General features: G+C 47.0%; 3 protein-coding genes across 3 annotated transcripts; 1 reads left to right on the forward strand and 2 right to left on the reverse strand.

Moving 5' to 3' along the window:
- Positions 1-31,411: 31,411 nt before the first annotated feature.
- Positions 31,412-161,471, forward strand: LOC308484252 (igLON family member 5-like; the record flags this gene model as incomplete). Its single annotated transcript, XM_081019032.1, is given in 9 exon segments — positions 31,412-31,562; positions 31,565-31,804; positions 133,507-133,585; positions 144,463-144,695; positions 147,191-147,310; positions 150,346-150,477; positions 153,919-154,039; positions 158,735-158,889; positions 160,056-161,471. Coding segments are annotated over 9 exon segments (1,332 nt in total). The 3' UTR covers positions 160,157-161,471.
- A 29,690-nt stretch (positions 161,472-191,161) lies between these two features.
- VSIG10L (V-set and immunoglobulin domain containing 10 like) lies at positions 191,162-227,465 on the reverse strand. The gene is made up of 11 exons (XM_081018776.1): positions 226,964-227,465; positions 214,444-214,773; positions 209,432-209,695; positions 207,326-207,613; positions 205,392-205,649; positions 203,530-203,805; positions 201,850-202,137; positions 198,189-198,311; positions 196,369-196,430; positions 195,320-195,451; positions 191,162-192,773 (listed from the first exon to the last, which is right to left on the reverse strand). The coding sequence occupies exons 1-11, from the start codon at positions 227,025-227,027 to the stop codon at positions 192,690-192,692; spliced, it is 2,169 nt and encodes a 722-aa protein (XP_080874902.1). The 5' UTR covers positions 227,028-227,465; the 3' UTR covers positions 191,162-192,689.
- A 3,446-nt stretch (positions 227,466-230,911) lies between these two features.
- On the reverse strand, positions 230,912-248,519 carry ETFB (electron transfer flavoprotein subunit beta). The gene is made up of 7 exons (XM_081019281.1): positions 248,367-248,519; positions 243,730-243,888; positions 236,953-237,111; positions 235,338-235,400; positions 233,667-233,825; positions 233,190-233,377; positions 230,912-231,132 (listed from the first exon to the last, which is right to left on the reverse strand). Exons 1-6 carry the CDS (start codon positions 248,427-248,429, stop codon positions 233,207-233,209), a joined length of 774 nt encoding a protein of 257 aa, XP_080875407.1. The 5' UTR covers positions 248,430-248,519; the 3' UTR covers positions 230,912-231,132; positions 233,190-233,206.
- Between the last annotated feature and the right edge of the window lie 1,553 nt (positions 248,520-250,072).

Raw genomic sequence — 250,072 nt, forward strand, 5'->3', positions numbered from 1 at the left:
ACATTTGAAAATAGGGATGTCCTATTCCATACCCTCCAACATTTCTCCAATGAAAATTAGGACGTCCTAAGGAAAAGCGGGACATTCTGGGATCACTGGGATGGCTTCTGCAAATCCAGGACTGTCCCTGGAAAATAGGGACACTTGGATGGTCTGCTATCTTAAACTACTATCTTACCTCAAGGAGATCATTTATGACAGGGATAGAGAACCTCCAGTCTAATATGACTCACTTGACTGTAAATCTGGCCCCCAGCACTCTCCCTAGAGCACGGAAAGGCATCACCCTCCTTACGTCACTGAGCTCCCTACACACCAGGATAGAGATGACACTTGTCCCATCTCCATTCCTCAGCTGATCAGTGTGGATCACCTGAGAAGGGGCTGGTCTTCATTCGCACTGCAGCACACTGGGAGAACATTGTGAGTGCAACTTCAACAGCTGCACTCGTCCTTTATTTCCACACTCTAAGAAAGTTAGAGTCGCAGCTAATTATTTTCAAGTGATTCAAGATTTAGGAGAGCTTCCCAGATTCTCCAGTGCTTTTTTGGGCAGGGGATGTGAAATTTTCAGTTGAAACTTCAAATTTGAATACTGGAGGTGAACAAACACCTCATAATTTGAAATGCAACTGTTTTAAGAGTAAGGCAATGGTGGACCTTAGCGTCTCAAATTTCAGTGGTGTCGTGTGTGCGCCACCACTAGGGGCTGCCCAGCTGGTGTTGGCCTATAATAATAATAATAATAATTTATTATTTATACCCCGCCCATCTGGCTGGGTTTCCCCAGCCACTCTGGGCGACTCCCAACGGAATATTAAAAACATGATAAAACATCAAACATTAAAAACTTCCCTAAACAGGGCTGCCTTCAGATGTCTTCTAAAAGTCAGATAGTTGTCTATTTATTTGACATCTGATGGGAGGGCATTCCACAGGGCAGGCACCACTACTGAGAAGGCCCTCTGCCTGGTTCCCTGTAACTTCACTTCTTGCAGTGAGGGAACTGCCAGAAGGCCCTCTGAGCTGGACCTCAGTGTCTAGGATGGACGATGGGGGTGGAGACGCTCCTTCAGGTATACTGGACCGAGGTTGTTTAGGGCTTTAAAGGTCAACACCAACACTTTGAATTGTGCTCCGAAACATGCTGGGAAACCATGATAGGGCCTTTTCAGTGGTAGTCCCCTGGTTGTGGAATACCCTTCTTAGTGAGGTGCGCCTGTCTCCATTGTTAACTTTCAAAGGAGGAATTTGAAAACATTCCTGCTCACCCAGGCATTTAAAAAGCTGTCACACAGAGGATGGAACAAGCTTGTTTTCTCCTGCTCCCAAGGGTAGGACTCGATCCAATGGATTCAAGTTACAAGAAAGGAGATTTTGACTAAACATTGGGAAGAACTTGCTGGCAGTAAGAGCTATTCAACAGTGGAATGAACTCCTATTAGAGGTGGTGGACTCTCCTTGTTTGGAGGTTTTGAAGCAGAGGTTGGATGGCTACCTGTCATGGATGCTATAGCTGAGACTCCTGCATTGCAGGGGGTTGGACTAGATGACCCTTGTGTTCCCTTCCAACTCTACAATTTATGACTTAATTTGGAATTCTGGGATCAGTTGCCCTATTGAACTCCCCCATTCAATCCACAGATGGGCCAGTTATTAGCACTAATAATCTCGGCACTGCTATGAGGAATCAGCACTGTAAACAAGGGCTTCCCCACACCTTTATCTCCTCTGTTCGGCTCGAGAGGAGGTGCTGCAAAGCAGGCCTTCCTGGTTCAGAAGTTCTCTGTGCCTGGGCCGCTCAGTTCTTTCAAGGACATGAAGGTAACACTGATGGCTTCCCATTGATCCAAGAGCTACACTGGCTGCGTCAATATGGCCCAAGTAACCTAGAAACCACTTGGGAATCGACCAGACAGTAAACTGGCCAATTGATTTCCTATGGCAGCCAGACGCGCACACACATACGCGGGCAGAGATGGAGGGAACGACTGGCACAAGGTCTTAACGCAGGTGGGAATAAGCTCTCCAGTTGCGCAAATTCCTGGGGGCTGTGCTAAAGGGTGGGGAGAAGGGGGAACTTGCATCCTCCAGTTCAACTCTGAGAAGGTCCAGCCTGCGCTCAGCAGACCTCAACCTCCAACCAGTGGAGGCAAAATGCAGCAGAGTGCTTGCAACTCTGGGACTTTTTCCTGGGTAGGGACCATGACTTAAACTGCCAGAGTGATTCGGTTATGGAAGGACCTTCCTTGTTTAGCACAGGGGTGGGGAATTTCTTTTGTGCCACTTGCCAGATCCTTGCAGCGATTTTCATTCTGATCCGTCCTAATCACTCTCTCTCTCTCTCTCTCTCTCTCTCTCTCTCTCTCACACACACAGCGCTGTTTCCATTCTGCTGCAGTTTGCCTTTTTGTGTTTGGTGAGGGGAACTATGCTATTTTTCTTGCCACCTGCAGCGGTTGAGTTTTTACATAAACTAATTACATTATTAACAGCGTTATTCTTACGTTAATCCACACTGTTTGCTTCAGTGCAGAGGGAACACAATGCAAATTGGGAGAAAGTAATCGATTATGAATTGTTTGCATAAGAGATCAACATGATGGACAACATGTAGAAGAGTTCAAGCCTTTTTTGGATGATTCACAAAAATATCAGAATCAAATGAAATCACGGGCAGGATTTGAAATTTAATATATGAAACAGAGGAATATATATTAAATGAAATGTGATGTAATAGAGGAATATTTATCAGGTGAAATGTGCAATATTATGCAGTATACAAAACAGATGGGTATAGAACAGCATGGAGAGGAAGGTGGGAAGTCAAATTATAAGAGAAATGCATAACAAATTTGAAGTTTGAAATTAATTGGTTAAAGCTATGAACATCTAATAAAAATCTAAATAAATAGAATCATTTGCAGACTGAAGAACAACAGCAAACAACAGTCCTATTCCCTGGAAGGACTTCTGTTCCAGGCCTGGGACGAAATTCTGCTTCCATTTCTCTTTCCGTTCCAATTCTCTGACTGCCCTTTTCTCCCAAATTGGGGACGTAGGAAACTGAAACTGATACTGAGTCAGGATGCTGGTCCACTTCGTTGAGATTTGGGTGTTGTTTTGGGGTCCCAAGAATGCATATCAGGAGGAAGCAGGCCTTCTAAGTGCAACCGTCCTTTATTACTACAAAACAAAAATGGGAAACGAAAGTGCACTCTGGTGCTCTGCAATGTGCCAACTGCAGAAACTCAAGAGGCCCAAAAAGCATTAACCTGAAACACAGTGCCCCCTGGCATACATTAAATCAGGGAATGCCAAAGGCAGCTGGTCTCACAGCAGAGGTGAGCCCTGCTTTCCCTGCTTTCCCTCTGCTCTACAGCCTGACAGAATTGACACTGCCAGGTAGCAGTCGGGGAGGACCCCCCAAAATAGCATCCTCTTCCTAGAAATGTGCTCCAGACACCTTTGCCATTACAGTGGTACATTGGTACTCAAAGAACTTGGAACCCAAACACTGCAAACCTGGAAGTAAGTGCTCCGGTTTGCGAACTTATTTTGGAAGCCAAATGTGCTCCGTTTTGAGTTTTACGCTTCCTAGTTGAGTGCCACACTTCCATTTTAAGTATTACGCTTAGGTCTTAGGTCTGTCTGCTTTTGCTATTTATTTTGCGTTTTTATTTATTTATTTTGAGGCTCGTGTGTGTGTGTGTGTGTGTGTGTGTGTGTGTGTGTGAAACTCAGTTCAGCTATTGATTGATTGATTGTGTGACTGCAGTACAGTGGTACCTCAGATTAAGTACTTAATTCATTCCGGAGGTCCGTACTTAACCTGAAGCTGTTCTTAACCTGAAGCACCACTTTAGCTAATGGGGCCTCCTGCTGCCGCTGCGCTGCCAGAGCACGATTTCTGTTCTCATCCTGAAGCAAAGTTCTTAACCTGAAGCACTATTTCTGGGTTAGCGGAGTCTGTAACCTGAAGCGTATGTAACCTGAAGCGTATGTAACCTGAGGTACCACTGTACATTGTTTATTGCTTTCATTCTATGGATCAATGGTCTCATTAGATAGTAAAATTCATGTTAAATTGCTATTTTAGGGGTTGTTTTTAAAAGTCTGGAATGGATTAATCTATTTTGCATTACTTTCTATGGGAAAGCGTGCCTTGGTTTTGGAACGCTTTGATTTTGGAATGGATTTCCAGAACAGATTAATTTTGAGAACCAAGGTACCACTGTATCTTTTATATACTAGGAAAAGTCCATCCTGTTCTCCTTGGCTTTTAATGGTTGCATGGTATGCTAAGAATCGATCCTAGAAAGAAGTGGCAAAGTCACAAAGGAAAGAGCACCTCTGAGCAAATGAGGTGCCCTGGGGGGGAAAAATGATACATCCCATTTTCCCTCATGAGATCTCAGCGGCCATCTTGGATGCCATGCTCTCATGCACTCTCACACTGCACTTGGGACACTGTGCAAGTTCTTGCCCCCCAAAAGCACTTTTTTGGGGGGTGGAGGGTGAGGCACAGATCTCATGAGTCGCCTGGGAGCGCATCCCAGTTTTGCATCAGAAAAAGTTGGAAGGCATGCATACCCAGACTGTTTTCATGGAGGTCACACCTGCAGTGAAAGAGCTGAACCTCTTAAGGTAGAAGAGAAGAGCCATAGCTCAGTGATATTGCAGCTACCTTTCATGCAGAAGGTCCCAGATTCAGTTCCCAGCAGCGCCAAATCGGACAGGGAACGGCTCCTGACTGGAATCCTGGAGAGTTGCTGTCAGTTGCATTTCCTAGTACAGAAAGTATTGATCTGATGTGTAGAGCTATTTCCTATTCTACTTCGTTCAGGAGGGTTCTGGAAGCTTCTCTTTGTGAAAGAAACAAGCAGAAGGTTCATGATGTTTGGGTTATCGCTTCAGAGAAGCTGAGTACAGCTGGCTGAAACTGGTTCTGTTATCTCTTTCTGTCAAGGTCGTGCTGACTTTAATAGTAGGGCCAGAAGGAGCATGGGTTTCACACTTTCTCTTTCTGTCTCTCTTTCTTTCAGGTGTGGTATTCCGTATATAAGTGTTAAGGTTTTAGTCTTATTATAAGTTTGTTAAGTTTAAGGTAAGTCTGCTGCAACTGGATTTCTTATGTGCCAATCCTGGATGTATTGGATTTGTGACCATTATGCTCATTTGCCTTCAGCAGCAGTAAAGCTTTGCTGGATGAAATGTCTCTGGTCTATTTTTTAGGAATCCTACAACTTGCTTATGTTTTTACTCTGCTAATAATAATAATAATAATAATAATAATAATGCCACTCTAGGCAGCTACCAATCGAGTGTTAAAAACAATGCAGCATTAAATATTAAAAACTTCCCTAAACAGGGCTGCCTTCAGATGTCTTTTAAAGATAAGATAGCTGCTTATTTCCTTGACATCTGATGGGACGGCGTTCCACAGGCTGGGCGGCACTACCCAGAAGGCCCTCTGTCTGGTTCTCTGTAACCTCACTTCTCACAATGAGGGAACCACCAGAAAGCTCTCGGAGCTGGACCTCAGTGTCCGGGCTGAACAATGGGGGTGGAGACGCTCCTTCAGGTATACAAGACCGAGGCCGTTTAGGGCTTTAAAGGTCAGCACCAACACTTTGAATTGTGCTTGGAAACGTACTGGGAGCCAATGCAGATCTCTCGGGACCGGTGTTATGTGGTCCCGGCAGCCACTCCCAGTCACTAGTCTAGCTGCCGCATTCTGGATTAATTGCAGTTTCCGGGCCACCTTCAAAGGTAGCCCCATGTAGAGCATATTGCAGTAGTCTAAGCAGGAGATAACTAGAGCATGCACCACTCTGGCAAGACAGTCTGCAGGCAGATAGGGTCTCAGCCTGCATATCAGATGGAGTTGGTAGACAGCCGCCCTGGACACAGAATTAACCTGCGCCTCCATGGACTGCTGTGAGTCCAAAATGACTCCCAGGCTGCACACCTGGTCCTTCAGGGTCACAGTTACCCCATTCAGTACCTAGAATCATAGAATCATAGAGTTGGAAGAGACCACAAGGGCCATCGAGTCCAACCCCCTGCCAAGCAGGAAACACCATCAGAGCACTCCTGACATATGGTTGTCAAGCCTCTGCTTGAAGACCTCCAAAGAAGGAGACTCCACCACACTCCTTGGCAGCAAATTCCACTGTCAAACAGCTCTTACTGTCAGAAAGTTCTTCCTAATGTGGGAGTCCCCCACACCTGCCGGCCCCCTGTCCCCCCAAAACAGTACTTCTGTCTTGTCAGGATTCAACCTCAAACTATACATTGGAATCTACTCTGGATCAATATTGAGTAGAATTTCAATGGCAGTTGCAGACAACACTGAGGTAGATGGACCAAGGGGTCTAACTCAGGGCAAGGCAGCTTCCTGTGTCCCTATGACTTCTGCGTAGGTCTGAGGGCTTATCTACATTTACCTTTTGGCCCTCGGTTTCCAGACATAGGCCTGCGCTTTAAAACTCCATATCGGAGCACTTTTTTTTTCTGCCCCAGAGCGTGGATAAACCCTCAGTCTTGGTGCAGTTGAAGAAGGAGAAGTTAAAGGCACACGGTGGGCTGCAGGAGTGGGCTGGAGAATAAATAAACATTGACTTAACCTGTGCAGCTATTACCGTTTATCCTAATTCTTCATCCCCTTTGATCCCATCCACCCACCTTCCTCTCTGCTAGCCTTTAGACGGATCAAGCTAATTGATAGCACTTAATCTTATACATTAATGTGTTTAAAATGATCCTTCTAATCTAACCCTGTTAATCTCTTCATCTGTTTAATCTAGTTAAACCATTAAATTCCAATCCTTAATCTGTGCACTGGAAGATTTTGCTCTCTCCTCTCTTTTTCCTACCTGCCAGCACCATTAAACTGTGGAATTGATCAGGGAAGAAGCTCTGGACCGAGGCCTCCAGAGATGCAAATGGAGGAGAAACTCAGCTTGGTTCACCCTTTGATGGAAACCCACTGAATCTGCATTTCCTGAAACCATTCGCAAAGCAAAATGCATCTGTCCATTGAAATTTGCACCTCTCTGAATTTTGCAGTATATACTTTCTCACCCAGATAATGTTAACAAAGATGCATATGTTATGGGATGTAATGCATTTTTTAAAAATAATAATACATGTATTGGTGAAAGTAACCATACAAAAACAACATTCAATTAGGAGAAATCGGTTTGCACAAAAATGTGTATTAGGAGGAATGTGCACTAGAATGCCGATGAATTTTTATGAGGACTTTTTTCTTTTTTCACAAAAAAATGCAAACTCATGCAGAAATGTTCTGAACTGAATTTGAGACTGGAAAAATGGGGAAATGAAAGGCACACCCTAAAAATGACAGATGTGGGCATCCTTACCTGAAAACTACATTTCCACTTTGGGGAACCAGCAGTTACCCTAGGCTCAAGATCAGATAGAAATGGCAAAATCAAAGAATCTGGTTTGTTGTGCTTTCTTGGTGAAAACCATATGCATGGTTTCAAAATAATAAATGAGAATAATTGTCAAGCCAAAACCAAGATAGAAAGCCTCTTCCTCCTGCAACTGAGCAGGCTGGTTGCTCCCAGCGTCCCACGAGCATCATCGGACCCCCAATCTCCTGCTCAAGCTGGCATCTCTGCCCCCAAACCCAAACCCACCTCTGTAAGTTTTTGTGTTCCTGTCAAAGGTGGATTGTGTGTTTACAATTGTGCTCACTTTATTTTGGACTTCAAAGTCTACCACCATGAGATAAAACAATTTAAAATGTCATGGGGCCTGTGGAATTAAGGGGCGGGTCTGATGGGAATAGGAGGAGCTGTCTATCTTACCACCAGCTTCCAAGTTTCACCTTTATTCCAACACACACAGAGAGAGCTTTTCTTTTTCACTTTCCTGTCCCCCCTCCTTTTTACCGTCAGTATCTCTCCTCTTCCCATCTGGGCCGACTGAGTACGAGATGGCTTCTTTGTACCTGTTAACCATCTTGGGCTCACCATCCATGACGCCACTTAAGACCTTCATTACTATGTGTGGCACGAGTTTAATGAAGTGGTTGAGCTCTTGTACTGCATAATGAGGAGGACTCGGTGAGGCTCATTATATTCTCCCCCCCTTTTTTTTGCAGATTCTGTTTCTATACTCCAGAATTCAAAGAAACAATCATCAGAAACTCCCCTTCAAAATATTATTATTAATAATAATAAAAAATAAGGGGGAGGAGGGAGCGCTCCCTCTTCTTTTGAAACTATAACCCTGATTACAAATCTTGTTGAAAGCTTTTTTTGCCCCCATTGAATCTTGTTGGAAATGAGGTTTAGAAAACCTACCTCAGGGGGCAAGGAGGGAGGGGCAGGCATTTTAAATCCACACATAAAACCCAGTGATAGATATCTTTGATGATGCTTTTAAGCTTGTCTCTTCTCTTAGTTTTTCCTCCAAGGCGCCCTTCTAATCATTCTAAAGCAGTGTGTTTAGAATAGCAGAAGAACATAAGACTAGCTTGGGCTCATCAGACCAAAGGCCTGTCTCCAGGATGTTGAAACTTTGGCCACTCAGGCACTGCGGGACCACAGCTTCCACCACCATCCCTGATCCAACTGGGCTTTTCTTATGGTCTAATGCATGGTTAGGCAAACTAAGGCCCGGGCGCCGGGTGCGGCCCAATCACCTGCTTAATCTGGCCTGCGGACGGTGCGGGAATCAGTGTGTTTTTACATACCGTATTTTTTGCTCTATAAGACTCACTTTTTCCCTCCTAAAAAGTAAGGGGAAATGTGTGTGCGTCTTATGGAGTGAATGCAGGCTGTGCAGCTATCCCAGAAGCCAGAACAGCAAGAGGGATTGCTGCTTTCACTGCACAACAATCCCTCTTGCTGTTCTGGCTTCTGAGATTCAGAATCCTCCCCCCCTTATTTTCCTCCTCCAAAAACTAGGTGCGTCTTATGGTCTGGTGCATCTTATAGAGCGAAAAATATGGGTAAGTGTGCTTCTATTTAAAATGCATCTCTGGGTTATTTGTGGGGCATAGGAATTCATTTTCCCCTTCCCAAAATATAGTCCAGCCCCCCACAAGGTCTCAGGGACAGTGGACCGGCCCCCTGCTGAAAAAGTTTGCTGACCCCTGGTCTAATGCATCTCACCCTCAAAGTTTGTGGGCTGACCTGTGACCATTGCACTTGTTGGCAAAGCATATGTTCCACACCACCCTTCCTCCTTGTATCATAGAATTGTAGAGTTGGAAGGGACCAACTCTCGTCCAATCTTCTGCAATGCAGGAATCGCAACTAAAGCATCCATAACAGATAGCCCTCCAACCTCTGCTTAAAAACCTCCATGGAAGAAAAACCCTTCACCTTCCTTGGGGTTCTGTTCCAATGACACCAGCTCGTACTGTCAGAAAATTCTTCCTGGTGTTTAAAATGACTACCAGCAGTCTTAAGGCAAAACACAGCTTCTTCATAGTGTTGTACTATTGCAGGTGGCGCTGTGGTCTAAACCACTGAGCCTCTTGGGCTTGCCAATCAGAAGGTCGGTGGTTCAAATCCCCACAACAGAGTGAGCTCCCATTTCTCTGTCCCAGCTCCTGCCAACCTAGCAGTTTGAAATCACACCAGTGCGAGTAGATAAATAGGTACTGCTGCGGCGGGAAGGTAAACAGCATTTCCGTGCACTGTGGTTTCCGTCACAGTGTCCCATTGCACCAGAAACGGTTTAGTCATGCTGGCTACATGGCCCAGAAAGCTGTCTGTGGACAAACACCAGCTCCCTTGGCCTGAAAGTGAAATGAGCGCCACAACCCCATAGTCGCCTTTGACTGGACTTAACCATCCAGGGGTCCTTAACTTTACCCTTACCTGTACTGTTGGACAGGGAGCATGCGGTATATAACCCCAAGAGTTGTCTGAACTAACATTTCCATATGGTTATGATTTCATCTTCCTTACCAGATATGAAGAGAGAAAAGCATTTCCTTCCTTTCTTTCTTTCTTTCTTTCTTTCTTTCTTTCTTTCTTTCTTTCTTTCTTTCTTTCTTTCGAAGAGAGCTATGGTGCTTCTATAGAGCATCTTCATTGTCCTCCCACTTGGCTACTATTATGCCAGCTATGGCCATATTGGGATAGAGATCACTTGGCCACTGTAGTCCATGCATTGGTGACCTTGAGCCTGAATGACTGCAATGCGCTCTATGCCCTTGGGCCTGGCCCAGAAGCTGCAGCTGGTGCACAACGCAGTGCCTAGACTGCTGATGGGGGCAGGTGGCCGACAGCAGGAAACACCAGGTTCAATTTCCTTATGTTGATATGTAAAGCCCTGATTGTCTTGGGCACTGGGAGACCTTAATAACCGCTTGAGTCCTTATATCCGAGCTCCATCACTCTGAGGATTATCGTTAGTTGCTCCAAGTGTTACAGAGACTCAACCAACCTCAACTAGAAGGTGGTCTCATGATGTGGAACACTCATCATGCAGAGATTCAAGAGGCATCCTCCGTTGTCACTTTTAGATGTCTCTTGAAGATGTTTCTGTGCTGATGGGCCTTTGTAAATGGCTTGATTTTTGATTAGCCAGTCGCCTTGGCAATTATGTGTATTTACTTGTTTTCAAAATGATGTCTTATGTTTTAGCGGCATACCCCACCTTGATATTTCATGATGAGGTGGTAGAAATATTCCAATAGATAGACAGACAGATACAGTAGATAACAGTGCAAAGGCACTCTGGACATGCTCGTTAGCATGTTGCCCTTTTAAAAGGCAGACCACCTTATCTCTCTCTCTCTCTCTCTCTCTCTCTCTCTCTCTCTCTCTCTCTCTCTTTTTACTTGTTTAAGTGAAGAATCTAAGAAGCACAGAGGAGTGAGGCCAAAAATCATGATTACACAGCTCTCTGATAAGTCATTTCCTAGGGCTGCCATACATCCTAGGGCAGCCATACATTTCAAAGGCAGAATTGATGTCTGGGTGTGTGGGTGTGGGAATTTCCAAAAGGCAGCAGTTTGTTCTGGATCTTAGGCAAGTCAATTGTAAAAATGCTGTGTTTTTTCCCCGCTCAACAACTTGGGGGTTTGTCTTAGAAAAGATCAACTTTGGGGTTTTTCTTTTGGAAAGCTCAATAATTTTGGGTCCTTCCTTAAATAGTTCAACAACTTTCGAGGTGTCCTGGTTTTTATTTTTTGAAATATGGTAATCCTACATCCCCCCCCACCGTCAGTTGCTTATGATAGTGCACTGAGTTGGCCAGCTGCCCCATTCACTCCAAGAAATCACCCATGTGAGCGGCACAATGAGGAAGGCATACTGACAGCAGCAAGCATTCCTGTTTGTTTGTTTGTTTGTTTGAGAGCATTAAATGCCATCAGTTTGGGGGTGTCCTGGCAGCAGGTGGGGTAAGTAGATCACATGGTCCAACCAGAGATGGGATAGAGGATGTGATGCTTTTGTGTTTATATGTGGGAGGGGGAATCAGCCAGAACTCCTGCTGTCTCCTCCTGGAGTGTTGCTATGGATTTTCTCCTCTGATACAATGGACTTAATGAATCCCTAATTAAATGTCTGCCGCAACCACCACTAGTATTTACCATTTGTTTAGCAAATAAATGGCACGGGAGCAACAGAGTCCCCTACCCAGAGGGCACTGCTGTATGGCAGGGGCAGCCAGTGCCAGATGCAACCCTGGTTTGTCTGCCATGCTATAGTCTTCCCCCAACCAGGTGGTGTCCTGATGTTATTGGACTACAACGCCCATCAACCCTGACCACTGGGCATGCAGGCAGGCCCTGGCAGGAGCTGGGGTCCTTCACCACAACCCTTGCACTGTCTGCATAATTTGACAGCCACTGTTGCCTGTTGGACGTCTACAGCAAATGGCTAGCAAGCCATACCAATGAGGTTGCCAGCCGCCGCTTTCGCTTTCACGCTCCCGTGCCTCTAACAGGAACCTGGCAGAAATCAATTTAGCAGGAGATGCTTTTTCCCATCACTTTATCTCCCCAAGGGACCACACATTCTGCACTTAGAAAGCTCCAGGTTCAATCCTTGGCATTGCCAGTTAGAAGAATCAGGTGACATGTGAAAGACCCCTGTTTGAGACCCTGGAGAATATCCGTGGATATTTTGAGACTTGCAAGTGGGGAGAGAAGTTCGATTGCACTTAGGTATTGCTTGAAGCTTCCCATACGAAGCATTTGGTCATTGTGGTTGCCTACATGCCATACATGGAAAGCACATGACTTACCCCAAAGAATCCTGGGAACTGTAATTTGTTAAGGGTGCTGAAAGTCGTTAGGAGACCCCTATTCGCCTGCCAAATCTACAGTTCTCAGGGTAGTTTGACAGGCAATCCCTCTTCATGGGGGAACTCTGGGAATTCAAGCTCTGTGAGAGGAATCTTTTTTTAAAAAGCATTCAAAAACAGCCAAAATATTATAAAAACAGAGACAAAAGCATTCAAAAGGCAGTGACCATTAAAAACATTATTTCATCCAGTGAATTTGGGGTTGCAAGGAGCAGTATTCTTCAGCCATCAAATTTCTGAGTAAGCAGGGACATTTTTTTTAAAAAAAAAAACCCTCCTGAATGTTAATGATGAAGACAGTCATGCATTCTGCAAATGGGGAGCCACCACTGAAAAGACCCTGTGGCAGGCTCAGTGCCAGCTGTCCGAAGGTTAAGAGTCACATCCGTTGCTCCACCCACTTTTGCCTCTAGCCACACCCGCTTTCATCTCTGCCCTACATACTACTGGCACGTGTGCCCGAAAAGGTTACGCATGCAGAGAAAGCAGGCTGGAAAAAGTTACTGTCAAACACCCCCTCCTCAGCCTCCCACTTGCAACAAGAGTACAATACAGACCTACCTCGCAGAGTTGTTGCAAGCCAGGTTGCAAGAAGGGCTGTGGCTCCGTGGCAGAGCACTTGCTTCACACACAGAAGGTCCCAGGTACAATTTCTGGCATTTCCAGGCAGGACTAGGAGAGACCTTTGCCTGAATCCCTGGAGAGCTGCTGCCAGTCAGTGTAGTCATTAATGGGTTACAGGAAACAATGGTTGGTCTGTCTGTCTGTCTGTCTAGGATTCCTTAGTTGTGATTCCTGTTCTACAGTTCTATGATTCTGTGACTGAGTATAAGGCAGTGTCCTGTATTCCTAAGGAAATAGTGAGTTGCTTTGACCCTCAAAAGCACTGTGCAGTGATGCCAAGTCTTAACAATAACATTCCCCTCTTTTCTGCCAGCAGAGCCAGTGAGAGAGGCCCCTTCAGGCTCATCTTCCCAGTAGCATGGAGGGTGCAAGACCTTCAGGGCACACTGAGCCCAGCTTCAAGGTCATTCTTGGAGGGCATCACTCCTGCCAAGGGACCAGGAAGGGCCAAGCCACCAGAGCTGGAGGTGGCTTTGCTGCTGATCAAGTCTCGCCGCTGCCTATTTCTGCGTTAATATCTCTTGATCTCGTGTTCCATTGTGTTTTCAGCTCGTCAGCCACTTTGAAGGCCCTTGGGTGGCGAGGCAGCCTCAAAAACATTAATATAAACAAATAATATATAAACAGCAGAGGCGACAAATTTGGCAAGACAGCGGCTGAGTTATTTCCTAAGAAGTCAACAGTTAAATTGGAATTAGGATGTGCGGGCAGGCGGTCAGGGGTGGGCAGGGGCTGGGGGAAGGAATGGAGATATGCGAATCCCAGATTGCTCCGGCGGGTAAATGATACAATTTAGCCAAAAGGCATTTATTATAGCGAGGAATAGGCGCAATTTTTGGTGCCAAGCAAGGAATCTCAGTGGGGGCAGAGGGGACAGGGGAGTGAAAGAAAAGTGCAGTCCAATCTTGCATGATTCCAAAGAACCCTGCGTTAAAAATAAACCCATCCATCCAGCGGATTCTGCCATCTGCACGCGTGGTGTGCACACAGAGATCTGGAACACGGTTGTGCCAGTTACCCTGCTTTGAGCAGAAGATTCCTCACTGTAGGGCTAGTCTCCTTCGCTACCACCCCCCTGGCTGTGTGCCAGAGATCATCATTAGTAGACAGCATTCATTCATGGTGCTGGCCGCTTGGATCTGTTCATGCACGTATCTGCCAAGCCAATTGCCAAGGGCAGTGTTCTTGTGGAGCTGCAGGAAAAACAGAATGTAGCACTAGGCACAGAACTCAGCCGCCTGCGAATCCCAGATTTCTCCTTCTCTCTCTTCAGAAGAGGCAAGCTTCTAGCCCTCATTGGCACAGGATAACCTCCTCCTCCTCTCTTCTCTTTGTCGATTATTCGTAGCTGAGTAAGATTATCTTCCATGAACACGAACAGTGTGTGCATAAGTTTGGTTTTTTTTTTTAAAAAAATATATTTAATTTTATAACAATTAATGATACAAATCTCATTCATCGTGTTATTTACAATTGTTCTCCCGTCCCTCCTCTGGACTTCCCTCAACTCCCCCTCTGCTCAGTTATTTAGTTTTATTTATCGTATCCTGCTTTTTCTACACAAAAATAAAATCCCTTATTATTTCTCTAAAATATCTGTTACTCAAATGAAGTTGTGAAAGTTTATTCAAATCCTGCCAGTGAATCCAGTCCGTTCTGTTGTTTCTGCAAATAAACTGTAAATGGTTCCCAGACTCCTTTGATGTCCTTTTTGTCCTCTCACAGTTTGTCTGTTAGCTTAGCCAATTCTGCATAGTTCACCAGCTTTTTTTGCCATTGTTCCTTTGATGGTATTTCTTCCGCCTTCCAATATTGTGCAATCAAGATTCTTGCCGCTGTTGTAGCGTACATAAATAATTTCCATTTTTCTTTTGGTAGCTCTTGATTTGAGATACCTAACAAAAAGGCTTCAGGGTTTTTGTTGACAAAATTCATTTTAAACATTTTAAACATTTTTTTTTTTCAATTCATTGAATATCATTTCCCAATATTTTTAAATGCATTTGCATTCCCACCACATATGATAGAATGCTCCACATATGATTAAAATGCACCCATAAGTGACTTGGAGGCTAACTCTGGATCCACACGTCCTTCCACAGTGGGGACATTGGTTTCCAGGTGGGAGCTGATCACGGTGAGGATTTGCCAAACTTCATGATGTGCTGGTGGTGTCTGCTGAAAGACACTTAAGTGCCCTTAAGAACATAAAAGCCAGTGTGGTGTAGTGGTTAAGAGCGATAGTCTTGTAATCTGGTGAACCACGTTCGCTTCCCTGCTCCTCCACATGCAGCTGCTGGGTGACCTTGGGCCAGTCACACTTCTCTGAGACTCTCAGCCCCACTCACCTCACAGAGTGTTTGTTGTGGGGGAGGAAGGGAAAGGAGAATGTTAGCTGCTCTGAGACTCCTTAAAGGTAAAGGGACCCCTGACCATCAGGTCCAGTCGTGGCCAACTCTGGGGTTGCGCGCTCATCTCGCTTTATTGGCCAAGGGAGCCAGCGTACAGCTTCTGGGTCATGTGGCCCGCATGACTAAGCCACTTCTGGCAAACCAGAGCAGAGCACGGAAACGCTGTTTACCTTCCCGCCGGCGTGGTACCTATTTATCTACTTGCACTTTGACATGCTTTCGAACTGCTAGGTTGGCAGGAGCAGGGACCGAGCAACGGGAGCTCACCCTGTCGCGGGGATTCGAACCACCGACCTTCTGATTGGCAAGTCCTAGGCTCTGTGGTTTAACCCACATTGCCACCCTCGTCCCTATTTGAGACTCCTTAGGGTAGTGATAAAGTGGGATATCAAACCCAAACTCCTCCTCCTCTTCTTCTTTTTCTTCTTCTTCTTCTTCTTCTTCTTCTTCTTCTTCTTCTTCTTCTTCGAGCCTGCAGGGCCAGGCCATTGGGTCATCCCCTCCTGTATCCTGTTCTCACACTGGCCACCCAGATGCATGTGGGCAACCCTCAAGTGGGACCCGGGCACAAGCGCCCTCTCCCCTCCTGTGGTTTCCAGCAACTGATGATTCAGAAGCATTACTGCTTCCAGCCATGGAGGCAGAGCACAACCATTCTGGCCATTCTAGCTGGTACATCTTCTTCACAGCTTGTTAGCAGGCATAACTGTTATGTGAAACAGGAGAGACACTATACAACTTTGGAGAGCAGATAATCATACCTAAGTTGTAGACTTTAGCTTTCCGCAATGCAAGATTCGGATTGTCAAGGTGCAGATTTATTTTTCTTTTTAAAGTGAAGAATACACATCATCTTTGCCTTATTGCCCAGCAGTTTACAATGTGTGTACACAGGGTAGGGGAGGCCCTCAGTTCTTCCTGCATCAAGACCAGGCTGAATGGTTGGCACCAGAGATGGGTGTTTCTGAGGCCCAGCAACCCAGCAATTAGTTGATAGATTTAGATCTGAAGCCAGGAGCTTTGGTAGAAGAGGGCAATGGGCTTGTTGACCAGGCAAGGGCAAATAGTGAGATTTCTAGGCTTACTCCCATCCTGGCCAATCAGGACTCCCCCCCCCCCCGCAATTTATGCTGTGGAAAGGCCCTTAATTAGTGATGAGAAGCCTTTTCTAAACCTGGGCTGCTAGTTTGCTGGCAGCTGAGTTCTTGCAAGGGCTGCTTAGCTCGGGATTTGCCACCAAAATAGAGTAAGGAAAAGAGCAATAGCCCAAGAGTTATAGCCTGGGTAGAGAGCCCGGCGCCACTAGACCTTTCCTTTCTGAAGGTGAGAACAGCGAGCCAGCGGCGTATCCCAGAAGATGCTTTCTCTCCTCGCTGTCTCGTCGGTCCTGCCGTCTCTTTCAGACCCACTCGGATGCTTCATGCCAGACCAATGGGCCCACCTAACCTGGTCCCCCTGCCTTTGCCCCAATAGATCAGCCCAATGGCCCCCATCTAGCCTCGAAGCGTGAAATTCGATTACCACGTCCCTATCATTAGCCTCATTGCTATAGCAACAGATGTTATTAGCAGTCATAAAATTCCCCAACCCCTTTATTAAATCTAACTGCGGAATTTGACTCCTTGACCCGCTGCGTCGGCTGCAGCTGTTTGGTGATTAGCGTATGGGGGATTGGAAGCTTCATCTCTGGGGCCTTTTTCCAGCAGGCGGAAAGGATGCCAAGTGGGGGCAGGATTCCTAGATGCCTAGCAGCTCCAGAAGCGAGCTGGAGTTTAACAGAGGTGGGGTAGGGTAGTAGTGGTCACTCGGAGTTAGTGCCTGTCTCTTTAAAGACCCCACAGCAATAAAGACGGAGCACACACAACAATGTACAAAGAGCCTGCTGGATGAGGCCAATCTCCCATTTAACCCAGCATCCCTTTAACACACTGGACAACCAGATGCCTGTGGGCAGTGCTTTTTTTTCAGCCACAGCATGCTGGAGCACAGTTCTAGCATCTCTCAGGTGGGCAGCATTGTGGGCCGGCACCCCCTCCTGCCTGCTATTAATTAATTAATTAATTAATTAATTGCGTTTATACACCACCCTATACCCGGAGGTCTCAGGGCAGTTCACAGAAAAGATGACAACATATATACAGTGGTACCTCGGATTACATACGCTTCAGGTTACATACACTTCAGGTTACAGACTCCGCTAACCCAGAAATAGTACCTCGGGTTAAGAACTTTGCTTCAGGATGAGAACAGAAATCGTGCTCCGGCGGCGCGGTGGCAGCAGGAGGCCCCATTAGCTAAAGTGGTACCTCAGGTTAAGAACAGTTTCAGGTTAAGAACAGACCTCCGGAACGAATTAAGTTCTTAACCCGAGGTACCACTGTTATCAGAATAAAAACAACTCAATAACACACACACACACCCCTCAGAAAAGAGCCACATTTTAAAAAGGGTATAGGATGTCAAATAGATCAACCAAAGACCGGGTTAAAAAGGAATGTGGAGCGCAGTTCTGGCATCTCTCAGGTGGGCCACCTTGTGGGCCGGCACCCGCTCCTGCCTGCATTATTATTATTATTATTATTATTATTATTATTAATTGAGTTTATACACCACCCTATACTCAGAGGTCTCAGGGCAGTTCACAGAAAAGATCACAACATATATAATCAGAATAAAAACAACTCAATAACACACACACCCCTCAGAAAAGAGCCACATTTTAAAAGGGTATAGGATGTCAAATAGATCAGCCAAAGACCTGGTTAAAAAGGAATGTTTTTGCCTGGCGCCTAAAGGTGTATAATGAAGGCGCCAGGCGAACTTCCCTGGGGAGAGCATTCTGCAGATGGGGAGCCACAGCAGAGAAGGCCCGTTCTCGTGTTGCCACCCTGCGAACCTCTCTAGGAGGAGTCACACAAAGAAGGGCCTCAGAAGATGATCTCAGGGTCCAGGTAGGTTCATATGGAAAGAGGCAGTCCTTGAGGTATTGTGGTCCTGAGCTGCTTCTTGCCTTTATGCACTCCGAGAAGCCCCAAACAAACGTTTTAAGTCAAAATGGGAGCTGGTCATTGTGTGTGAGTTTACACTTTTTAAAAGACCCATGAGTCCACCGAGCTCCTAGCCACAATTGATCAGGGCAAGGCCAATTCGTATTTCCTTTTCTTCATCTCCCAAGCAGCAGCGGCAGGCTTTAAGCTTTCTAGACAGGCTTCTACTGTTGAAAGCACACTTATTTGCGTATGGGGCTTCCAAGATGCCCTAGCCACCCTCCTGAATCTAAGAGAACGAAGGAGACGGGGGCACATTTATTTGACCTGCACCAAACCAGCTAGGGAGACAGCTTGCCATGGTTTTTAGCACCTCCACAGGCGGTGAATGCACCTGCTGTCAAACTGGCATCTGTTCAGGGCTGCCCCGAGACGCCCGGTAACTTACTGTAACAATTTCATGTTGAGTTCTGGCACCTATATTTCTTGGGGGGAAAGCACAGCCTGTTGGGAACCCTCAAGCAGGACCAGAGCACAAGAGCTCTACCCCCTCCAGTGTTTTCCTGCAACTGACATTCAGAAGCATCACTCCAGCCATGGAGGTAGGACACATGCATTGTAGGTGGTAGTCTTTGGCAGCCTCCATGAATTTATCCAGCCCTCTCTATCTCTCTCTCTTTTTTTTACAGTACAGTGGTACCTCAGGTTAAGTACTTAATTCATTCTGGAGGTCCGTTCTTAACCTGAAACTGTTCTTAACCTGAAGCACCCCTTTAGCTAATGGGGCCTCCTGCTGCTGCCATGCCGCCAGCTCACGATTTCTGTTCTCATCCTGAAGCAAAATTCTTAACCCGAGGTACTATTTCTGGGTTAGCGGAGTCTGTAACCTGAAGCGTACGTAACCTGAAGCGTATGTAACCCAAGGTACCACTGTATTCTTTTTGAATTTTATAATGAGACAAACACATAAAAACTAAGGGCTTATCCACACTTACCCGAATTGTCGTTTGCTCCTACTGAGTGCTAAAGAGTGGATTTTTGCAGGGAAAGGTCAAGGGCAGGGGAGCCAACTCAGGTCCCAGGTTATAGGACCAGTGTGTGTGACATCACATGTAGTGTGACGTCATGACATCACGTGTCTCCCCCCAGCCTCTAAACCTGACTTACAGTGTATGGTTACCAGATTTTTTTCAATGAATACGTGGACACTTCTTCTTCTTCTTCTTCTTCTTCTTCTTCTTCTTCTTCTTCTTCGATGATTAGCAACAGGGAGTCAATAGTGGGGAATGTGAGGCAAAAGACCCTGGGCCCAAGCACACATGCATATTGTATAAAAGTGCAAAGACCTTCTTTCACACCCTGTGAAACATAAATGAGCAGATTTTTTAAAAAACTGGGCAACTGCGTGCCACCCGCCCGTGACTCCCGAGCCTCCCCCAATCTCCTGCCCACTTCCCCCTTTGTTTTGACTGAAGGGCTTTGCCCCTTGCCTGACAGAGAAACCACACCCCTTGCGCCCCTCCTGGGCAACGACCACCCACCCGCAACTCCTGAGCCTTCCCCGATCTGTCAAAACAAAGGGGGAAGGGGGCAGGAGATCTGTACCGCCGGATGTCCCCGGTTCCCCTTTGGCAGTGGCGGTGGCAGCAAGCAGCAAGCAGCTCCTGAACCCAGCCAGAGCCAACTGCGCTACCAGGCTGGCTCCGGGCTGCTGAGGCTGCCGCTGCCATGTTTCCCAGGGACAGATTTGCAAATCCGGGGACTGTCCCTGGGAACTGGAGACATCTGGTAACCCTATTCCAGTGGCCATGCGAGGCCTCAGAGATGCTGTCCAAGGTCTCGAGAGACCTTGGAGGTTGTGTTGGGGGCCCTGTGGTGTGGGTGCCAAGCACCCACCACATTTTTTGTGGGTGCTCAGGCACCCAAAACCCCCTAAAAATGCACACAGACATGGAACTTTTAAGTGCAGCCCTCTGCCTGCAAAGAGTGGGGCAAATATTAAGTGTGTCTAAGCCCTAAAGGAAAGGAAAGCAAGTCTGGCATGGGATGTTACATGCACAAGTGGAAATGATAAAGCTGGTTATATTTGCAATAAAGGGTAAGTCTTTTGAAACCGCCCACATTGGTGGCCAAAACTGCCTCCTGGGGAAGGCGGTTCCATAGTTTATGTGTCATGCCCTAAATAGTCAAATATGTCATCGCCCTCTCCTGCTATCAGGGCTGGACAAAACAGGATTCCTGAGTAGTCATGCTCAGGACTTATTGATTATTTAACTCTTCCCTTTTTTATCCCATCTTTCAAAGCTTAGGGCAGCATACATGGCTCCCCCCCAAAAAACAGGGTTTATCCACACAACAACCCTTTGAGGTAGGCTAGGAAGATAGCTAGCGATTGCAGCTTCACAGCTGAGTGTGGAATTGAACTGAGTCTCTCAGGTCCTACTCCAGCACTAGGCTCTCTAGCCTAACCACTACACCACACTGTTCCCCCCATTTAATTAGTTTACCAATGGCCGATCTGTCCCTAGGGTTGCCACTTTTTTATACTAACCTTGCTCCTATGCCTTTAACAGCACCCAAAGAAACATATATAATCATAGAATTGTAGAGTTGGAGAGGACCCCAAAGGTCATCCAGTCCAACCCCTTGCAAAGAAGGAATCGTTTGCCCTTGGGGCTCAAACACACGAACCCAAGATTAAGAATCTCATGCTGTACTACTGAGCATGAGAGATTTTTTTTCACCACCTCTCCAAGCCAGGAGTGGGGGAAGCATTATTACCTCTTTATCTTACCCCAGGCAGGTTGTTCTACAAGATTAAAAAACAAGGCCAATAATAATAATACTTATCAATAATGAGATTAATGAATAACGGGCAAACACTTCTGGTTCTGGTCCAACCCCCTGCAGGGCAGGAATATGCAGCTGTCCCATACGGGGATCAAACCTGCGACCTTGGCCTCATCAGCACCATTCTTGAACCAACTGAGCTACATTATCTGTTTTGGGTGGGGGCAATCATGTGACACTGACAAACGGTGCAATGGGAACTGTCTCAGTGCTAAAACTTGTGGACATCCCATGAAGCTGAACATTGGAAAACTCAGGACAGCTAAATGATTTCTTGATTACATTCTTATTAGAGATGGGATCAACCCACTGCTTCCATTTAGAAAAAAAAGGTTTGAAAGACTAGGAATTCCCATGTTGGTTTCTCAAACATTTTGCATCTATATTTTTGTTTTGTTTTTTTACACATTTATTTATTTGGTTTTTGAAATTAAAATTTTACAGAGATATATCAAACATAAAAAAAAAAAAAGATTCCTCGGAATCTCCTGGACTTCCATCCTCCCCTTTGTGGATCCTATTATGAATCATTTCCTCCCGCATCTTTTATGATAATCCAAATCCTTTGCCTCTTCCATTATGTCCAGAATTCAATCTTAAACTACAAGTGGTATTCCAATCCTACTAATTACAGTGGTCTTTAAGATAAGGTTTAAATTCTCCCCATTCCTTATTAAAATTTTGGTCTTCCTGATTTCTGACTCTTCTGGTCATTTTAGCCATTTCAGCATAGTCCCTTAACTTCATCTGCCATTCTTCTCTGCTAGGGACTTTATCTTCTTTCCTTCTCTGGGCCAGTAACATTTGCAGGTCAGCTAAATGAAAGTCCTCCTTCGTGCAGCACAAAGTCAAATTATGGAACTCGCTTCCCCAGGAGGCAGAGATGGCCACCAGTTTGGATGGCTTTAACAGATGATTAGACGAATTCATGGAGAAGAGGGCAATCAGTGGTGACGATGGCTTGGCTCTATCTCCATAGTTGGTGGCAGCAAAGCTTCCCGATACCAATTGCTGGAAACCACGGGAGGGGAGAGGGCTCTGGTGTAGAGTTACCAGACGTCCCCAGATTTACAAATCTGTTCCCGGACAAATTCTGTTTCCGGAATGTCCCCAGATTTGCAAATTTGTCCCCGGTAAACATATCAGTGGCAGCTTCAGCAGCCCGGAGCCAGCCTGGTAGTGCAGTTGGCTCTGGCTGGCTTCAGGAACTGCTCGCTGCCCGCTGCTGTGGCGCCCGCCATTTTCCCTGCACCACGGCAGCGAGCAGCTCCTGAAGCCAGCCAGAACCAACTGCACTACCAGGCTGGCCCCTCCTGGGCAATGGCTGCCTGCCTGTGACTCCTGAGCCTCCCCTAATCTATCAAAATAAAGGGGGAAGGGGGCAGGAGATCGGGGAAGGCTCAGGAGTCACAGGCGGGCAGTGCTCCATTGCCCAGTTTTTAAAAAAAACTCTGTGCATTTATGTTTCACAGGGTGCGAAAGAAGAGCTTTGCACCTTTATAGAATATGCATGTGTGCTTGGGGCCAGGGTCTTTTGCCTCACCCTCCCCACTACTGACTCCCTGTTGCTACTCAGCTTCAAAAACAACAACAAAACAAAAAAAATGTGTCCCCGGATTCATTGAAAGAAATCTGGTAATCATACTCTGGTGGCTTACGTTCTGCTTCCTGGTTTCCCACAGGTACCTTGAAGAACAGGATACTAGGCCAAAGGAGCCATTGGCTTGATCCAGCAGGTTATTCTCATGTTCCTTTTAAAGGAATGCTTGAAGGGAAGGTGAGGGAGGGAGGGAGGAGGAGAAAGCTCAGAGTTGGCTAAAAGAGGAGCTCAAATAGGGCCTTGGGACAGGAGAGCTTTTGGTAGAAAGGGAAGCGGGTAGCTGAACATATGTAAGTACATCCAGCCAGCTCTTGACAGTTGATAGCTGAATGTGTGAGCCGGCTTGAGTGAAAGCAATGCCTTTGAGGTGACACCGAGTAGGACGAAAATTCTAGCTGTGATGCTTGATCTGTGATGTCTTTTACACACGCACCGAGTCGTCCCTTGATACTGCGTCCTCACTCGATTCTGAAGCCGTTGAGCGATGCTCCTAGGATTGGCAACTTTGCAAGAAGCTGCTGTAGTTTTTTAAAGGTGATGGGAAATGTAGCTCCTTGACAGGGGGGGCAACACTACAATTCCCATGAATCTTTGGAGGAAAACGTCGTGTCTTAGGTGTGCATCGAATGCATTCCATATGCATTGATGTAGTTTTGCCTTCACATTCCCCTTCTTAAATTCAGTTCTTCATATTTCTGAATCAAATTTTTAAAAGTCTCTCTGAAAATTCATCAGCATTTTCATGTGCCTTTCTCTAAATTGGTGCCTGAGTTTTCATTTTCCTCTTCCCTTTCCCCTTGTGTGCTGGATTTATTTTAAGATTGCAAGTCTTTGGACAAAGATGGTCTTTATATTGACTGTATGTAAGCCGCTCCGGGAGCCTTTTTGGCAGAAGAGCCGGGTACAAGCGCTCTAAATAATTAAACTTGATGAGAGTTATGACTGGGTAAGCATGCCTAGGTTTGCATTGCCTGCCTTTTAAGAATAATGTCATGGACAGATCTAATATGTCGACGAGAAATGTGGAGGATTCTGAGACGGAAGGCTCTCATAGGCGAAATGTTCCCCTTCCAAGACTAAACTTCCTGATCCCTGGGCTCAGATTAACTTCTGAGTTCAGGTGAAGCCTGGTTGCCAACTGATTTTCTGCCAGGGCTCCTGTGCCACTACTGTATCGCAGGCAGAAATCCACCCATTCATTTTACACCCCTGCCTCTTTCTTCCAAAGAACTTAAGTAGCATGTACTGATTCTCTTCCGACATTATCTTCACAACAACCCTGTGAGGTGGGTTGGGGAGAAAGGCTATTACCAGCACAAAGCCACCCAGTGGGTCTGATGGCTGAGGGGAGGATTCAAACTGAGGTCTCCCCTGTCTGACCCCATTCCCGGGACTTCAGCAAGTGAAGCATTCCTCCTCTCCCATAGCTGCTAAGATTGATTTATATTTCTTTGTTAAATTTCTATTCCACTGAAATATACTCGGAGCCATGTGTGGATTTCATGCTCTTTATTCAGCTCATAGTAGTGAGGAATGTAAGTTTTCCTGAACTGTCTGCTTTATATACAGTGGTGCCTGGCAAGACGAAATTAATTCGTTCTGCGAGTTTTTTCGTCTTGCGAATTTTTCGTCTTGCAAAGCACGGTTTCCCATAGGAATGCATTGAAAAGGAAACAAACTTGCAAGACGTTTTCGTTTTTCGTCTTGCGAAGCAAGCCCATAGGGAAATTTGTCTTGCGAAGCAACTCAAAAAACGAAAAACTCTTTCGTCTTGTGAGTTTTTCGTCTTGCGAGGCATTCGTCTTGCGAGGTACCACTGTACATTATTTACACAATGGGCCCCACGTGATTGGCTATTTCCGGGATTCTCCTGTAGTCCAATCAGGTTGCGGATTCACTTCCACCTGGAGTTGGTTGGGTGGCTCCTGCAGACCAATCAGACTGCCGCATTCTGGATCCTATTGTTCTAGGACCAATCAGACTGCTGCATTGTGAATCCTATTGTTTTAGGACCAATCAGACTGCTGCAATTTGGATCCTATTCAGCTCAGTACATAACATCCACCTTTATCTCCAAGGAGCTCAAGGTGGCAAACAAATGGTTTCCCCCTCCTCATTTAATCCAAACAACAACCCTGTGAGTAGGATATGCTGAGAGGCACTGAGTGGCCCAATGTCACACCCATTCATGTGTCTGAATGGGGATTTGAACCCTGGTCTCCCATGTCCGAGTCCGATGCTCTAACCACTGCACAACACTTCCCTAGTGCGTGGGGGGAGTTGGCAGTGCTGCTAAAAGAGCAAGAAGCGCAAAATGGGCATCGTGAACACTGTAGATAGATGGACTGAGTGAAGCGGAAAGATGAGAGAGAGAGAGAGAGAGAGAGAGAGAGAGAGAGAGAGAGGAGCTCTCCCCGCAACACTCTTTCTTTCCAACTCAGCTCCCTGGGAATCGCTCATATTAATGATCCTCTCCCTATCCCAGAAGCTGAGTGGTTCGTAGCTAATGGTGTAAAGAGGAGCAATTAAACCCCTGGTAATTAGCATCCATCACTAGCTCACCAACATCAGCATTTCTGGAACGGTGATATTGTACTGAGAGTCTCCGGCCCACTAGGGGGCGCCCTCATTACAGGCACTGCTGACCCCGTCCCCAGTGGCCTGCAGCCTTGAACTGGGAGGTCAAGGCTGCCTCTCCTCCTTAAGGAGGAGGGGTGAGGGTTGTATATGGGGGAATAGACTTGACTCTGCCCCAGTTTTGACTGTAAGCCTGCACTTGTGGCTTTTGCGGCAGACAAGTTCAGTAGGGCAAAGCTTTTGCCAGTCTGGAAGGAAGCAGAGGAGGGAAAACTTCACCCGGTAAATTTCTGGGCAGCAGAAATATAAAGATAGGGGGTGAAGGCCCCCCCCCCCGATTTTAAGGTAGCAATCTCAAATAATCTTTGTTTGTGCCTCTGGGCTTGTGTTCCCTCCTCCGCTGGCCTGTTGGCATTGCCTTTCTGACAGCCTAGCTGGTTGCTCAGGGCAGAGATCGCTTGGCACCAAGGGTGGCTAATCTGTGGCCCTCTGGGTGCTGCTAGACTACAAATCCCATCATCCATGAGCATTGGCCATGCTGGCTGGGTGTGAAGACACCTGGAGCCCGATGACACCTGGAGGGCCACAATGTCCACATCCCTGCTTTGGAAGGCAGCAGCGGAGCACTGCATGCTATGGAGATGCCTTGCAATGGAGGAAATATTTCCCCAAGAGTCTGAGTGGCATTCCTTGCTTCCGGGATTGCAACTTGGACTCCTTACTGTGAGTTAAATGTTGCGGCTAAGGATCTCCCACAGTTGGGGTTTCCATTTGGAAGAGGACCATGCCTTTGTGTTTATGCATTTGAATGATGCTACCTGCTCTTCAGTGAAATTATACCCATATTGGAGAAGAAGAGGGTGGTGATTTATTAAATTTGTATCTCAATTTCCCCCAAAAAGAGCCTAAAGGAGCTCTCTCTCTCTCTCTCTCTCTCTCTCTCTCTCTCTCTCTCTCTTTGTGTGTGTGTGTGTGTGTGTGTGAGAGAGAGAGAGAGAGAGATAATAGAATCATATACAGTGGTACCTCAGGTTACAGACACTTCAGGTTACAGACACCTCAGTTACAGACTCCGCTAACCCAGAAATAGTACCTCAGGTTAAGAACTTTGCTTCAGGATGAGAACAGAAATTGGGCGGCGGCGGCATGGTGACAGCAGGAGGCCCCATTAGCTAAAGTGGTACCTCAGGTTAAGAACAGTTTCAGGTTAAGAACAGACCTCCAGAACGAATAAAGTTCTTAACCCGAGGTACCACTGTAATTGTAGAGCTGGAAGGGACCCCTAGGGTCATCTAGTCCAACCCCCTGCAATGCAGGAATTTCAACTAAAGCATCCATGGCAGATGGCCACCCAACCTCTGCTTCAAAGCCTCCAAGGAAGGAGAGTCCACAACCTCCTAAGCATAGGTGCCAATTCCCTGGGGCTCTGGGTGCCCGAGCACCCACAAAATTCCCCATGAAGGGACGGGGCACCCACAAATTTCAGTGCCAGGGCCAGGAACGCTGCATGGTGCCCACAGTCACTGGGCCAAGTTGGCAATCCTGCTCCATTCCACTGTCAAACAGCTCTTACTGTCAGAAAGTTTTTCCTGATGTGTAGTCGGAATCTCCTTTCTTGTAACTTGAAGCCATTGGTTTGAGTCCTACCCTCCAGAGCAGGAGAAAACAAACTTGTTCCCTCTTCCATGGGACAGCCCTTGAGATATTTGAATATGGCTATTGTATCTCCAAGGTCCGTATAGTTAAAGCTATGGTCTTCCCAGTAGTGATGTATGGAAGTGAGAGCTGGACCATAAAGAAGGCTGATCGCCGAAGAATGGATGCTTTTGAATTATAGTGCTGGAGGAGACTCTTGAGAGTCCCATGGACTGCAAGAAGATCAAACCTATCCATTCTGAAGGAAATCAGCCCTGAGCGCTCACTGGAAGGACAGATCCTGAAGCTGAGGCTCCAATACTTAGGCCACCTCATGAGAAGAGAAGACTCCCTGGAAAAGACCCTGATGTTGGGAAAGATGGAGGGCACAAGGAGAAGGGGACGACAGAGGACGAGATGGTTGGACAGTGTTCTCGAAGCTACCAGCTTGAGTTTGACCAAACTGCGGGAGGCAGTGGAAGACAGGAGTGTCTGGCGTGCTCTGGTCCATGGGGTCACAAAGAGTCGGACACGACTAAATGACTAAACAACACATTGTATCTCCTCTTTTGGCTAGAGAGAGAGAAGCATGAATCCCTGAATGCTTATCATCTAAAATATGGGTGGGGAGCCCATGGTCCATGAACAAATCCTGGCCTGCCAGGGGGTCCAAGTTGACCCGCAGAGCTGTTTCCCTCCAAACCACATTCACCTGCCCATCAGCTGATGCCACTGCATGATGCCAGGTGATGGGCAGGGTTCAACCCTGCTAGGGTCTGCTTTGCTAGCGTGTTCCCTGAAGCCCCCAGGATTGCACACCCAACTCAGCAGTTGGTTGAGTGGAGGGTTCAATCCTGCTGGGTGCTGCTTTGGTAGGATGATCCCTGTGGCAGACCCCAATCACCTCCATGGGTCAACTTTGACAGGTGGGCGGGACTGCCAACTATCAGTCATCTGATGTCATCATGACATGTTGTGATTTAAAGGTGGGTGACTAGCAGGGGTAAGGAGAGATAAGGATCTGTGTCCCCGCCTCCCCCCCCCGAAAAAAGGTTCCCCATCCCTTGTCTAAAAGACCTGACATAGAAATCAGGGAGAGGGGGAAATAAGGGGGAGGGCAGAAGAGAAAAAGTTCTAGGGTGGGATACATTCATTCTATGGCTACACACCACTGTTTGCAAACATGTTGACATATCATTAAAATGGCATCTTAAAAGACAATGAAAACAATGACAAATTATTACACCGCAGGAGGGGGGACGGTGTACATACATTCTAGAAAACATGTTTACAGAGTATTATAATAGCACTTAAAACCATAAGGGAAACAGGAACAGGAATTATTACATTGCAGAAGGGGAGGGGGGAACAACCTGACCTAAAGTCAGTGAGGTTAACCCTTTCCCTGCTGCACCATTTTCCTGGTTAAAATCCCCACCCACAAGCTTCTCCACTGGGCAATACATAAGCAATTGGGAGTCTGACTGTTTCTAGCCCAGCCTTGGCAACTGCCAACGCTGCTTCCTGGTCTTTGGCATGTTCTCCCTCTGACAAGTTACACTTGTGGAGACTCCCCTTTTCTACATCTTGCTGCCTTAAAGCCCCTCCCCCCCAAAAAAAACCACCTGTGGCTCTGATCACACTTCTGTTTATTATCCAGTGCTGGATTTTTAATCCTCATTCACAGGATGTTATCCAAAATGCATATGCGTCTTGTACTACATTACTGCTTGACGCCTCTCTTGTTTCTCAAACCGGCTTCACACCGACTGAAGTCCTTAAGCTGCTCCCGATTCACCTCTAACCAAAGTGTGAACATCTTTGCACAGGGCAAAGGCAACCTCACCTTGACAACACCCACTAGTGAGTGCACAAACAGAAACGAATTCTACTGTAAGGAAGCCGTGCTGATGTGAACCGCTGTGGGTGGGGGAGTGTTGTGGAATGCACTGGAAATAACTTCACTGTGCTCTAAGGGGGTGGTGTGAATGCACCCTGTGTTCATTTCCTCTTCAGATTTCTGCCACAATCTTCCTCTAAGACTGCGGGATAGGAATCTTGTGGCTCTCCAGACATTCCTGGACTATAGTTCCCATGAGTCCCAGGCAGCATGGCCAATAAGAACACAAGAAGAGGCTGCTGGATCAGGTCAAGGTCTCATCTAGTCCAGCACCCTGTTCTCACACTAGCCAGCCAGAAGCCTGTGGGGGGCCTTCAAACAAGACCTGAGCACAAAAGATCTCTCTTCTTCTGCAGTTTTCAGCTACTGGTGTTCAGAAGCATTGTGGCTGGTAGTCCTAGTGGCCACTGAAAGCCTTATCATCCATGAATTTGTCCAGTCCTCTTTTAAAGCCATCCCTGCCTCCTGCGAAATCGAGTTCCATAGTTTAACAATATGCCGAATGAAGAGGTGTCTTCTTTTGTCTGCCCCAAAACTTCCAACATTCAGCTGCATTGGATGCCTGTGAGTTCTAGAATTATGAGATGGGAAGGAAAACTTATTTCACTCCACTTTCTCCATGCCATGCAAAAAATTCTACGGGTGGGGAAAAAAAACCCCGCTATAAAAAAGTCAGAAATTAAAACGTTAAATTAAACAAAAGGGGGGGAAAACACTATGAGAAATGGCTTAGAATTTTTTTTGCTCTCTGGTGCCATCTGGTGTTGCATGTTTATAATGCATTCAAAACGCTGTTTCTTGACAAATGTATCTGAGTCCTATGTTTGTATGGGCAGGGCTGAAAGCAGCTGTCATCCAATGACACCTGGGGGGGGGGCAAAGGTAAGCAGCCCTTACTCTAACCCAAAGATTGAAAACCTTTTTGAGTCCACAACTCCACTGACCAACTACATTCTTTCTGTGGCACCCCTGTGGGACTCAGGAGCCCAGTTATGTCACCCCTTGCCTCCAGAGCCAGAACCCTCTCACCATTTTTTGAACACCCTCCCTTGTGGAGTGTTCCCTCAGCCTCCTGTCTTCTCCCCTCTCCTTGGGAGTCCTCTGGGCAGCCACAGCTGCTGCCCCTGGTCTTTGAGCTTCTCCCCCCACCCCAAAAAGAAGTGTCTCCTCATGCTGCCCCACAGGGGCCTGAGAAGCAGAGCTGTCTGTCCCATAGGGCTTAGTGGCACGTTGTGCCAGGGCGCCTGCCTCTAAGGGGTGCCCCAGCGAGTGGGGGAGCTGCGTGGTTTTGCTGGCGGCCTCCCCTTTCCCTGCACACCTGCCAGCTGTGCCCCGCCAACTATATGACTGGTGGGCATGCAGTTTCCCTCCCAAGTCTCCATGGAAGGAGAGCAATCCCCGCAGAGGCTTGGGAAAAGGTCAACAACTCTGGGAAAGGGGGGGGGTGCAGGAGGGATCTTTGCCCCATGGCACCAGATATGCTTAAGATGACCCTGCTGGGAAGCACCCCCTGGCCTGCCCCAGAGGCACTATTCACCTGGGGAGCTTGTACAGTGGTACCTTGGGTTACAGACGCTTCAGGTTACAGACTCCGCTAACCCAGAAATAGTACCTCAGGTTAAGAACTTTGCTTCAGGATGAGAACAGAAATCATGCAGCTGTGGCACAGCGGCAGTAGGAGCCCCCCTTAGCTAAAGTGGTGCCTCAGGTTAAGAACAGTTTCAGGTTAAGAACGGACCTCCAGAACGAATTAAGTTCTTAACCCGAGGTACCACTGTAGCCAGGGTTGCTGCAACAAACAGCTGTGCAAGCCTTAAGCAGGCAGAGGTGTGAGAGGGCATCAGAGGAGGGACGGAAGGAAAGAAAGAGTGACAGGGGCCAATATTGCCCAGGTAACCCCATCCAGTGCTCTAACCACTACATCTCACTGCCTTTCTAGCACAGAGTCTAGGTAAGGTGCAAAAAGCTGAGAAAAACATCTTGGATCTCTGGGGTTGGCTAACTTAGCTGAAGGTGATCCAGGACTGCAGGGACTCAGGAAGGGGAAGCCTGCAGGGCCAAGAGGTCGTCGCGCTTGGAAAGGGAAAAAAAGTGCTGAGGACAGCTTTGAGGCGAGCCATGGGGCGGAGGAAGTGGTGGAAAGGCTTTGGAGGGGGTTAGACGGGAGACAGTCGTGAGAGAGAGAGAGACCTGAGACATGGGCTGCAAGAGTTAACTCCCTTCCTCCGTTCCATCCCCAGGAGGTACCCACAGAAGATGCTCCTCTATGGGGGAAGCCGGAGGAAGGGGGCTGGGTGAGGGAGGGAAGAGGGGGCTTAACAGCCTAGCCGGGATCTCTCTGGGTTTCCCTGGCTCTGTGTGCGTGGGGGGGGGGCTTGCTCTCTTTCCTCCCCACTCTCCTCATCCCCAGCATTGCTGCAGTAACAAAGAGCCCCTCATAAATCACCCCCCCTTCCTCGGCCCGTCCCACCAGCCTCATCTCCCTCCCTCCCATTGGCGGCCCCCCTCCCTCCTCATTTGCATGCCCGGCCCCTTTCCCAGCCACCCGGACTCCGGATTGGCCCTGCCGGGCGCGTCCCTCATCTCTGCCCAGCTGTCTGTCAGAATTCTCACCCCCTTCAGTAGCTCCCTCTCTCTCCCCTCCTCCTCCCTCCTCTCTTCCCTCCACAATACACCCCCCCTCTCATGAGATGCAGCAAGGCTGGCGGTGGGTTGAATGCGAGAGCCAGCCTGTATCTCCCTCCATCGCTGCCTGTGTCTCGCTCTCCTCCTCCTCTGCCGCCGCCTCCTCCTCCTCCTCCGGCAGCTGCTGCAGCATCGCCCCCCAGCCGGCACCCAGGACCAGCCAGAGACATGCACTGCGCACTCCTGGTCACGCTCCTCTACAGGATGGGGATGCTGTTCCTCTATCAAGGTGCTGCATTCCGGCTGCGCGGGGTGGCGGTGGCGGGGTGTGCGTGGTGGTGCTGGTGGTGGTTTGCGGGGGGCTGGGCTGGGAGAACAGGAGTGCGCGGACGGAATACCCAATGCGTACCTGTGTGCGCGCCACGGGGAGACACGGCTGTGTAGCGTGCCACGGCGGTAGCGCAGTTGCACCGATGCGCTGGGAGCATCTCTGTAGCACAGTTGCGCGGTGCTCTGTCCCTGGGTCTGCAGACCAACCGAGCGCCACAGATGTGCGTGGCTGTGCGCACGATTGGGGTCTTTTTTTGGGGGGGGGGGCTACATTTCGCAGAGGTACCTTGGAGTTGTCCCAAGTATAAGCGTGGGGTTCCCCACCCCCAACCGCGTTGCAAATATCCGTGCGGCCCCTTAGGGATACGTCGTTCTTGGTCGCAAATGCATGCCACGGAAACCCAGATCTCTCTCGGCCCCCCCCCCTCCTCCCAATGAGGTGTCACAACAACTGCATGCGTGCTTTGTGAATGCACAATTTTGGCACCTCCTTTCCAACATCCGGCTCACTCTCTCCGCCGGACCGTTCGGTCTGCGTATCTGAATGCTTACTGTACATTTCCTGCCACGGATAGCTAACGTCGGAGATGCCGGTCGTTAATTAAGTGCGCCGCTTGCCTCTTTGCACGACTTGTTTGCCACGGGGTAGTTGTGGGCAGAGGGGGAGCAAGCCGCCTAAAGATCTGCAAAGGGTTCTGGCGGGTGGAGGGAAGAGAGGGGTTCCTGGGCGCAGGGTGCAGATCTGGAGAGAAACAGGAGGGGATTTGTGTGTTCCTAATATGTTGGAGAGATGACCATACAGCAGAGAGATGGAGAGGGATGGAGACACCCTGGTCAATGAATGAACGGCTTGTATGGATGCTAATCACCAGATGGATATATTTGTGGGGGAATAAACAAAGAGCAAAAAGGGGACTTGTGTAATGCGTGTGTGAGAGAGGGAGGGAGGGAGAGGGAGATGGGATTGGGGAAAGGAAGAGAGGTGATGATAGGTGATGTTGGTGCTGATGATGACCAGAATATTTATAGAGGCATAGATGAACCCAGAGGATAGATGTTGGGATGGACGCTGTAGAAGGTAAGAGATGCACACAGAGAGACCATGCCATGGTGCTCACTTTGGGACAGTAAGACTGCAACACTATGTACAGCACTTACTTGGGAATGGGTCCCATTGAACTCAGGGGGACTCCTTTCCAAGTAAACATGCAGAGGATCTGTCTGCTTGGGTTTTGATGCTTGGCTCTCATGCTTGGCCTGCTGTCTCTCTTTGCCACCCTTCCAAAGCCCATTGCTCCATCACCTGGTGAGAATTTGATGCCACTGATCCTGGCCTTGTGTGTAGACCTAATCTTGTCACTGGGTGGTGGTGGTGGGGGTGGACAGGCATCATTGCCATGGCTTGACCAATGGTCCTGATTTCAGCGCAGATGCCAACATTGGCATTTTGGTGCGGTTGCTGGCACTGACCGTGGGGTGGTTAGGTGAGGAGTTGTAAGTGTGGTTGCTTGGAGCTGTGGCACTGCAGGTCAGGCTAATGCCAGGCTACTGCTTTGGAACATTGTGGATGGCTTTATCATTTAAAATGGGATTGTGAGAACCCTGGTGGGTCTGCCCAAAGGTCAACCTACTCCAATGTTCTGTTTCCAGTCGTGACAGGACAGCCACCTCCCAGATTCCCCCTGCACCCGGCATGCAGAGACGCACAATTCCTGAAAGAGGAGGTCCACATTCTATCCTGGGAGGCTGTCCTGGGTCTCCGCCATCAACAGATCTATCTTTCATGAATTTGCCTAATCCATCTAAAGCTAGCGGACATCATCATCATATCCTGTGGTCGTGAATGCCATAAATTAATTATATGTTACTTCTCTCTCATCTCTCCTGAATGTACTGCCAAACAATTTAACTGAGTAGTCCTGAGCCTTCATACCTTATGAGAAAGAAAGAGGAAGGTGGGGAGGGAAGGAGAAGAACTTCCTCACCCACCCTCTCCCAAGTTGCAGAGGTTGGTGTGACAGGAAACACTAGTAATAACGGTAGTAAAATCAAATCAAATCACAAGGGTGATTTGGGTGATGGTGACATCTGCATCCCCTTGTGGGCAATGAGGTTCTGGTGTGGGTATTGTTCAGTTGATGGAATTGGAAGACATCTGGTCAGCATGAACAACCCAGACCAATCCCATACCACCTTAGAGACCATCAAATCTGTAGCTGCATGACCTTCTGTGGACCACTGCCTATGTATCCAGTAATGAGTTTGTTCATATTCTGGTGCTGAAGGCCTCTTCTGTTATTTTTGCTACAGCAAACTAACCCGGCTACCTTTCTGTGGGCTCTGAATAGTTGGATCAGCCTTTTATGGAAAGGCCTTTTCCATCAGTGCAACACACTCTCTGTCTTTTTCTTTCTTTCTTTCTTTCTTTCTTTCTTTCTTTCTTTCTTTCTTTCTTTCTTTCTTTCACAGTAGTGCCCATGCTCAAGCCATGGGTCGGGTCTGTGGACAGCAGGTGCTCTGACTCTGGCCTATTTTGAGACCAACGTTCTCACTGGCTGCCGGGGTGACATTCATTGCCAGCCAGCCACTGTTGGTTGGTGCCACACAGTGGTGGCATCACCAAAATGAGCAGTTTCATTGGCAGAGCCTGATGAAGCTCAGAGGTTTTGATGTAAATACAAGTGGGTATCTGGGGTTTGCGCCAGCATGGCTGTTGGGATTGGGATCTGTGTGATGGGGGCAGGATGATGGAAGGCAGTTCAACGTGCCCACTCAGCCCAACAGGGCTACTTGCTGTGACTGCAGAGGCCCCTTGAGGTTCCAGGAGCTGTTACCCTCCTCCCCAAACCCATCTACTGTACCTAAAACCCTTTACAATAGGGGTCAGCAAACTTTTTCAGCAGGGGGCCGGTCCACTGTCCCTCAGACCTTGTGGGGGGCCGAACTATATTTTTTGGGGGGAAATATGAACGAATTCCTATGCCCCACAAATAACCCAGAGATACATTTTAAATAAAAGGACACATTCTACTCATGTAAAAACACGTTGATTCCCAGACTTTCTGCAGCCCAGATTTAGAAGGCAATTGGGCCTGATCTGGCCCCTGGGCCTTAGTTTGCCTACCCATACTTTACAATTTAGGGAGAGAGACCATAGCTTAATCGTAGAACAGATGCTTTGAATGGGGTAAACTTCTTCGACATTTCCACTTCAGAGCAGCAGGTAACTGGCAGTGTGAAAGCCCACTTCTACCCAAGATCCTAGAGGGCTGCTGCTGGTCAGAGTGGACAATATTGGACTAGATGGGCAAATAAATAGTTGTGGCATGGGACCTGTTTTCCTATGAGTTCCTATAACTGAAAATATCGGACTGAACTGCGAGCATCTCATGCAAGCAAAAGTGTGGCCCTATCACTGAATTCCTGATCCATGCCAGAATCTAAATCTTTTCTGCCCAGTTTCAACATCATTCTGCAATAATGTTTTTTAAAAAAAAAAAAAAAAAACCTGCAGGAAAAGGCATTTTTGTACACCTTCAAATGTAAAGTACATATTTCACACACTTTCCATTCTAAAAAGATGTATGTCTGCACGTTTCTGCAGTATAGGTTTCATTCTAAAATAAGCACCCCCCCCCCCCGATCTGGAACTAAAATATGCATCTAATGCACACACTTATGTGCATGTGAGGGGTTGTATTTTAGATGAGAACTGTCTCACAAAATGCAGAAGTGTGAAAGCCAAAGAGTAACTCCACCTCAATCTGTGTATCAGACTGGGAAGTGAAAGTGTAAATCAGCCTGATTGGCTTTAAGGTGCAGTGGCTTGCGCCCCCCCCCCCCGCCAACACCCCCATCCCACCCTGCTGCCAATGGTGGGAAATGGTTCAGTTGTCCCTGCGTAGGGAGCATGTCTGCTTCTCCCACTTCGAACATTAATCTGTGGCGTGTAACGTCAGGCTCAGGACACAGAAAGTACAACTCCTTGAAATTCCTGCTTATTTGCATGCATGATTGACATCTACTCCCAGCTGATATGATTGGGATTACTTTGTTCAGAAGTATTGGCAGTGACGTGGAAGGCTGCAGAGGTTTTTCTGTTGCAGGCATTAGTATGGCTGGGAGTGTCAGGATGAGGTTGTCTGAGTTTGTGCTATTTGCACTGGCTGTTACTGACCTTGTGCCTACTGGCTTTACGCTGTGATTTTATAGACTCATAGATCTGTAGAGTTGGAAGGGACCCTGAGGGCCATCTAGTCCAACCCCCTGCAATGCAGGAATTTCAGCTGAAGCATCCATGACAGATGGCCATCCAAGCTCTGCTTAAAAACCTTCATAGAAGGAGAGCCCACCACCTCCACTGTCGAAAAGCTCTTAATGTCAGAAAGTTCTTCCTGATGTTTAATCAGAATCTCCTTTCTTGCAACTGGAAGCCATTGGTTTGGGCCCCAGCCTCCAGAGCAGGAGAAAACAAGCATGTTCCCTCCTCCATGTGACAGCCCTTAAGATACTTGAAGATGGCTATCTTATCTCTTGTCAGTCTCCTTTTCCTGGCCAAACATACCCAACTCCCTCAACCGTTCCTCATGAAGCTTGGTTTCCAGACCCTTGATCATCTTGGTTGCCCTCCTCTGCACACATTCCAGCTTCTCAATATCCTTTGCCATTGCAAAGGATGGATAGGAGCAACAGGAACGCCGGTGAACAAATCTAATTCTTCTTCTTTTTTTGTGGGGTTGGAGGAGCTGTGTCTCTGCTTTGAGTATAGAAGTTCCCTGGCTCAATCCCTGGAACATCTCCAAGCTGTGCTGGGGAAACCCAGGAAAGCTGCTGCCAGTGAGTGTGCACAACACTGGCCTAGATGGACCATTAGTCTGACTTGTCTAAAAGCTAATGAGCAAGACATGAAAGCTACCTGGTACTCAGAGGAAGGCTATCTCTGGACCTGAAGATTCCATTCAGCTGCTGTGGCTAATAGTCTGTTAGTAGCCCAACGCTCCGTGAATCTGTCGAAAAGGTCAGCTTTGCATCTTCTCCAAAAGTTCAGGAAGTAAGAAAAAGCATATCTGTGCATACCCCTGGGCAAGACCAAAGCTCCATCAGGCCTAGCATCCTGTTTCCCACACCAGCCAGTCAAATGCCTTTTGGAACTCTGTGAGGTAAGTTAGGCTGAAAGACTGTGACTCATCCAAGGTCAGCAAGTGAGCATCATGGTGGAGTGGGGATTTGAACTCTGGTCTCCCAGGCCCTAGTCTTACGCTCTAACCAGAACACAATTCTGGCTTGTCCCCAGCACTTGGCATGGAGACATACACTATCACACACTGTACATTCACATTCACATGGCTTCCTGCAAAGATTTCTGGGAACTGTACCTTCTCACAAAGCTACAATTCCCAGCACCTGGAACAAACTATGGTTTCTGGGATTCTTGGGCAAGTCACGTGCTTTAAATGTATGGTGTGTGTGCAGTCGCTGAACATGCTAATAGATCCCAGAATCATAGAGTTGCTCAGTAAAGGGAACTGGGTGGCTTTAAAAGAGGATTGGACAAATTCGTCGAAGAAATAATGCTTCTGAATACCAGTTGTTGGAAGCCACAGGAGGGGAGAACGTTCTTGTGCTCAAGTCCTGATTTTCAGGTTTCCCACAAGCATCTGGTTGGCCACTGTGGGAACAGGATGCTGGACTAGATGGGCCATGGGCCTGATCCAGCAGGTTCTTCTTGTGTTCTTATGAATCCAGAGCTAGACCACCCTAAACAAATGGCTGTCCAGCTTCTGCCTTCCAGTGAGGGAGAAGCTCATCCACTGCCTTAGGTAATTGGTTCCTTTATCAAACAGATTGTACCATCAAAAAGTTTCTGCTAATGTTCAGCTATCTACCCTCCTGCAACTTAAGCCAGTTTGGTCTTTTCTTGCCTGCCTTGGGAGTGCAGTAGCAAACCAGCCTTGTTGGAAGGATGCTACTGTGCTGTTCCCCAGTCTTTTCTTACTCAGGCTAAACATACCTGGTAGATCTACCTTAGGGGACCAAGGAAAGGCAAAAGCAGAGGAACACAGGCTTTAAGCTTTCCAGGCAGGCCTCTACCACTGCACATGCATGCGTTTGCTTGAGGGCCCTTCCAAGCTGCCCTAGCCATCTGCCCGAATCTAAGAGAATGAGGGAGATGGAAGCACGTTTATCTGACTTGCACCAGAACCAGGGATGACCCCTAAAACCAGCTAGTTTGCCATAGTTTTAAGCACCTCCATGGGTGGTGAACACAGTTGCTGGCAAACTGGCATCTGTTCAGGGTGCTTAGAGTGACTTATTGTAACCACTTTGTGGAGAGTTGAGGCACCTATTTTTCCTGGGAAAAAAGCACTGAGTCAGACCATTGATCCATATAGTTCAGTGCTGTCAGCACCAACTGGCAGCAGCTCTCCATGGTTTCTCCATGGGTCTCTTCCAGTGCCGCACAGAGATGCTGAGGATTGAACCTGGGAGCTTCTGCAAGCAAAGCATGTGCTCTGCTACGGAGCCACAGCCCTCCCCCACATCTACAGATCTATCCAGAGTGGCATTTTGTTTGCTGCCTCTCAGCTGCCTGGTCCAAGACCATGCGCTGCCTCGTTGCAAATGCACCCCTGCCCCAAGTCAAGGTGCATGCTATCCAAGGCCAACTGGGTTATTTTGGCACCTGAGGCAGAAAATAAGCATCTCTCCAGTGCTCTGGCAAGAGAAATGCAGTAACTAACAATTTGCTGCCCTTTCTTGATATTCAAGATCAAACCGCCTGAGGCGGGTGCCTCATATTGCCTAATGGCGGAGCCAGCCTTCTGCATGCAAAGGAGAAGCTGGGCCAAAACAAAACCTTTCCAACTCCCATAAAGCTTGAGAAAAGTAATCACCAGTTGATCCCCTCTAAATTTATCCAACTTCCCTATGTTCACAAGGGTCTTTTAGCTCAAATCGCCATTCCGGGGAGACTGCCCCATAATTTTACACCTCTTAATATTAACTGCCTTCTGATTTCCAGTCTAAATCTGTTAATGTCCAATTTGTACCTGTCGGTTTTGATGGCACGGGCTGCCAGCTACTTGCAGAGTTTCCACAGCAGTGGCACTAAACCATACTGTACGTACTGAGTGGTCAGACGCTGAAGATTGCTTTGATCCTGAGTGTTGAGTACATGGCAGTGATGCCACACTATTGGCTTTGCTATAGGTTCGATATGGTTGGCACTCTCAACTTTGTCAGTGGCAGAATAGTCGGTTGTGATTTGTCCAAGTTAGCTTTGGTGGAAGTGGCACCTGGAAAACCTGTGCCTAGATGTGAGGTTGACATGATTTACCTGAGTGCATGTGCTATCATGGCATCCATCAGAAAGAACCCTACTGGGTCCCAAACCAAAGGCCCATCTAGTCCAGCACCTTGATCTCATGGTGGCCAATGGGGAGCCCACAAGCAGGAGCTGGCCAGCAACTGGTCGTTGCCTCCGACAGTGAAGGGAGAATATAGTCAACATGGCTAGTAGCCACTGATAGCCTGATCTTCCTGTCTAAAAGCCATTCAGGGAATGGTCCCTCTCAGTAGGTTGTGGACTCTCCTTCCTTGGAGGTTTTTAAGCCATCTGCCATGCTTTAGTCGAGATTCCTGCACTGCAGCAGGGATGATCCTTAGGGTCCCTTCCAACTCTACAATTCTATGATTCTTTGATGCTAGCTTGGTGGCTATTGCAGCAGTGAGTTCCATAGTTTCGCTCTGCTCTACTTGAAGAAATGCATTCCTTTGTCCATCCTGCATATTCTAACATCCAGCTTCATTGGATGTGCCTGACTGTGTGTGTGTGTGTGCTACAATTTTTAAAATATTTCCCTTTGCGAAATAAAATAAAATATCCTGCAAACTAGCTCAAGGGGGAGTGGGTAAAGATCTTGAGTTACGGAGAGTTTGTTCCTTCCCTCTCCCTTGCAGAAGGATTCAAAACTGGAGCCTCCACCTTTGGGTTGAAGTGGTGCAGTCCACTCGCTGCTCCTTACCTTGGGATTCCACCATCTCATTCTGCTGCATGTGTCAGCCTTAGTCAGCACCAGGCAAAGGTGTTGTTTGCTGATTGGCTAGCCGCAGGCTCTGGTGATGTCCGATTCTTGTGCCAGGAGCTGATCATCAGCGAACAGTTACATCAAGGGTGGTGATCTCAGGTTCAGGGATCAAATGTATCTCTTTCAGGCTTCTTTTCCTGGCACTTGGGACATTCTCCAGGCCAGCCCTGCCTTTTTTTCCAGTATAGTGGTACCTCTGGTTAAGAACTTAACATATTTTTCATTCTATAAGATGTACCAGACCATAAGACGCACCTAGTTTTTGGAGGAGGAAAACAAGAAAAAAATATTCTGAATCCCAGAAGCCAGAACAGCAAGAGGGATCACTGTGCAGCGAAAGCAGCGATCCCTCTTGCTGTTCTGGCTTCTGGGATAGCTGTGCAGCCTGCACTCACTCCATAAGATGCACACACGTTTCCCTTTACTTTTTAGGAGGGAAAAAGTGAGTCTTATAGAGCAAAAAATACGGTAATTCGTTCCAGAGGTCCGTTCTTAACCTGAAACCGTTCTTAACCTGAGGTACCGCTAATGGGGCCTCCCACTGCCGCCGTGCCGCCGCTGCACAATTTCTGTTCTCATCCTGAGGTAAAGTTCTTAACCCAAGGTACTACTTCCCAGTTAGCGGAGTCTATAACCTGAGGTGTTTGTAACCCGAGGTACCACTGTACTTGTGAACCAGGCTGTAATCCTTGGATGAAGGGCAGTATCATCATCATCATCATCATCATCATACTTTGCTTGGCTGAAAGGTATCAAACTGTAATAACACCTATTGCCTGAATGGAGAGAGAAACCTCTGACTTTTGCATGCATGGACTGTCACCTATTGGCCAGCGTTCAGAAAGTTGCCCAATAAGAAATGTGGCCCTGGGTGGAAAAGAGTTTTCTGCTCCTGGCTTATATAATGTTGGCTAAGTTCGCATCTACACTATACCTTTAAAGCAGCACCATGCCACTGTAGAGAGTCATGGCTTCCCACAAAGAATTCTGGGAATTGTAGTGTGTATGAAGGGTGCTAAGGCTTGTTAGGGGAGCCCTCACAGAGCAGTGATTCCCCAGCACCCTTAACAAACTGCAGGTCCCAGACAGGAGTGCCAGCTTGGCCCTGTGGCCATGGGTGCCCGGGGTCATGGGTGCCATGCAGCATGAATGACCCTGGTACCGAAATTTGTGGGTCCCCAGCCGCTTCATGGGGAATTTTTGTGGGTGCTCGGGCACCTAGGGCCTCAGGGAGTTGGCATCTATGGTCCCAGAAGTCTTTGGGGGGAAGTGGTGACTGCTCAAAGTGGTATAAAAGTGCTTTAAATGTCTGGTGTGGGTGTCAGCCTTCCTACCAGTTATTTGCAGTGGCTATAGGTACTTCCTGGGACGCGGGTGGCACTGTGGGTTAAACCACACAGCCTAGGGCTTGCCGATCAGAAGGTTGGCGGTTCGAATCCCCACGATGGTGTGAGCTCCTGCTGCTCGGTTCCTGCTCCTGCCAACCTAGCAGTTTGAAAGCACGTCAAAGTGCAAGTAGATAAATAGGTACTGCTCCGGTGGGAAGGTAAACGGCGTTTCCATGCGCTGCTCTGGTTTGCCAGAAGCGGCTTAGTCATGCTGGCCACGTGATCTGGAAGCTGTATGCCGGCTTCCTCGGCCAGTAAAGCAAGATGAGCGCCACAACCCCAGAGTCGGCCACGACTGGACCTAATGGTCAGGGGTCCCTTTACCTTTACCTATAGGTACTTCCTGCCAGAGAATCACCAGCCACTGATTTCAGTGTGTGAGGACTCTGAGCAGAAGCCGCAATGATCTACATCTTTGCCTTTTCCCAATACATTCTGTATTTCTTGGAACAGAATCTTGAAAGTTTTTGTTGTTTCAATCTGTAGACTTGTGTAAGGTGCTTATTTTCTTTTATTTCTGTATTCCAATAGCTGGCTTTGGGCCACCGCAATATCCTGCTGCAAAGAAACAGTTAAAGAAAGAAGCAGGTAGGCAGGGAGACAAACTCATGGCTGGGATAAAAAGCAGCAGACAGGTTTATACGTCCATCGGCGCAATTTGGATCATCGAGTGGAACAAATGTTCCTCCTTGCAATTAATCGGATTTACTTCTGCAAATTTCAGTCTAATTCTGGCTGCACGAATGCCAAAATTGGTCATCCTTTGTGTGACGTTTGCCTCAAAATCCGCCAAGTAGTAGGACTTAATTCTGAGAGAGGGATCCTAGACCGCTAACTGATGTAAAAAGTCAGCTAAGGGTCTCATTTCTCAGTTCCTTGGGGGAAAGGACTTTGGAGGAGAAAGTAAAGAGAACTTCTCTCTCCCCAGAACTACAGAGCCCAACAAGGGTTGTGAGTGCTCCAAAATATTTTTTTAAAAATTAAACCTGCCCTGTATAATTAGTAAAATATAGCCCTGCACCCAGGTATACAAACTTTGCACAAAGAGGAACTGAATTCTGGGGCTTGTCTAAATTATGCAAATTGAGCAATGTTGCCTGATATCTCTTCTATTGCATAATTAATTTTGTGGTCTTTACTTAAAATGTTCCATCATTTATTCTGGTTTGACTCATTACAGGGAAGGACAGTTTGCTATTCAGGAATTCTACTTCCCTACAATAACCAAAGAGAAACTATTTTCAGCCACCTTTCTGGCACCTGAGATTTCAGCAGGTATTGCCCACGCTCTTTCAAACACATCTTGGAAGTTGTTGGGTTTGGGTTTTTTTTAAGACAGCTTGTGGTCTTAGAAATGAGAGCAAGGAGTCTCAGAAAAACCCAAATTTCTCTAGCCAGTTTTGTGCGTCCCCCCCTGCACATGATAGTTGCATGCACAAAAATCTATGTGTGGCTATCCATCCATCCTGCAGGGCTTCAGTATTTAGGTTGCAATGCTAAGCGCAACTGAGAACCTAAGAACATAAAAAGATGTCCTGCTGAATCAGACCAATGGCTCATCTAGTTCAGCATCCTGTTTGCACATTGGCCAGACACATGACTGAGGGCAACCCTCATGCACAAGAGCAGTGCCACCCCCCCCCCCGTGTTTTCTAGCAACTGGTATTCAGAAACATTACTGCCTTCAACTGTGGAAGCGTAGCAGGAATTTGTCCTTAACCAGGGAGGAATTTCTCCTTACTAGCTTGTCGTTGGCATACTTCTGACTCGAGAGGCAACGGAGTGTGCCTCCGGAGGTGAAGTCAAGCTGCTGGAGAATCACAGCGCCTGCCGTGGCTGCAGAGGTTGGTAACTCATAACTGCTGCCTCCTACATTGTTTTGTTGCGTTGGCAGCACTGAAGTGACTTCACCGAGGTAGAAGCCTGGGCAGTGTGTGTGCTGGTCCTGTCCTGCCCAGATGACAAGACCCTCTTGACCTCACCAATGGGATCCAAAGGAAAGCAGAGCAATATGTTTGGCACCAGCTTGGCTGCAGGAGTTGCCAGAAGGAGGAGTACAAGGTGACATCCAGCCGTCTTAGGGACTCCAATCTGGGTTTGTGTAGGGTTTACTCCTTAGCCTTTTCTTCTCCTGAAGATGTCCCATAAGGCAGAGGGTGCAGATTTTTCCTCAGGATTTCTCCCCAAAGGCTTTCTCACAAATGACTATAGCCGCAAGGCAGCAGAGGCTTCACACCAGTTTCCCTTCTCCTAGATGGGCTACCTTCCCAGGTTGACAAGCCCCATCTGTCCCTAACTTCCCTCTATAGCAGCGGTTCTCAACCTGTGGGTCCCCAGATGTTGTTGGACTACGACTCCCATCATCCCTGAACTCTGGCCTTGCTAGCTAGGGGTGATGGGAGTTGTAGTCCAACAACATCTGGGGACCCACAGGTTGAGAACCGCTGCTCTATAGCACATGCAGTAACTGCCTTCTTGACCAGTGGACCCACCATTAGTCTCATCCGCTCAGTCCACCAGAGCCTGTCTTCGCATGCAAGTGAAGTCCCTAACTCACTGAGGGTTTGAGACCTATTGGCTACCCTCACAGTAGGGCAGGACTGGGGAACCTGTGGGTCTCTAGATGTTTCTGGGCCTCATCCCTGCCCATTGGCTATGTTGACTGTGGCTGATGAGAGTTGGAGTCTAGTAACTTTTGGAGGGACTCACATCCCCCACTGCTGCAGTAGGAGTTATTTCCAAGTATATATGCACATCATTGATTAATCAGTTGGATTTTTTTTTAAAGCCTTCTGATCAATTAAAAAGGAAGCCCAAATTAAAGGGGGACAGTTTATTTTATTTTATTTTTTGGAAAAGTAAATGTAAGTACTGAATTCCGCTAAGGTATTTTAAAATGGGAATTAGGCAGCTTCATTGCAGATAAGGCTATCAATAACTACTAATCACAGCGACTGGGCGCAGAATCAGAGGCAGCATGCAACTGATTACTAGGTCCTAGGAGATTTCATACCCTGATGAGGGGTCTCCCAGATGGAATCTAATTGGCCACAGTGGAAAGAGGATTCTGGACCTCAATAGTCATTTAGGATGATCGAGCAGGGCGATTCTTAAACCCATGGTTGGATTGTTCATTCGTAGTGAGGTCTACCTCCTATCTTCTGACACAGGCAGTGTCTTCTCTGAGATGATGACGTATGCATGCATAATCTAAAAACAAAGAAAAGGTGCCCCTCCCCCAGTGTTGTATTCATATGCAAATGTATGCAGATTTAATCAGTTGATCAATCAACTAAAACTCACAGTTAATTGATTTAAGATTTCCTTAACAGAGAGAGGGCTTTAACAGTTAAGACTCAGGCTGGGTATATTGTTTAAAGCACATTTAAAGCACACACCTCCAAAAAAAGAATCCTGGGAACTGTAGTTCGGCTCTCACAGGTCCACCATTCCAGCACCCTTAAACTATTGTTCCCATTATTTTTTTCAATGTGTGCTTGTGTGCTTTAAATGTATACTGTGTACACAGCTTTGGTAAAACAGCTCTCAGTTATCATTGAAGCCATTGATTGAAATCAGAGGCTGCCTTTCCTATTATTGTTGGGAGCGTCCTTTATTAATAATGCAAGTGGGTGGGCACCGGCCTGGACATCATTTGCAATGCTGATGTTGATTCTCGATTATCAGCACTAATGGAGAGCAGCCCCAAAGATTCCAAAGAACTCGCACAACTAGTTTGGCACACCCAAGAGAGATTTGGAGATTTGCCACATGGCAAGGGAATCCCAAATCAATTTGCGAAATGGTACTGACGGGGAGTGGGGACTGCTTTTCAAAGGAGAGAAAACAATCCCACTGGATGTACCCAAGCCCTCGGGCATGCCTGAAGTACATCTCTGGATCCCGGCCACAGCATTCTTGCTGGTGTTGTTATAGTTACGGCAGAAATGATTTGGTTGTGAGGCTGTTACAAAAGCTGTGTTCTGGATTTCCAAGAAACTTTCACCTAAGCTCCCAGTAAAATTCCATTACTTCCCCAAACTGCTCCGTGTTCAGGGACATGTTGATGACGCCGAACAACGAATTTCTTTGTGTGTGTCTTTTAATTGAACCATGATTAATACGCATTTGTTCCAACATTAAGAGCCGCCTTGCTGAATCAAATCAAAGGTCTGTCTAGGCCAGTCCTTGGTTTCCACTGATGGGTCGTCTCAAATTACCTTCTACTCTGAGTAGACTCATTGAAATTAATGGATCTGAGTTAGTCATGTCCATTGACTTTAGTAGGACTGCTTGGAGTAGCACTAGCATTGTATACCACCTCAAGTGACCAAACAGATTCCAAAAACACTTTCTGCCTAAACAGCAGAGTTTGGAATTGGGACCAGCAGGGTGAACGTGCTGAAGGCAGAGTTTTCAATGAATTCCCTGTGCTACCAAATCTGATGAAGTTCCTGTTTGGGCATCCTTGGTGACCTCTGGAACAGATAGCTGAAAGTCAGCAACCACAAACACCCTCCCTTTTCCTGCTATTCTTGCATGAGTTTAGAATATTTTCCCAATCCTGGCTGGTACTATCAGTTTGCTGTTGGCATAGGGGTTACTGTAGTCAGCAACTATGGCATATGTCAAATTTGAACGGCTGTAGATCACCAGGCAGTGATTGCCACATTGGTCTTCTACATCTATGCTTCCATGGGCACCTATAGTGGCTGCCCACACTGCCAACTGTGCCAACGCTGCCAACAGTTTAAATCTGAGATGTTGTTGGACTCAAAATCCCATTAGCCCCAGCCAGCATGGCCAAGGGAAGATGGGAGGTGTAGTCCACATGCTCCCCATCTGTGCCACTCAGCTTCTTAGGGGTAGGTTTGTGGTTGATTATTTGCGGCTATTTATTTAGCAGTTTCACATCTTGCTTTTCAACTGCAGGCCTCTAATGCAGCTTGCAGCATTTATGGACGTCAAATGGATACACCAAGAACCACAGACTTAAAATGAAAGCAGAACATAAACATGTTCCCTGCAGGGCAATTGGTGTCCAATGGCCCCATGGTGGGAGAGGAGACAGTCCAGGTGGGAAAGAACTATGGATCTACTGCTAGCTCTAGTGAGGGTAGGAGTACTTTGAGTTTCCTTTTCCATGAGCAGAAGCATCTTCCTGGATGGTGGAGCCCCTACCATCCAGCAAGTGGTAGAGCATCCGCTTTGCACTCAGAAGGTCTAAAGCTCAATCCCCAGCATCTCCAGGTAGGGCTGGGAGAGACCCCTGCCAAAATTCACAGAGTGCAGCTACCAATAAGTGGAGGCAATATTGACTTAGAGGGGGCAGTAGTCTGTCTAAGGCAGCTTCCTATGTCCTTATGGGTCAGACCAAAGGTCTACCTCAGTGTTTCCCAAACTTGGGTCTCCAGCTTTCTTTGGACTACAACTCCCATCATCCCTAGCTAGCAGGACCAGTGGTCAGGGATGGTGGGAATTGTAGTCCCAAAGCAGCTGCAGACCCAAGCTTGGGAAACACGGGTCTACCTAATCAAGCATCCTGCTTCCCACAGTGGCCAAACAAATGTCTCCAGGAAACTCACATAAGATGAGCTTGCTCGATCAGGCCAATGGCCCATCTAATCCAGCACTCTGTTCTGGCAGTGGCCAACCAGAAGCCAGTGGCAAGATTCTGACAATGGAGGTGGAGCATAGTCATCATGGCTAGCAGCCATTGATAGCCTTGTCCTCCATGAATGTAAGAGCAGCTCATGAAGGCAATAGTCCTTGACCAAAGTTGCTCTTCAACAACTGGCATCTGGTGGCACCCAACCGCCTGGGACCTAGAGGTTCCACATAGCGATAATGACAAATACCCATTTTAGCGCCTCCTCTTTCAAAGCCATCTAAGCTGGTGGCCATCACCACATCTTCTGACTGTACTGTCTTCCCTTCTACTTTGGGTATAGGAAGATGCAGTGTTTGGAAGATGTTGTGTTTGGAAGACGCAGTGCTATCCTGAAATCTGTTCTGCGGTTGCTCAAACACTTTCTTCCTCTGCAAAAGAAGCTTCTAGTTTTCTGCCTCATTCTCGGGAAATTTTGTACAATTTCAGTGGGTGTGGAGCTTAACCTCAGCATGGCGAGGACGCCAAAGATGATGTGCATGTTTTCTTTCTTTCCAGACAACATATATCCACCATTCTGCAACCTCCCTGACTGCCTGAGCTTCCTGATCTGAAAAAGGTCCATTGGAGGAGATAGCCATGCACCCTTAGAATTGAAGGGTGGGCACCCAGGAAGGCTGCAGAGCGCAGGCCACTGGAGAGATGATTTGTAGAGTGACAGAAAGGACACTCAAAGACAGTGGCGTAGCGTGGGTTGTCAGCACCCGGGGCAAGGCAAGTATTTGCGCCCCCTAACCCGTGGATTTGCGCCCCCTAACCCTAACCCCCAGATGTTGTGCCCGGTGTGGCCGGCCCCCCCTGCACCCCCCACGCTACGCCACTGCTCAAAGATGCCACCCAGCCATCTCAGATGTAAGGTAAACAGTGAGCACAACAGAAAAGTTGCACCCATGAGCATTTCACTGAAATTTTCTCTCCCAGTTGATAATTTCCAAATGCATTTCTTTTCTCATTAACCGACGGAGAATAGTTAGGGTCAAGAGCATCCAAGGGAGACCTTTTCAGCACAGCACTAAGACAGAGGAAGCTGCTTAATACCATGTAAGATTAGTCCATCCTTACTCAGTATCGTGAAAACTGACGGCAGCGGCTCTCTGGGATTGTAGACAGGACTTCCTTCCAGCCCTGCCTGGAGATGCCAGGGACCTCCAGGGACCTCCTGCATGCAAAGCAGATCCTCTACCACTGAGGCACAGTCCTTCTGCCCTTGTTGAAGCCAGCTGGAAGAGGAAGCAGAGGCATTTCTGCCCCTGCATCCTCCTGCCCTCTATCCAGAAGGCTTTCTGCAGGGTCACAGGAGCCAAAGAAAACCATGGGCCGGATGCTGCCTGTGGGCTGCCAGTTGGCTACCCCTCATCCAAGCCACCCTTGCCAATGTCACGGAAAGTGTGAAAGCAGCGTTTCCAGGACAAAGTCATTTCTTTACCAGCCCCCTTTGCCAGTACAAATGCTAAACTGGTGGCTTGAGGCTCTCGGGTTATCAGTTCTGCAGACTCAAGCGGTAAAGGTTTTCTGGGTTGGGCTGCTTCAGCCTGCGAAGCGTTGCTGCGTGTGTGTTTTGGTGCTCCTGCGTGAAAGAGAGAGGGGGAAAGTACTGCGTGCAGAAAATTAGCAGGTCAGGAAAAATGACCCGCACATAATTTTTCTCCTAAACAGTCTGTTTCCCACCCCCTGCATCAGGCAGATGCTTCATTCCTCATTGGGGGTGAGGGGACATGCAAAGCAAAGCAAATAATGCCAAGCAAACAAATGAAAACCTGACAACAACCCACCTAGACGGAGCGTGACGTGGCACCGTCCTGGAGAAGCTATGCCGCCTGGATCCTGCCGAATGTATAAACTGCTCTTAAACCTGTCAGGGAAGCGTAGCAAGGTGCTATTGTATCCTTGAAACGGTTCGCAGCTGTACTGTGTAGCAGGAAACCTTCAAGGAACATGACAAGTCAGACAAGGGTGCAGAAACCTCTACAGGAAACATTTGGCCCTCCTCCAGCCCGCCCTGTAGCAGAAGCTCATTCACTTTCCCAGATAGACTTCTCAGGGGGCCTCCGTGTGACAAGGAACAAGCTGGATCTGCATATGAATTGCAAGGAGACAATAAAGGTCACACTGAAAGGCCCCCCCCCCCACGTGTGCTCTGTGTCAAAAATCAAAACCCAGATTCTGTAACTGGGTAGCCCACTTTCTGTGATCTGAAATAACCCATGCAAACAAGCCAAGTGACAAGGCTTTCTGTGCATGCGTGAAAGTGGGAGGGAAGGTGGGGAAGTGCACCGAGATTTTTCTCAATGACCCTGAGACCTAGAACCATACTTCTTGGGTCAGATCGAAGCAGAGAGCCTCCTGAAGGTGCAAACCTGTAAAGAGCACAGCTTTGAGCCTACCCAGGTTTGAGTGCGCTCCTCACTAAACAGTGTCATGCACAAAATAAGTTAGATTCATGAGAATCATTCAAATGAAACATTTTTTGCATGCACTTTGTTCATTATGCATACTTTATTCTGCTTGCACTGGTCACGCGAAGGCCTTGAAACCTTGACCCCTCGACAGGAAATCTAGCTCTGCCCTGCCTAAGGTTTCCAAGATTTCATGAGATATAGCTCACACAAGTGTTCCAATTTTACTGGGACATCCTGGATTGACAGAAGCCACCCCTGGCTTCTAAGCCCAATCCTGGACATCCCATTTTGGCTCCTGAGCTCTGGCCGCGACAGAGCATGGGACCAAAATATGGGCGTTATTTGGTTCTGTGCTGCGGTGCAAGTCAGTTGGCTCACACCAGAGCGCAGGAACAAATAACGGAAGGAAAACGTACGTTGACCCCATGCATCACCACTCCACTCCTTCCTTTCGCCATGGCACTTCTGGAAGTACATCTACAGTGCAGGAAGAGGAAGAGAAAGCTGGTCTGGTCTGCGTGGCATCTCCAGACCCTGTGCAGGCTGGGCCAACCTCCTGCTAGGCATTTCCCAAGGCTGCAGAGCAGGACTTGGAAGACAGCAGACAAAGGTAGGAGAAGGGGATGGAGTGAGCAAAAGGGTTGTAGCGGTGAGTGGGTGGGCTAGGAAGGGGGCAGTGGCATGGAGGGGGCAAGCAGGCAAGTGACTGGGTCACGGGGTCAGGGGGTGCTCTGAATTAGCCTCCCAAAATGTTGCGGGGTATGCATTTTCTTCACATCTGGAAACCAGAATGCTTTTTTAAAAAAGAGCTGAAACATGAAGGATCCCAAAGCCTAATGTCTGCCCTTGAATTCCATGGTTGCCCCAAGGATAGTCAACATGGACTATCTCCAACCTGTTGGACTCCATCAGCCCCAGCCAGCTTGGCCAATTGTCAGGGATGATGGGAATTGTTGTCCAGATTTAGTAGAGTGCAACTGCTTCAGTTGCATTGAGCTCAGGGGCGCCACAAGGGACGCCAGAACTATTATTTAGAATGTGGCGTGAGAGGCGAGGGGACGCCAGACTTTAGCATCACAAAGGGTGCTGCTGAAATTTGAGGCCCCAAGGTCAGCCACTGCCCCTGGGCTACAGAATACATGCAGGTTTAGCCATAGTCATTATTGCACAGTGGCTGGCCCTGAGTCTTGTGAGGCCCAGCCGTTCTGGGCCCAAGATAATGCAGCACATAGTTAAACTATGGAACTCCTTTCCACAGGAAATAGTAATGGCCACCCACTTGGATGGCTTTAGAAGAAGACCCTGATGGACTGCAATTCTCATCATCTTTGCCCACTGGCCATAGTGACTAGGGCTGATGGGAGTTGGAGCCCAACAGTGAGAATCTAGAGGACCACCAGTTTCCTTATTCCTACCCTAAGTAGCCTCTAAGCCCCAAACAGCCAGGCAGGTCACTTGATCAGTGGCACTGCGTCCTTTGCTGGTGCCTGGGGCGTGCTTGCACATACGCATGCACCAGGCAGGGGCAGGGCAAAGAGGGTGAACAATACCGGCTGTGCCAGCCCAGCCCTCACTGTCGCTGGGTTCACAGGGCTGTGCTGCACCACCTGCCTGCCCGCTCATGCAGGGGGGAGCCTGGCCAGCCAACGTGACCCTTGGCGGGTGCATCCCTTCAACGTTGGCCAGGTGAGGGTGCCGGGGTCATGATGGCAAGGCAAGGCTGGGCTGTGGGGTCCAGAGACCCCTGGCGGCAGGCAGGGCGGGTGCCTGGTTTTGTGCCTGCCCAATCATGCACTCAGGGATACCATCCCCCTGGCTATCCGTGCTATGCCCCTACGCCTAGCTATGCTCTCACCCTCTGTGGTGCTTGATGGAAGCTCCAGAGAGCTGTCAAGGACCCAGATTTAAGGCAGGGCAGCTCTGGGAATGGGCGTGAGAGGCATCTGCCTTGATCGGATGTGTTATAAAGACTGAGCAGGGCTAGCATTCAGCAGAGCGATGCGGCGTCTGCTTTGTCAAAAGGGAAGGTTGCAGTGGCAGGCTATGATTTGTACCTGTTGTCTTATACCGGGGGAGCCGAGGCTTAGAAGCTGCTGCTAAACCTCATCCCCTCCACCTTCCCCCGGGGGCAGGAGAAACACCCACAGCCCAGACAAATCCGTGAAGCAGCGGCTGGACACCCTTTTCTGAAGGACAAGAGAACCTCCGCTCTCGCGATCTGGCAGCTCGGGGAAGGGAACCGATGTCATCATCATTTCTGCAAAGGGACGGGGAGGAAGTGACAGGTTAGGTTGCCAGCGACAGCCGCGAGGAGATCAGAGGAAAGGTCGGCCAGGAAGGATCCTTGAAGGGTGTCTTGCAGACTGTAAATGAAGCGGAGAGCCAGATGGGGAAACAAGCTGACGGGGCGGTTGAGGGTTTACCTGGCCAAGAACAGCACCGGACAAAAGGAGCCGTGCTAAGCCTCCAAAGCCTTTGTCCGGCGCTTTCCAAGCTGCAGTCCAGGGAATTCCTTGGAAGCCTGTCTGCCTGTCTGAAAAGAGAAGATCAGTCATAACGGCTCAGCTTCCCTGGAAGGCAGAAGCGCTGCTCATGACTCCAGGTGTTTGCTAAATGTGCAAAGAGGAGGGTGATAGGCTGCGCCCTCTGGGCCCCCTCCAACCAGGGTTGGCTCTGGGTTTGCAGGGGCCTGGGGCCCCTTGTGGCCTCTTTCATTGGTGCCCCTCCCCAGTTTGATGGATGGCCCTATCCCTTTTCCTCTTGTATATCTCTCTGCAGGGGTGGACCAGTTGGTGCAGCTGGCCAAGGAGAACATAGAAAGCTGCCTTATAATGAGTCACACTATTGGTCCCTCTAACTCAGTATCATTGGGTGACAGGGGCTCTCTCCAGGGTTTCAGACAGGGAAGATTCCCAGCCTTTTCTGAAGAACCCTTCAGAGCAGATTTGGGGAGGGCACGAGGCAAGCACAGTGGGAGGAGAGCAGGCAAGGTGCTCTTACTCAAGTGGAAGTCCGCATGCCGCTGGGACATGGTAGCTGCAGACACACACACACCTGGCTGCACAGGTGTGCTTGAAAGTGTGTAGGCAATGCCTTACAAAATCCCAGCAGCCAGAATCAGGGTTCCTTCCAGGAGACTTTAAGCCTCAAGCGTTCAAAGTGAGACTGTTTAAAAAGTAAAAGCTGGGATTCGCAGCGGGGTCTAGATTTAAGCACTTGGCAATGCTCTTTGCTTTTCTTACAGCAAACAGGCTAAATTATGCGATGCAAAGCGAACCAGTTTCATTTGAAAAATTCACACAGGTTGCGGAATTCTGCTTTCCCAGGCACAGAAACTGGGCTACTTTGACACATCACTCAAACTGAGAGTCTGTCTATACATTCGAAAAAATCATGTTTTAATGGGTTTCTGGGCCTGCACTATATATTGGCTGAATGTTGAAAACCGCATGATTGAACGCTCTCATGCTGCAGCCATTTTCACAGTGATGGGAGATATTGATGTAAGGAGAACATTCAAGCATGCAAACTACCTTTAGTCAGAAACAGTACGGTCCCAGAAACAGTGTACCCCATCTGAGTGTAGACTGGCCATATGGTGGACAATATACAATTTTAAATTCCAAAGGTCCTCCCATCAACTCTTCCTGAACCCTAAAAACATACAAGACCACATGTGTATCGACTATTTCTTGTGAATATTAACTCTGTGTGACACACAGAGATTAGTCAACTTTCAAATGAAAATCAGCAGAGCTTGATTTGGAACCTGCATACCCTCCAACATTTCTCCAATGAAAATAGGGACGTCAATAATAATAATAATAATAATAATAATAATAATTTATAACCAATCTATCTGACTGGGTTGCCCTAGCTACTCTGGGTGGCTTCCAACATATATAAAAACGTAATGAAACAGCAAATACTTTTTAAAAAACCCTTCACATACAGGACTGCCTTCAGATGTCTTCTAAAGATTGTATAGTTACTTATCTCCTTGGCTTGCGGGTCGCATAACTCCATACCCTCCAACATTTCTTTGATGGAAATAGGAACATCCTAAGGAAAAGCGGGACATCCCGCGATCAGATCAGAAACTGGAATGGCCTCTGTAAATCCGGGACTGTCCCTGGAAAATAGTGATACTTGGAGGCCCTGTGATACCACTTTAACTTCTCCCAAAGAATCCCGGGAACTGTAGTTTGTAGAGATCCCTGCTCCTGTCACAGAACTACAGTTTCCCAGAGTTCTCTAGGAAAAGGAATTAATTGTTAGCCCACTCGGGAATTGGAGTTCTGTGAGGGAATTAGGGGCCTCCTAACAGCTCTCACCACCCTTAACAAGCAACAGTTCCCAGAATTCTTTGGGGGAAGCCATGACATTCTGGGATCAAACCAGAAACTGGAATGGCTTCTGTAAATCTGGGACTGTCCCTGGAAAATAGGGACGCTTGGAGGGTCCGAACATGTGTGTATCACAGAGGGTTCTGGTGCAGGGAGCATGCCTTTCTTCTTGTGAACTGATGGCACACCCAGATCTCCCCTTGAAAGATCGGAGGTTTGCAAACATACCTAGATGCAAGATAGTTCCCCTCCCAATGCTAATCTCAGTCTCCCTCACATCCGTGCCAATTCTAGGAATGCACTTCTAAAAGACCCCTGCTATGCTAGTGAGGCTGACCCAGCCCCTCATCCTTGTCTTTCCCTGCCAGTCTGCAGAATTTTCAAACAGGCATCGCCTTGCCTGTAGGCTGGAGACGGAAGCAGCAGGGTTGCATCCATGTTAGGAGTTTTCCTGGAAGGGCTGCTGCCTCCTCTGTCAGCCTTTTTATGTCTCCTTGGAGAGACTCACCTCCTGCTCCGAGTGCCACGCTGATAAAAGAAGCAGCCAATCAGCCCTAGATAACAAGAAGCGCCTGCCAAAACCGGGCCGTCAAACTTTGTGCGAGTGTCAGGGTTCTTGTGAGAGTTTGCATTTAGGTATGTTTGTTTGCAGAAAAAGGAAAAGCGAGCGAGAGAGAAAAATCTGCCTATTTATATCACACCGGAATCTTGTGGCGGAGGAATATTTTATGCGTTGGAGGAATGGAGACATAATCAGGATAAACATCAGCAGCTGGGCGCATTCCCTCTCTGCAATAAGCAATACAAATAAACAAAAGCAGCAGAGAAATTGGCAGCGGTGGTGGCTCTAGGGGTGGTGGTGGTGGGGTTTTTTTTGGGGGGGGGGTCTTTGCACATGATGTAGTTTTCTTTAACCTAGAAGAGGTGGAGAAAGCAAAACTCCCCTTGGTTTCTGATGCGCTTGGCTCCTTCAAATAGAGGGCTGCCCTCTTCAAAGCAGGATACATAGGCAAGTGCAAGGAACCTTTGGCCCACCATATCTTTGCTGAACTACAACTCCCATCATCCCTGGGCCTTGGCCATGCTTGCTGGGGCTGATGGGTGCTGTAGTTCAAGCAACATCTGGAGGGCCAAGGGTTCCCCACATTTGCCCTAACACTAAGCCACCATACCAGGTGAGTGGCTTGGGAGGAGGGTCTGTAGTTTGGATGCAGAGGTGTTTTGGGGCCTGCAGGTGTGTTTTGTGCCTTCTCCCTCTCAGTAAGGATGGACAAATTTGTCCATTTCAGCTTCTCGTTTTTCCAGTTGTAAGTTGATGGTACTGCATTTCCCCGTAGGGTGCAAATGTCTTCCTTTCTTTTTAGTGTGTCTATCTCCAGACGTACACAGTTTGCAGGCAGATTTGTCTACTACGTAAGTGGTTTTTTTTATCACCAATTCTTCCACAATAGAGTACCTTTTTGTAAGTTCTTTTCACACACACAAACAAGTTTCCACGCAGTTTCTCCTGCAACATATGCATTTCTGCATGCAGTCTTTGTACGGAGAACTGCCTCATGAAATTCCAAAACCTGCCATTTCCAAAGGACACTTGTGTTTCGTTCCACGTAACGCTGCAGGAAGTACGAATTGGGCAGCTTTGAATTACAATCAAACTGCCCTGAATCCCTCCCATCCCTCTCTGTTCAGTGTGCAGATGGCGCCCTCTGTGGGACTGGCATCATTGATCAAGTGCTGGCTGCTTCATATATACATGTGAGCTTCCTTCATGCTCTTGTTCCCCAGGCTACTTTCTATGGGCTGTTACACCTGCCTCCTGTTTGTTTCTTTATCCCCTGCCTCTTAGGGCAAGCCTTTGCCTTCCAGTTGCTTGCATCAGTGAGCAAGGCTTACCTGGTCACCATTACCAAGGCCATACTCTGACCTGTTGTTAAGAGCATTCCTTTGTGGTGTGGTTGATCACTCTGCAGTTCCTCCCCTTTGCCAGAACAGGTCAGTGGAGCCCACAGACTGGAATTTCCTGCCTGACATCTCTTAGGTTCAGAGCAGCCTGGAGGCACAAGAGAACCAGTGTGGTGTAGTGGTTAGAGTGGTGCATGCTCAAGTTATTTCCTGCTTGGACTACTGCAATGCACTCTATGTGGAGCTACCTTTGAAGGTGACCCGGAAACTGCAACTAATCCAGAATGTGGCAGCTAGACTGGTGACTGGGAATGGCCACCAAGACCGCATAATACCTGTGCTGAAAGACCTACATTGGCTCCCAGTACATTTCCGAGCACAATTCAAAGTGTTGGCGCTGACCTTTAAAGCCCTAAACGGCCTCAGCCCAGGATACCCGAAGGAGTGTCTCCACCCCCATCATTCAGCCCAGACACTGAAGTCCAGCTCCGATGGCCTTCTGGCAGTTCCCTCACTGCAAGAAGTGAGGTTACAGGGAACCAGTCAGAGGGCCTTCTTGGTAGTGGCGCCCTCCCTGTGCAACGCCCTCCCATCAGATGTCAAGGAAATAAACAACTACCTGACTTTTAGAAGACATCTGAAGGCAGCCCTGTTCAGGGAAGTTTTTAATGTTTGATGTTTGATCGTGCTTTTAATATTCTGTTGGGAGCCTCCCAGAGTGGCTGGGGAAACCCAGCCAGGTGAGTGGGGTAAAAATAATAAATTATTATTATTATTATTATTATTATTGAATGGACTAGGACCTGGGAGACCAGGGTTCAAATCCCCACTTGGCCATGAAGCTCAGTGGCTGACCTTGGGCCAGTCACTACCTCTCAGTATAACCTACCTCACAGGGTTGTCCTGCACTCAGCTCTCATTTATGGCTCCTAGAAACTTAGCATGTTACAGTGGCCACTCCCAAGGAAATGGCTTTGACTGGGTGGCTAAACCAGGTGAGGGAAGCCGATGGGTCTCAAACCCTCAGTGAGTTAGGGACTACACCTATATGTGAAGACAGGCACCAGTGGATTGACTGGACAAGACCAATAGTGGGTCCAACGGTCAAGAAGGCATTTTCTGCAGGTGCTGAAGAGGGAATTGAGGGGCAGATTGGGCTCGTCAACCTGGGAATGTAGGCCATCAAGGAGGAGGAAAACTCTGAACCTACCCCCCCATTGCTTTGTGGGATATCTTCCGGAGAAGAAAAGGCTAAGGAATAAATGCTACTCAAATCCGAAGTGGAGTCCCTAAGACGGTTGCATGTTGCCTTGTACACCTGCTTCTGACAACTCCAGCAGCCAAGCTGGTGCCAAACATATTGCTCTGCTTTCCTTCGGACCACATTGGCGAGGTCAAGTGTGGGGGTCTTGTCATCTGGGCAGCCCAGGACCTCCATGCACACTGCCCAGGCTTGCGCCCTGGGGAAGTCACTTCAGTGCTGCAAATGCAGTGGTTTGATGTCACCCGTGGAGGCGCACTCCATTGTCTCTTGAGACAGACAGATGTCAACATCAATAAATGCAACAAATAAAATTAGTAAGTCCTGGTGACAGCTAGAGCATCTTTTCAGCAAGTGCACCCCCTTTTTGCCAGGCATGGGGAACCTGTGGCTCTCCAGCTGTTGTTGGACTCTTGTTAGCATGGATAATGGTTCAGGATGATGGGTGTTGTAGTCCAAAAGTATCTGGTAGCATAACTTACAGACCAGCAGTATATGGTAGTTGAAGTCCACCAGCACATGTGAGGTCACAGCTTCCCATCCCTGCTTTGCTCACTCTCCAACTTCACCTTCATTGACCCAAGAGTTTCTTGGACCACTTCCACATCATCCTAGCCTGCATCTCTGCTGCTGTCAGACTCTTGGGTCTCTTACAACTCCCTCGCCTCATTTGGCAGTCGTTGACCTTTCCCACCATCTCTGTCTCAGCCTGTCTTGTCGTTTGCAAATCCCACAGAGAAACAACCATGTCACACTTCGCTGTTGTTGTTGTTCTGCACAGCAGCAAGCGCACCGGGGACAGCCTGATTGCTTGTCTCCTACCCATCCTCCAAAGCTCTTGGGTGGTATAGCCCACCTGGGACTGTAGAAAAAAGGTAAGAGGTGACGTGATGAAAGTTTGTAAAATTATGCTTGGCATGGAGACGTTGAATAGAGAAAAGGATTTGTCCGGCTTTCCTAACATTAGAACTCATGGGCATCCGATAGTGTTGGAAAATTCAGGACCAATAAAAGAAAGTATTTCTTCATGCAGTGCATAGTTAAACTTTGGAACTCTCTGCCACAGGAGGCACTGATGGTCACCAACTTGAATGGCTTTAGGATAAGACTATCTACTGTCGCCTTCCCTGGTGATGCTCTGCTCCTGAATACCAGTTGCATGCACACTTCTTCAGATACACTGAAACAGAAGTCACCAGACCCTTATATATAGTGAGAGGGTGGGTATTACTCAGAATTGCAACTTATTACCAAACTTAAAACCATGGAGAGACCTGGTCTGAATAGAGACATTGGATTCTTATCTTATTATACTTGATAAAGCTATTTTTGGGACGCGGGTGGCGCTTTGGGTAAAACCTCAGCGCCTAGGGCTTGCCGATCGCATGGTCGGCGGTTCGAATCCCCGCGGCGGGGTGAGCTCCCGTCTTTCGGTCCCAGCTCCTGCCCACCTAGCAGTTCGAAAGCACCCCTAAGTGCAAGTAGATAAATAGGTACCGCTTTCTAGCGGGAAGGTAAACGGCGTTTCCGTGTGCTGCGCTGGTGCCGGCTCGCCAGAGCAGCTTCGTCACGTTAGCCACGTGACCCGGAAGTGTCTTCGGACAGCGCTGGCCCCCGGCCTCTTAAGTGAGATGGGCGCACAACCCTTGAGTCGGACACGACTGGCCCGTATGGGCAGGGGTACCTTTACCTTTAAAGCTATTTTTAGCCATCTCACCCCTTGCTTTTTCCTGTAAGACCAACTGCAGTGGTTAACAGTCGTCAACAGGTTTGCCACACCTATCAGCCAATCACCCATTCCCTCCACTCTTCTGAGTAATACCCCTCCCCACCCTCTCACTATCTGGTTTCAGTGTATCTGAAGAAGTGTGCATGTACACAAAAGCTCATACCAATAACAAACTTAAAGGTAAAGGTAAAGGGACCCCTGACCATTAGGTCCAGTTGTGACTGACCCTGGGGTTGCAGCGCTCATCTCGCTTTACTGGCTGAGGGAGCCGGCGTACAGCTTCCAGGTCATGTGGCCAGCATGACAAAGCCGCTTCTGGCGAACCAGAGCAGCGTAGGGAAACGCCGTTTGCCTTCCCGCCCGAGCGGTATCTATTTATCTACTTGCACTTTGACGTGCTTTCGAACTGCTAAGTTGGCAGGAGCAGGGACTGAGCAACGGGAGCTCACCCCATCGTGGGGATTCGAACCGCTAACCTTCTGATCGGCAAGTCCTAGGCTCTGTGGTTTAACCCACAGCGCCACCCGCGTCCCTAATAACAAACTTAGTTGGTCTCTAAGGTGCCGCTGGAAGGATTTTTTTTATGTGCTTATGTATGGCTTCATAATGTGGGTAGGGAAATCACATGCATGTCTGCCCTCCCACAACAACAGCTCATTTCAAGTGGAAAGCTATCTGGATTAGACGCTGGATAGAAATAGGATTGATACATAATTTTACCCTTCTAAGATTAGGCGGAGACTGACTCATCCCAGGCTACCCAGCCAGGGAGTTTGATGGCAGCTGAGGCAGGCTTGCAAACAAGGAAAGATTTGAGAAAGGGGATTTGGGAACTGTCTGCAGTTTGGAGCAGGGATGCTATCCCATGCACATGTGTACTTAATGTGGAGGTGTCACTTGCAGAATTCACAGACTTTCTAGGAAAAGTGAGGATGGGGAGTAAGAATTTTGTACCAAGTCCAGAAATTCCTCTTGCCAGCCTGGCAGTTAAATGATCACTGCTCTTTATATTTACAGAGTAGAAAATACAGGTCAAAATGCATGTCAATTGTGGTTTGCTTCTGATGGTGCTCCAAACTATGAACTCACCGCCGTAAACTCAAGTGGTTTCCTGTTACGGTGTTAAGCCATGCTGTCCTAAACGAAGGTTCGTGCTTTCCATCTGGAGCAGAACTGGAAACCCAGTCCAAACCATGGTTTCCGATTTCCACTAACCATAGTTACACTAAGCATAGTTGGACACTTTGAATGGCAAACAATGGTTAAGGCTATGCAGGAAACAGGAAGGGGAGTGCAGAAACCGTGCTCAACTCTGCCGCTCATTGATGATGATGCAGAACATGGTTTGGAGGATGAGCTGAATTGAGCCCCTGTCTGAAATTGGAAGGAGAAGGCCTGAAAGTCCAGTGTTACCTGCAGCACTTTGCTGTGTGTGTGTGTGGTTTCGTCTTCCTCTGCATGCAGAACTCTCTCCTTCTGATTCACTCCGTGATTCATACAAGAGGAGGCATAAAATGCTATTCATTTAATTAGAGCTAAAGATTTCAGGCCTCGTTTGTTCCCCAGAAGCATCAGAACATGTCACAGCTTTGGACGTTCCTCCTGCCACCTGACATTGACAGAGTGGGGGAGATGTTTGGGGGAATCAGTGATGCTCAGAGCATTGGCACCAAGAAGCTCAGTGTCTCTGCTCTAAGGTCTGAGTGGAAAAGGTGGAGTTGTTATGCAGGAACCCTGGGTCCAAATCACATGTCAGAGAGGCCTTGCGGTTCAAGATGTGGCCCATCCACACTGGTATGACATCAGCACTTAGAGCAATTGGATTTAGACCATGGAGACCTGGGTTTAACTACTTATTCAACTACAAAGATTACTGAGCAATCTGGGATTGCGTTCTACCTCACAGGACTGTTGTGGGAAATAGAAGTGGGAAGAGATGCATTGAGGACTCTTCCGAGGAAATGTGGGGGATAAAAAAATCATAAAGGAGTAAATAAATGGATTTTTACATCAAGCTGAAGAGATCAGACCTGTTTGCTTCAAACAACATGGTCTGTGCAAGCAATTTAAAGCTATTTTTTAAAATTAAAAAACCCACCCAAATCAAATACAAATAGCTAACCTGTTGTTTCCCCAAGTATCCTTTCTTTCTTTCCAGGATGCTTGCCATGTTTGATGCAACGTCCAAGTCTAAAACACAACCATTCCGTTGCATCCTCATTCCATGCCATCACAACTAACGATCATTCGCTGGTTTTTATTCTAAGGAAGGTGCTGCAAAAATAGCACATCAGAACAAATCAAAGCCTTGGCCTGAGCTCTTGTCTGCATCTGAAACAGAAAAGACAGCTTCCATCAAGGCTGTGCCTCAGCTTTTCATCCCCTTGTATCCCCAATGGTGAGGTTAAGCTCAGAAACCAGGATGGCAAGCTGTCCTGTAACAGGCTTAAGACCCACCAAGCTGAGCGTGGCCTGTTAGCTAAATAAGGCTGTCTGCTCCCGAAATCAGACATTCTGGTACCTAGGTGGGGCCTGGGGGTGGAGCCCTGTAGGGTTTGGCAGGCCTGGAAGGCAGGGCTTGCGGTTTATGGTGGGCTTGGCTTCTAATCACGCTTCTCTGAATTTTGCATTGCAGTTCTCCGGCTGAGTAATGTATACAAAAATGTAGCCAATCAGAAGCCGCGCAAGCCGGCCGGGTGTTCAGCTTCCAAAGAACGTTCAAAAAACGGAACAATTACTTCCGATTTTCATTCGTTCAGGAGCCGGAATGTTTGGTTCCCAAGGCATTTGGGAGCTGAGGTTCCACTGTATACTAGGCAAAGTTGTTCAGCTTCTTTCTTTTTAGCCTAAGTTGTTGAATTTTTGAGCTATTCTTAAGGAAGGTTAAGGACTTTCTTGAGCTATTCTTAAGGAAAGTTAAGGATGCTATTTCTAATTGACTAATCCTGGATATGTCTGGGAAATCCCGGACATATTGTAGTCCTAGTACATGGTTCAAAGGAATGCCTTCCCCAATACCAGCCAACCCAGGCTCTATGACCTGTGGGAGAGGCCTTACTATCACATGCCACAGGGTCTTCTGGGTGGTGGCACCCCAGTTACGGAACAATATCATTTTAAAGTTCTAGATGCCAGATTGAAACATACATATTTCTGCAGGCCTTCAGAACGCAAAGGAAATGAGTTTACCTGCATAATTTTTCACTGACTATTATATTGTCTATACACATCATTTTGAATTGTGCTCTTAATGTTGTTTTAAGTGCTATTGATAGCTGTTAGCCACCCTGGGCTCTTCATGAGAAGGCTGAGATACAGGACAAACAAACAAATCATGAGCCCATGAGAAAAAGCAGAATAAAATTCTGAGAATACCAGTTGTGTTGTAGTTGTTTTCTCTCCCCCCCCCCCAACTAAGTTTCTGGCCCTCAGGGTTTTGTCTGGGAAGACAGAAGGTACAGATAAAATCAAAGGCCAGACAGTTTGCAATCTAATTTACCATTTCTGAATTTCTTCTCTCTCTCTCTCTCTCTCTGTGCCCCAATGGTGCCGTGTGATCCGCAATTATTTTGTTACGTTTTTAATGAATGTATGGTAATGAGACCAACGTTTTGTATGATATCAGATATTGTTAATGAACGTTGTTTATTCATCTGTTGGTGGTAATTGTTCCTCTGTTTATTTATAACAGTTCATTATAGCTATCCAAATAAGAGCTGGTTGGAGGGGGTGAAGGCAGGATAGCAACCTTCCAGCCCTTCTGATTGAACAGGCAGAAGTACCACAGGGCAAGGAGAAAAGGCCCAGGAAAGGCAGAACTCAGATATGACAGTCCTGGATTACATTTTCCTCCTCCTCTGTGCTAAATAACACCTTTCACCACCCAGTCCATAAGAGGTTTTGGCATGCTGCGATGCCAGCTTTTTGCTTTCCATTTGAGCACCTCCGTCCAAAAAGGAGATCGGTGTGTTTCGAAAACTTGCATCGTTTCCCGTTCTGCCCTGCATTGATCACACACAGTGCTGTTTCCATTCTGTTTCTGTTCAACTTCCGTCCAAATCTATGCTATCCATCTCATTACCCAATTATGCGAGTTACATTGCTGTTGCTCTATTCCATCCCATTCATTTCAGCACAAAGGAAACGCAATGCAAACAGGGGGGAAGGGGACTCAATTGTATATGAGTTGCAGATCAAAAGCCACAGCTTCAACAAATGCCACTCATCTTTGCTGGATTGGTTTCCATTCAAGGCATGGGACGAGTAAGCGAACATCAGCAATTTCTGCTCCCATTTCTGTCTTTGTCGGAATTCTCCGACATCCCTATTGGCAGGTAGGACATACAAGGTTTTCTGCTGGGTGTGCATGTGTGTCAGATCACATAGCTCTCTTTCTCCTCTTTTGATTGGCAGCAGCTTGCCAGAATCCTAAACGGTTCTTTGCCATCCCTGCTATGAGATCCCTTTAAAAAACCAAACAAAAAACCCCAGTTCTATGCCCTCATCTATGCAAAATATGAGTTCTCCCTTTCAAAAGAAGAAGAGGCTGCCTTGTATACTGAATCAGACCACACCTGGGTCTAACCCAGTCTATATAAGGCTTACCACAGTCTAAGGTAAAGGTAAATGACCCCTGGACAGTTAAGTCCCGTCAAAGGCAACTATGGGGTGTGGCGCTCATCTCACTATTATTCTGGCCAGCAACTGTTTTCTGTGGCTGGGTTGCCATGCATTTGTGATGATACCAATCCAAGCCAGTAAATTTCTGTGTTGTCCATACTGGTGGGTTGGGGAAAAACCCCAGGTAAGCTACAGATTCTGACAGAGCCCATCCCAGCATGGTCCAATAGTCTTGGACTGTAGGAGGTAGAATCCAACAACATGTCCCTCACGCTGGTCTACCTTATTGAAAGAATGCTAAGTTGTTGCCATTCTACTACCAGGCCAAGTTCAGGAACATAGGAAGCTGTCTTATACTGTCAGACCATTGGTCTATCATTTGGGACACGGGGGGCACTGTGGTCTAAGTGGTCCACTGAGCCTTTTGGGCTTGCCGATCAGAAGGTCAGGGGTTCAAATCCCCAAGACGGGGTGAGCTCCCGATGCTGTGTCCCAGCTCCTGCCAACCTAGCAGCTCAAAAGCACGCCAGTGCAAGTAGATAAATAGGTACTGCTGTGGTGGGAAGGTAAATGGCGTTTCCGTGCACTCTGGTTTCCATCACGGTGTTCCGTTGTGCCAGAAGCAGATTTGTCATGCTGGCCACATGACCCAGAAAGCTGTCTGTGGACAAATGTCGGTTCACTTGGCCTGAAAGTGAGATGAGCACCCAACCCCAGTCACCTTTGACTGGACTTAACTGTCCAGGGGTCCGTTACCTTTACCTTTTACCTAAACCCAGGAGGTCACTGTGGTCTGTGGGAGAGCTTCTCCTCCAAGCACTAAAGAGTTCAAAAGCCCACTCTGCACTAACTCAGAACAGGGCTTTCAGGGTAGCTGCCCCTATTATGTAGAACAGCGTCCCTTTCAAGATTCGAGAGGCACCCACTATCTGCACATTCCAGAAACAGTTGAAGACATTTCTGTTCCGATAGCCTTTCCCAGCTGGATGGATGATGGATAGATCAATGGGTGTCTAGTTGGTATTGTCTTTAAATGTATGGTGCAGACGGGGCCCAGGCAATGGGCTTGTGTAACGAAAGGACTTCTTCAGTTGATAACTCTGCCAAATGAGAGCTCCGACTCAAAAGGAATCAAGGAATAGGGCGAAAGATGTTGGCCGTGTTTAAAATTAGTTGCAGATCAGGGTTCTCTATCCACCTCCGAGTCTGGCCACTGTTCTGTCTCTGCATCCACCTCTCCTCATCTGATAACATATCATATAATTATCGACTCCACACTTTCATATTATGTATCCGCTCTGATATTCAGACCATACCTAGGGGGTTGAAATGGATCCAGTTCTCCAATCTCTTCCGAAAGCAATGCAAGGCCTTCAGGTCTGAGCAAGTAATCCTTTGGAGGCTGGCTTTAAAAAATAAATTTTAAAACATTTAAGTGTTTCAGTTACGCTTTCCTAATGGCTTCCCCACTGAGGTACTAAAACACAGCAGGATGGAATCAACACACACACACACACACACACACACACACACACACTCCCATGCTATATTATTCATCCATCCGGTCTCATAAAGGCAACTTTCCGCATGGGCATCTATAATGAGTATGGGTTGCTCGTGCGTAAGTTGCCGCCTCTCCAGGCTTTGTTGCCTTGGTAAACCTTTCAGTCTGGGCAGCCCTTCACTTCGTGGCTGCCTCAGTCGCTAGCAGAATCCGTCAGTGGGCGTTTCTTAAATCTTTTCCAACATAAAAGTTGTTTGACACCCAGTCTCCTCCTACTCTCTCTGCGCGAAAGTCTTCTGCGCAGGGTGGGCGTGGGTAGCGGGGGACCAGTGCTCTCCCCGCTGGTGTCCGGTGAAGAGTCCTGGAGCCCTCTCACCGATTCCCCCATCAGCCCCTCCTTATCCCTGGTGTAGCGCTGATTTGCTTCCCCATCTGCAGAGCTGCCTCTCTCCCTGCTGGGCCCTTCTCCAGCATCATTTGAGAGCCTTCCCTCCGCCTCTAGCTCCGATGTCAGTTCCCTGACAGCATCGGAGAAACATGTTATCTTACCACAGTAACCCTGCGGGGTATATTCAACTACTCAAAGTAAGATTGGTTGAACAAGTACCAGTACCTCAGTTAGAGTGAGCATTTTTTGATCGCCTACAGTGGCCAACCAGAGGCCTTTACAAAGTCCCCTAAGCAAGGCATGCCACCGTTGGCTGTCACCCATTATTTATTGCTAGCATTTGACATCTGATGGTATACTGCAACTAAAGATGGAAGTTCAATTTAGCTGTCAGGGCAAATAACGTTCAATAGACCTGCTACCTTCCCCCATGAATTTGCTGAATCACCTTTTCAAACCATCTAAGCTAGTAGACACCTCGTGTCTTCCTCTCGTCCATCACAAATGTAATACCAATCATTTCCCTTCTGTCTTCTGTATGCTAACCATATACTCACACATCATCCCTATATCCCCTGCCCTCTTGTTGGTATCCCTCCTCATATGAGGTATCTATTCACCCACCTCCAGATTATCTGCCTAACTGATCCAGGACTGGGCGAATTGTTCACTACAGAGCCCCACGTTGGGATCATTTCCCGAGATGGAGTGTCGCCATTAATTTGCATATCATTAACATACTTTGCATATTTTTCTTATGAATGGAGCAGATGCCAAAGTACAGCTGGGTGAGCAGGTTCCATTTGTTCTACAAGATTCCTCGTTCTGAAATGGTTGCCCTCAAGTGTGAAAAACCTGTGTCAGCCCTTGAAATGCCTTGATGTACAGACCTTGAAAGCAAAATAGTGGGGGGGGGGAAGCATCTGGGCTTTCCTTCCTTCCTTCCTTCCTTCCTTCCTTCCTTCCTTCCTTCCTTCCTTCCTCCTCACTGCATACTTCACTTTTTCTGATTCATATGGGTGCTTGTGTTATCAGTTCTATATGTTACCATGAGTTGCAGAACCATTTTTAAAAAAAGTTTCTTAAAAAGTACTCAAGTTTCTAAAAGAACAACAGCCCACAGGTCAGCCTTACACTAACCAATCCTTGTATTATTTGCTTATGGCTTTGGAAATATTATCACTATTTTTATTAGCTGAAGGCGGTGTATGTTGTTGTTGTTAGCCACCCATCTGACTGGGTTGCGCCAGTCACTCTGGGTGGTTCCCAACAAAATATTAAAAACACAATAAAATACCAGCCATTAAAAGCTTCCTTGAACATGGCTGCCTTCAGATGTCTTCATAGTTATTCTGCCATGTTTCATCCTCCCAGCAGAGGGCCTTCTCAGTAGTGGCACCCGCCCTATGGAATGCCTTCCCATCAAATGTCAAGGAAATAAACAACTATCTGAATTTTTAGAAGAAATCTGAAGGCAGCCCTGTTTAGGGAGGTTTTTAATGTCTGATGTTTTATTGTATTTTTAATATTTTGTTGGAAGCCACCCAGAGTGGCTGGGGAAAGACAGCCAGATGGGTGGGGTATAAATTATCATCATCATCATCATCATCTCTCAGGTTCTCTTTTTTGCAGTCCTAAGTTCTGTTCTCTAATCATCTAGTCCAACCCCGTTCAATGCAGGAATATTTTGCCCAATGTAACACTCGAACCCATGACCCTGATCTTTTTCTTTTTTAAAAAAAAAGTCATCCTGAAAATTCACTAGCATTTCTGCACAGATTTCTCCCAATGTTCACATTTGCAAAGCAGTCTGTGTATGTCATTTACACCACTATCTGCATTTTTATGCATGATTCCCCACAATAGATGCATTTTTTGACCCGTTGCTTGGCTGGAGAACTGCTTCAGCAATTCAAAATCCAGAGAAGTGCAAATTCCGAAAGGATGGCTGTGTTTCAAATTCTCGTATTGTTTAGGTGGGTTCACCTCTAAAGGTGAACTGAATCGAATTTCTCCCCATCCCTACTCCTAACTAAGCAGGTGTAAGACTGTGTTCTGCATTCCCAGGAATCTCCATCGCAGGCTGGCCCTGTAGAGGTTCCCACAGCCTTCACATTTGCTTGGGGAAAAGGGGTCTGCCAAACCAAATATCCTTCCCCTCTAAGGTAAGACTCAGAGATCAGTGATTTTCATAGTGTGTGTGTGCGCGCACACGCGCATATGTGTACATTTCCACCTCAGCTTTTGGACCTCTTCCCTAGTCCAGCTCGCTTAAAAACCAGCCAACTTGCATTGCTATCTCTGGAAAGCGCAGACCCTTCATCTCAGTGGCCCCCAGCCTCTCTGCCTCCCTCCCTCCTCCTCGTATTGATTCTCCTGCAGTCTGTTAAGGAATCCTGACTCTGCACTAACCTACTAAGCCAGCTCCGACATCCCTGGGGCTCGTGTTAAGATGGGTTTTCTTTTTCCCCCTTTTGGTCTGTCTTGCATTTAGACAGCAGCTCATCTCTGCAACTGGGCAATCCAGCATTGTAGAAGCCTCTGTGTATCTCAGGTGGAGCAATAAGCTGCCTGTTCTGGGCAGTATTGGGTTGCGTCAGGATAACCTCCTTGATAATGCCACCCCTGCATAGCATGCCCTCCAACATTCACTCCCCCCCCCACAACTGATCCTCCTCAACCCCCCATTTTAATGTGTCTCACACAAAGAGAACATTTCCTATCAGAAGAAGGGCGAGTACCACCCCGACTGTACCAATGGGACACAACACACACGCTCTCCATCGTCCCGAGAAAACCCATTGGCCCTGATTTTATTTTATTATTCAGGTGGCGCTGTGGTGTAAACCACTGAGCCTAGGGCTTGCCGATTGGAAGGTCAGCGGTTCGAATCCCCGCAATGGGGTGAGTTCCCTTTGTTCGGTCCCAGCTCCTGCCCACCTAGCAGTTAGAAAGCACGTCAAAGTGCAAGTAGATAAATAGGTACTGCTCCGACGGGAAGGTAAACAGTGTTTCCGTGCACTTCAATGGTTTCTCCAGAAGTGGCTTAGTCATGCTGGCCACATGACCCGGAAAAACTGTCTGCGGACAAACGCCGGCTTCCTCGGCCAGCAAAGCCAGATGAACGCCACAACCCCAGAGTCGTTTGAGACTAGGCTTAACTGTCAGGGGTCCTTTACCTTTACCTTTTTAGATTTACTAAAAGAAAAGCACAAGCCAATACAGTGGTACCTCAGGTTACAGACGCTTCAGGCGGTGGGAGGCCCCATTAGTGGTATCTCGGGTTAAGAATAGTTTCAGGTTAAGAACAGACCTCCAGAACGAATTAAGTTCTTAACCCGAGGTACCACTGTACATAAGTTTCAGAAAGGGGTAGGATTAGACACAGATGCACCAAGATTTTGTTGTGTTAAAAAAAATAATCAGGACTCCTTGCGCTCTACGCTGCTCCCCCTTTTCCCCCACCCTGTCTCCTCCTGCTCCTCAGAGCCCACCCATCACGTGGGACTGGGCCTTGGTGATGGCAGCCTTCTTCCCCTTAGCCTGCTCTCCAGCAGCTGCTATGAGCTGCCCAAAGGAGGAAACTGGCAGCAGCGGCCATGGAGAGATTGCCACCGTTCAGGACAATCACCATCTCAGCCTCCTTCCTGAGCTCGGTGGCCTCAGCACCAGCAGGGGAAATGGGGACATTCTGCGATCAAATCAGAAGCTGGGGTTGCTTTCATAGTTCCGGAGCTGTCCCTGGAAAATCGGGACACTTGGAAGGTTGCTTGCCCTCTTGCTTGCTTGGCGCAGTGGGAGCCAGTGTGGTGTAGTGGTAGACTTGTAATCTGGTGAACCGGGTTCGCTTCCCCACTCCTCCACATGCAGCTGCTGGGTGACCTTGGGCTAGTCACACTTCTCTGAAGTCTCTCAGCCCCACTCAGTGTTTGTTGTGGGGGAGGAAGGGAAAGGAGATTGTTGGCCGCTTTGAGACTCCTTTGGGTAACGATAAAGCGGGATATCAAATCCAAACTCTTCTTCTGACTTTTGCATGACTGAAACATAGCCTGTAACCATCAAAATTATTGCTCTGCCCACCTTAGTGCCTGACCCTGACCCACCAATGGAATGTGGCAGTGGGGATGTGTGGAGAATAACAAACTACAGCTCCCAGAATTCTTTGGGAGAAGCCATGACTGTTCCAAGTAGTTCCACCTTGTGGAATGCCCTCCTGTCTGATGTCAAGGAAATAAACAACTATCTGACTTTTAGAAGACATTGAAAGGCAGCCCTATTTAGGGACATTTTTAACGTATGATGTTTTACCGTGTTTTTAATATTCTGTTGGGAGGTGCCCAGAGTGGCTGGGGCAACCTAGTCAGATGGGCGGCCTACAAATAATAAGATTATTAAAATCATTATTATTAAATGCATGGTGTGAATGAGGCCATATTAACCATCATAGAAGCCTTGGGCAAGGAAATCAGGGTGACTGCTTAATACACTGCCTGTCCAGAGGAGCTCACCATTCCCAATGATGGCCACCATTTTGTATCGTCCATAGTGCCCCAACTCTGGCATCATTATGGGGCACTGAATGCACATGTGGTGGTGGGGAATAATGATGGTCATAAAAAAATTTGTAGCGTTATTCAGGCAAAGTTTTGCAGCGCAGTCTTCCCTTTTCTGAAGTATGTGATAATTTATCGGGGGGGGGGGGGGAGAGAGAATGGCTTTTGAGAAAAAAGTGGTTTAGGCAGCCGCATCTGTAAAACTCTGTCCCCTTGCCAGTTCATCAGGCATCAGCAGTGGCATCCTCCTGGAATCAGGTCAAGTCCTTTTTTCTTTTTCTTTTAAATCTCCATGGCTTTAAACGGAGCGATCTGTGTCCTCGCTGCCTTTATCTGCTGCTTTTATCTAATCTTAGTGGATCTATTTGATTTAAATTGGTGTGGGGGGTTTTAACAGTTCCCTGCTGCCATCTTCATTTCTATTCTGTGCATGTTCCTTGTTTTCAATTGGGCATGGGTTGTTTTTGTAAACTGTGTGTGTGTGTGTATATATATATATATATATAAATAGATTGTGCTTTCTTTATATATATATTAAAAAGGATCACCTGCTTTTCTATATAAATTAGCCAAGCAATGTCATGGGTGGGGAGGTGGGAATCAAAGCAGCCATGATGCAAAAGCAAAGCCATGATACATTTAAAATGCGTGTTTTGAAAAATGCACCCAAGGCAAACACTGACATAAAAAAAACAACAGTGCCAGGGCTGCATTCCTGTGCCGAGTTATTCAGAAGCTAATCCCAGCATATCTGGTGGGGCTTGCTGCCAGATAATTATGTTTAGGATTCCAGCCTTAGATGCAGTTAGGCCCCACCTGTACTATGCTACTTTAAACAGTCATGGCTTCCCCCAAAGCATTATGGAAGCTATAGTTTGTTAGGGGCGCTGAGACTTACCAGCGTTTAAAGCCTATTCTACTCACAAAACTACAATTTGCAAAGGTTAGTCCCTCTTCCCAGGGAACTCTGGGAATTGTTGTTCCATGAGGGGAACAGGGGGTCTCCTAACAACTCCCAGCACCCTTAACAAACTACAGTTCCCAGGATTCTTTGGGGGAAAGGTACAATACTGCTTTAAATGTATCGCGCAGATAGGGCCTTATGTACTCTTACCTGGAAGTATGCTCCACCGAACGCTCTGGGAATATAAATAAATAGGTTAATAACAACAGCGGCAGCAAAATACTCTGTTGAATTGCCATGGCACCAGAGGCCCTCTGAAAGAAGAGGCTCTCTTGACCTTCTGCTGGTTAAAGCCCAAAGGAAGAAAGCCACAAAAACCTCCATGGGGGAAGGCTCCAGAGCTTGGGGGCAAGCGGTGAAAAGCCCTCTTCTAGCGCATAGCTGCCTGCTCCACTTCAAAGAGTGGGAAGAGCACAGAGCAGCGCCTCTGATGAGGATGACCTAAACCTCCGAGCAGCCTCACGTTGGTGGAAATAGTCCTTCAAGTACTCTGGGCCCAGGCAGTTTCGGCTGGCTTTAAAGGTCACTGCCGACACTTTAAATTGAATTAAAACAAACAAACACCGAGGGAAATGGGAAACGAGAAGCCAAGGTGCATACTAAGGGGAGGGAAGAGAGGGTTGAGGTACCCCTGTGCCTGTATGTATGAGCTATGTGGGAAGAAGGGACTGGTAGCGCAAGCCTATGTTTACTCAGAAGTGTTGGATGTAGACTGGGGAGGACTGGATTTGAATCCCCACCTGGCCCTGAAGCTCACAGGGCGACCTTGGGCCAAACACCGGTTCTCAGCCTAACCCACCTCATAGGGTTGTCATGAGGATAAACCATGCATTCTACCTGGAGCTCCTTGGAGGAATAGTGTCATATAAATGCAGTAACATCGATTGATCAATCAATAGATAGATAGAGGACTTTTTTGAGACAGAACTCAGTTCAGGCACCTCTCAAGTGGGTACCACTGCCATTCTAAAAGAACAAGGGAGGTATTCATGGTGAGTTGTTGCGCCTCTTTTTCTAGAAAAATAGCACTGAATAGATAGATGTTGGTGATAGATACAGTGGTACCTCGGGTTACATACGCTTCAGGTTACAGACGCTTCAGGTTACAGACTCCGCTAACCCAGAAATAGTACCTCGGGTTAAGAACTTTGCTTCAGGATGAGAACCGAAATCGCACGGTGGCGGCGCGGCGGCAGTGGGAGGCCCCATTAGCTAAAGTGGTGCTTCAGGTTAAGAACAGTTTCAGGTTAAGAACGGACCTCTGAAACAAATTAAGTACTTAACCCAAGGTACCACTGTAGATCGATCGATCGATCGATCGATAGATAGATGATAGATAGATGATAGATAGATGATAGATAGATAGATAGATAGATAGATAGATAGATAGATAGATGATAGATAGATATAGATATTACTCTAAGATATGGTCACATAGGATTGCAGTATGAGGCTGCATATGTTTAAAGTATCTGCAGACCCTCCGAGTGTCCCTATTGTGCAAGGACAGCCCCAGATTTACAGAAGCTGCCCCGTTTCTGATTTGATCCCAGAATGTCCCACTTTTCCTTAGAATGTACCTATTTTCATCAGAGAAATACTGGAGGGTAAGCAGTTATGTGACCCCCTGAGCCAAGGATAAAACCTTTGGAAGACATCTGAAGGCAGCCCTATATTGGAATGTTTTATTTAAAAAAATGTTTAATGGTTCATCATGTTTTTATATATGTTGAAAGCCACCCAGAGTGGCTGGGGCAACCCAATCACATGGGCAGGGTATAAATAATAAAATTCTTCTTGTTGTTGAATAGGACATCCGTATTTTCATGGGAGAAATGTTGGAGGGTATGCATACGCCCCCTTCAGAAATAATCCTGGGAACTAGTTTGTTACAGGCAGGCAGACAAACTTGCATGATAAGAGAAGACATGAAATTAGGTGCTACAATGAGGGCTTAATGAGAAGTCTGTTACAGCTGTAGATCAGAAATGAGAGCCTGTGGCCCTCCAAATATTGTCAGAATCCAGCTTCTGTTCAGACCCAGCTAGCCTCCGGCCAGTGGTCAAAAATGACAGGAGTTGTAGTCCAACAACATTTGGAGGGCCATAGGCTCCCCATTCCTGTTGTAGGCAGGGAAGAAGAAGAAGAGGAGGAGGAGGAGGAGGAGTTTGGACTTGATATCCTGCTATCACTCTCCTTAAGGAGTCTCAAAGTGGCTAACAATCTCCTTTCCCTTCCTCCCCCACAACAAACACTCTGTGAGATGATTAAGGCTGAGAGACATCAGAGAAGTGTGACTAGCCCAAGGTCACCCAGCAGCTGCAGGTGGAGGAGCGGGGAAGCGAACCCGGTTCACCAGATTACGAGTCCACCGCTCTTAACCACTACACCACGCTGGCTCTCAACTGTTCCATAAAGTTGCCCTCTGCTGCAGTTTCTCAGGAGAACAGGATGCTCTCCCTTGGCAGTCTTTGCTCGGCTGCAGCTCCCCACCTGTTGGCTGGCTCCCTAGACAGAGAACTACTGTTCCTCCCTGCTCTCCTCCTCCCTGAGGCAGGACAGATGGAAAACGCTTGACACTTGCACTAGTCTGGAAAGCCTCGCGTTGCAGCCATGGAACGAGGTCAAAGGAGCCCCTTGCCTGTGACATGCAGAACGCAGCCCAATTTGTAACTGCACAGACTCTTGGAGCACCGAAACCATCTGGGCACTGCAGGGCCTTTCAGGATCTTTGATTTGTTATTGCGGCCTCCTTTGCCCCGGGTCAGGACAGGGCTGGTTGGTTATTGTTCCGTGTCTTGGTACTGCAGCGCGGCGACTCAAAGGTCTTGGCTGGTTATTTCGCAGGGCGTGGGGGGGTCTTGTGTTCTTGCCTGCTCTGCCCACAAAGCTGACGCAGGTTCTCCTGGGAGCATTGATTTGTTGTTGCGAGGCATTATTTACACTGGACGGCATTTGTAGAGTCCCTCGGCTCCAACCGTCTCGCCTCTCTCCATCTATCACGCGGCAACCTCCCGTGCCTGTCCGTCAGCCTGTGTCTCTTCTGGATCCATGCTAAGTGATTCCTCTCCCTTCCTCTCTTCTCACCCGTCTTGGGGTACCACCACCCAACTCCTATCTTGTTATTCAAACTTACCTTGGGCCTCCTTATGTATCTCCCCACCACCACCAGCAGCGATTCGACCCCAGGCAGCTTCCCATAATGCCCTGCAGCAATGTTTCATTTGGGTCCATTGTGGGAAATCCAAATGGCAGCTGCTCAGCACTGATAGAAGGAGCACCGCCACCAGGTGAGCTAGCTGCTTGTGGGTGGCTGCTGCTGGGTGGGGGACTGGCGTAAGAGGAGGGTATTATGCTGAGCATGTCCACACACACAGCTCCGACACAATCCTGGAACTGGCTCTGACTTCAGAGGCAAAAATAGGGACATGCTTGTAATGTCTCGATTCTCCCGTCAAAAACTACTTCCTGAGCTCGCTCCTCCACTTATTGGATTGGATTTTCTGAAAATCTTTATTTCAGGCTTATCAACGTGCTTTTCTCTCTCCCCCTATTTCCAGTCTTGTTTCTTATCTTAATCTTGACAAGAAGCAAGCTCATTTCCCCCTGGTTCGTCTAAAAATATGAACGGTTCTTGCATATCCTATGCATTCTTATACACATTGCTACATGCAATAAAGTATGCGATGTTTTATGCACTGTCATATGTATGATATCACACACCTATTATTATTATTATTATTATTATTATTATTATTATTATTACACATTTGCAGTCTATGTTTCCTAAAGTAGCCAGCACATAAATGTACTGTATAGAAGAAGAAGAAGAAGAGTTTGGATTTGATATCCTGCTTTATCACTACAGTGGTGCCCCGCAAGACGAATGCCTCACAAGACGAAAAACTCGCTAGACGAAAGGGTTTTCCGTTTTTGCGTTGCTTCGCTAGACGAATTTCCCTATGGGCTTGCTTCGCAAGACGAAAACGTCTTGCGCTTTTTTTTTAAAGCCGCTTGAAGAGGCGCAGTTGCGACGGACCGTGCTTCGCAAGATGAAAAACATCGCAAGACGAAAAGATTCGCGGAACGAATTCTTTTCGTCTTGCGAGGCACCACTGTATCCGAAGGAGTCTCAAAGTGGCTAACATTCTCCTTTCCCTTCCTCCCCCACAACAAACACTCTGTGAGGTGAGTGGGGCTGCGAGAAGTGTGACTAGGCCAAGGTCACCCAGCAGCTGCATGTGGAGGAGCGGAGATGCGAACCCGGTTCACCAGATTACGAGCCTACCACTCTTAACCACTACACCGCACTGGTATAGCACATTTGCAAAGCTAAGCAGGGTCTGGTATGGTTTCAAATTGGATGGGGGACTGCATGATGATATCACTGCATTGTAGGGGGTTGGACTAGATGACCCTTAGAGACCCTCCCAACTCTACAGCTCTATGGTTCTATATGCCTACCACAATACACATAGAATCATATAACTGGTAGGGTCAGCCACTGGCATCCTTCTGTCTCGAGAGACCATGGAAGTCAAACTGCTGGACAATCACAGTACCTGCTTTGGCTTCAGGAACTTCAATTTAACTGTATAAAACATAACTGTATCTAAAAATGTATATAATTATTGTAGCCATTCATGCAGAAGCAGCTCAGACACAGAAGTTGGGACTTGATGTGAGAGATGTGGGTGAAGCTCAGCTGGGTCAGAACTGTCAAATGCCATGTATAAATCCATTTAAAAAGGATTCCTCTTCTACCCCAGTCCACCCCAAGGATGTGCAATAGCAAATCCTTTGCTGATTTAAAAGCCAGAAAGGGGTTTGTACTTGTTCAGTTTTTACATTTACACCCCACATTTTATATCGTCCAAGGAACTTGTGTTCGTGTACATGGTTCTCCTCCTCTGCATTTTACCATCGCAACAGTCCTGCGAGCTGGATGATTCAGAATGCACCTCTGCAGCTGTAATGTGTGGCATTGCATGCTGTGGTCTTGCTGTATGTGAACACAGAGATGGGCACTGCGGATTGTAAGAGCCACCTACTCTCCCCAACTCTTAGATTTTGCTTCTAGAGGCTTCAGAAAGGGAGCTGAGCCCTGAAAAATAATAACTTGCCCAACTCATCCCAAATGGTTTAACAATGCATGCCCAACAGGCAGAAAGAGGGCCTGCCTGACTTGCCCTCAGAAAACAGGGACTGTCCCTGGTGAATTGCAAGTGTTCCAAAAAAATATGAAGTGTGTTTTCATAGCTGACTGTCCTTCTCTCCCTCCTTGGACTGCCTGTTTGATATTGTTATTTTTTTACTTTGTGAGAGCTGAGGATTTCAAGTTGGAAATCTTGCAAGGATTTGAGCAGAGTTGAGGCTCTCACAACTAGAGATGCATGGAGCGGTCAGATCTTGGGTTTTCTCGGATTCTCCTTTTCCCGATCTTAATTCAGTTCTCCACATTTCCAGAATGGTTTGTAAATATATATATATATATATATATATATATATATATATATATATATAAAATCCTCATGAAAATTCAGCACAAATTTGCTGTTAATTATCTCTAATAAGCAAAGCTTCCCTTTGCACTTTGGGTGGACGTAACCATTTTGCAAGCAATTCCCCCATAGACAATGCATTGTGCGTGTTAGTTTCACTACTCTGCCTTTTTAACGCACACCTTCCCCTAATATATGTGTATTTCTGTACACACGGGTTAGAGAGTTGCATCCCAAAAGTCAGAGAACTGCTAAATTAGAAGGAGAGGTGTGTTTAGGTTCACAGTTTGTCACTGAAATGCAAACAAAACCAAATCCCCCTCACCCTCCATCCCTACTCATGGCCTGTTCCGAGTTAGTCCCTTCTCTCAGTTGATCTCCTTTAAAAAGTGGGGAATGGATGCGACATGTCTGGCTTGAGCTTTGAGTCTTGTTCCCTGCTGGCTGCTATCCCACCTTCCTTTCTGCTCCCCTTCCCCAAGGCTGAAAATAACTCACCGAGAATCATTCCTGGTCAGGGGTTGATGTGGCAGCCAAAGCTCTTGGGTGCTCAGAAATGGAGGTTTTGTTTTACAAATGGGCTACTCAGATCGTGCTCTTGGCTTCCACACATTCTGCTTGTTTCCATGCACAGTCCTGGGTATTTGTTGCGTTCTGCTGTTTGCTAGCCACTTCCCCGTGTGGCATGTACCCAGGATACCCTTCTTGCCCCTCTCCTCAGTCACTCCTCACCCTGCCCTCCACTATCATCTTCCATTCTGAGCATGTGCACAGCTATTTCTGGACTGAGCACCTGTACATTTTAAAAAAAGGAAGAATAAAGGGTGTAATAGCAAGTGTTACCTGCCATCATTTACCATGTCTAATGTTTTGCAATGGTCTGATGTTTTACAATTTGTTATATATGCTGTAAGCCACACAGAGTGGCTGGGGAAACTCAGCCAGAGGGGCAGGGTATAAATAATAAAAGTGTTGTTGTTGTTGTTGTTGTTGTTGTTGTTGTGTTTTGCAAGAGTTAGAATGGAGACTAGTGCTTTGGCTGGCAGCAGGGAGTTGCAGCATAACCACGCCTCTGAGCCTGGGCTTCAGAGCTGGTAGAGTCCCACAAGCTGGGAAACAAGCAGTTTCTTGGCTCAGACCCCACCTTTAGGTTAGGGTTGGATGAATTTCAGTTTCTCTCAGTTCCTTACATTTCCAAAGTACGGCTCTCCACATTCCCGGATCAGCGTTTTAGTGCACATCTCCCCCAGTATGCACATGGTTGTATGCAATTTTGCTTTGTGCCTGTTTGCAAAGCAATGTTCTCTAACAGAATGCATTTTTGGGTGTGCTATTTTCACTGATATCTGCATGGAAACGGAGGCTGCCCATCCTTCTCCTCACTCTTGGGACTCCTTGCACCCACGGAGATGGCAGGAGAAGAGGTAGCAGTGAGAATAGCCAGTCTCCAAGCAGTTTTCCCTAATGCAATGCATTTTTGTATGTTATTCGCAATCACAGACTCATAGAGTTGGAGGGGATCCCAAAGTCCAACCCCCTGCAATGCAGGAATATGCAGTTGTCCCATATGGGGATCAAACCTGCAACCTTGGCATAATCAGCACCATGCTCTAACCAAGTGAGCTACCCAGGCTGATAGGTGCATTTTATTGGTATGGGGCTGGAGGACAGCAGCACATAATTTGGAAAAGGGCAAATTTCAAAGGACTGTTGTGTTTCGCTTTGTGTATTGCTTTCCGTTTTTGGAATAGCTGCCTTCCACCTGCAATATGGGGATACTGCCTACTTTACAGTGTTGTTGTAAGGACTGCCAAGACGACATGTGCGAAAGTGCTTCAGAGGCTGGTGTGCTATTTGGGGGGCTTTATTTCTTTATTTAAAAGGCTCGGAAAGCCTCCCTCTCTAAAGCGGAAGGTGGCTTGCAGCAACATTCTCCGGCCATAAAAAGGCAATAACAACAAACAAACTCTCCTCAGTTTTAAAAACAGCAATGCAAGAACCAGAAAATTTCGGCAATGCTCATATAAAGCCTTATAAAGCCTCAAATTAAAAAGGCTTAACAGCCAAAAGCTTCGCTCTTCTCTCCCCCAAAAGGCAGGTTTTACATTTTCTGTGAAAAAGATGGCAAGGAGAAATGATTCTGGGTCCTCTTAGGGACATTTTACCCTTCAGTCTTGGAGGTATGTCTGGAAATACTCTGATCCTCATGGCAAGAATGGGGAGGGGGGAGGGAGCCCAACCCACAGAAGGACCCAGATATGCATATGAGATATGCATATGGCAGCTTAAGACATATAGCTGTGAATTTCAAAATAATTAGTATAATTTAAATGGAAGGACTTAAGATGGTATCACTTTCCATTCTACTCAGTATTTGCTGCCTGCAGCACTGGTTCCATTCTGCTGCAGTTCGTCTTCCAACAGAAATGTTATCCATCTTGGTGTTCGCTGTGGCAAAATTACACAACTTACGGAATTTGCATAATTACATTAGGAGTTATGTAAGCTACGTTGCCGTTGCATTATTCCACCCCATTTGTTTCAGTGCAAAGGAGATGAAGTGCAAATGTTGGGGAGGGGCGAAACCTAATCAGTTGTGTGTCGGCTGTGGACTGAAAGCAGCAACACTAGAAAATACTGATTGTGTTTGCCAGATTGATTTCTGTTCAGGGCACGGGATGAGTAAGTGGACACTGGCAATTTCTGCTCCTGTTTCTGTTTTGGTCAAAACTCTTTGACATCCCTAGCTCTAATAAACCTCACCATAGTGAGGAAGACACCAGAACATGGGTAGGCAAACTAAGGCCCAGGGTCCGGATCCGGCCCAATCGCCTTCTCAATCTGGCTCGCGGACGATCCTGGAATCAGTATGTTTTTACATTAGTAGAATGTGTCCTTTTATTTAAAATGCATCTCTAGGTTATTTGTGGGGCATAGGAATTTCTTCATTTCCCCCCCAAAAAAAATATAGTCCGGCCCCCCACAAGGTCTGAGGGACAGTGGACTGGCCCCCTGCTGAAGAAGTTTGCTGACCTCTGTACCAGGTGATTCATGTGTCTACTCAATCTGCTGTCCAGGGTCCTGATCTCCCTTTTTATGGTTCCTTATCTTTAAACCAGGTTTGAAATAGACAGCCCTCCAATAAAGGACAGCTTTAAACAGAGGACTACCCTCTGACATCCTTTTAAAATAGAGGATAGTCCTGTGTTGAGTAGAACACAAGACCAACCTAGTGATAATCCTGCATAAATGTACTCAGTATGTACAGATTTTGGCAACAGGCATTGATTGGCCAAAGCATGTTCAGATGCATATTCCTGTTGTGCTTTTCAAGTATTGTGAATTATTACTAATTAGATGTAGGGCCAAATAAGACATGTGTCGTGGGAAGTCTGTGACTGGATCCCCAAGCATTATGGTCTTTGCTTTAGAAGCAGCCTCCAGAATAACAACAACAATTTTTTTATTAGTACCCCGTCCATCTGACTGAGTTGACCCAGCCACTCTGGGCAGCTTCCAGCACATACAGAAGCATAATAAAACATCAAACATTTGTTGTTGTTGTTTAGTCATTTAGTCGTGTCCGACTCTTCGTGACCCCATGGACCAGAGCACGCCAGGCACTTCTGTCCTCCACTGCCTCCCGCAATCAAACATTTAAAAGTTCCCTATTCAGGGCTGCCTTCAGATGGTTTCTAAAGGTAGTATAGTTACTTATCTTGACATCTGATGGAAGGGCATTCCACAGGGTGTGTGCCACTACCAAGAAGGCCCTCTCTGGTTCCCTGCAACTTCACTTTTCACAGGAAGGAACTGCCAGAAGGCCCTCAGAGCTTGATCTCGGAGTTAGAAGGAGGGGCGATTTTGACTGGAACTGCCACACCATTGTGGGATAACACTTTTTCTACACTTCGCTTTTCCTGACTTATATCCATTCCTTGCTTCATGGCTAATGGGGGGGGGGGGGAGAGGGAGGGAGGGAGGGAGGGAGGGAGAGAGAGAGAGAAGGAAGGTATATTCATTGAGGACGTAATAAAAATCAGGTTTCCTTAATAGGCAAAAGAAATTAACAGCACAATCCTATGCATATTGTCTTGGAAGAAAGTCCCAATAAGTTGCATGAGGCTTTTTCCTAAGTAAGTTTGCACAGAGTTGCAAGGTGTCTCTAGGCTTTTCTTTCACTTGTGCCAACATAAGGGAAAGTGTGCAAGCAGGATTCTGCCCAGTGGCTCACCAAAAAAGTAATGCATTAAATAAAAAGAAAGAAACCTTTCAGCATATCAGGCTATCTGTATTGATGTTCTGTCTGCTCTACAATTCCTTCCCACAACCTGAGGCTGCTTCTTGCCTCCAAACACCTGCCTGCAGCTCTTGGAAATAGCAGCTTTGATGGGGAGATTTCAATCAGAAAAACACTGCAGGGAGAAAGGGTTAAAAAAAGACCCCCACCAAAGTCCTCCACAGTGTAGTGTGGCCACTTACACCCCCCCCAAAAAAAGACAGTGAAACAGATTTGCATGAAATAATGCATGTGCTTGTGTGTGTGTGTGTAGCTGCACTGAGAGCTTGGGACCCCCCATTTTACTTCCCCACAATTCCACATCGCTCAGGGGACTTGAGGGAAATTAAAATGGCAGCTCCTGCCAGTAAAAATGCAAAGGAGGGCCCGGGTGTGTGCGTGTCAGAGGTGGCCTCCTTTGGGGCACGGAAGTGTGCTGACTCTGGGACTGTGTTGTTGTTTTGTTTTATTCCCTGCCCTTCACCCCAAGGTCTCAGGGTGGGTCGCTGCAATTTGAAATACAACAGCTGAAAACAGCTGAAAACAAATTGTAATCACAATAACAGGGTTGGGGCCTTAAAATGTACCTCTCCCGTGTCAAAGGCCAGGATAAGAGGTGCATCTTTAGCACACAATGAAAAATGTATAGTGAAAGTGCCAGACAGACCACATGGGTAGACTGCACTTCTATATAATTTTATTCAGTTGCATTGATTTGAGTTTTAAATTGTGGTTTGTCTGTGTTCCACTTTTTTTTTTTTTTTTTGCTGTTTTATACGGTTTTTGAGTGTGTGTGTGCGCGCGCGCTTGCTTTTTGAGCTACCCAGAGAACTTTGTTTATAAGAGAGCTATATAAACGTAGGAAAGAAGATAAATAAATGCAAAATGTAATAAGCTGAGTAAAGCAGTTACCCCTGGAAACTGGCAAAACAAGGAACCCCAAGAAGCCATTCCTGACCCCAAATTGTGTCTATCTGTGGTCATGAATGACTTTGCTTTGCTTTGGTTCTCTCTGTGCTTTAAGTGTGTAGCAGTGCAGCCTGCCATCTTCTCTCTTTGAGCCACCGTTCTGTTTGTCCCGTTGCTGCCTAGGCCCTGACCTCCTTTTCCAAACAGGCAGAGAAAGATCTTCCCTGAGACGTGGTGTAATCCCATCTCTGAGACGCTGAGCGTGAAGACTCTCTTGAATTCTGGTCTGACGTACAGGGCGTTCTGCTTCTCAGCCTGTGTGCCTTTGTGCATATGTGCATGAATGTATGTAGCTCTTTGCTTATGAGAGGGAAAGTTTGTTCAAGTATTGTGGTTGTGTGGAGGTCCAGCATAAATGCACAGCATTCTTGGGGAACCGCTGAGGCCATCGAACATGGCCAGGACTCACCACACATCCTCCCTTTACCTATGAACTCTTTCCCCCTCAGCACTCACAGTTGAGTTTGGAAGCCGCCATTTTAGTCTTCGGCAATGGCCTTGGTGTGGAGCATTGTGGGAAATATAAACGGTGGCTCCAACACCAGTCATTCATTACTCATTAGCACCTGGTTCCTTCTTGTTGCTCGGTAAGCCCCCTAAACGCCAGTGTACGAGGGGCCCCACCATAAGGCTTTTTGCTGAGGACCCCCTCAAACCTGGGACCGAGCCTGTGTGCAGCTTGTAGGCTTCTTTGTCTTGACCGTGGTGGGAAACAGGATAGCAGGCTCCTCTGATCCAACAGGGCTCTTCTTGGGTGTTTGAAGAGCAGGAGCAAAAACACACGGAAATGTTTTAATATAGAAACTTAAGTGCCTTTAGAAATGGTGAGCAGCAACTGCTACCTGAGAAGATATATTAATAATAATAATAATAATTTTATTCTTTATACCCGGCTCATCTGGCTGGGTTTCCCCAGCCACTTCTGGGCGGTTCCCAACAGAGGACTCAAAACAGAATAAAACTTCAAACATTAAAAACTTCCCTAAACAGGGCTGCCTTCAGATGTCTTTTAAAAGTCTAATAGTTGTTTATTGCCTTGACATCTGATAGGAGGGCGTTCCACAGGGCCAGGGCCACCACCGAGAAGGCCCTCTGCCTGGTTCCCTGGAACCTCACTTCTCGCAGGGAGGGAACAGCCAGAAGCCTTCGGAGCTGGACCTCAGTGTCTGGGCTGATCGATGGAAGTGGAGACGCTCCTTCAGGTATACTGGGCTGAGGCCATTTAGGGCCTGTGACACAGACACAGGGGGCCAGCTCCAGGAGGCTGAGCATTTCCCACCCTCTCAAAATAGAGGGGTAGTCTCCCAATGTTCCCTGTCCTCAGGGGGTAGAGGAGGCCGAGCCCAGAGCCAAGCCATGGAAGACTGCCAAGTGTAAGAGAAGAGGAGCAGCGGGCCATTGCATCCGTCCGCATCCCCTGGCATCTCCTGAAACGTCACACATCGCAGGTGCAACCCGACCCCCCCTAAATCTTTGGTGTAAGTTGACACCTCTGCACAGGAGATGTCTTGTAAGACAGTGGGTGGTATCCAATATTAGTCACACTCAGAATAGAGCCACTTACATCAATGGGCTTAAGTAAGTCCATCCATTTCAGTGCATCTGCTACTAGCACAAATCAGGCCCCATCTGCATTATGCATTTAACACAGTAGCAAACCATTTCAAACAGTCATGGCTCCACACTCCCCAAAACCCTGGGAATTGAAGCTCTGTTTGGGGGCCTCCTAACAACTCTCAATATAGCCCCTTTCAGGTGTTCAGCATTGTGCTGACAGGATCTGCTCCTGATCTACAACATAACGTGTGAGAATAAGCCGAATTATAGCACTGCTCCATCTAACTCAGCACTGGCAGTGCGTTGCCAGGATTTTATGTGGGAGTCTTTCCCAACATGACCAACAGACACCAGGAATTGAACCTGGAAATATTTATCTGAAGTTCCTGCATTGCAAGGTGTTGCGGCTAGATGACCCTTGTGGTCCCTTTCAGATCTACGATTCTAGGATCTATGTTTTCCACCACTGAGCTTTGGACTAGCCCCCTTAACAATGAACAGAGTTTCTGTGGCAGACGCAAACTTCCCGGAAGTAGAAAGTTTGAAAAACTGCTGGACTGCATTAGTCAGGGCCTTCCGACAGAGACATTTCTCAGGAGAATTTCTCTTCAAGGCTTGTGCGGCTTGAAAGGAACGTTGCCGTTAAGTGCCGGGTAGCAAACGGAGAACTGCATAGTGGTCACATTTTTGATGGGGAGAGAACTGGTGTGAAGAGAGTGAGCTGTGGAGAGGGGCCAGCCCTACCATTAGGCAAAACGAGGATGTTAGAGACTAGAGAGCATCTAGCACAGCAGCAAACCTCCTAGTCATTTCTCTTGAGTCCCTCTTGGGCAGAAAGACAGAGCTGCGTGTTGCCATGCAGCCTCTCTATGGCCCCTAAGCTAGCCTGTTGCCCTCAGGTGTAGTGGAGATAGGGCTGGGGGAGAAAATGAATTCCATTTGCATTTAAAGGTGAACCCGCCAAATTTGTGTTTTCCAAAACAATTTACAAACGAAAACACAGCCCTTTGCGCTTCTCTAAATTTTGCAGAACAGTTCGTCCAACCAAGTCACAAAATAGCTCCCAGGATCCTTTGGGGGAAGCCATGTGCTTTAAATGTGCTTCAAATGTATGGTGTCAATATGATCATAGCGAAATTTAGCTGTGCTTTAAAGGTGAATGCTAGTAAACATTTAGGCATTTCACTCCTCCTCTGCTGCTACTGTTGCGCTGCAGGGAAGCAAGCCATGGGTTGGCTTAATGTTATGAATGAGCCCAGGCCCGTGATTCATTTCTCTGAAACAAACCATGAGCTGTAAGCCAAGGACATGGCTATAAGTTGTGATTTGCTTGGAGAGAAAAAGCCAACAGCCTAAGTTTGGCTGTAACACTGAGCTAAAGCAAGGCGCCTGAATTTCAGCAGCGTGCTTGAGTGTGCTGGGCTCTCGCCTTGAAACCACAGCTTTCATTTTAAACTATGGTTTAAAATGAACATCAAACTATGGTTTAATATGTTGTGCTAACAATGCCTTTGTGCTTATCTTTCATACACACACTTCTGTGGATTCATATATACACATTTGTGGAAAACCAGGAGAGGGAGGATTTATTTAATTTATTCGGATTGCAGAATCACCGAGTCCTTTCCACAGGATATGCTGGGGGTGAAAAACATGTCCTGACATCAGATCAAAGGATGTGAGAGTGTGTTGGCTTCTGCATTTTAAAGTGTAATTTGGGGATGGCTTTATGCTGAGGACTGTGATGGAGGGGGCTTGATTATGTGTGTGAAAGAGAGAGGCTGAGTACAGCTCTCTCTGTGTGTATACATTGGGGAATCTCCTTCCCTCCCTCCTTCCCCCTCCCTTGCCGACACTGCAGCCCTGGCTGCTTCCTTATCCCCAGCTCTAATCCATCCCCTCACCCCCTCCATGCTTCCATCCCTCCCTTCTGCTGCTTCTGCATTTTCCACCTGGCTGCTCCCTCCTCTTTTTTCTGCATCTCAGCTGGGCGAGTAAACGCGTTGCAGTGTCCCTCCTAGGCAGATGTTCCCCCAGCTGCCCCAGAGCTGGCTGCATCTCTGCACCCACTACAATAAAAGGGAGCAATGGCTGATGCAGGTGCTCCGGTAATAACTGCAGAGGCAGCCTGGAAACACTCACGTTCAAAGTCTGTTCTCTGTTCTCTAGGGCACATCCCCCAAAACTGGCTTTTGGGAAGTTGATAAGGGAGTGAGATCAGAAGGATCATAAGCATTAATGGAACTAATCCCCAGAAGGGTATCCTGTTGTAGTGAAGGCAACTAAATTGGTGGTTCAGATCTAACGCCAAACCAAGGTTTGTTGTGATATCCAAACCTACTCCATCTGATAAACCATGGTTTCTGAACAGATGTCAAATCATGTTCCGGTAATAACTGCAGAGGCAGCCTGGAAACTCTCTCGTTCGAAGTCTCTCCTCTGTTCTCTAGGGCACGTCCCCCAAAACTGGCTTTTGGGAAGTTGATAAGGGAGAGAGATCAGAAGGATCATAAGCATTAATGGAGCCGGAGAGCCAGTGTGGTGTAGTGGTTAAGAGCGGTGGACTCGTAATCTGGTGAACCGGGTTCACGTCTCCGCTCCTCCACATGCAGCTGCTGGCTGACCTTGGGCTAGTCACACTTCTCTGAAGTCTCTCAGCCTCACTCACCTCACAGAGTGTTTGTTGTGGGGGAGGAAGGGAAAGGAGGTTGTGAGCCGCTTTGAGACTCCTTAGGGTAGTGATAAAGCGGGATATCAAATCCAAACTCTTCTTGCAAAACCATGTTTTGAAGCTGCTTACCTCTGAACCAGCATACCATGGTTTGTAGCATCACTGTATCCTCAGATGCCTCTGTTCAAGTTATCAGCCAAGTATTTTCACAAAAGATCTGGGGTGGGGTAAGGAAAACTGCAAAACCATGGTTTGCCTTTATTAGTTTACAGTGCTATTGCTAGGTACTTAAAGCAGTGGCCCAAGACCATGGTTGAAGCACTATACCTCTGAATGTGATGTTCTGAGGCAGGATATCTCTGTATACCTTGCCAAGGCACACCCCAAAAAATCACCCCAGAGTGTGTTTCTGTCCACCATACCACTGTGGTGGACTAAACGGACCTTCATTATGATCTAACAGGGCTCTTCTTATGTAGATTTGGAACACAAATCATCATTTGGCTTCTAAACTATTGCTAGCGCAAAACATGGTTTGGCATTGCAACTGAACCAACCCAGAGTCCTGTGGATGTTTTAAGGTTAACAACAAATGTTTTGGGACATCTACATCCAGGGTCTGAAGCTGGCCATGGGGTTACACTACAGAGGAGCAGTTTCCACTCTTCTGTGGATAAAAGTGGATCTCCTTCAATATCAACAAGGAGTGTGACTGATCAGCAGGGTGACCTGGTGAAAGAGAACACAGGGGCTCCTGCACCTTTAATAGTTGTACAAAAGGGGGGATTTCAGCAGGTACATGCCAGCTATTAAAGGTGCAGAAGCCCTGTCTTTGTTCACCATAGAGGCTGCTCGGAGGAGGCAAATATCCTATCAACCACAGCTGGAAGTAAACAGCTGAACACAGCTAAGGCAGCAAATCCAGCGACCTACAGTCCTTTCCCATGCCTCTTACCATAGAACACACCAACCACTTTTTCCCTAAGCCCCACAGATCTGCTTCTGTTGCCCTAATCCTTGGCCTTTGGCCATGCTTCTTGGGGCTGCTGGGGGTTTGGAATCCAACAGCCCTCAGAGGGCCAACAGCTTCTCAAACTCCTTGTTTGTACTCCATGCTTTCTTCATCTCAGCAGTCTAACTTAGTGGGAAGTGGGGGGAGATTCCTATTAAGCGATTGAGAATCGGAATCCATGTGGGTCTACTGCAATTCCCTCAGAAGATCTGCCCGTAGATCCCAGCACGCTCTGTGCCCAGCCCCTCCCCATATATCCATTGGTATGGAAAGCTCTGGCTGGCTGTGTGGTACGTCGCCTGCGAGGGCTCTTCCACCCATGCAAATTGTCTTGCGATGATTCATCTCAGCAAATCATCGTTTGAGGAATCATCGCAGGCGTTGAAGACAGAATTGCCAAGTTGAAACATGCAGAATTTCCCTTCCCTCTCAATCTACCAATGAATGCCTACCCCTGCTCATTTCCTCCCAATTTTTTTGCCTGCCCCTTCTCCCTATCTCTTCTACACTGCACCTGCTTGCCGCAGAAGGAGGGATCAGGAATGGGGTGGGGGTGGGCAAAAACCAGGAGAGTGAAAAACAAGTAGGAGAAGCCTCAGCAGCTCAGTCCCCTGAATCATCGCCCGGCAGGGGTTAAATGTGCAGAGAGAATCACTGGGTTATAATCTGGCAGCCCTGAGGGATGAGTGTGCTTGCATGAATTCTCCTCTCAACCTGTGTCCATGTTAGAGGAGCTCCCTCTATCTCTAATGTTCAGAGGTGCGGGCTGTTGCTTTTGTATCCAAAACGGCACCATCCATGCTGGTGAATCTGTCCATTTCGGTATCTTTCTGTTTAGATTCCTTTTCCCTGTTTTATCTTCAGTTCTCCACATTTCCACATCCATTTGCAATTATTATTATTTTTAAACGAAGTCCTCATGAAAATTCATCAGTGAAGTTTTCCTAATATACGCACGCCTGTGTGCAATTTAGTCTTTTTGCAAAATGATTCCCCTAATATAACACACCTTTGTATGTTACTTTTGCTAATAGACACGCTGCAAAGTGCACAGTTTGCCCGGCTGTCTGCGTTTTGCTCCACATTAGTTGCCTGCAGAACTGCATTGCAGAATTCGGAGAAGTGAGAATTTCAAAAAGACAACTGTGTTTCGGTATGCTTAATATTTTGGAAGGTGCTAATTAGGCAGGTTTGCCTTTAAATATGAGCTATTTTGGATTTCTCCTCTCTTCCTAATCCACCAACAAGAGGGATATAACACCCAGTAGTAGGAAAACAGAGATTTGAATAATACCGAATTTTAGAAGACATCTGAAGGCAGCCCTGTTTAGGGGAAGTTTTTAATGTTTGAAGTTTTATTCTGTTTTTGATTTTCTGTTGAAAGCAGTCCAGAGTGGCTGGGGAAACCCAGCCAGATGGGCAGGGTAGAAATAAATTATTATTATTATTATTATTTAGAAAAAAAATAAGAAGTCTTAAAAGGGGAGGACAAAAAAACAGCTCAATAAAGACTGATCATGCTCAGAGGCCACCAGAGAAGCATAGAATAGAACCATAGAATTTTAGAGTTGGGAGGGACCATGTGGGTCATCTAGTCCAACCCCTGCAATTTAGGGATCTTTTTGCCCGACACAGTACTCGAACCCATGACCCTGAGATTAAGAGTCTCACGCTTTTACCGACTGAGCTGTTTGAAGTGGGGGTGGGGAATACCTTATTGTTGTTTTGATGTGGGGGGGGGGCAGGTCAGAAACAGAGCAGCTAGAATCGTAAACAGCAGTACTGCGCACTGCAATATTTTGTTGCAGAGTACCTCCAGTGCCTCTGAATGGGGTGTGTGTGCGTGTACATGGGAATGGGAAGCAGTCCACTACCTTCAGGATCTGGTGTTAACTTTCTGGGTGGATCTGTCTGGCTACTGTGTGATGCAGGATGCTGCCCTGTTGTTTGATCCATCAGGTCTGCCCTTATGTCCCCTGTCCCTCTGTCTTTCCCCTGCTTTCTAGTTTGTAAGCTCCTTGGGAGCGGGGACCCGTTCTTCTTGTAGTTCTATAAGATGCCACGTACAGCGACAGCACCAGAAAGGGCCTTTAAATTCCCAGGTGGTGTCAAAACTGTGCTCCTTCCCTGTCTCAGACAAAGGAACTTAGGTGTCTCTTGCAAGTTAAATACAAAACTGCCATGTAGTGAATCAGACTCTTGTTCCATCTAATTTTGTTTAGTCCTCTCTGGCAGACAGCTCTTAGGCAGAGTGGGGGTGTCTTTGCTACCCAGCCTAAAGATGCCTGGGATTGAACCTGGAATGTTCACTAATCTTGCAGAACATGTGGTTGCTCACATATATTTATATCTCCCTCTGATCCCCTCCAACATTTATTTTTCCAATTTTGTGTGTGTATCTATATCTATATCTATATCTATATCTATATCTATATCTATATCTATATCTATATAGTGTTCCTTATAGGGATGGGTCAATTTTGGTTTTTCTCCGTTTCTCATTTCCCAGTGTTCAGTTCTCTGCATTCACACATCAAATTATTATTATTGTTTATAAAATTTTCATCCTGAAAATGATTGCCGTTTTAGTGCAAATTTCTCCCAATTACACATTTTTCTATGCAATTTCCAATAATAATAATAATAATGGTTAGTCGCTTTATACAAAAATAAAAAGGTCTCAAAGTGACTTAACAAGATCATACAGTTTTGTATGTTATTTTCAATAATATATGCCCTTCTTTGCATATTTTTACCTTTCTGTATGCATTACTCGGCTGGAGAACTGAGTTGCAAAATTCAGACGAGTGTTAGTTTTGAAGGATGGGTGTGTTACAGTTTGCATATTGTTTCGGAGAGTGCACATTAGGGGAGTTCGCCTTTAAATGTGAAAGGAATTGAATCCATCCCCACCTCACCCATCCCAACTTCTTTAGTCTAGTGTCTGATTTGCCTCCTAGTTACTTTTGGAGACTCCTATGCCTTACTGCAGAGGGTAGTTACTAGGGAAGATAGAGATGAGCGAGTGTGATGGATGGGGTATAGCATATCTCCTGAACAGAACGTCAGCTTTCTGGCTACATCTTAAAACCCCTTCCCTTATTACTGGACTGGAAGGGTGTGTGTGTGTGTGGTGTGTGTCCAGGGGGAGAGCCGGGTGCTGATTACTATTCAGGTTCCTACTGCATTGTGTCTCGGCGAGAATCAAGCAGATCCTTCCTTCTGCTGCCCCTCGCAGTGCACAGGGATTAACTGCAGCTGTCTTCCACCGCAATGGCCCCCCAACACAGCATCAGGAGGTGGGCAGGTGAAGTGAACCGGGAAATAGCGCCAAGGCAGTTCTGCCGCAGACTCAGTCTCCACGTTTATCAGATCAGCTCCCTCGGAAAATGCCGGCTTGGGGGAGGGGGGGAAAGGAGGGGGGGTCACATTTAGATTCCTGATTCCCTGTACATCAAACAAAGGAACAGGGAAACAATAGGACGGGTGGTTGTTACAGGGTGGTCAAATGCTACAGCTTCTAATATCTATCATCTATCTATCGATCTATCTATCTATATCTATCTATCATCTATCTATCTATCTATCTATCTATCTATCTATCTATCTATCATCATCTATCTATCTTCTGTCTGTCTATCTATCTATCATCTATCTATCTTTCTGTCTGTCTGTCTATCTATCTATCTATCTATCTATCTATCTATCTAATCTATCAGCTACTCCCAGCTTCCTCTTCTTGCCCTTGCCTCTCCATCACCTCATACGAAACCTTTGAAAAGAGGGACAATTCATCCCTTGCTGATGCATTCCCGGCCCCCACGCCCCCCCATACTTCCAAATAACCCTGGAATATTAAGGAAAGAAACTCTGGGATGAGATCCGGACTTAGACTGCCGACAACCGGCTTTACCCCTGGCACTGGGAGGGAAGTGCACCCTAGTGGTTGGAATAAGAGAGGGTGGCTGGTGGGAAGGGGGCTTCTAATGCTGTGGGGCTGGATCGGAGCCGGCAGAGCACCTCCTGGAGGCAAAATGCCCTCTCCCCCCTTTTTTTAATCCCAAAGCCCCAGGCTCCCTACACCACCAACCTGGTCTCCATTGTAATCTGTGCCTGGAGCAAGCTTGGATTTTCCATCCGGCAGATGTGCGGCAGTTCGGGGTGACCTTCTTCCCTGGGGGATGCCGCAGGCTGTAAAAGCACTTTTCCTCCCAGTTTCTAATCACTTGGTGGCTGGGATCAGGAGATGGAAAATCCTTGAGTAATTACAGTGGCAGGAGGTTGGGTTCCCTCCTCCTTCCCACCTCCCACCTTTTTTTTTTTTTTTTTGCTGCCGTCCATCAGTTCTTCTCAGGCTGCTTAGCTATCAGAGAGCGGTGGGTCAGCGGTGGTGTTGTATAGTTTTGTGGGAAGAGGTCCCGGGCTTCTTTTGGAAAGAGGAGAACAGGCATTCGTTTCAGATTCAGACAGGCTGTAAAGGCTGTAAACTATGCAGCTAGGAGGCAGTGATGGTCACCAACTCGAATGGCTTGAAAAGAGGATTAGACAAATTCGTGGAGGATATTGATGTCAGTGGTTGTTCTGCATCCATGATCAGAGGCAGTCGTGCTTTTGAATCCTAGTTCCTAGAAATTGCAGGAAGGGAGAGATGTCTCGTGTTCGGGTGCCCTGGGTGCCCACTCTGAAAACAGGAACGCTGGACTAGGTGGGCCATTGGCCTGATCCAGCAGCCTCCTCTCATGCTCTAGGTCAGGCACTCGAGCAGATTCAGTCAAGCTTTCACCACTAAGCATTGCCCTGACCCATCAGATTCTACGAGGCTCTATCATCCTCTGCAAGGCAACAGCCATGACGCTTTGTGCCCTTCCCTGAGCCATCAGGTTCTGCAGGGATTCATCCAGATCTTGCCAAGCCCTCATCCTTGCTCGAATATACCTGTATACCTGAAAGAGCGTCTCCACCCCCATCGTTCTGCCCAGACACTGAGGTCCAGTTCTGAGTGCCACAATCTAAGAAGGATATTGACAAGCTGGAATTTGTGCAGAGGAGGGCAACCAAGATGGTCAAGCCTTATGAGGAACACTTGAAGCAGTGGGGTATGTTTAGCCTGGAAGAGAACACTTAGCCTAGCTAAGAGGAGGCAGAGAGGAGATATGATTTGAAGATAGCCATCTTCAACCAGGATAGGACTCAAACCAATGGCTTCAAGTTACAAGAAAGGAGATTCCTACTAAACACCAGGAAGAACTTTCTGACAGTAGGAACTGTGTGACAGTAGAACGGACTCCTTCAGAAGGTGGTAGACTCTTGTTCACTGGAGGTTTCTAAGCAGAGGTTGGATGGCCATCTGCCATGGATGCTTTAGTTGAGATCCCTGTATTGCAGGGGGTTGGACTAGATGACCCTTGAGGTCCCTTCCAACTTTACGATTCCATGATTCCATTTCTATCTAATGCAGAGTTGGGGGACTTCAGGCTCAGGGCTCATTGCGGACCTTCACACCTCTCTATCTGGCCCTCAGCATGCTTCATAGGCCTCATCCCCAGACTGGCTCTGCTTCACACTCCCAAGTGTCTATTATTATTATTATTATTATTATTATTATTATTATTCATACTCCCAAGTATTTTTACCTGGGTGGGATGTCTCTTTGAGCTGCTCATAATGCCCCGGCTTGTCTGGATGGAGGGTGGAGAAGGGTGTGTGCAAGTGTATATAGATACAGGCCTACTGTACAAATGCAAATTTTATATTTGTTGCTCTGCCCAGATTTGCCTCTGGCTCCACCCACCACCAGCATGTGGTCCTTGGAAGGTTGTTCAGGAAGAAATGTGGCCCTCAGACCAGAAAATTCTCCTTACTCTTAATCTCATGCAAAAAAAAAAAGGCACCTTGTCTTTACCTCTTCTGCTTTTTATGACTGGTCTGCCTTTGTGCTTTTCACAGCAGTCTGACTCATGGCATCAGAAGCAAGAGAAGCTTTCTCTCTCACTATCTCTCTCTGTGACAGAAAAAGTTGCACCGGCTTCATTTCTTTGTGTGAAAAGGAACAGGAGCAGAAATCGGAGGTTCTGCCAGTGCCTGCCAAAGTAAGGGACATCTTTCAGAATGGGAATGTTGACTCTCCTCCAGAGTCAATGTTTCCTTTGAAATGGGTCTGGATCAAGCATGGGCCTTGATGATGTCATCATTAGGCGACAGGGCTCAATAGCCTCAATACTCTATTACATCTTTAAATAAAGTTAAGGTGCAGCTGCCCCCCCCATCTACTTGTTGGTATTTCACGCCTTCGATCCTGCAGATGAGATTGGTGTAAATCTCATACCTGTCTAGGAAGAGTGTGGGAACGGAAGACAGTCTTATCTCTTCCGTTGTATTAGCTCAGAGTTTGGGGGCTGCAGGGCACCCCAGGGCATTTTTCCAACACTACCTGCCTTCTTACCTACAACCAGACCACAAGGTGGCCCTGTCTGTCAGCTTTTTCATCCTCATACTCCTCACCCGTCCCAGTTAAATCAAGATATCCCATTTTGGGGCACCGTGCTCTCTCACAAGTCACGTGACTCACCCTGGAGTACGCCTCTGAAGACGGGCATCCCGGTTTTCCACCGCAACACACTGGAGGGTGTGCTTCCTTAGTCTCAGTGTTGGCTTCATGGAATTCAACAGAGAAGAGGATGGAGACTAAATCTCCCCCTTCTGCCATTGGCTTGGGCCCGACCTACTGCTGGGCTCCTTGCCTTCCTCCCCACCAGTTCCAATGGGCACCAGCAACCCACGGTTATGGTATGGAGCTATCCCTCCTAGTCACTTCCCTGGCCCTCACTCCACCGAGAAGATGGTCAGGAGCCCGAAATAATACTATTAAGGCTGCAAGTGTCAAGGGAATCTGGACTTTATGGGAACTACATATCCCATGAGGCTGCTGGGCATAAACAGGAACACCGAAAGTCTTCCCGATGGCTATAGCCTCCGTGACATGAAGTGGATTCTCCCAGCGTTTCCCTTATCCGTCATATTTATATGCTACCTATTCACAACATTGCCTAGATTTATTCTGAGGACGTAATGAAGGGGGGATAATGCTGGCTGTCATGGAAAGCTTAGAGGACATTATCAGTGTGGAAGCTAGGTAAGAACTTTATTCTCTTGTACAAGAACAGAACAGATAAAGGGAAAAACCTAACTCCACCCAGGTTCAGCTAAGTCCAGCGCCACCTAGTGATTAAGCTTTATAATCACACTATCCATGCACTTATTTATTTAATATTTACAATATATCAAAGGAATGCAGCTTTAAATCAACACTGTTGGAATGTTTGGTAGTGCATTTGTCAGTGATTTGGAAATCTCAGAGTCTTCCAAACGATTTGATGGGAGCAAGCAATGATCTGAGCGCATCACTTTCTGGAAACAATTTAAGACATGTGTTTGTTTGGGCAAGGTTTGGCAGCTGGATGAAAAAATATCTCTGCCTTAGGTGTTCATTTTGCATTGTTTTAAAGTTATTTTTAGTTGCTTGTACTGTTTTAAACACATCGTTTTTAGCTGTTTTTTTAATGATATATTTGTAAATAGCCTTGAGACGCATGCAAAATACACTTGATTCCTTAATATTAATAAATCATAGCCAGGGATTTCAACTGAGTGAGAAGCCTTCACGAGTAGAGGAGTCTCATCACATCAGACCTTTGCCCTCAGATGCATGGGTGGCACTAAACTGCAGCAGTGACACACCATAAAGCGTGGGGCTGGGCACTATGGCCTGGCTTCTCCTTTCATGTTTGCTTACATGCAAGGACATTGAACACCTGAAAAGGACTTCGTTCATTCTTACAAAGTGGCTGTGGCCATAGAAGACAGGTGGGGAACCTGTGGCTTTCCTGATGTTGTTGGTCTCCCATCAGCCCTAACCACATCTACCAAGTTTGTTCGATAGGATAGGATAGGATAGGATAGGATAGGATAGGATAGGATAGGATAGGATATTGGTGTTTCATTTATTCCTTATACAGTAACTGGAGTCTGCCATGTCTTTTCTCCATCAAATTTGATATAAACTCTCTCTCCCAGTTCTAAACGTGATAGTTCTTGTGCTAAATTGTACCGATTATAGAAACGTTCATAACTTCTGTTACCCTGGTAATCTGAAGAGGCAACTTGTTCCAGGTCATGCCGTGTTGGAATGAGATTCTTCTCTAGAAGTGGAAAGGGGTCTTCTTCTGATTTGCCTTTCCTTTAGCTGTTCTGCTGGGATACTTCCAGTAGCTGTCAGTGATGCTGACCTGTAGCTTAACATAGCGGTATATCATTATTCTGTCTCGAGATTTACAGCCTGTCCTGCTTTCGCTGTCTCAACATTTGCTTGAGGGTAGTGAGGGCTAGTGGTAATGTGACAAAAGTTATAAGATGTCCTCAGTGATGAATGCTGCAGGCATGAATTGGGTTGCGTTGCCGGTCACAAGTTCATCTGGAATGCCAAACAAACAAAGGTGCATTCTCCAGTTGTGCAACAACAACTGCAGCAGTTAATGTCGGGCAAGGGCAGTATCTCAATATATCTTGAATACAGTCCACAGCAACCAAATAGTGTTGACCTTCTAATTCGCACAGGTCAGCTGCTAGTCTTTTCCATGGTCTGTTGGGTAAGGGACTGATGATTAAAGGTTCCTTCTGTTGCATTGATCTATTTTTTTCGCAGTAGCTATGGGATCTATTCTTTACATCACTTTCAACACCAGGCCACTACAGTGTCTGCTTCGCTGGGGCAAGGCATTCGTGTCCTTTGTGGATAAGATTTAGGATTTCTTTCCATATAACAATATGGCTTCCTTTTGCTCTCAGGCCTTCTGAATCTTTCAGTTGCCCACGGTAAGCAAAGTTATCTCTGAAGCATTATTGAGCTAGTTAGGCATTCCGATCTGATATATGTATCTGGATGTCTGTGAGTAACTGCTGGAATCTGATGAAGCCCACTTTCAGATGTTGCTAGAGAAGTACGCACAACGTGAACATAAACTTTAACACCCTCCTCTAACATTTAAGTGTGTGCTTGCATTGTGGGGATTTGTGATAAAAGCGTCTGCTGTGAACAGCCCGTCCCAACCCCCGGAAAATACTTGCCTACTGGGTTGAATTTCATCATTTGTTAAAAGATGTTAGCACTGCAGTGTTACTCTTTCCAAATATTTTCTTTCCATCTAGACCACAAAATGTTTATGGCAACCTTCCTATACCTGGTGCTCTTCAGAGAATTGGGTGGCAGAAGCATCAGATTGTCTTTGCTGCTACACCTGGGCCACGTTGTGCTCCCCATGCATCTTTTCTCTCCCTCTCAGTAAGCGGAAGTAATGCTTGCCACCTGGAAGCTGGCTGTGCAGAGACACCCCACTTTCGCTGCCCCACCAACTGCTTCTGGGCACTGATAATGCTGGTTACATTATTTTATTTTATTTTTTTTACTGTTAACCGTCTTTCTACTTTATTCTTATTCTTGTTTTGTTCTATTGGATGGGCAAAATCATCTATTTTGCATTGATCTGCTGTCCTTTTTCTTGTTAAGCGCTTTTTAAAAAAAAAAAGTTCATAGTTAAAACAAGAATGAATAAAGTATGGCGGAATATTAGCTGCTGGTTAGGGATGTACAGGGTTTCTTTTTTATTATTGGGTTTATTATTATTATTATTATTATTATTATTATGTTTTATAAACAAAAATAATGTTATACACAGTGGTACCTTGGGTTACATATGCTTCAGGTTACAGACGCTTCAGGGTACAAACTCCACTAACGCAGAAATAGTACCTTGGGTTAAGAACTTTGCTTCAGGATGAGAACAGAAATTGCATGGCGGCGCAGCAGCAGTGGGATGCCCCATTAGCTAAAGTGGTGCTTCAGGTTAGAACAGTTTCAGGTTAAGAACAGACCTCCGGAACGAATTAAGTATGTAACCAGAGGTACCACTGTATACCAAGTTTTCTCATGTCATTTGTATATCACAAGAATAGCATAATAAATGTGGGGAAATATCTAGAACATGTTTCATTATTAGTGGTCAATGTATAAGTTCTTGGTTTGTGAATTGGTTTAAGCAATTAGGAAGATGAAGAAAAGGGGGGAGGAGAAAAGAAAAGAAAAGAAAAAAGAAAAGAAAAGAAAAGAAAAGAAAAGAAAAGAAAAGAAAAGAAAAGAAAAGAAAAGAAAAGAAAAGAAAAGAAAAGAAAGAGGGGAGAGAGGCGAGGGGGGTGGAGTCAGGTGGCTATGCTTCTATTATTCTGCTTAGTGTGTTTTTCTTCTCCTTTGGTAGGAGCAGAGAAACAACTGGCATCAATGCAGTTGTTACTTAGTCCATGGATTTGCTTCAGTGGTGATTTTTGTGGGCTTGTTGACATCATAAACATGTAAGATTGGGTTACTGGGGATCATATCCTTTAATCTGTTTAAAGACAGTATTATGATTTGGTCCCCCAAACCAGGATATGGCGGTTTCAGTATTAATAGTTGTGCTTCTGTTGAGATGTCTTGGGAACACGGACCGAGATAATTTAGCATTCCTAGAAAGCATCTCAGTTCTGTAATGTTAGTTTGCATTTTCAGCTCTCTGGGGGCATTAACCTCCTCTGGTCATGGCTTCCCCCCATGTTCTGTAATTATTAGTCCCAAGAACCATATTTCACTTTGACCATCCCCTCCAAAAAACAGAAAAATAAGTCTCTGTTTAACTTGAGTTCTGCTTCAAAGATCTGATTCAAGATGATGCCCAGCATTGTGTCGTAGTCTTCCATTGATATGCCGTGGATTAGGACATCGTTCACGAAGAAAATATATTTTTTTCATGTCTCTGAGGAGTTCTGTCATCTTCCTTTGAAAAATCCCAGCAGCGCTTGTGATCCCAAATGGCAAACACTGAAAACAGACATTCCCAAAGGGCTTGATTCCTGTAGTCAGTTTTGAACTCTAGTAGGCCAGTTATTTGCTAGAGACCACTTGAGAGACATCTAATGTGGACTTTTGACTTCTGTCACTTTCAAGAGAAGCCCCCCTGGTGCCTTCATTAGACTTCATTAGACTTTCACAGAACTGCACAGATCTGTATTTTCACATTATTCTTGATGATATGGACAACAGAATCATGAAAGCTCAGGTGGTAGAGCATGGGACATTTGATCTTATGGTTGTGGGTTCGAGTCCCACATAGGGTGAAAGACTCCTGCATTTTTGGGGGGTGGACTAGATGATCCTGGTGGTCCTTTCCAACTCTACAATTCTATGATTTTAACTGTTGCACACCACATGGTAGATTTGGTGACTGCCTTCCTTATCCCACGTTCTTCCATCCTTTTCAACTCCATTTCCACCTTGTAAAGTAATAGAAGAGTAAAGTCACCAGGCTAGCCGTGTGCCCAACTTAACAGAGGGCAGTCCTCTGTTTGAAGGGCTGCCTGTTGCAAGTAGGGTTTAAAGATAAAGAATCATTGAAAAAGCATAGCAAAGGCACTGGAATGCCCCATTAACAGACTCTGGCCAGAAGACTGAGCCTGGCCAGTGCTGGATTTACTTATTGGCTGAGTGGGCTGTAGCCCAGAGCCCCATAATCTGGAGGGGGGGCTCACCCAATTGTAATAAAAAAGAGCAGATTTTACTATCTAGTCCCAGTTGCTTAGTAACATTAAACACGTGATGTATGAGTCGATGACTGTAAACCAGTTATGCAAGTGCGTACTTACTGTTGAGTGAAGTTCGTGGAGACTTTAAAGCTACTCAGAATCAAATGATAAAGTCAGCTGTGAAGCAATTCAAGTCTTCAGATCATTGTCTGTCATTACAGTGTGTGTTCTAAGAACAAGTGGGGATTCTTTTATATCATTGTGAATCCCAATAATATTTAATTTTGGCTTTTTTGTGAAAATAATGAGCAAACGACACGAAAGTGGTGCTGGTAAACGAAAGCGGTGGAAATAACAGATGGAAACACTCAAACGTTCAAAGACAAATCACGTTTTGGATTGTTCCCGTGTTCCATGGTTACAAGCTGTACTGGCAAAAGATCATTTTATAGGCTAAAGAATGATCTCTACGGTAAAGGATGTCCCAAGACTGGTTGTCCGAACCAAGCATTCTCTGCATAGAAAATGATAAACCACAACTTACTGATTTTAATGACATAACTGATAAGTTTGCATCCAGAGGAGCTTGAAAGAAACAGTTCTGACTTTGTATATACAGTGGTACCTCGGGTTTCATACACTTCAGGTTACATACGCTTCAGGTTACACACTCCGCTAACCCAGAAATAGTGCTTCAGGTTAAGAACTTTACTTCAGGGTAAGAACAGAAATCGGGCTCCGGCGGCGTGGCGGCAGCAGGAGGCCCCATTAGCTAAAGTGGTGCTTCAGGTTAAGAACAGTTTCAGGTTAAGAACGGACCTCTGGAACGAATTAAGTACTTAACCTGAGGTACCACTGTAGTGCAATGTTATAACATAGCTGTGATTTCGCTATGCATGTTCTGTGTGAATGCCTTCCTTAATCCCATATTTCTGTAAACTTATTAAAGGTTATAAAACAGTGCTATTTTTCTAGAAAAAGAGATGCCAGAACTCACCATGAACGCCTCCCTTGTTCTCTTATAATGGAACCGGCACCCACCTGAGAGGTGCCGGAACTGAGTTCCGGTGAATTCTGTCCGAGATAAAGCCCTGGTTATAACTTTATAAACAATATTTTCATCAGTGCTAAAATTTGGGCAAAGTTCTACTTTCATTGAGTAGATAAAGAAAAGAAAGAGGTTTTGTTTCTCATGATCCGATGCTATTAAGGTTGGGCCTCTAAAGCTCTCCAAGCCCAAGGCCTCCAGTTGTTTTGATCCGCACCCAGGTCAGGCACATATAGAGGTTCGGGAGGAATCTGCTGAACTTGGATCTCAAAGCAGACTCACCTGATTCATTCATAAACAGGATTGGATCATGAGCCATCTTTGGAATCTCCAATGCTGTGGATCGTTTTGCAAATTATGTACAGTTGTACCTTGGGTTAAGAACTGAATTAGTTCTGGAAGTCCGTTCGTAACCTGAAACTGTTCTTAACCTGAGGTAGCACTTTAGCTAATGGGGCCTCCCACTGCTGCGCAATTTCTGTTCTCATTCTGAAGCAAAGTTCTTAACCCAAGGTACTATATCTTGGTTAGCGGAGTCTGTAACCTGAAGCGTCTGTGTTAAGTTGTGGGTGAACATATCAGACGACACAGCGATTCTTCAGACAGCTCTTGTTTATTCACAGGCCAGAACAGAACTGAACTGAAGGGTTCAGCCAACCTGCTTATATAGAGCTACTACAAAGCAACAGTAACAACTTTTTGTAACTATCCAATCACTGAACCTCACTTTCAATTCCTTATTTGTATATGCAGACCTGAGTGAAAACTATCTACAGTATCCCCCTGCTGGCCCAGGGTGAGAACTTCAGTACATAACAGTCTGTAACCTGAAGCATCCGTAACCCGAGGTACCACTGTATGTGAATATATTTGTTTATTGCATTTATGCCACACCTTTTCCTCCAAGGAATTCAAGGTGGTGTACAGGGTTCTCCCCCCTCCTCATTTAATCCCCACAACAACCCTGTGAGGTAGGTTAGGCTGAGAGGCCGTAACTGGCCCACGGTAACCCTAAGCTTAATGGCCAAGTGGGGGTTTGAACCCTGGTCTCCCCGGTCCTAGTCCAACACTCTAACCGCTATACCACCGCTGGGACTAAAGTGGCTGGTTCCTCGCTTGGTATTGTTCAGAGTTTACTTCTGTACTTCCTTCCTGTCCAAAAGACCCTCAAGGTGGTTCACAAAGGGGAGTGCACAAATACAAAATTCAAGGTGCCGGAAATGCAATTCACAAACAACGTCGAAACCTTAAGAATGGGAGGGGCTAAAAGTGAAATTTATTCATGCTTCTGTGCAAAGGGTAGTGCCTGCAAAAATGTCAAGTAGAGCAGAAGCAAATCCTTAGGGAACAGGTCCTCCTTATAATGTCGGCAGGCAGGGAGACGGGACAGAGCAGGCAGAAATCTTTGCCCCTTGATGGTCTGGCACAGCCTCTTCTCTGCAGCAATGTCTCCCTGGCAGCAACTCCTCCTGCCCCAGGTGGGATAGGGCTTCCCTCCTGATGGTCCAGCTCCCCTCTTATCCTTATATGTCTCCCCCCCCCCCCAAAAAAAAGATCAGCCAGCTGCTTGGAGGAGCCAGCGTATGGGGCTCCTTGCTGCCAGGCTGGTTGCACTGAAATACGGCAAGTCCTCCCGGGAGCAGCACGACTTGATGGTGATGTCATTGCTCTCAGGGGCAACCTGTATGAAAACAACACACGGGGGAATGGGGAAAAAACCCTGGGTGAGTTGCCACAGGGGGACTTGCTGTATTTCAGTACAAAGCACATAGCAGCTGGGGGCCCCTAATGATAGCCACTCCAGATAGCTAGAATATCTTCTTTTTAATGTAAAGGGGGGACCAGCTAGCACTGCAGACCTCAGACCAGCACTGCTTTTATCTTCCTTTTTGTTTCTCATAGATATAGATATAGATATAGATATAGATATAGATATAGATATAGATAGATATAGATATAGATATAGATTGATATAGATATTCCCTTTGTGTTTCCCTTGCAGATTTTAAAGGATTCCCCCCCTTTTTAAAAAGCCACATGAAACAGAATGAGGAAGATGAATCTGGGATGGGTGTGACTTTAAAGGTCCCGTCCATACCTGCACATAGGACACCTGGTCACAGTCTTCCCCACTAATGAGTCCCCCCCCCCCCCCATAAAGCATATACACTGCTTGACTGGGGAAAAAACAGATTAAAATGTTTACAAAACAGATAAAACAATAAGATTCTCAATCAGAAGAATTAACAATAATGGAATACTTTCTTTTTAAAAAAACGTTTTTCAACTTAAAATTTTACAGATATATATCAAACATAAATCATAAAAACAAGATTCCATGGAATCTCCTGGACTTCCACCCTCCCCTTTGTGGGTCCTATTATTAATCAATTCCTCCCGCATCTTTTATGATACTCCAAACCCTTTACCTCTTCCATTATATCCAGAATCAACCTTACACTACAAGTGATATTCCAATCCTACTAACGATTTTAACTGTTTACAAGGGTCTTTAAGATAGGGTATAAATTTTCCCCGTTCCTTATTAAAATTGTGGTCCTCCTGATTTCTGACTCTCCCAGTCATTTTAGCCATTTCGGCACAGTCCATTAGCTTCATCTGCCATTCTTCTCTGGTAGGAACTTTTATCTTCCTTCCATCTCTGGACCAGTAACATCTATGCAGCCGTGGTTGCATAAATAAATAGAAAAGACTATATAATGGAAGACTTTCAGAAAGTTAAAATATGAATATGCTAACAGCAGATGAAAACTCTTATCAGCTTTCTAAATATTGGGGTAGGGGTGTCTAACCAAAAATGTTTTGAGCTGGCGCTGAACACAATACAGTGAAGGCACCTGCCTAATATCAATAGGCAAGGAGTTCCAAAGTGTAGATGCTGCCACACTAAAGCACTGAGCTCTTAGAAATGTGAACTGGTGTAAGTCACTACCATCAAGCAGTGTGTTCAACGCACAAGCCTGGTAGACCTTCATCTTGCTATTGGTCATTAGCATCACATTCTCCCATAGAAAAAAGTGATTGCCATGGATGCCTTGCCAATACACTTGTCCAGTTCAGCATTGATGGAGAGGTTTCAGGTAGATAACATCATCTCTACCTCCTCAAGCATGTGGTGGCCAATGCTGAGGCACAGAGTTCTGGCAACATCCTGACCCAGAATACTGGCCTTTGTCAGGCTGATCGTAAGGCCAAACTCTTGCAGGCTTGGGCAAAATGGTTGATGAGACTCTTGAGAGCTTCCTTGTGCAGAAGACAGCGACCCCAATAGCAGGTGGTGCCACAGCCAGTGACAGGTGGAGGCAAGTCACCCTAGCTCTGTCCAAATCTTCCTCCCAGCTGAATTCTTAAAATGCAGCAATGAGATTAAGGAAGGCCGCCTCTTTCCATACGAACCTACTCAGACCCTGAGATCATCTTCTGAGGCCCTCCTTCATGTGCCTCCTCCTCAAGAGGTCCGGAGGGTGGCAACATGAGAACGGGCCTTCTCTGCAGTGACTCCCCGACTGTGGAATGCTCTCCCCAGGGAAGTTTGCCTGGTGCCTTCATTATACACCTTTAGGCACCAGGCAAAAGCGTTCCTTTTTAACCAGTCCTTTGGTTGATCTTATTGAAATCCAACACCCTTTTAGAATGTGGCTTGGTGTGTGTGTGATTGGGTTATTGTTCTTATTTTGATTTTATATATTGCAATCTTTTCTGTGAACTGCCCTGAGACCCCCGGGTATAGGGTGGTATATAAATTCAATAAACGATTAAATAAGAGAAAACTGACCACAAGGCCCACCTCCTGGACTGGATGCAAGTAAGAAGGCATTTGGGTGGGGGCGGGTTGAGGGCAGATTGAGGTTGGTGGGGCAGTGCCCCAGTCACCCAAAAGGACCACTGTACAATTCATTTTGAAGACATCTGAAGGCAGCCCTAGGGAAGGGTTTTTTTTAAAAAAAAATGTTTAGTGCTTTATTATGTTTTCATATATGTTGGAACCTGCTCAGAGTGGCTGGGGCAACCTAATCAGATAGGTGGGTTACTATCATCACCATCATTATCATCAGGTGCAATGGGTACCAGACATGGCCAAAACAGCCTCACTTACTATCCACTTGGCAAAAATAAGGGATTTTTAAAGATATCACTGGCTGCTATGCCCATAGCATGAAGGATTGGATTTACCTGCAGTATTCTTTCCTCTTTGTGAAGCTTTGTGGCCAGATAAAAGCAAGCAAATATTTCTTTCCAGGTAGTGCCGCTGGATGATTAAAGCTGAACGCTTGTCCGTGAAGGTGACAGTGCAATTTTCTGTCTTGTTAGGAATCTGTGGTTTTAAAGCTTGACTCCTGACAGCGCATTTGTGGAAGGCTTAGGGGACACGCCATCTGGGCAAGATTTTGTATTATCTCCTAAACAAGAACAGAAGAGGAACCTCCTGATCCTGTAGCAAATAAACTATACCAAATCTACACACAGGCCTACCTCAAAGGGCTGTTGTGAGGCCTCTTCTGAAAAGTTATGCTTAGTACCAAAATGGGGACATAGGGAAGTGGTTGTGGGACTGCATGCACCCCAGACATTAGTCTCCCTGGGCCCATCTGCGCTTGGTAGTGAAGTTTCTTACAGATTAGTCTCACACACCCTTCCCAGGGCACTCTTATCAGTGTTCAAAACTCCCCTTGTTCTAGGCACATCTTGCGACAAGGGAATTTCATTAGCTCGAGGAGTTTCTGACCTCTGGGCGCAGTACTGAGCCTAAGATTTCAGATAAAAACTGCAGAGTGGAAGGAAAGGAGGACCTTTTTCTGCCTCCCCACTTCCAAGCTACTCTCTGAAGCCTGGCAAAGAGACGCTCTTAAGAATATTAGGGGGGGGGGGCAGGGAAAGGACTAGACCATGTGAAAAATGGACTTAGTATTTTAGCTGCAGTTCATTCTTTTTCAGCTTTGTATTCTTGTTATTAAAAAAGTGCACCTAGACATTTCGTTGTTGCACCCATAACGTAGGTTTAAGGTGCCATTCAGCTCCTTGCTTTCATATCTCAGTTTCTAACACGGACTCTTATGGCCTTTCAGAAACTTAGGTGCTTTTTATGCAGGTGATGGTAAACATGATAGGCTGGGGAAGGTGCTTATCAAGACGCTGGATATGTTGGATGCATTGCAATAGATACCTTAATGGGCAGTTCTTTTCTGTTTGGTCATTAGAAGACAGTCCCTCCAATGTATCTTATAGGCAACCTGTCTCACATGCTTTGATACAGGGGTGGGTGAACTTAGGCCCATGGGCCAAATTTTGCTCAGCATGGATCCCAGCTTTGCTCAGGAAGCCATTTCCCCCCAAATGGTGACCATTTGCTGCACACTGGACATCGTTTGTGACGTCAAATGTGGGGCAGGTCAAAATCCATGGGGAACTCTACCATGGGGGATATCAAACCTGCTGGGTTGGCTGCATCACCAACATGAATTTGGTCATGCAGCCGATTCCTGCAGAAACCAGGTCTGAAGTCACTGCCCATCACTGGTGGGCAGTGGCTTTCAGCTTGCTCCTCGGTGTCACTTCAAAGCACCACACAGGGCTCTTTGACGTCCCAATGATCATCGCCTGACATCATCGTGATGCTTGGCAGGCAGGTGGCCCTTTGTTTATGTGTGTGTTTCTGGGGCTTGGTCAACTTCTACTTTGTTTTCACCTCCTCTTCCAAACCCTGGCTTTCAAGAATAGAACACTCCAAAAATCTGGATGGAGTGGTGAAGCACGCAGCAGTGCCTGGTGCCTGCTAGATCTGGTAGGGAGCAAAGCAGGGAGACCAACAGTAGGTGGCGCTAGAGCCAGTGGCAGGAAGAGCCAATTCATGCTTGTTTCATCTCCATCCTCCTCCCTGTTCAGTTCTATAGAGGCAAAACAGAGACGGAGGAGAAGGAAGCTGACAGGCAGGGCCAGCCCTGGGCTATTTATAAGTAAGAAGGCAGGCAAGTGGGGGCTGGCCGAGGGCAAACTGTGGAGCAGTGCCCCATTCACTCTAATGGAGCAGCCTCCATCGGAAGCAGGTCTAGATCTAGGGAGTGGTTCTGTCTGTCTGTCTGTCTCTCTCTCTCTCCTTAGTTTAACTGCTGCCTCAGTGACAGCATGAGGCTGAACACGGCTGGCAGACCCATCTCGCTCGCTCGCTCGCCACTCCCACCCTAGTGGCCTTTTCACAATCAATAAGCTCGCGGAGAGCCACTTTCTTATTAAAATCCAGACATCTCCCTGCTTTGGCGTTCCCTGGCTCACTTTTCTGCCTCTGCGATGATGAAGGGATGTGGTCACAGCAGACAGAGACAGCTAACCGTGAGCCCCGGGCCCAAGGAGAGACAGACTGGATTAGGTCGGCGGAGGTAGAGAGAGACAGGTGGATAAAAATTAGACAGGAAAGGAGAAGAGAGACCCAGAAAAGATGAGGTCTGGCGCTGAACTAGAAGGAGCCCTTGAGATACTGTTAAGGCATACATTTCAAATGTGCCAAATTTATCAGGGGGATGCTCTTGTTTCCTGGCCCCTGGCAAACCACCGTCCTTTATTCTTTTGCCTGTTGGAGATGTCTTATGGAAATGTTATTAATAATAGTTACTGGAGTTGTCACTCTTTTGGCTCCAGACCCCCTCCCCAGTCTATAGTAGTCAAGATGGGTGATGCATCTTATCTGTAGTATGAACACCTGCAACCCCATGTGCTTGGACATGAAAGCTGCATGTTACCTTCGCTGTGTAACCATGCCATGAAGTTCAGGTTTGCTTGCTTGCTCATTTTGGGTGTTTTTGCACAAACTGCCACTACTATGTGAGAGATCCGGGTTGCAACCCTTACATGGAGGGCAGGGGGACTGTACACCTTTCCCACTCATTGTGGTTCTGATCCGTGCTTTCCTTCTAGGGAAAAAGGGTGCTGGTACTGTGTACCCTTGAGTATCCTCCAGAAAAAAGCACCGGTTCTGATGCGAATCAAGTAGTTTGTGCTGCTTGAGCAATTTGGATTGGAGGGGGAGGTCTTGTTCACTTCAGTGAAAGTTTTCCGCTTTTGTAAATAGCAAGCACGGGGGCCTGTTCAGATTGGGCCCATCCCAGTGGCCAAAGGCTTAATGCCCCTCATAAGAACTGGATCAGGCCAATGGCCCATGTAGTCCAGCATCCAGTTCGCACAGGGAAAACCTTGAGCAGGAACTTAGCATAAGAGAACTTTCCCCCTCCTGTGGTTTCCAACAACTGATATTCAGAAGCATTAATGTCTCGTGACTTTGGCTTGTATCTATAGGGTCTGAGGTCCCTTTGCCCCCTCCTCAATAAAATATTTGAGGGGATCAGCCTCCTCCCCCCAAGCTGATAAGCATTGCCATTCAAATAGTGTGTGTGTGCCATGCCTTGTGGTGGATTATGCCCTGCCCCGCTCCCCAATATTTTATTCAAGTTGGCACCCCTGTTTTCTCCCCAATTCATCAGGAGTCCACTCATATTGTGCTTTTGTAAGGTTCCATGTGCTGGGTATATAATTCAAGAGGATATTTTGCTCTGCAAATGTAAGGTTGTTCCGTACAGTTCTGTTGATAGTTTCGGTTACTTTCTGCCAAAAAGCTTTCAATATAGGACAATGAAAAAACAGACACACACATTTTGGGGGTGGGGAACCCTGCACATTAAAGCACATCTACACATTTATTGCTGTTGTTATATACGATATGCATTTTCATTTTGTTTCATCTGCATACAGTCATACCTTGGGTTGAAGTAGCTTCAGGGTGAATATTTTCGGGTTGCACTCCACAGCAACCCAGAAGTAACAGAGCACGTTATTTCCGGGTTTCACTGCTCGCGCATGCGCAGGCACTCATAATGACACCACACGCATGCGCGGAAGCGGCGAAATGTGAACTGCACACATGCAGACGCGCAGTCACATGTTACGTTCACTTCAGGATGCGAACGGGGCTCCGGAATGGATCCCATTCGCATCCAGAGATACCACTGTACATCTATAACAATTGTAAAATTGCAAAAAGGTGACATATGGTTCAAAAGAAATACTGTGAATTACAGTGTGAAACCAAACAGCAGCCAACAGGTCAGTCCAGACATAAAAGGCTGAATCCAATGCTACTCAGAGTAAACCCACTGAAGGTAATATGCACAACTAACTGAGGTTCATGCATTCCAATGGATCTGTTTTGAGTTTGTCTCTGTTGGCTACAATCTGTTGTTAATAAATGAAACCAGCTGGTACTAATGGCCTGCAAAAGCCTGAGAACATGTTCACTTCTACACATTTTGCAATGCCGTTCTCCAGACAAGTAACGTGTAAAAAAATGCATGTACTAGGGTACACATAAGTGTGCACATAAATGCATATTATGTGTAAAAACAGCATACAAAGAAAGCATTATATTTGGGGAAAGTGTGTTGCAAAAAAAATGTGCATATTAGGTAAAATTGTGTCTATGGAGAGAGATTGTCCCTTAAATGTTGATAGATGTTCATCAAAAGAACAAAATATGAAAATATAGAGAACAGAACTGGAAACTGGAAAAATAAGAACCAAGGAAATTTAGGCTGAGTCACCAATTCTCACTCCTGCCCTTTCTGTTCTCACTTTTTTAAAAAAAAACCCTTCTTCTTTTTTTACCTTGCTTACAAAGCAGCTGGGTGTGCTGCAGATTACAATGCCTATGAGACCTCAGCCACCCACCAGCTTAATTTGCCCAGAGGCACTTTGTACAATTATGCATATTTGTGTCATGGGCCTGTGCCCTAAATCCTTGAAGTAGCTTGCAACTCCCCTGGAAGATGGAGTTGCATACAATGGGGGCTGGCAGAGTCTTTGGACTGTGTTCCTTGGGGTGAGAAGAGGAGTTTTATATGCGTGCCTGCAGCCCTTATTTTCATGGGTCCCCATGGGTCCCCAGTTGTGCAAAACAGCCTGCGTTAGAAGAGATGCATCACCACAAACGAGGGCATAGAGTTAGATGAAATTTGCACGTGCTGATTTCCACATATAGATGCGAATTTTAAAATGATGGCTGTCATTGAAATAGAAACACGACCCATGCCACCATAGTGGGGAGACTGTGAGCAGGAGACTTGTTCAGTCTGCTGCGCAAACACTCAGTGCTGTCGGGCAACTTCAAGGCCCCTCCTGATCTCCCTTCTTAGGCTTCCTTTCTTCTTTAAACTGGGCTTGGATTAGACTGCTTTTAAACAGAGGATTCTCACCTAAAAGTCATTCAAAATAGAGGACGGTCCTCTGCAAAGTAGGGCGCATGGTTACCTTAGCCTACGTGAAGACAAGTTGGATGTGACGTGCTGTGTCCACACAATCAAAGCACAGAGGTTGGGGCAGTGGTGGAGGAAGCAACTCGGGTGCCTGGTACAGGGTGCCCAGGGGTGGGGCACACCACCTATAGGGGCAAGGCGCACCGTGGGGCCTCTGGGATCTGCCTGCCACCTGCCACTCAGCTGCCCTACAGCTGGGGGGAAGGCAGCAGGCAGACTATTTGGGCAGAGCAGAGCCTGTGTGCACCCAAGCCACTGTGTCTCTCCCAGGAGAGACATGTGGCTCGGGCACGCTGCAGGCCCCAGCATTTTGTCACCCCCTTCAGCAGTGACACCTGGAGTGACCCGCCCCCACCGCACCCCCTTTCCTCCGCCACTGGGTCAGGGACCGAGAAGCGAGTCTGACCCCCTGGCCCCCCAGCTTCCGCACATTCACTTAACCTGCTTTCTGAAGGTCTGGAACAGATTAAGCTGATCTGATTGGAGGCAGGGGGAGTGCCACAAAGTGCAGGAACAGGGCAGATTAAGAGAAGAAAACTCTAAGATGGAAACATGCATATTATTTTATTCCTGGACACTGCCCCTCCAGGATGGCAAGGTCTTCCAAACATTGGATGAGACACCAAATGAATTTGCTGCCCTGGACACCTCTGAACAGATGTCATCTGTGAGTAGCTCATTAGAGTTTCCTGCCTATTTGTCTCTTCTTTCAGCCTCCTTTGATTTCTAAGACTCTCCAGATGGAGACTTGGGGCTTCCTACCAGATTTTCCCCCTCCCCCTTTAAAAAAAGATTTATTTATTAAACAAATTTATAGACTGCTTCATGGTGCTGAAGGGTAAAAACGGAATAAGCACAGAAACACAAGCTGTAAGAAAAATAAAGATCTATTTAATACTCTTTTAAAAAAAGAAAGAACATCCATACAAATGCTAAAAATAATGAAAGCATTTCGTCAAAGCTTTTGGAAATGGCTGGCTTTGCACTTGGGGGAAAGTGTTCCTAAACCAAATCAAGAAGTCTTCAGGAGGCAGCTAAGCACCTGTCTGGTTTCGGCCTCGACTCAGTTGCTGAGCTGGATCTGTGCTGGCACCTAGAGAAGGAGGGCAGTGACACACTCTGCCCAGGTGAAGAGTGATTGATGGCACATCAGAGGGGTCAAGAGTTAATTGAGTAATTGGGGAATGCCAGCCATTTATTGGCAGAGATTGATTGCAGGGGCAGATTGGGAGAGGAGGAGGTGAATTCTGCAGGCTGCGGGGACGGAAGGCGTGGGGAAGACGAGTCGAAAAGGAAGGGAAGAGGAACAAAAGCTTACATGCCCGGATAACGGTCTCAAGGTGTCCGATGCGATTCTGTCTTTTGAAGCTAAGCAAGCTAGGAGGTGTGGTTGCCAACTCATCAGGGAGAACAAACACCTGGCCTGCTCCTGTGCCTTTTATAGGAACTGGAGCTGCAAACTGGCAGGTGAGGCTTTTCACAGTCTGGAGATAAGCGCAATCACCTGCAACTGGCTGCATGCCAAGTTGATGATAAAGGCATGGGAGCGGAAGGTAAAGTTGGCAATCCTGTAAGTCCCGTGCATGCTCCCGCGGCAGTCCCTTGAGAAGCTGGGGGGAACAAAAACAGAGAATCAGTAAAATATGAAACAGTGTTAACATAACGAGAGGCATGCTGGATGAGACCCAAAAGCCCACCTCATGCAGCATCTTGATCTCACACTCCCCACTTGAAACTCCCAGCAATTAGTATACAGAGGTGCAGTGCTGTTTCTGGGGGTAGGCAGGGGTACGCATACCCCTAAACATTTTGTGAATCTATTTCAATATGAGTAGGAAAATGAGAGTACCCCTAAACATGTTTTTGGGGAAAAAGCACCACAGAGGTGTTTTTTATAGCCTTGATGACTAGTAGCTAATTAGCAGCTTGCTATTTAGGCAAGTGGGACACGGGTGGCACTGTGGGTTAAACCACAGAGCCTAGGACTTGCCGATCAGAAGGTCGGCGGTTCGAATCCCCGCAACGGGGTGAGCTCCCGTTGCTCAGTCCCTGCTCCTGCCAACCTAGCAGTTCGAAAGCACGTCAAAGTGCAAGTAGATAAATAGGTACCGCTCCGGCGGAAAGGTAAACATCGTTTCCGTGCGCTGCTCTGGTTCGCCAGAAGTGGCTTAGTCATGCTGGCCACATGACCCGAAAGCTGTACTCCGGCTCCCTCGGCCAATAAAGCGAGATGAGTGCCACAACCCCAGAGTTTGTCACGACTGGACCTAGTGGTCAGGGGTCCCTTTACCTTTACCTATTTAGGCAAGTATTTCAGACCAAATGTAATTTTTCCTTCTTCCTGGCCAGATTACTGATTCAACATTCAGAACGGTGATAGTCTTAACCAATTAAATTTACTAAGTTATCGTGCCAAAGACACCAGTTCCCTTACAAAAGAGGAAGAAAAATGAGGGTAGCTCGTCTCTGCCCATGACACGACTGTAGTTCGGAGACCTAGGGCTCCTCCCAATCACCTGCTTATCAAGCATTGCTCCTTACTTGCTTGCACGAAACTTCTACGGTAGTTAGACCATGGCCACATCAGGATGATGTCGGTGGTTGCCCGTCAGCCTGCTCCACCCCGTTCCACCATCGTTCTGCCCCCTTACAGGGCCAAAAGTGGTGTCGGCAGTCATGCATCAATTGGACATGCACATTGCATGAAGAGGAAGAAGAAGAGTTTGGATTTGATATCCCGCTTTATCACTACCCAAAGGACTCTCAAAGTGGCTAACATTCTCCTTTCCCTTCCTCCCCCACAACAAACACTCTGTGAGGTGAGTGGGGCTGAGAGATTTCAGAGAAGTGTGACTGGCCCAAGGTCACCCAGCAGCTGCGTGTGGAGGAGCGGAGAATCGAACCCGGTTCCCCAGATTACGAGACTACCGCTCTTAACCACTACACCACACTGGCTCTCACTCTGCCAAGAGTGAGCCATGAAATGTAGATGAGAATCTTGCCTCTTCCAACCCCATGAAAGGGACCCCATAAAAGTACAGCCCACTTTTAAAGGTCTTTTGAACCCAGCCATCTCCTTGCTGCATTTCTCCCCACCCTCACCCCTCGCTCAGACAGTGGCAACTTTCCTCCTCTGCCCCTTCCATGCTACACCTCCCCTGCTGTCACTTGAGGCGTGACAGACTTGATCAGCGGCCCCACATCTGAAATGGCGCCCATGATCTGAAACAGAGTGAGCATTCCTTATGCTGGTGCAGTGCATGAAGGATAAGAGATGGCCGTGATAAGACTGTTAAATGCTAATCAACACAGAAGACTGACACAGAGGGGAGAGCTGGAGAGGGCAGCTCCTCTCCCCTATATTGCGCCTTCTGGGGAGAAGCGGCGCTTGTCCAAATTCTCCTTTCTGGTGCACCAGGCTTTGTTTGTTTCATAGGGGTTTTTTATTAGTGTCAAGTCAAAAGTACACACAGGAAAGGACACCATCAAAGTTACAAAACACAGGAGCAGCACAGAGGTTGTTTTTTTTTAATATAAAAAAGAGACTCGGAGCAAGATAATTTAGAAAAATAAAAGTGGAAAAGCACATCATGAAAGCCATATTTCATGACTTGGTGGGGGGAAAGAGTTTTGCATAATTGAGTTAGACACATAATAAATAAAATCCCACCAAATCGTATACAAATGTTCTGAGTCTTCCTTACCCTTAGAAACATATACAGTAGTTGGTAAGTTATTTTCTTTGCAATAGCCAGACTTCTTCTTTTTTTTAAGTATTTTTATTAAACAATTTCAGCATAACAAAATATCAATCACATTATTTCCCCCCTTTCCCCCCACCCCTCCCTCTTCCCCCCACCAAGGACTTCTCTCAGCGACCCTCTCTGATTTCTTTGCACATATTGTTCTCTGCATATTATAAAATTGTAAATATCCTTACTTTATCTATCATGTGTTCAACTAATAAATTTGTGGGTGTTTATTCAAATGCAATAGCCAGATTTCTTGTTTTGCCTGCGTAAAGCTTATGAAGAGGTTCGGTTACTTTCAGATGACCTGTTGATAAAGGACTCATCCTGATTTGTTTGCAGGGAGATTAGTCTATGCCAGCTGTTTATTGAGCATTCATTCCAATTTGTGTTTTTTTTGGGGGGGGGTTAGAGGTCGTTGTGTCTGGGGTGAAGGGGAGCCTCTCTCACACACCCTCCCTTGTCTAACTGCTACACAACAGCCCTGCAGTGTTGCCAGTGAGCCTGACTCTCTGGTAGCGGCTTCTACCACCACCCTTTCTTGGTCACCTACAGCCCCAGAAACAAAGGGGAAGGGGGAAGTAAGGTAAAGGTAAAGGGACCCCTGACCATTAGGACCAGTCGTGGCTGACTCTGGGGTTGCGGTGGCAGATGAAAGTGATGGACTACATGGAACTGGCTGAGATGACCGGCAGAATTCGAGACCAGGGAGAAGGGTCGATGGAAGAAGACTGGAAAAAATTCAAAACATATCTTCAAAAATACTGCAATATAAAAGAATGTTAGAAAGAGGTTGGAAAAAGAATATTAGGTCGTTTGGGCAGATATGATATAATGGACTAAGTAAAAATGAGGTGCGGAAATCGATGAAATAGAGGAGGTTTAATTACATTATTTTAATTTTAAAATACGTAAATGAAAAGAAGGTTAGAAGGATTTGCTGGAAATACGATCTGAACTAGAATACAAAATTGGGAGGTGAGAGGAGGTCATGGAAATAAGTAAAGGGAAAAAGGCTAAGTAAAGGTTTAATCTGTTTTTTGTCTTATTTTAACTTAATGTATTTTTATATTTTTTGTTAAGTCTTCTTTTATATTCTATTTTATTGTTCTTTTTTATTTGTTCATTCTATGTTTTGTTACGGCTAAAGTTTTCTTTGTATTTTGTATGGTTTTTCTTTTTCTTTTTTGTAATCTTAAATTTGGAATAAATATCATTTAAAAAAAAAAAAAAAGACTCTGGGGTTGCGGCACTCATCTCGCTTCATTGGCCGAGGGAGCAGGCGTCATGTGGCCAGCATGACTAAGCCGCTTCTGATGAAACCAGAGCAGCGCACGGAAACACCGTTTACCTTCCCGCTGGAGCGGTACCTATTTATCTACTTGTACTTTGATGTGCTTTTGAACTGCTAGGTGGGCAGGAGCAGGGACTGAGCAATGGGAACTCACCCCATCGCGGGGATTCAAACTGCCAACCTTCTGATTGGCAAGTCCTAGGCTCTGTGATTTAACCCACAGCGCCACCCGCGTCATGAAGTAGGGATCTACAATTAATGGTTAAATCCTGGGATTCCAAACTAGTATGCCCCCAGCCTGCTCCCTTGCAATTTACGCAGTGTTTTAACCCACAGCGCCACCCGCGTCATGAAGTAGGGATCTACAATTAATGGTTAAATCCTGGGATTCCAAACTAGTATGCCCCAGCCTGCTCCCTTGCAATTTACGCAGCGTGAAGCCAGCATTCCAACCCTTCCCCCTGAAAATAGGGCAAATCTCTGGCTTTACTGACTCTCGTATTGGACTTCCAATGGGGTGGAACCCAAGGCTTATTCAGACATGCAGGAAAATTCCCAAATCCTGAGATTGGTGAACATGCACAAACTCCACTAGCCCAATTATGAAACTGTTATATAAGTTTCTGCCCTGAAACTTTTTTTGGGAGGTGGGGGAGGGAGGAAAATCATACTCATAGCAGGATCATGTGTAACCACCCCAATAGCATCTCGTGGCAAAGCCTTGGAAAGAAGCATGTGGTAGGAACACAGCAGCAGCCTCGAAGTTCTCCACTGCGGTGGTTGCGGGGAGAGGAATTGACTGAGCCTCCGGATTGGATTCTTGCATTTGAAATTGCGCTCTTCATTTGAGGCCTAGGCCTCCTGTCTCAGGTTCCCTGGCGATGGGTGGATCGGGGAAGGCTCTGAGTGGGGATTTTGTGTAAAAAAGAGATGAGAGGGAAGAAGAAGCTCCTGAGGCCGTGCCAGGAGATTTCAGTTCCTTTAAGTTTCTTTGTAGGATTATGGAGGTTTTAAGGAGGAGGGATGGTCTTAAAGGGGGGATTAGACAGGCTTAAGCAGTTGGTGTGTGTGTGTGTGTGTGTGTGAGAGAGAGAGAGAGAGAGAGAGAGAGAGAGAGAGAGAGAGAGAGAGGCCCTGTGTATCAATATTTCAAAAATATTGGAATCGGTCCCACTCTGTTGCCTTAAATGTCGCGTGGATGAGTAACTGTGTGTGCAATATCACTGGTTATTTTGTTTTAGGGCTGTGCACCAGATCGGGCTGAATCTGGAACAAAATTGGGACAGTTTGGGTGGATCTGGGCTCTGAGACAGCCCTGGGTTGCCCTGAGTTGGGTAGCCCCACTAGGAGTCAACATGGTCACAAAGCAAGGGGAGAAGATGGAGAGGCAGGCAGGCAAGGTTTAAGGAATAGTTGTTTGCAGAAGGGCTTTCAAAGAGCCCCACACTTCACTTTGACTGCATGAATCTGTACCTAGCAGGGGCGCGCACACAGCCAAACTGAACAGGATTGAATCCTCCATTCACCGGCTCATGCAGTACCTGCTTCTTCTCCTTCCCACTCCTGACTGTATATTTAATAGGATGTAATTAAACATTAGGATTGCTTCCCATAATCTATCTGATTCAGGTCAGATCGGGATCAGATGTAGACCTGGATTGGGTTGGGGGGTCACACACAGCCATCTTTATTATTATTATATAGCTTCATCAGTTTGCAAGGCACATTTACAATGCAACAAGATAGGTTCGTGCTCCTAGGAGTCTACAGTTTGGATGCAGGCAGTGGGATGGTGCTGCAAAGCAATGGAGGGGGAAGGATAAACAAGGGGTGAAATACAGGCAAATGCAGTTATGGGCAGAAGTTAGGCCAGGAGAGGGAGAGCTTTAGAGGTAAGCAGGGCTGACTAGGCAGAATGGGGCGGTTGCCTCTTAGGGATAGGGCAGAAATTGAAATTGAATGAGATGCTACTTTATTCACACTTTCTGAACCAATTTGCAAACGAAAACTTAGTTATCCTTTGAAATCTGCACTTTTCTGAAATTTGTGGTGCAATGTTCCAATGAAGAAATGTGTACAAAATTAAATAAAAGGCTGCATAAATGTGCATGTATCAGTGAAAATGACATACACAAATGCATGGCACTAGGAGAAACTGCCTGGTGAAATGTAAATGTTAGTCAAAGCCACATATAATGAAAGTGCTCAGCAGGAGAAATTCACATTAAAATGCCGGTAAATTTTCATGAGGATCTAAAAATAATAATCACAGATTGCTGCAGAAATGTGGAGACCTGAATTTAAGTTCAGAAAATGCAGGCTAGGTTTTTTAGGTGCTGACATGAGCAGGAGTCTGGGCTGCTATGGGAGGGCAGGGGAGGTGCTAAAAGTGTGAGGCTTGAATTTTGCTACAGCAGAGGGGGCCAGCTTTATATTCTGTCTTCATGTCAGCCCAAAGATTCATTTTGTTCTGACATAATGACTGTCTTTCCAGCTCCTAACACCAGAGAAATGATGGCCGAATGGAACATCCATTTGGATTTCCCCGGGAAGGGGCCATAATGCTGCAACTGTCACAGTGTTCTGGGCCGGCCCTGAAAATTAGGATGGGACATTTGTGCTGGATGCAGCAGGGAGATGGATAGGCAGTGCTGAAACCTAAAATGTGGTCTAGCTGAGATGAATGAAATTTGGCAGTAGATTTCTGGATGGAGGAGAGGGGAGGGAAGCAAGAGGGAAGAAGGTTGCAGCAGGCAAGGTAGCATGGTGATGATGGTGATGATGATGATGATGATGATGATGAAACAATGATAATGTACCTAATACTGCACTGGGGAGATGAGCAGAGCTGGAGCTGATGATGGGTTGCAGATCTGCATGTCACACATGGCAGCAAACAGGATAGAGAATGATCTGGTGTGTCAAGTGAATGTCTCTCCCCTCCCTGTGTTTTCTTGCAAAAGCTTCATCGAAACAGGCAGGAGCTGTGGAAGAGTAATGGGAGGGGAAGGAAAGTGACCAGGCATCAGGCATCTTACCTGTCCATTTTGGGACTTTTGCTTTCGGCTCTGCCCTGGGTATTTTGTTGTTGTTGAAAAGCTGGTGCTTTTGGGGTGGAAATATTTTAATAAATTAAAAACAAATTTGGAAATCCTGTGGTTTAATGGCATTTCAGTCAGTTGCCCTGATCTGCCAGGCTGTGCCCCATGTTAAAAAGTTAAACTAGTTCCACCCCATAATGGCCAAACCCTCCCCTGTGTGTCTCCACCCACCGAATGGGTGTTTTTAAAATCATAGGTTGGTGGTCTTAGGAGGGATAGTCAACTTGGGCTTTCTGCCCCAGCCACCAAAATATCTTGCATTATCCCTGCTGTGTAGTCTGGCTCATAGGCTGCATAGAAATACTTTTTTTTCTGTGTATAAGTTTAAGCTGCTGCCCCTTTCACAGCTGCATGCCTGCCCATGTACAGAGTGCGGAGAGGCAAATCTTGCGGGACCACTTCTGGCCACTTCATTCAGAGCAGTTGCTCTTCGCACAGAGAAGCTCTGCATAGAAAGCATATTAAATATACTGTAAAGAGTAAAGAAGGCACGATTGCCTATTTCCCTGCAAATAAAAGTTGTTGAGCAGGGGGGAATCCAGCAGAAGCAGCTTTTCCCAGTAAGTAGATGCAGTGATGGAGTGAGATTCAGCAGCTAAATTTTTGCCTCTTTTGCAGCTGGCAAACTCTGGACAGAACATCTGTCTGCCGGGGGGAGGCAGGGAATGCAGTGACTTTTTTTCACATATCTGCCACATGTGTCTCCTGCATTGTCTTCCGTGTGTCTTCTGGGTTTAATCCCATACTTGAAAAAATAAGTTTCTAGTCCTCGTTGTTGCAGAGAAAAAAGTTGAAGTTGTAATGGATGAACAATGAAAATATGCTAGAAGGAGAAGGGCCAAGGGGCAAGAGCTCATGCTCCTTGTCCTTCCACTCCCTCTGTTGAGTTCATTTGACCCATCAAGGCTTTTCTGTTCTCAAGAGGTTGCTGATGCAACTACTAGGCCATGTTTTTCCCCTCGCCTCAGGTAACCTTTTCATCACTGACTTGCCAGCTGAGTTCTTCCTGTGCATCTGCCGTGTCTGTCGTGGAGCATTCTGGGAAATGTCTGAGGGCAAATGGTCAGTTCGCCAGATCTACCTGGCAGCCCTGCTAGGAAGGAATCGTGAGGAAGCGCCACAGCAAAGTGTCTGCTTTCCATGCCCCAGGTTCAATCCCCTGGGTAGGGCTGGGGGTGTCTCCTGCCTGAAACTCCAGAAAGCTGCTGTTAGTCAGTGTAGACAATACTAAGCTAGAGGGACCAATAGTCTGACTTGGTATAGGCAGCTTCCCATTTTCCCCATGTTCCTCCATGTTCTGTGAAAGCACGCCTTAAATCAGGGGTGATGAATGTGTGGCCTTCAGCTCTGACCATTAGCCAATCTAGCTGGGACTGATAGGCACTGGAGTCAAACAACATCTGGAGGGCCACAGTTTCCTCAGCCTGAGGCCTGGCCAACCCTCCCTCAAACTTCACATGGCAGGAAGCATCCACTAATGTAGCTGGCAAGTGTTCTCTCTCTCTCTCTCTCTCTCTCTCTCTTTTAAATGATATTTATTAAAATTTCAAAGAATACAAGAATTACACAAAAACAAAAAGTAAAAATACAAGAAAATATAACAAAGAAATGAAAAATAAAAAGAAACATACAAAATAAGAACAGTTAAAAACACATTAATTTTCCATAGCCTATCTTCCTTACACTTATTTCCCCGGACCTCCTCATACCTCCCTTTTTTGTATTCCAGTTCAGTTTATTAGTTCAGCAAATCCTTACCATTAAGCTTTTACCCATTTATGAACCTTTTTTCATATCTCTTAAAGCATTACAGCTGGAAACCACTTAGTTTCTATCCAACATCCTTCTAAGATTCATTAATTTTACAATATTTCTGTAAATAGTCTTTAAATTTCTTCCAGTCTTCTTTCACCGACTCTTCTTCCTGGTCTCGGATTCTGCCAGTCATTTCTGCCAATTCCATATAGTCGATCACCTTCATCTGCCATTCTTCCAGAGTGGGTTAGATCTTGTGTCTTCCAATACTTTGCAATGAGTATTCTTGCTGCTGTTGTAGCATACATAAAAAAGCTCTGTCCTTCTTTGGCACCAATTGGCCGACAATGCCCAGAAGAAAGGCCTCTGGTTTCTTCAGGAAGGTATATTTAAATACCTTTTTCAATTCATTATAAATCATTTCCCAGAAAGCCTTAATCTTTGGGCACGTCCACCAAAGGTGAAAGAATGTACCTTCAGTTTCTTTACATTTCCAACATTTATTATCGGGCAAATGATAGATTTTTGCAAGCTTGACTGGGGTCATGTACCACCTGTATATCATTTTCATAATATTCTCTCTTAAGGCATTCTCTCTCTGTGAAGTATGCCCACCATTACCGACATTTTCCGCCATTGTCCCCCTGTGAGCTTTGGAGGAAATCAAGGGTTTTCCCAGAAGGCAACTGAGGAAAGAAAAAACAACAACCTTAGCCCACACCCTCCTTTCCCTCCCTGCGACTTAAAGCAAAGCCTCCCAGGCCTGACTTCTCAGCACCACCACATCACCCTCTTCCCGCTGCCTCTCAAATTCACCTCACTCCAATTTACATAATTCCCAGGCACCATTAATCATTCTAATTAGCCGGAGCCAGTGAAGTGAATGCCGGAGAAGAGCAGCGTTAAGGGGGTGGCGGCGAATGGGGGGGAGGCTTAACAGCTTGGGGGGGGGAAGAAAATGGGGGCTCCTCAAACTGCCCCATGCCCTCCCTAAGTCTATTTCTGTATCTGAAGCCGGTTCAAAATGTGGCTGTCGAAGTTTTGACCAAGTCCTCTGAACATGACATGAGATCTCAGTTGTTCCAGCTGCATTTGGCTATCGGTCTCTTCCTTGGTTTAACGGAAGATTTTGGTTACTGCTTTCGAAGCCCTAAATCAGGGGTAGCCAATGTGGATGCCTCCAGCTTCCCTCAGCACCAGCCAATACAGTCAATGCTCAGGGATGATGGGAGTTGTAGTCCATCAACATCTCCAGAGTCACAGCTTCCTTACCCGCAACTTAGGGTTCATGCCTGAGCTGTGGAGCAGCAGCTGGAGGTTAGGATAGGGGAGAAACTTAGCTCATGATTTTAATGGGAACCTGTCCGATTCATACTTACAATATATGAACTGAAGTATCTTCCAAAATTTGCACTCCTCTGAACTTTGGGGTTTAGTCATCCAACCAAGGACAAAAATCAGGGGGCATCCTCAGGTATTTCGAGCAATGGGCATGACTAAAGGAGTTTTCCTAGAGCAGCCTCCCCCAACCTGGTGCTCTCCAGCTGCTTTAGACCTCATCTCCCATCAGCCCCTGCCAGCATGGCCTGTGGTCAGGGATGATGGGAATTGAAGTCCAGTGATGTCTGGAGGGCACCACATGCAAGGAGCCTGCCATAAACTTTCATGGATGTCCTAGACTGGCCTCTTCATTCAGATTGTAGTTCTGTATTCTGAATTGAACATACTCAATTCTTTTACTGCAGAGGAGAAAACAACAGTTGCAGGGCTTTTGATGGCTTTTTCCAGGTTGTAACGTGGGAATAAAGACATTTGTTGTGGTCTAGGGGTTTGAATGCCAGGCTAGGACCAGAAAGGCCAGGGATTAAATCTCTGCTGTAGCTGCTACCCTGTGCACACTTACTGGGGAGTTAGCCCCATTGAACTACTCAGTGGCATTTACTGAGATGGCTGAATAGTGTTCTCAAAGCTACCAGCATGAGTTTGACCAAACTGCAGGAGGCAGTGGAAGACAGAAGTGCCTGGCGTGCTCTGGTCCATGGGGTCACGAAGAGTCGGACAAGACTAAACGACTAAACAACAACAAAACATTTATTAGCATGCACTGTGAGACATGAAGTTCAGTGGCTAACCTTGGGCCAATCATTCGTTCTCAACCTAGCCTACCTAACAGGCTTGTTGTGATGCTGGGAGACTCTGCACATAGCTCTGAGTGCAGTGAAAGAAGGGTAAAGGTAAAGGTAAAGGGACCCCTGACCGTTAGGTCCAATCACGGATGACTCTGGGGTTGCGGCGCTCATCTCACTTTATTGGCTGAGGGAGCCGGCGTACAGCTTCCGGGTCATGTGGCCAGCATGACTAAGCCGCTTCTGGCGAACCAGAGCAGCGCACGGAAATACCATTTACCTTCCCTCCGGAGTGCTACCTATTCATCTACTTGCACTTTGATGTGCATTCGAACTGCTAGGTTGGCAGAAAGAAGGATAGGCTAGGCTAAAAAGTAAGGGGATATATTATGGGATAGGGAAAGGGTTGCTTGACCCCTAGTCCAGTGCCTATAACAGGAGCTTGTTCTGCAGAAAAATGTACAGGCAATAATTTTATCTCAATGCCATTCCCCAGTAGGGTCATGGGTTCAAGCCCCATGTGGCCATCTGTCATGGATGCTTTAGCTGAGATTCCTGCATTGCAGGGGGTTGGACTAGATGACACTTGGGATCCCTTCCAACTTTACAATTCTGTGCTTCTATGGTCCTATATATGAGTGGGCTTGGACCAGTCCATGCATCTCCACATTCTAAGAAATACATGGAATGAAAGGAACAGGGAATGCGACAGTGTCATGGCTCCAGACCAGAACAAAGAATACCTAGCAGTGGAGGCCGGTTTATTAGGGGGAGTGGAGCACTGCTCCACCAACCTCAGCCTGATCTCAACCAGCTCCCATCTGTCTGTCTCCTGACTTACAACCAGCCCAGGAGCATGACACAGCCTATATGCTTCCTCCTCCTTATTCTCAGTCTCAGTGATCTTCCTTACAGGAGGATGGGGAGGAAACGCTAATTAGTTGGCTCTACTTGTCATTGGCTCTCGCCCCCCGCCTACCATTGGCACTATTTCTGTCTACTTTTGAGTGCCCCGCCTTCTGCTCTGCCAATCACAATGGGCACTAGCACCACCCATGCTAGAAGCACCTGCCAGTTGCTCCATGACACACTTTTGTCTTGCCAATAGGATCGCTATCCGTGGTCCTGAAACCCTCCTTGCCAAGAACCCTGAGATTAGTGCCTCCGCTTAGCTTGGGTCATCGCCTATTTTTGATGGTAAGCATCCCCAGAAGGGTCACTAGTGTCTCCTTTAAATCAAGAGCCACTTCCCAACCCTTGTTGGTTTGTTTCTTGAGGGCGAGTCAGGAGTGGGGCTATGCTGTGCTGAACGGGGTCAATATTTAGTGTGCTGAATTCACGGTGGCCCTGATGTGTTATTGGCAAGGGAGATGGACTGAGGAGGTCTTTGTCTGGCTTAATAAACCTCTTTCATGTCCAGAACCTGTGTAGAGCCTGAATTCAGTATTCAGCAGGGCGCTCTCTACACAGGCCTACAGCAGGGTTTCTTTGAGTTTATTCCTTGGGAACATACCTTGTCATTCCACTTTAAATATATAATATATACCTCCAGGACATTTTAGGTGGGTTTTTAGTTTAGCTTTTTTGTTTTTGTTTTTTAAGTATGTCAAATACAGAGTTGAGGTAGGTGATTCTGCTGCTGAAAGGTTTCTTTTCTTTAAAAAGAACAGTAAGAAATCAAAAAATGGAACAAAAAAAATGCATTTCGTTCTATAATGAATACATTGCCTTATAAGGCGTTCATGATTGTTTTATATTTGTAAGCCATTCCAGGATCCATGTGATGGTGGGTAATGTATGAAGCTTATAAATAAAATAAAATCTTCCAAGGAAAGATGGGGGTACAGCATGGAAGTTGGCCCTCTATGTGGGAAAATGCACCCTTAACCCATTATGCATAAATATAACACAAGGAGAGTTTTTCCGTAGCTAACACCCCCACTGCCAATAACCTCGGGTGAAGAGCCAAGTGCACGTCACTGGCTTGACCAGTGCAGATGTGCTCTGTCATACAACCATGTTCAGGATACAGTTTCTTCCCCTTCTGCGCCAAAAGAACTCCCTGGCTTCTCTTTAAGGCTGTAGGCTGCAGATGAGACTCTGTGGTGACCAGTGAGTACCAGTGATGGTGCTGCAGTCTGCAATTGCCTGGTTCAGTATATGAACTTCTTCCACTTATGATGCTCATGCACATTCTAGACTGAGGAGATGTATACATGACACCAGTGGTTCCCAGCTGGTGGCCCACAGACCACAGGGGCTCCGCATAACCCACCCAGGGAGTCCGCGGCACCATTTGCATAACAAAAACTACCATAGATACATCAAAATTTTCCAAAATTAAGGAGCCCATGGCTTGGCTTTTGAAAAACAGGGGGTCTGCAGTACTTCGCCTAATTGGAAACCACTGCATTAAACCACTGAAATACATTCAGAGCACATACCTGCCTCAAGAAATTCTGGGCACTATGGTTTGCTCTGAGTTTCTGAGAATTCTCTCTCTCTGTGTGTGTGTGTGTCCGTGTGTGTGTGCGCGCGAGAGAGAGAGAGCGCGTGCAGACTACATCACCCAGAATTCTCTGAGGGGAAAAATATGCTTTGAAATACTGAAAAAAGCAATTAATTACATAATATTTGCAGACTAAAATAAAATAGTGGTAGCAAATGGCACTTGTATTCACTTGCATGATTTCCTGATGTTGCAGGAATTTCCACTCCTGGCTGCATTCCTGAAGGTATTCTTCAACATCTCTAGATGTGACCTGTGTCAGAACTTCCTAAATCTACTTTTAGTATCTGGATGTATCTTGTCAATGTATCCCTGGGTTAGACATCACCACATTCCCAAGCATTGTTTTTCCAGCTCAGTAACCAGCATCTACTCATCCGTATGGAGAGCCCCAACCTTGTATTCCCCCCTCCTTGGTTAATTTCTTCCATGTCCCATTGGCACACATGGCTGCCTGTCAATACAATCCTTTTCTACCTGATGGAGTCAGGAAGGTCAGACCTGGGGAGACAGGGACTCGTCCCTCACAGTGCCAGGCTCTTTTCCACCAGTCCTTGGCAGGCACTCTCCTTATCTCACCCTTGTCAACCTCCATACTGAGCAAATGCACTTTGTTTGGAGATCCCTGGATCCCAAATACAGCACGGCAGATTTTGACACGTTGTGTCCTCCCTTTTAGATGTAGCACTTACCAAGGCAGAGGTGCACGCTCTCAGTTTCAAATGAATGCCAATTCTGACTTGTGGCAAATTGAGTCAGAGTAACCTGTAACAATTAATGGACCTAAGTTAGTCATGCTCACCCATTTCAATGGGCATTGGGTACAATTCTTCATGGTTTGCTTCAAATGGAGGAGGACTGCCATTAGATAAAAAGGCAACCGGGGCCTCCCATGAGGCAAGGTGAGATGGCCACCTCAGGTGAAGAAGAAGAAGAGTTTGGATTTGATATCCCGCTTTATCACTACCCGAAGGAGTCTCAAAGCAGCTAACATTCTCCTTTCCCTTCCTCCCCCACAACAAACACTCTGTGAGGTGAGTGAGGCTGAGAGACTCCAGAGAAGTGTGACTGGCCCAAGGTCACCCAGCAGCTGCATGTGGAGGAGCGGAGACACAAACCCGGTTCACCAGATTACGAGTCTACCACTCTTAACCACTACACCACACTGGCTCTAGATCCAGATGGATCTAGGTGGATCTAGGATCCAGGTGGCTGGATCTACAGGGGCAGTCGATGCAGCCTCCAAGGCTTGCATCTCCAGCTGCCACAGTAGCAGCAACAGCCGAGATGCACTCCTTGGAGGCTGAATCTGCCACCTCCTCAGCAAACCCACCATGCCATCTCTGCTCCAGACCTCCAACCCTTCTGTCTTCCCACTGTCCAAAGAGTTCAACACTACTGTGGAAAATCTCCAAACCAGTCTGGTCAGAATGTTGACTGTTGTGGGTGGAAGGAGATTAGCTACCAATTAGTTCCAGGGCCCAATTCAGAGTGCTGGTTTTGACCTATAAAGCCTTAGATGGCTCAGGACCGCAATACCTCAAGGACCACCTCTTTCCATATGGACCTACCCGGACCTTAAATCATCTTCCAAGGCCCTTCTTCATGTGCCTCCTCCTCGAGAGGTCCTGAGGGTGGCAACATGAGAACGGGTCTTCTCTGCAGTGGCTCCCCATCTGTGGAATGCTCTCCCCAGGGAAGTTTGCCTGGCGCCTTCATTATACACCTTTAGGCACCAGGCAAAAAGTTCCTTTTTAACCAGGCCTTTGGTTATCTGATTTACATCCTATGCCCTTTTAAAATATGGTTTGGGGGGAGCTATTGAGTTGTTGTTTTTATTTGTATTATGTATTTTGTGGTTTTATAGCTTGATTTTATTCTGTGAACTGCCTTGAGACCCTCGGGTATAAGGAGGTATATAAATTCAATAAATAATAATTATTTTTTTATTTTTTAAAAAAGCAATAGGTGGAATTCAATGGAACATTGCTGGCCAGCTAGACTCTTGAATAGAAGCAATCTGCACTGCAAGGCTTGTTGCAAGCTCTGCTTGCAAATAACAACAAACAGACCATGAGCAGGGAAGTCGTAGTGACTTTCGGTTAGACCTTGTACAGTGTATTTGGCATGGCAACGTGGTCACATACTTGTCTCCATGCTGGACGTGGTGTCTGTGTTTTGCTTATTCCCTCTTTCTTTCAGCCCATGGCAGCTAAATTAACCCCGTGCCCTGTTTCGGAATGCAAGCATTTGACCCCCCGTGGCTTGGAAATGGCCCCAATAACACTGCCGCCTTGCCCTGCCCTGCCACTTCCGAAATCTGGCCCTTCAGGGACCAGGCTGGCACCATCCCTCATCCAAACCAGCTCCTTGAATCGTGCTTGAAAGTCAGTCAGTGCAGACAGGGGAGTCCTTAGGCACCACCTCACATTGCAATAAAAACACTGCTTAACTCATTTTGTCGCTCCTTAATCTCTGGGACCAACACGGCAACAGCTGTCTATATCCCATTACTATGAAAGATACCGGAACTTGGCACCTGAAAATGGGGCATTTGCAACATGAAGATGAAGGGAAGCAAAATTAACTGTGATGCCTGCTTCTTGGGTGAGGGCAAGGAACAGAATATCATTCCCCGAGGATTTTTTTTCATCCATATTAACCTTCTGCTCTGCTTTAATATGTAACGTCACCCTCTATATACCAGGAAACGAGTGACTTTTCAGTATTGTCTGATGGAGAGAGAGAGTGTGTTCTGTTTAAGAGGAAAGCTTGCATGTTTTTTCCACCAGTGGAAATCAGATAGCAGAGAGCCAGTGCAGTGCAGCGGTTAATAGTTCTTGTACAAGGACCTGGGAGACAAGGTTTTGAATCCCCACTCAGCCATGAAGCCCACTGAGTGGCCTTGGGCCAGTCATGGTCTCTCAGGTTAACCTACTTTACAGGGTTGTTGTAAAGACAGAATGAGGAGTCAGAGATGCCCCATTGAGCTCCTTGAAGGGAAGGAGGGATGGAATAATAATAAATAGTAAATAAAATCCAGAGGCATATAATTATCTCAGCGAAAGCATCCATGACAGATAGCCATCCAATCTCTGCTTTAAAAAACCTCCAAGGAAGGAGAGTATAAGTACAACAGTTGTTGTTGTTGTTTTATTGCACATCATCTATTTTAACCTCCACACCAGACACTCCCGTAGAGCTCCACTCGGAGTAATTGATTGTTATTATTACTTTATACAGTGCCTCCCTAGACTTGGTGGCATCTGGAGTGCGTTTTTATTAAAAATGGGAATCAGGAGTATTAGAACAATGAACCTCTGATGTGATCTAGCAAGGCTGTTTTGGTCTTTAAATTGGGGCACTCCAATCTTTATTGAGGGGGAGACGACACCACAAAACATAAGATGCTACCTTATACTGAGTTACAGCAGACCCTTGGTCCACATAGCTCAATATTGTCTACAGGAGGGGTCACCAGTGGGTGCCTGCAGGAGAAGGTGTGCCCCCACCTCTCCCCACTGCTGAATCAGGCTTGAAAGATGCATCCTGTTGTAGCCAACAGCCACTGCTCCGCCTCTGAGTTACAACCCTTCCTGAAATGTTAGCAAACCATTGCCTGGTGGAGTTTGCAATGCCGCCTTTTCTTCCTGAGCTACCAGGTTTTATAAAAACATGAATGGCATGGAGACAGGGCTGGATTTAGCTACTGAAGGTAATGGGGCTCTTTATATGTCCAGCTGTCCTTTGCCAACAACAAATTGTTGCTGTTTTTTTGTGTTGAATATATGCTATACAGTAATTTAGGGACACAGGTGGCGCTGTGGTCTAAACCACTGAGCCTAGGGCTTGCCGATCAGAAGGTCGGCAGTTCGAATCCCCGCGACAGGGTGAGCTCCTGTTGTTCGGTCCCAGCTCCTGCCAACCTAGCAGTTCGAAAGTATGTCAAAGTGCAAGTAGATAAATAGGTACCACTCCAGCGGGAAGATAAACGGCATTTCCGTGCACTGCTCTGGTTTTGCGAGAAGTGGCTTAGTCATGCTGGCCACATGACCCGGAAAAAAACTGTCTGCTGACAAACGTCAGCTCCCTCGGCCAGTAAAGCGAGATGAGTGACCCCCATAGGTGTTCTTGGATGCCAACTCCCCATGGTCCCCAGGCAGCATGGGGAGGATAAGAGTTGCCCTCCACAACATCTGCAAGGTCCCACATTGACTGCCCCTCCATTTGTCTTTGATGTTAAAAGAAAAGAACTCTGCTCATGCTCAGGAGCTAGCCCTTCCTCCAGACAGCCTGTTGGCACCAGGTACCGGGGTCAGTGAGTGTGTGCATGTGCGCATGGATTTCTGGTGAGGCATGATGTGTCCTAGGCGCTTCCAGGCCCTGACAATGGTGCTAAGCGCATGCATTAAGCAGACGTCCTGGTCCAGGAGGGACTGCTGGCTTAGCAGCATCTGCTGTGACCCTCAAGCTGTCTGAGTGCCACGGTGCCAGTTGCTGGATATTGACAGTCGCCACTCGTAGCCAGAGCGAGAACATGAAGTAAACACGATGTCACATCCAAGTGAGAGCCGCCAATTAGATACCTGCCCACTGCAATCTGTCATAGGGGAGGGCTATCTGGGATGGAGAGGGATGGGGAGCTGGGCCAAAGGGAAACCTGGAGCACACAGCCTCCGCCCTCTGAGGGACGTTGATAGGATTGGTGGGGCACAAGCTGTGTAGGAACGGAGAGGGGCTTGGTGGTGGCAGGGAGAAAAAGAGAGAAAGGACAGCCAGAGGCTTGCGAGGCATTGCTGAGGAGAGCTAGCGGGGCTTGCGCAGGCTGTGATTGATCTCTGTCCATGTCTCTTTCTTCCCTCGTCACCTTCTCCCTGGTTCTGCATGCAAAGCAACCGTCTGCCTCTCCGACTTGTGTCCGGCTCCATTCGTCAGCCAGACAGAATCTTAATCAAGCACTTCACCGGAGGGGCCCAGGCAGGCTTCTGCGCTCTCTCTCTCTCTCTCTCACACACACACACACAGACATACACACAATGCATTGTTGATCTGTGGACAGATTTAAGAATCGGCAAGGTCAGGCAGGCTGCCTTACCTGGTCTGAGTTCCACAGGCATGCAACACACGCAAGCAAAATTAGATCACACCTTCCTAATCTGGATTTAGAAACTGGAAATATATCTATATGGATATCTGTATAGATATCTTTATCTCAGTGTGTGTGTGTGTGTCTGTGTGTGTGTGTTCCACCCCTCATTCCATAGGGAGTTCTACACATTTCAGACCTGTATCCCAATTTGTAGAATGTGTCTTCTTTGTTTTTGTAGAATGTGTCTTCTTTGTTTTTTTTAGCCTATGGCTGTTTCCCCCTATTTTTGATCATCGTAAATAGTTGCTTTTATATTGTTTCTACTGATAATTCCATTGCTTTATTCTTTTTGTGAACTTCTCCGAGGGTGGTGGTTGCTTTTCCAGTCAAGCAGCGTGTAAATTTAGGGAAACAAACCAACGATTTAAGGTCAGTGGGTGTGACTCTGAGTACGACTAACAGTGGATGCAACCCCTTTAATTCACAATCGCTGGAATGGATTTTTAGGACTTTACCAAATGTGTTCTGAGTTTGGGTTGCGACTAACAAATTTGGTACCATGGGGACTTTTGCAGGGAATGACACTGTGCCTAAATGGACCCCCCCCCCCGGCTTTCCTGACTCTTTGAGGAAAAATAAAGCACAGAATTTGGGGGTGCTATCGCACCGAAAGGCAAACCCTACCCTCCACCCCAAATCTGAGTTGTCTGACCTACACTTACAGGGTTCCCACCATGTTGGGGTATATGCAACTCCTCTGTGTGCTGAGCTACCAAAAATGCACTGCGTGTTGGGAGCATGCAAACCCAGCCTGAGTCCTTAGTATATGCAGATTCTCTCTTTACTACACCGGTCCATCACAACAGCGAGTGTTTTTGCTGGTATTTGGTGAGCAGCTGCTAGTCCTTGATATTTGAAGCCTGTGGACAAAAAGATAGCTATGAGAGAATGTAACAGGTAGCCCATGACTGATGGCAAATTAGGAGCAGAGAGAGATTCGGATTTTTTGCAGGCCAGTATAGGGCGAGAAGAATTTGCTTGAAAATCTCTCTCTCTCTCTCTCTCTCTCTCTCTCTCTCTCTCTCTCTCTCTCTCACACACACACACACACACACTTTTTAATAGCTCTAGTGAAGAGGCATCATTAACCATGAATAGGACCAAAAGGGTGCAATCTCATGCATAGGGCAGAGGATAGGGGGCTGACTCTGTCCAAATCCCTCCACCTCTTTCCCTGGCTCCAATCTTTGCAGCAGATGCCCCCAAATGCTGGTGACACCATTGAATGACCTGCGCTGTGCTAGGCAGTGGAAGGAAATCACTTGGAGGACATAAATAAATAAATCCATAATAAAAACGATGCTGGTCGGGTCCCCTGCTGCGTGGCTGCTGACTAAGCTTTGACCCTCGGATCTCTCCCAGATGCTGATGCCTGTCAATCACAACCTGGACCCCATTTATAAATGTGGGCAGGGTGGGCATAGTGACTGGGTATCTCAGATAGGAGCAATGCCTCAGTGCTCTAAGGCCAGGGCTGAGCTTCAGGCCTTGTTTTCAGTGCCTGGAGCTTGTTGTTGTTGTTTAGTCGTTTAGTCGTGTCCGACTCTTTGTGATCCCGTGGACCAGAGCACGCCAGGCACTCCTGTCTTCCACTGCCTCCCGCAGTTTGGTCAAACTCATGCTGGTAGCTTCGAGAACACTGTCCAACCATCTCGTCCTCTGTCGTCCCCTTCTCCTTGTGCCCTCCATCTTTCCCAACATCAGGGTCTTTTCCAGGGAGTCTTCTCTTCTCATGAGGAGGCCAAAGTATTGGAGCCTCAGCGTCATGATTTGTCCTTCAGTAAGCACTGAGGGCTGATTTCCTTCAGAATAGGTTCAGGATAGGTTTGATCTTCTTGCAGTCCATGGGACTCTCAAGAGTCTCCTCCAACACCATAATTCCAAAGCATCAATTCTTCAGCAATCAGCCTTCTTTGGATGTGCAAAATGTCACAGGGCTGGTTGATTTCCCGTTTCCCATGGAAGGGGAGCAGCTGCAACCTGGAGTCAACAGAGGGCTTCTCACTCTAGCTGCAGCACTGGAGGGGTATAAAATTGTCATTGTCTCGGGAAGTCAAGAAAAGAGAAGCCTTCCAAAAGAGAAGGGTCCATAGCTTTGTAGCAGAGCAGGCAAGTGGGAGCCGCAACCAAATGTTGCAGCACGGAGTGCTCCTTTCTGGGTTCCCCCCCAGTTTGCTAGCCCCGCCTTCTTTCAAGGCCTTCCAAATCAGAGGATGTGGCTTTCTGAGCCTTGACGTACACCTCCCCCTCTATCTGGATGCTTCTAGATGACCTGCTTATTGAACATGCGTCCTGGTCATTTTATCCAGGGAGATTAAACGAAGTTAGCTAATCAACGGGCATTTGGCCTGATTTGTTTGCAGGGGTGCAAAATTCCCAGTTGCATTCCCAGTGAATTTTCCCTTCCCTTTCCCTGTTGCAAAAAATGTCTGATCTTCTGGAGAAGCAGTTATGCTGTGCAAGAGCTCCCAGCTAGCCTATAACTTTGCAACCTGAATTTGCTGGTATGTGGTTGAACCCCACCCCAAAATAGCGGCAGCCTGGAAGCTCACTCCCTCTCTTTTTAGTCTCTCTGTGGGTTTTCACCTTAATTATTCATCCCTTTGAGCAGCAGTGCAGGGAGATAATTTTAGACTCTGGCCCATAGTTCCTGGGCTACTTTAGATTGGGATGTGTATTGACTTCAGCTACTTCGGCATGTGAGAAGCTATGCCTTGATCTGTTTTTTTAGTGTGCGTTTGTGTGTTCTCCTGCTCCTTCTGTTGACTTCTGCCCCAAATTCTTGCCCTGATGACAGCACCGCCTCCTGATGGCAGCAGTCATCATATCAAGTGATGAATTGCCGTGGGCGAGCCAGACTTTGGAAATGACAAATGGTGCAGTTTATCTCTACTACTGCTGCCCAACCTTTGCATGTTTTGAAATCCTGGGCTTGCTTTCAAATCGCAAGCTTGTGATGACAAACAATCTGGGTCTGGGCATCCCGAGGGACCATTGTGCTTCAACAACAGCACATCCAGCCCCCTCAAATAGAGTCAAGCCAGGCATCTGACTCATGACATTCCTAACTCGGCAGCATCAGAACCTGTTAATGACCAGGCTGCACATCATGACATTCAGGATCTACGGACTTGTCTCTTGGAACCTTTCTCCAGCTATTGTCAGCCCAGCCTCTAAGCCTCCTGACCTTAGATCACTGGGAGAGGGAGAAAGAGAGTCAGTGGATTTTTGACAGGGAAAGAAAACTGAGGCACATTTGATGAGGCATCCCCGTTGATGAGCCCTCGGGCAATCTAGGCTATGTATGCACATGCACCTTCCACCCCAATTCAGAAGAGAAGGGAAGCTTGTACCGTGAGTCAGATTGTTTCACAAATGTTCTCTTAACAGCCCTGATAATAGCTGGCACTCCAGTGTCCTTGGTGGTTGCCATATAGTCAGTCAGTAGTTGCCTCGCACAGGTGGAATCTCACAAGTCAGATCCAGGTGAAGGTGGCTATGAAATCCAGCAGTCACTCTATCTAAATGGAACCTCAATGTTCAGAGGCAGAGTGTGCATTCAAAGACAAGTTGCTGGGAATTGCAGGTGGGCAGAGAGCTGCTGCACTCTGTTTTCTGCCTCTCTTTCTTTTGTTTTAGAGAAGCACAATGTTTGGAGAAAGGGGACCTTATGAGTCAGGACCAAATGGACTTCTTCTGACACTTGTCTTCATATTTGTGTGTTTGTGTTTGGGGCCAGAGCAGGGGAAGGAATCGTCAAGGTTGTTGTCGCTTTAAGCAGAAGCGTCATTGACAGTGCGGATAAGCGATGCAATGCTTGCATCTGCTGTCAGGTAAAGAAGAAATCACACCGTGCACTTCAACACACTTAAGTGCTGTTCAGTCAATGATACCTCAAAGAGAACTACAGCAATGCTAATGAGTCATTAATACCCCAAGGAGATGTAAATGAATGGGAAAGGTGATTTACAGTTAGTTTACACAAAAAGCAGATCATGTGGCAATGCTATTCCTAGCCTGTGCCACTTCAAACTGCAGGTGAGGGGCTTGCATGATGTGTGTGTGTGCAGTAAAACCATTGCAGTGCTGAAGGGGGAAAAAGAGAGCCAAAAAAGGTTCCTTTAACTAAAAAAGGTCTCTTGACCTGCCTGTGGGTGCTATACTGTAGGCCAGGCATAGGCAAACTCCGGCCCTCCAGATGTTTGGGACTACAATTCCCATCATCCCTAGCTAACATGACCAGTGATCAGGGATGATGGGAGTTGTAGTCCCAAACATCTGGAGGGCTGGAGTTTGCCTATGTCTGCTGTAGGCAATGGTTTGGGAGAATCAGTAGGGTTGCATACTCTGTTCCTCATCAGTGCTGACTCCAGGGTGGGACTGTGAGATTGCCATGTGAATATCCCTAGAAAGTAAACAAGCTGCAGTGTTGCTTTCTACTATTGTACCCCAAAATAGAGTGGCTAGCTCAAAGGGCGAATGGGGGAGACATTCAACTGCTTTTACATTTAAAGGTGAACTTGCCTAATTGTCACTTTCTGAAGCTGATACAAGCCATCTTTCAAAATTTGCACAGCACTCTGAATTTTGCAGTCCAGCTACCCAGACAAGCTGTGTGTACATAAATGCATGGGCGAGGGTAAAGTATGTTTAGTGCAGTGAAAATAAATACAAGAACACGTTTTGTTGTGGGAAATCACTTCGCAAAAATGTGTGTATTAGTAGAAATGTGTGCTAAAACGCTGGTGAATTTTCATGGGAACTTAAAAATAAATAAATCACAAACTGATGTGGAAATGTGGAGAGCCAAATTTAAGATTTGGAAAAAAAAACAAGAAACCGAGAGAACTGGAAACTGATGTAGTCAACCGTTCCTAGTTCAGAGCAGCTCAATATATTGACAGCCGAGTGATATCTAATCATAAATCATTTTGTGAACATCATCCTCTGTTGATGCAGGGCTGCGTCACTTCTAGGTTATACAGAACTCTTCTTCAGGCAGAATTCTTACAGGATGATAATAAGAATGGGAAAGCTCAGAAAACTTGCCTGTTTCTACATCGACAAGAGGTTTCGGCCTTATAACAACTTTAAAAGCTCCACTCCTAAAAGAGGTGTTGCTTGTTTTGCCATCCCTGGATCACTCAGCATGGCAATCCCTCAGCCGCACTCTAACAGCAACTTCTCTCTGTGTCTTTCACTGTGCAGGACTGCTGGTTCGGGGTGCTGATTTTAACCAGCCAGCTGACAATTACACAGTTTGTCAAGGGGACAATGCAACACTAAGGTGAGTTTCTCCCTCTGACCGAGGAGTGCGTATTTGTATGTGTGTGTGTGTGTATATACAGTGGTACCTCAGGTTAAGTACTTAATTCATTCCGGAGGTCCGTTCTTAACCTGAAACTGTTCTTAACCTGAAGCACCACTTTAGCTAATGGGGCCTCCTGCTGCTGCCGCGCTGCCGGAGCATGATTTCTGTTCTCATTCTGAAGCAAAGTTCTTAACCCGAGGTACTATTTCTGGGTTAGCGGAGTCTGTAACCTGAAGCGTATGTAACCTGAGGTACCATTGTGTGTGTGTGTGTGTGTGTGTGTATGGGTGGCTGAGAGAGTGATGAGCCCTCCCCATTAATTTATTACCATGGACCAGACCAAAGCCTTCCACAACCTAGTGGTCTTCAGAGGTTTTGGACTTCAACTCCCATCCAACCTAGCCAGTAGAGTCCTGCTAGCACATGGGATTTATAGTCCAAAACCTCTTCCGGTTGAGGAAGGCTGCTGTAGTTTCTCAAGCTGTATGGACTCATATCTTTCTCCTGTTCTAAACTTACTAGACCTTCCATGACAGCCCCCACTCAACCCCACACCTCTGTCTTTGCGAATAGGGAGCCTGTGGATTTCCAGATGTTGTTGTGCTACAGCTCCCATCCTTTTTGAACACTGGTCGCACTAGCTTTGGCTGATAGGAACACAGGGAGTCAGACCCGTTGGCCCATCTAGCTTCACGTTCCCTACATTGCAGTGCCCACTGCTGCTGGTAGGGCAGAAGGCAAGGAGGCCAACAGCAGGTGGCGCCAAAGTGAATGGCAGGCAGAGCCAACTAATTCCACTTTCGTCCCCACCCTCCTCCCTGCTGGAGGAGGCAACACAGCGTCTAAGAAGGAAGAAGAAGAAGACAAGCAGAGCCATTCCACAGACTGTAGGAAGGCAGACAAGTGAGGGCTAGCTGGGGGCAGACTGAGATCGTTGGGGCAGTGGGTTTGGTCTCCACTGCTATGCTGACTGGCTCTCCAGGTTTCCAGGTGGGGGATATTCTCAGCAATACCTGGAGATGCCAGAGAATGAAGCTGGGACCCTCTGCAGGTGCTTTCCCAACTGAGCTGTGGCCTTTCCTCCCAGCCCAGGGGATTTGGAGCCCTGTGGGTTAAACCACAAAGCCTACGACTTGCCGATCAGAAGGTCGGCGGTTCGAATCCTCACAACGGGGTGAGCTCCTGTTGCTCGGTCCCTGCTCCTGCCAACCTAGCAGTTCAAAAGCACCGCAAAGTGCAAGTAGATAAATAGGTACCGCTCCGGCGGGAAGGTAAACGGCGTTTCCATGCGCTGCTCTGGTTCTCCAGAAGCGGCTTAGTCATGCTGGCCACATGACCCAGATGCTGTACGCCGGCTCCCTCGGCCAATAAAGCGAGATAAGCGCTGCAACCCCAGAGTCGGTCACGACTGGACCTAATGGTCAGGGGTCCCTTTACCTTAAGATTTGTGGGGGCAGCTACCTGCTGCCCACATGTTGGCTTTCTTTATTCAATTGCCCTGAGGTAAAAGGAGAAATGGGGATTAGCAAATGTAAGCACCTAGCGGGCCACCGTACACAGGTCTTGTGCTGGGCCTGCTGGGCCCAGGGACCACCAACCATCACAGACCTCCCATGTAAGGGAAGAGTGGCTCCTTCCAAGCAGAGCAAAACAGAAGCACACTCTCTGGTGATGCAGCCATCTTTCATCTACAGCCTTTGCTCCAGCAGAGAGCGGGACCTTTCCCTGACCCTGCTCTCCCGCTCCCCCTTCCGTTGATGTCTGAACCCAGAGCAGGTTTCGTCCCGCAGTTCAATCATTTAGCTCTCCCTGCCTATTAAAGTTTCATCGCAACATCTTGACAGTATTTAAATAAAATATGCCCTCTCCCCCTCCCCCCACCTCATGGCACAACGCACAATTACCTTCTCATAACGCGTTAATAGCAGCCGGCGGTGACTTTCGGGATGGCTAATAACTCTGTCAAATGCGGCATAAATTCACCAGGCCTTGGTACGAATACTTCTGCATTGTTTTGAAGCAAGAGGACATAGGGAAGCTGCCTTGTACTGGGTCAGTGCAAGAGACCACCAAAAGCAGTGTTGCCTGTAACTGGCTGGCAGCAGCCCTCCAGAGTTCTCCCAGCCCTAACATTGGGGACTGAACTTGGGACCTGCAAACAGAACAGGTGCTCTGTCACTGAGGGACAACCCTTCCCAGTAGGCCCCCATAGGAGAGCCTTCCTTCCCTGTATTCTGAGGGAATTCCATTACCCCCACATCAGGATCATACCCCTCAACTGTCCTGTTTAAATCGGAACATCCCATTTTGGGGGGGCCGTGATCTTGCGGGGCAGCATGGCACCCAAAAATGTGCGGGAGAGCACACCTTGCATCTTTCAACCATATCAATAGCACAGAATTATGTGAAATTCTGCGTTCCAAAATTAAGTGCAGTTATATAAAAACATGTGCAGGGATGCTTGGTGCCAGGGTTTTAACTGCCCTTGCTTTTACAGCAACCTAGCACGCAGAAAGGAAGCTGGAGAAGCTTCTTCCACCCCACATCGCAAAGAGATGCATTGAGACCCCGTTTCTCCCTCTCTGAGCAAGCACTGACAGCAAGCCTTGGTTTTCTCCACTCTGCACATGCTTAGGGGGGAGAGTGCTGGTTAGTTGCATAAGTGAGATGCTGTGGGCTGCAGCCAGATTGACTAGACCTCATGCTGTCCTACATCACAAGAGCTGTAGTAGAGGAGGGAAGATACTCTGCACATGCTCAGGGACAGCCATTAGTGCATCTCACAGGTTGTTTGGAACACATGCCCACCTGACTTTCAAGAAGAGAACAACTGCAGCTCTCAGCGACCGCTGGCTGCCAGAGATTATCCTCTTTTTATGGGGGAAGCAGCCACAAGCCCAGGTTTCACGTGGCTGCATTATAGGGTTCCATCTGGCCCTATGATGACCTCTTGTTCCCAGCACAAAGGACCTCTGCTTGTTTCTTCCTCGTTGCTCTTTCTCTTCTTTGGTGTTCCATGCACTAATGGGTCTGAGTGGAGCAGACTCAGTGCCAGTTCCAGATGTGGCCATCATTTCTTGCGCTCGCTGGATGGTTTTTGTATTATGATGTGACCAATTAGCCCTCGAAACATAGGAAGCTGCCTTATCTTGTGTCAGACCACTGGCCCCATCTAGCACAGCACTGACCAGCACTGACCAGCAGCAGCTCTGCAAGGTATCAGGCAGGGTTGTCTCCCAGCCCTACCTGGAGCTGTCAGGGATTGAACCTGAAACCTTCTGCTTGCAGCGCACATGCTCTACTACTGAGCTACAGCTCTTCCCAAGTACCTTAGCACCTCATGTTTTGGGCTGAACATTTGGGTTTGGGCTGGGTGTTCATCAGTATGTGGATGATACCCAGCTCTACCTCTCTTTCAAATCGGAACCAGTGAAGGCGGTGAAGGTCCTGTGTGAGCGTCTGGAGGTGGTTGGAGGATGGATGGCGGCTAACAGATTGAGGTTGAATCCTGACAAGACAGAAGTACTGTTTTGGGGGGACAGGGGGCAGACGGGTGTGGGGGACTCCCCGGTCCTGAATGGGGTAACTGTGCCCCTGAAGGACCAGGTGCACAGCCTGGGAGTCATTTTGGGCTCACAGCTGTCCATGGAGGCACAGGTCAATTCTGTGTCCAGGGCAGCTGTCTACCAGCTCCATCTGGTATGCAGGCTGAGACCCTACCTGTCCATGGACTGTCTTGCCAGAGTGGTGCATGCTCTAGTTATCTCCTGCTTGGACTACTGCAGTGCGCTCTACGTGGGGCTACCTTTGAAGGTGACCCGGAAACTACAACTAATCCACAATGCGGCAGCTAGACTGGTGACTGGGAGTGGCTGCTGAGACCACATAACACTGGTCCTGAAAGACCTACATTGGCTCCCAGTATGTTTCCGAGCAAAATTCAAAGTGTTGGCACTGACCTTTAAAGCTCTAAACGGCCTCAGCCCAGTATACCTGAAGGAGCGTCTCCACCCCCATCGTTCAGCCCAGACACTGAGATCCAGCTCCAAGGACCTTCTGGCAGTTCCCTCATTGCGAGAAGTGAGGTTACAGGGATCCAGGCAGAGGGCCTTCTCGGTAGTGGCACCCACCCTGTGGAACGCCCTCTCATCAGATGTCAAGGAAATAAACAACCAGCTGACTTTTAGAAGACATCTGAAGGCAGCCCTGTTTAGGGAAATTTTTACTGTTTGTTGTTTTATCGTATTTTAAATATTCTGTTAGAAACCCAGCCAGATGGGACGAGTATAAATAATATATTATTATTATTATTATTATTATTATTATTATTATTATTATTATTTTGGTGTCACAATGCCATACCCACAGGCACAATAGGATCTCACTGGTATGGATAGGCTTACACTTCTCATTGCCACTTCTTCCTGCAGGCATCTCATCACCAACCGCTGGCTCAGGCAAGATATTCACAACTTGCAATCCCAGAGTGGCTAATGTGGTCCTCTAAGCATTGTTGGTACTCCAGCTCCCGCCAGACCCAGCACCAGGATGTCCCATCAAAAGCCATTCTGCTGAAGCCCCCCCCCCCTCCAACCTGGAAATGCCCGGACTGGACATGGCAGGAGCAGTTCCATGCCTTTAAAAACATTTAGACGAGGAGCAAGGGTTCCATTTTAAAATCACAAGAGAGATGCACACTAGGAGAGCAGAACCCTCCCCTCCTTTATGCTTATTTCCCCAAAATTGAGCTCAATCAGAGCTGAGCGTTAATATACCTTAAGGCAATTGACCTTGACAGGGAGAAAAGGGGAACATGATAGAAGTGTATGAAATTATGCCTGGTGTGAAATAGGGATGGATGTGCCTGTTAATTTTGGTTTCTTGTTTTCCCCATGTTGGGATCATGTTTCTCACATTTCTGCAGCCATTTGTGAGTTGTTGGTGTAACAAAGGAAGCCTCGTGAAAAATTGTCAATGTTTTAGTGCAAATTTCTACTAATATACATATGTTTGTATGACGTTTTGATGAATAATCACATTTTGCCAGAAACTTTCCCCTATATAACAGGTGTGTGTGTGTGTGTGTACTAACATACATTTTTCTGCATATTTTCACCAATACATGCTCTCTCTTTTTGGCACATTAGAGGGAGAACCACACTGGAGGGGTATGAATGACTGGCTTGCATGCTAGTTCAAAAAGTGAGAGCTTGGTAGTTTCTTGTTCCAATGCAAAGAAAATCAAATTTCTCCCCTATCACAAATGCGAAGCAAGTGGTTGGCGATAAATCTCTCTCTCTCTCTCTCTCTCTCTCTCTGTGTGTGTGTGTGTGTGTGTGTGATGGTCACCAATCTAGATGGCTTTAAAAGAGGACTAGACAAACATATTCTCCAACTTCCCTGAAAATGCCGGGACTGTCACAAAAAACCTTAAGCCATCACTGCTTCTCACTTGGTCATGCCAAGTCCTGAATTCCCAAGGGACCTTCCCTTGAATGCAGTATTTCACCGTGTTACTGGAAGTTCAGATCCGTGCGCCCCACTAACACATTTCTTAGATCTAGGCCTCGCGCTCCATTTCCCCAACTCAATATGGCGTCACTTCCTGTTTTTTTAAAAATGAAAACGAGATATGGGTCACTTGAATGCCCCTAAGAAAATCTTTCACCATTTCCCTGCTTCTTGGTCAGTCAGTCTCCCATAAAGAAAGCTGTGGGTTGTGGAGCGAAGAGGGTGGGGCTTGTCCACAAAGCCGCTGCATCTGTGTCCCTGCTCCGGTCTCTGAGGAGGAGGAGGGGCAGCGGCGGGCTGTGGAAGGATGGCAAACTCCTGTGACCACCTGGCACTAAGGTGGTGGAACTGCGGGAGAAAGTGGCTGTGCTGGAGGTGGAGATGGACACAGGACAGAGCCATATGGAGCATGAGGAGAAGAAGGTGTGCCTCAAAGCCCAGGACAGCACCCCCATTTTCATCTGAGGAATGCTGGAGGGCAGGGACAGCACGAGGGCTAATCTCTGGCTCCACAGCTGAAGGCAGCAATGCTTCTGCCAGACACTGAGGTCCAGCGCCGAGGGCCTTCTGGCGGTTCCCTCACTGCGAGAAGCCAAGTTACAGGGAACCAGGCAGAGGGCCTTCTCGGTAGTGGCACCCACCCTGTGGAACACCCTCCCACCAGATGTCAAAGAGAACAACAACTACCAGACTTTTAGAAGATATCTGGAGGCAGCCCTGTTTAGGGAAGCTTTTAGTGTTTGATGCATTACTGTATTTTAATGTGTTGGAAGCTGCCCAGAGTGGCTGGGGAAGTCCAGCCAGATAGTTGGGGTATAAATAAATTATGATGATGATGATGATGATGATGATGATGATGATGATGAAGAATACTGGTTGCTGGAAGCAACGGGAGGGCAGAGTCCTCCCGTGCTCAAATCCTGCTTGCTGGTTTCCCACGGACATCTGGCTGGTCACTGTGAGAACAGGATGCTAGCCTAGACGGGCCCCGTGGCCTGATCCGGCCGTGTTCGTCTTTTGTTCTTCTCCTGCTCTTTTTAAAATATAAATTGCTTTGTTCGCTCAATAGACATCAAAGCAACCAGGATGCTCTTTGAGGGAACGTGGGTCTACAACATGGGGCGGGAGAGCAGGGAGAGCCCCCCTCCCCATGTACCCTCTTCTGCATCCAGCCCCCTCCACACACGCCCAGCTGGAAGTTGTGAGTCAGCATGCGGAGATCATCTCTCTGCCATTCCCCCCCTTCCTCCTCCCCCCACCCGCCAGCCCCCCACTCCAAACAGCCTGCAGTGTGCCGGGTTCCCACCAGCCTGAATCAGCAGAGGCTTTGACCTACTTCCCAAGACCTCTCCCTCCTGCTCTCTCTCTCTGCAGAATAGAAGGGGGAGGAGGTGGAAAGGAGCCCTCCCTCCCTCCCTCCCTCCCTCGCTGGCTGACTTGCTTGGCAGGAATACTAAGCGAGCTGCAGTACAGAGCCTACGTCTTTTGTTAGCTCCCAGGGGCTGGTCACCCCCACCCAGTACCCTGTCTCCATGGAGGAATTTTGGCAGAGCTGGAGCAGAGATCCACATAGTCTAGCGCTCTCTCTTTCCCACAATGGCCATGGAAGCGATGCCTTTCTATGCTGCCTCCTTGGATGCTGAGATATACTGCAGCTCTGCATGGAGGTTTTAAGATCCTGGCTGGTGGCTACTGGTATGCCTGTCGTCTACCACCACCTTTTAAAAAGATGGTGATTTTCAAAGGGCAACCAGACAAGCTCACAGAGGAAAACAGCCTTCAGTGGCAACTAGGCATGGAGCCTATGCAATATATTCCCTGCTGCATTAGAAGCAGAAGGCAACCCTGAGTACTGTGTGCTGGAGAGAGCATTTGAGCTCATGTCCTGCTATTAGGGTGCTGGTTTGCCACTGTGGGATTAGGGTGTTGGATCAGATGGAGCTTTGGTCTGATCCAGCAAGGCTCTTTTTGTGGTTTTAATCCTCTCTCCCCTAGCTGCCATCACAACACTTATTGTGTCAGGGACTGGACTGAGGAGGAATGGTGGGGGCGCCAGTATAGATTCAGAACAGTGGTTTGCAGAAGAGCACAGTTCAGAGGCTGCAGGGGGAGAAGCTGGGGAATATTGGAAGAGGAACAGCAGGAAGAAGAAGCACCGGGGAGAGACAACTGACAGACTCGGTGTCTTTGGAAAGCATTCCTAATCCACCCACCCCACCCAGGACGCAGCATGCATTGAGGGTAGTAGAACAAAGATCTCAGAGGCAGAAGGGTCAGATTAGCCGACACAGGGGTGATGTAGAATAGGAGATATGGGGGGGGGGGACTTTACTTGGAGCAACGCCATTATTTAGAGAAGACTGCATTCCTTCATCTCTCCCTGTGAATATTAATAAATGACATGGTAGGAACTTTTATTGCTTTTCTGTTTCTTGGCTGCTACCGTGAGAGGGATCGGATCCCCCAAAGCAGTGTAGCAGTGAGTTCCACCCATTAATCCCACCTTCTGAAAAGAAGGAACCACTTCCTTTTTGCCAGTCCCAGAGCTAATGCCCATCAGACTTATTGGGTGATCCCAATTTCTGTTACAATAGCTTTCTGCCATTCTGTATATTTTTTACATGGTCCTACCTCCCAATGGCTGGCAGGAGGAAAGGGTTAAGCAGGCCCTACCCACCACCCACCTACCAACCAACCAACCAACCAATATTTTGCTTTCCTTAAAGCTTTCCTTTAAAAAAATCAGGAAAAATAACCAGGTATATTGTAGATTTGGCTCTTTCTGTCCCAGGTTTCTGACCTTCTCCCAGACACTTTCACCAGGCATTTACAGATAGGTAGCCGTGTTGGTCTGCCATAGTCAAAACAAAAAAATTCCTTCCAGTAGCACCTCAAAGACCAACTAAGTTAGTTCTTGGTATGAGCTTTCGTGTGCAAGCACACTTCTTCAGGTACACCCTGAAGAAGTGTGCTTGCACACGAAAGCTCATACCAAGAACTAACTTAGTTGGTCTTTAAGGTGCTACTGGAAGGAATTTTTTTGTTTTCACCAGGCATTGTGTGGCAAGATGCCACTAGCAGATATCTCAGCTCTGGGTCTGTGGCAGAATGTGAGGGGCAGGGCAGGGTGTGTGGAGGAATAGCATCTATATAAAATATCAGGGTCAGCTGCAAATTCAAGGGGGAAACACAAAGTCCTCCCCCTCCCCACACCAGCTTTTCCCCAGTTATCTTTGGAAGACTTGTCCAATCTGTGCCTGACAGCTGTCAGGGACCAAGAAACGGGATTACTTAGCGCCCACTCGCCTTGAAGGCGAGAGAAAAAGCACTCCGATAATTAAATCTCGAGGCCGGGAGCCACAGGGCAAGGGGGGGCAGGAGAGAGAGGGGAAGGGAGAGGGAGAGAGGAGAAATGAAGTGGCAGGAATAGTAGCAAGATGCCAAGGGGGTGGGCAGGCAGATGCCAGGGCCTCGGAGAGGGTGGCTGCACCAAGAACACCCTAAGCCCATTTGCAAGGCAAGGGTTGCTTTTGAATGTGCCCGTGCAGGATTTAAATTCAGCAGCTGAGTTCGCAAAGTCTGGGATATTTTAATGTTCCCCCCCTCCCTCTCCCCAACACTCATTTTTTCTGTAAATCCACAGTTTGGAAGGTGTTCAAGTTTTTAGGGCTTGATAAAAAGAGAGAGTGTGAGAGAGAGAGCTGTAATAACATGGGCTTTTGGACTTCAAAGGGCTTGGGAGAGAGGGAAAGAGAGAGGGAGAGAACGAGAGAGCGCCAAAGGCCTCGGCAATCTGTGAGGAAAACTCAGGAGTACTTTCATTCTCTCCTCCCTCTCCACCACACTTCTCCCTCACATGTTACAATGCTGCGTAATAAATTCTGCTCAGCTGTGTGCTACAGAGGCGGAAAAGGGCCCAGCTTTCCCTCGGATTACAAACCGAGCGATATACAGAGCAGGATATTGCTCAGGTGCTGAGGTCCCTGTTCTCTCAAGGCCCCAAGATGGCGGCTGTTGCCTGGACTGAGGTCATGGAGGCAACCTGGGCCTTGAGGTTATGGGTGTTCCCTTGACAGGGCCTGAGTGCATAAATGCCAATAAATGCCGCTTGTGCTGTATATCTGTCCCTCTTTGAGGCAGATATATTGTGCGAATGCTGGGATTGGAAGGAAGTGGGATTCGATTAAGTTTACACTTTCTGAAACGGTACATGAACTGAAGCACAGCCTAACCTTTGAAACTTGCGCTTCTCCGAATTTCCAAGCCAAGTTCCCTAGCCAAGTACAGTGGTACCTTGGGCTACATACACTTCAGCTTACGTACGCTTCAGGTTACAGACTCCGCTAACCCAGAAATAGTACCTCGGGTTAAGAACTTTGCTTCAGGATGAGATCAGAAGTCTCGCGGCGGCACAGCAGCAGCGGGAGGCCCCATTAGCTAAAGTGGTGCTTCAGGTAAAGAACAGTTTCAGGTTAAGAACGGACCTCCGGAATGAATTGAGTACTTAACCTGAGGTACCACTGTAATACATGTCTGAAAATACATGTGTATCAGGGTAGAGCATGCCTGAAAATGCATACATTAGTGGGAAGCATCACGCAGAAATGCATGACTGGTGATAAGCTGTTTTTAATAGTGTATTTTACATTGCTGTAACCCGCTCTGGGACCATTTTGTTGAAGGGGTGCATGATAATAAATATAACAGCAACAGCTTTGTGAAAACGTGCAAATTGCCTACAAATGTGCAACACTGGGAGAAATTCACACTAAAACGTTGATGAATTTTCATGAGAACTTTTTTGGTTTGTTTTTTAAATAAATAGGAAACTGATGTGGGGGAAAAAAAAACACTGAGAGGAAACTGAATGGAGAAACTCTCTTGTGCCTACCTTTACCTTACCGACCTCCCTGACCCTAACCATCCAGAATATTCAAAGATTCGGAACAGACGGAATAAAGTATTTCTTCACATGACACATAGTTAGACTTCGGAATTCGCTCCGACGAAAACTAGGGGTGGCCACCAATTTGAATAGTTTTAAAAGGGGATTGGAGAAGTTCATGGGGGGTTAGAATATCAGTGGATATCAGAAGTTCATGGGAGGAGGCGTAAGGATAGCAGTGGGGTTCCCATAGACTTCCGGTTGGCCGCTGTGAGAACAGGATGCTGACGAGATGCATCTTTGACCTGGTCCAGATGTTCTTACGTCCATCGCAGCATCCCTCAGAATCCGATATAGGAGCCAGCCCTGCCCTGCCCCTACTTCTGCTGTTGCCCCGTTTTCATTCCATCGCTCTGCCGCTCACCTTTGCTGCTTCACTCCTCTCCCTTCTCTGCAGCTGCTACATAGACCAGCAGGTGACGCGCGTGGCGTGGTTGAACCGCTCCAACATCCTGTACGCCGGCAATGACAAGTGGTCCATCGACTCACGGGTGCAGCTGCTGACCAACAGCCCCTCGGAGTTCAGCATCATGATCACCCATGTGGACGTGTACGACGAAGGGCTCTACACCTGCTCCTTCCAGACACAGGACAAGCCCCACACCTCGCAGGTGTACCTCATTGTGCACGGTATTGCTATTATTATTACTATTACTATTGTTACTGTTATAATTTCATGCCCACCCTCTACCAGCAGCAGCCCCAGGGTGGGTTAAAAAAAATCAGAATTCAAAATCCTTTCCTGATGGCACCAGGTGTTTCTCCAGCAGTATTTCTCCAAATTGCCCAACTAGCAAAGGTGCAAAAGTCCTGCCATCTTTTGCATCTGACTGTGTAGGTCTAGCTCCCCAGAACTCTGCCCTCCATCTCAGAGGAGAGCTGCACTTTGGCTCGAGACAACTTGGAATCTCTCTCCAGCTGTCAAAACCAAACAGAGACTCCTCTCCTCCGCTGGTTCCCAGCCGCCTGTGGGATTTCTGCAGCATTGGCAAAAGCCACAACTGCAATACTAGCCTACCCCATAATTACACCCAGCCCTCCCCCCCTTTTCCCACGGTTGCTGGAGCTGGGAAGCCAGTACAATAGGAGCTGATTGGACCCCGGTCCGGAACGAGGCGCCTGGGCGTCAGGAAACAGCTGTTCTCAGCTCCTCCATCATTCGCCGTCGCCTACGTCACCCCAACCTATCAGGGCAGACAATGGGGATCATTAGGCCCAGTCAGGAAAAAAGCAATTTCTTTTTCGGGGGCTCTTCCGCTGGGGCAGAGAAAGCAGCTATTGGGAATTAACCCCGAAAGCACTAGCCTGAGGATTTGATGAGGAGGCACTCAAAATGCAGCTGTTTCTGGGGTGGGACAGCTATTTATAACAAAAAAAAAAAAAAGGCAAGCAAAGTGGCTGACATCATGACAGGAAGACTAGTATGTATTGCAAGGACCCCTGGAGAAGGGGAGGGGGGTTGCAAGGCTCCTTTGCTGACCCCTTGCCCGGAGTGACATTGCATTTTCTCCTGCGGAATCCCCATCTGCTGTACCCTGGCCACTAAATCTTAGTGATGTTGGGTGGGGAAAGAATATGTGTCCCTCACTGTAATCCCAAGTGCAGGGCTTCACAGTGGTGTTGATGGCAATAAATTCCGTGGAATAAATAAAAGGGAGACAGCTGGGGGCATCATCAAGTCAGATATGAAGGCTCAAAAATCAAACCTTCATCTCCCTGCATGCTAACCAGTGTCCAATGGGACTGGTAGGGTGGAAGGCAGGGAGCCCAACAGTAGATGGCGCCAGAGCCTGCTAATTCCAGTTATGTCCCCATCCTCCTCCCTCCTGAGTTCCACAAGGGCCACGCTGAGACAGGAGCAGCAGGAGGAAGCTGACAGCCAGGGCCACCCCTGGGACCGAGTAGAGGTAGTAAGGCAAGCAGGTGCAGGCTGGCTAAGAGCAAACTGGGGTTGGCTGGGCAGTGTCCCACCATCCCAATGGACTAGCCTCCACTGTCTCTCTGTCTGTGTGGGCCCACCCTAAATACTTACTCTTGCTGACTCCAGGGAGCATGACAGAACATTGAACGTAATCAGTGTCAGCTCTAGGTTTTATGGGTGCCTCTATGCAAGTTGCCTTCTGGGAATGAGTCTTTCAACAGTGTTCCTGCTTCCCATTTGCTTGCCCTCTCCCTCTGGACCAAGTCTGCAGGAGAAAGAGGGCAAGACGAGCCAAGGGTATCCACAGCTCCTCATTGCACTTGCCAAAACTCATGGGGGTTGGAGAGGGCAAGTGAACAAACAGTCCCAGCAAAGAAGGAAGGGGAGGAGCAGGGGCAAAGATTCTTAGAAACAGCAGAAGCAGATTCAGGGCAGCACGACTGGTTCCTACACACAGGGCCCAGGGGGCAAGAGGGTGTCTTACCACATTCCTCCCAAAGCCTAGGACGTGCTGGGCTTCAGGAAGGAGGTGTGAGGCTCTGAACAGGGTCCTAGACTCCTCCTCCCTCCTTCCCAAAGCCTAGTTAATGCTTTCCCAGCTTTGGGAAGGAGGCAGGAGGGCTCTGAGACCCTTCCACAGCCACACGCCTCCTTCCCAAAGCCCAGCACCTTGCTCACCTGGCATCAACTTTTGGCCTTTGCCATATTACCAAGGTCCTCCCTTGCCCCCTACTGGAAGTTGAGGCTCAGCTGGTACTCAGTGATGCTTATACCTGGCATTACCACTGAATGTAATATGTAAGAAGAGAATTTGAAGACAAGCCTGTAAATGGTTACTAGCCATGCTATCTATGTTCTGTTTGTTGTAGGAAAAATGCCTTTGGATCCCACTCGCTGGGAAACATGACTGGGGAGAGCAGTGTTGTGTTCAAGTCCTGCTCATGGCCTCTAGTTGGCCACTGTGAGAAGCAAATGTTGGCTTTGGTGGACTTTGGCTTTTTCTTATGCTCTTAAGTAAGGTTGTCAAGTGACCAGAGTGTAGCTTTGCAGTCAAACACAATTATTTGTTAATTACTACAGGGCAACTGGCTGTTCAAAACCTCAGAGGCACTGTCCTTAGGGTTGTGTCAAGGAAGACAGTGCCCCCTAGTGTTGGGAGGCCAGATGTGCCTTGATATTCACTGCCTCTCCCCAAACTCTGCAGTCCCTGCTCGGATCGTGAACATTTCGTCAGCAGTGACCGTGAACGAGGGAAGCAACGTGAATCTGCTCTGCCTAGCAGTGGGGAAGCCAGAGCCGACGGTAACTTGGCGGCAGTTGAAAGGTAAGGGAGGCTGGAGAGGGGAGGGATGCTGAGGGTATCCCCTTTGTCCCCTATTCTGGCAGAAACTTGCTCACCCCTCTGAGCAACTGGTTTCCTCCGCAAATGAATGAAGGCAGGAAGAAGGAAACCTGTTTACAGATTAGAACCATATGAACCCACCCAGACCCTGAAATCACCACCTGAGGCCCTTCTTTCTGTGCCTCCTCCATGGGAGCTTCAGAGAGTGGCAACATGAGAAAGGGCCTTTTCTGCAGTGGCTCCCCACTTGTGAAATACTCTCCCATGGAGGCCCACCTAGCACCTTCACTGTTCTAGGTGCCAGGTGAAAACGCTCCTCCTCAACCAGGCTTTTGGCTGATTAGCATTGTATGCCCCTTTAACTGTGTTCTTTAAATGTGAGAGGGGGTATGGGCTTTCTTGTTCCGGTTATTGTTTTTATTATGTCTTTTGTGTTTCTGTTTTGTATTTTTATGCCTTGAGATCCGCGGATGAAGGGTGGTATGCAAATCTAATGACTAAAATAAATAAATAAAATCAGAGCCGACGATTGCCTACATCTCAAAGCAGGTTTCGACCCAAATAAATGAAACTCGTACCCATGTATATCTGTTAAGCAGGTGAAATTTGGTACTGGGTACAGAAATTAGCACCTCCTCTTTCTTTCTTTTTTTAAAATAAGTGAACAAACAAACAAATTTTCCATTCCTTAAAATTGCAGAATGGGCTTGAAAGAGTATCTTCCATGGCGAGTGAAAACCCAGAATTGTGGCAGAAAAGATATTGCAGTGGCAGAGAGTGAGAATCTAATCCCCTGCTAAACATAGCCCCCCTCGCTCCTCCCCATGACTTGTACAAGGCAGTGCTTAATTATTCCAGCTGCAGAAGGCAGCTTTTCTTCTTTTCCTTGGTGCAGAGCCTTGATTTGTTTATCAGCAAGCACAGCTCCACCTCCTAGGCAAAGCTGCTCCCCATGCTTTAGCACACATAGCTTGTGGGGTGTGTGGGATTTTCACACTTACGATACTGGGATTTTTAAGATTTTATTTTGAGTTTTGACGAGTTGCCTAAAACGTGTTCGAGGAGTGAGGAGAATCAAGCAGCAATTAAATCTTGCTGGGAAACCTAAGATACAGACTCACAGGAAGATGGAATAAATCCTCACCTGGTTTTGATGAACTGCACAGGGGTGACAAACTGCTCTAAACCCTAGCTCATGCCTAGTGTCCTCCCAGGCTTTTAAACTTTTTAAAAAGCCTTTCAGTACCTTAAAGCTAATATTGATTCCTATTTTAGTCTCTAATTTGGTAGGGTTTCAGGTACGGTATTTTATCTGTACCCTTATAGAGATGTGTGTGTGTGTGTAAGCGTGTGTTATTTAATCTGATTTGACGTTTTAATTCATGTTGTGCATTGCCTAGAGGACTAGTTGAACAGCTGGCTAATAAATGTAAATAATAAATAAATAAATAAAAACATATTTCAAAGGCATTCCCAAACATCTCTACAAAGGCAGGAAGATGAAAATAAAATCAGGGGCAAATGGGAACACTGATTTCCCCAGGGACACAGTTCCCAGAAAATAGGCGGCAGACCTTGGAAACACAAATGGCAGCAGGACTCAGCATCCTTGGATAGAACCTGACATTGCTGGTAGCTGCCTACCTGCCCTCCTGCTTGCTTGTCTCTCTGGGGCTGGCCACGTTAGGCAGTTCAGAAGCTGTCATATTGATGTCCCCATAAAGCCCTGGTGAGGTCCTACATTGGGGCCTTATGCAGGTGGTGCTGTGGTCTAAACCACTGAGCTTCAGAAGGTCAGCAGATCAAATCCCTACAATGGGATGAGCTCCCATTGCTCTGTCCTAGCTCCTGCCAAACTAGCAGTTCGAAAGCACGCCAGTGCAAGTAGATAAATAGGTATCACTGCAGTGGGAAGGTAAACGGCGTTTCCGTGCACTCTGGCTTCTGTCACAGTGTTCTGTTGCGCCAGAAGCAGTTTAATCATGCTGGCCACATGACCTGGAAAGCTGTCTGAGGACAAACACCGGCTCCCTCAGTCTGAAAGCGAAATGAGCGCCACAGACCCCACAGTTGCCTTTGACTGGACTTAACCATCCAGGGGTCCTTTACCTCTGCCTCACCTACATTGTGGCCTAATAATAATAATAATGATAATAATAATAATAATAATAATAATAATAATAATAATAATAATAATTTATTTATACCCCGCCCATCTGGCTGAGTTTCCCCAGCCACTCTGGGCAGCTCCCAATCGAGTGTTAAAAACAATACAGCATTAAATATTAAAAACTTCCCTAAACAGGGCTGCCTTCAGATGACTTTTAAAGATAAGATAGTGGCTTATTTCCTTCACAGCTGAAGGGAGGGTGTTCCACAGGGCGGGCACCACTACCGAGAAGGCCCTCTATCTGATTCCCTGTAACCTCACTTCTCGCAATGAGGGAACTGCCAGAAGGCCCTTGGCGCTGGATCTCAGTGTCCGGGCTTAACGATGGGGGTGGAGATGCTCCTTCGGGTATAGAGGACCGAGGCTGTTTAGGGCTTTAAAGGTCAGCACCAACACTTTGAATGTCAAAATGGTCTTGCTGTTCGCCACTGGAGCCTGCTGTAATCCCAACCGGGGTTGGGTTGTGGGGTGCTGGTGTCAGACGGGTGCACGCCTGGTGGGAACTCTGAAGGTCCCCTCCTTCCTGGTGCCAGCCTTGCTACAAGAACAGGGGTGGTTGGAGCTCATCCATTTATCAAACCCCTGGGAGAGAGGCCATCCATAGTTGCTGGGATGTGTTTGGCTTGGTAGGTCACCGGTTGTGCAAGCTTGTCCCCCCCCCTTCTAACCCACACCCCCCTGCGCTGTTGTCACAGCCCCGGTGCGAGGCAGCCCCTGCGTGTCTGAGGTGTGGATAACAGTGTTGCTGTCATATGTGTTTTCTTGTGTGTAAGTCTGTGTTTGTGTCTGTCTCCCTACTGCTGGCCCTGACCCCCTCCCCGCCACCCCCCTCCTCCCTCCCCAACAGATGGCTTCACCAGTGAAGGGGAGTACCTGGAAATCACGGAAATCAACAGGCAGCAGGCTGGGGAGTACGAGTGCATCACAGTGAACGGAGTCTCAACACCTGATAGCAAGCGGGTCCTCATCACTGTCAACTGTAAGTGGTCCCCATATTTGCCTCCTAGTTCTGTCCCCTTCAGCCAGATCAAGGGTTGCAATGTCTGGGGCATGGAGCTTCAGCTATAAAGTTAGGGATGGACGGATCTGTCTATTTCCCTTTTCTAAGTTTCCTCTGCCCCCCCAACCCAATCTTATCATAACATTGAGTTGCAAGGGACCCTGAGGGACATCTAATCCAACCCCCTGCAATGCAGGAATCTCAACATGCAGTCCCACATCCAATTTGAAACCGTACCAGACTCTGCTTAGTTTTGCAAAGATGTTATCAGGTTTTATTGCTGTTTAAATGTAATCCTCTACATTTTTGCAGTAATTTGTGGTTTTGTTTCTTTAAAACCCTCACAAACATGCGTCAGAATGTTTAATACAGATTTCTAATGCAAAACTTTTCATGTACAATTTTTTTCCTTCATATATATTTTTTACAAAGTGATTTTCCCCAATATAATACATTTTTTGCATATTATTTTGACAATTATATGCATTTATATGCATGCTTTACTGTTGTGCATACATGCTGTGCATACACTTGCCTGGAGTACTTTTGTGATGGAGCATATGGGGAGTTTTATGGGGAGGGTTCTCCCTTTACACTTACACGTCTTGTTTAGTTGGAGAACTGCATCACAAAATTTGGGAAAGTGTGAATTTCAAAGGCTTGCTGTGTTTTGGTTTGATAAGTGGGTCTTAGGTGACTTCTCAGTGAAATACAAACAGAATTGAATTTCTCCTCCAACCCTAGCTGAGACCCAGCCCTTAACTGGGAATCAGGAATGCAGGAATGACTCCAAAGGTGAGCGTGGAGCTGCAAGTGTTTTCACTGCCTCCCACTTCCCCATCTCCTCCCCAGCTTTCAATCACAGGGTATTAACATCTTATGTACCATGGGACTGCCCTTTGCTCCCTTAATAATGGTCTTTTCTACTCCTCCCCTGGCTAAACTACACATTACCTATGAGATTATTGACTGGATCTCTTGTAAGAGATCCTGGCTGGATCTACACTGATCTGTAAAAACGTTATTAAAGGCTATTTTTAAAAAATGTCCTATTGCTCTCAATGCAATTTCCCAATGGCAACGGATCACTGCTCTGCAGCGCCCCCTGCTATCACATTTTAATAACGTGTTTATAACATTTTAAATGATGTGTGCAGATGAGTCCCCTGATCCATATAGATATAATTCAACTGCTGGGGGTTCCAAATTAGAAGTGGAAGAGGGATGCTTAACTCTTTCCCACCCTATCTTGTCCCTAATATAAATCACCTCCAAGTTTCTGTTAGCCCTGAACTGGGAAGGGGATGGAGGAGTTTAAGTATCATCCTCTTCTTTCTGAGACATCACTGGCCAATTCTCACAACGTATTTGGCAACATGGGTGCTCAGGGCTGGTTTACACACATGGCGGAATGAAGTAATAGGGAGTTGTGAGTTGTTAGGCTGGGCTATAGCACTTCAGGCTGCTGGCAGGGAGGCCCGTTTTTAAACAGTGGGGGGAAAGATGGCCTTTAAGATGTGCAGAGCCCAGATTCTCAAAGGCTTTATAAATATTGACCAGGCTCTTGGATCGAAGGCTTGAAAGGCTAAAGAACGCTGGGGCAAGTTCTGGGGCACTGGAGCCATAGGCTTAGGATCACCACTTCCTCTCTCTCTCTCTCTCTCTCTCTCTCTCTCTCTCTCTCTCTTAGCAGAGGCCTTTATGAAACTAGGTGAAAAGGCACATATTATGCAGTTGGCATTGTCCTCCCCCCCCCCTTCCCTTCCCTTAAATCTGTGATAGTGGGAGAAGCAGCAAAATGGCATGAAGAGGAGAGGGGATTTTTTTTCTTCCTCCTCTCTATCACTCCCTTGCACAGGCAAACATTGTGCCATGGTGTAGGGGTTTATGGGAGATGTGGTTCTTCCAAAGTCATCTTCTTTTGGGGGATAATAATAATAATAATAAATTTTATTTATACCCCGCCCTCCCCAGCCAAGACCGGGCTCAGGGCAGCTAACACCAAATATAAAAACAATTGATTGAAATACAGCTTAAAAAAAACAAGATTAAAATACAACATTAAAACATTAAAATGCAACCTCATTTCAGTGGAAACTCAATCAAAAACTTTTTGGGGGATATAAACGTCAAGTCTTCACCAAGGCTAACTATCCAGACTGGTCCTACATGGGCCAGAAAAAAGCCAGGGAAGTCCCCAAATAAGAGTCCCAACACAGAAGGAGAAAGGAAAAAAGAAAGAAGAGAAGGGAATCAAATTGATTCCAAGCCAAAGGCCAGGCAGAACAACTCTGTCTTACAGGCCCTGCGGAAAGAAGTCAGATCCAGATGCCAGGGGAAGGTCTGTCGTTCTGTGGTAGAGCATCAACCAGATTCAACCCCTGGCGTCTCCGGGTAAGAAAGCCTAGAGACCTTCTGTCAGTTAGTGTTGGCAGTGCTGAACCATGTGGACAAATGATCTGACTCAGTATAAGGCAACTTCCTATAATGTTATTGTCAGGGAACTGACATCGGAGCTAGAGGTGGAGGGGAGGCTCTCTAATGATGCTGGAGAAGGGCCCAGCAGGGAGAGAGGCAGCTCAGCAGATGGGGAAGCAATTCAGTGCAACACCAGGAATAAGGAGGGGCAGATGGAGGAATCGGAGAGAGGGCTCCCAGACTCTTCACCGGACACCAGCGGGGAGAGCACTGGTCCTCCGCTACCTACGCCCTCCCTGTGCAGAAGACTTCCGCGCAGAGAAAGTAGGAGGAGACTGGGTGTCAAACAACTTTTATGTTGGAAAAGGTTTAAGAAACGCCCACTGACGGATTCTGCTAGCGACTGAGGCAGCCACGAATTGAAGGGCTGTCCAGACAGAAAGGTTTAACAAGGCAACATAGCCAGGAGAGGCGGCAACTTACGCATGAGCAACCCCATACCATTATAGTTATGATAGGGGAGCAGGGAATTCTTCTCTGACTCAGATTTTTATGCAAACCAGAGAAGAACTTTTGGAACTTGTACAGCTTTATGTTCCCCTGTTGTGTTTTCCCCAAGCCTGACTTGGGCCGCGTCCATACCATACATTGACAGCGATATGCTACCACTTTCAACGGCATGACTTCCCCCAGAGGATTCTGGGAATTGTACATTGTTAAGAGTGCTGTTAGGAGACCTCTGTTCTCCTCACAGAGCCACAATTCCAAGAGTGCTTCAACAATCGATCCCTGTTCACAGGGAACTCTGGGCATTGCAGCTCTGGGAGGGGAACAGGGCCTTCTTAAGAACCTTCCCCCTTAACAAATTACAGTTCCCAGAATTCTTTGGGGAAGCACCTCTACTAGAGGTTGGCAACTGGAGACTATCTGTTGAGGAATAGCTAAGACACCGCATATCGTGACTAATATATGCCTCCCACATCAACTGTTGTCTCTTCCTAGACCCTCCAACCATCACAGATGTAAAGGACTCCCGTATCCCAATGGGAAAGAATGCACTTCTGCGCTGTGAGGCCATGGCTGTGCCACCTGCAGAATTCCAGTGGTTCAAAGACGACAAACAGTAAGTCATTCTTCTGCCCATTTCTTGGCCATGGCCAGAGATCCATAACATCGATATCCCTCCAATACGTTTGGGAGGGGGAATCGCAGCTTAGCGGCTTTGCAACAGGGAGATCCTAGGCTCAGTCACTTACATCTCCAAGTTGAAAGGATCAGTTGGCAGAGGAAGGGAAAGATGCTGCCTCAGACCAGGCCGAGCTCCTGCTAGGGGTCCAAATAGCCTGACCTGGCATAAGCAGCTTTCTGTGTTCCTTAAGGACCTATTGGCACAAGCCATTCCGTCTCCCCAGGGCAAAATTGGCGTGGTGTACCCACGTGGTGGAATGTGGTAATAATGTGGACTGAACTACTGCTGGTGTAGGGGGTGTGCGTTTGTATACTCCTCCATGTACAACGACAAAAAGGCCCTTTAAAATACTTGGAGTAAAAAAGACCTAGGCACAGAGGGGAGAAAGGTTCTAACTTTGGCCTGCTCCCTTTATATGCTAGTTTTCTACTTGCAGGGATGTTTCCCCCCACTTTTTGGCAGCATTAAAACATGATGCCCCCTCCTGCCATCTGAAGTGGTATTGTCCATTCTGCAAACTCAGTATTGGTTGTACTGCAGGCACAGTCCAAGCCATTGTGAGTGGGGAGGTAATTCCTAGCAACCTTCAGCACCCTGCAGTTCCCTGGATTCTCTGTGGGAACCAATATCTTGCATGATAAGACCGGGATAAGCTTGCATCAGAGATGCATCCCAATTCTCCAATCAGGGCTGGCTGCTGAGCTTCTTGATCTTGTTTCCATTTGGCAAGACAGTCATTACTCTCCAGCCGCCTTTCTCAAACTCAGGTCCCCAGATGTCATTGGACTACAACTCCCATCAGCCCTAGCTACCAGGACCAGTGGTAAGGACCCAAGTATGAGAAAGTCTGCTCTGCAGTCGTCTTTTTCTTTGCCCTCCTCCAAATTCTCCTGTTTAAGCAAATAAATAAAAAGGAAAAGGAATTATGGGACTGGCACTCGAAAGTCCGTGTGGCAGCACAGGCAATGATTGCAGAAGGCCCCGAATTCAATCTCAGCGAAAAGGATCAAGGTGGCAGGTGATGGTGATGACCCTTCTTTGCCTGAGATCCTGGGGAGTTGTGGCCAATCAGAGCTCTGAGATAGGCAGGCGGATCACCTGACCTAGTAGAAGGCAGCTTCTCTTCCCCCCTCCCACCATGTAACTTCGCTGTGTGTCTCATTAGTTAGACAGCACCGCATGCTTTAACCTTCCAAATGGCAATCTTATTAAACAAACCCACGGCGCGTACTCATGGTCGCTTAACGCAGATTAATTTGTAACTCTCCAAGCAGAACACGGCCCATCAGTCACGTATAGTCCCCCGTCCCCCGGGGGGCTTGATAAACCGTGTGGTGTGGTTGCCTGCCTGGGATTGGGGGGGGGGAGGAGAGGGGGAGCTGTTGTCAAGTCCCCTGGCAGGCCCTGGCATGTGATGAGTGGGTTGTGTTCACCTGGTACAGGTGGGAAATGGCAATTTGTATAGGTTTGCAGCAGGCGTGGCCAATGCTGTACAGCCCACCTGGTGGTGCTGTTCTGCAAAAACTCTCATCACCCTTGAGCATTGGGATGAGGGAGAGATTTGATTTAGTTCACGTTTAAAGGGGAACCCATCAAATTTGCCCTTCCTGAAACAAAAGAGCAAACCCAAATATCAAAATTCACGCTTTCCCGAATTTTGCAATGCAGTTCTGCAGTCAAGAGATGGGAACAAAGGCTAGGGGGGATGTGCACATTTGGCATAGGGGTTCCGTTCCTGGGGGGCCTGGGTCGGCAGAGTGCGCATAAGCCCACTCCACCCTGTTCTGCCTCTGTTCCGCCCTCTTCTGGGCTTTGGGAAGGAGGTGCAGGGGCTCTGGCTGGTCCTAGAGCCCTCTCATCTCCTAAATACGGGAAAGTGCTAACTAGGTTCTGGGAAGGAGGAGGAGGGAACTAGGACCATGTCAGAGTGCTCATGCCTACTTCCCAAAGCCCAGCACCTTGCTTACCAGTCTTTGAGATAGCGTCCCATCTCCCCCCCACCAGCTCAGCACCCAGTGCATGAGCACCACTTGCACAGCCTTAAATCAGCCCCTGGATTTTGCTCTTTTCCATGTTTGCATTCATTTGTCAACTTGTTAGGAAGGAGTAAGTGCTGTGGGGAGAAAAAGGCTCCTGAAGGAAGAGGTGGAGGGGGGAGGGGGAATTTCTGCGCTTAGCTGAACAGCTGAGGCCTCTCTTTCGGGAGCCGGGTTCTGGTTCTGCAGGGATTGACACCTGACAAGATGATTTGCAATTATCTCCCGATCAGCCTCCCAGTTGTTTCCCTCCAGTGTTCCCGCGCTAGCTTGGTGATAACAGTTCATGGTTCAAACCTCTTGCGTCTCAGGGGGGCTGTTTGTGGTTAGAACTGCTCAGCGAAAAGAAACCATGACTTTTTATCTTACTTTATTAGGAAACAATGACAGAGCTGTGGGCGCACTGAACATCAGATGCAAAAAGTCAGGGCAGAGGGTGGGAGGAAGCCACCCAGGAACACAAGGAGATATATATATATATATATATATATATATATATATATATATACATACATATCCCAGTGATTTGATAGCTGTCAGTAACAGCAATGTGGAGTTTATACAAGAAAATTGTCAGAATCCATAAAATTATGAAGTTCTGGTTGATGAACAAGCAACTGGGGTTTAATTTGAGCTGGGGTTAAGGGCCAAATAGCATATTCCATGTCCAGATTCTCCCAATATTTTTGTTTTTACTTACAAAGCAGTGACAGAGGACTCTAAATTTGATCAGAGTAGTAGCATCAGAGGGGAAGGTGGCGTTTAACCTGAAAGGCTGCCACACTGGTGAAGGCAAAGGATTGCCCTCTGTTGCCCCCAAAGGGCAGGGTATTTGTTTGGTTGAACATTAAGAGAAACCTCATGACTCAGCTTAATAATAGAACCCCATTTCCTATAGGGGTGGTGGTTTCTCTGTGAGTAGTGGTGGGACAGCCATTTGTGAAGAATGCTCATTTTCGATAAGGCTATCAATGGCTACCACCAGGTTGGTCAGAGGTGATAATGTTGCTAGAAGCCACAGGATGTGTGAGGGTTCTTGTGCTCGGGTCTTGCTTGTGGGTTTCCCATAGGCATCTAGTTGGCCACTGCAAAGACCAGACACTTCACTAGATGGGTCATTGGCCTGATGTGCCAGACTCTTCTCATGTTTTTATTTTTGCTCTGGAACTCACACAGCAAGCAGGAGATTGGACTAGATGGTGTAGATTTTGGCCATAGCGAGATGAATCACATAGATATTCGTGGAAGCTGAACTGCAGGGGAACGGAAACAGCGCTGATTGAGAGAAACCAAGGAAGGGCAGAAATTGCCTCCTTCTCCCATCCCTTCTTGTAACCAATTGAGTCAATAACCAGCACACTGCAGTCCAAATAAAACTCCTGCTCTTTCTGGCTGCTCAGGAGTGCAAAAACAGGGACGGCGGTCAAGCAAGGGGAGGGGGGGAAAGATAATAACATGGTTGCTGGGCTGCATTCGGTTTGGTGAGTCACGGGCTTTGCAGCTGGTCAAACCAAGCCAGGCTAGATGGCTTCATAGATTTAAAACTCAGGGGTGAGGGGAGAGAAAATAGCCTGGATAATAGGAGAGTCTGTATGTGGAATACTTTGCCTGGTAGGAGGGCTGGGATATACCATCCTTGCTGCCACATTTAATAAAGAATAAGCTTCCCTCTCAGGAGTGGCAAGCAACAATACGCATGTGTGCATGCGCATTCACACACACACACACACACACACACAAACACACACCACCGTATCAGAGAAAAGGAGGCAGGTGAATCCAGATCTACTGCCGCTGTGGGGGTTGTGGTCCAACAGATGATGGATCGCCTGTCTGACAGGCCAGAGCAGAGATAAACAGCCACTGAGACTGTGGGAAGGTGGCATAGAGAGGTGTGGAAACTGCAAAGGGAGCTCTTGGACTGCATTGGCCAATTCAGCCTCCTGTAGCTTTTGATTTCTGAGGATGCCTTTGAAACACTCCCTCTCCAAATGCCTCCCAGGATTCGAGGGCTTCCAAAACACCTACCCTTGTTTCCAGAGCACCTCCAAGGATGCATGAGCAAGCTGCCCCTTTGCAATTTCTTGACTCGGTTCGGACTGATACCTATGTGCAGTTTGCCAGAAAAGTGTCCCCTTTTGCATCTCCCCTGCCCACTTCCTCTGTCCCTGCTCCTCTTCTCCTCACAAGTTACCTGCGGCAATCCAAAGTGTTTGTGTCTGGGTGAAGCCATGGTGCAGGGAAAGGGATCTAGCAACACACAAATGCGCAAGAGGGTAAAGACCCCCTTTTTGTGCACTGGGATTTTGACCATGCACAGATGTGCCAGGGCACATGGGCAGCTTCCACGGGTTGCAGTGGTGGGAGGTGCGAACTAATAAACAAGGGCCATCACTGGAAACTCATACCTCTTTAACAAAGGGCTATCTCTCATGCAAAGAAGCCAGGAAATAGAATGCTGATCGTGGGCAAATCAGGGACAGGGCATGAGATCAGTTGCAAGCTGGTATTTTCTATAATTCCCCGTATTCTCAGAGCACAATGCTTTAACAATGTTACCCGCCCATGCTCTCCTCCCACTCCCTTTTCCTAGCAGAGTAATTGGCGGCGTGGATGGACTGCAGATACAGAACGAGCGCACTCGTTCCATGCTGCTCTTCAGCAACGTCACCGCTCGTCATTATGGGAACTACACCTGCCTGGCTTCCAACAACTTAGGCTCCTTCAATGTCAGCTTACGGCTTATCAGTGAGTCTCTCTTCTCCTCTTCCTGCTACCACCTCCCCCATCCCTGATGGAGGTTGTGTCTTAACCTTGACTGGGCCCACCCAATGGCAGGTTTGCCTGCCACCACTTGCACCCTCAGTTTGGCTCCTAGAGCCACTGGACTGGCTGGGCATATGAGAAGTAGTGTGGGTGGGAGAGAAACTGGATTCACTTTGCATCGGAAGGTGAAAACTAGAACGTCCCAGAACAATGTGCAGCCCTCTTGCAAAATACACCCATCTCTGAATTTTGCAATGCAGCTCTCCAAGCAAGTAAGGCATACAAAACTGCACGCACTAGTAATGTGTGCATTAAAAAAACATGCATTGGTTAATGACAGTAGTATACACAAAAGGCATAATATTAGGGGAAATTGCTTTGTAAACATGTTAATCAGACAAAATTGCAAAAAAATGTGTTTATTAGGAGAAAGGTGTAAGGGAGAAATGCACACTATAATGGTGGTGAATTTTATGATTTTATTATTTGTTCCTGCTTACCTGACTGGGTTGCCCCAGCCACCTTGGGTGACTTCCAACAAATATAAAAGCACAATAAAACATCAAACATTAAAAGCTTCCCCTTCAGATGGCTTCTAAAAGTCAGATAGTTGTCTATTTCCTTGACATCTGATGGGAGGGCGTTTCACAGGGAGGAAGTCCCTGAGAAGGCCCTCCACCTGCTTCACTGTAACATCACTTAGCTTTGCAGTGAGGGAACTACCAGAAGGCCCTCAGAGCTGGACCAAACAGTGGGGGTGGAGATGCTCCTTCAGGTATACAGGGCCAAAGCTGTTTAGGGCTTTAAAGGTCAGCACCAACACTTGAATTGTGCTCAGAAAAGTACTGGGAGCCAATGTACCGTAGATCCTTTAGGACCAGAGTTATATGATCCCGGTGGCTGCTGCTGGTCATCAGTCTAGCTGCTGCATTCTGGATTAGTTGTAGTTTCTGAGTCACCTTCAAAGGTAGCCAAAAAATATATATTTGCAAAGTGATGTACAATTGTGGAGAACGGAACTTCAAAGACTGGAAAAAATGAGACACTGAGGGAACTCAAAATTGATGCATTTGCCTAATCCTAGTAGAGAGGGCCAATTTTATTTCTAACACTCCGGTTACAACAAACCCTTCTCCTCCTCCTCTTAGGACCAGGTTCTCTGGACAACATGGCAGCCTCCAGCATGGAATCTCCCCTCTTCCTGGGCCTGCTGTCATCCGCCTTTGTGACTCTGCTGTTTAAGGTTTAGGGTGGCTGGGGAATTGAAGCAGAACCACGGAAGGAAACAGGTGAAAGGGAATGAATCCAAGAGAGGGAGAGAAAGAGAGAGAGGGGGAGGCATCTCTACTTTCTGGAAAAGATGAAGAGAGAGAGAGAAATGAAATTTATCGAGAACCCCATCACTGTGAGGGATAGAAGAAAACAAAACGAAATGGGAAAAAAATATGCATTTGTTTCTACAGCCATTTATCTTCACACTCCATCTCAGACACTCCCAGTTGAACTTGTTATTTAACACAACCGAAAAGACACAGGGCTCTATAGGGTTGACTGCAGACATTGCTCACCCCACCCCTCACCTCTGCGACTTAAATGGAACAGCAACATTTTCTTCCTTGGGCTGATGGGACCTTTCGTCCTTCGAATGCACAGACCCCGGAATACCGATTTCACAAAGGGTTTTGTTCTTTCTGTTATTTTAACCTCCTTTTTTTCTTTTGGTTCCTTCTTTTGCTGTTGTTTGGGAGCAAGGATTTCAGCAGCTGACAACATTTAGGAGCTTCCCTTTTAATTATTATGATTTACAAGCTGGGCTGAGAACCTCCATAGGCGGTGGAATTCCTTCTGCCCCCTTCCAGATTCATTCAGACAGATTTGCAGGCCGTTTGTTATTATTCTTTGCACCCTGGGGCCAGGAAAACTATCAGCAATATTTGGAAGGCTGCTGAGCTCAGCCTACGCAGGAAGGAGGTCTCCTTTGGGGCATTGCGAGAGAGGCTGACATCATATAAATGCACTCCGCGAACGCTGTCTGAGGACCAGCACCGAGAACCGAACCCGCAGCCCTTAGACACGACGGCATGCCAGAGTCTTTGGAAGAACTGTTAAAGGTCATAGAGCCAAGTCTGCTGAGTTTTTTGAGGCATGGAATTTCCACCCTTTAAAAAGCAGGGGTAAGAATGACCTTCTCCTGACAATGTTGATTGCCAGGTAACGTTGTGTGGCCTATGGAGAGAAACCAGGAAGAGGGAATGGCTGGTTTAATTCTTTGTTTGGCCCTGCTTTTGACAGTGATTGGGTTGGGTTTTTGTTTTTGTTTTATTCATTGGGGGTGGGGTGTATATTTCCGCTAGAAAAATCATTGCTTGGAACATCTGCCAGCTCTCTAAAATCAATGGTGTTCTTTTTCTGTACTTTTCACAAAATCTTTTCTCGGCAATTTCCCTTGAGCTAAGGACTCCCATCCCCCCCCCTACCTTTACACACACATACACATATGCACAAATCCACACCAGTATCTCTCCTCTGTATCTTTGTTGAACAAAAGCACCGTGGCACTTGAATTCTTCCTTATTTATGTCTTTATTCTATTTCCCTTCCTCTTTTCTTCTTTGCTCTTCCTAGTTCTCAAGTCATTATTGCTGATTGTATCTCGGGACCCCCCAGCCCTGACTTCAAAGGCTCCCTTTCAGACGGAATTATAATCGGGTTTTGTGTATTCAGCACTTCTGCACATGCACCACACACACACAAAAAGTCCAACGTTTGGGATAGAATTCAGCATTCGGCTATGTCATAAAAAATAAAGAATAAAAGTTTCTAGTCCTTTTGTAAAGATAAGCTTGAGAATGTGTGGAAAATACCAGTGGGTATCTTTGTGGATGTGATGAGGCATAGCTAATCATAGATCCAGAAATGCAAGCAGCCTGGTAGAGTGGAGATTATTCATCCTTCTGCAGCTTGTTTATTAAAAGTCTCAGTAAAGGCAGTGATGCAGATAGGTACAGTCGAACCTTGGAAGACGAACAGCTTAGTTCCCGAATGTTTTGGCTCCCGAACATTGCAAACCCGGAAGTGGCTGTTCCGGTTTGCAAACTATTTTGGAAAGCTCAATGTCCGACAGGGCTTCCACGGCTTCTGATTGGCTGCAGAAGCTTCCTGCATCCAATCAGAAGCTGCACTTTGGTTTTTGAACTTTTTGGAAGTTGAACGGACTTCCAGAACAGATTCCGTTCAACTTCCAAGGTACGACTGTACTTTGGACTTTGAGGTCCTCTTTTTAGGTAGCAGTGTCTATCACTTCACTTGCTTCACATTGCGGTCTGCTGGCCCTGCTGTGACTGGGACTCCCTCCCGCTCATTCTGCCAAGTGGGGCCTTAGACACTTGCCCTGAAGTCTTGTCTTGATGGAACCGCTGCTATGAGGCTAATAATACCTCTTGTTTTCATGCTGGCCAAGGAGGAGATTCTCCACTTCAGTGGCCAACACAGAAACACAAGAAACTGGCCCCTGAACTGGTTAGCAAATCCCTCCTGCAGGCTAGTAGTTTTGTAGACTTATTTGCAAGGCTATGTGGGTGATCCTTCCCTGCAGATATATCCCCCATCCCCAGTACAATTGGAGGTAGTTTGAAAGAGAAGTTTCTGCTTGTGAAGTGTGCACTCACCCCACTTTTGCTAGCAGGTTTTTGCATGGTTTGGGCATCAAACTAAATGTTGTGGGAGATGCTGAGAACTGAAGAAATGCCACATGTGAGGCTGATAAGTGGCAAGTTTATAAGGAAAGCCCAACTCATTGCAGCTGGCATTTAGTCAACACAAAATTGCATCTCCTTCTAGCATGCCACATGCCCATAAAGGGGCTGTGTTTCCAAATGTGTCAGGAGGAAGTCAACAGAAACACTGGGGATCACTGGTCAGATGACATCTGCACCTTATTGGCCTTGCTTCTGGCATCTTTCCAGTTATCAGTGTGTCTCCCTGTTTTGTTTGTAGCTGCTGATGCCATTACGGAAGGAGGAAGAGGAGATGAAGGGTTGCTGTTTATAACTGCAGGCGCAGATCTCCTATAACTTCTATGTAGTCCAACCCTCAAAACGTATAAGATGTGCTTTGACTAGGTTAATAATAATAATGCTGCATTTACAGTCAGCAGTGGTAATGTAGCCTCTCAATCCACTTAAATGAAACTGCTTGTTTGTAAGATATATCGTGCAAATGCATGCAAATGTGTTCAGTTTCCACTGTCCTACACAGGTTGCTAGACCTCAGCATTTCTTGACACAGAATGTAGGTTAGCAGAATAATGTTAGTTTCTTTTTAAACATGGAGTATCTACAGTCCTATGCAGCTGTGTACATGCCAAGATTCTGCAGGAGTACAGAAAACTCAGAATGTGGTAGGGGTTGATTTCAGTTTCCTGGGAATCCCAGCTTTCTTTCTTTTGGGTGGGGGGGGGGAGAGAGAGCAAGCTCCTAGCTGTTATAGTTATGGCTGTATGCTTGCAAAACTTTTTTGTGCTATGCCTGCTGAATCTCTGAAGCCAAAGAGGTGGCTGAACAAGATCCCAAGTGGTCTTAGCTCCTTGTCCCTCTCCTTGAATAGCAGAAGAATGATTATGTAAAAATGGGGGGGGGGGGTTTAAAAAAATAGTAGGATGAATTAAACAAAACGAGGAAAAAATATATTGAGTTCGTTTGCATAGTTTATGCAGATTGCAGAACTGGGCTTTTCTTGGTGCAGAATTTACATTATCTTTTTGCAGAATTTTTCATTTGGCAGACAGTACACAGAGCCCTGGTTATAATTGAGAATCCAGAGCGTGCACACACAAGCATCAAAACCACCCAACAAAGGCAGAGTGGTGGGATCTTTTCTTCATCTCCAGAAGGAAGGCACTCTAGTTCTCACCTTGTTAGATTCTACTCTGGTATCATGTCAGAGGCATCTCCTCCTGAATAGCATTTCCTTGTCCCTCCTACATTCTCAAGGTTATTGCTGTAGCTGGAGGTGCTCCTGACACTCAGCAGAGGTGGGAGAGCCCATGTCAGGACAGGGATGGGAAGCCTGTGGCCCTCCAGGTGTTCTTGGACTCCAGCTCCCATCAGCCTCAGCCAGCATGGTTGATGATCAGGGATGATGGGAGTTGCATCAGTAGCAAATATTGGGGGGGGGGGATTGGTGATGCTCAAATTGTGCCTCCAGCAGAAAGAAGGAAGCGTGGCGCTCTGGTATTGCATATGGTGCTTGGATCACTGTAGAGACTCGCTTGTGCTAACATCTGATTGCTGTACATACAGAAACGGGGAGTGAGAGAAAGGCATCTGTAATGTAGGTGACCATGCTGGCCAAGCCAACACAGGGTTTCCATTCACATTAAAAACCCTGGTTGAAGCAGGAGTCTCTCTTGAAGCCTTATTTGCCCTTGCTGGGCTTGCAAAATGGCTGAGCACCAATGATAACTTCTCAGAGAGCTGGAGGTGATCTTGTGGAGCTTTCTCACCTTCAATGCATGGGGTTTTGTTTGATCTTTGTGGCCTGCTGTGGTCCCTAGCCAAAACGTTCCTTGAAAGTTCCACAGTGCTTCAAACAGTAGCAGAGGAAAGCTAAAAGGAGCTCCAGCCAGGGCACCCAGGATTGTATGAGCTGTATGTGTGTTTTGGTGAGACAGTCCCAGGCAGTGTAGCGCCCCTTTTAAATTATGGTTGACACACTTCTGTTTAAAAAAATGTACATGAGAGAACAGGTGTGTTTCCATGCAAGCAGGAAACATGGACAGTTTCCCCTTAGGAATGAAATTGACTGGACCAGGAAATACTTATTTGGTCTAGTCAATTTCAGCACTCTTATTACCTGCTATGAGATTAAGGCTGCTATTTTAAGCATGCTTACTGGGGAGTAAGTCCCACTGGGCTCCATGAAGCTTTCTTCCGAGTAAACATGTACTGCATGGGAACGGCCCTTAATTAAAAAGCAAGGGAACGGAATGAGCAGACCTTCTACCCCGGGCAGTAAATCCCCTTCTGCTTCCATTATCTGTGTGTACTTACATAGAGATAAGAGGGGAAGTTCTCCCATACGGCCAGAGAAACAACTGTCTGTACATAGTCCAGATTTCACTCACCTTTGTTGTCTTCTGTCTGTATTCTGTCTTCAGGACTGAGTCATCACATCTGTTCTCCCTTGTGCCCAGGGTTAAGGAGAGGGCATCCAGGCAGATTTGAACCCTTCCATTTTTGATAAATTAAGTACTGCTGCAGACGGAGGTCAAGAGCAGTAGGGTAATGAAGGGGGCAGCTAGGCTTCTGATATGCTCTGCAGCTGGCTGTTTTCCCCTGGAAGAAGTTGGAATTTGGTCAAGGGATGCCTCTCTTGCTGGACAGTTCTGCAGCTCCCATTCATTTCAATCTATACAGGAAACTTTCACAGTAGGGGTGGGGGAGAAATGTGATTCAGTTCTCATTTAAAGGTGAATGTACCCACCCTCACCTTTCGGAACCATACATGAACAAAAAAACAAAAACAAAAAACAACCATCCTTCGAAAAGGGCACGTCTCCAGATTTTGCAATGCAGTTCTCCAGCCAAGTCAGCTGCAAAAAAAAAAAACAACCACCCCCAAACTGTGCATATTGTTGTAATGTGTGCATTAAAAATATGCATGTTTGTGAAAATTATGTTAAAAAATGCATTATATCTGTGGAAACTGCTTTGCAAAACGTGTGTAAATCAGGCAAGTTTGCATACAGAAATGTTTACACTAAGAGGAACACGCACTGAAATGCTGGTTAATTTTCATAAGGACTATATATGCAAACTGTTGTGGAAATGAGGAAAACTGAACATTCTGGACTGAAAAAAAGAAAGGAAAGAAACAGAAACAGAAATGGACAGATTTACCCATTCTTACTTCCCAGCTGAGCCCTACATTTCCTCTCCTGCCCTGTACTTCATGGAACTCCAATCTGCCTCAGGTCCTTCCACATTCCCTCCATTTAGGTTGTCTTTGTAGCAGAACTACCCATCATCATCATCATCCTCTCCATCCTCTGCTGCAACATTCCCACTTCAGTTCCATCTTCTCAGCACCTTCACCCATTCATTCATTCATTCATTCATCCATCTACATCAGCAGTTATGGATATTTAACAGTGTGGCACAGGAGGGATATGCAGAGCATAGGAACGGAGCATTCTTTGACCCCGAGGGTCCACAGTCTGCCTGAGATGGACAAGACAACGATGGAGAGAGGCCAGGGATGAATGAAGTGGGTTGGCAGTACAGGGTCAGGCAAAGCAAGGCAATCCTCTGATCTGTCGCTATAAAGGGGAGAAAGTGCTCTTGCACTCTTGTCCTGCTTACCTGTTTCCCATAGGTTGGCCACTGTGAGAGCACATTGTGGACTAGATGGGCCAATGGCCTGATCCAACAGGTTCTTCTCATGTTCTTCTAAAGGCTTCTGATCATGCAGGGAATGGGCTGTTACTGTAGGACAGGCAGCCTTCTTTGAGCTGGCTGGGGTTGAGGGGTTTTGCTCAAAACATCAGGAGGGCACCAGGTTGATGAAAGGTGCTGTAGGTGGTTGGACTGTTGTTCCCTAGGAAATACCGTGTTTTTCACTCTATAAGATGCACTTTTTCCCTCCTAAAAAGTAAGGGGAAATGTGTGTGTGTCTTATGGAGCAAATGCAGGCTGCGCAGCTATCGCTGGAGCCAGAACTTCTGTTCTGGCTTCAGGGATAGCTGCGCAAAGCCTCTTCAACAACATTTGATTCAGAATATATATATTTTTTCTTGTTTTCCTTCTCTAAAAACTAGGTGCGTCTTATGGTTGGGTGCATCTTATAGAGCGAAAAGTACGGTAAACCCACTGCCGAATCAATGCAGGTCCCAGTCCTGAATGGATTTGGGCAAGCATTTTGCTCTCATTTCTGGGAGTTGTCATGTTTTATTTTCAGTCACGTTAACAGTTGCATGACACAGGCAGAAACAGGACAGGTGCAGCTTCACTTGTTGGATGCCTGCCTGCCTGGAAGCGCCTTTATTCGGCCAGGGCATCAGTCCACCTAACCCAGTTGCAAACTCTACTCAATCTCTTCTCCAGATGGCCTATATTATTGAGTATTCCTCCAGATTTGCTTGTATGGAGACTACATCTTCCCACTCATCAATCATTTATCCCACACATTTTTAGTGCATTGCCTGATCACTTGACTAACTACAAAAGAACAATTTTAATTTTTTTTTAAAAAAGCGAATTTGCTGTGCCAAAGTGTTTTAAACCACTTTAATTGTGCAATCTTAAACGTGTGGCATGCGAAGGAATCCCTCCTACAAAACACTGGCAACACAGAGGTGATCGGGGTCTTCTCCAGCCCTGCTACAAGAAATCTTTAACTGGGGGCAACATGCAAGGCAGGATGGCCTTCCATGCCAAATCTCATTAAATGCACAGGAGCTCTGCCATTAAAAATATGGCAACCCTATTCATTTCTCCAAGAGGCACTGACTGCTCTGGTCTGAGCAAATGACATGCCTAGCCTATAACTCTATGTCCTTCCTTTACATTAGGTGCGATGAACCTGTGGCCTTTCAGACGTTGTTGGACTCCAGCTCTCATCAGTCCCAGGCAGCAAGGACGGTGACCAGGGATGATGGGAGTTGTAGTCCAGAAACATCTGTAGGATGACAGGTTTCCCATCCTTGCTGCCCATGCAGGCGGCAGGCAGTTGATTTATGTATCAGGCAACCTGGCAGCTGTTATCGGAGCCCCATAAACTACAAATGGAAAGATTTATGCAAGCTCAGCTACTCTGAAGTCAGCAGTGTTAAGTGCAAAGCATTAGTCTTGGTTTGTGAATCGTGGCCGTGGATAGTAATTGCTGAACTGTTTGTTTGCATCTCTCACAGGAGGCCAAAATGTGTTTTGGTTTTGTTTAATGCATCTGGTGGTAAGGAATATATAACGCAGGAAGTAGCCCCTTGGTGACTCCCTGCATCCATAATCTGCTTCTGGAATATTCTCATTGCTGAGCACATGCCTAGGAGCTCACTTGGGGCAAGTTTAACTTTACACCATCGGTTTTGTTTGTTTGTTTACAGCAAAATCTCATCACAAGATGAGGCATTGCTATAATTTCCCATGTTTGCTTGATCTCATAAATGTGCCCACCCCCCTCTCAAAAAACAACAAAATACTGCAAAAGGGAGAAACAAGCACAGATTTCCCTTTGTGAAAACTTGACCATACTTGAAAGAAAGAAACACATCACAGCATAGGTAAGCCAAAAATGTACAGGGAAATCCCCCATAGGGCCTATTATTATTATTATTATTATTATTATTTACACAATATACCATGAGCCAAGAGAGACTTGGAGATTCGGTGGTTTTCGTGTGAGTGAATGTTGGTATTGCAGGACACAAAGCACAAGAGAACTCCTTTTTTAAAACAGAGTGCACATTCAGATTTACAAATGGGAACTACAAAGAAAATGTTGCAGCAGGGAGCTCCACTTTCACTTCCTTCCAGCTGTAAGGGTCTGTTTCCTCCCCAAAGCCAATCAGGATCCCATGTCCGCTGAGTATCTCCCTCTTGTGGGTGTGATTGCACTCACGGCCTGAAAAGTATGATAAGAGGTGACTAACCTGCAGCTGGTTTGCCAAAAGCAGTGGGACTTCACACCTGGACAAGAGGAAGAAGACTCATGGGCAAGGCTGTGGCATAGAGCCAGGCTGAAATCCCCTCTCTCGCACCACATTGTGCTCAGTGAACCAAACTATAGTGAGGAATACATAAAACGCCTTAAGCCATTTGCAGAGAACCTTTGCTCCCTCCCCGATGCTGCTGAACTTCAACTCCCATCAGCCCCAGCAAGCATGGCCACTGGCCAGGGATGATGGGAGTTGTAGTTCAGCAACACCTCGCGGGCCAAAGGTTTCCCTGCCTTAGACCCGATTGAACCAGCTTAGTATTGACTGGCAGCAGATCTCCGTGGTCTCAGAGACTGTTCCCAGCCTGCCACCTGGAGATATTGGTGGCTGAACTTTCTGCAGACAAAGATCATGGTCTGCCATTGGGCAACAGGCCCTATATTCCTCTGTAGTTCAGGTGAACCTCTGGCCGTCCTAATGTTGCTGGACTACAGCTCCCATCGAATCTGCTCAGTGGCTATGCCAGAGAGTGCCGATGGGAACTGAAGTCCAGCAAAAGGGTGGCAGGTTCTCCATCCCTGTTATAAGGTAAAGGTGAAGGGACCCCTGACCATTAGGTCCAGTCATGACCGACTCTGGGCTTGCGGCGCTCATCTCACTTTATTGGCCGAGGGAGCCGGTGTACAGCTTCCGGGTCATGTGGCCAGCATGACTAAGCCGCTTCTGGCAAACCAGAGCAGCGCACGGAAACACCCTTTACCTTCCTGCCGGAGCGGTACCTATTTATCTACTTGCACTTTGACGTGCTTTCGAACTGCTAGGTTGGCAGGAGCAGGGACCGAGCAATGGGAGCTCACCCCGTCACGGGAATTTGAACCGCTGACCTTCTGATCTGCAAGTCCTAGGCTCTGTCATTTAACCCGCAGCGCCACCCGCGTCCCTGTTATAGATTTGTATAACTTCCTCATGAGCATGAAAAAAGGGAGGCCAGGAGGAACCATCAACAGGCAGATTGCCACCTGCAGAAAACAAAAGAATCCAATCATGTTTGCTTTAGCTCTTTAGCCCAGGTAAGGTGAGATGTGTGTCCTTTGTAGCCAACCTGGACCTTTGAAATGATGAGCTGGGTAAGCCTCAGAGACATCATTAGGCTTAGGAAGTCAGGGCAAGAAATTTGCTCCCCAGTCTGTGAACCTGTGAAATCAGAATACTTGGATCAAGGGACTGCTTAGCACTTCTACATAAATTGCTTTTGTTTTCGCGATCTCACTTTAGAGGTGATGGTGCGCTCGCATTTTCTAATGCACACATTTTTTTAAAAAATTAATATATAAAAGGACCCACCGAAGCCAGTTTCTTCCTTCAGAAACAACTGTGCCACTCCTATTTTACACAGTGCCATCCATCTACGTGGCATTTTGCAACGTAAGCAAAAGGACAGCTCTCTGCCCCCCAGGAGTTTGCAATCAAACGTTTTGACAGCACAGATAGGGCAGAGGGAGGAGAGTCGCAGAGCTGTCAAAGGCACACAGCTTCTGTTGGAATGGCAGCCCTGCTCTTGGGAGACAAGCTCTTAAACCACTTTTCCACCATCAGCAAGTGGCCAGGCATCACTGATTGCATCTTGCCCAGCAAATAGAATATGCAGGTGCAGCATTTGCACCCGGCACCCTCAGGCAGATGTCGGGCCCCCAGTTCTCTTGCAGGGTCCACCAGTACCAACCCCTGCCCCAGGCTGCCATGCTGGGCAGCCGGGGGCTATGAGCTGCCATTTTTAATGTCCTGCAATGCCACTGAGCTGTGCTACATCAGAGGCACTGCAGAAAATCTTGGCTGCCTGTTGCTGTCGCCTGCACTGTGAAGAGGGAAAGCTTATAAGCAAACCAGCAAAACCAAGTTACGCTTGTTAACTTCACTGCTGCCACCAAGTGGATATCTTTATTTTTTTTACTGGTTTCCCCCACTAAACAACCATTTAACCTTCTGGACTTTGGGCAGCCCAACCTACACCCTATGTTGGATAGAGTGGTATGGCACTTAGGCATGTGAATAACAAGGCCTCATACCCATTCCCCCCCCAACCCCCCCAACTATACTTTTAAATGTAAAGGACCCCTGACAGTTAAGTCCAGTCGCAGACAACTCTGGGGTTGCGGCGCTCATCTTGCTTTACAGGCCGAGGGAGCCAATGTTTGTCTGCAAACAGTTTTTGCGGGTCATGTGGCCAGCATGACTAAGCTGCTTCTGGCGTAATGGAACACCGAAACCAGAGCAGCACACAGAAACGCCGTTTACCTTCCCACCGGAGAGGTACCTATTTATCTACTTGCACTGGTGTGCTTTCAAAATGCTAGGTTGGCAGGAGCCAGGACTGAGCTCACCCTGTCGCGGGGATTCGAACCACTGACTTTCTGATCAGCAGGCCCAAGAGGCTCCGTGGTTTAGACCACAGCGCCACCTGCATCCCTATGCTTTTACGTAAGTTATTAGTAAGGCAATGAATTGAACTGAAAAGGAAAGCCAGTTTTACAGTGTGAGTAGTTGCTCCTAAGCTGGGGGGATTGGAGACGGAGAGAGAACAGAGACAGATACATCCAGCTAAATATATTACAGACTGTTTCCCTAATCAAGCCGAAACCTAACAATTTGCATCTCTCGGTTTGGTGTACATCGTAACATTCCTGCTGGATCAAGACAATGGCCATGTATCCCTGCATCCGGTTCTCACCGTGACCCAACCAGATGCTTATGAGGAACCTGCAAGCAGGAGTCTCCCCACCTGTGATTCCCAAGCATTTTTGGGTCCTCTGTGTTCCTCTCTAGCCTCCTTCCTGCCCCAGTGCCCAACGTGTTCTCTAACACTTTCCAGAGTTCCAGTTCTCTTAAAGTATTTCAACCGTTCCTCTCTCGTAGCTTGTTGACTCCATTTCTCCAAGTTTCTGACCTCACAAACTTCCAGCCACCCCATTCCCCAGCTCGACTTACATGCAGTATTTTTCACTACCCCTCCCAACCTACGGAGGGCCATAGCTCAGTGGCAGAACATCTACGTTGGATGCTGAAAGCCTAGTTCAATCCCAGGTGTCTCCAGATACCCTGAAACCCTGAAGAAGCAGTGTGACTTGGTGTAGACAACAGTGAACTAGAGGGAATAGGGGTCTGACTTGGCTGTGGTCCTATGTACCTACCAATCAAGATAGTCTTGGTTGTGTTTCTATTTCCCCTTCACTGGCAGATTCCTGGGATGAGCTTCTTGTGCAAAACTTCCTGAGCAAAACAGCTACCCCACTTGAATCTTTAAACGTCCTATGAATAGCTTCCAGTGAATTTTTGACCCTCCTATGCAGGGTAGCCTTTAAAACAAAAAGCAACTGTTTTACAACCTTGAATTTTACAGCCAAAATCCCAACACAAAGTGGCTTAAAGTCCTGTTCCTTTACAGTGAGTGTTTTCCATTGTATGGGGAATACCTTTAATCAGTTGCTCCCCCAGGAAGAGCAGGAAGTTCCCATAGCCTTGCCTTGTTCCTTAGAAATACATTTACAAATACATCTGATGAAGTGGCCTTCAATCTGTGAAAGCTTATGCCATAATAAATACATCTGTTAGTATTTAAAGTGCCACAGGGCTCTGTTGTTTTTCCTGCAATGGACTAGAACAGCTACCTTCTGGAAAATCTATATATGGATTTGCACCAGGTTTTCATCCAATTATTCTCCTCATTTTCACAATAATGTATGGGTGTTCCTTTAGCAGAACCCAAAATAATAATAATAATAAATTCACCTTGTAATTCCCATGCTGGTGCAATATCAAAATTTCAATCAAACGAATTTGCTGGTATAAATGCAATGTTTCTGGACTCCCTCAGGAGGTTGTGAACTCCCTTTCATTGGAGGTCTTTATGCAGAGGTTGGATGGTCATCTGTCTTGGATGCTTTCGTTGCAGTTCCTGCGTTGCAGGGGGTTGGACTAGATGACCCTTGGTGGTCACTGTGATTCTATAATTTGCTTCATTGAATGCTCCTAGAAAAACCATGGAAGGCAGACTCAGAGCCAATACCGCTCCCTGGGTTGCCTATTCTGCTAGTGAAAATTCTAGAGCAGCTTCTGGCTTGGGTGAAATCTTTTGCTCTGAACTAGCAATCTGGTCCCAATCCTTGGGCCTAAACTTGAATGTGTTGCTGTTCAGCCATGACAGAGGAGCAAGAGGTACAGCTGGATAGCAGAAGGCAACTGCTAATCCCACAGGCCCCCAAGTGACCTGACAAAACAGTGGTTTATCAGAACCACGAAGTCACTATCCTTTAGACACCAGACAGGAAGAGAGCATAGTTGTGTCATGGTAGAGATTGGGGTGAAATCCAATTCAGTTTGCATTTAAAGGTTAACCTACATACCGTATTTTTCGCTCTATAAGACGCACCAGACCACAAGACGCACCTAGTTTTTGGAGGAGGAAAACAAGAAAAAAAATATTCTGAATGTCAGAAGCCAGAACAGCAAGAGGGATCGCTGCGCAGTGAAAGCAGCAATCCCTCTTGCGGTTCTGGCTTCTGGGATAGCTGTGCAGCCTACATTCGCTCCATAAGACGCACACAAATTTCCCCTTACTTTTTAGGAGGGAAAAAGTGAGTCTTATAGAGCAAAAAATACGGTAATTCGTGACCTGAAATGCAGCCATCCTTCAGCATTCGCATTTCTCTGAATTTTGCAACATGTACTGAAATGCATATGCTAAGGTAAAGTGTGCGCAAAAAATGTGTGCATTGTTTAAAAACAAACAAACACGCAAAACTGTATTACATTAGAGAAATTTGCTTTGCAAAACTGTATGGGAAACCAAAACTGCACACCAGAATATGTCCGTCTGTAGAAATTTGCACTAAAATCACGAGGGCTTTAAAAAGAAATTTTAAAAACGCAAAGTGGTGTGGAAATGCAGAGTTCTGGATTTAAAGGAATGGAAGTCGACAGATTCCCTCATACCTAGTGAAGTGAGTGACCTCCCCAAAATCCAAGAAGGCCACCAAGGTGATTGTCTGCAGTTCTAAGGAACAGGACTGGCTGCCCAAATGCTGCCCAGCTCTGTGCAACTCCAACAAGCAAGAAAGGGAAATGTGTGCAGAGGCTCACAGGATCATACCTTTGGCTTATTATGTGGAGAAAAGTAGAGAAGGCCTAGGAGGTAGCAACAATTCAGTGGGAAGGTATGTACGTCGCCTTCTGCACAGAAGTGCAGGTATCTTTGCAGCTCGTGGATCCTCTTCCTGGATGCTTAGAACTGCTATCTGGGGCATGCTCACCAATCACAGGACCTCTTAACTGGCTATGTAACACAATTTGCTATTGGCCATAAAACAAGGCTTCGCAGGCAGAGAACAGAGCTGCTACAGTGGTGCTGAGAGGCACAGAGACTTGAAGGAACCCGGGCTAGAAGTGCTGGTGGGGAGGAAGGTCAGGGTCCACTGAATTCCCCCCCCCCCGCCCTTCCTATAAGGACCATGCATGTATCCCGATCCTCACAAGAACCCTGCGAGGTAGGGCAGGCTGAGGAAGTGTTTGCCCAAAAAGCTTTTGCAGCCAAGCGGGCTGTCACCTGCTATGCAGGTCTGGTGTAGTATCCAGCACACCAGACTGACGTTCGACAGAGTGACATCAGACTAAAACGGAGAGGACTGGGGGATGAGCAACAGCGGCACTAAAAATATCGGATTAATTATCCCAGCTTCCTCCTCCCCTGCCAGCCTAGAAAAGAACAAGCTGGCCTACTTACGAGCAAAGTTTAGGCCTATGAAACGGTGCCAGTGCTGACAGTCGATTCCCTTTCTTTCTTTCTTTCTTTCTTTCTTTCTTTCTTTCTTTCTCTCACTCTCTCACTCACTCTCTCTCCCACCCACCCACCCACCCTCCATCCACCTCTCCCACTAACCTCCACTTCGGATTCGCCTTCCCCCGGCAGGAAAATAACTTTCCACAGTTTGCTGTCATGCTCGAGGGATGTGAGAGAAAATTGGCCAGCATGTCCCCATCCTGAAGGTCACTCTGCCACTCAGGGGGACTCATCTGTGGGGTGGGAAAGAAACAAGGGCAGCAGCGAAGGACTGTGTTGCCATCTCATAGCAACTGTGGCCCCCAGTGGTGCCTGGTGCTGAGTGGGACTTGAGGGCCACCAGGCAGGGAGACCAGATGTTGGCAGGGACAGAACTGATGCCAAAGCAGAACTGCCCCCTTACCGGTTGTAGACGAGAAGGCAGGCAGGTTGGCTAACGGCATAGGGAGGTTGGTTGGACAGCACCCCATTTGCCCTCATGGATCTGCCTCCACTGACTGGTGGCAAGACTGGGTAGATTCATGAGAAAGAACACCTGCAGGCCTAACGCTACGATACCACTTTAAACAGTTGTGGCTTCCCCCAATGCATTCTGGGAGCTGTAGTTTGTTAAGGTACTGAGGGTGGTTGGGAGCCCACCCCTGTCACCCTCCCAGAGCTACAATTCCCAGAGTTCCCTGGGACTGATCATGAAACTACCCTCAGAATTTTAGCAGGGAGGGGGGTGGCATCTGAGAACAACTCTCAGTGCCCTGAACAAGCCCAGAATCCTTTGGGGGAAGCCGTGACTGTTTACAGTGGTATCATAGTGCTTAGATTGTGCGGTGCGAATGTGGCCTGGCTGAGCTCACCATCCAAGCAGTGCTGTCAGCGACAATCTCAGGGGCTGCCCCACAGCTCTGGATCTCCTTTGCCTTGGGGGTGGGGACATCTTGCCCCTGGACAGGCAAAAACGCTTGTCACTAGATGGCCACAGCATCAGGCAAGGAGGACTTGCATGTTGGCAAGTGCCTCATCATCACACAGAGGGACGCTGGCACCCCCTCAAAGCGCATTGCTTTTCAGTGGCGTCAGTTCACACATAGAGCTGCAAATGAGAAAATGAGGGGAGGCCCAGGGAGGTGGGAAGAACCAGCCCCTAGAGACTCTCCAGAGCCTCCTCATCTTTCAGCATGGGGCTGGACTTCAGGGGAGACGGGGGGGGGGGGCGTGTTGACGCAGCAGAGGATCAGGCATTTTAGATATATGCAATGTTCGCAGCTGTTTAATTGGATCTGAATTTGAATTTTTAACAGGATTTTATATTGGTTTTTAATCTGTTGCTGCCCACTCCGAGCCCTCGGGAGAAGGCTGGCTGAGCAGTCGAATACATACATAATGTAAACAAATCCCCCCCACACTGTGTGTTTGTGTATGAGAGAGAAATCAGTGCAATAAATAAATAACCGAATTTGAACCATGCAAACCTAGCTCCTGGCGCCAATGACAAGGGGTCCCAAGTATTTACTGGTCTAGAAGAGTGGATCAGCTACTGCTAGTAAAAGTAACAACACGTGGTAATCTTTTGTGCTCAAAAGTAATAATATATCCCGACCCCACCCTGTTCCCTGTAATACTGGAGGTCACTGGCAGAGGACAGAGGTCATGGATGGAACAGACAAGCTCTGTGACCTCACCGACTGTTAAATCTGCCAGCGTCCCTGGAATCACACCCCTGGTTTTTGGAACTATTTTACTATTATTATCTTAGCAAGTAGATGTAAAGTTGACAATGTTTACATGAGTTTATGATCTTGCTTTGCACACGCACTTCTTGTTCAGCCATACTGGAGATGACTTTTTTTTAAAAAAAAATGCATCGTCTGCAACCTTGTGCAATTAACCGGCAGAAGCATATAGACATGTGTGAAAAGTGAGCACCTGGAATAAGTTCATGTTCAGAACAACCATACGTTGAGCAGTTCAGGATCAAGTGATGAACATGCATGTCTCTGTTCATGCATATGCCACATCCAGATAAGCAAAAGGACAATTTGTAAGCCATTAGTAAGTTGTGTGTAAAGCATGAGTATGCCATGCGCCAGTCACGAGGAAGCCATGCTCCGTTCACGAGTGCATCATATGCAATTAGTGTCAAGCATGAGAAACCAGTGAGTAAAGCAGGTGTTAAACCATGAGTAAAGCATGTATTAACTGTGTTTGACATGTAACTTCCTGAACAATGTGCCAATTGCAGTCTCTTCCCGGGAAAAATATCATATCTATGTCACGTGCTAAGCATGTGAATAGCAGGTGCAAACTACTCCTAAGCATATGTGTAAACCATGTGTCAACCCATGTGTACACCATGTGTAAGTCACATGAAAATCCACATGTAATACATGTCAGTGCTAATTAAAACACACACACACACACACACACACACACACAAGCCAGTACTTGCTCACGGTGTAATTGGGACTAAGCTTATTAGGATTCTCCATATTTATGCCTTGTTGTACCGGGACAGCATACCTTGGCTGGTATCTTAAATCAATAATAATAATTTAGTTGACTGGTGTTAATAAGTCAAAACAGCGGGAAATTCCCAGTCTATCTGCAAAGGACAAGAACACTTTGCAAAGGTGTGGAGTGTGCAAATACCATGTAAACTTGTAACGCCCATGTAAACAAAGGATCTTTGAAAATTGTTGCAAACCATGTATAAACTATATGTAAGCAAGGCATATCTTTGTGTAAAGCACTTGTAAACACTGTGTAAAGTGCATGCCGACAAAGTGCAAACTCATTATAAAGCATATGCAAAACTCATTGTAAAGCACAGGCAGAGCAAGGTGTGAATTCCATGTAAATCATGTGGGTGGGGGGGAAGCAATTTGGGTACTCTGCAAAAAGCATGCTTAAGCAGAGTGCAGGTATTTTCCAAAAACTCACACCGTGTAAAGTATGTGCAAAAAAAAAAAATGCAAAAAAAAAAAGGTTGTAAATGATTTGTGGAGCACATGTAAGCCAGATGTAAAATAGTTGTAAAGTATGTGTGTGGTGGAGAGCTCAATCTCTTTGCAAACTGGGTGTAAACAATTCATCAAGCATGTGGAAACAGTCAGAGTGTAAACTCTCTGGAAAGCGTGTGAAAAGCCGTGGTTGGCAGGGAGTAAAAAAACACTGGGCATGGCATGTGAGAGAATATGCTGATGATATTGGAATAATAACATATGAACAGTGCTGCAAACTCCATGCCAAGCATATGTGAACAGGAGTGCAATCCTCAGACCAAGGGTATGTCAGTCAGGAGCAAACCAATTTTGCCAACTGAAAATCTATCACGGGGAGGGACCTCCAGGCTTTACACAGACTTTACACCTTGTCTGCACGTGTGATTACTTGTGCTAGCCACTAATTAATATGCACCATGTCTGTATTGTAAAACTTGAGGGGGGGAATGTTTTTTTTTCTCCCCGTCAAGGGATAAGCGTGAGTGATTTCTGATGGAGTGGGTCATTCCATGCTGAGGTCCGTGCACGATTCAGCGATGCAGAGGTGAGTTTTTGGGGGAGTAGTTTTCCGGATTGCTGTCAGAGAAGAGATCTGGTTTGGGGGCCCTTTTAGCTGCTCTCAGCAAAAGAGTCAATGTTTAAAACAGTAGGACAGAGCAGTCGCCCTAGACATCTCCTCCTACCCAGAGTCAGTTTGCTGATTTCATTCCTGTGCATTTAATGGCTGTGTGTTCAGGCAGAAGTCTAACAGGTGCAGCTTTCCACTGCTTGGAGGCAAGAAAAATCAGCACAGTTTCTCTGCCTATAATACAAACTGTTAAATAGACAGGAGTGCTACCAGAGAGAAAGGTGGGAGCAGCAACACACTGGAGTGTGTCTAGGCAATGGTGAGTTGATCGGGCCACATGGTGGCCCATACCAGTCCACTCAAGTAACCCGGCAGACAATTGGAATTGGAGAGCAAGCTGGACTTACTGCTGAACAGAAGCAAGGAAAAGGAGTGGAGGAACCTTCCTGGGCTGCTCTTGTGCATCAACCAAACCTGCAAGCGACACTATTCAAAGCACATCGCCTGCTGATGTGCGCACATCAGCCTGATGTCAAGAGCCCTGCTTCCCACCCCCAAGATTGTGGGTCCTTAATGGGAGAGAGGGGCCCCTCATAAGACAGGATAAGGAAAGCAAAGATCTCTGGGAAGTAGAAAAATAAAGGACAGTAAAGGGACAGATGGAGGTAGGAAAGAGAAACGCAACTTTTCTAATACACCAAGGCCATGGGTGGTAGAAGGCACCACAGAATAGAACACCAGGCCCCAAAGCAGGGATTGTGACCCTCCAGACCTCTTTGCCTGGCCTTCAAAGCTCTCCCTATGCCGCACCTCCAACTTGAGAGCCAGTGTGGTGTAGTGGTTAAGAGCGGTGGACTCATAATCTGGGGAAACGGGTTCGCGTCTCCGCTCCTCCACATGCAGCTGCTGGGTGACCTTGGGCCAGTCACACTTCTCTGAAGTCTCTCAGCCTCACTCACCTCACAGAGTGTGTGTTGTGGGAGAGGAAGGAAAAGGAGTGTTAGCCGCTTTGAGACTCCTTTGGGTAGTGATAAAGTGGGCTATCAAATTCAAACTCTTCTTCTTCTTGGACATGCCCTCTCTCCTGCCTGCCTGAAATGGGTCCTTGAACTCCAGTTTGCCCTGACAGAGGGAGGTGTGAGTGTGGTTAGAAACGAATCTGCTGTCCCTAGGTGAAATTTGCATTCATGGCTCCACCCACTTTGTCCCCTGGCCCCGCCCACCACTGGCATGAGGCCTCCCCCAGGGAGTTCTCCAGAAGGGAATGCCGTCCGGGAAGGCTGAGGAAGGCTGTCTTGCCTCAACCAGGTTGGGCTGTGGTTTCTTTCCCAGCAACGTGGCCATTCCAGCTGATCATCAAAAGTTCCCTTTTGCCTGCTGGCAGCTTGCAAGACCCAGGACCATCCAGCCATGCTAGAGACACCAGAAAGAACGAAGGAAGCAGAGCAGAGCGAAGGTAGCCAAAGGGAGGGTGGAACAAGGACCAAAGTGGAGAAAGAAGGTCAGCAGCGGGGCCAAATGGGTGCAAGCAGGAATGGGGATGCAGGATCAGAAGGGGAGGGCAAAGATCTGAGCAGGGAGCAGTGGCAGGGAGAGGTGCTTGCATTATCATGTGGAACTCACAGCCACAAGACTCAATGCAATGGCACCTGCTGGATTTAGATCAGTGCCTCTTAGGGCCGGTAGGGCAGAAGGCAAGGAGGTTAACAGTAGGTGGCGCCAGAACCAATGAGAGGCAGAAACAACTCATTCTAATTTAGCCTAATTTTGCTGAGTTACACAAGGGACAATATCCCCTAGACTGGTTCTGCATATGAAGGCAAGCAGATGCAGACTGGCTGGGAACAGACTGAAGATGCTGAGGGCAGGGCCCCCGCCCCATTCACTCTAATGGACTGGCCACCACTGACTTTGGAGAAGGATTTGGAAGGTTCAGGGAGGAGGAGCCAGCGTCATTTAAAGGGAAACCACCATGTTCAGTAGCAATAGACCCCAGATCAGCGAGGCAACTGGTAGCAGGCTTCTTATCACCCCCATGGCCTCCTTGAAGGCACCTGGTGGATAGCTGCAGCTGCAAAGGCAGGATGTGGTGGAGAAGATCCCAGCCTGAACCTGCAAAGTGTGTTGCAAGACAGAGATGTGGAAAGGGGAGGAGGAAGGGGTGAGCCAACAACCGAATGCGGAGCACGGAAGGAGCAGGTGTGCAGGATGGCCGACCTCAGAGCCAGCCAGCTGGAGCTACCCATTCCATCAATGGTCCCATGCTCCGTTAACTGTCGCAGAGGTTAGGGGGTGGGGCAGGAGGGCAGCTGGGAAGGGGAGGGGGCATGTCGGTGGATGCTGTACCTCAACGTTATTAAAAAAAAATGACGAAAATATTGTAAAAAAAAAAAAAAAAAAACTTTATTGCAAGCAAAACAAACCACCTTGTCTTCCATCTCATGCGGCCCGTCGAGGGCCACACCCATCGCAGGGGCGTCGTGCCAATCCCGTGGAGGTGGGATTCGAACCCGCCTCCGGCAAAAGGGGCTCGAATCCACCTCCGAGAGGGGTGGGCTTTGCGGCCAAATTCCTGATTCCTTGGGTTATTTTTTTAATTTATTTATTATTTTTTGCCAAATCCATGAGGAAAAGAGAAAAAAAAAAGACGAATTAAAGTACTAAAAAAAAAAAAATCTTTCTTTTTCCAATAAAATCAAATAAAACCATGAAAGAGAGTTGTGTGTTCGTATGTCCAAAAAAACATGAGCTACGTTGGGAAGAGGGGCTGAGTAAAGCGGGTGATGCTGACGAGTTTCGGAGCTGGTTTGATGGCACCATATATGCTTCCCGTCTCATACAAAGAGGAAATGTAACTAACATTTTTGCATGGCATCTCTCTTGCAAGCTCCAGCATTTCCCCACCCCCACCCCCCCTACCCCTTCCTTAGCTGGTCCAAGAAATCCCTGGTTGCCTTGCCTCCTTTTTCTTCCAGCCAGGCCCGGGAAGCCTGCCTTTGTGCCATACAGAGATGAAGAGGTGCCCATCAATGTGTATATTAGTGAAACTGACATACGGAAACCTGTTACGTTAAGAAAAATTGCTTTGCAAAAATGTTTACATTAGGAGACATCTGCACCAAAATGCTAATGAATTTTCATGAGGAGTTAACTTCGCTGATGTTGGGACCTTGTGTCTTACATACTGACCAGTGTCTCACTCCAGCCCTGACACAGTGGTGCATGGGAAGTCTTCAAAATATCCACACACACACACACACACACACACACACACACACACTGCCATTAAAGATTCCCAGCCATTCCTAACTTGGCTCCATGCCTGGTCTAAGTTCAGGAATGGGGAAAACCTGTGGCCATGTAGATGCCAATTCCCATCGGGACAAAGCCAGCACGGCCAGTTACATCCAAGGAAGCTGACTGTTGAAAGAGTCATGGCAGGTAAAAGAAAGTGCTTCTGTTCAGACAGCACATAGTTAAACTATGGAACTCACTGCCACAAGAGGAAGTGATTTGCTCAACCAACTTGGATGGCTTTAAAAGAGGTTCAGACAAATTCATGAAGGAGAAGGCTTTCAGTGGCTGCTAGCCATGATGGCTATGCTTTGACTCCACAGTCAGAGGCAAAAATTCTCCAAAATACCAGTTGCTGGAAGCCACAGGATGGGGGAGTGTTCTTGCAGTCGGGTCCTGCTAGCAGGGATGTCCAGTTAAAGGGGATGATGGGAGTTGGGGTCCAACAAGACCAATAAAGCAGGCAGGAGAGAAGAACTACACAAGATGACACAGCTCCTAAGGTAACTTAGATTGGACCATTATTTCTCTCCTCAAACTGCTATGAATCTCTTCAAGCCAGGGATGGATGGATGAATTTCATTTTAAGCTTCTGCCAAGACCCGCATAATTGCACGATGATGGAATGGTATCACTTATCATGTGCAGAAAGGATCATTGCATTTTACACCAAAGAAGGAAATTACACACAGGAGAGAGGGCCTTTTTTTAAAAAAAGCGTACCATTATACCTAACGCTGATGAGAGGGCCACCCTGGGAGTAACCAATAATTCAGATCCATTTGGCAAGTGGGTCGTTCTTGCACCTTCCAGGGAATCTAGGAGGAAGTGGTGTGAGAAACTTATTTCACACAGGCAGAAAAGTATATAGCAAATACAAGACCTGATTGTCTGGAGGGGCCTAGTAACCCTTTATCCAGAACTGTCTTTGGGCAGGTGGACAAAGAATGGCCTCCTTTCTGGCAGGTATGAATGCATGGAGGCAGCAAGTAGTAAATGTGGGAGCCTTTAAAGCACCTTAGAGGTGGGTGTGTCACACACAGAGATTAAATAGGTGGATAGATGGATAACCTGAGGACTACAAATCCAAAGGAAAGCACTTTCTGGCCTCTGCCAACAGCTACTGAGAGAACATCAAGGGGGAGACAAACTTGGCGTCTGATCAGCTGGAGAAGGAGCAGCTGATCCATCACTTCCTTTCCTTTCCTTTCCCCTCCTCATTCCTTTTTCCTTTTGTGCTGTGTCTATTAGATTGTGAGCCAGCAGTCAAGGATTGTCTTATCTTTTAAGATTATGTATAGTGCTTAGAAAGTTTTAGGTGATGGGTGGATGGATGGATAGATGATAGATAGATAGATAGATAGATAGATAGATAGATAGATAGAAAAAGGTAAAGGGACCCCTTACCATTAGGTCCAGTCCTGGCCGACTCTGGGGTTGCGGCGTTCATCTCGCTTTATTGGCCAGGGGAGCCGGCGTACAGCTTCCGGGTCATGTGGCCAGCATGACTGAGCCGCTTCTGGCAAACCAGAGCAGCGCACGGAAACTCCATTTACCTTCCCGCCAGAGTGGTACCTATTTATCTACTTGCACTTTGACGTGCTTTCGAACTGCTAGGTTGGCAGGAGCAGGGACCGAGCAACGGAAGCTCACCCCGTCGCGGGGATTTGAACCGCCGACCTTCTGATTGGCAAGTCCTAGGTTCTGTGGTTTAATCCACAGCACCACCCACATCCCTTAGATAGATAGATGTTATGAAATAACATTTCACTGTACTCATCAAGTGAAAGAGAGAGTGGTAGTTACTCTGGATATATTAGTCTGCAGTGTGATGCTTGCATGTTGCATTGGAATGACAGCTATCCTGTCCCATATATATATGTAGAGAGAGAGAGAGAGAGAGAGAGAGAGAGAGAGAGAGAGAAGCTTTCAAGGCTGTTATTGTAACTTCAGCATGGTACATAAAGAGTTGGAGAGGGAGGAAGAACCACCTTAGGGAGGGGGAGGAAAAGAGAGGAAAGGCTGGCCTGAAGCAACATCAAAAGAACCACAAGATGATTTCTGTCTTCTCTCCATCAGCTCAGCTTGTCCCCTGTCAGTTTTGCTCAACAGCTGGTGCTTTCCTTTGCATGCCCGGGGCTGATGCTCTGGGGAGGGCACAGCAGTCAGGCAGAAGGGGAGGGTGTGAATGGGATGGCAGGGTGTGGACAAGGAGGCAACGGAGGCAACGGCAGGAAGATGCTGTCGGATCCCATCCTGTCAAGTCTGGCTGGCTCTTGGCCTTCTTGCTTTGGCTGTCAGGACCCTGGACAGCTCCCTCCTGCCTGAAGTTGTGCATCAAGCACAGCAGCTGCCTCTGGACCAGGGACACAGCTGGCTTTGAGGCTTCCAGGCTGGCTCTGTGGATGGGATTCATTCAGGGCTTCAGGAATGCTATCCATTGCATCCGGAATGGGAGAAGTCAGGGTTGGGCTATTGTTGCCCTAAGTACCCAATTATTTAGGGTGCCAGTGTTGTGCTGATTTCCTGGGGCAGGAGGGATGGATCCACCAGGACTTTAGAAGTTGCACGTGCTGTGAGAAAGGCTGGAGGATATCTAAAGGTGGTCACACACTCAAAGACATGGACACAGGGCAGCAAAGGGTGGAAGAGATGGTGTGAGGGAGGGAGCTGTCTTAAACTGAATTAGACATCTAGCACAGTATATCTGCACCAGCCTCCTTCAGCCTTGAGCCACTGGGGCAGGAGAGGCTTAACAGGGTCCAGCACCAACTGAACAAAAGCTGGAGCAGCAGGGTGCAGTCTTGTCACATAGGACCTTTACAGATGGGAGAAGACCCACCTGTCCCAAGGGATCACACAATGCCAATATCCCCACAAGGTGAGAGAGTCTCGCAAGCACCATGCCTCACCTTCACAGATTCAGCAAGGGGGTGAGGAAATATCTTGGGACATCTCCATTGCTTCCATCCAGTTCTGAACTTCTTGCCTGAACGCCTGCATTGCGACTCCCGTGTCTGTTGCTAAGTCTGGATCATTACTTGCCTGAATTAAGATCTCTTTCTAACTTCCAAGTAAAGACCTCTGTCTGTGTGGGTTGGGTGGGTGTCAGGACAAGCCCTTCCCCAAGGTGTCAACTTGAGCTATGCAGTACAAGAAATTAATGTTGGTATATAATTTATCATCAGATCTTCTTAGATTAGTAGATGAGTATCAGCCTCCCTCCCACTACTCACCCACCACCACCACCACCACCAAAGAAAGAAAGAAGAATTGGTCAAAGATAATATATTTGCATTAACTGACAATTTGCATTGGGCAAAATAATTCCCAAAAACTGATTTCTCATGGCGGTGCGATCGTTACAAGATTGATCCTCACCTGCAAAGTTATTTAAGAAAAATCTTTCCCCACATTAGGTTTCCAAACGATGCCTTCAGCATTCTTACACAGAAATTATGGGAAAGCTTCACAAAGTGAACATCTTTTGCATTTCTGGACAAAATGAAGTAGAAGACTTGCTGCATTATTTATGTCACTGCCCGCGATATAGACAGCTGAGAGAGAGATTTATTTATGATCTTACAACCCAATTATCAGACTTTGCAGAGACCCAGAGGATTTGCTCTCTTCCTGTGGGCACAGCCTTCTCTGTAGCAGAACCAGCTCGCGCTCCGGGACCAAGCAGGATTGAACTCCAGGTACATCAGCTGATGTGCAGAGACTTCACTTCTGCTTCCCAGTTGCAGGATCCAGCTGTGTAGGGCGAGTGGGAGTGGTTTGAACGAAATGTCCCTTTGAGGCCAGGTGGGCCAAATTTGGGGTTCCTCACCCCCATCAGAGATGTGTGAGTGCATTTCAAATGCCATTTGGGGGACTGAAAAGCATCTGGGGGGGGGGACACACACACAAATTAACTCTTCCCCCTATACTAAGTGTGGGAGCCTTAGGGAGCCATTGTGGCATAATGGTCAGAATGCTGGACTAGGATCTAGAAGACCAGGGTTCAAATCCTCACTCAGCCATGGAGCTCACTGCTTGGGTCAGCCACTGTTTCTCAACTCGGAAGGTGGTTGTGGGGATTTAATGAGGAGGGGGAGAACCATGAGCTCCTTGGCGGGGAAAGGGTGGAATATGAATTCAGTAGATGATAGATGATAGATAGATATAGATAGATAGATAGATAGATAGCCTTTGACCCTCCAGGCTGAACTACAACTCTCATCAGTCCCAGAAAGCATGGTCAATGGTCAGGGATGGTGGGAGTTGCAGTTTAGCAATATCTGGAGCACCAAAGTTTCCCCAGTGCCAAGTCTCCCCCTCTAGGCTGTTAACCTCATATATGAAAACATTTTAGGACTATATGGTGCCTTTGTATGTTCCCCTTTGCAGCTAATAGCAGCTGGTGGAATGCAGCAGGGAAGGGTGGGGGACAAATTTAATTTGGTTCACATTTACATTTTTTTTTCCTGTTGTGAACCAGCCTAGGATCTTTGGATGAAGGGTTGTATATAAACTTAATAAAGAATAATAAATAAACAATTTACAGGCAAGCCTGCTTAACTTGTGCCAGCCAAAAGAATTCAGAAACCAAAACAGAAGCCATCTTTCAAAATATTGCACTTCTCCGAATTTTGGAAGGCAGTTCTCCGGACAAGCCACATGTCCAAAAATGCATGCCCTGGATTGAAATGTGTATTAAAAGACATCTGTTAGTAAAAACAGCACACAAAATGTGTTAGGATAAGGAAAATCACTCTGAAAAAATGTGGATATTCGGAGAAATTCACACTAAGGTGCTTCATGGAACGTTTAAAAAGAACCCCATATATTCAGAAAGTGATTGAAAATGTGGATAAATGAGGAACTTAAAGGAAACAAGGTGACAGATCTGCCCATCGCTAGCAGGGAGACATTTGGATCAGGGCTGCAGAGAGGGAAGGAAGGCTTGAGCCACAAATACTCTGTGGTCCTGATACCTGGATGTGTGGGAATGTGGGCTGGGGTTGATGGCAGCTGGAGTCCAAGGAGAGCGATAGCTTCCTCAAGGCCTGTTCTGTCATGCCGGTAATTCATAGGTGTGTATGTACAAGGATGGGGAACCTGAGGACCTTCCATCAGATGTTGGCCACCACCACCATTTGCCTCAGCCCAGATGGCAAAAGGTCAAGGATGATGGGAGTTGTAGTCTAGCAACACCTGGAGATCCACAGGGTCTCCTAGCCTGGTTGTAGACTGACCATCGCTGGAAGGTAAGAAGTTCTCCATCTGCACAGAATAGGCACTAGCATAGGGTACATGTACCCAGATCTCATTTTGCAGAGAGTTCCTATTTTTTGTGTGCTGGAAGTAAATTACTGTGACTTGGCTGCGGTTGTGAAAACGTCCCACTTGCAGGTCTGTCCCCCCAGAAACACAAAGGTGCCTATCAGTCTCCTTGCAGCTCCTTCCTCATCGCCAAGCTGACTGATTTTCTCTCTTCTTCTTCTTCTTCTTCTTCTTCTTCTTCTTCTTCTTCTTCTTCTTCTTCTTCTTATTCTTCTTCTTCTTCTTCTTTTTCTTCTTCTTCTTCCCCTTGCTGCCCTCCCTTGGGCAGCCTCCAATCAGAGCAATTGCCCATCACGGCGCTGCTATTCATTTAGCTTTCATCACGGCTCCCATTTAAAAGCAACAAAAATGATTGACGAGCCAGGAGGGAGTCAGCCATCAAGACAGATTAGCAGGGCTAAATACCAAAAGCTCATCCCTGGGAGGCTGAGGAGAGGCAAGGGAAGGAAGTCAAACTATATAGGTGAATATTGGTGGGGAGAGCGAACGGGGGACGTATGGTGTTGCCCAGTCATGTGCTATTATGCCGGTGGGTTCAACACACCCTCTGCTACCTGTCACTGCCGAAGAAAGAGAATCCTTGCAAAAGAGAGCTAAAGAACAAAGGGGAACCTGCAGACTGGGGTGTGTGTGTGTTTGTTTGGCAGCTGTCATTGATGCAACACAAGTGCAACCATGGTTGATTTATACTGGACCACTAGCACATCATTTCACTTTGTTAGTTGTTTTGTGATGCTTCTCCAGGTTATCCCATTATTGCCATCTGGAGCAGCACCCTTGAGCTTTGTTACCTTGCGTTAATAATAAAACTAATAAATTTTATTTATATCCCGCCCTCCCCAGCCAAGACCAGGCTCAGGGTGGCTAACACCAGGTATAAAACAATTGATTAAAATACAACTTAAAAACAAGATTAAAATACAACATTAAAATGCAGCCTCATTTCAGTAGAAACTCAAATCAAAAACTTTTTGGGGATGAAAACGTCAAATCTTCACCATGGCCAACTATCCATGGTCCTACATGGGCCAGAAAAAAGCCAAGGAAGTCCTCATACAGTGGTACCTTGGGTTAAGTACTTAATTCGTTCTGGAGGTCCGTACTAAACCTGAAACTGTTCTTAACCTGAAACACCACTTTAGCTAATGGGGCCTCCTGCTGCTACCGCGCCGCCGGAGCACGATTTCTATTCTCATCCTGAAGCAAAGTTCTTAACCTGAAGCACTATTTCTGGGTTAGCGGAGTCTGTAACCTGAAGCATATGTAACCTGAAGCGTATGTAACCCGAGGTACCACTGTATAGGAGTTCCATCACAGAAGGAGAAAGAAAAAAGGATAGAGGGGAAGGGGATCAAGTTGATTCCAAGCCAAAGGCCAGGCGCAACAACTCTGAGGAAAGGTCCTGAGGAAAGAAATCAGATCCCGCAAAAGCAGTTACAAAAGCAAGACCTCAGAAAACCAAATCCTGGAGCATTAGCTGTGATTCTTGCATTACAGGGGGGTTGGACTAGATGATGATTGGGGTTCCTTCCAGCCCTGCAACAGTATGATCTGTGGGTCACATCAGTCCATGGTGAGATTTGCAGAGGTTGAGTTCCTCAAGCATTCTGACTTCTCAGGCCTGTTGGTTGGGGCCAGACTGGCTTCCCCCTTGCATCCTAAGAGGGATGGCTCCATGACAACCCCATGGCCCTTCATCTTATGGGTGATGGATGGTGCTCAGCACGCACTCCCCTTCAATTCTCATTGCCAGTTCTCACTGTGCAGAAGCAAAAAATATCCAGTGGACCTGCTGCTGGATCTCTTGTTTCCTCCTTCCTCACCTGTAAACTTGTTTCATGTGCTCTATTGCAGGCATGAAGCCAGCTGCACCAAGTCAACAAAACTTCACAGCAAAAAAAATGCCACCATCTGGCCTTCAGAGTACCATCCTCAAAAACAAACTTAATTAGCCCATAAGTGGAAATGCTATATCTGTCCCTTTAATACCTGTTTGGGGGGCTGTCTCCTTTCCCTATCCAGATTGTGTCTCCATCACCCTACCTTAGTAACCCTTCTGTAGAGGAAAAACTCATTAAAATCATTCCGTTTTGCTGTTCAGAAACAAATAAGAATTCTCTCTAATGCCGGCACAAAGGGGGTTGCATTACTAAGAAAATTAAAACTGTGTTAATATATAACGCAGTTTTAATTTTCTTACTAATGCAGCCCCCTTTGTTCTGGCCATAAGGGGAATTCTTGCTTGTTTATGGAGAGCAACAATATGAAACCTCATCAGCAAGCTTATTTGATCTGCCACTTTGGTATTACACAATGAGCTGGAGGGTTGTGGGTTTGTATTTTATGTTCTCTTATTGTGTCTGAAGTTTTTTTGGTTTTTTTAACAATGCCAATTTTCTTCCTAAACAGAATAATTCATATGAATTATTCCGTTTAGGAAGAAATTAGCATTGTTAACAATTGCAGGCCAGGAAGGGGGAGAACCTCCAAGCTCATTGTGCAAAATGAAAGTGAAGCATATGAAAAAATCCCTCCACACCCTTCTCCTCTGCCATTATTATTATTATTATTATTATTATTATTATTATTAACATGCCACCCATTTGACTGGGTTGCCCCAGACACTCTGGGTGGCTCCCAACAAAATATTAAAAACACAGTAAAACATCAACCATTAAAAGCTTCCCCATACAGATGACTTCTAAAAGTCAATAGTTGCTTATTTCCTTGACATCTGATGGGAGGTCTGGTTCCCTGTAACCTCACTTCTCGCAGTGAGGGAACCGCCAGAAGGCCCTCAGAGCTGGACCTCAGTGTCCTGACTGATCAATGGGGTGAAGACACTCCTTCTCCCACCCTTAATGTTTATTCAACATTCTGTGGTCAAAGACCAGGCTCAGCCCCATTGAGTTGTGTCGAGTGTGCGGTAAAATCAGTAATGATTCAATGGGCCAGGGATTTTGGGTATAATATACAATTTGATGAGTGGAATAAATTATGGAATGAAAGGATAATATTTACAGCCTGTACTGCACTGAAAGAAAATGTGATGAAGATGGTTTATAGATGGTATATCACTCCAGTAAAACTAGCAAAAATGTATAAAGTAAGTAATAAATGTTGGAAATGTAAAGAAAAAGAAGGAATATTTTGCCATATGTGGTGGGAGTGTAATAAGGTTAAAGTATTCTGGGAACAGATATATAATGAGTTGAAAAAGATGTTGAAATATACATTTGCTAAAAAACCAGAAGCTTGTTAGGAATGGTTGGAAATGAAATAAATAGAAAAGATCAGAAATTATTTCTATATGCAGTGACGGCAGCAAGGATACTACTGGCCCAAAAATGGAAACAGGAGGAACTACCATCTATAGAAGAGTGGAGGATGAAATTAACAGACTACGCAGAACTAGATAAATTAACAGGGAAAGTCCGAAACCAACGAGATCACAAGTTCACTGAGGACTGGAGTAAATTTGTGGATTATATGAAAAGCATATGTGATGAACAAATAACGTTTGTGGGTTTACAGGAAGCTTTGTGAAGAAATATGTATAGAAACATTGTAAAAAAAGGGAAGAGGTGGATTTTAAGATAAAAGACAATGACAAATTTTGAACTTGCAGTATAAAGACGAGAACACGGAGGATTCACGGATGAACTGGTGGAAGTCAAAAATATGTATTTGTGATTGTATTGAAAATGTATGACTAAAAATTTTTTTTATTGGAAATTAATAAAAAATAATTTAAAAAAGAGTTGTGTCGAGTGTGCACCCCATTTAGGAGGGAGGGAGCCACTACTAAGAAGGCCCTCTGCCTGCTTCACTGTAACATCACTTAACCTCGCAGTGAGGAAACTGCCAGAAGGCCCTCGGAGCTCGAACAGGGCTGCCTTCAGATGTCTTCTAAAAGTCACATAGCTGAATTGCTCACACAGATATCAATGAGTGAGCATGGGGAGTTATCATTGGCATAAATGGAACACAAAAGAATGGGAGAGGTCCATTAGACAGGAGGATGGAGATGGGAAAGAATAAAATGCCGCCCCCGCTCCCCGTTTCCATGCTGGGAGTACAGTACACTCGTAACACAACAGAGACCAGCACATCCCACCTTCAGATCTTCAGAAAGGCCTTGTTGAATCAGGCCAAAGGCCCACCCAGCCCAGCACCCTCATCTCACGGTGGCCAACCCAACACCTATGAGAAGTCCGCAAGCAGCACTTGAGTGCAAATGCAACTCTCCCCACTTGTGATTCCCAGCAGCTGTTTTTCAAAGGCATATCCTGCTTCCAACAGCGAAGAACGTCGCCACCGTCGCTGGCAGCTATTTAAGGAAGGTGTTTCAGAACATATATAATTATTCCTTTAGGGAGATCCATATTTCTGGCCAACTTACCGATTCTGCATACAGAACAGTGATCGTTATAACCAATTAAATGTACTAAGAATGCATGCAGAGAAATACCAATTCCTTCAGAAAAAAGGAAGGAAGGAAGAGGGATAACCCACTTCAGTTGATTACACTACTGTAGTTATTTATGAGATGCGGAAAAAAGGAAACACACAACAGATGCCTCTTGGAAAATACTGTATTCTGTAAAGTAGGACAAAAGGCCCATGCTAGGAAACCTGCTGAAATAAAACACCATAAGAAGAGCCCTGCTGGATCAGGCCAAAGGCTCATCTAGTCTGGGATACTCTTCTTGAAGTGGCCAACCACAGATGCCTTTTGGGAAGCCTGTAAGCACAGGAGCAGTCTCTCCCATCCCATAATGCCCAGAAACTGGTTTTCAAAGGCACATCCAGCTTCCGATGGTGGAGGGAGAATGTAGCCATTGCTGCCAGTAGCTATTTTTATAGTTATTCATTTAGGGACATCTGCTTTTCTGGCCAGCTTATTCGTGCCACATACAGAATGGGGATAGTTATCATTCATCATTCTTTTAAAATCATCCAGGTTAGTGGCCATCTTATGGGAGCAGCTTCCGAGGTTCACTTTTCCAAAATAGTTCAGAATCGGAAATCTCTCTCCATACCACTCCTAGAGAAGACCAGGGCATCCCATTATCTCCCACCAGTCAAGATCGGGAAGCACTTCTTCCGGTTTCTTAGCAGTCCCGATCAAATCAGACAGCTGCACCTTCTTCCTAAGCTTAAAAGTATCACTTTTTTCTTTTTTCAAATCAGGACTTCTAAACTCAAGTATGAAACTCCACCAGTTTCAAATACGTTCAAAACAGAAGGTCCGGGGAAGATTCCTGAAATCAGTATCAGGTGTGGCTCCAGTCATTTGATAACACAAAGAAGAACTTTGGCAAAGGCTACATTGCAGCATGAAGATAAAAAAAAGTATATGCACTGGTGTGGTTTTGTAAAAGGCACATTTTTACTCTGGCAACCAAGACCTTTTCTCTCCAAAGAGACAGCCCTCCCTCCATCCAATTCACACACTTCTTGTACAGCATCAGTGCTCAGTGGTAGAGCATCTTCTTTGCATGCAGAAAGTCCCAAGTTCAGTCTCCAGGTAGGGCTGGGAGAGAACCCTGCCTGAAATCCTGGACAGCTGCTGTCAATCCGTGCAGAAAATAATGGACCGATGGTTTGACTCAATATAAGGCAGTATCCCATTTCGCTGTCCTTCACACTATCCTCTGCTGCAAGGTTGAGCTCAGAGCTCTTGGTAATGTATCATCCCTCCAGCACCTAACCCTCTGGATAGCCTTTGGATTCTTCCCAGCACCTCAAGCTGTTCTGTAACCAGCTCCATTCCAAGAGATCCCTTCTGTGGCCACAATGAAAGACTCAGAATCCCATATTTCATCAGAATTCATCTACACACAATGTATCCTTCTGGGTTCTGGGCTCCCCTTAACTGGGTTGGCTACGTTGCTGCCTGAGACCCCTAGATCCCGCACGGCAATGTTCACCTCTCATCATTATGCCAGGAAACCAAAGCTCCAATTCGAAAACCGTGGATTCCATACACCCCACGGTCAAGCCCCACAGGAAGATAGCATGGCTCCATTTTCGGTGGCCTGGGTCCCATACTGAAGACAGTGCTTGGTCTGAAGCTTCCTCTTCAGCCCAAGATAGACCTTCAGAATGTCAGACTTGAGTAGCGCTGCGCACATTCCTGGTGTGAGGTTGTATAGGTTGGAAGGAGCAGCTGCTGTCCGTGGTGCTGATGGGCTGGAGAGAAATGGGAGAGAGAAGAGGTCAGAAAACTGTTTGGCCTAAAGCAGGCATGTCCAAAGTCCATTTCGGTGGCCTCATCCAGCCCGCTGGTCAATTATTTAATCTGGCCCCTGTGGCAGTATATGTCCTGGGGTAAAATCCTAAAAAAAGCTCAGCAACTTTGGTCAGCCCTCATGCATGTTCACTTCATCAAATCTGGCCCTCTTTGAAAAAAGTTTGGGCACCGCTGGCCTAAAGCATTGTTCACAGCAAATTTGGGTGGGGTGGGTCCACCTTCTTTCCGAGCCACTGGGCCATTTTGAAGGGAAGCTCAAGGAGTTTTTGCGAGGCTGGCAACATTTCTCAGGGAGCTTTGGAAAATCCATAGCCAGGGTGCTCCATGACACACAGGGTTGGAACTCTGCAATGCATTATATGTGGGGCTGCCCTTGAAAATGGCTTGGAAACTAGCACTGAAACCTTCTACCACAATACCTGCTGTTTGAATGTGATGGAACCATGTTTATATCAGTTCTAAAAGAATGACACTGGCTCTCTTTTTGCTACTGAGCCCAGCTGGAAATGCCAGTCCCTAAATGGCTTGGGGTGTGCATGTTTCCCATGCACCTGAAGGAGTGCTTTCTCCCATACCAACATACTTGTGCTCTGATACACTCCTAGAAGAAGGGCCGTAGCTCAGAGCACCTGCTTTGCATGCAGAAGGACCCGAGATCAATCCCCAGCATCTCTAAGTAAGGCTAGAAAATCCTCTGCCTCAATTCTGGAGAGCCACTGCCAGTCAGTCTAGACAGCACTGAGCTAGAGAGATCATTGGTGTGATTCAGTAAAAGGCAGCTTCCTGTGTTCTTATGATGAAGGGAGCTGGGAGTTCTTCCCTGGCTCAGATTTTTATGCAACCCAGAGAATAATTGGGGTTGTGGGTTGAAAAGCATTAGGATCCCCTGGAACTATTTTCCAAGGCAGCTTCCCAAGCTCCTATGCCAGTAGAGGTCCTTTCTCCATAAACCTTCTTAGACAAAGATGTATATTATGGATGCCTCCTAAGAGAGGCCCTTCTCTGTGATGGCACCCTGCCTGTGGAATGCCTTGTTGAGGGAGGAACAGTATGCCTGATGCCAACCCTGTAATTCCAAGGGCTCCCAACCAGGTACATATGGCCCCACAGAGCCATTTCTTGGCAGCTATAGGGCCCCATCTCCCTTTCTGAAATTAGGCTGGAGAAAAACCTCCTTTAGCCATTATTCCAAGCCTAACTGTGTTGCAGAGTGCGGGGAATTGGGGGCAGGTGATATCCTGGGAGGGAAGAGTTGTGGTGCACACATGATGCCCACAACAGTTTCCCCAATTTTCAAATCTCCCCATGGGCCCAAAAAGGTTGGAGGCACCCCTGCTCCCTCTCCACCCCCTGCTGCTGTGGTCTTTTCAGTGTCAAGTTAAAACCCTTTTTATTTGACCGAGCAATTTCAGATTTGTAGCATTTCCTAAAGCTGGTTGAATAGCTGTATTCCTCTTAATTTTATTGCATTGCTGATTTTTGTTTTCATAATATGTTTTGTAATTTTAAAATCTCTTCGCATGCAGTCCTGAAATCCATTTTTGGACAAAGGGCAGCTTATAAACATTTGAATAAATGCATGAATAAATAAATAAAGTTGGCAGGGAGAATAATCGATACAGTTTAGGACTCTTTCCCCCTTGCTGGAATCCTGATCCAGATCTGGATCCTCATTCCTGCAATTGCCACAAAGGGAGGGGGGGACACTCCAATCAGAGTAAACGGGAACTTTCCCACACCTTTCAAATGGCAAGCTTGAGGCCCCACGATGTGGTTTGGGACTGCAACACAGAACAAAGGGCTAAGCCCTGGCACAGATCACAGCACACATGCAGACATTTCTGGAAGAAAAACTGTGCTGGAGGGCAAATACCACACGATTCACATCACATGTTGTCCGGCCTTATCCTGCTTGCCAAAATGTTACTTTGCATCACCACCACACCTAGGCAAGTTGTCGCCCACACCCAGGTGAGCACAGCCACCCCAGCTGCGTATTGATCGTATGCCGCTATTGCTTCCATAAACATCCTGTTTCTGCTCCCTGGCTGAGACTGCAAAGAAGAGGCCACAATGCAATCTGTATTTGACCTGGAGTTTCACAACTTGTGACTCAGCCCAGCCTATGTGGAGTTTGCAAACCATGGTTCTTTGACCCTTTAAACCTCCCCAGGAGCCCAGGCTGGGCTAAACATGTGCACTCAGCTTTTGCCCTGAAGCAGCAGTACTTTGGGTGGTAGCCACTTATGCCAGTTAATCAAAAATCCATGCCATGAGAGGGCATCTTTGTGCAGAGAATAGGTAATAAATAGGGGGTTGAGACTGAAAGGAGCCCTGTAGGCGAAAGCACTAGCGAATGGTTAATGCTGGTCTGATGCCCCAGTAGCACACCAGGTGGCGATGCAGAAGCAGTAGAACAGGGATGGCCTTGTTATGGTTGGCCCCATCTGCCACAGCTTAACAGTGTGTTTCCCACAGCACTTACCAAAGTTCCAGGGCCACCATATTTGCGTAAGTGTTCCTCATAGGTAATGGCATAGATGTCAGAGTCTCCTGATGACCAGCGAGGGTTGCCCCAAGAGGGGGCGTTCGACTCCCGTTTGTTGCCATTTGGGAACTGGAAAGATGGAGAGATATTGAATAGGGACACACACAGAGAGAAATATCCGATGATTTGTTTCAGGATTAGCCAACATGGTAACCTCTGGATGTTGCTGACTTATCATCCCTGACGACTGGCTATGCTAGCTGGGACTGGTGGGAGTTATAGCATGGCGTTGTCTGGAGGGCATCCGGTTGGTTTATTTCTTTGCGATTTTTATTAGTCACTTGCCTACCCAGGTACAGTGTGACACATGTAAATTGCCATAACATTAAAGAATCAAAAACACTAACAACAGACAAAAAGAAACCGGTAGCAAAAATCATTTTAAACAGCACCGATTCACCACTCCAAAATGCTGGAGTAGGAACACAGTGTATCCATAAAACAGAAAATCAACAAACATTCAAAACCTGTGCTCAGACGATAAGTTTTAAGCTGTCACCTAAATGTCGTTGGATCTGTTTGGGGAGGCTGTTTCAAATAAGAGGTGCCACCACTAAGAAGACCCTTTCTCTACCTTGCCTCACCAAGTGCCTCCCCTTCCAAGAAGCTCCCCTCACCCGAGGTGGATCTCAAAAGTCGGACAGCTACAAGTGAAAGGAAGTGGTCCTTTAGACAGTGATGCCATCAAAGTAGAACCTAAAAGCAGATGTTGGCGTCCCACACAGCAGAATGAGCAAGAGGAAGGCCCCCCAACAGCATCAGGGATGCCTTATAACATTCCGAAGTAATACACATCAGCATCTAAAGATAATTAATTGTTCTTAGCTATAAAACACCTGTGCACATTAATGATACCGCTTGGTTAGAGGTGAGTTTCGCAACTGTTCAACACAACACACAATGGCCTCTCTCTCTCACACACACACACACACATACACATACACACACACACATCCCTATTATAGTTGCATCTCATTTTATCTTACCTGACGTGACAGGTAGTGTTGTCGGTTCTCAGGTGGCGTTGGGGGGATTTTCTTCTCCTTTGCTGCAAGGAGTGAAAGGCCGATGTCACTACAGCTTTGCACTGACGGTGAGATTGGCTGTCTCTCAGTTCCCAAAGAAATATCCCTTGGAATGCTGAACCAAAACTGAACCCTTCTGGCTAGTTGTGATCACAGCCAGCTCCTGATTGGCCTATCCACTTCAACTGTGACCAGCTCAGCACAAGGGCTAGAGGATTATTTTCCCCTCCTGACTTATTAGTATCAGTACAAGTGGGATCTGCAACAAAATGTTGCAGCGTAGAGTCTTCCTGATTGCTGTTACAGGCAGACAGCTACCTCCTCCTCCAGGACACTCCCATGCAGGGGCAATTAATGTGGCACATTCCAGATATTGCCGAACTACGACTCTCATAATTCTTGGCCATTGGTCATGCTGGCTGCAGCTGATGACGGCTGGCGTCCAGCAATATCTGGAGGCGCTACTTTGCTCCCCCTGTTCTGTTCCCTTTCTCACCCTCAAGAGACATGTGGCATTCTGTGGCCACTGAACATGCACAATCTTCACCAGGCTGGTTTGGGTTCCCCACCACCGCCACCCAACAAAGATGTGGCTCCTCCAAGTCTCCCTCTAGTGTGTGTAGGATATTCTGCTTTAGCTGTATGAGCAAAAAACAGCCATGCCTGAACACTGGAAATAGAGGGATTGATGAGTTAAATATCAGTCAGGTAGTATCAGATACTGATGCCCGCATTTGGGCAAAGAAAAGCCTTTATGCCAAATATATATCTGATGGGCAATATATCTGAAGGGCAAAGTCAGGGGCATCTTACCCATAGAAGCTAGTGGCGCGGGGCGCCAGGGTGCCAAGTTCTGGAGGGCGCCAGGGAAGAGGTGGAGGCTGGATGCGGCGCCTCCTGGCATCAGCTCGCCACCCTCGCCCACCTCGACCATGCCGCGACAAAGCAGCACTGCGCCCAGAGCCTCCATCTGCCATGACCACCACTGCACGAAGCAGCCAGCTGAGCTGGGAGGTGCCACGTCCAGCCTCCGCCTCTTCCCTGCCAGAGGAGCCACCCTCCAACCGCTGCCCACCTCCTCCAGCCCCGCCGGCAGCACCGTCCTCCCTAAAAAAAGGTGGACAACTCTGGGAAACGGGGGTGGGGGCGCTGGAGAGAGTTTTGCACCACAGCACCGGATATGCTTCAGACGGCCCTGGGCAAAGTCATATGCAGAAGCTGGCCCAGTGAACACAGTATTCAGTACCCTGAGAGTCTCCATTTCCATACAAGTTTCTAGTCCTTAAGACTGCATCTGATTTCCAGATTTTCAAAGAGTTGTTTGGCAGGACTAGGGAAATGAAACTGGTGGGTGGAACATAGGAAGGGTGTGTGTCTATTTCTCTATCCTATATTTACACAATCGACTTCAAAGCAGCCATTATTATTATTATTATTAATTGAATTTATATGCCGCCCTATACCCAGAGGTCTCAGGGCAGTTCACAGAATAAAATCCCATCTGACGTCCTCCAAACGTTCTGGATTTTGAGAACTCCCATCATCCCCAAGCCTATAAGAATTGCAGTTCACAACAGCTGGAGGGCACCGGGTTGGGCAACTGTGGTTTAAAACTAACATAGTTATTCTATTTCTTGAGCCTGATTTTCCATGCTTGGTATTTAACTGGCTGAAGGGAGGTCAGCTGATCACACCCATCTGCCATGTGATGCTTCCCGCCCAATCGGTAAAGATCAGCAATTCGGTTAGCTTGTGTTTCGCTCGTTCGTGGTTCAGCCCACCTTTCCGAAGGCAGATTGGCCAGATCAAGCAGATCAACAAGAACAGGAGAGCGAGGATCAGGAGTGCCCCGATGATGGAGCCAATCACTATTCCAGCAATGGCGCCTGCACTCAGACTCGAATCTGTGACACAGAGGAAGGAGAGGAAATCAGGATTAGAAACACAGGGGTCCTCAGGCTTGTTCTACCTCAACCACAGTCCACAGAGGAGCTCTTGAGCTTCACATATTTGTCTCGCAAGACTGAGGAATTTCCAAGACTCATAAATTTTGGCCCTCACTTCTTATTTTAGATCCTATCCATCAAGGATTCTAGAGCCAGAAAAGTTTTGAAAGCCAGGGATCTGATCCTCATCAGATGGTTTCCTTGAAACTGTAAACTCGTGGTGAGAAACCTGAACTCCAGCACCCATCATCTGCAGTCAGCACGGACAATTGTCAGCGATGATGGGAGCTGGAGTTCAACTGCATCTGTATATTTTTGTGTTGTGTGTTTATTACATACATAAACACCACCTTTTCTCCCAAGGAGCTCAAGGCAACGCACATGGTTCTTTTCCTCCCCATTTCATCCTTGCAACAACGCTGTGAGGTAGGTTAGACTGAGAGGCGGTGACTTAGCCCAAGGTCACCCAGTGAGTTTCATGGCTGAGTGGGGATTCAAACCCTGGTCTCCCAGTTCCTAGTCCAACACTCCAACCATTACACCACTTGAGGGCTACAGGTTGCCCTTCCCTGTTGTGGACCATCAGAACACTCTGCTGGACATTAAAGGGAGGATAGGCACATATTACTGTAAGTGGCATGAATAGGAAACTGTTGCACCAAGAGCCACAAAGGCCACACGACCCAGGAAATGTTCTGTTGTCCAAGGAGGCAAAACTCTTCTATCAGAGGCAAAAACATGGTGGGGCCGCTGGACCCGCAAAGGGGTCGCTGTGAAGGATCAGTGCATTCGCTTAACAAGTTTTTGTACTGCTACGCACAGAGTGGAATTTAACATTCAGGAAAGAGTAGCTTTCTTTTGAAAAAAAGAAAGAAGAAACAAGTTTCTAGACCTCACGGCAGAAGAAAGACTGGAAGTGTCTCTACGACACTTCTTTCATTTGCCCTGGCTTGTTAAACAATCAAACAACAACTAAACCATGTGAAATAACACAAAATGCACAGAACTAAAGAGATTTCTGCAATCAGGCTTAACTCCGAACACAGACTTTGGGTTTTCTAGCACACGGGTGATGAGCTGGGCCCCACTGTTCAGTTCTAATAGCAGCAGCACCATCATAGATATATTGTTAAAAATAGAGATCTGGGATTGCAATATGCATTTTTGGACTAGAGAAGGGCCCCAGATCTGAAAAGGGTTAGGTTCTGAAAAGGACAAGGCGTATTGTAAATGTGATCTAGGTTTACAATAGTGTGACATTTTCATGAAACCTTTGCATAGAAAAGCATCCCCTCAACACACAACTTTTCAGAGTTTGCTGTGAAATAATTTGAATGGATCTTTTGGGGGGGGGGGGAGGCGTCATTGCCCTCACTTGGAACTGGCTTTGTTTGACCTTAGTGACATTGGCACAGAGCCAGATCTGACTGGCTATGTTGTTATGATGTCATATCCTTAATTATCACAATTGCCTGGTTTTGCTCATGCCACTATTCCCAGGGAGCATCCACCTCCCTCTCAAATGGCTTAATTTGCCCTCACTGATGTCAACAAATAATAATAAAATTTATCTATTCACTACAAAATCCCTAGCTGGCTGGGATCACCCATGTGACTATTCACAAGAAGGAGACCAAGCATTACAGAAAAAGTCCAAAATCAGAAGCACATTGGGGAAACAATAGTAGCAAACAGGATTGGAGGAAAGGTCAGTAGTGACCATATAATTTAGGAGCATTGGGGGGAGGGGAATATTCCTGACTCTGAAAGCAGTGCTTTTATAATCCCATGATTAAAGCAGGAGAACATTTGGTGAACCTCTGCTTTATTTTACTTTTCGTTAAAGATTTTCATTTTTAACAATTATGGCAAAGCATTTTAAATGGCTGCAAAGTGCTTTTTTAAAAGCAGTAGGTGTGAACGCTTAGTACTGGCGCTAAACTATTTTAAGCCATTTAAAGCACTCTCGCCGCCTTTTGTGTCAATTCAGTCCCATAAAACCTGACTCTTTTCCTTTCCCCCTTCAAACCAGCCTCATAATGGCCATTGGCTTGGTCGCCTGTGGTGAGTGAAGAATTGCCTTCAGGCGACCAAGCCAAGGAACCTGTGCAAATCAGAAGAGAATGTCCCACTCTTGCGGGTCATGATTAAAAAGCGCATTTACTTTAAACGGAGAATGAAAACTCTCACAAAATGCACATATGCATCAAAAAGCATGACTGTTAGGGCTGCGCAAGGCACCTCTGATTCTGCACCCCTGATTGGGCTCTGATCTGACCCACACCAATCTCAGTCCTGAGACAAAGTGGGAGCCTTGCACTGCCCATAATTAAAAGCTAAGGTGTTAAACTGGACCTGAATTGGCTCGATTGGGTTCACGATTTCTCCAGACAAGATGCACAGCCCTAATGGATATCATAAGTTAAGGTTCCTGCCTTCACTCTCCAGAAAGAGTGCACAGTCTGACATTTCATGCTCGCTTGCGATGTTGCCACCACGCAGCGACATTTTCCCTTGCCCTTTTAGCCCCAATTCTCTTCCTCCACAGGTTGGGGGCCACATGGGGGGTAGTGCTATACAAATGTTCCATAAAAACGCGGCTATTTGTTGAAATGAATGCCATGGAAGGCCCATTGGGAGGAATGGACATCGTGCAGATTTGGAAATAAATCTTACTGTCACCCTCTTGAAGTCACTGTGAAGGAATACAACCGAGCTGAACGTAAACATCAGCAGCCTGAGAAGTTTGACTAAACTTAGAGGCCCCGTCTGCACGGTACATTTAAAGCAGGATCGTGCCACTTCAAACAGCCATGGCTTCCCCAAAGAATTCTGGGAACTGTAGTTTGTTGAGGGTGCTGAGACTAGGAGACCCCTGTCCCCTTTACTATTCCCAGAGTGGTTTAACAATCAATCCCTTTCCCCAGGGAACTCTGAGAATTGTAGCTCTGTGAAGGAAATGGAAATCTAGAAGCTGCACCCTTGACAAACTACAGTTCCCAGGATTCCTTGGGAAACCATGTCTGTTTAAAGTACAGTCGTACCTTGCTTTTCGAACAGTTTAGTTCTCGAATGTTTTGGCTCCCGGAACGCCACAAACCCAGAAGTGACTGTTCTGGTTTGCGAAATATTTTTGGAAGCTGAACATCCAACGGGGCTTCCGGTTGGATGCAGGAGCTTCCTGCAGCCAATCAGAAGCCACGCTTTGGTTTCCGAATGTTTTGGAAGTCGAACGGACTTCTGGAACAGATTCCGTTCGACTTCCAGGGTACGACTGTAGTATAAAGCTGCTTTAGACGCATAGTGCAGATGCAGCCTAAATTTAGTGCAAGTTCTTTTACTTCAATATAAGCGGCTTATATTTGTGTGTGTGTGTGAATAATATAGGCTAGGAAATTTTGTTGTGGGCCAGTCATTTTTCTAGACTTATCTGCAATGCTATCCCCATCCTCAAACCACCCTGTTCCACGTGTCTCCTAAAATCAGGAGCACACACCTGGTTGAAGGATGTAAACAACAGAGGCGTTCCCGGCTTGGGATCCCAAACGAGGCACAACCTGGAAGGAGTATGGCGTTTGGGGCTCCAATCCTATAACAGTGGTGGATCGGTTGTTGGCTCCTAAGACTTGCACCGTCTTCCATTCCTCAGCTGAACGGTGCTGCTGAGGACCTTGCATCTGGATCCAGAAGCTAGTCACGGCAGATCCATTTGGAACGGTCCAGGCCAGGTAAGCAGAACCAGGATGAGGTCCGTGAGAGAGAGTCCAGTCGGCGATCGAAGGACCTGCCAAGAGAGGATAACTCATGGAGGGTGCAATCCAACAAGTACAGTCCTGCTGCTCAGGACCAAAACAGATGCGATACGGAAGATTTGATGCAGAATGTTTGTAACTCAGTGGCTGGGAATCTGCTTTGCAGGCAGAAGGTCTCAGAGAGCTGGGAGAGGCCTCTGTCTGAAAACCTGGACAAGTGTTGACAATATTGAGCTAGAAGGGCCAATGGTCTTACTCAGCATAAGGCAGCTTCCTATGTTCTGAGGACATGGCCCTCCAGATGTTGTTGGACTCCAACTCTCATCAGTCAGCATCACCTACCCAGCATGACGAACAGCTGAGGATGATGGGAGCTGCAGCCCAGAAGTATCTGGAGGGACAAAGGTTCTGCATCCTTGCTATAGTCTTACCGGTGATCAGATTTCCCAGTTTTAAAATTTTATTTTAAAGTTTATTAAGTGGCTAGTGTCTGATAATAACTGGAGAAGAAGTAATGTGAATGTTCAACACATGCACACACACACACAGGGCTTCACTTCCTGGTACATCTCATCAAAATAAGTTCCACTGAGTTTAATGGCTCTTACTCCAGGATACTACGAAACTACATCACCCCCTTTCCTCACAGCTTCTACTGGATTTAAAAAAAATACAGATATTTGTATAATGCCTGAAGTTTCCGCTCCCAGCTCACCCTCAACTTCCAGGCAGGAATGATTTAGATCAGGAAAATAATGTGGTTGGGATTAATTAATTCAGGCAAGACTAGGGTTCACCACTATAGGAGGAGGCCCACCCAGAGGGCACTTTATTTATTACTTCACACTTAGGCCTCCCCTTTCCCCCAAAGTCTGAGAGGTCAAGGAGGTGTACATGGTTCTCTTCCTCCCCATTTTATCGCTCACAGCAGACCTGTGAGGTGGGTGAGTGAGAGGCTGTGACTGGCCCAAGGTCATTCAGTGAGTTTCATGGCTGGGTGGGGATTTGAACCCTGGTCTCCAAGATCCTAGTCCCACACTCTAACCACTACACCACACTGGCTCTACCCAAATCACTCCTCAAGCCAAGAACTGCCCTGCCACCTAATAAAGCCCCTCCCTCAGGCTGGACGTGGATGGTTTAAAAATACATATTGGTTCTTTCTCTCCCACATCTTGCCTTGTCTTGAAAAGTGAGCATCCATGCCCTCATTCAAAATGGTGTCCCCATGCACACATTCCAGCTTCTCACACTTCACTGCCAGGAACCAAAATGGTGGCTACTACACTTGCTCTTTTCCCACCTAATGTAGCTGCCCGGCTGCTATTTGCAGCAGAGAGCAAAAGGCTGGCTGGTGTTAGGAACCCATGAAAAGAAATAGATATAGAAAATAGGACTTCAGTGGTGGTAGAAGGAGCTCTCACCAAGGATGGTGAGGTTCGAGCGTTGGGATCCCAGCGGATTATAGCAGGTGGCACTGTAATCGCCCAGGTCATCTGGGGAAGTGAAGTTCCAGATGGTGAGCTGCGTTCGGGCAGGGTTCAGGTGGTAACGGCCTCCGACAGGAATGAGAGACCCCTTATTCCGAAACCAGTCAATCTCCACAGGATTGAAGGTGCCTTGGCAATGCAGTTCCATGGTAACGGACTCTTCGGTGCTGCTGTATGTCCGGAATGAGAGAAAAACTCTTGAGGGAGCTTCTGTGGTGGGAGATTAGGGGGAGGGGAGGGAAGCCTGTTATGCTGGTAAACAAAACTTTCTGAAAATCAAAGACGAGGCAAAGCTCAGTGGTAGGGCATCTGCTTTGCATGCAGAAGAACCCAGGTCCACTCCTTGGCATCTCCAGGCAGGACTGGGAGATAACCCCTTTCTGAAGAGAGAGCTGCTACTAGTCACCATAGACAACAGTCAGCTTGATGTACCACCACAATGCAGCTCCATATGTTAGTCACATCACCATCAGATTGTGGTGTCTTTAGAGTATTCCCAGACTGTGATGTCTTTAGGATATCTAGCTTTATTTACACATATATGCAACCTGAGGGTAGGATGGAGGTGCTCCAACAGATCTCACTTCTCAACTGGGCTTCCAAGGAGAGCCCCAAGCCACTGTGTCTGAAGATTTCGGCATCAGCCAAAAACTCTCTCACACCATTGGCCTATTGTTCTACATCCTAGGATGATTGTTCTACATCCTAGGCTTTTCCATTTGTCTCCATGGTAACAGGGCAACTTTTTTGGACATGGCGATGGAAGTACTTGACTAAGGCCATGATCTTACAAAGAAATTGCTCTGGCTGTTTCAGCAGCTTCATCTACTAGATTCTAAGCCACCTTGATACAGAATCACGTGTCTGGAAGGAACCTGTGGATATCATCCAGACTGATCCCCCAAACCTATAACAAGTTGGATTCGTAATGTCCATTTTGCCTAATATAGTGAGTTTGTTCTTTTCAGTTTCAGTGCCCCTTTTTCGAATTATTCATAACATTTGTATCTTCTTCCTCCAAGGATTTCAAGACAACAGATATTGGGGTTACTCCATTTTATCCTCACAACAACCCCGTGAGGTAGGTTAGGATGAGAGAAAGGGACTGGGACAAAGATCAGCAACCAACTCTTTCTAACCAACTGCAAAACTCTGCCCACTGAATCTCACTGGTTCTAACTAGCTAAGCCCTCTTAATGGGGGCCTACTAAACCCCTAAACCATGCACCAAGCACCCCATCATTTGCTGGTAACAGCTCACTTATTAATTGTTAACATTCACAGCCCACCTTTTCCTCCAAGGAGCTCGAAGCAACATACATGATCCTTCCATCCCCATTTTATCCTCACAGAAACCCTTTGAGGTAGGTCAGGCTGAGAGACCACGATTGTCTCAAGGGCACCCTGTGTGCTCCATGGCCCAATGGAAATTTGAACCCTGGTCTGCCAGGTCCTAGTCCAACACTCTGACTGCTACGCCACAATACTACACCAGAACCAGAACTCATATCTTGCCTTCCGGTTCCTCCATGTGGAGGATTCTGGTAACCAGTTTAGTAGTTTAGATTTGATATCCCGCTTTATCACTACCTGAAGGAGTCTCAAAGCAGCTAACATTCTCCTTTCCCTTCTTCCCCCACAACAAACACTCTGTGAGGTGAGTGGGGCTGAGAGACTTCAGAGAAGTGTGACTGGCCCAAGGTCACCCAGCAGCTGCATGTGGAGGAGCAGAGACGCGAACCCGGTTCCCCAGATTATGAGACTACTGCTCTTAACCACTACACCACTAGTCTCACCTGGAATCAAGCTGCAATTGCCCTGCCCGGTCATATGGCGTCCAAGACAGATGATTTTGCTGCCACTGAGCTCAGCTGGGAAGGGAGAGACCAGCAAGCGCTGCAAGTTGGAGGTGCTGACCTCCTCCTCATGTCCTGGGAGCCCCCGGAAGGTCAGTTGCGGGGTAGGGGAGCCACCAGGCCAGGAACAAATGAAACGCAAAGCGGTACCATTGTCTGCTGAGGCCACAGAGCAACGGGGGGATCCAAAGGGTCGTTCTAAGTGGGGAGAAAGAAAGAGATAACTCAACCGTACACACAAATCAGATTGGCTGTATTCAGAGAGACAGATTATTTCATAACAAGGAAAAAGATCTTCAGACAACTTAGTTTCAGGCATGCGGCTATCAGAACCAGCTCTTGCTAAGTGGGAGATAGGGCAAGGTGAGGGAAAAGAGGTGCCCTGGTTAGGTAATTTTAGCCAGGGCTTGCCAACCTTGCTGGGCCAGTGGGCACATTTAGAATTTTGAGGAAGTGTGTCGGGCGCCAGTCATAAAATGGCTGTCATGGGGCATGTGGCATTTCATAAAATGGCTGCCATGGGGGTGGGGGTTTCTAGGAGAGGCCAAGCCCCTAAATCAAGAAACAGGAGAAACCTTGTCAAAGCAGAATGCGTAACAAAATCAACATAACTTCATAATAATAATTTTAAAAATCTGAGATAAAAAAACATTAAAGGGAGGAGAAAACATCAAACTGGGTCACATAGCAGAGTAAGCTTGTGTTAATAATAGCTGAGGTTAAAACAAAAACAAAAACCTAAGCATGAAAGATGCCTGCCTAAAAGGCAAAGGCAGTGAATTTAGTTCAACAGAAGACGGATCAAAAGAGAAGGAAGATTTCATGCAGATGTAAAGCAAAGTATAAGCCCTCCAGATGTTTTAGACTTCATTTCCCATCAGCCCCAATATGGGCAATGGTCAGGGATGCTGGAAGTTGCCACGGTAGCTACTTCTGCTGTAGAGGAAAAGGCATCTCTCTGCACCAGACTTCCACTGGTTTAACAGTCATTCCACTTCTGGTGAAATCTGGGCTCTTTGACAAGGCTGGGGAACTCTACAATGGAAACCTAGCAACTCACCAAATTATAATTCCTAGGGCTCTTTGGGGAAGGCCTTGAGAGGGAAACTGGTATCATTTACTCCTGATGGTAAAGCTCTGAGTGAAGCTCTGAGGTAGTGGCACCCACACACAAGAGCGAAGTATCAACAGGCTTGGGGGGAACCCAAGGTTTGCAGAACAACATTTAAAAAATGAATTCTAAATGGGGTGTGCACCCGACACAACTCAATGGGGATGAGCCTGCTCTGTGGCCACAGAATGTTGAATAACCATTAAGGGTGGGAGAAGGAATGTCTTCACCCCCATTGTTCAGCCTGGACACTGAGGTCCAGCTCCGAGGGCCTTCTGACGGTTCCTTCACTACAAGAAGTGAAGCTACAGGGAACCAGGCAGAGGGCCTTCTTGGTAGTGGTGCCTGCCCTGTGGAACGTCCTTCCATCAGATGTCAAGGAAATAAACAACTATCTAAATTTTAGAAGACACCTGAGGGCAGACCTTCAGACATCTGAAGGCAGTACAAAATTGTAATGAGTATTATATTATTAGTGAATCCTGGAAGAGAAGTGTGGAGAAAGAGTCACACAGATATGAAAGAAATAGAATTGTCTGGATAGGTCATTTCTTGGTTTACAAGAGCACAGCCAATATCCACCCCCCACTCCGCCCTGGAAAACTGGGGGTTGGAACTTGATGGGCTCCTGAAAAGGGGGGGGGCATTCCATACTGCAACATTTTGCTGCAGCTCCCCACATATGCTCCTGTGCCTGACTCCCTCCCTGCTGAGATTAATGCCTCTTAGTGTGACAGGAAGACGGACGTCAAATTCAACTCACGGGCAACAGTGAGATGGTGCGTGTTTCGAACCCGGCGCTGCGTGCGCTGATTGATGGCCAAGCAGGAATACGAGCCGGCCTGATTCAGCTGCACCTTGGGGAGCTGCAGGACAGGCAAGGAAGGCACGTAGAGGTCCTGAGCGTCTGCCACATTCCAGTACATCTTGGCCGGGGGCTCGGACGGCGCCAGGCACGTTAGGTTCACGGTACTGTTCACCAGCACAAAACTCCCCGCGTCAGAGTCCCGCTCCGACGAGGAAACTGTAATCGTCGGGGTCTCTGGGCCATCTGAGAGGAATGAAAGCCACACAGCCATGTAATACAGTACCAATGAAATGTCTATTTCCTAGGGTTGTTTTTTTTAAAAAAAGACACAACAAGTAATCTATCCATCAGGCTTAACTGCCAGGGAACCTGCCTCCTCTCCCCAGCTTTGGTTATCCAGGTTGCGACCTCGCTGACGAATGTGGCCATTCAGATTGATGCAGTGGTCATTTAACAAAAGAAAGGTGCATTACGGTTGGCTGTATTTGCCCAGCCACCTGGGTAAGATGAAGCGAAGCCGTCTTAAGTAGTGTCCCTTCCGCTTGCGGCTGGGATGTTTGCCCTTTCTCCCCGAGAAGCGTGGCAAAAGGCTGGCCGAGGTCGCTGGCTGCAAGAACATGCAAGGGAGGGGGGAGGGAGAGGAAGTAAGTGTGCAGAATCAGTGCATGAACTCCAGTGAATGATTCTGACTACGTGGTCTTTGCCAGCAGCCAGGAGGAGGAGGAGGAGGAGGAGGAGGAGGAGGAGGAGAGCAGCTGTCTCGAAGCAGTATGGACGTGTGACTGGTCCTTAAGCCACATCTCCCTTCGAGCAGCCAATCAAACTCTGGTAAATCTTCCTTAAGAACATCTAGCCCAATATCCTGTTTTCACAGGAGCCAACCAAATGTTAAACATCATAAAACACTTCCCTATAACAGGATTGCCTTCAGATGGCTTGGCGGTTGGATAACTCGATACCCTCCAACCTTTCTCCCATGAAAATAGGGACGTCCTAAAGAAAAGCGGGACATTCCAGGATCAAATGAAAAACTGGGACAGCTTCTTTAAATCAGGGATATCCCTGGGGAAAAAGGACACTTGGGGGGTCTGTAATATTAAGAGACTCAGGCTCTACCGAATGAGCTATGCTTCATTATTTCTTTAGTTATGATGACATCATCAGTAATAGGCGACAGGTGACAATATTCCTCTTCCCCCAGGCCTTTGGCTAATTAAACAATGTAAGGCTTTTAAAACTCTGTGTTTGGGGGTCATTGTTTTGTTTGCAATTGTGTTATGTATTTCCGTGTTTTTATACTGTAAACCACTCTATGATCCTTGGATGAAGGGCAGAACAGTGATACCTTGGTTTACAACCATAATCTGTTCTGGAGGTTCGTTTGTAAACCCAAACAGGTTGTAACCCAAGGCGCGCTTTTGCCAATGGGGCCTCTGAAAAAAGTTTGTTCGTAATCCAAAAAAGGGGGTTGTGATCCAAAAAAAAGATTGCAAACCGGGACACGCACTTCCGGGTTTGACGTGTTTGTAATCCAAAACGTATGCAAACCAAGGTACCACTGTATACAATTTTTTTTTTTTTAAATAAAGTGACTGATTTTTGGCTTGAAAATCAGGTTATAAATACCCAAGAAATGAATAAGCACAGATAGCAGGCTAGTCGTCAAGACTTTTAGTACATTGTCAGCCTGCCTCTGTGATTTTTAGGAGCAGGGCTCCCTAGAAGTCTAAAAGTTATTTACTTATGTGGTTTTTTGTGTGTCTTTTGATGCTATAAACCACCCTGTGATCTTTGGGTGAAAGGTGGTATACAAATTCTATAAACACAAAAATAAAGTTATCATTTGCTACATTTTTATCCCACCCTTTGTCTGAGAAACTCAAGAAAGAATACCTGACCTCAGTGAGCTGGACTAGGCTGAGAGCCAGCGACTGGCCCAAGGCCACCCAGGAAGATGAGTGGCTCAGTAGGTATATGTAGCTGGCTGTCCGCAGTTTACGTCTAACCACAATGGTACAATACGTCAGTATATAAAAACGGTAATCTCTAGTGTGTACTCACAATAGACAGTAAGGTTGGTGGTGCCAGTCCCGTTGCCAAAAGGGTTGGTGATAGTACAGCGATAGACGCCCGCATCAGTACGTAGTGGGTTTCTGATTTGCAAGGAACCAGCTGAGAGCAAGAATCGGGGGTTTTCTTCTAGGTTTTTCCCATCCTTGGTCCAGGAGACAGAGCCTCGGACTGGGGTGCAGTTCAGGGCCACCGAGCTGTCTCCTTCTGTCACCTCCGCAAAGGGTGGGGTCACAGAGACATTGCCCACCTCCTCTGGAAAATAAGTAAATACAGGAATGGGAAGGGGAAGATGCTCCCATACCGTAGGTCTAGCCCAGAAATAACCAGCATGGACCACCCCACCCCCCAGATATTGTCAGACTCCAGCTTCGACCAGCATGGCCAATGCTCAGGGATGATGGGAGTTGTAGTCCAACAACATCCGCAGCATGCCACACTGGCTACCCCTGCTCTAGCCACTAATTCCCACTCCCTTCCCAGATGGCGCTGTGAATTCAGAAGTGTTTCTTCCCAGAAACACTTGTCTTTGTGCATTAGTCTCTTGTTATAGAGACTAGTGTCTTTGTGCATTAGTCTCTTGTTATAGTAACAGATTCCTAAGTTTGCACCTATGAATATACTTCTAAATTTGCAGTCTGGATGCGCTGGTTCATATCAGGCAAGTGCATAATAGAGGTGGCAGCAGAGTTCCCCCAAGCTAGGTTTTGAAAAAGCAACTCTGGAGGCTTGTTCAGCTAAGGCTCAAAAGGAGAGGTGAGTTTTACACTTCCTCAGAGGGAGAGGAAAACTTCACGTCCCTGTATTCTTCTCTTCAATGTCCAATGAAAACCTGAGCCTCAGAAGAATCTCTGGCTTCCCTGACTGTGAAAGGTTTTGTGTGGCAAGGAGAGAGAGCTCTCTGAGCTGAGCAAAGCCGTTGTCAGCCAGGAATCATCTAACCAGAGACTCCCTGCAGGGGACAGAAGTCTCTAGGGCTGGGACAGATTGGTAGCTGGAGGTCACCAGCTAGAAGCAACTCGCAAGGTACTGGCTTCCCAGCAAGTAGGTCACTGTTGGTTACTGAGAGGGAGATGGGGAGGTGGCAGGGAGGTTGGTAGGGTGCAAATGCAGCGGCGAAGCCAATCCAGCCCTCCTGCCAATGCGTTTGCACTGTGCCAACCTTCCATGCCACCTCACCCTCTCCCACTTGCTAAGCCCACCCACTGACTTTGCCACACCCATCACACACACTGACAGATCTGTCAGCATACCATGATCCTCAGCTGCCAAACCCAGCTACTCCACCCTCGGGTTGTGGGGGCAATAACGGAAGAAGGCATGGAAAAGCATCCCCTGCAAGACATCTCTGGGACACTGGCTTGCTCCCACTCCCTTGCAACTTACTTAATTGTCCCCTGTGCAGTGAAAGAGGGTGATGCTGCCCCATCTAGGCAGCCTAAGAGGGCAAATGAGGACACACACACCCCCCACTCAATAAGAAGGTGATTTGCACATGCTACTTTATAGGCACAGCTGCACATTTTGAAATGTCGCTTTACACAGAAAGACAATGCACCTCCGCCACAATGTCAACATCTGCGACCCAGTGACATGTGTGCCCGCACAGTCTAGGAGCTAAGTATTGTTGGGCCACTCCGAGGCCATCTTTGCATTTAGACCAGACTTGGGCAGCTCATCAATACGGGACTTCTTCTAAACAGAGGACTGCTCCATCAATCCCAGTCTGCCCTAGACAGGCTCCCACCTGCCTGCCTTCCTACTTCCAACCAGTCCAAGCAGTGGCCTTGCCTATCAAGCTTCCTCTTCCTTAGTCTCAGTTATGCCCCTTGTAGAAAGCAGCAGGAGGGATGGGGAACCAAACAGGGGTTTAGTTGTCTCTTCCTGTTGTGGGCTCTGGCGCCACCTACTGCTCGGCTCCTGGCCTTCCACTCCACAAGTCCCAAAGGGCACCAGCACCACTGGGGAAGCCTCTTTTACATGGACTTGCAGTGCTTCCTCGCTCTTGGCTTTTGTCCCTGCAGCCCAAGGCTGGACTGGCAGCTTTGGCAGCCAAGGACCTTCTATCTTTGGGCCAGTTTTTGTCCTGGGGCCTCTTCACTCTGCTTCGATTTGATATAATAGAGTGAAATTGCTTCATTACATGGAGAAGGAGAAGAATTAAGAAGTAGCCCTGGCCTCACTTGGGAGGGGGGCGGTTAAGTCAGAGTTCGCCTGTTATTTTGCTTTTGTTTGTGCTTGGCTGATTTCTGAGTTAATCCAAGATGAGCATGGGAGAGCCTGCCTGTCTCTGGTGCAGAAAACATGAAAACAAGTGTGCTGCTGGAAGAGCAGAGTCTTTGGAAAACACACAAGAGCATCTGGGACACTGATCCCTGGTATGGGAAACGAACGTCTGCAAGCATGCCCCTGTTTTCATACCATGAAACGCCGGAGGGCATGTTGAGGAAAACTCTGCTGCTATGTGCACAGCCCTAGCACACCAGCGCATTGGGTGTCCCCAGTGTGCTGACATTGCAAGAGGAAGCAGGGCAACCTGCTTTCAGTGAGGTGTTGCCTTGTCGCTTGCGACACTGCAGATGTAAGTGTTTCCATGGTCAGGGTTAAATAAACGTGAAGAGAGGGCAATCTGCGGGCCAGAGCAGTCAGGATCCAGAGCTGCCATGCCATTAGGCAAAGGGAGGCAGCTGCCTCAGGCAGGCGATGGTGTGGGTAGCCAAAACAGCCACAAGCCATTTCTCTTTCTTTTTTATATATCTAATTTTTATTAAATTTCCTGTTTTACAATTTAAAATACTCATTTTGCATCTTTAAGATATCAGTGACTTCCCTTCTTCTCTTTCCATGGTTCATTTTACATATCATAAATCCCCACATATTTTACAAAAACTAAACCATTCAGTATTCCACTATTGCATGCATCAAAACTTGTTTACACTGTTGAATTTATCTTAATGCTGCCAGCGTTTTCAGCTGTACACAGTTATTTCCCATATATTCAATAAATGTTTTCCAATCTTCTCTAAACGTATGTTCTTCTTGTTCTCTTATTCTATATGTTAAGTCTGCGAGTTGTGCATATTCTGTCAACTTAAGTTGCCATCCTTCTTTAGTTGAGACCTCGCTCATTTTCCATTTTGGGGCTAACAAAACACGGACCACAGTTGCTGCATACATAAATAACCTTTTTTGACACCTGAGAATTTCAGTCTGAATTATCTCCAACAGAAAGGACTGGGGTTGTTTTTTTTTGGGGGGGGGATACTTTTAAACATTTTTTTCAATTCATTAATCTCACAAGCCATTTCTCTTTCTTGCCACACAGCCTGTCTTGAGCTCCCTGATCTGGCCTGGTGCTTCAGGTGCAACGGAAGGTGCAATCCCCTTGCCAGTGTTGAAGAAAAATTATTGTGGGATATCTAAAACAAGGCAGTCAAAACCAACTACTGCTGATTGCCAGAAAAGCACACAGAGAGAGGAAGTTGAATCTCATAGGGTCTACAGAAAATTCTCCCCGTGAGAGCCATTCCCACTGTGCCCAGCCAGGTAAAGGGGAGCAACTTATATAATCTGGTCACTTCCCCGGCCTGCTCTCTCTCTGCCCTCTGTTATCTGATCTCTTCTCTTCGATGCTTCATCAATGACTAGGGATGTAGGACATGAACTGAGCCCGAGTCACAAGCTCAGACCCTAATTCTAATCTAAACTATAATATAAGTATTAGCACTTTTAAAAAAACTTTATGGAACTGTTTAGAACTTTTACAGCTGTCTGGAACTTCCTAAAACTGTATTGGAGAATCACTGGAAGCAGGAGCCATCCGTACTCCAGATACCAAGAAGTAATCAGTGTGCAGAACACGCAATCAAAGTGATGTGGGAACTTCATGGTGCTTGCAGCAGAAACAAAGGCAAACTGCAGCTTTGATTTATTCTAAGCAATAAGAAGCGTTGTGCATTGTACAATGTACAAAACATTGTACAATTATTAGAAAATTTGCAAGCTTTATTTTTTCCTGTATTGTAATACATGCTGTGCATATTACATATTATACAGTTACATATACAAAAATTGATTTATGGATTTAGGGGTGATGTTCCACCTCCCCCCCCCAAAAAAAAATTTGGAAATGACTATTCATTCCTTTGTTTTCAGCCAAAAGTTCATCTAACTAAGCTACAGGAACATGAGTTTGTAAAAAACAAAAGTTATAACCCTGGTGTCTAATGTGCTGTAAACCGCTTTGAGTGGTACAGAAATGAAATTAATAATAATAATAATCAGTGTTTTTTTCTGGGGGGACACAGGGGTACACATACCCCTAAACATTTTGTGAATCTAAGTTTGGCCTCATTGAGCGGCAGTATTTCAATATGAGTAGGAAAACGAGAGTACCCCTAAACATTTTTTAACGGGGAAAATGCACTGATAATAATTTTAAGCCTGCCTCCTAACAAATCCCAGCACTTTTTACAAGCTGTGTTTCCCAGGGTTCTTTGGCTGTCAAAGTGGTAAGGTAAAGGTAAAGGGACCCCCGACCATTAGGTCCAGTCGTGGCCAACTCTGGGGTTGCGGCGCTCATCTCGCTTTATTGGCCGAGGGAGCCAGCGTACAGCTTCCGGGTCATGTGGCCAGCATGACTAAGCCACTTCTGACGAACCAGAGCAGTGCATGGAAACGCCGTTTACCTTCCCGCCGGAGTGGTACCTATTTATCTACTTGCACTTTAACATGCTTTTGAACTGCTAGGTTGGCAGGAGCAGGGACCGAGCAACGGGAGCTCACCCCGTTGCGGGGATTCGAACCGCCAACCTTCTGATCAGCAAGTCCTAGGCTCTGTGGTTTAACCCACAGTGCCACCTGCGTCCCATCAAAGTGGTACAGTAGTGCTTTAAATATATGATGAAGATGTGGCCAGACTTTGCAAGAGGCTAAAGCCAGAGACAGGAAAGGCACTTAAGCTATAGACTCGCCCATCCACAGTGGCAAAACACCATACTCACCGTATACTGTGACAGCGATGTTGCCTTTCTGTACCGCATTCCCTAGCGGGGAGATCTCCACCGTGTAGATGCCAGAATCAGAGGTCGTCACAGCCGTGATATTGAGGTTCCCACTCCCAGGGAGCACGCTGAACCGAGGATGGAATCTGTCTGCTACCACAACAGTGAAGTTGGGTCTCAAGGTTCCCATTGCTATGTTGGTTGCATTTTTCCTCCAGATAATGGTGGTTTGAGAGTGAGAGGAGGGTAAGGTAAATGGGACCGGGAGAGAAACAGAGTCCCCCACTTGCACAGCCAGAGGAGATGAAGGCAGAGCAGGAAATAAGGGAACTGAAAATGAAGAGAAGGGAGAATGAGATTATTATATTTCTTTGCTAACGCTCGTGTGGTTCAGCGGCAATAATCACTTGAAGCAAGAACTCGTATCCACACACAGAAAAGTTCTTCTACATCAGCCTTTCCCAGGCTGGCCTCCTCTAGATGTTTTGCATTTTAACTCCTATCAGCCTCAGACATGGGAGATAAAAGTCTTTTTCTTCTCTTTTATCCCATTGCTGGAAAAAGACAATGGCCTTTTCGAGAGATGTGAAAGTATGGCAGAGCTATCTGATTTGTTTCTTCTGCAAATGTCAAAGCCCATTGTTGCCTTTGTGAGGACTGATCCTGCTGTGAGGACCAGGGAGAAAACTCAATGTAGTTGGCATTTTAATAAGGGACCACCTAAATTGCACTTCTCAAAGCAATGCAACAACCAAAACACAACTATCCTTCGAAAATTTGCACTTGTCCAGATTTCGTGAACCAAGCAATGTGAACAAAAATGCATGGGGTGGGGGGATAGAAGTGTGCACAAAAATGGATATATAGGTGGAAAGCACATCCAAAAATGTATTGTGTATTATGGGAAATACTTTGCAGAAAGGTGCATGTTGGTTGCAAGTGCATGCAAAATATGTGTTTGTTAGGAGAAATCTGTGCCAAAATCTTGATGTCGCATAGACTTTTAAAAAAATTGCAAACTGCTGCAGAAATTAGGAGAACTGCATTTAAGAGCTTATATACACATACGTTTTCTCTGTGCTTTCCAGAAAAGGCTTGCGTTTTCAAGCTCCACGTCCAAGCACTCTTTTCTCTCTTTTTTGCTCTGGAAATTTCCCCACTAAATCCCACTGAAATGGCAATCCACAGAGAACCTAAACAGCCTCGGCCCAGTATACCTGAAGGAGCGTCTCCACCCCCATCGTTCTGCCTGGGCACTGAGGTCCAGCACTGAGGTCCTTCTGGTAAAGCTACAGGGAAGCAGACAGAGGGCCTTCTCGGTAGTGGCACCCGCCCTGTGGAACACCCTCCCATCAGATGTCAAAGAGATAAACAACTACCTGACATTTAGAAGACACCTGAAGGCAGCCCTGTTCAGGGAAGTTTTTAATATGTGATATTTTTAATCTTTTTTGGAAGCCGCCCAGAGTGGCTGGGGAAACCCAGCCAGATGGGCGGGGTACAAATAATTATTATTATAACCCAAATTGCCACTTTTTGCGCTTCAGCTGTGAAGAGCAGGTTTTTGCAGGGAAAGCTCTGGTGCAAAAAAAAGAAAGAGGAGAGCCCAAAACACAGAGGTTTAACTTGCAGACCTGTGCCTGGAAAGAAGGGTCCAAGCGGTAAGTGTGGATAAGTTTGCAAAAATGAGAAACGGAGAGAAACTGAAACTGATGGATTTTGTCCAGGGCTCTCTTTTTTCAGCAGGAACTCACCGGAAATGAATTCCAGCATCTCTCAAGTGGACGCTATTGCCATTACAGTGGATGCTCGGGTTGTGAACATGATCTGTCCGGGATGCACGTTCGTAACCCACAGCGTTCACAACCCTCAGCGCTGCGTCTGCGCACACGCGGGTTGCGATTTGGCGCTTCTGCGCATGCGCGACTGCTGAAACCCAGAAGTAACCCCCGTTCCGGTACTTCCAGGTTTCGGCGGTCCGTAACCCGTAAAAACACAAACTGAAGCATGTGTAACCTGAGGTATGACTGTATAAGAGAAAAAGGGAGGCATTCGTGGTGAGTTCCAGCACCTCTTTTTCTAGAAAAACAGCACTGAATTTGTCCATTCCTACTCTGGTGTCAGCCTTTATTTTTCACAGGTTTTGTAGGATTTGCATTTCAAAAACCTGCCAAACCTTTTTGCATGGAGACAACAACAGGACGAAAGGAACTGACGTGTACACTGTATAGAAAATTATGCTTCTCTCACAGAACCTTCAACTCACTTTCTCCATAAAAACAACTATTGCCTACATTAAGACTCTGTTTCTAATTAGCACTAATTAATGCTACATAGCCATGAACAACAATACTAAAGCTCAGTCCCAAAGCTTGCCGGCAGCTACTTTAAATTTGTATACATTTAATAAATTCAAAATCCGGTTAAATAATGTAACTTTATAGGGAAGGCCTGTTGTAATGGGCCCCTTCCTGGAACAGGCAGAGACTGTGAGATATCCTGCATGTCATTCACTCAGACTGTAATAGGGACACATTTATTCATTTGTTAAAGGCATTGATACCACACCCTTTAGCCAAAAAGGCTCCAGAGCAGCTTACAAATATAAAAAATAATAGTAGTAAGAAAGACCTTGCCCTCAGGCTTACAATTAAAAAAGAAGAGGTGGCACAGCACATGAGGAAAAGGGAACGGGAGGGAGAAGGAAAAAAAGCAAAATCAAGCCTTAAAGAGACATCTTGACATCTTTTAGAAGGGGAAGACATGGAGGCAGTGAGAAATTTTACTTTCTTGGGCTCCATGATCACTGCAGATGGTGACAGCAGCCACGAAATTAAAAGACGCCTGCTTCTTGGGAGAAAAGCGATGACAAACCTAGACAGCATCTTAAAAAGCAGAGACATCACCTTGCCAACAAAGGTCCATATAGTTAAAGCTATGGTTTTCCCAGTAGTGATGTATGGAAGTGAGAGCTGGACCTTAAAGAAGGCTGATCGCCAAAGAATTTATGCTTTTGAATGGGGAGGAGACTCTTGAGAGTCCCATGGCCTGCAAGAAGATCAAACCTATCCATTCTTAAGGAAATCAGCCCTGAGTGCTCCCTGGAAGGACAGATCCTGAAGCTGAGACTCCAATACTTTGGCCACCTCATGAGAAGAGAAGACTCCCTGGAAAAGACCCTGATGTTGGGAAAGATGGAGGGCACAAGGAGAAGGGGACGACAGAGGATGAGATGGTTGGACAGTGTTCTCGAAGCTACCAGCATGAGTTTGACCAAACTGCGGGAGGCAGTGGAAGACAGGAGTGCCTGGCATGCTCTGGTCCACGGGGTCACAAAGAGTCAGACATGACTAAATGACTAAACAACAACAAAAACAACAACCGGTAACTCTTCCTGTGCAAAGATTCTGGCTGTCTTGGATAGCAGCAATCTCCTGGGAGCCCTCTTCACCACCAACCCTGAATAGATCTGGGAGCCGAGCTGTTGACACAGTCTGAACCAGGCAGGCAGGGCTGCTCCTGCCACACAGCTTCTCCCTGCCGGACAGCAGAATGGGAGGCCAGCGAATTCGCCAGCAGCTCACAAGCTCTGGCCTTGGCCTCCATTTTTCCACACAGCTGCCCTGACAGGCATTTATCTGCATCCAGAAAAAGAGCCCCGCCTGATGCATTTAGCTTATATCGGTGACCTGCATGCCATGAAACCTGCTCCAGTCCTGTCATTCCCCCAATCTGCTCCGGAGGCCACGCCGAGGAAAGCACAGGGGGTCGGATCCAGAGCAGGAGGGCCTGCCGAGAGCCACCGACGAGTGTCGGAACGAACAGATCAGGCCGTTGCTAAAATCGGAGGACATTTCACAGTTCTGATCCCCAGCGTCGGCTCACAAATACTAGCTTGGCCCTTTTTGCATTCAAGAAACAACCAGAGGGAGCGTTTCTTGGATGAGACTTAGAGAAGCACTACAAGAGCCACGGGACGTGGGTGGCGCTGTGGGTTAAACCCCAGAGCTTAGGGCTTGCTGATCAGAAGGTTGGCGGTTCGAATCCCCGCGATGGGATGAGCTCCCGTTGCTCGGTCCCTGCTCCTGCCAACCTAGCAGTTTGAAAGCACGTCAGAGTGCAAATAGATAAATAGGTACTGCTCCGGCAGGAAGGTAAATGGTGTTTCCGTGTGCTGATCTGGTTCATCAGAAGTGGCTTAGTCATCCTGGCCACATGACCCGGAAGCTGTACGCCGGCTCCCTCGGCCAATAAAGCGAGATGAGCGCCGCAACCCCAGAGTCATGCGCAACTGGACCTAACGGTCAGGGGTCCCTTTACCTTTACAAGAGCCACAGAGCGCATGTTGTCATCATCCAGTTTTGGACTACAACTCCCATCATCCTCGACCACTGGCTGCACTGGCAGAGAACGGTGGGAGTTGAAGTCCAAAACATCTGGTGTATGTGTGTTTGTGTTGGAAGTACAACAGCGGGAATCATCCCATTGGTAACTTACGGGTTAATCCGGTTAAAGCATGGATGATGTTGGCACCTTGACTTTCCCTGCCCTCCCCACCTTAGGCTGATAATGTGGGATATGAGGCAGCAAACAATGCCGCCTCTCAATATTCAAGCCCTTCCTCTTTTCATTTCCTTCCACAAGCCCTTTTATTGTCTGTCAACACTACCGAGATGAGAGAGAGAGAGGCAACGCGCTTGGATTTATTTGCCCAGTCTAATCCGGCCCCTTCCCCTCCATCTCCGGCTCTTTGAAACCATCCATATAACAAACCCCAAGCCGGCGGGGCCTGCAGGTCTGAGCCCTTGTAAATTAAAAGCCGAACAACAGCATCGGCCACATGCCAGGGGCTGCATTAGCGGGAGCTGAGTGAGGAGAGCCGGGAGGCAGCGGGGGACGACGACAGGGGAAGATGGATGAAAATTGGCTCAGTGGGAGCCCAGCAGCCACCACAAGCTGTAATGGATGGGCCGGCTCCCTGTGGGGAAAGAGAGCGGGGCATGGATGGGAGAAGGCCATAAATCTAACAGGAGGGGGTGGGTAGGGTGGGCATCGAGGTTCCTATGTGCCGGGCCGTCCTCTAAGGAGGCAGTGGGGGGCTGATGTGAAGGTAGCCATCTTTCCCCCCTTTCTTTTCCGCTTAACAACACAGAAGGACCCCGGGCTTTTCACAGCGGCATACCAGGCAGAAACCAACAGGGGAAGCTTGGCCTGGGATGAAGATGCAGCGATAAGATTTCTGCCTGTCAGGCAGTCCCTGAAGGCCCCCGGCCGTCTCATTTCCATCACTGGGGGCTGGTTCCTCGAAGGAGGAAGGACTGGCAGTTCCACCGCTACCACTTAATGGGTATTTGACCCCGTGCTTGTATTTCATAACCCAGGGGTAGCCCTCCAGAGGTTTTGAACGACAGTTCTCATCATTCCCAGCCAACATGGCCAAGAGTCACAGAGGATGGGAGTTGCAGGCCATAATATCTAGAGAATGCAACATTGACGACCTCTGTTACCGCTGTTTTTAAAGGCTAGGCTTTGGCAGAGGAGATATGACAGTCTTCAAATATCTAAAGGGCTGTCACAAGAAGGACGGAGCAAACTTGTTTTCTCCAGCTCCGGAGGGTAGGACTCGAACCAAGGGCTGCAGTTTACAAGAAACAAGATTCTGGCTAAATATCAGAAAGAACTTTCTGGCAGTAAGAGCTGTTTGACAGTGGGAAGGTGTCCCTCGGAAGGTGGCAGACTCGGAAGGTTTTTAAGCAGAGGTTGGATGGTCATTTGTCACAGATGCTCTAGCTGAGATTCCTGTATTGCAGGGGGTTGGACTAGATGACCCTCAGGGTCCCTTCCAAACTTTATAATTCTAGGATTCCCATCAGCCCAGAAAGCACAGCTGTCAGAAACATCTGGAGGGCACTGAATCAAAGCAGGCTGATGTACGTATGGATAGAGAAGTCCAGTGCCAACTTATTAATACCAGTGGTGTGTGTATGTGTGTTTTGATAAAAAGGGATGAGTGCCAGCACAAAATGGCTTCCATGGACAGCAAAAAGAGGCTATGGTGCCATCACAAAAAAGGGTGTGTGTGACAAAGATTATATTTGTTAGTTGCTTTCTCAGTGACTTACAAAGCAACATACATTAAAGTCAACTAACAACAAAAATTGAAAAGCACAAATATAAAGATAATAGGGCCAGAGCCTAGGTAGAGGAAAAGAAAGCTGGTACCAAGTATGCTTCCTGGGGAGAGTATTCAACAAGTGTGGGGCCACCGTTGAAAAGGCCTTCCTTGTGTTGCCGCCCTCCGAAGCTCCCATGGAGGGGGTACACGAAGAAGGGACTTAGATGATGATTGCAGGGTCCAGGTCGGTTCATATGAGGAAAGACAGTCCTTGAGGTTTTGAGGTCCTGAACCACACAAGGCTTTATAGGTCAAAACAATCACTCTGAATTGAGCCCAGAAGTAAGTTTGTTTCGCCGTTGTGGTCATGGTGACGGCCATGTTGCCAAAACAGGACTGGCACCAAATGAGAGGGAGGCATGAGTATGCTTGGGGGAAGCCCAAGGTTTGCAAAAGTCTGGGAGGGGAATCTGTTATGTACTGAAGTTCTCACCCTGGGCCAGCAGAAGAATACTGTAGATAGTTTTCACTCAGGTCCACATATGCAAATAAAGGATTGAAAGTGATGTTCAGTGATTGGATAGTTACAGAAAGTGGTTACTGTTGCGTTCTAGTGGAGCTCTATATAAGCAGGCTGGCTGAACCCTTCAGTTCAGTTCTGTTCTGACCTCTGAATAAACAAGAGCTGTTTGAAGAATCGCTGTGTCATCTGGTATGTTCACCCACAACTTAACAGAATCTATGGGGCGGGGCACCTAAGGGGGTTCAAATTAACAGTGCCACGAAAACCACAAAGCAGTCCACTGAGAACGGAGCAGCTTCTCCAAGTGTCCCTATTTTCCAGGGACAGTCCTGGATTCACAGAAGCCATCCTGATTTCTGAATTGATCCCAGAATGTCCTTGTTTTCCTTAGGACGTCCCTATTTTCATCGGAGAAATGTTGGAGGGTATGAGTTGGTAGCCATGGAATGCTGAGTATCCGAGGTTTTTGGGGGGGGGCGGTGTTCTTTGCTGGGTAGGGGAGACATGGAGTACAATGGTACCTCGGGTTACATACACTTCAGGTTACAGACTCCGCTAACCCAGAAATAGTACCTCGGGTTAAGAACTTTGTTTCAGGATGAGAACAGAAATCATGCTCCGGCGGTGCGGCGGCAGCAGGAGGCCCCATTAGCTAAAGTGGTGCTTCAGGTTAAGAACAGTTTCAGGTTAAGAACAGACCTCCGGAACGAATTAAGTACTTAACCTGAGGTACCACTGTATTATGAAAAAGGCATGGCAGGCTATCCGGAACACTGAACAGGAATAGACTTTTCAAGGCCCTTCGCTTGCATTAGCTCAGTAATCTTGGCTCCCGTAGGGTTGGTCAGTACAATTATGCCCCACACAACAGACAAGGTCTCTGAGAGGCAAAGACTGAGACCAGCAAGTGGTTCGAGGTCACTTCACGGCTGAGGTAGATCCTGAGTAAGCAAGACACATTCCCCAGCTCACCCCTCTTGCAGCTTGATCCTCCGCATTATTCGGATGTAATATATCGATGGGTCCACAATGCGACTTACTCCCAAAGAAGGGGGATTGCATCCTTTGCCGCTTTTCTCTAAAGACAGCTTTGCTGTCTTATCCCCAAGGACAACAAAAGGTGGATCACAAAGACGTTCTTTGGGTTGCAATGGGGCATTATTCATCGGCAATTGTGCCGGAGGCTCAGGGCCGCGAACCCGGCTTCACAGCACAGAATGGGAAGGTCTGAAGGGGGCTCGTAAGTGTGATCTAGCGAGCGTGCTTACAAGCCCTCTCCAACCTCGCCACCGAAAGCAGCAAGGTTAAGTGGGGACAGGGCAGGCTCAGCACACCCAGCCTTGCACTTTCAGCATGATTACAGATTAATAGCGCTCACATGGGGGGGGGGGGGATGGAAGCAACCTTGACATACTCCTGCAATTGTTGCCCAGGAAAGTACGAGTCATGGCCTACCGCAGGGCTAAGGAACCTGCATTCTGCAACACTCTGTGGTCCTCCAGTGCTTTTGGACCCCTAACACCCATCAGCCCCACGGAGTACAGTGGTACCTCGGGTTAAGTACTTAATTTGTTCCGGAGGTCCGTTCTTAACCTGAAACTGTTCTTAACCTGAAGCACCACTTTAGCTAATGGGGCCTCCTGCTGCCGCCACGCCGCCGGAGCACGATTTCTATTCTCATCCTGAAGCAAAGTTCTTAACCCGAGGTACTAATTCTGGGTTAGCGGAGTCTGTAACCTGAAGCGTATGTAACCTGAAGCGTATGTAACCTGAGGTACCACTGTATGGCCAATCCTGAGGGAATGAGAAGAGTTGTGTTCCAGCAGCATCTCAAGGGAGGAAGTTTTCTACTCTGAAAGGCCTTCTGCCCTAGCATTCCCTCAGATCACTTTGCGGGAACGTCAAGGAAGGTGTGCTGTTGTCGTTTTGAAAGTACAGTGGACGCTTGGGTTGCGAATGTGATCTGTGCAGGATGCACGTTAGCAACCCGCAGCATTCGCAACCCGCGTCTGCACACGCGCGGATTGCGATTCGGCACTTTGCGCATGCGCCAAGCGTGATTTAGCACTTCTGCGCATGAGCGACGGGAAGTAACCCGTTCCGGTACTTCCAGGTTTCGGTGGTCCACAATCCAAAAAAATGCAACCTGAAGCGTCTATAACCTGAGGTATGACTGCATTTCCACTGAATGTTATCCATATGGCCCAAATAACCAAACAGAACTTCATGAGGCAAATGCAAAGAAATGGAACTGAACTGAACCAAGGTTAGCATGGGATGTTACCAGTGCTTTTTTTCTTTAAAAAAAATGTTTAGGGGTACTCTCATTTTCCTACTCATATTGAAATACTGCCGCTCAGTGAGGCCAAACTTAGATTCACAAAACATTTAGGGGTATGCATTGTCGTCGTCGTCCCCCCCCCCGAAAAAAGCACTGGATGTTACAGTCACAAAGAAAAAACGAGAAGGCTGGTTATCCAGATATTTGCAGTAAAATAGAAGAGGTGTTTCGCACATGACTCACAAGATACGCAGAAATATCTGAAACCATCAGAGACGCAAGGAGTGCCAAAAATATAGAGGTCCTACATTACATCAAGAATTTTGTTTGTTTTGGTTTGGGTTTTTTAAAAAAATGATTAGAGGTTAACTTATCCCAAATTTATTGAGGGACTTGTGGAAGGGACAAATGTAACTTTTCTTTTCTTTTAATGCATTCTATAAAATCCCACTAAACGGAGACAAAAGAGGTTAACTTTGCTTTTGCTTGCCAAGAACGGGTGTGTGTCTTTCTCAGCAAGGGAGTCATAAGCAGCGCAAAGCGGTTTCTGGAGAGGCCTGAGACCTTTTCAGCCCAATTTCAAACACAGTGACCTTTTCTCAACAAGAGCAGACACCCCAAACCTGGTCTAAATGATCCGAGTTCTGCCAGCAAGTCTAAAGCTTCTTTCCACCCCCCACCCCCCACAAAAATACACTATAACTGTGGCCTAGAGATGTGAGAGGGTAGGAAGAAAAAAAGATAGGGTGTGTGTGTTGGCATTGTTTGGAGCCCAATGGAAAAACATGGATGAACACTCCTCAATGGCATTTGTTGGTGACATCTGCAGCTTAAATGTGAAGCAGGAATATACCTAGTTGGGGGTTTTTGGGTTAAACAAAACAAAACAAAACCCTGAGGTGCCGGTATTCATATATTGATGAGTGTTGTGAGTGCCCAGCGAAAAGAAAGAAAGAAAGAAAGAAAGAAAGAAAGAAAGAAAGAAAGAAAGAAAGAAGAGGTGCTGTAACTCCAATGAGCAGCCTTGCAAAAAAAAAAAAAAAAGCTCATAGTATACCACCGAAAAGCATCTTGGGAACTGTAGTTCGTTAAGGATGCTAAGACTTGTTATGAGACCTCACTGAGCTGAAACTCCCAGAGTTCCTTGGGAAGAGGGATTGTGACACCACTCTTAGAATAGGGCTCTTCTAACAGCCCCCAGCAAACTTCCCACACTACAGTTCCCATGATTCTTTGGTGCAAACAGGGTCTTAGCCAGGGCCAAGTGTGATGCAATAGCTTGGAGGTGGGCTAGGGAGACCTGGGATCAAAGGCCTCCCATTAAGTTCACCGGCTGGGCCATGAGGCAATTCGCTCCTGCTCTCTGCCACCAACTCCATCAGTTGGTTGCTGGCAGGATAAAATTGGCGCAACCCTCAAAGAGGAAGAATGGGAGGCAAACGTGATATGCACAATTATTTGTCCACCCAGTTTCGCATAGCATTTGAAACCAGAGTGACCGCAGGGGGCAGCCCGCTATTTGAAGGACAGTCCTCTGTTTTCTGAGGGAGCGCCCATTACAAGAACAGTTTATAAAAGCAAAAGACGCTGAAGAAACAAGTTGCCCACCTACTTTTTAATGTTTGACATTTTATTATGTCTTTTTTAATGGGAAGCCACCCAGAGTGGTTGGGGTAATAATAATAATAATAATAATAATAATAATAATAATACTGAGCACCTGGACCCAGTAAGTGCACAGGTTATCTGTTCACAGAATCCCCCACCATGGCAAGATCTATTTCGATTCAAATCCTAGTAATTATTTGCTGATTGGCATATCTCCAAACATATTCACATATGCAAATCGGTGTCCTATTTAGTCTTTGTTCTCTCTCTCTCTCTCTTTTGGCAACACGTTTCCTCTTTCCTGGCAATGTACGAAGCGGGCCTCCCCATTTGAGACGGCAGCTAAAGGGTTCGGATGGCCGTCGCATAAACAGTTGCAAGCAGAAATCTTTTAAACTCCGGCATTTCTTAATTAGGGGAAAACATTAGAGATACAATTACGAATCCTGAAAAGTCAGCAAGGTTTTTCATTTTCCCTAAACTCGCTTTCTTCCTCAAGGCAGGTTATTATTAGGCTGCGTGTTCAAGGCTGCTGGCAAGAGAGCTTGGGGGCAGCCATCTCCCTTTCTGATTGCAACTGTTAATACTGTACAGGCCCGGAAGCATCGCCTGTAATAGGAGGGACTACAACCGAGGGGCGGGGGAAGGGATGGGGCAGACAAGGTCTTTTTTTTCATTACCGCAGGCCTGCATGGCCCATCAAGTTCAATGCAGCCCACCAGGACATGCTAAGGCCCTGGTTTTCGCTGTTTAACAGAGACTGCAAAAGAAGGTTGGGATGGGAGGCTAATATCAGGTCCAAGTTTGGGCTGATGTCCATTGCAGCTGGTAGGGCAGAAAGCAGGGGGTGGGGGATGGGGGGGGTAGAGGCTAGGCAGAGCCAGAGCCAAGGGCAGAGAGAGTCAGTTAATTCTAGCATTGCCCCCAACTCCTTCCTTGAATAATACCACAAAGGCAACACGGAGACTAAGGCTGCATTCACAGTACACATTTAAAGCCCTATAACACCACTTTGAACACTTTAAAAATAATCTGGGAGTTGTAGTTTGTTCAGGGTGCTGAGAGATGCCTATTCCCTTCCCAGCGCTACAGTTCCCAGAATGGATTAACAATTAATTCCTTTTTTCGGAGGGGACTCTGGGAATTGTAGCTCCAGGAGGGGGACAGAGGGTCTCTTGACAACTCCCAGCTCCCTAAACAAACTGCAGCTCCCATGTTTCTTTGGGGGGGGGGGCGGCGGAATCCACTAATGTTTAAAGTGGTATCGTCATGTTTTAAATGTACAGTGGTACCTCGGGTTACAGATGCTTCAGGTTACAGACTCCGCTAACCCAGAAATAGTACCTCGGGTTAACAACTTTGCTTCAGGATGAGCACAGAAATTGCGTGGCGGTGGCATGGCAGCAGCAGGAGGCCCCATTAGCTAAAATGGTACCTCAGGTTAAGAACAGTTTCAGGTTAAGAATGGACCTCCAGAACGAATTAAGTTCTTAACCTGAGGTACCACTGTATGGTACAAATGCAGCCTCGGGGGGCAGGGAAGATGCCACAGCCTGCAGATGGCACGGTGGGGTGGCTTGCCGAAGGGAGAAACTGTGTGCCCCTGCTTGCCCTCGGCTACAATCTGAAAGGCCACATTTGGCTTGGTGGACCCAGCGAAAGGTGCACAGGGCAGGTTTAATGGACACACAGCACGGAAGCCTTTCAAGCCAATTCTCCTCCTGCAGTGCTGCCACAAGAGAACAGAAGTCGGGCTTGGGAGAATGCTTCCTTTCCCTGCAAACATTCAAAAGAGCAACAACGGCAGAGGCTCGCTGTGAGTGGAACGTGTCAGCATTCTCTTTTATGATGTGGACTGCGAGGAAGGAGGAACTACACCTTTTGATATTCAGCCAGCTCCCCCACCCCTTCCCTAATACAGCTCAAATTCTCCCAGGTATCGATAAGATCAAACTTGGAAGGAGGAAATAAACCCCGGAGCAAATTTACTCACCCAGGAGCAAGAGAAGCCAGCCGGTCAAAGAAGGAGAGAGACAGGTGCCATGCCAGGGAGCCATGCCAGGCTGGCTCAACAGGGCAAGGCGGAGGCGCAAGGTGGGACACTTGGATCTACAAAAGACTCTCTCTCCCCTGAGAGCCAGAGGCGAGGGGAGGGCCTTATGGCGTTGGCCGGAAGGCAGGTGTCACCAGGTAGAGCGGAAGGAGGCGGCAAGGCCCAGGAAGAGACCTGATCCTCCCCTGCCCTCAGGGGAGGGATGACAAAAGCATCTCAGATATTCAGGGAAACCTGTTGAGCTGTCGCAGGTGGGGAGGAGCGCTGCGTGCCAAAGAATCACACAGCCGAGTTGCCAGGGGTTTCGCAACCGAGGTTTGGAGTGGTTTGGAGCAGGCACAGGCTGGGGGAGTTATGCGGGGAATGTCTCTGCCAAGGAGCAAACTCCTTGCTCTCCAAATCACGCGGTGCTCTTGCCAAATTAAAAATAAAGGCACATTGCAGAATGCAAAAAAAACCCCAACCCCGAACCCCCCTGGGGGGGGGGGGAGAATACAAGAGGAGCCCGCCCTCAGCATTTCTGCAAGGGTTGTTTTCGGATGTGCAGGCACGGCGATCGAACGATCTCTCATCACATCCGACCCAGGAGTGCAAGAGAATTATCCGTGCTGGGCAATAGCTTGAGGGGAACAGACAGGGCAGAGCAGGGACTCGTTCAAAGACACAGAAGCCAGGTTGAATGCAGGGCCTAAAATGTAAGGTGCAACTACAACAGCTCTTGCAGGTAACCTTCCAGCGTCTGCTTAAAGACCTCCGGCAAAGGAAAGAGCAAGGCAGACTCTTCTGCTGTCAAACAGCTCTTACTGTTAAAATGTTAACCAAAATCTACACCCCTCAAATTCCTGCTTCATCTTCTGTGCAAAAAGACCTCCAAATATTTGAAGATGGCCATCACGTCTCCACTGAGTTTCCTCTTTGCCATTTGATCTTTTCCTTTGACCAGGATTTCAGCTTTAAAGCACACCTGTAGTAGCTTCAAGCCAAGAGCCCTCCCTCCAAAACACAAGCTTGGACCCCCACCGCTGACGCCATGCATCGCCTGCAGAACCAGTTATTCACATCGTGCTCCACCCAACTATTAGCGTCCGGCATGTATATTAAACAGGGTTACACACAACTCCATCGCCCAGTTCTGCAAAACAGGCCTGAAATGGGGTAGGAGGAGTTTGGAGACTGGGCTGCAGAGAAGGGAACAACACAGAACCGCTTTGACACAGAACCCAACACAGAAGGCCAGGGACGCCGTTTGATTCTTGGAGGCACAAGGGTCAAGTCGTCTTCCAAAGCAGAGAAGCTGTTTGGGTCCGTAGTTCATGTAGGAATTGATGTTCACTAGCAAGTCTGAAAGGAAAAGTTCTTGCATCAAACTGTCCGCGCCCAAATTTTCTTGCAAAATTTCTCAGAGCAGCTGCTAAGACAGACTTACTAAAACTAGGGAGGGACATAGCCTGCTCCCACCCCCAAAAGCACACACATGCACACACAAACACACGGCTGGTCTTCTGTTTGGTGCTCTCGTTCCTAAAAAGAAGAAACTGGTTCTTCAAGATAGCCATCCTAGAATAGCCAGGGCTGAACTGTTCATCAGGTGCTGGGAAGAGAAAAACGGTGCTGGGTTGGGTGGGGGGTGGAGAGAGGGAGAGGAAGAAGAAAAGGAGCATAGCTGATGGAAAAGAAAAAGTGGAGGCACAATATACTACGATTCTGTGGGAGCACAGAAAAACTGAAAATGTGGTACTGTGGCCCAAAAATCCTGGAGCAGTGTCTTTTGGACGGCTGCCCATTCTGTGGAATAGCATTCCAGCTGATGACAGGCACTCCCTATCTGCACTTACCGGAAAAGGTTAAATATTTTTGTTTGGAAAGGCTTTCCCAGCTATATAAATAGGACTTTACAACAAGTGTCTGCTTGTTAAGAGTTTTAGTCTTGTCTTAAATATATTTATCTTTTTGGTGTCTTTCACTGTTTTTGATCCTCTTATGTGTAAATCGCCTTGAGGCAGTGGCTTAGAAGGCAACATGAAAACGAACAATAGAATCTACTCTAACATTTTAGGGAAAGAAGAGTTTCTAGTCCATATGACTGTGAATATGTCCCGGAAATCCCATAGGCAATGCCTGCTGAAACCATAGAAGGGGCAACTGGGTGAACTTTCCAGGAGTGGGGCACAGGCCTCCCTGCCTGGCCCTCCCTCTACCCCATGCCTAGCAAATTCAAACTATGCAAAACAGGAAGCATGCCAAATTATCAACTCTTACAAATTTGCATTATTTATATGGGATTAAATAATAATGATAAATAGAAGAGTTTATGTAGTCCTGGCAGTGACCTGCTTTGTGGGGTTATCGGGTGAACCAAAATCTCTCTGTAATTGAACTCGTCTTTTGATCCAAGATGAATCCCACGGCAGCTTATGTTAAATACTATAAAAATGGAGGCTCTTTGATCCCCCACAACTAGTAGCATTGGTCTTGGTGCAGCCTCTGTCGCTACTGCTCCCAACCCGTCTCAGCCCCTGGCAACTATTGGCAGATGCCTGGTTGCCTGTTTCAGACTCTGTCCCCAATGCACTACACGTCGCCGGAAAGGGAGGCCAACATAGGGAGGACTGGCTACTGGCTCATTAGAATAAAGGACCGTCATTCACCATCAAGGTGCAATTCTCCTAAGACACACCCTAGTGTGTTCCTTCCAGTGCAAGGCAGATTAACAAGCATGAAAGACGGAGTTTTGCTACCTCTTAAGACTAGCCAAAAATCCTCTGTGAGAAGGGGAATGACTGGCAGGATTCTGGGACCTGGCGGTGCTTGCAGAACAAGGAAAAAAAGACCACTCAAGAGGAAGCCAACCCACATAGCTACGCAGAACATAGTTTTGAGGTTTTTCCTAGAATCAAGCTGCATATCAATTTTATGAAATAAAATAATTATGTAGTTAAACTACAGCGCTCACTCCCACGGGAGGCAATAATGGCTACCAACTTAGATGGCTTAACAAAATAATTAGACAAATTCATGAAGGATAAGGCTATCAGTGGGAACAGTTCTAGCCTAGACTTTTCCAACATGCTTGTTTCATTCGTGCAGGGAATTCATGCCTTGCCCCATGGGAAAACCATGTGCTTCCCTCCCTCCAATCTGAAAAAGTAGGCTCCTGGAACAGTTTTTGAACCCCTTTGGCTGGTAGCGTGAACCAGCCTTCGTCAGAGCAGCAGAAGTGGAAGCAGCTTCCAGACACCAAATGCACTAGGACAGCTATGTCAGTCTCAGGTTATCATTATTTAACAGCCGAGTCGAGTAGCACCTTCGAGACTCGTTTTAGAAGAACATAAAACTTTGCAGAGGCTGTAACTTCCTTCTTCAGATGCCAGAATTGCTGGAGGCAAACAATGGAGGCAGTTAACAGAGCGTCCTCTGATTCCAGAGGTATCCTCGTGGATAGACTAGGACAGCTCGGTCGGCAGAGCAGAAGACTCTTAATCCGAGCCGTGGGTTTGATCCCCATGTTGGGTGAAAGATTCCTGCATTGCAGGGGGCTGGACTAGATGGCCTGCGTAGTCCCTTCTAACTTGACGATTCTAGGAATTCAAGTGGAGAGGGAGTCTCTGTGAGCTCCCCCTAAGGGCCAAAAGGAACCAGATGCTGGGGCCCAGCCATATAAATGCCCATGAATCCTATGGCAATTTAACAGGGCAAAGTTAGCCTCCAGCTACGATGCGCAGGAGGAGAACTATTCAGACACCACTTTGGAAAAGTGTCTGCCACTGGAAGCACAACTATACCACTTCGTGCCCAGGGCAGACCACTTACAGCAAAGTAAGCAATTGGGAACGCAATCCCTCCACCCCACTCCAAAAAAAATAACCACAGCAGTGACGTGACGCTTGCTCAGAGCACCTCCGAAAATCACAGGACATTTATTATGCAATCTGACCAATCATTAATACAGAAAATAGAATCAAAGTCTCATTCAGCTTTCATCAGTGGCCAGCTGAGCTGGAAGGCAGCATGGTTAGGAAGTCGGAGGGACCCAGTGAGGTGGGAAGATGCGCCCCCTTCCCCAAGGGCCACACCCACCTCGACAGCAGCAGCAGCAGCTCCAGGCAAAGCTGAAAGGGAGAAAGGACGGGTCGATTATGCCTTCTTATCCTAAAAGCAGAAGCCAGAGTTGCATTTCAAATGATTCCCGAGCACTTGCGGCTTTATTTTTAATCTCTGTCAAAGCATCAAGTGATTACAGGCGCTCTGTTAAAAAGTACGCAGGGCTGCATTTCAGGGAGTCAGACCATAAAAAATATGAACTCTGTTCCAATTCGGGTTCAACAAAAGCTATGCAGCTCTCTTGGTTCCGCTGCACTGTGCTAATTCTAACCACCTCACGTCATGACCTTCTAATTTTTCTCTTTTCAAGCATACTATTTGCATGCACTAATACTGCACCCTCCAGAACACTCGTTAAGGTATATTTGACCACAGATCAAATCAAATGAATTTCTGCTTTCATGTGTTCTTGCAGAATTGATTTGTGCAGCTGGGAAGAACCCATAGATTTAGCTTCGTGTGTGTGTGTGTGTGTGTACACATACAAATATAAACACCCATTTTATATACATACCTATCTCTCTGGCGAAGAACGGCAACTATAAAGGCACATATATATCTATGGTGCAATCACACTTGGAATAGTTTGCAAAGTTCTTGTTACCCAGCAGAAAGACCTTATGGAGTGTGGGAGTTAAGTTCCACTAAATACAGTGAGGGACTTCCAAGGGCACATGAATAGTGCTGGGCTACACAATGGCTTGGAGCATTTTCCTGTGAGGAAAACGCACACACCTAAAGGGGGTAAATGACACATGCACCTATGCAATTATGAATGGCTAGAGAGAGACAGAGAGAGTGGGCATTTTGTTCCCTCTCATACAAATACCAGCAGTTGGGTACTGCCAATTGTGGGAGGTAAGTTCGAGAGAGACTATAAATGTTTCCCCGCCAGGAGATCACTTAAAACCACAGGTTGCAATCAATGTTAGTTGTACTCAAAGCAGACCCACTGAAATTAATGGGCATACCTAACCTAAGTCCATCGATTTCAATGGACTGTGCACAACTTTCTCTGTCTGCTAGTGCAACGGCTCTTGGGCCAGCGGATGGGTGGATTTCAGCACTGTGCAACAGCGGGATACAATGCAACGGATGTGCCAGCAGAAATTCAGTGTGTAACAGACTGAGCAATCTATTGCACAACCGAGTCACCAGCAACCTGCTGCTCACGCTACCACTTGCACAAAAGTGTTCCACTGCCGTGAATTCCTTCGCCAGTGCAACAAGTATGATTTACTCAGTGACTTAGCTTATGGAACCACAAGACATGATGACCGCTTGCACCGATGGCTTTTAAGAAGAAATGGGGGGAATCAACAGGTATGAATAACAAGGGGTGAGGTGGAACCTTCATGTTCAGAGGCAGTTTAACTCTGAACACTAGATGCAGGGAATGGAAAACAGGGGGCAGCTATTGCCTTCACTCTCTGCTCAAGCACTTCCAAGGGGCAAACTGCCTCGATGCTGCAGGAAACAATGCTAGACATGACAGATGTCAGTCTCCAGCAAGGCAGTTACCACATTCTCTATTTTCACTTTTAAGTGAGATGAGGCTCAGTGATAAAAAAAAAATCCAAGGAGGGACCAACAAGTGTGTGGGTCTCGCTGCTGAACAAATTGCCTCTTCTTGCTTGGAATTCTCAAAGTCAAAAAGATTATCTTCTGCACTAACTGAACACTTCTCACTGAAAAAAGCAAGCCTCACTTAGTTTAGATAGAAGGCCTTAGACACTTCAAAATGAGTCCACGCTTCCATATAATTAGCTGTACAGGTCCCCATCCAGGAGAAAATGCACCTGGGATGAAGGGAAATGCTAGAAAATAGCTTTCTTGCTCCTCTTTGGGGATGAAGACAGGAGACAATCTTTTTCAACATCACCAGATGGATTCTTCCTGATCTTCTGACAACTGAGCCACTCCTTTTGAAAAGGCTACTCTTTTCTGCAACAGATTTCAGGTTTGGTTTCAGTTCCATCCTTTACTATTGGATATGCTGGGCAGGAGCTGCTGGGAGCTGAACCCCATCAACAACAACTGTAGTTAACATGCATATTCTCCTTACCAGAACCACTTGAAGATTCAGATCCGCCCACTCTCTTTGAGCTTAGCAACCAGATCTTCTACCGTCTCCACCTTGACTCCAGCCTGACGCTGGGGAGGGTCTTCCACGCTGACAATCTTCACCCTTGGGGTAAGTTCTACACCAAGGTCGGACGGCTTCACTACCTCAATCTTCTTCTTTTTGGCTTTCTGGGTTGGGGTGGGAATAAAAACAAGGCGCACTTAAATGACCCACCCTTGTTTGCTCCCCTGCCCAATTTGTCATCAGTTGCTGCTGAAATGCTAAATGTGAAAATCAATTGGGGAAGTCAAGGGCTCTGCACAAATCGTCAATTACTATTTTGTCCTCATGTCCTCCGGACCCAAATGGATACAAAATGGGGAAGGGGTGTGTGTCATTTATCTCCAGAGCAAGGCTCTGCTTAAGGGTTTGCTGTGCCAAGTACGGAATACCCATGAAAAGTTGTCAGGCCCATACCATGATGTTAGGCAGGGTGGCATAGCGCGGCTCGTTCAGCCGCAGGTCAGCGGTCACCACGGCTGGCAACTTCAGACGCACTGTCTCCAGACCCCCGTCAACTTCCCGCTCAACCTTCAGCCAGTCCCCGTCCAGAGTCACTTGTGAAGCAAATGTTCCCTGCAATGGGGAGAGAAGGGCTGCTGGATTAAAGGCAGGGCAAGTAACACATTACATGAATTTCTACAAGTACACATCCTCAGAAGAGTTTTGCCAGTTGCTATACCAACTGCACATGCTTGAAGCACTCACCAGCTTTTTAAAAAACGACAAAAGCTAAGCGAATATTGAAATCATTTAGGGGTTTTTCAGACTTCTTACCCTGCCAATCACCCACATGCCCAGGGTAGCACATTAAACCACAATGGAGAATCGCAACAACCTGCCTCCTTAGGCGACTGAGCCCAGACAAGCCCTCAGGCATACCTCAGAATAAGCCGAGGCTGCCATGACTGGTTGATGCTGTCACAAGCTCAAGCCCAGGGCACGGAGTTTATCTCTATTATGAGCCACTGGCATCCACGGCAGAAGAGGCAGGGATGCACAACCCGAGGGCCTAGGCAGAGAGCCATTAAATCGTTTGAAGACTGCATGCTTAATATATTTTTGGAACCACATCATGAAGGAGCCTGGGATGTGCGTGGCTCTCTGGGGGCACCTTGGCAACTTTGTGTCCAGAAGAGTTCAGTCAGTCATTCGCCTCCCAGCTAGTTCAGCGTTTCTCTGGCACGTTAATTAGGTCACTAGCTTAGGGTGGGGTGTTGAATCAAAACAAACAAAAATAGGTGACTGGTGACTGGCCTGGTTGTTATAAACCTATATATTGGCAGCCCGTTTACACACGGTCAATACGTGTGCGACCGTGTATATGCACATCGCGCCGAACCTGGAAGTGACCCAGAAACGACATAAATATGTCACTGAAAAATAGAGTGGAACGGGGGCTCATGGGGAGCAGAACAGGCTGTTTGCAGGCTTTTTCAATTATACATGATTTCACCAAGGAGTGCGGTACCTCAGAACGTAATTCCTGCGTAAAAGGGGGAGGGGCTGCCTATATGTCGAACGACTCCTTCCTTTTATTTTATTTGTATTTATTATTGCACTTGTATCACACCTTTTCCTCCAAGGAGTTCAAGGTGGCATACATGGTTCTCTTCCTCCTCAATACAACAACCCTGTGAGGTAGGTTAAGCTGAGAGGCCAGGGCTGGCCCAAGGTCACCCCGTGGGATTCCTGGCTCAGTGAGGGTTTGAACCCTGGTCTCCCACATCCTAGTCAAGACACTCTCACTGCTACGTCACGCTGGTTCTCAAAGCAGGATGGTCACACAGCTGCCCTCAGGCCAGAAAGGAAAGGACAAGGGAAAACAGGGGGAAAGAAAATGGCAAACAGGAAGGAAAGAAGGGGTGCCCACCCACTCTTGGCTCTGCCCCAACTACTGCCGGCAAACCCCAGTCCTTCATACCATCACTGTAGCCTATTGGATGGGCTCCCTTCTTCAAGCTGTGCCTCCTCAAGTATGGAAAACAAATGCGTCTTCCTTAATAGGCCACCTGCTCTCTGCCTGCCAGCCCTGCTGCTCACTTCCATCTATTCCACATAACACGCCCCCTCCCCACCGAATAGTACCTGAGGCCAGTCAAGAAAGGCTGCGGTCATCTGCCCTGTCTGGTTGCAGTCATCGTCAATAGCCTGGAAAAACAAGCAAGGGGTGAAAAAGGATTGGAGAGAGGAGGTGTCACACAAAGGACAAGGAAGCGCAGCTGTTTTTCAGGGCAAAGAGCCTTTCCCCTTCAAGGGACAGAGCAACCAAAACGCATTCCTGTGGGCACCTCTCCCAGGACTCTGCAGCGATTGCATCTGGCCCCAAAATGCCAGGGTCTCCATCCATCGTAAGTGGAAAAGTTGTAACATGGGATGTACTGGTTGCACTCTCTTTGGGAGGCTCAAGTCAGGTCAGGTCTCCCAACAGGAATGAGGGTACCTGTGGGCACCTCAGCATTTCAGCAGTGACAAAATGTTCCCCTTGAGCCAGATAAATTACCAGCCGCATGAAATGAGGACCATCCTTCTGACAAGTAACAGCCCCTGCAAAATGAGACCTTGCATCCTTCGGGGGCAGAACCAGAGGTCTCAGCACAGGGGGTGGGAACTTCAGGCCAAATGTGGTCATCCGGGCCTTGGGACCTGGCCCTCGGGACTCTCCAGCGAGACTCCCTCTTCCCAGGCCACATCTCCGACTTGCGATGCCCAGCAGCCTCAAGTCATGTGCTTTTGCCTGGCTGAAATTCCTTCTTGAAGCATTGTCTCTGGCTTGCCTAGATGGAAGCGTGTTGTGTGTGTTTGTATATATATGTAGGAAGTTCAGGCTCTTGCGTGTCTGGAATGCAGCCAGCTGTACAAAGGTAAGATCCACAACTGCTGCGCTGCCTGCTTTTGACTCTGGCCTAGGGAGGCAAAGGTTCCCCATCTGTGAGTTAACAGGTGATGCTGCGGAAGCAGCACCTCCCCTGCTGTTTTCCGCCTCCTTTTCCCAAGTCCCAAGTCTCAGATCTGCTTTCCAGTCATCTCGGAGATCACTTTATAAATCCCCATGGATCAGCTTCAGTCCAGATATACTGTTGGAAACCTGCAACTGGCAACCCAGATGTTTGCTCCTTCCAGCCCTCAGGCCTGTTAGGTTCAGCCTCTCTTAACTCTGCCCCTATGCCTGCCAGTTACTTTTCCCCTTATGTCCACTAGGTAATAAGAAGCCATATTAACGTCCCCATTCTGAAGAAGGGCCATAGCTCAGCAGCAGACCATCTGCCTTGCACACTGGAGGTCCCGGGTTCAAATTCTCGGCATCTCCAGGTAGGGCTGAGAGAGAAAGCCACTGGCAAGCAAGGCAGGCAAGATTTCTCTAGAGGAACCAGTAACCTGACTCAGTATAAGGCAGATTCCCATGTTCTTATGGAAATTGTGCCTCGGCCATGATGGCGAGCCCATGCAGAAAGCTGTCTATTGGACTGACTCCTGGCATGAGAAGGCAAGGGATGAGATCAGGCTTTAACAGGCGTCAGCTTGCTGGGTGCACTGGCTCTTCTCCGGAAGCTTGATTACTAGAAACTTGATCCCCGGAGGTTCGTAAGGAGAGCAACATGGTGGGTGCACATTCATTTCCATGCTGCACCATTTACCTGTGCAAGAGCTCATCCCTTCTTTCACACACACACACACACACACACACTTGCATCTCTATTACCTGCTTCCCCAGCAGCAGAAGGTTGACGCCTTCTTTTTTGGCAAGTGCAGCCAGGATTTTCGAAACCTGGAAGGGGCTGAGGCTCTCGTATTCCTTGGCAGGGACCTCCACATGCAGCCCTCGATCGGCCCCCATCGCGAGGGCCGTGCGGATCGTCTCCTGGAGGGAGGCGGCAAAAGGAACAATAAAGAAGGAAGCCTTGAACTTGACACACACATCTGCTTTCCTCGGAATTTTAAGGTATTAATTCTTGTCCTAGAAAGTCCCCCGGGAAGGCCTAGAAGAAGAGTGCTCCGGGGGAAAACAATACATTTGTGATGTTAGCTCTCCTCTCAGGCCTATTTGCTTGTTTAGCAATCAAACATACCTTACCCCAGGGGCCTACAGGGGACTACAACTCCCATCACCCCCATAATTGGTTATGCTGTCTAGGGCTGATAGGACTTTGGGAGCCCAACAGCACTGGGAAGCCCCATAAGTCGACCAACACAGCCTCTCACTAAGGAAAGATTGCGTTGCTTAAGAAGAGCACAGGTCGAGAATCAACACAGTCATCTTGAGAAAGAAACCAGTATTGGGTGGCAGTCTTGGAAGATTTATGCTGCCCTGAGCGGGACCGGTAATATAAAGAAAATTGGATGCTGTGCTTTCAAGATACACAGTTCTGGCATGAAGAAATCTGAGTTCTCTCTTCCAGTTTTGTTAATGACAATGATAATAGCCTCTATAGGGAAGGGGGATGCCTGCCCCACTGGGAACAGAGCCAAGGCACTACTCCCCCCCCCCCCAACAGATGCAGCTGCTGAGTTTGCAATAGTAAACCCATCACTGCGCCAGCCAGCCCTTTACACAACCGCAGGCAGAAATCAGAAGCAGGAGGGCAGAGAGAAGATGGCCTTGGGAGAGAAAGAAAAGCCCTGCATTTGTTCCCAATCTCAGAGACTGAGGAACGTCAGCTTGGCTGCTGCTGCTGCTGCTGCAGGGGGAAGGGAAGGGCTGCTTTTTTTAAAAAAAAATGGGGGGATTGTGAGAGCAGCGCAGCAAGTGAAGGTCACTGGGAAGCGGGGGCAGCAGTGCAGAAAATAGCTGGCGACGGTGGGGCTGTCAGGAAGCCGCAGCTGAGAGAAAAGAGAGCAGAGCCAGGTCTGGGGAGAGGCAAGAGAGGCATGTCCAAACCGGTTACTTTCACCGGCTGGAGCTGCGCACAGACACACGCCGTGTGGGATCTCAAGAGCAAAGTGGGGAGCGTCTGCCTTCTAGTGCCCCCCTCCCATGGCCTTTCTTGGGAGCTGTCCGAGGGCAGAACAGAACGCTGGGTTTTGGCTGCGGGAGGGCCGTGCTCAAGGCTGTGCAGGTGGCGAGCCTATGCGCTTACCTGGTAGCCAACCCCTCTTGAAGTTAGTGGGATTTACGTGTGAGTAAATGTGCAGAGGGCTGCACTGTCAGCACCTTTAAGGGAGCCCTGCCGCCTCCTCCTTCCCCCCACCCTCTCTCTAACAGAGGGAATTCCAGCAGGTGATGCAGATTCTCATCTCTTGTGTTATGACTAACTGTGTCCGCTGAAAATTCTGTTGCTGGTTCCCATCCTGCATTTGGGCTCCCCTTAGATGGGCGCGAAGGGAAGGTACATTGGGATTGGTTTGTAGGTTGCTGGATGGTTTTCAGTCAGCTGGAAAAGGTTCCCAATTATAGCAACAAAAAAGCTGCTCCCATCACAACCCCTACCCCAATATAGAATTGTCAGAATTCCTGCTTAGATACAAATTAACTCAGATGCTATTTTTTTACTTGCATATATGCAAGTTATCCTGGGTGCAGGAGTCAATTGCTTCTGCTGCTTAAGTCATCATTTGGATCTAGTCTTACTCACAAGTCACTGTTTGGCCCTCAGCTCCAAATGGTGGTTAAAAAAAGAAAAGGAAAAGCAAAAGCAAAAGGAAAGAAAGAAAGGCAAATTTGGAAAGCTTGAAGTCTGTCTGTGTCTGCCCTAGACCCACAGGCCTTGATAGCTCAGGCAGCAGAGCATGAGACTCTTATTCAGGGTTGTGGGTTCACGCCCCAGGTTGAGCAAAAAGATTCCTGCATTGCAGAGGGTTGGACTAGATGAACCATGTGGTCCCTTCCAACTCTTATGACGCTCTCTAAACAGAGCCCCTTTTCTTAACAACCCAGTGAGGTGCTTAGATGATGGTGGCCCTACACCTTTAACAGTGTGCCCTGCTGAAACCCCCTCGTCTACACAACTAGTAAAGCTACGGGAACCTCATTTCCATTTGTCAAACTCCTAATTCTCTCTCTGCTGCTCATCGGACAAGAAAACCACCCTTAATGTTCACACAGGCAATGCTCTAGCCCAGACAACTACACTCCACACACCTCAACAGGCTGCGAAAGGCAGGCTTCTCCATTGCTTCAGGTGTGTTAACTCTGTCAAAGGCTGGCACCCAGTATTTGGAGAAGAAAGGGTTTTGGCTCCAGCATCTTCAACATGCTGCTCTCAGCATATCTACAGAGCTCTCTCTTGTGTGCCGCTGGTACCACCTGGTGGCCACCAGCCTAACTAACACCAGTTAGTCCAGCCCCCATCCCTCATCTCTTTGCACTCAGCCCCCTGAGCTGTAAAAAGCTCTCGATTTAGAATTAATTATGTTGATCACAGGCCACTCAGCAAGTTGGCAGATAGACAGAAAATTGGAGAAAGGAATTTGGGACAAGCAATTAGGTGCGCCTGAGCACCAATTTCAAATGGAGGATGAAGAAAAGAATTTGGGACAAGAAGTTCTAGTCACCAAACGAGGAGCAAGAAAGCTGTCCCCCAGCGTCACACTGGACCTTCCCCGAGGAGTCCACTCTGTTCCACCCGTCCATGCAACACAGACCAAAGCTGTACAAACAGAGGGTATTTATGAGAGAAAGCTGCTCCCGCAGCAAACAGATTCCTCAAAAGCAGACCACTTGCATAAGAACATACTAAACTATCCCATGTTGAGTCACACTGGGGCCATCTTTGCACACACCATGGGCCCTTGCACCCCTCATTTTTTATTTTTATTATTTAAATTGAAAGGAGAAAGTTGGCACTCTCTCTCTCTCTCTTTTTGGTTGGGCAGAGAGAGTTGCCTGCCGTTTTTCTGTCTGTGATTTAGGGGGCATGCAGGTGTTTTACCTCCTTTTTTTTAAGGGGTGTGTGTCTGAGCACTGTCCACTTTTCTTCTGTGAAATGGGTGCATTGCGCTGCCTGCAGCAATTTCATAGATAATGTGCCTCTTAGGGGCCCAAAAACATTGGGAACCCCTGATCTACACTGACAGTGCTGCATCCAACGTTCCAAAGTTCGCCACACTCGCAGTACGCTCAGTGAAATTAACAAACATGACCAACAGGTCTATCAACTTCATAAGTCTGCTCTGAGCACAACTTAGTTGGGATACAACCCGCCAACAATAGTCTTTTCCAGTCCTACTCAGAGATGCCAGAGATTGCATCCAATACCTTCTGCCTGCAAATCATGGGCTCTATGACTCAGCTAATGACCCTTAATTTGATCGTAGGCTGTCAGCAGGGATATCGGGGGGTGTTCTTAGAAGAATAGGGTTGTTTTCAACTAACTTTTACTAAAGCATACCCACTGAAATTAACAGCAGTGATGAACTTAGGTTCATCAATTCCAGCGCGCCTACTCTGAGTCATTTAAATATTGCCTTTCTTCCAAGGAATGAAATACTAAATATACATTGCAAAAATATAGTTTACTCAGGCTGGTTAATGGTCCTTTCAAGAGCTAATGGCACAAACTCCCTGGCCTGCTATTAAGAACATATGAATCTGCCCAATACTGAATCAGATCATTGGTCTGTGTAGTATTTTCTCCTTCAGGGATTCAGACATGAGATGCTGGGGATTGAATCTGAGACCTTCTACATGCAAAGCAGATGCTCTACCGTTGAGCTACGGGCCTTCTTCACTTCTGTCCTCCCTCAGGCCACACAAGTCAAGCAGACTTAGGGAAGGTAGGAGAGGAGCTGTGCCCCAACAGGTACGCTGATGCCACCAGTTCCCTGGTCTGCTGACGACCTTTGTTGCTTTAGAACGTACAGGATGCCTACTGCATCTTAAGCCACCCCACAAATAAGAGGAAGGCAGGTTTTTAAAAATCACTTGCCAATATTGGTGGCAGGAAAGATTCCCTCCCGATCCCTAATTACAGCAGAAAAGTACCATGGGTAGTGGTATTTGTAGTGTTGGTTCTTTTAGGGGTTTTTTTCTTGTCCCCCCCCCCCTTTCTTTCTTGATTTGTATATGTATGTTGAATCTTTATACTTTTAAAATAAAAAATTAAAAAGATAAGGAAAAGAAAAGTACCATGGGTAAAATTCACCAAGGAAGCTTCCTACCCAAGGAGAACTGCCGAGGATGAAAACTCTAAACCACAGCTGAGCTAGCCCTTCTCTTGCTACATTGCCCTCCTGCAATGGTGACAACTTGCCCGCTTTCATTCAGAACCAGGCTCGCGAGAAACCAGCAACCTCATTTTAGCTAGGGGTCCAAAGCCAGGGTGTTGGAGGACTTCAACAGAGCTCCCTGCAAAGCATCATCTATGCCAGGCTTTTCTTATTTTACATCTCCAGTTTTACTCAACCCAGTAGGAGCAGTCATGGTAATCTGTAGCCTACTGTACAAAGGTACAAGTCACCTCCTCTGCCTATCCACCACAGGCATGAGGCCCCTGAAGGGTGGCCACCAGGGAATGTGGCCCCTGATCTGTAAAAGCTCTTCCACTCTTGCTTTAGTCTTAAAGAGTCCCGTGCGATACAAAGGGCAAACAAATTCATTACAGCATAGGCCTTCATGGACTACAGTCTACTTTAATCAGATGCATCATGTGGTCAGACAAGTACAGTAGAGGAGAGATAGTATACCATCATAAATCTGCAAGGCTTTAAAGTTCCACAAGATTCTTGCTGTTTCTACTCAACCTCAGTACTTAGGATGCCTTCTGGTTACGTCCATCCCCCACCCCAAAAGGACACATCTGGAAAAGATGTATTTTAAAGGTGAAGTAGAGGCGCTTCAAGAGATGACTGGACTTAAGAACCATCTCTCTCTCTCTCCAGGGCTGCATTTGCATAATCAAACCATGGCTTAATAAGCCGAGAAGCGCACAAGCTTCATGTACCCGCATGCAACCCCTTTGCTTCTGCTTTGCTCTTCCTCTTCTGCGAATGAGCCAAAAACAAGCCAAGAAGCCACAGTTAATCATAGCTTGCTGTTATGTCCAGACAAGGAACTCGCATGAAGGGGAGAACAAAGTGGCTGCAAGCAGGTCCCTGAAGCTCACACGTATCTCAGCTTCTTAAGCTGAGATATGATTGTGCAACTGCCACCTGTTTGTCAGAGACCACTCTTAAGAATACAAGTACTGCCCTGTTGGCTCAGACCAACAGCCCATCGAGTCCAGCATTCTGTTTGGAGCTACAGCCAGGCAGGTGTTCACATGCAGGGTATGAAGGCTCCAGCTGCCCCCTGCAACAGGCTGACATTAGGTACACCTCTAGGCAGGAACTAGATCATTTGTACACCTGCACAGCGCTTAGCCAGAATTGGCAGCAGCAGAGGGAAGAGGCATGTGTAACCAGGAATTTAAGTCTCCTTGATATGCTCACATTTTCAGCCCATGTATGTTTCTATATGTAGCTCAACTGAATTACAGGTCTAGTTACTTATTGGACCCAAGGTCTTCTAATATGATCACCACCCCCTGAAGTGCAAACTATAAGGTCTTAAATTAAGGACGTACAGTTAATGCACCTTACAAAGGAAGACTTTGCCAAGGTGACTGAGGAACTATCTAGGAGCCTGTTTTATTTCTTCTACTTCCTCTAAAACGCTCCAAGGGACAAAATTACTGGGTCTTTTTTCTTTCCTCGAAAAAACAACACGCTGGTCATTGCCGAACAAGTTAATGGATTTGTTAAATGACACAGTAAAGCAAAGCAATTTCAAGAGTTGCCCACTTTGTTGTTATAGCAGCTAAACTTAGATAAAACATCATCTGCAGGAATTTAGCAGACCATAGAGGCAATAGTTTGAATCTCCTTCCACCACCTTCCACTCTTTTCACTTTTGAGCTAACCTGCCATTTTTGAAAATAATGTATATTCTATTATATTGCAAAGGTTTAATTGCTTACAGTGCGTAAGCAACCAATGCACAGCTTGACAAATATAACAGCTAGACATTAGACTTTCTTAAAGTATTTCCAGGAATTAAATTCTACACCAGATACCAAATGTCACATGAACAAAATTTTGACACGAATTAAAGGCCGAGGAGAGAAGGAGGTAAAAGCAAAAATGAGGAGAAAGTCTGGGGTGAGAGAATACAGCAGCAGTTTGGGATAAAGCAGAAGAGACCAACTCAACCATCTAGGAATGGAACTCAGGTTTGAGATACCATTGATGGGGTGAGGTCCTATATAGAGGCCAGTGGAGGATGAAAATTAGGGCAGATGGGGCAGGGTTCCAACAACCTCTTATCTGTCCTCATTCAGCTCCCACCTGCCCCAACCAGTCAGCTGGCTCTGCTTGCCATTGGCCCTGGCTCCACCTATTGTTGGTTTCCCTGCCTTCTGCTCAACAGTTTCAATGGACACTATCCACTGCTGTCAAAGCCCACAGCCAGTACTGGATACTCAGCTGTGGGTTCTGGTTACACAATGATTTCCTTCCCTTGCCCTCTATTTGACTTGCCTCCTGCTTTTGGGGAATGCCTCCTCACCTGGCACTGCTGTGGACCACAACTCACAGCTACCACCTCTGAGACGAGCTTCTTTTCCTTGAGGCGCACGGCTTCCTCCACGGCGATCTCGCAGAAGGGGTTCATGGAGTGCTTGACTCCATCTGTCACTACGCCTGTTTTGTCTGGTTTCACCCGCACCTGCAAGAGGAGCAAAGTTGTCATGGAGGCAGCTAAGGAAGATCTGGAACTAGGGGAAGAAGCTCTTGGGGACCTTTCCCACTCCTCTTTGGGGCATGGGGATCCAGAAGCTGAATGCATCAGACAGGGCATCATCAGCCCCAGGTAGGGTAGAAAACATTAGCAAAGTTTTCAAATAGTTTAGAATTGCATTAATGCATGCTTGCCGTAAGAGCTTGCTCTCTTTTAATTAAGATAAGAACCCAAGATGAGCCCATCTAGATTAGGCCAAACGTCCATCTAGCTAGTTCAACATCCTGTTCTTACAGTGGCCAACCAGATCCATAATGGCTTTCAGAGAGGATTAGACAAATGCAAGAAGGATAAGGCTAAGGTAACTATGCCACAGCAGTACATAGTTATCTACTTGCACTGGTATACTTTCGAACTACTAGGCTGGCAGGAGCTGGGACAGAGCAATGGGAGCTCACCCCATCGCACAGATTCGAACCGCCAACCTTCCAATTGGCAACCCCAAGCAGCTCAGCCGTTTAGACCACAGCGCCACCCGCTCCCTTTATAAGGCTCTGCTCTACCTCTACTATGGTGGGCAGTGTGCCTCTGAATGCCAGCTGTTGCACACAGGTCCTGCTCTTGTGCTTCCCATGGGCATCTGTTTGACCACTGTAAGAACATGATGCTGGACTAGATGGGCCCCTGGTCTGACCTGGCCGAGCCCTTCTACTGCTAGTGGGAAGCCAACAAGCAACACCTGAAACCAAACCTCTCAGCCAAGACTATATCTATATCTTTGCCATCCACTAATTTTGCCACAAACATAAGGCTGCAATTTATTCTTTATGCACAGCCTTCTGTGGGGGCTGTTTGCTTGTTTATTTTTAGCCTGCCTTTCAATCATCTTGGATTCCCGAAGCGAGGAACAATTAAAAGATTTTGACAAAACAAATGAAAACAAAGATGACACAAATGGCTGGGGGGTGGCGGTGACTGCAATCAACCTCATCCCATTCCCTCTAGCCATTCTCTGCTCTCCAATTCATGTGGTCATTTTCAATTATGATTTTTCTCCACTTGATTATCTCTGGTCATGCATGGGAATGAAATTACACAGAGAAAGCTCTGACATGACCCATCGGTACATGGATATGTTCAGCTGCGATTTCAGCAATTGGGGTTTGCTCCAAAAAGGGCTGCCAAGATTGCAGAAGTTGAAGCACATCCACAGACTGTCAGTTTCACAAAATGCTAATCTCTACACTACAACTTTTCTGGGAACAGTCCAGGTGAAGGAAGATGGGGGCAGGGGGTAGAAGACCAAAAAGAGAAAGAACAAAACTATTCACTTAGGAGCCACTCACCCCTCCTCTATGCCTTGGGCTGGTTAATCTTGGGGTGCTCAAGTTGATTGGTTTGGTTCTACTCTTTCCTTATCCTCTCATCCCTAAAGTTTGTGAAGGCAATGAGCTGGTCTGCATGTATTGTTTAAGATAAACTATGGCTTAGTGCAAATGCATGAATGTGCAGCCTGCTGGGGCGCAGATTGCAGCCACTTTGCTCTTCCTCTCTGATTCTGTTGCAAGCTAACGTGTTTTAGCACGTTATTCAAACCGGAGCTCATTATTTTCTCCTCCAGATAAGCCACAAGCCTGCATTCAGATGGCATGTTTAGCCAAACCAGGGCTTGCTCAAAGCAGCCACAATCTCCTCTCTGGGAACTCTCACGCTTGTGCATTTGCGTTAAACCATGGTTTGGCTTAGCATAACATGTGAAACAGTTGAATGAAGAAATATCTTTGGTTGAGAGAAGAAATTCTAGTAACACATTCATACACAAATACCGCAACCTTAACCATGTTTACCCAGAAATAGGTTCTACTGAATTCAAAGGGACTTACTCCCAAGGAAAACTGTATCCACAGTACAATACAAAAGCACACAAGGAATTACAGGAAACACACAGCTGAAGTCCAAGGCACTCTCAAATAAGTTCCCTCAACTCTTTTGAGAGAAAGAAATGGAGCATTAAAACCTAGGAACAACAGGAATACTCATTGTATGCCTCCTCAATGTTTATGGGTTTAAGCGTTTTGGAAGAAGCTTCTGTTTGCGTAAGGAAGGCCCAAGATCAAACAGCCTGCTCCTGCACAGAGATCCAGTAAACATAGACTTAAAATCAGAAAAAGAAGGCGGCTGTTTGCACACACGTCTTTGCGCAATCAGCAACCACACTGGCTGCTTAGGGATTGTGTTTACACACAGCTGCAAGGCACCCATTTGAACCTTCCAGCAGTTAGAACCTTCTGGCATTGTTCTGCATACTTTCTCCACACATTAGCCAGGCTTCCTCAACTTCGGCCCTCCAGATGTTTTTGGCCTACAACTCCCATGATCCCTAGCTAGCAGGACCAGTGGTCAGGGATGATGGGAACTGTCGTCTTAAAACATCTGGAGGGCCAAGGTTTAAGGAAACCTGCATTAGGCTGATCAGCGCCATGGGTTCTTCAGATGTTAAGACCTTACCTTCTGATACCAAACTATCAATGAACAGAAGACACGAGACTGCTGCATGTAGATTCTCAGGTGCAAATATCACCTGGGGAAACCCAGGTGGCGAATAAATAATAAAATTATTATTTATTATTATTATTACATATGCATTCACAACTTATCCATGCTGGAGGGCAGTTTCCCAGTATGCATGCATTCAGTAGGAGAGCCACATACGAGTGCCTCACACAAATGTTAACCTGCACACAGCTTCCCTACATGGAAACGCCTTCATATAAGAAAATCAGAAGGTCTGAAGAAGCCCTCAAAGTCTTGATTGGATGGAGAAGTAGATGGGTAACCCAGGTTCAAATCCTGACTAAGATATGAAGCTTACTGGCTAGCCTCAAGCCAGTAATCCCAGGAGAATACAAGCTATTGAGCTCCGTGGAAGAAACACAGGATATAAGCATAAAACCTGACAACAAACAGGTCACTGTTATTCCCATTTACCTGAGAATGAAAGACAGAAGTTGCCCAAAGACACACCCGCTGAGTATGGAAATTTAGCCCTGATCTCTCAGGCAGTGTTAGAAACTGAGACAGGAAAGCTAGGCGCTAAATGGCACCTTAAACCCAGGTTATGGGCACAACAACGGAATGTCTAGGCACACTTTTTAAAAAACAAGAATACAAAGCTGAAAATGAATGAATTGCAGCGAAAATATTATGTTCATTTTTCACACCGTCTAGTCCTTCCCCTGCCCACCTCTCCTAATATTCTTAAGAGGGTCTCTTTTCCAGTCTTCAGAGATTAGCGGAAGTGGGGAGGCAGAAAAAGGTCCTCCTTTCCTTCCACTCTGCAGTTTTAATCTCAAATTTTAGGGTCAGTATTGCGCCCAAGGCTCAAAAACTGTTCTCGCTTAATAAAATTCCCTTTTGCAAAATGTGTCTAGAAAAATGGGAGTTTCGAACACTGCTCTCAGGTCCAAGGTCCAGCTGAGATTCTTGAATCAGAAACAAATATTAACGAAGTGATTGAGGGATACAAGTACAGAATAAAACCAGGCAGGGTTTAATGCAACATGATGGCAAGAAAGGCTTCCTTCAACAACTCTGCTCTCTCCCAGTACACCTCCATGATGTCAACTCTCCTCCCTCCCTCAAATCTCTTCCTTTTAATACAATACTCTATTGCAAAAAAAGTTTTTTTCTTTTCTTTTACAGTACTGTATGGTGAAAAACTTAAGCGTCACTATACCGTCTCTGAAAAAGGAGATTTCGTTTTGCTAACACAGCTGACAGCCACTGGCTGCTTTCTCCTCCACCAAGGCATTTGTCAGCATGAGGTGACCTTGGGCTAGGCACTGTCTCTCAGCCTGACCTACCTCACAGGGCCGTTGTGAAAATAAAATGTGGAGGTGGGGAAGGGGAGAACGATACACGCCACCTTGAATTCTTTGGAGGGAAGGCAGAATACAAACGCAATAAAATAATAAATGAGTAAAACCCACTGCCTGGGTTTCCTTTCCTTTCCTTTCTCCCTCTCAATCCCCTTTTTTTCTTCCTGTGTCATGCATTTCAGATGCTAAACATGAGCAGGAAGGCCTTCTATTCATACGGATCGCTGTAAGCTTTTCTCGGCTGAAACTGCTTCAGAAACAAATAACTGAAAAAGTTAGTAACAATCAGCCAAGGACAGAAAAGAAGCCGGCAGCACCAGGCAAATGCCTCCGGGAAACCGTTTTGAGAAGAAAAAAAAAAGCTGCCCCCTCCAACATCTAATATTCTGAGGCAGACTGCCCGTGAACACAGGGGTTCAGACACACGTGACAACGTGAACGTGTGAGCGCCACACGCTCAGCGTCGTGTTAACATGCGGGTCTGGGCTAAGGGGGACCTCCAGAGGAGAAGCGCTCCCCCTCTTGGGACCCAGGCGTCCGAGGGACTCCCTCCCCGCGCGCCGCCCTCCCCTGCCTCGCCGCGCGCACCTTCACAGCGTAATCAATGACCCTCTTCACTCCCACCATCGCCCTCAACCCGGCCGCCGCCATCTTGCCCCGTTCCCAGTCGCCCTATCAGCAGCAGCCTAGCTTCCTCCTCACCACGCCTACCGGGTTCTTCCAGCCAATCGGGAAGAGGACCAGGCGGTCCAATCCGTGCGCATGTGGAAGGGGAGGAGGGAATCACGTGAGTGTGTCTTCAAAGCTCCTCAAGAGGGTCAGGTGCGTGGTCGTCCGTGGTGCCCAATCGCGAGTTTCTTTCGGGTTTCCGCAAGCCAATCGAGGAACTCGGTAGGAGGGCATAATGGGAGGGCGAGAGGGGAGGGAACGAAGGCAAAAGCGACTGCTTTTTCAAATTGGATGACTGATGTGACGTTTTCACCAATCACAGCATTGGAATGGGGGGGTGGAGCGCGAGGGTTCCGGGGATTATCTGTCCAGGCCAATCAACCAGCGGCATTTACGTGACGCGCGCCCCACCACACTCCGCCTCCGAAACGAAAGGAGGCCCATCAGAGCGGCGTCTGAGTTACTGTTGAAGAGGGAGCGGCTTGCGGAGGGAGGGAGGCTGCGCGCGCGCGCTGGAGGAAACTGGGTGAAAGGTCGTGACGCGTGTCTTTTGTTGTTCACGCAGTTACGGATCCGGCTGTAACGTGCGAATTGTTGGTCGCAGGACTGGCCTGCTCGCGGGAACAGCGCGCCGTCTGTGGTGTCGGATTTAACTGCACCCGGCCGACCTCCGTGTCCTCCTACCTTCGAGTCGGCAGTGTAACGTCTGAAATGGAGAGCCAAAGAAGATCGCAACGACAACTTCCGCGATTAGAAATAATTTCCTCTTCTCGCGGAGGTTTTTTCTGCGATCTCCCGTGGCACGTGTCTCCTCTAAAGGGGAACGACAGAACAACAACAGGAAAAAAAAACTCAACACCTTGCAATTGCGAAACTGGCATGGTTGCTGCCAGCCAGGAACTGACCCCTGTTTTTCTAGGGGTCGCCCCCCAAAAATATTTTCCATGTTCCTTTTTTCCCAGGCCTCCACTGCTCAAGGCTAGATCTTGCATCCATGGCCTTGGTTTGCATTTCAACACCCTCCATAGGTTGCTATGATACTTGAATCTGCAAATTGCAATTGGCCCTTGCTCTCCAAACTTAACATACTTCATTTAAAGTACTAAGGTAAGAAGAGAGTGAAGAGCTCTTCAGAAGATTTCTGCAAGACACCACAACAGATATATTGTAGGAACATAGGAATCTGACTTCTTGTTGTTGTTTAGTCATTTAGTCGTGTCCGACTCTTTGTGACCCCATGGACCAGAGCACGCCAGGCACTCCTGTCTTCCACTGCCTCCCGCAGTTTGGTCAAACTCATCCTGGTAGCTTCGAGAACACTATCCAACCATCTCGTCCTCTGTCGTCCCCTTCTCCTTGTGCCCTCCATCTTTCCCAACATCAGGGTCTTTTCCAGGGAGTCTTCTCTTCTCATGAGGTAGCCAAAGTACTGGAGCCTCAGCTTCACGATCTGTCCTTCCAGTGAGCACTCAGGGCTGATTTCCTTCAGAATGGATCGGTTTGATCTTCTTGCAGTCCATGGGACTCTCAAGAGTCTCCTCCAACACCATAATTCAAAAGCATAAATTCTTTGGCGATCAGCCTTCTTTATGGTCCAGCTCTCACTTCCATACATCACTACTGGG

The sequence above is a fragment of the Podarcis pityusensis genome (genome assembly GCF_964106645.2).
Source record: "Podarcis pityusensis genome assembly, chromosome: 8".
NCBI lineage: Eukaryota > Metazoa > Chordata > Lepidosauria > Squamata > Lacertidae > Podarcis > Podarcis pityusensis.

What these genes read in the sequence shown, in the direction of transcription:
- VSIG10L (XM_081018776.1), bottom strand. Translation starts at nt 227,027, where the DNA reads ATGGCTCCCTGGCATGGCACCTGTCTCTCTCCTTCTTTGACCGGCTGG. An exon ending in GCACCATCTCACTGTTGCCC is followed by an intron (nt 205,650 to 207,325) that starts GTGAGTTGAATT and finishes CTCCCCACTTAG; the next exon opens with AACGACCCTTTGGATCCCCC. An exon ending in GCCAATCTGCCTTCGGAAAG is followed by an intron (nt 196,431 to 198,188) that starts GTGGGCTGAACC and finishes CACTCCTTGCAG; the next exon opens with CAAAGGAGAAGAAAATCCCC.
- ETFB (XM_081019281.1), bottom strand. Translation starts at nt 248,429, where the DNA reads ATGGCGGCGGCCGGGTTGAGGGCGATGGTGGGAGTGAAGAGGGTCATT. An exon ending in GTGGTCCACAGCAGTGCCAG is followed by an intron (nt 237,112 to 243,729) that starts GTGAGGAGGCAT and finishes GCCTCCCTCCAG; the next exon opens with GAGACGATCCGCACGGCCCT. An exon ending in TTCTGCTGCTGGGGAAGCAG is followed by an intron (nt 235,401 to 236,952) that starts GTAATAGAGATG and finishes TTGTTTTTCCAG; the next exon opens with GCTATTGACGATGACTGCAA.